The sequence below is a fragment of the Dreissena polymorpha genome, chromosome 12 (genome assembly GCF_020536995.1).
Source record: "Dreissena polymorpha isolate Duluth1 chromosome 12, UMN_Dpol_1.0, whole genome shotgun sequence".
NCBI classification, from domain to species: domain Eukaryota; kingdom Metazoa; phylum Mollusca; class Bivalvia; order Myida; family Dreissenidae; genus Dreissena; species Dreissena polymorpha.
Genome location: NC_068366.1, coordinates 15,775,758 through 16,019,498, shown reverse-complemented (window position 1 = coordinate 16,019,498; position 243,741 = coordinate 15,775,758). Strand labels below are relative to the sequence as shown.

The 243,741-nt window shown below is 35.9% G+C and overlaps 3 protein-coding genes, 1 long non-coding RNA gene and 1 pseudogene across 46 annotated transcripts; 3 read left to right on the top strand and 2 right to left on the bottom strand.

The window, feature by feature from the left end:
• Nucleotides 1–36,776: 36,776 nt before the first annotated feature.
• Nucleotides 36,777–109,463, top strand: LOC127852183 (NADP-dependent malic enzyme-like). 2 transcript variants are annotated; one of them, XM_052386058.1, is made up of 14 exons: nt 36,777–37,000; nt 38,530–38,659; nt 49,464–49,622; nt 50,055–50,179; nt 51,255–51,330; nt 52,324–52,485; nt 53,957–54,060; nt 54,662–54,771; nt 56,506–56,603; nt 57,021–57,134; nt 105,665–105,776; nt 107,315–107,445; nt 107,904–108,074; nt 108,808–109,463. In XM_052386058.1, exons 1-14 carry the CDS (start codon nt 36,939–36,941, stop codon nt 109,060–109,062), a joined length of 1,809 nt encoding a protein of 602 aa, XP_052242018.1. In that variant the 5' UTR covers nt 36,777–36,938; the 3' UTR covers nt 109,063–109,463. The 2 variants fall into 2 exon arrangements, with proteins under 2 accessions (XP_052242018.1, XP_052242017.1); XM_052386057.1 differs by lacking the exons at nt 105,665–105,776; nt 107,315–107,445; nt 107,904–108,074; nt 108,808–109,463 and adding exons at nt 57,639–57,750; nt 59,421–59,563; nt 60,026–60,196; nt 60,928–61,424 and having other exon boundaries at nt 36,780–37,000.
• LOC127852175 (uncharacterized) lies at nt 67,672–201,588 on the bottom strand. 35 transcript variants are annotated; one of them, XM_052386020.1, is made up of 7 exons: nt 201,482–201,588; nt 191,931–192,519; nt 190,005–190,163; nt 189,143–189,611; nt 186,095–186,481; nt 125,535–125,660; nt 67,672–72,004 (listed from the first exon to the last, which is right to left on the bottom strand). In XM_052386020.1, coding segments are annotated over exons 1-7 (2,265 nt in total). In that variant the 5' UTR covers nt 201,484–201,588; the 3' UTR covers nt 67,672–71,471. The 35 variants fall into 32 exon arrangements, with proteins under 35 accessions (XP_052241980.1, XP_052241974.1, XP_052241979.1 ...); XM_052386014.1 differs by lacking the exon at nt 125,535–125,660 and having other exon boundaries at nt 67,672–70,427; nt 184,398–186,481; XM_052386019.1 differs by lacking the exon at nt 125,535–125,660 and having other exon boundaries at nt 185,969–186,481.
• Nucleotides 152,220–179,172, top strand: LOC127852184 (NADP-dependent malic enzyme-like). Its single transcript, XM_052386059.1, has 14 exons — nt 152,220–152,442; nt 153,905–154,034; nt 167,614–167,772; nt 168,204–168,328; nt 169,405–169,480; nt 170,541–170,702; nt 172,175–172,278; nt 172,879–172,988; nt 174,218–174,315; nt 174,734–174,847; nt 175,346–175,457; nt 177,003–177,145; nt 177,587–177,757; nt 178,489–179,172. The coding sequence occupies exons 1-14, from the start codon at nt 152,381–152,383 to the stop codon at nt 178,735–178,737; spliced, it is 1,815 nt and encodes a 604-aa protein (XP_052242019.1). The 5' UTR covers nt 152,220–152,380; the 3' UTR covers nt 178,738–179,172.
• Nucleotides 201,589–205,215: 3,627 nt separating the features above from the next.
• LOC127852195 (uncharacterized) lies at nt 205,216–219,536 on the bottom strand. Of its 8 annotated transcripts, XR_008036117.1 has the most exons (11): nt 219,301–219,536; nt 218,736–218,895; nt 218,348–218,434; nt 217,063–217,222; nt 215,002–215,088; nt 209,416–209,575; nt 209,028–209,114; nt 207,742–207,901; nt 207,354–207,440; nt 205,587–205,746; nt 205,216–205,296 (listed from the first exon to the last, which is right to left on the bottom strand). It is a non-coding gene; the product is annotated as an uncharacterized LOC127852195 (long non-coding RNA). The 8 variants fall into 8 exon arrangements; XR_008036112.1 differs by lacking the exon at nt 219,301–219,536 and having other exon boundaries at nt 218,736–219,250; XR_008036116.1 differs by lacking the exon at nt 219,301–219,536 and having other exon boundaries at nt 218,354–218,434; nt 218,736–219,250.
• Nucleotides 219,537–231,543: 12,007 nt separating this feature from the next.
• Nucleotides 231,544–243,741, top strand: part of LOC127852182 (NADP-dependent malic enzyme-like) — a 30,277-nt pseudogene continuing 18,079 nt past the window's right edge.

Here is a 243,741-nt window from a genome sequence, read left to right as displayed (position 1 = left end):
CAAGTACTAAATTATACACAAATATTGTGTTATCTATTTATTTACGCAATAACTTAAATGTAAACGAGGTCAGGAACTTTAATGAACTTAAGATGTTAACTCAATAAACAATTTGTACTGCTCTACTTTCAAGAGTGAAACTGAATATATGCTTAAATGCCTTTTACCCGTTGTGTTTAACCGATTGTGTTCTTTTCATGATACCAGTTCTACCACATTGGTCTTTAAAAATAAACAAACAAGTACATCCCATGATGCCAAACAAAGAACAATTAAAATGTAAGCAACATAATTACGTCCCCTTAATACATTCCGGTTTCAACGTTTGTACACATTTTACGATATACCACCACCCCGATTGATAAGAATCCTAAAATTCACCAATTTAGATACTTTAAATGTCCGCAATGGATGACCCGCTCACAACGACCCTTGTGGAACGCAATCCTTTGTACTTTGGTTTCCTCCAAAAATCGAATGTTTTCCTGACCATTCGAGACGAAGTTCCTATTTTCCCGAACTTGACCACGCTATTAATGAAGTTCTCGGTTTAACCTCGTCGCCAATGAGTTAACAACTCAAGTTGTAAATTAATAATACACTATATAATTCAGTTTAAAATACGACTAAAATTTAAAGATTTGTTTCCTTAGTGTCCTGGTGGTCGTCTGCCCATCCTAGTCCGCGCATCTATCGAGATCACTTCCGGTTCTGGCTAGACCCCTACTCGGCCCGCCAGGTATGGTTTAACATCGTATCAAAACAATACATTATCAAAGTCTGATGATATTCAAGTGAAACCATGACTTTTAGAAAATGGAGGTTTTTCAAAACGAAAGAACATACATTTTAAACCCCGATGAAAATGTACGTTTATCACAATGACTTTCCACGTGTATGCTTCTACATCTACATCTACATCATACGTCGGCGCAATCACACTTGATTATTACGCGACGGGTGGTGCTAGGTCAAGAGAAAGATATGAAATGATAGGATAGATAGAAGAGATTGATAGTTAAAAGTATAGAGATAGTAAAAGTTTAGCCAGCTTCGTTTTCACCTCTTCAACAACCGGCACAGCAATGGGAATCACTAGGGGTTACTTGGAACAACTCCTTCCAACAACTAACATGAATAAAACATAAACACACATTACATCTCTAAATCGTGATGTAGATTAAAAATATGCATTTTAAACGAATTTCAATAATATGTACATTCGCAATGCCGAAATATAATATCAAAGTAGACAATTTTAGAGTGTTCAACTCCTCGCAGCGTTTACCTCCCCTATTTTGTTTAAGACCCTTCACTCGCATTAGTGGATTTGTGTTCGCAGTTAAGCCCTAGTGACACAATTGCAAGATAAATGATACTAATTTAATTTCATTTATCTACATATACAAGTTCAAACATTTTATCTTAATTGAAGTTTTAACTTGCTATATTGATTATCTTTCATACATACTATAAAATAGTTGTGTTTTAAAGGGCCTTTTCACGTTTTGGTAAATAAAAAATCAAAAAAGTTGTTTCAGATATGCAACTTTTCGTTTTAGTTTAATAATTGTGAGGAAACAGTAATACTGAACATGGAAAGTGTATACAGCAACGAAATATCGATTCAATACTAAGTTATCACCGCTTAACTGTGTGATTGAAACATTCACAAAGCTTTAAGTCATGTGTGTACATGTACATGTACTATAATTCGGTTACGCGTTTTTGTATTTACATTGTTTAACAACATTTGATTTTTTAAACTAAATAAATGTCAGCGTAACAAGAACATATCATTCTTGATGCGAAATAAGTATGTAAATGTACATTATAATAAGGTTTATGTCATAAGGTAAATATTTAACTCTTGAAACGGCACTGGTTCGATAATCCGAAAGATTCGTTAATCCGGAAATTTCTGCCGGAACGCACCTGTCGGATAAACGCGGGGTCACTGTATATGCATTAAAAATAAATAGTCCCCATTTTCATAACTGGTAAGCATATCAATCCCACTTTCCGTGAATGGTGTTCATGCAAAAAGCACACTAGGCATGTTAATAGTTCATTAGTATTATTCAAATTTCAGGACAACAATCAATTCATAAATGTTTTGGTTTCAGATTCCATTGAGGTATCCTTCAAATAATCCTAACTGTCATGACAGATTTGCAAGAGTCGCGTTCTGAGAAAACTGGGCATAATGCATGTGCGTAAAGTGTCGTCCCAGATTAGACTGTGCAGTCCGCACAGGCTTATCAGGGACGACACTTTCCGCTTTATAGATATTTACTTTCAAGGAAGTCCCTCCTTACCGAAAATCAAATTTTGGCGGAAAGTGTCGTCCCTGATTAGCCTTTGTGGACTGCACAGGCTAATCTGGGACGACACTTTACGCACATGCATTATGCCCAGTTTTCTTAGAACGCGACTCAAATAATCCTAACTGTCATGGCAGATTAGCAAGATAATGGTGGTCCTATTCATCAAGACCAAGCAGGTTGAACGGGACCAAACAGTCCGTTTAAAGAAACGAAATATTAACAGGCGAATAAGTTTCGTGTTTTGTTTTATAATTATTGCAACGAGAAACGATATAAAGAAGTAAATTTTGTTTTCGTATTTCGTTTTTGTTTCGTTTATCAGAAAATCGGAATATGTACATATATGCGTTGCTTTTCATGTTTCATTGTGTCGAATGGAAAACAAAAAACACACGAAAATACGGTACCCTTTTAGTTATAGCGTGTTTCAATTAGTAAATGTGATGTTTGGCTCCATTGTGCTATAAATGCACGCGGCGCTTAATGATAATAATATATAGTATGGTGTCCGTTTTTAAGTTTAGAGCGAGGTCCGTTGTTTGAGGCCACCACAAAGCGTTGGGCACGTGGCCTGACAATGCAGCGGTCCGACCGAAGCTCCAATTAATAATAACAAAACACAACATTTTTTTCTTAGTCTGTCTTCCTAGTAACTACTAATACAAAAACTAATCGAGTTGTCCAAAATATATAGAGTACACATACAGGAGACTTATGCCTCGTATGGTTATTGGCTTTAATGATTCCAACTTACTAGTATGTCTCTCTATCTGGTTTAGTTTTAGATGACGGGATTATTGAAATAGTAAGTGTGATGGAATACGCTAACGTTATTCACGTGACATTAACTAACAATAACGAACGGAATGAAGTGATAATGTAATATTTCCTTGATTTTATTGACTCGATACTTTTTCTGATTTAAAACTCTATGTCTACCAAGTTCTAAGACTGTATGCACATTTCCTCTGTGTCCAATGGTGTCTCATTCTCAGAAAACTGGGCATATTGCATGTGCGTAAAGTGTCGTCCCATATTAGCCTGTGCAGTCCGCACAGGCTAATCAGGGACGGTACTTTACTTAAATTGGCATTTGGTAAGAAGAGACTTCATTTTAACGAAAATGCCATAAAAGTGGAACGTGTCGTCCCTGATTAGCCTGTGCGGACTGCCCAGTTTTCTCTGAACACGACACAATGTCTCCAACGTCCTTGATCACTGTCACACCACGCTTCAAATCAATCGTTCTGTTTACTTCTCCAAACCCTCTCCAGTCGCGAGAAGGGTGTTTATTTACGTTATTTCTGCAATAAATATAGAGATTAAGTCGGACAAAAATGGCTGGGGGGATGAAAATGAGAAGCGGGAATTCTTTCCAGAATTCGTTCGTTGGCAATTTGAAGGTTAATTAATTGGTCTGTTTTCATGTAAGAACTCATAATCAATCATATTTTACGCATATAGTCCATGGGGGTGGTTCTTTTGAAAATGAGTTTGTATGTTCATATGTAACTATATAAAATGGTCAATAGTCGATTCAACCTATATAGTTAAAAGGATGTGCAATACAAATGGAAGGGGGGGGGGGCTGTCGTTCCGCTTTAGCTAACCCCTAAAATACTGAGCGCTAATTGAAATATAAACATCAATTCCTTTTGTCGTATAAAACCCATTATGGTGAAATGCATGTGATTGAGTTTTGCTGTTTTTACCCTTAAACGAATGTAGCTACACTATTTGATGTACACACTTATTGACAAACCACAACCGGTCTTGTGTATTAGTTATTGTAATTCCGTAAGTAAAAGTTTGCTTGCAATAAAACAGTTGTTTAGTCACTTAAACATCAACAGCCTATCTGTGAACTTCGTACACATTTAATTACTCGTGTAATGAGTAACGAAGCTAGTGTTAGAACGAGCAAAATTATCACGTCCTACCGTTATATTGCTCTAATGTTGTCTCTGTATTAATTGTTTAACTGTTCGATACCTCGCATCAATGATATTCTTTCATATTTAGTATACAAACGTAAATTGTTAGGTTCGTACGATAATAAAACATAACAATTCTATTCTTTAGGACCGAAAAAGCGACTTTGTTTAAATTCCAGTCATTATTATTACTATTACTGTTGTTGGTGTTGTTGTTATTAAAATAATAATACTTAGCAGTAGTTTTATTGTTGTTGTATTATTATTATTATTATTTTTATTATTATTAATGTGAATCTTTCATACCATTTTAATAACTTTAATATATACTTCCTCGTAATCCAACATCACATAAATAATCTTACACATAACGCCTCGGTATGCCCGTCACGCTATGTTGCCAACAAAGCTGCAGTGTGTTTTATTGCGCATTCTGACAGGCGAGAGATTGATTGTTGTATGCAACGTTTGAATTTAACTTGACGTAAGTGGCCCGTCCGGTCAACTCGTGTTTTGTTCGTTAAGTCAAAGATCTATTAAAAACATGTGTATTTATAGATCGCATGGTTGAGTCATGGCATTATCGAATTTCGGACGGACAAGCGGATACACAGGAAGTTAACCTAGATTGCCCTTCTTTGAAACCGGTACGGTACCTTAAATGGCTTATATAAGTGAGACTTACTTTGAACGCTTTCCAAACGTCTTGTATTAAGATACATGTGAGTAAAGTGTCGTCCCAGATTAGCCTGTGCAGACCCCATAGTACGATAGCGTACCATAGGCGGGCCACGGCCGGATCCTTGTTTATATATGGGCCGTGCTCTGTGAAAAGGGGGTTTCATACTTGAGCGTAAAGTGTCGTCCCAGATTAGCCTGTGCAGCCCGCACAGGCTAATGATGTGTAACGTTATGATAAGAATTTAAGTTATGAAGGACAGTATCGAATAACCATATGTTAAAGTAAGCAGAACGCTATCAATTGGAAATGTAACAGTACAAGATCATGAATCAACAAACTGTCAAGGTTGTATAAATAAGCCTCTCAATTATTGATAAAATGTTAAACCATCTGTTTAAGCCACCGAATCATTCAGTCATTAACAACAATTTACGACACTTTTTTGTTATATATAAAATGACTGGGAAATCGACATGGATCCCAATTATTATATTTAGAAGAAACGTAGGTATTTGTATTTTTAACATAAAAGAGAGCAATGTTGTATGTACAAAAAGAGTCCAGCTCGAGTTAAACTAGCATATACAACAGATTCTTTTTAATGTGAATCCCATATTTTAATTATTTGTTTTAAATATTTTACTATCTCAAAAGTTACTGTCTGTATCTTATTAATTGGAATATTGTGTGGACTTTTCAATTAGCAGTATAAATATCAATAAATACCTCATCGGACTTGTGTATGAATTGTCATCCCATCGGACAAAGGGACGACACTGTCCGCCTAAACGAACAAGATATGGGGTAAGACAAATCAGAAACTAGTTTCATAATGTCACTTTTGATGTATGGTAGTTTCTTGTTGAGTCGTGGTTTCTTTTTAGCGTCTTGGTTATTGAGATCACGTGAAATTACGTGATTAAACGTTCCAAAATTATGCAGTTGTTAGAAAAATAGTTTTGACCAAGTCAACATCGTTTTTCTTTTAAAAAATGCGACAAAACAGGTCAATATTGGCTAATCTGGGACGACACTTTACGCACATTCATTAAACCCCCTTTTCACAGAGCACGGCTCATGTTGTTTTCCATTCAGGAGGATTATACTTTAAGTATAAAGATAAATCTCACTCAAGTACATACAATTTTAACACACACTGAAAGGAGCGGTAGAGTAAAAACAATCATAACAATTTCTCCAGTGTTATGTTTTTCAATAAATAAATAGCATTTGTATGTTTTCCCTAACTTTGAAAGTCATAATCAAGCTGTGAATCAAAATAATACTTCGGGCGAAATTAAGCAGTTATATTTTTTGTTATACATATGTTGTACAATTTCTTTATTAATGATGGAATTTTTGTAAGTTTTTTTTTATTGAATCCATGTACAAGCGATTATCTCATTAACACTTAGAGATCTTACTTGTATAAGACCCACCAAACCTGTTTGTTTGTACAACATCTCCAAAAAATGAAGGATAAGTAGGTAGGACAAACTCTTTAGGGTAACTTTGTTTTTATACTCCATTTATTTATCATTTAATTGAGAATTTCATTTTCATTTTCAACATGTCTTTCTAAATATATAAAAGATAATTTGCTAATATGTAGCAAAAATGATCGGAAGCTCCTTCCGGAATGCCAAAAACAAGTTTATGGTTGGCACGAAAACTGATGGTCGGCCGGTTTAGTGGGAACGCACTTTTTTTTTGGCGCCTAACCACAGATATGAAAGTCTTCAATAATGATTATAAATAGTATTATACACAGAATATAACTTATTATTAGCAAATATTAAACAATGAAAGTCGAAACAAAGTTTTACCATTATTTCACGGCGAGTATGCGGATACTTTGATAACAGATGGCACTTCGATACCAGAAAGTCGTGAAAAAACAGTGGATTATAAAAAAGAGATAAAATGTCTTCGATAATCGTCATGAATTCGATGAGCAGTACGTATTTCCACAAAATAAAACTACTTGGAAATAAATCAAGAACGTGCCAACTTATGGAAATAAAAGATCAATATGTCCATTAATGTTACAACATGTTAAATTTAGTTGAAAAACGTACTTGTGGAAATTCCAAATTGTTTTTAAGAGTCGGATTGCCAAATTTCAAATTTTCATGGACACTTCTTTTACCGATCATCTCAAAGACAATGGCACTTTGATTTCCAGATAACTCGACACTTTTTACCAGAAATAACACACTCTATTTAGTCATTCAGAAATGCAGAATTCGCCGTGGAATACTGCTATAGTAAGCAGGCGATTAACAAAAATGTATGTACTGACGTAAATTAAAACGAATTACCGAAACATGTTTTTATCCCTTTGGAATATGATAATAAAGGGGAACGGAAGTGGTAAAGGGAAGTGCTTCCTATAAGAAGAGCTAATATGAAGGGAGTTTTCCTAACTCTTTTAAATTTTGTGGCTTCGCATTAGTATCGTCTTCATGAATGCGATTCTAATGAGCACCAATGACAAGGGTTTTATGAGGTGTATTGGCCGCTTTAAGACCCCATGCTCCCCTTATCTAGAGTGCTGCTATAATTCATTGAACACAGTCGTGTTGATCCACATGATCCGTTGTTTTTTTCATTCCTCTTCTTCTCAATTTACCACTTAAAAACAAGTTTATCATTTAGACAATTATTTTCGGTCGTCACTTGAAATATATTACTTCATAAATAAGCATTTGAATCTTATTATAAATTTGCACTCATAATATTAATTATATAAATTAATAGTAATAAGATTTTTGAAAACGAACAACGCCATTGGTTATATTTTACATGTATATGTAATTACGTTATGCATAGATACCCAATGTGTCGGGCTTGACAATGCAAATTGATTCGTACTTCAAAATGTTTGGTAAGAATAGCCATAGTATGCATAAATGCATTTCAGATAGAAGATAAAACTCGGTTATCCGAGTGCCCAATTTGTTGAAAGTCTCTGTTATCCGAAGTGCCCTATATCGGGAATCAAAGTATCCGCAACTTCATGAATAACACCAATTAAAACATGCTCTATCTTCGTTTATATTTATCGAATACTATCAAAATTTTAGTATTTGAAGCACAGTGATTACTCTACATGGTGGAATATCAAACAATTTCTTGCAATATTTCTAAGTAGTTTTATTTTGTTGAAATGTTTGCTGTTCATCCAGTTTATGTTGTTTTCCGACCGAATTTTCTTTTTTTGGGGGAAAAGTCTAACATTCTTTCCTGGTGTTTTTCTTTGCAATAGAAAAGGATACACCATTTATAAACTCGACCATGTGCCTTGTCTAAATCAAAGCGCCGAAGGCGCTGAAGGCCTGGGGCTAAATTTAGGGTGCTTGGAAAGAAGTGTAGTGACTAAACTGAAGTAAATGCAAACGGATCCACGCTATTTTGCTGCCAGATACAGTGTACATGTATACTGATGTTATGAAGTTGAAGATTTAATATGTTACTCGTGCTTAATATGTCTATCTGGTTTTAAACACTTCGACCTTTAAGCTAAGGTCATTCAATGGTCAAGGTCATCATAAAGTAGGTCAGTGGGAAGGTCTTGTCCAAAAGGGAGTTATGGACAAAAATAAAGTAAATCCAATCATGAACCACAAAGTTATGGTGAATGTTAAGTTATTGGGTGCTTTGACTTTTGAGTTCAAGGGCCAAGGTCATCAAGAAATATGTCCGTGGGAAGGTGTTGATCAAAGAAGAGTTGTGTACAAATATCAAGTGAAAACAATTATTCTGTAGTATGGAAGTTATGGCAAAAGTATAATTTTTCGGACAGACAGTTCAGAAACCATATGCCTGCCTTCGGGGCTTTAAAACAATGTATGTATGAAAAAGTTTAAATTAAATATTAGATTTATGATTGTATTTTACAGACAAACATTTTCAAGAGATGAAGAGGAAGATTCATAAGTAAGGCTAGGTTTCTTTAAGTGTTGAACGGATGTCAAGCTTCTCATTTGAAAGCTTCGATAGTGTTTGAGAAATTGTAAGTCGGTAAACTAATAACTAGTAAAATATGAAGGATAAAAGGTATGTGCTTTTAACAGAAGTTGCATGTCATCATATTATAAGTCTGTAGACTGTCAAGTTGAAAGGTTGGACAATGTTTGAGAAAATTAAGTTTTTTGTTGAGAATTTGACAATATTTCTATGTACTAAGTCAAAACAAGGGCAGATAATTCCATAAATATAGGTCACATGGTAACCAGCCTTGTCAGTATGGACTTAACAGGCGAAATTGAGCAAGTATTGTAAGTTTGAAGAGGATATCTTTGATAGTCTTTGCGGAAATTGACATTTACAGACAACTAAACAAACGCGAACATCGACTACCTGGCTATGACAATAGCTCTTGTTTTGTTCTAAAAGCCGAACTAAAAAGGGAGATATTAATTAAGTTATGTGTGACTGGTAGACTTTTTTCAGTCAATATAATGACAATGATGGCATTTTGAAAGGAAAGTGCTAATGATAATGAAATGTTTGAAAATGGTTTTGAGATCAATCTGAAGGCAGGGCAAAGTTACTAATACCATCACAATAAATGAACAAGTACTTCGTGCTGAGATCAATTTAATGAACACAATGTATCAACATTAAAGGTAATTGTTATTATCATCAAGCTTAATATAACTGACATAATGAACTATTAACTAATAATCTAGCTCTACACAATGATTTTCAAATGTTTGGAACAAGAATGGTATCATGCAATTCCGTCCTTTTGTGTGAGTATAAACATATGTACTGTAAATGTACAAGGGCTAAATAACAAAGACAAATGCACTAAAAGTTTCAAATGGTTACACAAAAAAAGTAATATATGTCTTTTTTATACAGGAAAGTCACCTAAAACATACCTTAGCAAAAACATTGACAAACAAAGTGGTTGGGACGGAGATATTTATCTTAGCGGACAACATACAAATAAACAAGGCATCGCTTGTCTGAGTAAAAGTCATACAGGAATAACAGTGGATTACTTGAACAAAATAATTATTGGCAGACACGCAAGTATAGATATAAAAATACACGAAAAACAATTAACATTAATGAACGTTTACGGTCCGAACATAGATGAATCCAAATGTTATAATAAATAACCAAGATAAGAACATTATAGTCGGAGAGGATTTTAATAATGTTCTTAACCCATTATTAGAGATAAAAGAAATGGAAATCTTTATACTCCACTCCAAAAAAGGAACATTTTGAATAACATTATTGAAAACTACAATTTGATAGACATAAGGCATACAGTTTATCATAATGAAAGAAAATTCACCTGGCACTCAAACACAAAAACAGCAATATTTTGGAGATAAGATTTTTTTTAAATATGCGAGTCTATTTGCAACCTTATCAACACATGCAACTTAAAACCAGGATTTATGACTGATCACTTGATAGTTGAACTTTAACTGCATGAAATACAACCTGAAAGAGGCCCAAGGTACTTTAAAAGTAAATAATAGCTTCTGAAAAGATACACAATATCAAACACAAATATAACAGGTAATAACCAATACAGTTTAAGATAACAAAGATGCAAATCCAAACACCTTATGGGAAATAATTAAAGGCAAGATACTTAACACAACAATAAGATGCACGTCATTTAAAAAAACAGGGCCGTTAGGCCCTAAGGCGCTCACCTGAGAGCAAAAGGAACTAGACTATTCTGGACAAATGCAAACTGATTCATGAAGATTAGACCAAAAAAGTGACTTTCAACATGTTTATTCTTATATTTGACCTAGCGACCTAGTTTTTAAGCTCATATGACCCAGTTTTCAATCTTCGCTAAGATTTCATTGGGACAAAATAATGTTTTGACCAAGTTTCATGTAGATTGGCCAATAAATAAGGCTAATATAGCGTCAACAAGTTTTCACTAAAGCCATATAAGGACAACTGCCCCCCCCATCATTAGAACAAATGTTCTGACTAAGTTTCATGAAGATTGAACAATGAATTTGACTTCTACAGAGTGAACAAGTTTTACTATAGCCATAATAGGAAAACTGCCCCGCCCCCTGGCGGCCATGTTTTTCTTCCAAACGGAACCATTTTTGAACTTGTCAAAGATTTTATTGGGACACATGTTCCGACCAAGTTTCATGATGATTAAACAAAAAATGTAACTTCTAGAGTCTTAACAAGGTTTTACAATAGCCATATTAGGAAAACTGCCACGCCCCCTGACACCCAGGTTTTTCAACAACAAGAAGCATTTTCGAACTCGTCCAAGATATTAATGGGACACATGTTCTGACCAAGTTTCATGAAGATTGGACAATACATGTGACCTCTAAAGTGTTAACAAGGTAAATGTTGACGCTGCACGACAGACAAGGCACAAAAGGCGATCTAAAAAGCTCACCATGAGCACGTTGTGCTCAGGTAAGCTAAAAAAAAAGAAACACACAAACTTGAAAATGAAGCCATAAAAGTCATTGAAGCACTTGAAAAACAGATGCATAAAAGAAACACAAATAATGCCACCTCCATTGAAGAAGGAAATTCTTACAAAACAAGGGCTGTTTGTAAAGCATGCATGCCCCCCTATATGGGCTATAAGTTGTAGTAGCAGCCATTGTGTGAATACGTTTTTTGTCACTGTGAACGGTGGTGGTGGTGTAGTGGTGGTGGTGGTGTAGTGGTGGTGTAGTAGAAGTAGTAGTAGTAGTAGTAGTAGTAGTAGTAGTAGTAGTAGTAGTAGTAGTATTAGTAGTAGTAGAATAAGTAGTAGTAGTAGTAGTAGTAGTAGTATAAGTAGTAGTAGTAGTAGTAGTAGTAGTAGTAGTAGTAGTAGTAGTAGTAGTAGTAGTAGTAGTAGAAGTAGTAGTAGCAGCAGTAGCAGTAGCAGCAGCATTACAATACCAATACTTAAGAATGATCAAATGGGAAAAGGTAACCTAGCACTGGCAGTAAATATGGGGCTCATTTACAGGTCAGATTTGGAATCTCTGCTGTAAAATGAGATTTTAAATGAATTAAAGGGAGGCAAATGCTGTAATAAAAAGAACATGCATAAACGGTAGTTGTTTCCCTTGTTTGAACCATGCTAAATCCTTAAAATGCCTATTTCCAGTAACTGTGACCTTCACCTGTGACCTTTGACCTAGTGACCTCAAAATCAATAGGGGTCATCTGCGAGTCATGATCAATGTACCTATGAAGTTTCATGATCCTAGCCCCAAGTATTCTTGAGTTATCATCCGGAAACCACCTGGTGGATGGACCGACCGACCGACCGACATGAGCAAAGCAATATACCCCCTCTTCTTCGAAGGGGGGCATAAAAAAATATAATAGAAGGAATTTATCACACACACCTCAATGGCATAATACTTCGAGCCAGGCACATCATGTTGAACACAATGAAAACAATACAAAATACTGTGCAAACATTTTCAAACGTAGAAGCAAACACAAAACTATACACAGACTAGTAGTTAATGGCAAAGACATATCAAATAAAAGTCAAATAATAGAAGAAGCCTATTTTTTGAAACACTATAAACGAAAGAATGTCGAAAATAACAACCTTTGTAAAATAATAACACATCATGCTTTAAAGGAAGAGGAAATAACAAGTATGTGAAGGATTACAAACTGAATATGAATATTGTGCAAATAATAGTACAAGCCTATTTTTTGAAACCCTATAAACGAAAGAATGTTGAAAATAACACCCTCTGTAAAAAAACACATCATGCTTTAAATGAAGAGGAAAAAGAAGTATGTGACGGATTACTAACTGAATATGAATGTGGACTAGCTCTTAAAGAAATGCAAAATAACAAAAGTTCGGGATCTGATAGCATCACTAACAAGTGTTATAAAATATTTTGGAACGATATTCAAACACATTTAACTAATTCACTAAATTATTCATTCATTTAACAATGGTGGTCTTACCACGCGGAAAGCAAAGTGTTAACAAGGGACAAAATTGTCACAAAACCATGTTTTCATTGTGAAAAAAAATTCTGATAAAGGGAGAAAACTCAAACTGAACTTTTGAAATGAACAAACAAAATTAACCCCCTTTGTAAGTTTGTTTTTAAAAAAAATCTATTTTTAGTCGTGGCGACCTTGACATTGGAGATATTGACGTGATTCTTTCGTGCGACACACTGTCCCATAATGGTGAACAAATGTGCCAAATGATTTTAAAATCTCACAATGAATGACATAGTTATGGCCAGGACAAGCTCATTTATGGCCATTTTTGACCTTTGAACTCAAAGTGTGACCTTGACCTCGGAGATATCGACGTAATTATTTCGTGCGACACACCGTCCAATGATGGTGAACAAATGTGCCAAATGATTTTAAAAACTGACAATGAACGACATAGTTATGGCCCGGACAAGCATGTTCCGCCCGCCCGCCAGCCAGCCAGCCAGCCCGCCCGCATTCGCCAATCTAATAACCAGTTTTTTCCTTTGGAAAACCTGGTTAATGATAATGAAATGTTCAAAAAATGGTATCGAGATCAATTTAAATGAAGGCAGGGCATAGTTACCAATACCATTGTAATAAATGAACAAGTACGTAGATCAATTTAATGAACAGAATGTATCAACGACATGGAAGGTTATTGTTTTTAACGTCAAAGCGTAATATAATGTTGCATAATTTAGTATCAATAAATAATCTAGCTCTACAAAATGATTTTAAAATGTTAGAAACAAGAAAAGTGGCATGTATTTCTCCTCCTTTTGTATGAATATTAACATATGTACTCTAAATGTAAAAGGGCTAAATAACAAAGACAAACACACTTAAATTTTCAAATGGTTAGACGAAAAAAAGTCTTTTACAGGAAAATCACATCACACGTACCTGCGCACAAACATTGAAAAGTGCATGGGACGGAGATATTTATCTTAGCGGACAACATACAAATAAACAAGGCATCACTTTACTGATCAAAAGTAATACAGGAATAACAGTGGATAACTTGAAAGAAATAATAATTGTCAGACAAGCAAGTATAGATATAACAAGCAAATTTGTTGAATTGATATCCCCCGCCAACATGCTGCTGGACACAAGTGTTATATTTGACACTCAAAAAAGCATTTTTTCAAGATAAAAAGGGCCATAACTCCATTATTAACAGATAATGTACAATGCCATTTGGCGTGAATTATTATCTTATCAATATATATACTCATTCAAAGTTTCAATGAAATCCGCCAAAGCACTCCCAAGATATAGCTGCTGACACGCAAACAAATGCATTTTTTCAAGATACAAAGGGCCATAACTCCATTATTAACAGATGGTGTACAATGCCATTTGGTGTGCACCATCCTCTTATCCATATATATACTCATACCAAGTTTCAATGAAAACCGCCAAAGCACTTCCAAGATATGGCTCCGGACACAAAAGAACCTGTAGTAAAAAGCATTTTTCAAGATACAAAGGGCAATAACTCTGTTTTTAACAGATAGATGGTATAAAATGCCATTAGGCGTGCATCATCCTCTTATGCATATATATACTCATACCAAGTTTCAATGAAATCCGCCGAAGCACTTCCAAGATAGGCTCCGGACACAAAAGTGCCTATAGTAAAAAGCATTTTTTCAAGATACAAAGGGCCATAACTCTGTTTTTAACAGATGGTGTACGATTCCATTTGGCGTGCATCATCCTGTTATGCACATGTATATACACACAGTCGTCGAAATTCGCACTAGTCCGACAGCAAAAAACTAGTTGCTTGTACAATTCATTTAACAAAACAAGTTCGAATTTCATTTTCAATATTTGTAAACAAAGTTTTGAGCCGCTTAAATCAACAGCTGCTTATGTTTTAACACACTGCGCGCACGTGCTGGGCAATCAGCCGATAATTGGATTACTGCGCATAAAGCGCATGGTTTTGTGGTTCCCGGATTATTATTATGTAAAATAAATCTTTTGCGTTTCGTTCGGGACACAGAGAGTAATGGCCGAACAGTTGTCATTGAAGTACGTCGTTGAGGAATGCAAATCTGAGGTAAGTGTGATTGACGCATTTGTCAACTGGCTTTTTGTAGAATAACCTAGCACTAAATTGCTTATATATTTTCTGGTGGTTCAGGTTTGCTCTCTCTTTCACATGGATATATGGGATACATTTCTGCTAATGTTTTACCTAAACTTAATGTATATATTTATAATTGTGATTAAATTGAAATCCGTGTGTGAAATTAATTTCTTCTTATTTCAGGATCCGAAAGAGGCTGGCTCAGATGAAGAGGAAGCTGACTTGGATGAGGATGAAATTAATAAGAGTGTTGTATTGTGTTCTAAAGATTGAATAAATAAATGCTTCTTTGGATGTTTTATGTTATGTTTATCTGCATTTTTAACAAAAATGTTTGGGCTAGTAAAATCTGACTCAGGCTACTTCGAATTCGCATATTACTAGCCCCACTTGCTTGTAGATTTACATCTAACTTTCAATGACTGTACACATACCAAGTTTCAATGAAATCCGCCAAAGCACTTCAAGATATGGCTCCGGACACAAAAGTGCCTATAGTAAAAAGCATTTTTTCAAGATACAAAGGGCCATAACTCTATTTTTAACAGATGGTGTACAATGCCATTTGGTGTGCATCATCCTCTTATGCATATATATACTCATACCAAGTTTCAATGAAATCTGCCAAAGCACTTCCAAGATATGGCACCGGACACAAAAGTGCCGGACAGACAGCTGGACGGACGGACAATGCCAAAACAATATCCCTCCGCCTCTGGCGGGGGATAATTATACACAAAACACAATTAACATTAATAAACGTTTACGGCCTGAATATAGATGAATCCAAATTTTATGAAACATTACATTCCGATAAAATAAATAACAAAGATAAAAACATTTTAGTTGGAGGTGATTTCAATTTTGTGTTTAACGCATAATTAGAGATAAAAATAATGGAAATCTTATACTCACTCCAAAAATAGGAACATTTTGAATAACATAGTTGAAAACTACAATTTGATGGCATAATACTTCGTGCACGGGCACAGCATGTTGAACACAATGAAAACAATACAAAATACTTTGCAAACAATGAAAAACTTACAAACGAAAACAAAACTATACAGAAACTTGTAGTTGATGGCAAAGACATTGTTTTATAATAATAAGCTAAAAATGGGGGTCACCAGTGAAAACGAAAAGTTCCGGCTTTACAATCAAGGCTACCCCCCTTTTCCAGAAACGCCATACTGAATTTGAGATTTTTATATGTGAGCATTAAGATGAGCTAAATGTTCAAAAATTATTATAAAAAGATAAAACAAGGGCTGTTTGTAAAACATGCATGCCCCCCATATGGGCTGTCCGTTGTAGTGGCAGCCATTGTGTGAATACGATTTTTGTCACTGTGACCTTGACCTTTGACCTAGTGATCTGAAAATCAATAGGGGTCATCTGCGGGTCACGATCAATGAACCTATGAAGTGTCATGATCCTAGGCAAAAGCGTTCTTGAGTAATCATCCGAAAATCATTTTACTATTTCGGGTCACCATGACCTTGACCTTTGACCTTGTGACCTCAAAAGGGGTTATCTGCAAGTCATGATCAATCTACCTATGAAGTTTCATGATCCTAGGCGTATGCGTTCTTGAGTTATCATCCGAAAACCATTTTACTATTTCGGGTCACCGTGACCTTGACCTTTGACCTAGTGACCTCAAAATCAATAGGGGTCATCTGCGAGTCATGATCAATCTACCCATGAAGTTTCATGATCCTAGGCGTATGCGTTCTTGAGTTATCATCCGGAAACCATTTTACTATTTCGGGTCACCGTGACCTTGACCTAGTGACCTCAAAATCAATAGGGGTCATCTGCAAGTCATGATCAATCTACCCATGAAGTTTCATGATCCTAGGTGTATGCGTTCTTGAGTTATCATTCAAAAACCATTTAACTATTTCTGGTCACCGTGACCTTTGACCTAGTGACCTTAAAATCAATAGGGGTCATCTGCGAGTCATGATCAATGTACCTATGAAGTTTCATGATCCTAGACCCAAGCGTTCTTGAGTTATCGTCTGACAACCACCTGGTGGACGGACCGACCGACAGACTGACCGACAGACCGACATGAGCAAAGCAATATACCCCCTCTTCTTCGAAGGGGGGCATAAAAAAGAGGAAAAGCCTATAATAAACCCATAAACATATAAACATACATACATCTCATATATCATGTGTGAGACGAAACCTACTCAGTGCAGTAAGATTTGCTAACCTTGTTTGAAATTGCATGTGAAATGCGTTCTTCTATGAATAAGACTTGAAAATGTTACAGGGAAATAAGAACATTAATAATTAAGTAACAAGGCACATATAATCATTCAATCAAACACGTTTAAAGGAAAATAGATTTATCAATGTATCAATGACTAGTGATACTAGTGATATTAAACATTAAACTTATTATGACAAACAAAACAAATACACGATTGTCATGGTAGTTCTTTGAAGAACTTTGACAGGTTGGAATAAGTGTCTCCAAAAGACGCTTGGCATTGGTGACCCTGGGCTGACCGTCAAAGTTATTTATTATAAAAATGTTCTTGAGACAATCGCGTTCAAAGATCATTTTAAGATGCATATGGTCGAGTCCAGAGCCAGCTATAATATTTATGTTGTGGCAGCATTAAACACATGACTGTAAACAAGAACACTCAGTGACTGCAAGTTCCTAGCTTTTTTACGGGTTGAATTTGAGTCCATAATCTGTCTGGTTTCATTTTCCTCCTGCACAGGTAATCAGCATACAATGTATCACTGAAATGTTGAAGTTGATATTTGACTAGTACATGTAGTTATATTCAGACAGGTTCATAAGATCATCAATTACCGTAATTACTCTATGTTTTCGGACACTTAAAAATAATTATTTGTATTCGTGTCCGAAAACTTAGATACGAAAATTATTCTCAAAATACAGGTATCCGAAAACTTAGAGTCAAAAAATGAAGTGTCCGAAAATAGCGTCCATTGTATCAACGACTACCGGTGATAGCACGCGCTTGTAAAATATCATTTAGAATAAATTACAGTTATGTTTGCATTATCTTTTAAATAATTTTAAATGTTTAAATTATTTGACAGAAAGTTACTACTAGGTTGTACTTTGGCCAACGAGTTCACAGAAGAGCATGTGATGTACCGATACTCGCTATTATGAACCTGTAATTAACGCAATTAAAAAGCAAACTATGAATTCTTTGTTTGTTCGTTTCCGAAAGTTGTTGTCTTACACCTTCCATTAATCGTAAAACTTGCAATAGGGTGCATCACACTTTGAAGCTTTTATTATTTGTTACAGCTATTTTACTGAGAATCGGTAATACCATTGCACTAGATAATTGAACTTGTTAATTGGCACTTCCCCTGATAATTGTCATAACGCTTAGGCTATCGGGCGAAACCAATGTTTAATACCGGTTTACAGGGTTATTTACCCAATAATGCAAATGTAATGGTCCGTTGCCCTCAGGCATGCACCTGCCACGTTTTATGATGTTAATCCGGTTGTAAAACCCCATAATCGAAGTGTCATTATATATCAAAAACAGGACCAACATTTGGTAAAACAGCGCTGTAATATATACTGTCCGAAAACTTAGAGATATTAATTATTGACAAAAACTCGAGTGTCCGAAAATTAAGAGTCACGAAAAATAATTATTTTTGCTAAAAAAAGGGGTGTCCGAAAACTTAGAGCAGAGCTCCAGATAAGGGTCGTATTTTCGTAATTACGAATTATTTTCAAGTCCGTTACGTATTTATTTTAAAATCTTGTCATACCATTAAGAATTTCAAAATCCAGTTACGAATATTATTTTTACATCGGATCGTATCGATTTTTATTGAGTTCTTTTTGCGTATTAAAGATCTTTGCGGTGCTTATATAGAATGGATATCAGGTTTGTATAACAAAGCGCATTTTTTCCAATAAAAGCGGCATATACAGTCTATCTGGCAAAAAAAATGGCGGCGCCCAGAGAACGTCCTAAAAAAATGCAAAGCGTCCAAAAACACGCTTTTAACATATTGTACGCAAAGTAAGCCGAAGTTAAATGTTAAGAAAGACATTATAGAAAAGATCTTATACGATGTTGTTTGTTCAGTTGCCGACACAGTCAGAAAAGCTAAACAAAAACGCAACACGACGGGTCCAAACTTAAACACAAAAAAACATTGAACGAGTGGAAGGGACAAGTCCCGTGGCTAATCGTTGAAAAGATTGAAGGGGAGATCCGTTCTAATTGTGAAATGTAAAAATTCATCTAAGGCATACAATCTAAGCACAGTTTGGGCATATGAAGGTATTTGAAAAATAACATTGTATAATACTGAAAAGACACTGTTGAACTCGCATAAATAAAGTTGCTAGTATGTTTATTTTGATTTTTTTTTGCATGAAAATAACCATTATTATTTATTTTTAGGTCTTTTAGAAAAAATAAGAATTATTTTCCAAAACTTAGTAGTAACGTTAAGAATAAAATTTCAGAGTTAAGAATTCTTTTTGAAAATCTGGTAGTAATTTAAAAATTTCACAAAACCTTATCTGGAGCTCTGCTTACAGTGTCCGAAAACATAAAGTAATTACGGTAGTTTCAGTCAACAAAATTATGCACAATTGCAAATTGTGTATGAATAATTTTTACTATTTGTATTTATTAAAATAGAAATATTTGGTCTTTTCTTATTAATTTGGCTTCAATAAGCCTTCTCAAAGTTGTTTCTATAAATTGACAACATTTTCTTCAAGTTCTTTAACAAAATAATTATATACAGATGTCAAATACACAAGCACTTGTATAGGAGTAAGAACTGATATAAGTGTTTCATGAGAAGTGTGAAATGATCCATTATGATATGCGTCATCGTTTTTATTTATTCAGACATTCACGACATAGCATGTCATTACTCAGTATTTTATATGATAAACCCCTTTTAACTGGATTAATAAGTAAGTGTAAACACCACATATCCAGTAGGGATAATACATGTATTTGGTATTAACAATTGGATGAAGAATGTATATATATAGATGATCACACAAAAAGTATATCATTTTCAGAATAGTAATTTTTGTATTTTGGACATAATATACTTTTTTGTTGTTTGTTTGAGGAAAACATCAATACTCGGTCATAAAATTCAAAAATGCTGTCCTTGATTTCCATGCATTTACAACACAACTTTTTCGGCTAGATTGAACTTTACCGGTACGCAGTTGTTTACCACTATCAACAAAGCCGGGGTTTGGGGGCGGTAGCCCCCGATACTAAGGAAATATATAGGATAAATAGGATTATAAGGTGTTGCGTTAGTTGTTATATGTTAGGTGTTAAGGGTTAGGGTACGCTGTTTGATGTTAAGTGTTGCGTACCGGTAAAGTTCAATCATCCCACTTTTTCCTTACATGGCACGTTTTCTTTTTCAAAATGAAAGCAAATATGAGCCCGATTATGTGGTAAAAATCACTGACAGGGTGCACTTTTCCTACAAAATTTACTTTACTCCAATTATGAATAATGAAACTGTTATACTTGAAAAAAATCTATGTACCTTCCTGTTCCGAGCTTTGTGTTGATAGCAAAAGCCAAAACAAGGCTTTCTTGAAAAGTTGAAGACTCTTCTTTACGTGATGGGTTTTGCCGTACGATAACCCGTTAACATGGCTACAGTCATCACACAAGCATAAATCCACTTTATCCCCTTTTACTTCTCATCAACAATATAAAATGTTGTAAGTGACACGGGTTCTAAACGTTATTCTTCACAGTGGTCAAAATTTTCAACCGTTTCACATCGTATTTCCAGGAATCGTTTTTTTTTTCATAAATATCAACACTGCCATGCATTAGTTGACGTTTATCATTAACTCCAGTCACATTAATATGAACAATAATAACACATTTTTTAATCGTTCTCTTTCAATATAGCAAATTGCTTTTTCTTTAAACGACCAATCTGGTACAATGTCGGCCATATTTGTTGTCTTTGTATTTAGCGGATCCTACATTTAGTATTTCTAGCGTATTTATAGAATATTCGTAGTTTTCTGCACTTTCCCGGATAACGTTCGGATTGACGGATATGTACGAAGGAAGGAGCACGAAGTTCATTAGAGATCTAATACCCAATCGTGATACATCGGCTATCTCGGATTCCTCCGTAAGATAGGCCTCGTGGCTAACGGTCGCCATATTGCCTTGTATTACTACTTTACTACCCAAAAGGTTGTCAGTCTATTGTTATGAGGCTGTATACATGCGCGTTGAACAAGCGCCAAACTTTTTACCGAAACTTTGATATTAAGAGCACTATTAACGTTCATTTGTGTTGCATTTTGACCTTCCAGTTCAATATACATTTTATACCAATTATGACATTGGCCAACACAGAAAATAATTATAAGGTTGATTTTCCCAAAATTGACTGTTACAATTGGATACTGTTTTAAGCTTCACTGTACTTTGTCTGAAAATAAAAGTCCTTTATGATGTAATAGAAACATACATATTTAATTTTTAGTTTTACAAGGATATATATATACATACATATATTATAATATCTTTTATAGATGGTCAATCAATTTAAGTTTAACTAATATATACATACACATTTTATACATGTGTATGCTTTGATTTTTTTCTATTGAAGCCAAATTAATATCCCATTAGATAGATAGATAATATCACAGCAGTATTTCTATTTTGTCTGCAAGTACTGCAGAAATCATGGATTATTATTTTACTGAGTCAGCCTTAATCTTTATATTATAATTGTTAAAACAGATTAAGATGTGCATTATACAATTGAGGATGCATCAAGATTAAAAAACGGTACATGTATTAATTAATAAAGAATCAATAACAATCAGAAACTGTGCTTTTTTCAGTATTGTGTGAAAGGATTTGAAGTAATGATGTGTTTTTGAAATATGATTTATGTGAATTTGAATAAATATATAAAATTTAGTGATTTTCTCAGACAAACACTGTTAATTACATACTAAAGTATTCAAAATGTATTATTGTAATATTTATTCGAATTTTTTAGTACAAAAAGCACTTTTCCCTGGCATTTGTATTTATAGTAATTGCATATTTTATAATTCTGACAGCATTTATAAGCTGTGTTCATGCAAGCATGAACACGGTTTCATTTTTTGAGTATTTAAACAAGAGGGCCATGATGGCCCTGTATCACTCCACTGCTGAAAAAAAGGCTGAAACAAATTTCTCTGCATGTGCAAATACTTAAATATAGGCCCTACTTAAGCACATGTACACTTTTGTGACCTTCTGGGCTGGGTCAAATTTAACCCCAGGGGCATAATTTGAGAAAACTTTGTAGAGGACTACTATATCTCACTACATACAAAATGTGGTAGCCCTAGGTCCTAGAGTTAAGGACAAGAATATTTTTAAAGTTTTCACAAAATAAGAAAGATATAAGCGTATATAATGTTCAATTTTGTGACATGCGGGTCAGGATCAAATTTGACCCAAAGGGCATAATTTGAACAAACTTGGTAGAGGACTATAAGATGTTACTGCATACCTAATTTGGTAGCCATAGTCCAAATGGTTTTCGACAAGAAGATTTTTAAAGATTTCACAAAATAGGCGCTTTAAAAGCGTTTATTCAATTTTGTGACCCCCCGGGGCAGGGTCAAAGTTGACCCCAGAGGCATTATTTGAACAAATTTGGTAGAGGTTTATTAGATGTCACTACATACCAAATTTGGTAGCCCTAGGCCCAATGGTTATGGACAACAAGATTTTTAAAGTCTTCACAAAATAGGCCCCATATAAGCGTATGTTCAGTTTTGTGACCCCGGGCAGGGTCAAATTTGACCAAAGGGGCATAATTTGAACAAACTTGGTAGAGAACTATAACATGTCACTACATACCAAATTTGGTAGCCCTATGCCTTATGGTTAAGGACAAGAAGAGTTTTAAAATTTTCACAAAATAGGCACTATATAAGCATATAATTGATTTTGTGGCCCCCAGGGCAGGGTCAAATTTGACCCCTGGGGCATAATTTGAACAAACTAAGTAGAGGACTATACAATGTCACTACATACCAAATTGTGTAGCCCTAGGCCTAATGGTTATGGACAAGATTTTTTTTTAAGTTATCACAAAATAGGCATTATATAAGTATATGTTCCATTTTGTGACCCCCGGGGCAGGGTCAAATTTGACCCTAGGGATTAAATTTGAACAAATTTGGTAGAGGACTATTAGATGTCACTATATACCAAATTTGATAGCCCTAAGCCGGATTATTATTGACAAGAAATTTTTTAAAGTTTTCACAAAATAGGCCTTATATAAGCATATGTTCAATTTTGTGACCCTCGGGGCAGGGTCAAACTTGACCCCAGGGGCATAATTTGAACAAATTTGGAGAGGACTATAAGATGCCACAACATACCAAATTTGGTAGCCCTAGGCCCAATGGTTATGGACGAGAAGATTTGTAAAGTTTTCACAAAATATACCCTATATAAGCATATGTTCAATTTTGTGACCCCCGGGGCAGGGTCAAATTTGACCCCAGGGGTATAATTTGAACAAATTTGGTAGAGGACTATTAGATGTCTCTACATACCAAATTTGATAGCCCTAGGCCCAATGGTTATGGACGGGAGATTTTGAAAGTTTTCACAAAATAGGCCTTATTTAAGCAAATTTTCAATTTTGTGACCCCCAAGGCAGAGTCAAATTTGACCCCAGGGGCATAATTTGAACAAATTTGAAAGAGGTACACCCCAGGAACATTCCTAAGAAATTTCATCAGAATTGGACCAGTAGTTTAGGAGAAGATGTTTAAAGGAAAAGTTTATGCATGGATGCACGATGGACACAGGACCTTTGGCCAGTGGAGCTAAAAATCAAATTAAACATTTAGTTTTGATTTAAAATCAGTTTTTATATGCAAGTGTCTATTTCACTTATAAATTAAAACAGCATATTATTCATTATTGAAAAGATTATTCCAAGCTTGATGTCATATTTCAACTTTGCATAGTGTAGTTAATTGAACATTGTATTGAACTGTATGGGCAGCTATATTTTTTAATTTATGTATGTTGTATTATACAAAATGCATTATTTCTACCACAAGTAGACCATATAAGGCCTACTGCTACTAAATAGGCACTGGTATGAATTTGACACTGTTTTTGATGCTCATACAAAACTTTAATTATTACTACACTTTAGTATATTAAATATTTTCAAGTTTTTGTTCAACATTTTTTGCAAAAGAAAAGAGTGTCTTAATGCATTTGAAAATATACTTAAAACAAACTAAAAATGCATTTTAACATACCTTTTTCCTGGTAAAGTGTATTTGGGATGATAAAAAATACACTTGAAGAGTATTAATGCTGGAAAAATGCAGAAAAAAATACATTTGTTTCTGTTAGAAGTGTGTCTTGTCTGCATTTTTAAGTGTATTAAATGCACATCAAATGCAGATAAATACAATGCCAATACTGTTACATGTATTGTAATGGACATAAAATGCACTTGTTCTTGTAATTAAATGCTTTAGTGTATTGAAATAACCTTTTATAACGTTTTAACTATTAATAATACCTTTTTATATAAATTTTCTTTTGAAATGTGACACTTAAATGATTTTTGCACCACTAGTAAGAGATATAATTTGTGCTCATAATGCTTTATCATTACACTACATAATATCATTTGTTGTATGAAAATTACCCGTAAAATTCATGTGAAAGCTCAAGAAATCAATAGCAGCGTGCTATACCCTGCTCCTTTTTACATGACTTGATGGTATTTAATCCCCAATTCTACATGGCTAAGGGAAAATTAATGCGCAGATTTGACAAATAAGTCTTAACTGGGATCCAATAGGCAGACTTTCATATTACTTGTATTTAATTTAAATCATGATCTGAATTGCTCTTTGGCAAATCTTTGTTGGTCACAGTATTCAACTGAATTTTGTTCACTTTGTAGTGATTATATTTTCTATATTTATCAGACAACATCTTTCTTCAAAAGTTTAACATGATTGCTTGGTTAATTTAGAAACAAGATCAATGCATCATAACATAAAATGAAAAAATGTGTAATAGTAAAAATGGCAGCAAAAAAGCACTAGATTATCTGCCTTAAATCTGAGACGATATGTTGATGTATTGGAATTTCTCATAAATAATGTGCTCCATAGTTGTATAATTGTATAGTCGCATGCATGAGTGGTGTCAATGTCACAATACCAATTAAAGCCTATAATTTACTAAAACAATTTGAAGTTTGATGTGAGTTTTTTTCAAGATCTGTTATATATAATTATATATACATGTATATATATATTGTTGAAAAGTTAACATGCAATAAGTTTACTGTAATTAAGTGACAAATAGTTTTACTGATTTGGTTGGAGGCATATATGCAGATATATCATGGTTTGTGCAGAGGACAGTAGCAAAAACAAGAGCTGTCTCCGTAGGATGACATACGCCCCCGATAAACGCTTTAATAGAAGTTATGAGCATTTTTCAAAACCTAAAAGCCGACCCTAAGTTCAAGGTCAAAGGGGTCAAAATTTGTGTGTGTATGGGAAGGCCTTGTCCATATACACATGCATACCAAATATGAATGTTACATCTGAAGCGACATAGAAGTTATGAGCATTTTTTCGAAACCTAAATGCAAAGTGTGATGGATAGACAGACGGACAGTGCGATCACTATATGCCCTCCTTTGGGGGCATAAAAATGTGTTTCACATTGTTTTGGTAAATGAGTAACGTAGTTAAAAGAACAGAATCATCAATTATAAAGTTATTGATTATAAAGTGTTGCTGGCATATTTGATGCATTCATCTAGCTATAAGAAGGTCCCTGTTTTATCCCCACTGGCACCGAGTTAGGGTTCTCAAAATCTTTAAACAATATGAATAACTACATATAGGGTCGAGAGCCTTGTTGATATGGGGGCTATAAACACCTGAAATCAAAGCGACCCAGGTTAAAGGCCGAGGCCAAATAAATAAACCAGAGGCCGCATGATCCTGCTATACTCTGAACAAGTATTGTTTCTTCTCAGAAAACTGGCTTAAGTGTCATACTAAGCTTTAGACTTTGAGTTTCAGTGCAATCAATCTAAAATAAATTGGTCAAATTAAATAATAATTTGTAAAAAATAAACATTCTGCACAAATTCAATTATTTACTTTACCTGTGTGCATGAATCATTTCAGTCTTGATGGTTAGTGAACTATGTCAAAAGCACCATAGCTATGAAACACTTGTTTTTTTTAATTGTGCAATGTTCCACAGAAATGATGCTGATGATTATTCTACACGATGATGAATTCAATTATTAGATATATTTCTAAATTCCATTTCCACCAACAATTCGGTTATTCCACTACCAGTTCACATGCTTCATACACAGTTGAAAATAACACTATTTCACTCAACAACCGTGACACATGTACTCAATTTGTCAACTTTTCGCAATTAAAATTGTCTTCTACTGTTATTGTTGTTGTTGTACTTTTGAAAGTAGTTCGAAACATGGCGACCATTAACCCAGAGATTGATTTATGAAATAAATCGTCTGCTGATCCAGAGTGATCTAATACCCAATCGTGATACATCGGCTATCTCGGATTCCTCCGTAAGATAGGCCTCGTGGCTAACGGTCGCCATATTGCCTTGTATTACTACTTTACTACCCAAAAGGTTGTCAGTCTATTGTTATGAGGCTGTATACGATGCGCGTTGAACTAGCGCCAAACTTTTTACCGAAACTTTGATATAAATAGCACTATTAACGTTCATTTGTGTTGCATTTACCTATTATCCAAGTGATTTACTTTTCCATTATTATTTAATCACCCTATCATCCAATTTTTAAGATGAAATTACGGTGTTTACAAAACCAACCAAACCGAAAGTGAAACTGGATGCATTACGTTTCGCGATGTAAACATTAAATATTTGTTCAGTTTGAGGAAGCGAATCAATAATAGACGTTGGAATATGTATGCAATACAGACTATCATTGCCGATTGTAGTACTGGCTAAAAAATACCTTTTATGACAGGTCATGTATAGAACGTTAATCAAATAGTGACCATAAATCACTACAAATGTCTGCGTTGTTCATTAATATAATTAATGCACGTTTCTGATCTAATTGCCTGTATCTAGTTGTAATTAACATGATATTGATAAAATTAAAACGTTTTTTTCATAAATTAACATTACGTGTTTTATTTTTATCATTTAGGGAATATATAATTGTATCATTATCATCATTAAATATTCTGAAAATGATCTAAATTATCATGATTACTTTAAAGTAGAATTTTTAAATTTTACTCATTGTTTTTAATGAATTTGCACATTTGCTTGATTCAAAATAAAATGTATTAATAAGGGTTTCAGTTGTTAGTTTTAACCCATTTTTAGTTCGATTAAATTTAAAGTACTAACTACGTACATGTATGTGAAATGCTCTTGAGTTCGTTTCCTGGGCCTAGAACCAGTACTTGGGTGTCTCTTGGAGATTTCTTAAGAATGCTCCCACACTGGGGATCAAACCAGTGACCTCCAGATCATTAGGTGGACACCACATCCATTACACATCAGCGACCTTTAATTAGTAAATTACTTTAGTATTGCAGCATTATATAATGTAATGTTGCTACATATTTTTGGAAAATGATTAATGTGCAGTACTAAATAAATCTAAATGCTTACAATTTTAATTGTGTATATTGTGTGATTATTAGTTACAAATTCCCTTTTTACAGGTATACTGGATAATGAAAGACTGATAAACATAAAATTGACAACTCATCTCCCCAACGATACTTTGTGTGGCTCATTCTCGGAACAAACCCATAGTCAGTTTGAAAACTACAGTGTAAAAACCCCACTTGATTGTGACAATTATGGCTGACCAAGCAAATGTTATCATTTAAAATAAAGAAAACTTCCAGTTCAATATACATTTTATACCAATTATGACATTGACCAACACAGAAAATAATTATAAGGTTGATTTTCTCAAAATTGACTGTTACAATTGGATACTGTTTTAAGCTTCACTCTACTTTGTCTGAAAATAAAAGTCCTAAATGATGTAATAGAAACATACATATTTAATTTTTAGTTTTACAAGGATATATATATATATATACATATATTATAATATCTTTTTATCGATGGTCAATCAATTTAAGTTTAACTAATATATACATACACATTTTATACATGTGTATGCTTTGATTTTTTTCTATTGAAGCCAAATTTATATCCTATTAGATAGATAGATAATATCACAGCAGTATTCCTAGTTTGTCTGCAAGTACTGCAGAAATCATGGATTATTATTTTACTGAGTCAGCCTTAATCTTTATATTATAATTGTTAAAACAGATTAAGATGTGCATTATACAATTGAGGATGCATCAAGATTAAAAAATGGTACATGTATAAATTAATAAAGAATCAATAACAATCAGAAACTGTGCATTTTTTTTCAGTTTTGTGTGAAAGGATTTGAAGTAATTATGTGTTTTTGAAATATGATTTATGTGAATTTGAATAAATATATAAAATTTAGTGATTTTCTCAGACAAAACTGTTAATTACATACTAAAGTATTCAGAATGTATTATTTTAATATTCATTCGAATTTTTTAGTACAAAAAGCACTTTTCCCTGGCATTTGTATTTATAGTAATTGCATATTTTATCATTCTGACAGCATTTATAAACTGTGTTCATGCAAGCATGAAACCGGTTTCATTTTTTGAGTATTTAAACAAGAGGGCCATGATGGCCCTGTATCGCTCCACTGCTGAAAAAGGCTGAAACAAATTTCTCTGCATGTGCAAATACTTAAATATAGGCCCTATTTAAGCACATGTACACTTTTGTGACCTTCTGGGCTGGGTTAAATTTAACCCCAGGGGCATAATTTGAGCAAATTTTGTAGAGGACTACTATATCTCACTACATACAAAATGTGGTAGCCCTAGGTCCTAGAGTTAAGGACAAGAATATTTTTAAAGTTTTCACAAAATAAGCAAGATATAAGCGTATATAATGTTCAATTTTGTGACATGCAGGTCAGGATCAAATTTGACCCAAAGGGCATAATTTGAACAAACTTGGTAGAGGACTATAAGATGTTACTGCATACCAAATTTGATAGCCATAATCCAAATGGTTTTCGACAAGAAGATTTTTAAAGATTTCACAAAATAGGCGCTTTAAAAGCGTTTATTCAATTGTGTGACCCCCGGGGCAGGGTCAAAGTTGACCCCAGAGGCATTATTTGAACAAATTTGGTAGAGGTTTATTAGATGTCACTACATACCAAATTTGGTGGCCCTAGGCCCAATGGTTATGGACAACAAGATTTTTAAAGTTTTCACAAAATAGGCCCCATATAAGTGTATGTTCAGTTTTGTGACCCCGGGCAGGGTCAAATTTGACCCAAGGGGCATAATTTGAACAAACTTGGTAGAGAACTATAACATGTCACTACATACCAAATTTGGTAGCCCTATGCCTTATGGTTAAGGACAAGAAGAGTTTTAAAATTTTCACAAAATAGGCACTATATAAGCATATAACTGATTTTGTGGCCCCCGGGGCAGGGTCAAATTTGACCCCTGGGGCATAATTTGAACAAACTAAGTAGAGGACTATACAATGTCACTACATACCAAATTGTGTAGCCCTAGGCCTAATGGTTATGGACAAGATTTTTTTTTAAGTTATCACAAAATAGGCATTATATAAGCATATAGTCAATTTTGTGACCCCCGGGGCAGGGTCAAATTTGACCCAAGGGATTAAATTTGAACAAATTTGGTAGAGGACTATTAGATGTCACTATATACCAAATTTGATAGCCCTAGGCCGGATTGTTATGGACAAGAATTTTTTTGAAGTTTTCACAAAATAGGCCTTATATAAGCATATGTTCAATTTTGTGACCCTCGGGGCAGGGTCAAACTTGACCCCAGGGGCATAATTTGAACAAACTTGGTAGAGGACTATAAGATGCCACTACATACCAAATTTGGTAGCCCTAGGCCCAATGGTTATGGACGAGAAGATTTGTAAAGTTTTCACAAAATATACCCTATATAAGCATATGTTCAATTTTGTGACCCCCGGGGCAGGGTCAAATTTGACCCCAAGGGTATAATTTGAACAAATTTGGTAGAGGACTATTAGATGTCTCTACATACCAAATTTAAAAGCCCTAGGCCCAATGGTTATGGACGGGAGATTTTGAAAGTTTTCACAAAATAGGCCTTATTTAAGCAAATTTTCAATTTTGTGACCCCCAGGGCAGAGTCAAATTTGACCCCAGGGGCATAATTTGAACAAATTTGAAAGAGGTTCACCCCAGGAACATTCCTAAGAAATTTCATCAGAATTGGACCAGTAGTTTAGGAGAAGATGTTTAAAGGAAAAGTTTATGCATGGATGCACGATGGACACAGGACCTTTGGCCAGTGGAGCTAAAAATCAAATTAAACATTTAGTTTTGATGTAAAATCAGTTTTTAAATGCAAGTGTCTATTTCACTTATAAATTAAAACAGCATATTATTCATTATTGAAAAGATTATTCCAATCTTGATGTCATATTTCAACTTTGCATAGTGTAGTTAATTGAACATTGTATTGAACTGTATGGGCAGCTATATTTTTTAATTTATGTATGTTGTATTATACAAAATGCATTATTTCTACCACAAGTAGACCATATAAGGCCTACTGCTACTAAATAGGCACTGGTATGAATTTGACACTGTTTTTGATGCTCATACAAAACTTTAATTATTACTACACTTTAGTGTATTAAATATTTTCAAGTTTTTGTTCAACATTTTTTGCAAAAGAAAAGAGTGTCTTAATGCATTTGAAAATATACTTAAAACAAACTAAAAATGCATTTTAACATACCTTTTTCCTGGTAAAGTGTATTTGGGATGATAAAAAATACACTTGAAGAGTATTTATGCTGGAAAAATGCAGAAAAAAATACATTTGTTTCTGTTAGAAGTGTGTCTTGTCTGCATTTTTAAGTGTATTAAATGCACATCAAATGCAGATAAATACAATGCCAATACTGTTACATGTATTGTAATGGACATAAAATGCACTTGTTCTTGTAATTAAATGCTTTAGTGAATTGAAATAACCTTTAATAACGTTTTAACAATTAATAATACCTTTTTATATAAATTTTCTTTTGAAATGTGACACTTAAATGAAAATGATTTTTGCACCACTAGTAAGAGGTATAATTTGTGCTCATAATGCTTTATCATTACACTATATAATATCATTTGTTGTATGAAAATTGCCCGTAAAATTCATGTGAAAGCTCAAGAGATCAATAGCAGCGTGCTATACCCTGCTCCTTTTTACATGACTAAGGGAAAATTAATGTGCAGATTTGACAAATAAGTCTTAACTGGGATCCAATAGGCAGACTTTCATATTACTTGTATTTAATTTAAATCATGATCTGAATTGCTCTTTGGCAAATCTTTGTTGGTCACAGTATTCAACTGAATTTTGTTCACTTTGTAGTGATTATATTTTCTATATTTATCAGACAACATCTTTCTTCAAAAGTTTAACATGATTGCTTGGTTAATTTAGAAACAAGATCAATGCATTATAACATAAAATGAAAATATGTGTAATAGTAAAAATGGCAGCAAAAAAGCACTAGATTATCTGCCTTAAATCTGAGACGATATGTTGATGTATTGGAATTTCTCATAAATAATGTGTTCCATAGTTGTATAATTGTATAGTCGCATGCATGAGTGGTGTCAATGTCACAATACCAATTAAAGCCTATAATTTACTAAAACAATTTGAAGTTTGATGTGTGTTTTTTTCAAGATCTGTTATGTATGATTATATATACATGTATATATATATTGTTGAAAAGTTAACATGCAATAAGTTTACTGTAATTAAGTGACAAATAGTTTTACTGATTTGGTTGGATGCATATATGCAGATATATCATGGTTTGTGCAGAGGACAGTAGCAAAAACAAGAGCTGTCTCCGTAGGATGACATATGCCCCCGATAAACGCTTTAATAAAAGTTATGAGCATTTTTCAAAACCTAAACGCCGACCCTTAGTTCAAGGTCAAAGGGGTCAAAATTTGTGTGTGTATGTATGGGAAGGCCTTGTCCATATGCACATGCATACCAAATATGAATGTTACATCTGAAGCGACATAGAAGTTATGAGCATTTTTTCGAAACCTAAATGCAAAGTGTGACGGATAGACAGACGGACAGTGCGATCACTATATGCCCTCCTTTGGGGGCATAAAAATGTGTTTCACATTGTTTTGGTAAATTAGTAATGTAGTTAAAAGAACAGAATCATCAATTATAAAGTTATTGATTATAAAGTGTTGCTGGCATATTTGATGCATTCATTTAGCTATAAGAAGGTCCCTGTTTTATCCCCACTGGCACTGAGTGAGGGTTCTCAAAATCTTTAAACAATATGAATAACTACATATAGGGTCAAGAGCCTTGTTGATATGGGGGCTAAACACCTGAAATCAAAGCGACCCAGGTTAAAGGCTGAGGCCAAATAAATAAACCAGAGGCCGCATGAGCCTGCTATACTCTGAACAAGTATTGTTTCTTCTCAGAAAACTGGCTTAAGTGTCTTACTAAGCTTTAGACTTTGAGTTTCAGTGCAATCAATCTAAAATAAATTGGTCAAATTAAATAATAATTTGTAAAAAATAAACATTCTGCACAAATTCAATTATTTACTTTACCTGTGTGCATGAATCATTTCAGTCTTGATGGTTAGTGAACTATGTCAAAAGCACCATAGCTATGAAACACTTGTATTTTGAATAGTGCAATGTTCCACAGAAATGATGCTGATGATAATTCTACACGATGATGAATTATTAGATATATTTCTAAATTCCATTTCCACCAACAAATCGGTTATTCCACTACCAGTTCACATGCTTCATACACAGTTGAAAATAACACTATTTCACTCAACAACCGTGACACATGTACTCAATTTTTCAACTTTTCGCAATTAAACTTGTCTCCTACTGTTATTGTTGTTGTTGTACTTTTTAAAGTAGTTCGAACGATGGCGACCATTAACCCAGAGATTGATTTATGAAATAAATCGTCTGCTGATCCAGAGTGATCTAATACCTTTAAAAAATGTATCAGAACAAATTCTTCTTACTGTCTCCGTAGACACTCGTATATTTTCGGCCTAGACCGTCAAGTGAGGAACTTATTCTCGCATGAATATGCACACAATAATAAAAACTATGCCGTACCCAATGCTTAGGAATTTTACTTCAATAATATTTTTTACGCGTTTTATGACACTGTCATGTTATATAGTGATGTTCTGTGTTCACAATGCGGGTTATTGAGAACTTCTTTGCAGGGACCTATTTGTTTGTATAGGTCCCTCTTCTTTGATAGCGCACGAATGACCGCCAAGTGGTAAATCGGACTTTTCCAAATTCATTCATTCGTGGTTGTTTTGGCAGCCAGCCAAGTCAGCTCATCTAAAACAAGAAATATCTTTAAAAAAGATATACGGCGTTGATTGCGGTCGATGTTTATGAACGATCAAAAGTTATCTCTATGAGATAAAAAGTAGCGGATGCCTTTTTTCTGCGCAGTTGTTAGCTACATCATAAGCAAATCAATTACGGGGTGTTGCGCCAGATTTCGTGGCTTATTTTGCTTTATGTGATATTATTACTCAGATATCTATATTTACAGAATAGAAAAACACAAGAAACATGAAAATAAACGAGTGCATATAGGTCAGCCGGCAATACTCGAATCTTATTTAATTGCATAATTATAGTATAGCGAATTATTGTGGTCATGCTTAATAAACTGGTCTAAATGGATAAATATTTCTAATTAATTTTATCAAAATTGGTCCTTATCATGCAAATTTTGAAACCATATTAAAAATCGATGATTGACATACCACAATAATATCGCCGAATATCTTTATTTAGTATCTTTCTGATCAAAACAGGCTTCAAGTGCACAAAGTTTACGAGACGGCGTTTATATAAAGATTTCTGCAACTGACCGCAAACTGACCTTGATACCTTGCGGATTGGAATGCAATGCATTACAGTCACTACGTTATTGTCAGTAAGACACAATGATCGGAACCCCTTTTGCGAACTCCGGTGATGAACTGTATATAAACTCTGACTTTCACAAAATGACCGCGTATTGACCCGAAACCTCGCGGGTTGAAATGCAATGCAAGTAAGTACTAAATATGACAACATAGCCTTTAGTTAAACGCTTTTGCGCTGGTAATTCTCTGAAAATAAAAGGTGAACGCACAAACTGTATTTATGTCGAAAATTGATTGTAAAACTGTTCTATCTATTGGGCCTTTTCATTAGAGATAAAATTGTTTCATGCAGTAAAACAGTGTTACAAAGACGCGGATATGTTTCCAATGTTCTGGTGTTATACTCAAATCAGCCAATGGAATAAATGAAGTGTATTCATTCGTACCTAGCCGCGGGAAATTTTATTTGAGTATTATTGGACACTTACAAAGGTCAAGTCAGGGTGAAAAGCTGGCTTATTCAGCTTACGCCGAAAAACCGTGTTGAATTCTATGGCCTAGGGGCTTCGCCCCAGGCCAAAAACTAATCCTTATGATATAACTTTGATAAAACCCTGATGAACTTACCTCTCGCGCGTGGCTTTTGTTGTCATCTGGTATCGAAGTGCCATCTGTTATCAAAGTAGCCGCATACCCAGCGTGTATTTACTCGTACTTAAGCGTATAAAAATGCATTAATAAAATAGCAACGCATGTATGAAACTCAAGTGTAATTTCTTGAGAGCATGCGCAGTTGAAGAACGTGAACTGGCAAAAGTCGTCGAGCTCGCGCAACTTAACCTTGATTCCATTTTGCAATTAAAAACATGTGTATGTTTCCTCAATTGCGGAAAAAAATAAACAACTCAAAGTCTTAAGGTCATACATTTTAAGTATTGTTTTAACAGACATGCGTTGTTTATATTAATGTTGTATCCAGTTAGCAACGAACATGAAAACACGATGCATTTATTTTTAATGCACTGTAAGTTGTTGTAAAGTGTTGGTCGATTTTCTTCCTTCACATGTTAAAAGCACCGGGAAACAATTGCATATCCATACAGTCGTTTATCAGACAAAACATGTTTAGTGATTTTCTGAATGCGAATTGTAAGTAGTAAAAGCATATCGTGAAATAAGAAACCGTTGTTTATTGTTTTAGTTACTAGATAAGACAGTGTACTTCAAAGTGACTCTCTTGTAAAACCAGTTAATACTCACATGTTATCCAAATCAGTGCTCTTGCTTAATGGGAACTATTTAATAATTTAAATTGTTAAAATGTTTTGTTTTTTTCTTTCCATTTTATTCAATGATTTTACTTAAAACACTGTACTTTAAGCAAACGTTTTGAATTATTTAAAAAAAGTGTTTATCATGGGGTTCGAACCCAGATTTTTAAAAAATAAAAGCTAACGTTATACTACTACACCATGCAGACATATTTCGATGTAAGTTTCAACATTACGTCTTTTGTTAAAATTACGATGACAAACGTTACAGAAGCTTTATTATTTTATCAGACTCGATTACTGGTTATCAACAAAAGAGCATATATGTGTACTCATAATAATCCTTAATCAGAAGTGTTATTTTGCTTACATAATGCATACAATGCATATAAGGCATACCTTCTTTTTTCAATATATGACATTATTTTGGAAGATTGTCGTTTTCCAAACTGTGAACAAGTCCCTTGAAATGCAAACCCTTTATCATCTGCAGTTACCACAAATAAACACGCTTAAGACAAAATAATAACTTTATTAAGTGAAATAACTGGCAATCGCTGGTGATAGAAGTACGGTCCTTGGAATACAAAATCTCTTACGACAACGTGACTAACATTTTATTCACGCATTGAACCGAATGCACGTGTCTGACGAATTAACCAGGCAGAGAGATCAAATTATACGATTCATAATTTATTTCGATCGTTTATTTCATGAATTAAATAAAACTGATATTTATAATTGATTTCTATGTCAGGAAATTTATTTAACTTGTAATTTATTTTTCGCCATTTGAATAAGTAAAATACAAATGCAAAAAACGTAACCCATTTTATGCCTAGCGTCTAGAAAAAAGGCCTTTGCAAACAGCGTAGACCCAGATGAGACGCCGCATGATACGGCATCTCATCAGGGTCTGTGCTGTTTGCTTAAAGGAATTTCCGTAAGAAATATTCTAAATATACTAGACATCCCTAATTTTGGAAATAAATTGATCCAATTTAGAAGGATGGGAGAGTCCACTAGGCAAAAAACTTATTTATAGTGGCAAAAGAGATCATTTGAGCGCTTTTTCGTCATCTGTATTGTACGATTTCGTCTTCAGGCTTTGCGTTTTTCGTGTTTTATAGTTTTGCCTGTGTGCCTCAACATATAGCTAGCCAAGATATACATAGCACACTTGACCATTCACACTAAACGTTAGCCGCTTATCATCCTGTCACTTTCATTTGAATATGTTTTATGATAATGACGTCACTTATGAGATAACGCATGTAAAGTTAACGACGTCGAGTCTATGGCAACCATTGACGTCAGGAACAGTCTTCGGTTGATGAAACTGACGCCGTATGACGCCCCACATTTAAACTCATTTTATCCTTTAAAAAAACTTCCAATAAAGTCAGGAATTATCGAAACTTTAACGCTTCTTTGTCGTAAACGTTAACGTAAGGCAACTAACAAAATGGGGAACGCCATGGCGAGCAGACTGCATCAGCAGACGTACCATCCTGGGATGGACAAGGAGTAAGAGAACACTTGTATTTGGACGTGCTCTGTGAAAAAAGTGGTTAAATGCATGTGCGTAAAGTGTCGTCCCAGATTAGCCTGTGCAGTCTGCACAGGCTAATCAGGGACGACACTTTCCGGCTTAACTTGATTTTTGCTAGGAAGAGACTTTCTTAAAACGAAAAATATCATATTAGCGGAAAGTGTCGTCCCTGAATAGCCTGTGCGGACTGCACAGGCTAATCTGGGACTACACTTTACGCACATGCATTAAACATCATTTTCACAGAGCACGGCCCATTTGTTTTCATTTCGTGTTCGATCGGTATAATAATATTAATTAAGTCACTCAAAACAAACTGCAGCAAGTTGTTCGTGAAATGTACAGGTAGATACGCCATGTTTGTTATTGTCTCTAATAGATTTGATGTCTGTGTCAAAGCCGAATGTTTTTTTTTCAGGTCCCTTAAGAAGATAATGCAAGCAATCAGTTTTTGCAAAGATTCAATAACGTGTGATACAAAGAAGTATCACGTGGTATTATAGCATCAATTATGAATTAAATATTTGACAGAAACGACTTCATCAACTTGTTTTATAATAGGTTTTGATTGGTTGATATATATATGCCCCGTTAAACTCGTTCACAGATGAAGTGAAATCTAAACCAGGGCTTCACCAACTGGCGTGACCTTCACTTTAGGTCTAACTTAACAAAACTGTCCCTTCTTGCAGCTGTAATGTATCATTTATGTATGCATATTTATTTAACTGTATACGAATATGCAACAGAGGACATGATGTAAACGGACATTAAATGCATGTCTTCAGAGAGTATCTAATTGTAAAACGTGAAATTCGAGTTGCTTCAGCAACAGATAATTCTTATTCTAACCACGAAGGCGTTAAGTCAAGGCAAGTGGGAAGTTGCCAAATAGTTTGACATTTGACAAGACCATACTATAAACACAAATACAAATGAGCCTCGCTCTGAGAAAAGGGGGTTACATGCATGTACGTTAAGTGTCGACCCAGATTAGCCTGTGCAGTCCGCACCGGCTAATCAGAAACAACACTTTCAGACTAAACTGGATTTTTGATAAGAAGAGACTTTTTTAAACGAAAAATATCATAAAAGCGGAAAGTGTCGTTGAAAATACGCTGCTCAGTTTAAAACTTGAATTTAATAGTGAAACCAAATATATCGGTTTAGAATCCTTATAAGGATTTGTGTGCGTTTTTGTTTTCATTTTCAATCTTCCAACTAGTTTTATCATGATAGTTTGGAGTTAATACATTTAAAGCTATTGAAAATAATTACGAAACCCGCGAACCAGTCACTATCAACATTCAAAATTATGATTGTTCATTTAACAGGAAACGGACTTTTTACTTGCAAATGTATTTAGTACTTCAATTGAACTCCATTACACTAGAGCGATCAACCATGGACATTGTTACACTCGACTAAAAAGCTATAAATATAACACGTATCTTAACGCATTACCTCCCCTGACCACATCGTAACTGCGCTTTGATTCTTTCAGAGCTCACTTGAGTAAGCTACTAGAGATGGCAGAGGGAAGTTCAGGACGAAAAGACGAGGAAATTGATGTCCGCATTGGGCGACCCCGAACTAGGGGCCAGGATCTTATAAGGGACCCATATCACAACAAGGTACGTTTATATATTACAAATTTTGAGTTTTCATGAGTTTCGTAGTGATATTTTCAGTGTAGTTATTATAAACATATATGTAGTTTTTAAACGAAATATAGTGTATTGTATGATATAATGATTTTATAATAATTTTCACGTCATTCTTTAAGCCTGCACAAATACAGCCGTTTAAAGTTAACAACTGCATAAACGGACCGGCAAAACGTATACTTGACTTGTTAATATTATATTGAGTTTCTTTCCCGGTGCATGAGCCGATGAGATGTATTAAGTACTTGAACAGTTACTTTACATTAGTAAGTGTTCTAGATTCTGTACAGAGAACTTAACACATCCCGTATTCCACCACAACCGGATAATCCTACCACTGACCGGCCTTCATTCACAGCTTAGATTGTGTGTTATAAATGTTTGTTTGAGTAAACATGTTACCCTTTAAAACTTATAACAGGTGTATACGTATGATAATAGATGTAATATTTCAACTTTGACGTATTCGACAAACGTTAAAGCCTCACACAAGGAGCCGCATGGAAAATAAATAATCAATATTTTGACAAACGGTTAACAAATCAAGTTGTATGCATATGAGCATCGCTGTGTGTAAAGGGGGTTAAATGCATGTGCATGAAGTGTCGCCCTAGATTAGCCTGTGCAGTCCGCACAGGATAATTAGTGACGACACTTACCCTCTTAAATAGTTTTTTACTAGGAAGAGACTATCTTGAAACGAAAATATCATAAAATTGGAAAGTATCGTCCCTGATTAGACTGTGCGGACTGCGCAGGCAAATCTGGGACGACACTTTACGCACATGCATTACCCCGCCCCCTTTTTCACAGAGCGAGGAGTATTTGTTTTTGAGCATGTGCGTAATGCATGTGCGTAAAGTGTCGTTCCAGATAAGACTGTGCAATTCGCACAGGCAAATCAGGGACGACACTTTCCGCTTTTATGACATTTTTCGTTTAAATGAAGTATATTCTTAGCAAAAATCAAATGTAGGCCGAAAGTGTCGTCCCTGATGAGCCTGTGCGGACTGCACAGGCTTATCTGGAACGACTCTTTACGCACATGCATTATGCCAAGTTTCCTCAAAACACGACTCAAATGATACGAGCCTCGCGTGTAAAATGTGGCTTAATGCGTGTACCTGAAGTGGCGTCCATAAGTAGCCTGTGCAGTCCTTCCGGTCAAATCAGTGACGACACATCCCGCATATAATTATGGCATTTTGCGTTTAAAGGAAGATCCTTGTTAGCGAAAATCAAGTTAATTCGGGAAGCGTCGTCTCTTTTAAGTCTGTGCAGACTGTACAGAAAAACGAGAAAAATCGAGGATTGAATGACAACGTTTGCTTTTGTATGTAGAAAACAGCGGCAAAACAGTAACCACGTACGATGATAGTCCAGAATAATTAATGTTTGGCTCATAAACCGAATGTAACGGTGTTCGAGCTTTGGTATTTATTCCTTTTATACGAGCTTTGGTATTTATTCCTTTTATGCCCCCCTCCCCCCCCCCCCCCCACCAACACCTACAGAAGCCGGAGGGCATGAAGGATTAGTCCGTCTTTTCTTCCGTTCGAACGAGGCTGACCGAACTGACTCGTTTCGTATAACATCGATAATGCTTCCCTATTTGCTATTTAAATGGATAATGTCTTTATACACAGTCAATGCGCCAACATCAACTTTCCTCATTTTGCGAATCTTATGTTGACATAAGTTTGAAGTCGTTCTAAAAGTACGCTTGTAAACTGAATGAAATAGGATCTTCCACGTTTACAACAGTTACTTTACAACAGTTACACCACATTTCACATGAAAAGGTTCATTACCTAGTTTTTATGCCCCCGGTAGGGTGGCATATACCAGTTGAACTGTCCGTCAGTCAGTATGTCAGTTTGTCCGTCCGTCCGAAAAAACTTTAACATTGGCCATAACTTTTTAAATATTGAAGATAGCACCTTGATATTTGGCATGCATGTGTATCTCATGGAGCTGCAGGTGGTAAAATTTCAAGGTTTACATCATCCTTCAAGTTCTAGGGTCGAAAAAACAAAGTCAAGGGAAGTAATAAGCTTTAAATGACATTGTTATCTGACCTGCCCACGTATATATTTTTGTTAAATAAATCAAAGCGGCGCAGTAGGCGGCATTGTGTTTCTGACAAACATATTGTGGAAAAAGATCAAGGTCAAGGTCATCCTTCAAGGTCTAAGGTCAAAACTACAAATCAAAAGGAAGTAATAAGCTTTAAAGGGAGATAATTATTCAATATTGAACAAAGCAACTTGATATTTGGCATGCATGTGTATCTCATGGAGCTGAAAATTGAATGGTAGATCTACAGTCACGGTAGTGGCTTTTAATTATTTGCTACTGAAATTAGACAGTGGCTTTTAATTATTTGCTACTAAAAATAGAGATTTGTTAGAGACAATTATTTTCAAGGGAAGTAATTGATACAATTATAAATATCATATTACATATTTCCTTACCAATAATTTAACTTCTTTTCACAGTTACTGTACATATCTACTATTTGGATTATTTATACTCTAAATGATTTTTCAAAGTTTTTTTTTAAATGATATAATTATAATTTCTTTAATGTTCATGACATACTTGTGGATTTATGTCCATAAATACATGATCAACTCTGGCTATGACCTCTTTTATACAATTGAAAAAAAGATCTCTTTTAAACCACATGCCTTGGTTGTCAGTGATGTCTGACATGGTCATAATTGACTGTGAGACCCTCTCCCCACCCCACTGGTTGGATTGGGCAAAATTTAAGTGAATTAATAACCTTTAAACGGAGATGATTTCTATACGTGCCAAATGATAAATAGAAATTTTATTTCAATGCGGCGCAGAAGGGGGCATTGTGTTTCTGACAAACACATCTCTTGTTAAGAAGTTAAGTTAATACAATAAAGGTGCCTTTAAATGCTATTGATAAATGTAAACATTGGATATAAAAAGCTCCAGTAAAAAAATCAAGAATACAATTTAAAAAAGAAAAAGAAAAAAGTAATCCTCAACAGTGCTCGAACCACTGACCCCTGGAGTCTTGGAAAAAATGTCTACCATTTAGACCATTCGACCATCCCTACAAAGGTTGATGTATTGTTTAATTTTTTATAAGTAATCATCGTAGTTTCACAAAATATAATGACTACAACAGAACTCTCAAATTATTAAATCGTTTTGCGTTGCGACGCTTTATAATTTTCAATAATTTTTAATATTAAAGTTTTACAATAGTAACGGTTGTACTGAGAAATATAAATGGCCATACATTTAGTCATTCCAGTTTTTGATGTTATTAATATTTCAAAGAGAAGCGTCATTGAATCTTAGCCATAAAGCATTATATCTATTTAATGGTGTACAGTCCTATACTTGTTGGACTACGCTATCGTATTTTAGTAACTGAAAACAAACTGTTTAGATACAGGACGTTCATATCTAAGAATTGTACAGTTCGTATATATATTTGAAGTCGTTATTTGCATGTCCGTGCGAATTTGTGAACGCTATGGTTTAATAAAATTGTTGAAAATTTGGAACGAGATTTGCGTTAGTCAATCGTCAAGTTGTGATCACGGAACGCAACAAAATAATGACTACAACAGAACTCTCAAATTATTCAATCGTTTCTCGTTGCGACGCTTTATAATTTTCAGATTTTTAAATCGTCAAAAGATGCATAATTATAATGGATATTTTAGAGAATGGTAAATGTTCAGTATTACTCTTTCCTCACAAATATTATAACTAAAACGAAAATTTGCGAATCTGAAACTTTTTTTAATTTTTTCAATTTACCATAACGTGAAAAGGCCTCTATAAAGCCACAACTGTGGACTGTCGTTTACACCTTTTTTTACTTTTCCGATGGTTTCTCGAAAAGTTCACGAATGTCATAATCAGAATTAGCATCAATATTAAGTCTTGGTTATATACGAAACGACATCACCATATGATAACCAACAAATTAAGTAACATCATCACCATCGTTCATCATTATCATTTTGTCATGAACATCATCAATATCATCATCATCATCATCATCATCATCATCATCATCATCATCATCATCATCATCATCATCATCATCGCCATCATCATCATCATCATCATCATCATCATCATCATCATCATCACCAGTGGCTTAAATGGAGACTTATTCGTTATCAAAGTCGTTGTTGTTCATACTCGTTGCCAAATATATAATCTCATTCATAGATTTTGATACACGGTTTACAATCAGTTGTGTTTAATGTCTGTTCGTTTGATGTTCGTTTTCAGCTACTTTTAATATATTCTTTTCACATGTTTAATGCGCTTAAAATGTGTTAAAAAAAGCTAAACACCAGAAAAGATGTAAAGAATACAAAGTATGAACAAGTTTCTTTTGAAAGCTACAGAATGACAGATTCTTATCTCATGTTATACATGTTATAGACGTTGTTGCTTAGGTCAAAATGAAAATGCCATAGGTTTCCACGTATTACGATTCCTCGTTTAAAAAAGAATATGAACTCTTCCGATTTTTAATTAAGGATACTTTCAGTTTTTGTTAATTAACAGATTTTCAGCTTATATTTTTGAATGTTATAAACATCATCGCAAACTTAATAGTAAACTGTTGATAACTAATTTTGTGAATATGATCTAATTTGATCTAAAAAAAAAAAAAGAACACAACAACAACAAACAAAAAACAACAACCGACAAACAACAAAACGGTCAGCACAAAATATATGGTATTTTGGTAAATTGGATACAAACAACTTTATATCGAACGTTTATTAAATTAACCAACACTCTGACTATTATCTGAGCAAAACGCTAAGATTCAATCGACGTTATATACATTAGATATTGAAACAAGCGAACTACGGCACAAGAAAAATCGATAATTAGTCGTGAATAATTTGTAAATATGTGTACTTAATGAAATGGCTCTTTGTTAGCGATTTAGATTGAAACATTGGACAATATATGAATACTTTTTCAAGTGCGCATTCACTGGGTGAAATAGTGTCCCACATTATGTTGTGTGATAGATGGTAGGGAGATTGTTTTCCTTCCATTTGTTGTGCCATAAAGTGTAAATAGCAATTACGTCAGGGGCAATATTGTGAATGCAATATGTTTGCAGTTCGCTATTTATTGGTTAAGTAGCAAGGAAGCTTTACATTGTATTTCGGGGTGTCTTTCATTCGGCACTCCACCTACGGCGTCAATATTTACGTTCATTTTTACTTTTCTGACCCGTCATTCTTGGCATGTATGTAAGTGGGGGTTTTTGTATCCATATTCATTGAATTATTTGACCAAAACAAAGACGTTTCCTGGAAGGCTTCTTGGAGCAAATATCCTTATATTAATATTTTAACGATTAACGTAGAAATAGATAATCAACATTTTCAAAAACAAAATCGGGAAAATATTTCTCGTTCGTTCGCGAAAAAAGTTGTTGATGATGTTTGTCCTGCAAGATTACCAAAAATGAAACGTAACATAAAATACTGTTCTATCAATAGAAGTAATAGGTGTATATATACGCAGAAACATCTCACATTAAATATGAAACTCCTTTAACTATTAACCAGATTCCTCGTGATACTATCATTAGTTCAATTACCCATAAATTTAAGTAATGAGGCAACAATAACGTAAAGCGAGAAATGCAAATGATTCATTAATTCCATATTAGATGAAAATAAACGATACATGGTTAACCAGTTCAATTTTTGTACATAATTATGTACATTATTCGTGTAATGCGAAGAGCTTATTGACTTTATTATCACCTTTGATGGTCTTGAAACTGAGCTAAATACCACCGACATATTCAATCACTGGATTGTTTGGCCACACTCTAGGAAAACGGGGTTTAATGCATGTGCGTTGAGTGTCGTCCCAGATAAACCCGTTCCTTCCGCACTGGCTGATCAGGGATGAAACTTTCTACTTTTATTGATTTTTTCTTTTAAAGGAATTCTCTTTTAAAGGCAAATGTTGTGCCTGATTAGCCTGTGCGGACTGCTTAGGCTAATCTGAGACGACACTCGACGCACATGCATTACATCGACCTTTTCACAGATTTTGGCACGTATTTAAGTTTGTCATTAAATGCTTTATATTGATAATGTAAACATTAAATCTAAAAGCTCCAGTAAAAAAAACATGTATAAAATTAAAAAATAAAAATAAATAACCATTAACAGGGCTCGAACCACTGACCCCTGGGGTAAAAGTCTAACGCTTAGACCACTCGGCAATCCGTGCTCATAAAATGAGAGGTGTATTTTATACTTTATATAAGCAACCCTCGTAGAACCACAAAATATAACAACAACAACAGAACTCTTCAAATTATGCAATCGTTTCGCGTTGCAACGCTTTATAATTTTCAGGTTTCTAAATCGTCAAAAGATGCATAGCATGGATATTTTGATGCATGGTAAATGTTCAGTATTACTGTTTCCTCACAAATAACATAACTACAACGAAGATTTGCGAATCTGAAACATTGTTTGTTTAATTTTGTAAATTTACCAAAACGTGATAAGGCCCCTTTAAGCCCATTTATTTCCAGAGCGCGAGTTGATATCTAAAGTTCTCATGCGCCTCTCCGGTACTGTTTTTCATGGTTGGGATTGCTGTCTCAATAATCCTTCAGATCTAGAAGGAATTTTAGTGTGTGACTGTTCTTCTCAATAATCCTTCAGATCTAGAAGGAATTTTAGTGTGTGACTGTTCTTACTGTCTCAATAATCCTTCAGATCTAGAAGGAATTTTAGTGTGTGACTGTTCTTATTCATTTCGATTGTGTGCATTTTTGTTCATAATTTTACGGTTTTATTTACTGTTTGTAGTAAAACAAGTAAATTGATAATAGTAAAACACTTGAATCCACTTAAATTTACAGCAGTCATGTTGTTTGTTATTTGATTGAATTTGATCTCGAAGCTCGTTTTTTTATCAGACACATTTCTGCCCGGAGTTTCGTGAATATCCGGCCATATTCGAGAAATATCGCGACTAGCTCTTAATCACTTAATTGAAACCAAATGTCAATGACTCGTGCAATCAAGGATACCTAATGATAAGTGTCCTTAAAAGCGTAGATTAAATCGCGATTAAAGTATTTTTAAAACTGATTATGTTATTAGTTCAGACGACCTGACGTGCATTTTTTCCGCTCGTTGATATAAAACGCATATTTTATAACGCAAATAAATACGCCTATCCCGTTGTTGCCCGGATAGAGTACCATGGCGTGAGGTTACTAGTTTTAATCGGCGTTCATTGAGCATATTTAGCTCTGAAAATCGTGAGTCATTATGAAGTTTCATCTTATGCTATTAATAACAAGAATTTACTTTATGTTTTAATTTCTTTATCTTCGGAACATGTGTGTATTCTACATAATTAATTAATGAATTATAACACATGTAAGACGTACGTTTGTTTGATATATAAATTACCGCTGCGTCGTATGTAACCGAATGAAACTTTAAGTACATGTTCATAGAATTATGTAGCATCACATCGTTCATGTATAACTTCTTAATAATTTGACCATTAGTTTCGTTTGCCTGTTTAGATATAATTCACTTGTAAATTCCAATACGGAATAAAAAATAACCCCAAGTAATACATTTATTTTGTTACACGCATATTATATGAAATGGACTTACTTGTAAACCACACTTAACGAGTGTTCTAAAATTGTATCATTGGTGTTTAAGAATCTATGAATGGGAAAAGGGGGCTTAATACATGTGAGTAAAGTGTCGTCCCAGATTAGCCTGTGCCGACCTCATAGTGTAGTCGTTTCCGCGGTAATAAGTTCTGCACTTTCTTTTTGTCTTGTAAGAACAAGAACACATACTTGTTATCATAAGCGGACCATGGCAGGAGTCTTGTTTAAATATGGGCCGTGCTCTGTGAAAAGGGGGTTTCATGCATGAGCGTAAAGTGTCGTCCCAGATAAGCCTGTGCAGCCCGCATGGGCTAATCAGGTGTCACGTAATGATATATAGGATCTGGCACGAGTTGTCATATCATACCATATTTTATTAAACGAGTTCAAGAACTTTGTTAGTAAACGAGCCTTTGGCGAGCTTACTAACGAATTTCCTGGACGAGTTTAATAAAATATAGTATGATATAACAACAAGTGTCAGATCTATTTTATCACATGCTTTTAAATGAGCAAATTAAATAAATATTTACGCAAACATAATGATGAATCCAGAATGTTATTTACATTTCGTGACGTCATTTGACGTTGCAACGTAATTTCAGCAAAATACCAAAATGCGATTGGTCAATAAACGAAAACTAAGCCAATGAACACGCTTAAAATGTTGTATTACACATGTGTAATATATACGGAATATTACGCTAGTCAATTGTTCCAAGAGTTTGTATTCAGTCGAGTGGCTTGTGTGATGACGTATCACACGAGAGGCGGAGCCTCGAGTGTGATGCGAAATAACACAAGCCACGAGACTGAATACAAACTCTTGGAACAATTGACTAGCGTAATATTCCTTTTATTATACACACAACTAACGAACACAGTTAACAATTGTATTTTTGCTTTAGCAAAACTGACAAAACAATGACTTCAACAGTACGCCATAGTTTATTTAAGACGCGTATGAATACAGTTTATGTAAATTACCGTGTAAACATTTGAACCGGGAAAACACAGGATTCCGACACGCTTACCTTAATGACATCAAATCCAATATTTATAACAACTAAGTTGATAACTTTGATTCGATGTTTATAACATAAGCGTTGAAACGATATGCACTTCCACTTCTATTCTTCCATGTCTCTATCGAAACTTATTTTAAACCACACTATCTTATTATTGTATTCCAATCGAAATTTATATTGATGCATGATAAACACACACTCTGAAAAACGTTCTGCATTCGTTCGTTTAAAATAAATAGTTTACTGTTAAAAAACACCACGTCCGACTGTCCTTAAATTCCAGAGAGTTTAAATAAAACTATTGTATTTCGTCACAGAAATGTCGTCACACGATGTACTACGTAATATATTGCGTAATATGGGGGGTTTCCTATTTTCGGTGCGCGTTATGTGACGTCATTAAATAGATCGAAGAAAGTAGTCCGGCTAGTATGGTAATACGGAATTGGAAACAGCAAGAAGCGTAATACGGGATTTTTTATTTCAACGATTGATACAACCTGTATTTTGTTAAAAGCATTATACAGGTATATAATAAAAAAATATGTAATGGTTGTATTACATGGGAAAGAGGGAATAGCATGTGATAAAAGAAGTTACGTTAAGTAGGACAGTATCAAATAACCAAATGTAAAAGTAAGCAGAACAGTATCCATTGGAAATGTATACATCAGAACAAGACCTTAATCAACAAACCGTCAAGGTTGCATAAATAAGCATCTCATTTATTGATAACATGTTTAAACCATCTGTTAAAGCCAATGAAACATTCAGTCATTAACAGCAAGTGACGACACTTTACTTTTAATAATATATATAAATGACTGGGAAATCGATATAGGTTGTGTAGATAAGTGTTGACTTCCAACTTGAAGATAAGATTTTTTATGTAATAAGATATTATACATATGGTGTTGATCCCAAAGTATTATATTTAGTAGAAACGTAGGTTTTTGTCCTTTTGGAATATAACAGAGAACAATGTTGTATGTACAAAAATGAGTCAAGCCCGAGTTAAAGTAGCATTTACATCAGATTCATTTTAATTGTGAATCCCATATATTAATAATTTGTTTTCAATATTTTACTTTCTCAAAAGTTACTGAATGTATCTTATTAATTAGAATATTTTGAGGACTTTTCAATTAGCAGAATAAAATATCAATAAATACCTCATCGGAATTGTGTATAAATTGTCATCCCATCGGACACAGGGACGATACTTTCCGCATAAACTAGATTTTTACTTAGAAGAGACTTTCTTGAAACAAAAAATATCATAACATCGGAAAGTGTCGTCCCTGATTAGCCTGTGTGGACTGCAAAGGTTAATCAGGGACAACACATTACGCATTAAACCCCATTTTCACAGAGCACGGCCCATATACATTACATTTTCATTCAATTAATCATTGTAATGACAAGAACTATTCGAATTTGACAACATGTTTCATGAAAGTGAAATCTGGGATTGGGATTTCATACGTTTGACGACGAAAATCGAAATAAGTAAAGGCTTATTTCTCACTAGGTAGTTGAAACTGTCACTAACAATAGAAAACCCATTCGACTCTGATTGATTTCAAGAATTAAAGAGGGAAAGTGATTCACGCAATAAAGAAGTCCTGCGTTGAGGTTAATCAGACTTTGTCCCTTTTTAAAAAATGGATTTGTTTCAAGAACGACATAGGTGAAGTTAAGTGAATTTATAAGATTGTGTTCCATTGTTTTCTAGGGCATTGTTTCGCGTAAAAACAACGACAACTTCTGTGTTTAAGTGAATTAATCAGATTGTGTCCATTTGTTTTGTTTTTCGTGGGATTTGTTTTTCTCTGAAAGAACGACAACTCTTGGGTCTGATTGTGTCCATTTGTTTTGCTGGGCATATGTTTACGATGAAAGAGTCTTCTCAACTCATGAGTCTTTATAAATAAATAAGACTTGTGTCACTTTGTATTATATGGGCGGAGGTTGTTTTGCGGTGATAGAACGACAACTCATGGTAGGAAACAAAATCAGATTGCGTCCCTTTGTTTTCCAGGGGATGTGTTTTACGCTGAAAGAACGACAACTCCTGGGTCTCCAGGGGCTTCTTCCCCCGGCGATCCTGACGCCGGAGCAGGAAGTGTATTTCGTCATGCAGAACTTCTACCGCTGGGACAATGACCTTGACCGATACATCTACATGATGTCACTACAGGTGGGTCGTCAGTCTATTTTTGTTTCGATTGCATCGAAAGCTTATTGAAACGCCCTCCGTTTCAGGTGTAGAACCAATACGTGTTGTATTCTGGAGATCTCCCAACTGTGGGGATTGAACCCGTCATGTCCCGGTTATGGTTTTCCATAATCTGTACTCAACCATCAAGGCTGATTACAATAAATTTCAAATTGCAGATGATTTAACATGACTAAAGTTACACATGCCCATGTTCATAACCGATGTATTCTAGTAACGGATGATGATCAAACGTGTCATGTTCGATTGTCGTAGCGAAAAGCGCACGCATCTCTCTCGCCTCTTGACCCTTCGCTCATGCACACTTGCAACTTCGTAACATGACCGTAGCAAGAATGGCATCTTAATTATTCACGCTTGAACACGCGTTACTTCATGTATTACCCTTTACAGGACCGTAGCGAGAAGCTTTTCTACCGGACTATCATGCAAAACGTGGAGCTCATGATGCCCATCATTTACACCCCGACAGTGGGGCAGGCCTGCCTCAAATACGGCCTCACCCTCAGGAAACCAAGGTCAGGAGGACCCCAAATCTACGTTACAATTTAATTGCGTCAAGCTCTAGAAACAACGGCATTTAATGCACGTGCGTAAAGTGTCATCCCAAATTAGGGGCGACACTCTCCGATTTTATAGTGTGTTCGTATAAAGGAAGTATTTACTTAGCGCAAATGCAGTCGATGCGGAAAGTGTCGTCAATTTTACGCACATTCATGAATCCCCGAGAGTCATTGCAAGTACACGATCTAAGGCCGATCTTCAGAAGTCCCTTTCAGACAATCTGTTTAGCTGGCAAATCAAAATATGGCTTTATTGATTTTCATAATGAAACAGATATTAAAATCAACTGGGATTCCAAAGTGTAATTATTTAAAATTCCAAAACAAATAGTTCCGATACATCTTCATGCTTTGCTTAATAAACATTAATGTGTTGTTCTGATTGCTTTAAAATTAAATCAGAAATGTTAGCCTTCGTAGTTAAATAGCCATACAACAGAAATACACAGGACGTAGTTCAGTAGATTGCCAACATGTTGCTAATTAGAGAAGATCTTGCGATACATTGTATAAACCTTTAGCGGCTTATTTGCTTGCTTTTCTCTCTTCATGTATTGATTTACTTTCTATAAGTCCGGTTTCCATTCCAGAACAAATTCTTTAAATCAATTATATGGACTTCTTAATTCCGTATTATCTGACGTCAATAACTATATTGTAGCTCGTACATTATACGGATTTTAAGTTTCTAACGCATGATCTTAACAATTGTGCATGCTATATTTCTATCCGCAAATAATATAATACTTTTCATGTCGCACTACAGGTTTGAAGAAGACAGCTTTGTCATATGTACATGTACATATCTCCTTGCTAGTTTTTCAGATCAAATATATTCGTATTGTCATTTCTATATAATGCTAACATAAAAGTAATTATCTATCGCGGGACTCAACACATCAACTTTCATGAAATTATGCAAGTAGAGAGTTTTCAAAAGCGCTTAATTATGAACGATTATGTAAATTTTTTATGTACACATATCTCAAATGTAATTATTGAAATATCGATATTTTGTTCTTTATTTCAGAGGCCTTTACATCACTATACACGACCTAGGTCACGTCTATGACATCATCTGTAACTGGCCATCGGATGACGTCAAGGTACTGCTGAGCCTCGTTCTGGGAAAACAGGGCTTAATGCATGCACATAAAGTGTCATCTAAGATAAGCATGTGCAGTCCGCACTGTAAAACTGTTCACCTAGTTTGAGATGTACTAAATATAGAGCGTATTTTTTGTATTTATGTTCGATAATGTGTTACTTCATCACAGGTAATGGATACACTTGTCTTAAATGGGCGTTATTTAAAATCGAATTCATTGATGAAATATTCAAAAACTTCCGATTTGGGTATCAATTAATAAATATCCCAGCTAAGTATGTGATATAGGGGTCAAATCACTGACAGCGCCAATACTTTACTACTTAGCATGACGTTATTTTATAGCTTTGCTCACAGTATAAAATATTACATAAAATGTCAATTACTATAATCTTATAATCTTTAATCTGTATTATGGGATAGTAGTAGTAGTAGTAGTAGTAGTAGTAGTAGTAGTAGTAGTAGTAGTAGTAGTAGTAGTAGTAGTAGTAGTAGTAGTAGTTGTATTAGTAGTAGTAGTAGTATAGATAGAGGCATTAGAGGTATTAGTATTCTTATAAGAAGTAGTAGTGGATGTGATGGTGGTGGTGGTGGCGGCGGCGGCGGTGGTGGGAGGAGGAGGAGGCGGAGTAGATGTAGTAGAGGTATTAGTAGTAGTTGTAGATAATCAAGTAGTAGAAGTAGCAGCAGTAGAGTAGTTTATGTAGGAGCAGAAAAAGCTGCAGCAACAACATCATCAATCGTCGCTATTCGATGTATCGATAGTTGTGTTATGTCGCCGTGGTGTAATGGATATGGTGTCCACCTAGCGACCGGGAGGTCACGGGTTCGACCCAGCTGAGGGGCGTTCTAAAGTACTGGTTCTTGGCCCAAGAAACGGACTCGCGAGCGTTACAAATAAGTCGTAAACACTTCTAATGCAATCGAGCTAAAATAAGCAATTTTAACTCAAAGAGACTCAAATATCTGTTGGGCATCCATGTGTTCGCAGGCGATCGTGGTGACGGACGGGGAGCGGATCCTTGGTCTGGGTGATCTAGGGGCCTACGGGATGGGGATCCCCGTGGGAAAGCTGGCCCTCTATACCGCCCTGGCGGGGATGCCGCCCCACCTATGTCTTCCCATACTTATAGACGTGGGGACAGATAACGAGGTGAGACTTTGAGTGAAACTCCTCGCGCAGTAAATTTTCCAATAGCAGTCACTTTTCCAATAGCAGTAACCTTTTCAATTGCGGTAACTTTCCCAATAGCAGTACCTTTCCCAAAAGCATTAATTTGCGCAATAGCAGTTACTTTCCCAATATCGGTACCTTTCCAAATAGCAGTAACGTTTTTTTCAATAGCGGTATTTTTCCTAAACTTTCCCAATAGCAGTAACTTTCCCAATAGCAGTAACTTTTCCACTGGCAATAACTTTCCCAATAGAGATAACTTTCCCAATAGCAGTCAATTTCTCAATAGAAGTAACTTTCCCAATAGCAGTGACTTATCTAATAGTGGTAACTTTCCCAATAGCAGCAACGTTCCCAATAGCAGTTACCTTCCCAATAGCACTATTTTTCCAGTAGCAGTCACTTTCCAGATATCTGCAACTTTCCCAATAGCAGTAACCTTCCTAATTGCAGTAACTTTCTCAATAGCAGTAACCTTTTCAATGAAGTAACTTTCCCAAAAGTAGTTACTTTTACGGCGATATTTAAATGGTTCGGCAATTCTTTATACAGGTGCCCAAGAGCAAAAATTGATATGATATATTTTGGACCGTATTCTTGGAACTTAGTAATTGTTTTAACTTAAAATTTCAATACCAATAAGTAAACTATTATATATTGACAAAAAGGAACAACAATTTTGAATTCAACTAATGTAGTATGTTCTATGACTATTTCTATCCCCATTTTAACTTTGTTAAAACGTGCCGATAGATAGCACACGCAATTTTTTTTTCTGCGAATAGACTTGCTACTACTACTAAATGCTAATTTACGTGGGCCATTTTGATCAAGAACATTGTATCGGCCCGTACACTTTAAACAATCTGATTTTATCTATAATTTAATTTAATTAATGTCTAAATGGAATTTAGCAAAGGTTGGTAGTAAAAGATGTGCACAGTAAAATTATTCATGCATGCTAATCGGAGAGCATGTTCCATGGTTTGAATTCAGATTGTGGAAATTTGGAATCTGTTTAGTTCAAATATAACGCCAAGATTCGTATAACAAGTTACAAACAAAAGAACCAATGCAATCCTATATAAAAATTGATTTTTCATTTCACATATTTTCTTATGTACTGTGATGATTATTAACGCCGCTCTTGTAATGGCGCATTTTAGTTGTGAAATCAATGCATGCCTTAATCAGTACATAGCCGGTAAGCTTCTCTCTGACAAAACGGGGTTAAATGCATGTGCGTTAATTACTTTTCGCGTTAACTGGTTTTCCGCGTAGAAGAGACTTTTTTGAACGAAACATTATCATAAAAGCGAAAAATGTCGTCCCTGGTTAGCCTGTGTGGACTGCACAGGCTATTTTAGGACGACACTTTACGCCCATGCATTAAGCCCAGTTTTCCCAGAGCAAGGTTCATTTGCTTGTTCTTCCTCTCCCACCCCCACAGGGCCTTCTGAAGGACCCGCTGTACATCGGATTGAAGCAAAAGCGGGTGCGGGGAGCCAAGTACGACGCCTTGATTGACGAGTTTATGAACGCCGTCGTGAAAAGGTCTGCCTTGTACCTTAATTATGTCATAAGTGTTTCTCTATATATTAATAGCATATTTTACGCGACAAGCACCTGTTTACAAAAGGCATGCACATAAAACATAAATATAAAGATTGTACGTGTATGCAATATCAGAAGAAACATAGTTCAATACGATTTTTAAAAGTTCTCCTTAATCACCGGGTTCATATATTATTGAAACTTAAATAGATATAAACGATTAACATCAATATTAATATTCGCATGTTCCATCCCATTGGTAAACAAGGTAATATAACATATGAAACATTCGAACGTTTTGAAGAAGAACAAATGGACAAGTGATAATTCAAATCGAAAGATTAAATAGTTCAGTTCAAAACGTGTCATTTAGATGAGCAATGTCATGCAAAAATGGGCCTTATGCGGCCAGCGTAGCTCCAGACTAGCCTGCGTTATCGAGCCATCTGGTAATGCTCTGCCCTGTCCGTTATAAATTCGTACAAGGTATCGTGGCCTCATTATGCATTCGCGCAGACGGGTCAGGAGCTACCCTGTCCGCATATGTTATAAGACCCATTTTCGCACGCCTCGGATTCAGATGTAAAAAAAACCCTCGCAGGTACGGCGGCAACTGCCTCGTGCAATTTGAGGATTTCGGCAACCACAACGCGTTCCGTCTGCTAGAGCATTACCGGAACTCCTACTGCACCTTTAACGACGACATTCAAGGTAGCCAAGCGTGCTTTTGAAAGGCTGTACCCGCATAATTGTATAACCACTCAGTTCTCATAAATCAAGCGTTCGCAATATTAAGATATACTATTATTATATACGTCTGGTAACCTGACCGTTTGTAAATGTGTCTGCTGCTACCGCACATCGATAGAGTTGTAGTTTAGAGTCTGGAGTTGTAGTTTAAAGTTTAGAGTGGTCGTTTACAGTTAAGAGTTGTAGTTTGAAGTTTAGAGTTGTAGTTTAGAGTTTAGAATTGTAGTTTAAAGTTTAGAGTTGTAGTTTAAAGTTTAGAGTTGTAGCTTAGAATTTAGAGTTGTAGTTTAGAGATGTAGTTTAGAGTTTAGAATTGTAGTTTAAAGTTTAGTGTTGTAGTTTAAAGTTTATAGTTGTAGCTTAGAGTTTAGAGTTGTAGTTTAGAGTTAAGAATTGTAAAGTTTAGAGTTGTGGTTTAAAGTTTAGAGTTGTAGCTTAGAGTTAAGAGTTGTAGTTTAGAGTTTAGAATTGTAGTTTAAAGTTTAGAGTTGTAGTTTAAAGTTTAGTGTTGTAGTTTAAAGTTTATAGTTGTAGCTTAGAGTTTAGAGTTGTAGTTTAGAGTTAAGAATTGTAAAGTTTAGAGTTGTGGTTTAAAGTTTAGAGTTGTAGCTTAGAGTTAAGAGTTGTAGTTTAGAGTTTAGAATTGTAGTTTAATGTTTAGAGTTGTAGTTTAAAGTTTAGAGTTGTAGTTTAAAGTTTAGAGTCGTAGCTTAGAGTTAAGAGTTGTAGTTTAAAGCTTAGAGTTGTAGCTTAGAGTTAAGAGTTGTAGTTTGAAGTTTAGAGTTGTAGCTTAGAGTTAAGAGTTGTAGTTTGAAGTTTAGAGTTGTAGCTTAGAGTTAAGAGTTGTAGTTTAAAGTTTAGAGTTGTAGCTTAGAGTTAAGAGTTGTAGTTTAAAGTTTAGAGTTGTAGCTTAGAGTTAAGAGTTGTAGTTTGAAGTTTAGAGTTGTAGCTTAGAGTTAAGAGTTGTAGTTTGAAGTTTAGAGTTGTAGCTTAGAGTTAAGAGTTGTAGTTTAAAGTTTAGAGTTGTAGTTTAAAGTTTAGAGTTGTAGTTTAAAGTTTAGAGTTGTAGTTTAATGTTTAGAGTTGTAGTTTAAAGTTTAGAGTTGTAGTTTAAAGTTTAGAGTTGTAGTTTGTATTCTGAACTCAGGGAATTACCATAAATACACATGGCTTTTTATTGTTACTTAAATAACCATGACCATATTTCTTTTGTCAGTATGCGAATATTCATGTAACACAGTGTAATGACAGAAAAAGTTGTTTGTATAAAGCGGTTAGCTATGTGCTGAAAACAGTCTTTTATTGAAAAAGCTAAGTCATTAAAGTAATATTTTTTAAGTAAGTGCCGCGCTCTGGATAAGGGGTTTAATGTATGTACGTAGTAAAGTGTCGTCCCAGATTAACCTGTGCCGTCTGCACAGGCTCATTAGGGACGACAATTTCCGCTTTTATGTATTTTTCGTTTAAAGGAAGTCTCTTCTTGGCCAACCCAGTTTTAGGCGAAAAGTGTCGACCCTGATAAGCCTGTGCGGACTGCACAGACATAATTTGGACAACACTTTACGCACATGCATTAAGCCCCGTGTTTCCAGAGAGACTATCAATTATTGATACAACGCAATGTTCGGCAAACATTCTGCAGCTTATGTACAACTTAAGTTGACGTCCTATTTGACGTTACGTTTCCGTTACCAGGCACAGCATCAGTGGCAGTGGCCGGGATCCTCGCCAGTCTGAACATCACCGGAAAAAGGCTCCAGGACAACGTGTTTGTGTTCCAGGGAGCAGGGGAGGTACACGGAGATTTGTTTCCGGTGTCCGGTTGTTCGTGCTTGGTATAATTATTAAGGCCAGATAATTTCCGCTTTGCGTTTGTGTGTGTTATTAAATGCTTTAAGTCCCTCTGCGTCTTCATGGCATCATTTTTAGTGGAATTAAATCTGATTTTGTGTAGGTGTATATTGTTATTTATAACCGGTGGGATACAAATAGTTCAGTGTCTATGTTTTGGCGTTTCCTCATTGATGATTCGTTTAATGAATGAATGAATGAAAAAAGTGTATCCAATAGAGATAATACATGTATTTGGTCCTACGGGAACAAATCCTATGTTTAAACTGGTAATAGTTATTAAAATGGCTGACATTCAATGCAGTTTTTATCCGATACACACATTGCATAGATATGATACATCTCCTCTATCTCCCCAGGCCTCTATCGGAATAGCGAAACTGTTGATTATGGCCCTTGAGGAAGAAGGGGCCACAACTCAGGAGGCGTACAGCAAGATCTGGATGGTAGACTCAAAAGGCCTCATCGTCAAGGTCAGATAACCACTTGTCATTTCTTATTTAGCGTTACTCTGAACGCGGCCAAGTATAATTATCCGGCGGGAATATAGGATTTATTGAAGGGGTCACTTGATCTACCCAGTATTGAAGAACGAGTTAGATAAAATGAGTCTGGTGTTGTTTTTACATACAATATCGAGCATTCGCCAAACAGGAAACGGTACTTTCCGAATAATGACTTTGATTAAAACATAAGATCGGGGTGAACAAGTCATTGGAAACGACACGCACATGTACACTGTATTAAGATGTTTAGAGATGGAAAGCATAAAAGCTTTAACGGCTCATAAACCGCCCCCGCCTACTCTACATCCGCATATGGTTATCAATACCTTCGAGATATAAATAACAAGAACTGTTAACTAATTTAGTTACAATTGAACTTTCTCAGTCAATTCAGCACGATTTGTGGTGTTATACTGTCAATGCAAAGTAGTTTCTGAGAAACCAGTTGTGAGTTCTTATAAATCCCTACAGGACAGGCCGTCGGGCGGGTTGACAGACGAGAAGCTTCCATTCGCTCAGTCTCACAGCCCCATTGATAAACTGGAAGACGTCGTAAAACTGATCAAACCGACCGCTATTATTGGTGAGTCAGTCTGCGAGGTGGTGAGAATACAGCCTTCTTTACTACGGCTAGATTCCAGTCATCTGTGTAGTTGACCCGGAAAGCAATCCACTCACCGCTGTAGTTTACCAGGAAGTATTCCGCCAAGACAGTAAATGACCCGAAAAGTAGTACCCCACCCCTTTGTAGTTGCCACATGAAGCAGTCCCTAGAGAATATACTTGGCTTGAAAGTAGTCAACATCACATGGTCAGTGTGCCCAGACGTTTTTCTCCCCACCTATTGCGTTTGTCCTTTAAGAAGTCACCACTTTTGTAGTTGACGGGAAAATTTAGTCTCCAACCTTTATATTTGGCCCAAAAAGTAGTCCGTCACCTCTTTACCTGGTATGAAAAGTACTCTACCAACTCTCTTGTTTGCCGGGAAAGTAGTCTAACCATTGTTTATGGCTCGGGAAGTATTCCGCCACCTCTGTAAATGGCCCGGAAAGTAGTTACCCACTTGTGTAGTCGGTCCGAAAGTATTTCCACATCTGTGTAGTTGGAACAGAAATAAGTCCCGATTAGCTCTGCAGTTGGCAAGAAAGTTGTCACCCCACTTCTATTGTTGGCCGTGCAAGTAGTCCACATCTCTGTAGTCGGCCTGACAAGTAGTCTTCGATCTTTTTAGTTGTCCATGGAAGTAGATCGTCACCTTTGGAGTTACAATGGTAAGTAGTTGCAAACCTCTGTATTTTACGCGGAAAGGAGCCTCCAACTATTGTTTCCGACTCGAGAGGTACAGTAGTGTCCACCTCTTTAAATAGGCCAGAAAGTATTTTTCAACTGCTTGGCCCGGAATGTAGTCCCCCCCGCCTTCTCTGTAGTTGGCCCAGAAACTAATCCCTCACGTTTGTAGTTGGCCCTGAAAGTAGTTCCCGTCACTTCGGAAGTTGGCTAAGAAAGATGTCTCCACGACTCTTTAGTTTGCTATAAAAAGTTGCCCCCACTTCTGCTGTTGGCCCGGCAAGTTCTCCCGAATAACGATTATAGTAATAATAATATCCAAACATTCTCTCTCTCACTCAATGTTCCATATTTGATTACGCCATCTGCGTACAGCATTTAAAATGATGATTTACCTATTTTAAAAATCATTCTTTGTTGTATATAACCTCTCCATCGATTAGACACTAATCTTGTCATTGAAAGCAGTAAACAACAACACAACTTCGAGACTTTGAATAACGTAGTTGATTTCTTTTAGTATACTTAATATTGTGAAGGATGTAATGTAATTAAAAGAGCTTAAAGTCAATTTTAAAATAAAATATTCAGTTTGCCTGTAGGAAAGTTGCATGTTAGTTCGGTATTCAAAGCTATCAAAAGTAAGCAATACCTTTAAACAATGGTTGATTTATCACAATGTTGTGTAGCCGCACTTTCGTGACGATGAATCATGGCGACTGCTGAATTGAAGACAAAGAATACTTTACAGGCACGAGGCATATAATTTTTTAGACACAATTATATACCGGTACATAAAAAGTTTGATCATATACTGAACGGAGACATCAATTACTAAACCCTGTGTAGAATTCTATATCGGATAGGCGCTGAAATATCTCGTCAAACCACGTATTAGAATACCAATTATTTGCAATGGAATGATGTGCTTGAATCATCATCCATATGCACATTTTATTTTAATAGGTGCCGCAGCACAACCAGGCGCTTTTACCGAAGCTATTCTCAGAAGTATGGCGGAGTTTAACGAACGCCCGATTATTTTCGCTCTCAGCAACCCGACGAGCAAGGCCGAGTGCACCGCCGAACAGGCATATCAGGCGACAGACGTAAGTCGAACTCTTGAAAACAACCACGTGGTTCTGATGTTTGAAATTAAGCACCAACGTCAAACACGCAAAATTATTTTATACCAGATGATTTGTATTCAGTTAGATAGTGAACATAGGTATGAAGTATGTGTAAAGAAGGCATTAGTCTTTTGAAAGCTATGAAGTTATACAATTCCATTAGCAATTTGAAAATTAATGGTTGATATTACTTTTTACCGATCGAAATCAAATACCAATTACACATCACAGCACCTATCGGGATGTGCTGCGTAAAAATATTTTACAGCTATTAATTTAATTGATACGTATCATTAAAACAAACAATTATTTGTCTCAATACGAGGAAAATCATTTCACCGTTTTCTTCATCAATGCCTTTTACGAAAATTTCATTTAAAAATGGACACCTGATTTACCCAATGAAATTTATTTATTTATGTTCTGTCCCAAATTAACCAGGGCCGGTGCGTGTTTGCAAGCGGAAGTCCCTTCAATGCGGTCACCCTTGGCAACCAAACATTTCATCCTGGCCAGGGCAACAACGCGTACGTGTTTCCGGCAGTTGGGCTCGCCACTGTGGCGTGTGACATAAGAACTATACCGGAGTCTGTGTTCTTAGAATCGGCAAAGGTTTGGCACATTTCCGGTTATTGATGTCGTTGCTCTTACCAAAGGAAGCGTTGACAATTTAGACGCCCTAAACATGCTTAGCCCCCAATGTTTTTTGCATTGACGCTCCAAGGCGTTGATCCCAAATGTTTTATTAATTGCGGAATATGTGTATGTTTTTCGTGTCGTAAATCGATGCCTATATACATCCCGTTATTAATAACAACGAACTCGTTATTTATTAGTCAAGAAGTTCGTCGATCTCGAATTTGAGGCGCCTTTATGCATGTTCATAACGGAGAAAAACTCCATAAATATATATTTTTTTAAATATGGTTTTGAACGTTCTACAAGTACTTTTATACTAATGTCAAAACTGCTTTTTTATATTGAACATTCTTCCCAATACAGCCTGAAGTACAATAAATAAACGTTAAAAATGTGGGTGGGTGGGTGGATGGGCGTGTTGGTGGGTGAGTGGTTTTGGGGTCGGTGGGTGTGTGGGTGGTCGGGTTTGGGGTGAGTTTTTCTTGGGTGGGTTTTTGAGTGAGTGAGTGAGTGAAGTATATAAATAATAAATGAATGAATAAATTAATTAATTAACAGATAAATTAATCAATAAATAAATACATTTATAACGTTTCAAGTGATGATTTTAAGAAGTAATCACACCTTTATGCATGACCTATCTATTCACCCACACCACTAATGTTCGCATTATTCTTTCATCGCGTCTTTCTTTCCATGCCCAGGCGCTTTCCAAGATGGTATCCAGGGAGCACCTAGCGGAAGGGCGCGTGTACCCGCCACTAGCGGATATCCGGGAGGTCTCCACAAACATCGCCATTCACCTGGCGGAGTTCGCGTACTGGAACCGCCTGGCGTTCCACTTCCCGGAACCGGCCGACAAGGGAAAGTTCATCCGGTCACACCAGTACAACATCGATTACGAGACTTACGTGCCGGCGCTGTATAACTGGCCCGGTCACAACGTTGTATAGTAATAAAATGGGCACTTAGATCTTAAATTTCGTGCTTTTTTGTTAGTGTTTTTGTTTGTTTTAATAATAGTCGTGTGTTTTGCAACGTCCACCATATTTAATGTGAAATAATACTGTATCGGTGTTTTAATGTGAACCTCCGTTATTAGAATTGTTTGTGTTATGTTTTATATCGAAACTATGACCCAAAATTGATATTAATTTTTCACAACGTCGGCATTGTTTTTGAAGTAAAACTAATCAAACGATCTAAACTGTTTTTCTTTGTTATTTAGCAAGTTTTGCATTCCAATATTCTGTATGTTTAAAAATGCATTTAAGTATATAAATGCAATTATTGGTACTTTTTACATATACATAATACATTAATATTGATTATTTTTATTTTCCACATTTATATGTCTACAAAATAAATCAGTTTAACTTATAAAAGCTCGATGTATGTTTTGTTATATGCTATTGGTACTACTAGTTCACGTGCTGGGACTTAATGACAATAGGATCTATATACTATTTATGCAACCATTATTTTTCATGTCGTTGCAATGCATCTAAACATATAATCATCGGTTACTATAACACTTTTTGCTAACCTAAAATTGAATTACTTGTGTTTAACCCAAACATTATTTTGTTATTGTCCAATCATATTAAGGTATATGGTCACATGAGCTCTTTTGCCTTATCAAAATCGGTCTTTGCCATTATTGCTCGGATTTTTCATAACGCAGATGTCTCAACGTGTATTGTGATTAAATTGACAAACTACGCTTTTAAGCGGTCATATCAAGGGTTATATAAACACAATTATATTGTGTTTTAATAACTATTACTCATTTGCAAATGCGACAGTATGTTGCTTATAATAATAATAATAATAATAATAATAATAATAATAATAATAAGTAATAATACTAATTACAATGGTAATAAATAATTTGAACTAGATCCATCTCTTCGGTGTAATTAATTACACTCAAATATTGCACATTTTATCGCACCTGCTAATTAAACGCACGCATAAACGGGTATATGGAACTTTGAAATGGGAAGATGCCACGAGACATATGAAAATATGAGTGGTTTTCTGAGAAAACTGGGCATAATGCATGTGCGTAAAGTGTCGTCCCAGATTAGCCTGTGCAGTCCGCACAGGCTAATCAGGGACGACACTTTCCGATTTTATGACATTTTTCGTTTAAATGAAGTCTCTTCTTAGCAAAAATCTAATTTAGGCGGAAAGTGTCGTCCGCACAGGCTAATTTGGGACGACACTTTACGCACATGCATTATGCCCAGTTTTCTCAGAACGCGTCTCATATATTCCACAATTTACAGTTGCACGTTCGATGTTGCCCCGCAAACTCACACATATAGTATGTATGTAAAAAAAGGTAAGCGATAATGTTCAAATAGCGAATAATGAAACGATTTTGGGAAGAAACATCATAATCCGGGCCTAGTTAATTGTCGGAAATGCGTAAATGAACTTAAGCTATAATAATTATATAACTTATTATTTAATTTGAAAAGTTATTATATATCATCTTGCAGCACGTTTATGAAGAGTAAATAGTCCATACATCTCATCAACGAAGCTTAAAGAATTAAGTACTCATGTACATGGTTGTTAAAGTTTTCCAAAAGTAATCTTTAGTTTCAACATAATTAAAAATAGCGACTTTATTTTCGTTCGCACAGGCATCGAAAAACCGGCCATAATATGTTAAACATGTAAACTAATAAGTATTCTATACTAACGGTCTTATCGCTAAAACTGTACCTTCTTCTTTGACAGTGACGTCATCACATGCTGACGTAGGCGGTTCCGTTTCCGCATGATTCGCCGACATAACATGCAGCCGAACTTCAGCAGCGGAAGCAGCGCCCACCGGCGTCTCTTGTCTGGTTCCAAGCTCAACATATTTTTAGCGCATGCCAGCGAACATCGCTTGTATGGTTCCGATTTTAATAAGCGTTTTCTGTATGGTTTCCCCGATTTGCTTTCTTGCATGTTTTTTTGTTTTGTTTAGAAATAATGTATCTTCAAACTTCATTATTGTATTAAATATGTAATTAACTCGGGTTTCGTACAAAATGCTAAGCAAATATTTGACATTTTTTTATAATTTTAGTTTCACATCGAATTTCTATATATGGCTGGGTTGAACGAATACACTGCTGGAAACAAAACACTTTGCTATACGTAATTAATGTTTGGTATCCTATGTTTAAGGAAGATAACTCGTATTAAGTAATTCTTTATTCCTTCCAATCAGCGATGCACAATCTGACATTCGATTAACCCATTTATGCCTAGTGGACTCTTCCATCCTTCTAAATTGGATCAATTTATTTCCAAAATTAGGGATGTCTAGTATATTTATTTCTATATTTAAATTACTTCTAACAGAAATTCCTTTAAGAAAACAGCGCAGATCCAGGTGAGACGCCGCATAATGCGGCGTCTCGTCAGGGTCTACGCTGTTTGCCAAGGGCTTTTTTCTAGACGCTAGGCATAAATGGGTTAAGGAAGATAACAACTCGTATGAAGTAATTCTTTATTCCTTCAAATCAACGATGCACAATCTGATATTCGATTTAGTTGAATGTATAATAACCGTAAACGTTACCTCCAAATATGTTCGTATTTCCAAGTTTTAAGATATTAAAAACACTGTAAGTCCGCATTGCTTTGTATGTAAGTAACTTGAACAATAATGAAGACATATTCCCCAAAATGTAAACAATCTGCGTGAGTCTCACTTTTTTTTGAGGTCGTAGTTTTTGTTATTATCAGTACAACCAAATTGCAGAATCTAGCAAACTGCAATCTAAGCGTCCGTAATAGGTCTTCTACCTGTCTTGGGAACTTTCTAAAGGGACAGAATAAACGTTTGGGGAGGGGAAACTTTTTATTTCAATCCAAACACAAATCTTACAATTTTATCTTGTATGCTGTTTTGGTTGCCAAAGTATAAATATATTAATTCTTTAAGAAAATAATAACATGTTGCAAAAGATAATAAGGGTTTGTCCACAGGCATCATTATAAAAACCACCAAAAAGAACCCACAGCACAACATACCTTACATTAATTTGCCATATATTATGCTTGCACAAGCATTCAACGTTTTCGAATTTAAATTAAACTACAAACGCATAGAAAAACCGAGCAACGAAAGTTATAGTTTTAGGCCAAGTGATAAAACAAGATTTCATTATGGCTGTGCAGCGTATGTTAACTGTTAGATTCTTTTGCATAAAGCACAAAATCTGCAGATGTAACCCTTTAAAAAAGATGGACATCGACCGGACAATCCGGTGTAAGAGGATTGCTTAGTTCGTCTGCCCGTGGAAGAATGTCATCGACAAACAGATTGTAATTGTCCTCATTGATGGTCGATAGCATTCCATTGCTGCGATTTCAGGATTAACCAGAGGTTATATGTGTGATGCGAAACGTAACAATACGATGACTTTTTTCAGTTTTAAGGTTTTTCTGTGTAGTAAATGATGATCGGCTTACATGTCCAAACATACTATAGCCGTGCTCTGTGAAAAGGGGGTTTAATGCATGTGCGTAGTGTCGTTCCAGATAACCCTGTTGCCTATGCGGGAAGTGTCGTCCGACCAGCCCGTGCGCACAGCACATGCTAATTCGGGACGACACTTTACGCACATGCATTAAGCTCCTTTTTCACAAAGCGTGGCTCAATACATGTTATTTTATTGGTGATAACCGGTATGTTATTTTTGTTCTTGTTTTTAAAAAAAAGCTCACAATTAAAACTAAAAAAAAAAACGAATAACTTGTCAATGCGTGTACCTTGACTATGATATAATTCCCCAAACTGAAGAAAACAACTTTGTGTACAACTGTTACGTTTCATTTTGTTGAGTGACAGCACATAACAAACTGTTCTGTTCTAAGTACATTAAAGTGCCATAAGGTTCCTGTATAATTATACCGTTTGTTCGTTTTTCGCTTTGCATTCGACAAAACGAAACACGAAAATCAACGTTCTTATAGCCGAAAAAAAACAACGAAAATATCAAATTGTTCTCTTTTGCAGTTTTCTACCTTTTATATTATTACTTTTGAATACATTAAACGTATTCAGAGAACTATTATAGAGAATAAATAGTCGAGTCTTGGGACAGATCTTGTTGGCTTGTCTAATGAACGAATGAATAGATCTAGTGTAACGTTATATTATGATACCAATGTACACGTCTGCTTTTGTTTGAAATCATTCGATTTGATTTAATGTATAACATCCATTTCAATAACCATTGCACAATAAACTATCTTTGGTCATTGAAGCTTATCTCTTCAAGTAATTAAAACAATCGAATTACCGGTATTATCATTGTATTCATATATGTTAAGCAAATGAAAAAGTTCCGCATTGTTGCTAAACATATGAATTAAATTAGTATGGTGACCCAACTGCTCTGAGGTTCACTGCCTCGTGCAGCCCTGTCACGGCACGTCGTGTGCCGTCCGGGCTTCTACACGTCGGGCATCTGACCGGCAGTGTGCTCTCGTACCAGGTGTCCACGCAGGTCTTGCATCCACCCAGTGATTTGCAACAAGTTGCAGATATAGGGTGCGACACTGGTCCTAAATTTATCACTCTATGTCGTGATGATGGGTAGAGCAAATGTTTGTAGCTTTAAGCTATGAGTTGACGCACTCTGTTCTTTTAAAATTGTATCATCATGGTTATGTTTGGTGCTTCTTTAATTAAGACAAAAATGTGCTTATAACAATTATAAAGTTATTTCAAACCCACAAACAAGGGCTGTTTAAAACCCGCATGCCCCCCCCCCATATGGGCTGTCGGTTGTAATGGCAGACATTGTGTGAATCCGTTTTTTGTCACTGTGACCTTGACCTTTGACCTAGTGACCTTAAGATCAATAGGGGTCCTCTGCCAGTCATGATCAATGTACCTATGAAGTTTCATTATCCTAAGCCTAAGTGTTCTTGAGTTAGCATACGGAAACCATTTTACTATTTTGAGTCACTGTGACATTGAACTTCAATAGGGGTCATCTGTCATGATCAATGTACTTATGAAGTTTCATGATCCTAGGCCTAAGCATTCTTGAGTTATCATCCGAAAACAATTTTACTGATTGGAGTCACTGTGACCTTGACCTTTGACCTTTGACCTAGTGACCTTAAAATCAATAGGGGTCATCTGCCAGTCATGATCAATGTACCAATAAAGTTTCATGATTCTAGGCTTAAGCGTTCTTGAGTTATCTTCCGGAAACCATTTTACTATTTCAAATCACTGTGACCTTGACCTTTGACCTAGTGACCTGAAAATCTATAGGGGTCATATGCCATTCATGATCAATGTACCTATGAAGTTTCATGATCCTATGTACCTATGAAGTTTCATGATCCTAGGCGTAAGCGTTCTTGAGTTATCATCCGGAAACCATTTGGTGGACGGACCGACCGACATGTGCAAAACAATATACCCCCTCTCCTTCGAAGGGGGGCATAGTAACAGAAAAGTCAATGCTTATTAAGTAATTATAGTCCATTCATTCGAATACCCTATAAGTTACAACTCTCACGTTGTTACACATTAACCCATTTATGCGTAGTGGACTCTCCCATCCTTCTAAATTGGATCAATTTATTTCCAAAATTAGGGAAGTTTAGTATATTTATTACTATATTGAGAATATTTCTTACAGAAATTTCTTTAAACAAACAGCGCAGACCCTGATGAGACGCCGCATCATGCGGCGTCTCATCTGTGTCTACGCTGTTTGCCAAGGCCTTTTTCTAGACGCTATGCATAAATGGGTTAATGAATTTCGTTTGATGACGTTTGTTTTGTTGCACAGACTTTTCCACTTTTCGAATGCACTGGATGTGTATATGAATTGAATAATACACGTTTCGACTACTGAAACGTATCACTGAAGCGAACGTGTTCTTGAAGGCGCGTTTCTCTTTCTGGCTCACGGCCCGGACCTGGTCAATCACCTGGGTCCCGTAAACATCCTTATCCTTTCGTGTCGCGTCACGCCCTTCGCGTCTTCTATTTAAAGGAATTTACTCTACAATTATTGAAGAACTAAACTCTAAAACTCATGTTTATTCTTGGCTCTGCAGATCATACACGTAAAGCTACCGATGTATACGCTTTTGTATAATGATATTCAAGTTGTCATTTTAGAAGACAACCAGGGTCTAAAAAGAAACATTTCAACGCGTGCAAGTAGTTTCTCTAAGCTTTACGCATGGTATTCGTCTTCTTTATGTAACGTAACGTTCATACACAAAAACTTTTAAGCAGCATTATAATACAATTGGAAGGTAAATATTTTGTAAGTATTGAATTAATTTAAAGTGTTCTATACGGAATATTAAATATGTTGTACAAGTAGTAATTAAACAGGCATATTCATTAATATTATATTATTTTTTCTTTTCTTTTCCTCAAGAGCACATATAAAAAAAAAAAAATCAGGTTTGGTGATAGCTCTTGCCTTAAAGCTAAGATCATTTGAAACGTCACCGTGCAGTTGTCAAATGCACCATGTGTTTTTTCTTTATCGAACTACTCGGAAATTATTGATTAGATAGTGCACTAAACCATTCCATACATTTTTATTTTACCCTAGCTTTTTATGCCCCCGAAGGAGGGCATATAGTGATCGGACTGTCCGTATGTCCGTCACACTTTGCGTTTAGGTTTCGAAAAATGCTCATAACTTCTGTGTCCATTGAGATGTAACCTTCATATTTGGTATGCATGTGTATATGGACAAAGCCTTTCCATACACACACAAATTTTGACCCCTGTGACCTTGAACTAAGGGTCTGCGTTTAAGTTTCGAAAAATACTTATAACTTATATGTCCCTTGAGATATAACCTTCATATTTGGTATGCATGTGTATATGGACAAGACTTTTCCACACGCACACAAATTTTGACCCCTGTGACCTTGACCTTTAACGTAGGGTCCGCGTTTAGGTTTCGAAATCTGCGTTTAGTTTTCAAAAATGCTCATAACTTCTATCAAAGCGTTAATAGGGGGCATATGTCATCCTATGGTGACAGCTCTTGTTTGGTTCAATATTTGCAGTACTAATGAAACTTAAACTTGTTATTGTGCGATTTTAAAGTAAAATACTGCGGACATTTTGGAAGCCGTCGATTATTTTTCTCCTTAAAACGTCATGCGGGTATAAAGGGTAATATTAAAACAACAAGAGCACTGCATAGTGGGTGCCAACGCTCGGCTGTGGGTGCAGTTTTGAATAAATGAAAGCTTGTCAAAAGGGAATGAAGAAAGGTAAGTGGCGAGAAGAACTCATAGGAGAGTTTTTTTATAAGAGGTCACAGTGACCTTGACCTTTGACTTAGTGACCAAAAATGGGTGCGGCGTGTAGAACTCATCAAGGTGCAGCTACATATGAAGTTTCAAAGTTGTAGGTGGAAGTACTTCGATTTTACAGCCAATGTTAAGGTTTTAGCACGACGCGGACGGCGGACGGCAGACGCCGGACGACGAGCAAGCTATGACAATACCTCGTGTTTTCTCCAAAAACAGCCGAGATAAAAATTGGAATAAGTGGAGAAATCACATTCATAAGAAACCCGATTCTCTCTGTGCATTTGATGATGGTGACCATCGTTATCGCAGATTTTAATATACATGTAACTGTCTCAATGTGTGCTATTTTCTGACGGCCGAGCAAGCTCTGACGTATGTTATCGTCAATATTACATATGAGCCGCGTTCTGAGAAAACTGGGTATAATTCATGTGCGTAAAGTGTCGTCAAAAACAGCAAACGCGCTATGCACATTGCAAATACAGATAACCATATGCATAGTGTCCGCCATAATTGTAAGACTGCCAAAAAATGACACCACTGTAAAAACGCAACAAGTAAAATTATAAACGTCACTGTGTATCATAACTCAAAACATGCGCATTAAAAACCTCAGACATGATTCGTATTTGAAAACAGATTTAACGCAAACTTGTAAGAGAAGTATAAAAAGGTTTGGAAAATGTCATCTTAAGTTAAAACATCTGTACAATTTAATCAAAAATAGTCAGTCCTTACACGTGCAGCGATTTCCACGCGCATTTATTGATAATTGACAAGTGTGAGCACATTCAAATACAACTTCTGGCATATAACAAAATATAACCATACATTTACTGTGGTATAATCTGCCGTTTATGAGACAATTATATTTACATATTTTATTCTTAGAGGTTCCTCCAAGTGTATAGTACGTTCATTTCATTCATAAATGTCACATGACTACATATATAACAGGTACACGTGTCGTTAACATCTAACAGAGTGTTTACAATTAATCTATATTGCATATACATGTATTGCACAAAACAGCACAATATATTGTCACACGGAAAAGGTTACTTAAAGACTTGTTAACATAATATATAAAACATACTTGTAGTAACGTATGTCCGTGGCGTATATTTAAACTCTCGAAGGACGAGTTCAATAGCATGAATCCATGTTCCGTGAGATACAAACCACCACCGACCATACACAAACTCGTAAACAATAAACTATTCACTCGATTTTCAAATAGTATGTACCGCATGAAGTTGTATACAAAATGGTAATAAATACACGCTATAGTGAAAGCTCAATATTTAACATTAAAGTGTTTACATGTTTACGCTTGCGTGAATCATTTACTAATTTATATTAGCTAATTGCGCGTCGCCATAGCATTTTAAGAACAAAAAAGGGAAAAACACATCAAAATGTTTCTTGTTTTTGAATTTATATCCCGTATAGTTTAATCAATTTCGAATAATGAATCGAATTTCAATGTTCAATGTTGTCCTTAGTGTTATGTCGCTCTCTGATTGTTCTTATCGTCTTGAATCTGTGACAACTTGTTTGATAATTGTCAGTTAGATAAAATGGTGCTCCAGGAAATATAGATAGCATTATCTTCTAATTCACGTCGCGAAATATCAATGCTGTCCTGCCGCTGAATCCATTGACAAATCTCATCTTCATCATATAAATAGGAGGGACACAATTCGCAAGACACACACGCGTCCCGTGACTTTGACCATTCCACAATCGACTTTATATGTTGAGCGGAAACCTTAACGTATTGATAAACTACCTTTCTGATCGATTCAGGAAGGAAGTAGAGCTGTTTATCCGAAATGTTTGTTTGTACTAATATTAGTGTGTGTAGAGTTGTCAGGTTTGGAAGAGTTGAACAGAGAAGATCAATTGGTATTGCAAAATACCCCAGCTTTAGAAGTCTAATATTTTTACCAGTGACAGACATCGATTGAAAGATGCACTCAACTGATAAAAGTGTGTTTGCCCATATTTCACACGCATGCATATAGGTGCAGTCTAAATTACTTATATCAGTTTGCCAACATGATAAATACTTGAGTTTTAGACCCTGTAAGTCAAATGGACACTCGCCAATAAGCCAGATACGACAATACGACAATGTTTCTCTTGATTGCGAAATAATTTCCTGTGCACGATATGATTCCTCTTGAGCTAAGTCAATACATCGTGTATCAAGGCTAATGATGTTTGATATGTTCATATCGATTAACGTCTTTAAAGCATCGTTTTCATTGATCTTTTTATTTTTTAAATCGTCAAGTGATACATGACTGAGTGTCAGTTGTAAGCACGGCTGTTCATTTGCCACCCTTTCAATAAAGCCATCCAATACAATTCCTTGTGCTACAGAAACCGTGGCATATATATCAGTCGCCTGTTCAAACATACAATGCAGCTTGCTTTCAAAGTCGCATGTTATGACATCCATGATGTGCTGTGACATTCTTTCAGCCGCTGGAGCACACATTCCACACGTGAAGATAAATAACTGACCAATGTCCAGAATAGAATCAGCATCACAATACACCGACTGTATGACGTTCATGATGTCTTCAATTTCCGTCTGATTCCTTTCAATATACAACGACGCTAGAAACTCCTGAATTGTTTTGTGTACAAACATGTATGGAACATTCTTTCGCGAGCTAAGCGCCAACTCTTTTTTCTTTGTGATAATCCCTGTCTGAAGTAAGTAATCAAGTTTTGTTTTCGTCATGTGGTTTGTGATTGTGTTTTTCGAAAAAACTAGCGAAGATTCTTTATTAGAGTCTGTTAGTGTTTTAAATGCAAGCACACTTGCAGAGCGGACCAGCGACCAATTTCCCCGCAGATACTCGGTTGTTTCTGTTCCAAATGTTTGTGTAATTTCCTCAAAATAAGTTTATTCAGTGTCAAATTCTTTAATTTGAAGTTTTTGCAATCCCTTGGCTATGTGCATATCTAGCATATTCATGTATATAGCACATAGTGAACCTTCCATCAATCGCCCAACGTAAAACTGATGAACTAACTGCACACAAACAGCTGGTAATGTAATGAGATTGTAGAAGCTTTTTGCCTTTATTTTCTTCAAGAAATCAATACATTTGCCTTGTTGATCATTTTTAGAAATACCGTCCTTCTCAGCTAAAACATGGATGACATTCTCCGCCAAGGTTTCGTAGTTTGTAACGCCGGAAATTTCGAACATACGCGTCAACGTATCGCTCATGCTTAGATTGGCAAGTTTCCATGGTCGTGCGGTTATAATGTTGGTAATGTTTGTTCGCTTTAAATACAGTGGCATACCTCGGTCTTTACGGCACTTGCACGCAGAGTCACATGGCGGTGGGAAGGGTATTTCAGGATGGCACCATTCGTCTGCAGCGTCTGTCAGAACAATACATTTATGTTCCCAGACACTGTCATCCCAAGGTAGTCTGTTGCCTTTTATGGCATCCTCGACCATCTGACTGACGTTACACATTGATCCGCTGTAATCACGTAATGACACAAAAAACAGAAATGTGTAGTCTCGCAAAGTGTCAAGATCGCTGAAACCTGTTCGGTTTGACGCTTTTCCTCTGGAAGTGACTGTCCCTATTTTTTTTAGTACTGGCACCATTTTCAGAATGGGCTTTACACCAATCAAGAACTAGCTTTGTTGAAAACGTCGTTTTACCACAACCCGGATTGCCTTGGATATAAATTGTATTAAACGGATTCCCATCACGATGAAGCAACTCTTTGTAGGAATTCACATTTGATTCCATCGTTGAAGTCTTGTCCGTTTTACTCCCGCCTTGTCTGTCGTCTTGGCCTCTCTTCAGTTCCGTGATAGACGGGGGAACGTAGATCCGTTCTAAAGGTACATCTATGTCAGGATCCAGCATCGACACCGGCACAACGCACCTTTCTCTGTACTGTTCGACTAGCCACGACTGGATTTCTGCCAGAAATGTAATTGTAATTATATATAACTATTTTACGAAACCTACAAGTAGATTCTAAGTGTGACTTTTAGTGCTAACAGTGGGAAAATGATGATGTTGCTGGTTATGACAGTTTCAAGGATTAGGAAAATGATCATGATGATTATTATGATGAATGTTTTAGTTGCAGCATACGGTCGTTCTCATCAAAATTGTCTAAAATATTTCATTTTAATGCTTTTACACGTTACATAGCATTTCTAGATATACTAGTAATTGTCAAATCACGTTGTACCTACAAATTTCAGATCAATAAACACGAATAAACTATAAAACAGACTCAAAAGAATTCACCACAAAAAAACTCACACATTTGTTCTAAATTTAAATATTAACGCTATAGTTATTCCTTTTTAGACTGTACGTGCTTGTATTGAAAAAAACGTTTGAAACATAATTGTTTCCCCTCAGTCTTTCCCGTTCAAAAACAAGTTCGTTCGTTCAAATATAAAATTAAGTTATGAGTAGTAATAATAAAAAAGTTAATTTGTTAATAAACATCAGAAAAAAAGAAACAAGCTGAGCAACACATTAAAATAAAGACATACACATGGCGGGTAATGCTGTTTTGTTGCTGCTGTATTCATGTTTTATTTTATCACGATGACAGTGATGATGATATTGATTGGATGAGACAGTGAGTACAGACAAAATAAACACGTTTCAGTAGTTAATCTGTCCAAAGACAACGCGCTTAACTATTTTACAGGCTTTAAAGTCCTTTTAATATTCACACAATATGCTTACCTTAAATACATACTTTGTGTCATTGGCTATAGTAGTTATATAGTATATGCAAACTTAAAGCTGAATATATTTACACTACAATATGGATTTCCCACGCACTCAGTCCAAACATTCCAGCTCAATACCTCCATAACAATTCAAGGTAGCAAAAACCATTTTGTCCATTTGTTAATAAAAATGACATTTTCTAAACTAGCATGTAATTCAATCCTACTCTAGGTCTGCATAAAAACTACATACAAAGAAATCAAAGAACAACTCCCTCATCATCGCTAAAGTTATTGTCCGGGAGATCTTTTTTGTATATTTTATTATCAATGCCATTGACCTTGCTGCACAAAAGCTACATTCCGACTGAAGTTATTTAGCAAACAATTGTATCTTTTTTTTTACAAAAGTAACCTTGACATTATTGGTCTCAAATGTTACCAGATTCAGGTCAGAATATGAGTTTGTGACCATGCATGATGATCCCAAATACATGTGCGATGTGTCAATGAATATCTGTTGAAATAATGTTTTTGTTGCATGCACACATTAACATTTCTAATTGCACTCAAACCTTAACCTTAGTATTTTTAAGTAAACAAGAGATGTGCTTGTCAGAAACACAGTGCCCCCTATTTCGCCGCTTTGAAATAAATTTTCAATATATCATTTGACAGTTTTACAAATTATCTCCCTTTTAAAGCTTATTACTTCCTTTGGATTGTATTTTTTGACTTTTAACATTGAAGGATGACCTTGACCTTTCACCACTCAAAATGTGCAGCTTTATGAGATAAACATGCATGCCGAATATATCTAGTTGCTATCTTTAATATTTAAAAAGTTTTGAGACACACAACATGAATGACAGACAGACAGGCCAAAAACAATATACCCCCGATCTTTCGATCCGGAGGTATAAAAAGGAGGGATATTATCATGCTGAAAGGCTGGTTAGAATATTCCCTTTTTTGAATTTACTCCAACACTGCAGTTCAATTGTTATAAATGGGTGGAGAACTTTGTTCACACACTGTATTGATTAAAAAAATATGCGGTTTCAATTTTTATTATTATATAACATATCGATAAGAGCATAAAATCAAGGCTTTTAAAACGAGTTGTTTCTATGTCGTATAACCCTTATCATTGGTCAAAGAAATATATTATAAAAAAATAGCCCACTTGTGTTTTGAAATTATAAGGAGAGAGAATATCTACTCAACATCATAAATCTGCCGTAACTTTTACATTGTTGGAAACTTCGGTTATGGAGAGGTGATTGAAAGTGATATTATGGGCATCTAACCGTATATGCTATGTTGATAGGTGTCTTTCGCAACCCTTGTTTATGATTGGTGTGTATACACTTATATTTAGTAATGCAGCATCAACATACCAAAACAATATCCCGGAAATAGAAAAATAATGCATTTGAAAATCATCATGTAAAATATCAAATATAATACATATATTTTATGAACAACTAGTAGCCAGATGAGTTGTAGACAATTGGTCAGTAACCACATTTTAACTAACTCTTTTGACCTAAGTTCTTTTCAGCTCAATTCAACAGTGAAAAATGCCCATAATATCACTTTAAATATAATGCTGTGTTATTTTGTTACCAGCGCGTACGAATACACATCTAACGGGATGTTGACTGGAGATAAGAACATTGCTCTGGTCACAAAATCATCTTTTCACGAATAAATTGGATAACAATGATACATTATTGAAGTGATTCAGGTTATTTCCATTGATCATGTTAATATCTTAATAATTGTACACGCTAGAAGAAAATAAGAATTTGCCATTATATTAAAATTACTCAAATGTCATTGTTTATAAACATGCATAGTACCTACCGGATAGTGTACTGTTCCTTGTTGCATTCTTCTGTGTATTCAGCACTTCACTTTCTTTCCTTCGTACTTTTTTAAGTACATCATCTCCTTTCCTTTGTATCGTTTCAAGTACGTCATCTCCTGTACTGTGTACAGTTTCCAGTACATCCTCTCCTTTCCTTTGTACCGTTTCAAGTATGTCAACTTCTTTCGTTTGTACAGTTTTTATAACGTCGTCGCCTTTCCTTTGTATTGTTTCAAGTGCTTTACTTATGTTTTCATTTAAAGCATCGACCATTTCTTTGACAAGTTTATCCCTTTCTTGTTCAAGAGCTTCTTTAATTTGTGAAATCAAATTGTCTTTCAAGTGCTGAAAAGTGGTTGCAACATCTTCAGCAGTAATTGCTAGCGTTCCATTCTTTAGCTGTGAAAACATAAGTGTGCAATAGTTATTCACTTGCGATACATAAACTGCTATAAACTGAGCCGCGATATCATTTTTACAAATCATCTAACCAAGTTTTTATAAAGATATAACTATACATCAACAAGTTTTCTTCTTATTTTACATATTGACCTAGTTTTTGACCGCACGTGAACCGATTTTGAATTCTACAAATATATGATTGAGACAAATGTTCCAACAAGTAAAATGTTGAAAACTTACAAAAGGCGATCACTAAAGCTCACCATGAGCACATTGTTCTAAGGTGAGTTAAGAAGTGCAGAATGCGCTACTAATATACATGATCAAATCAAATTAATCCATTTGAAATGCGCACCATAATTATACAATACCCTTTTGTCAAACCTGTTTTAGCTTCTCAACTGCAATTTTCGACGCAGCCTGATGGTTGAAATGTTTCAGGTTCTGCAACAGCGCCACTAGAGTGTCGATGGCTCTGTCACTGTCATGGCTGGTCATGGACATTGTGGAGGAATGGCATACAGCTTGCCTTACATCTCTAGCCTGAAATGTCAGCTTGTCTTCAACCATTTGTGCATTGTGTGAGTGAATGCATGTCTTAGTTATTACTGGTGTATCCCTCCGTTTTAATTATTTCAACACCAATAAAGTAAATATCAAGAAAGTAAATTTCTAAACTTCATTATGTACTAATGATTATTCATATAATGATAAGATAATGTTTATTAAAACTTTCCATATAGTATTTGACTCTTTTTGACATTAAATCAGAATCATAAAATTTCAACTGTTTATATTTTGCTAAATTATTGTTCGATAAAATAGTTTGTCAATTTTATCAACTATTGAAATATATATGTATTCCATAAATGTTCTTAACATTTCTTTACCATACTTGATTGTCGTGATCATTGAAAAATATTATTTTGAAAGTGTCCTTTCTATTTCAATGTGGGCGATAACTTCTCATGGGACATACATATAGTGGAAGTGACCTCTATTCCGTTTAATGATTTTGTGTCGGACATGGACCGATCAAAATCTATTAGATTTTTAGAATTGCTGTCTCTGTCAGTATATACCCAAATGCGCAAAGTTGAATATTGGAATTGGCAGTCAGGAGTCAATACATTTATTGAAATTGTTCATACATCATGCCTCGATTAATTGCCTTGTTCTATGTTATGCTTCTGGAAAGTAAATTGACCCATTTTTACAACACTCAGGAATCGGAAAATACACAGAGTAAATCTCTTCTAAAATAAAGGTTTTTCTGGCACTGGCAATACTTGTGAGGCTCGTCTATAGGTCAGATTTGGAATCTCTACTATTAAATTAAATTTTATTTAAAGTTGTAAAAAGGTACTAAACATATATTGTTTTGTTACAATTTGTTCAAAGTAAAATCTACATTCACTGTAAAGTGTACCATTTAAATGAATCAAAAATCTAAAAGTACCATCATAATCTGCAATCAATAACAAAGAAGAAAAATAAAGGTTTTATGGACTGTCTTTTTATAAATGAAATGAAGCTTTTTTCAAATCGACAACCCATTTCAGCCTCTATTAAAGAGTGCACATTTAATTAGGCTTATCAGTTATTTCATGCAGAGCAGGTTAAAGGTAATATATTATTAAAAGTCAGATAAATTCATTAATAAAACACCATGAACACTTAAGTGTGCTGGTTTACGTTTGTAAATATTTTGCCAAAACTGCCAATTATGCATTATTTCTGATAAATGATGATGGTGTTATGAGTAGCATAAACAAGTGCGGAGTTGATAAAACTATTAACAGAAACCACTTCTTTTTTAATTAATTTTACTCAATTCTCCATAATTTCACCTCAGGCACAAGTCACTTCTTCCTAAAATGTAAACGTAGTATCACTGAGATCCCTTTGATGGTTGATTGATTTGCTAATTGTATTTTATTGTCAAGATTAACATAGAACATTGGCTTAAATTATAAAATCATGGGACCTGGGTCAGAGGGAAGGATGCGGGTTGACGGGGCATGGTCAAAAGAAAGGAATTGATTTGTATGATACCCCTGCGTGTGAACTGAAAATGTTTTAAGTTATTTTTAAGTACGAAATAATTAAAAATTATTTTTTAAATCGCAATTGTTAAGATTATCATGTATTAATTTTTAGACTTTCTGCAGTAATAGTACCTTGACGCAGACATTTTCCTTTTGTGTCAGGTCGTCCTTGAAATACATTTGAAAGAATTCACAGTTGTACATAATATTAACTATGCCGTTGAAGTCGGCTTCTTCTTCTTTATTAACGTCCTTGTATCCGTCTTTTGAGAGATAGCATTTTGCAATTTGCCAGGGTTCGGCGCACCATTTAGACGCATCTGTGTTAACCCATGTAGGGCCTTGAAAACTTTTTGGTTTTGAACGATTGCGAAATCGGTGATGGCATACAATTTTCTTACATATTTCATTGCATAAATTAGCGCTGCAATTTCGAGGCTTATGAATGTCATGAAATGCGCATCTTCCGTTTTTATAATGGCAGCATTGATTATCGGTGTCACAAGTCAAAACATTTGTAGTGTAACACTGACTGCAGACATCGATCTCCGGAATACCGTGTTTTCTATTGATCTCTTTACGGATGGTATTATACAGTTAATTAGTAATCTCTTTGACAATGTCGAGAAGGCAGTCACGTGTGATGTTCATACCCATGGCCGCCTTAAACCAGTTCTGGGTTTCCGGCTTGCGAATGATATCAATGTAGTCCGACATTTTCCTTCAAAATAATTTAATTTTCAGTAAAAGTTAGAGTTATTATTACTAAATATAAAAACCTTTTAGTTAGTTTCTTTGATTACAATGTAATTTGTAATATGTTACAAGTACATGTTTCGAAAAATTACTTAAATATTATGTAAATTATTTATATACACAATTACTTAAAAATGAACAATTATAATCTAAAGTCTGTATCTACACAATTACCTTATTATAAACAATTATTTTGTTAACTATTTATTTACGCAATTACTTAAATGAAAACGAGGTCAGGAACTTTAATGAACTAAAGCTGTTAAAGGGGCCGTCCCACAGACTTTGGCATGTATTAAAGCTTGTCATTAACCGCTACAAATGCTTTATATTGATAACAAAAATTAACATTTGAACTAAAAATCTCCAGTAAAAAATAAGAATACAATTTAAAACAAGAGGCCATGTTGGCCCTGTATCGCTCCACTTTTTTTTTGCGAAAACCAAAGTGCAATGCGCATGGGTTGAAATGAACTCAAGCATGTGACTTTCTCTTTCTATCCCTCGTCCCACTGGGCGCTTAAAGTTGGAAGGGTGAGCATTTTTATGAATGGAAAAAATTACTACCGTGTTAACTAAAAAGACTAAAAAGCCTGGTATTTGTTGCAAAGGTCCTTTGCTTATAACGTAAGTACATTTATCTCTCCAAAAGATATTGTCGTTCTGTCTATTTCACATATTTTAGATGCTGAAGATCAAATCTACGCATTTGATTTGAAACAGATTCAAAAGACCCATATGAATCAAAATGCCTAAACCCTTTACCAAACGACACATTTTGGACATTCCCAATTTGAAAGAGGTTGCAGAAGACAATTAAATTGTAATGGAATCTGAAGGAAATGATCAGGTAGGGATGAAATAATTGTGATAAAAGGAGAAATTGCTCATCTTGAGCAATTTCTCCTTTTATCACAATTATTTATAAAGTCGTCAGCTACAAACCTGTAAAATCATGTTAGTGTTTGGCAAAGGGTTAATAATCTCTGGTTCCTTTTTAAGAGCCTTTCACACATTAATAACAAATACAATAGTAGCATCTTTCTTTGTAAAGAATCATCTCAAAATATAACAAGGGCTGTTTGTAAAACATGCGTGCCCCCATATATGGCTGTCAGTTGTAGTGGCAGTCATTGTGTGAATACGTTATTTGGCACTGTGACCTTGACCTTTGACCAAGGGACCTAAAAATCAATAGGGGTCATCTGCGAGTCATGATCAATGTACCTATGAGGTTTCATGATCCTAGGCATATTAGCTTTCTTGAGTTATCACCCGGAAACCATTTTACTGTGTAAAGTCACCGTGACCTTGTCCTTTGACCTAGTGACCTGAGCGTCAATAGGGGTCATCTGCGAGTCATGATTAATGTACCTATTTAGTTTCATGATCCTAGGTGTAAGCCTTCTTGAGTTATCATCCGGAAACCATTTTTCTAAGTTGAGTCACCGTGACCTTGACCTTTGATCTAGAGACCTGATAATCAATAGGGGTCATCTGCGAGTCATGATCAATGTACCTATGAAGTTTCATGATCCTAGGCGTATTAGCTTTCTTGAGTTATCATCCAGAAACCATTTTACTATTTCGGGTCACCGTGACCTTTATCTTTGACCTAGTGACCTAAAAATCAATAGGGGTTATCTGAAAGTCATGACCAATGTACCTATGAAGTTTCATGATCCTAGGCATAAGCGTTCTTGAGTTAACATCCAGAAACCATTTTAAAATTTGGGTCACGGTGACCTTGACCTTTGACCTAGTGACCTGAAAATCAATAGGGGCCATCTGCGAGTCATGATCAATGTACCTATGAAGTTTCATGATCCTAGGCATAAGCGTTCTTGAGTTAAAATCCGGAAACCATTTTAAAATTTGGGTCACCGTAACCTTGACCTTTGACCAAGTGACCTGAAAATCAATAGGGGGTCATCTGCGAGTCATGAACAAATTTGCTAGAGGACTATTAGATATCACTACATACCAAATTTAGTAGCCCTAGGCTCTATAATAATGAACAAGAAGATTTTTAAAGTTTGCACAAAATAGGCCTTATTTAAGCAAATTTTCAACTTTTTGACCCCCCAGGGCAGGGTCAAATTTGACCCCAGGGACAAAATTTGAAGAAACTTGGTAGAGGACTATAAGATGTCACTACATACCAAATTTGGTAGCCCTAGGCCCTATGGTTATGGACAAGAAAATTTCTAAAGTTTTCACAAAATAGACCTTATATAAGCACATTTTCAATTTTTTGACCCCCCGGGGCAGTGTCAAATTTGACCCCATGAGCATAATTTGAAGACACTTGGTAGAGGACTATAAGATGTCACTACATACCAAATTTGGTAGCCCTAGGCCTTATGGTTATGGACAAGAAAATTTCTAAAATTTTCACAAAATAGACCTTATATAAGCACATTTTCAATTTTTTGACCCCCCGGGGCAGGGTCAAATTTGATCCAGGGGCATTATTTGAAGAAACTTGGTAGAGGACTATAAGATGTCACTACATACCAAATTTGGTAGCCCTAGGCCCAGTGGTTATGGACAAGAAGATTTTTAAAATTTCACAAAAAAGGCCTTATATAAGCAAATTTTCAATTTTTGACCCCCGGGGCAGGGTCAAATTTGACCCCAGGGGCATAATTTGAAGAGACTTGGTAGAGGACTATAAGATGTCACTACATACTAAATTTGGTAGCCTTCGGCCCAATTGTTATGGACGAGAAGATTTTTAAAGTTTTAACAAAATAGGCCTTATATAAGCAAATTTTCAATTTTTGACCCCCCAGGGCAGGGTCAAATTTGACCCCAGGAGCATAATTTGAACAAATTTGGAAGAGATTCACCCCAGGAACATTCCTAAGAAATTTCATCAGAATTGGACCAGTAGATTAGGAGAAGAAGATGTTTAAAGAAAAAGTTAACAATCAGACGGACGCACGGACACACGCACGACGGACACAGGACCATGACATAAGCCCCGCTGGCCTCTGGCCAGTGGAGCTAAAAAGAAGAAAAAACGTTAACCTTCACAGGGCTCGAATCACTGACCCCTAGAGTAATGGAAGCTTGAAGTAAAATGTTTCCCGACTTTACCACTCGACCATCTACACTCGCGTCAAATGCGGAGGTATTTTTAGCTATATAAGTTATCCTCGTAGTTTCCCAAAGTATCGATTCGCGTCGAACGACGCTTTAATCTGTTGGACAGTCCCTTTAACTGAATAACAATTGTACTGCTCTACTTGAGTGAAACTTAATATATCAGATGCTTAAAAATGTAAAACAGCAGCTAAAGTAGGCCTTTTAACCGTTTGTTTAACCGATTGTGTTTCTTTTGATGATACCAGTTTTACCACATTGGTCTTCAAAAAGTAAACAAACAAAAGTACATTCCATGATGCCAAACAAAGAACAATTAAAAAGTAAACAGCATTATTACCTCCCCTTAATACGTTTCGGTTTCAACGTTTGTACACATTTTTACGATATACCACCACCCCGATTGATAAGAATCCTAAAATTCACCAATTTAGATATTTTAAATGTCCGCAATGGATGAGCCGCTCACAACGACCTCGTGGAATGCAGATTTTCTTTGTCCTTAATGTTTCCTTAAAATATCGAATGTTTTCCTGACCATTCAACGAAGTTCCTATTTACCTGAACTTGACCACGTTATTAATGAAGTTCTCGTTTTCCCTCGTCGCCAATGAGTTAACAACTCAAGTTGCAAATTAATAATACACTATATAATTCGGTTTAAAATACAACTAAAATTTAAAGATGTGTTTCCTTAGTGTCCTTGTGGTCGTCCGCGAATCTATCGAGATCACTTTCAGTTCCGTCTAGATCCTTGATTCCTTCTCGGCCCGCCAAGTATCGTTTAACATCGTATCAAAACAATATATTATCAAAGTCTGATTATATTCAAGTGAAAACATTGACTTTTAGAAAATTCAAAATGGAGGTTTTCAAAACGAAAGTGCATACATTTTAAACAACCGATTAAAATGTACGTTTATCACAAGGACTTTCCACGTTTATCCTTCCAACAACTTACATGAATAAAACATAAAAAAACACATTACATCTCCAGATCGTGATGTATTAAAAATATGCATTTTAAACGAATTTTACTAAATATGACCTATTAACTGTGTGTACATTTCGCAATGCGGAAGTATTGAATATCAAAGGTAGACAATTTTAGAGTGTTCAACTCCTCGCAGCGTTTACCTCCCCTATTTTGCTAAAGGTTACAATATACTAAATAAGTTTGGAGTGCTAAACTCTCTAAAAACATGAACATCATTTATTAGCAGACACACTTCTCTGTAGGGGCACTTGCCATGCCTTTATTTGAGAATGTTTCTGTGTTTATGTGGTAGGGAAAACATTGTTGTTTAGTAGGAAATCACTCATTTACTTCAAGGTTGAAGACTTCATGAGACTTTGACAGATGGCCTGGAACCATCCTCAACTGCAGAGAAGCCGGTAAATAGATGGCCGTAAAACAGTGACCGCTGATTCGTGTCGAGTTCTTTCTTGCATAACGCATGACCTATCTTTTTTATTGTATAAATCAATTCGGCTTGGAGTGCTCTATAAGAAAAGGTATGGGTATGAGGGTCTCTATGCGCAAAAATTTGACATTATTTTGTATTAAAGTTATTATTTTCACATTGAATTTGTGTAAGAAATCTTTTGGTATATTGTGACCTAAAGACCTTTCACTCGCATTTAATAGTAGATTTGTGTTCGCAGTTAAGTCCCACAGGTAATTAGCGTGTGGATATGATATTAATTAGTGTATATATATACAGTAGAATTGCCATAACTTGAGCTGGAGATTTCTCGAAAACTGGCGATTACTCGAGCATTAAAGAAAGTCCCTAGCATTTTCCTTTAAGGTTCATGTAGAGGCTTCAATTTGAAAAATGTGGGACCCCTAGCATTGAACTCAAATTTGACTAAAGGAAGAGTGCCACATTGCAAATGTATACATATAAGCTTTAAAGGATGTTTTTCCTTCAAACTGCTACCGATTTTGTACATCAACGTATCATAACATCCACAAAATCAATCAAAATACAAAGCGATTTTAACAATAAAATATACATTATTTTCAAAAATCTTAATCATGTTTATTCCACGTATTTCGGCGGAAAATTATATAACTAGTGATTAATATCGACATTGACGAGGGCAAGTTACGCTTAAATAGTAAAAAAAGTTTACATATCTAGAAATATCAAAACTCGAACACATGTCATTTCATCACCACGGGGGCAGCCATTTTTAAATTAATAAAATAGAAAGAAACATGCTAAAACTCACTCATCGCCTAATTGACAATCCAAACGGTTGACGATGACAAATGCATTGAATTGTAATCTTTCCGTTGATGTTTGCAAACTGCACGATCAGACCTCATAAACACTCAAAAGAATAACTATGTAAGAAGCATTTCACCAATGTTTACAATCGTTGTCGAATCACATTACTTATATTATTGCGCATAAAATAGTACGCTTACAGACTGACAGAAAGATCGATACGTAACTCCGTTCAATTCATCACGGTATACTATTATAATGATCATTTATGATAATACATCGCTTTAACAATCTAAAAGTAGAAATAATTCTTTTAAACGGAGTTTTTAATAACGAATGTGAAAACAACGGAAGTTGGATGGATATTCTGTGAGATGCACTTCGGCTCCAGAAAAACAATACAAATAAACTAAAAAAGACGTGTGGGGGACAATTTTCAGCTGGAAAATATTTGAAATAGGGTAAGAGATGATATCTCAAAGTGGTCATTTCTGTTATTTAGTGCTGATTAATGTTAATAGTTGCTTTACTAGTTGCCACCCAACTGTCAAAATAAGATATGTGTTTTTTCAGGTATGTGTATACACATACCCGGTTTTCTCACCACTGCACGTGGTTTCGACCGATTTGTTTTGCACGTTTTTCTACGGAGCACAGCGATGGCCACGCTTTCAAAATGGGTAGAAGGAATCGAAATATAAAATCAATCGGTTTGCCAATTTCTTTATATTCCTTTACAATTTTATATGTCGTCTGCAATCTATTTCAATTTGAGATGGTTTAAAATTTGCAATTTGGTTGAGAGGTAAATAACAAAATTGTTAAGCCTTTGAAATAGAATTGTGACTCTTATTATCCACCATACCTGGATTTTTAAAAAGTAGTTACGTTTTAGTTATTTTTAGAACTTTGTTTAGGAAATTTATCCCAAAAAGGCAGTTGAATAAAAACTCATTTGTTGTTTTATGACAATAATTTTCTGTGAAATGTTGCTAACTTGACCTTGTATATCTATATAGCTTTGTATTTATTCAACTGAAGGTAGTGCATATCCCTCCTAACTTTAGATTGAGATTTTGTAAATTAGTGTAAAAATGTATTGGTTTTAAACCAAAATATGAATAAAGCACACAAATATTGAATGTCAAAAATGTGTTTATGTTATTATATCCGTCTTAAGCTTTAAAATGATATATAGTTTGACCATATTGTACCACATTGAATGAAGAAAAACCAAAGCGAAGTTTTACTGAACTTTATCCCCCCATGAACCTTAATGTCTATATAAAAATACCCGCGATAACTCAGACATGCGATTTTCGATAACTCGATGTCGTGTGCCGGTCCCTGAAAGGCATTTCACACCTACTTAACTGGCAATTATTCGAGGACGCTTTCTCGTCTGGTCGGTGCTAAAAATATTCGAGTTGTGAAAACAGCGCAATCAAGCAGACAAAAGACGCTCGAGGTTACGCATGCGCAATTAATTTCCTTCTATATTACATATAAAATAGTTGAAGTTCGATATCAATTTTTACCATGATCAAGCGCATACCCACTATATCATCATACATCATTGGAAAGATTATGTTATTATATCCGTCTTAAGCTTTAAAATGATATATAGTTTGACCATATTGTACCACATTGAATGAAGAAAAACCAAAGCGAAGTTTTACTGAACTTTATCCCCCCATGAACCTTAATGTCTATATAAAAATACCCGCGATAACTCAGACATGCGATTTTCGATAACTCGAGGTCGTGTGCCGGTCCCTGAAAGGCATTTCACACCTACTTAACTGGCAATTATTCGAGGACGCTTTCTCGTCTGGTCGGTGCTTGTAGCATAATTGCGTATCGTTCATGGAAAAGACACAGTAACCAACAAAGTTCATTTCTGATTTCTTTGCGTTTTATTTCTGCTTATTAACACAACACAACGTTTCCAAAATGTTTGTCAAATACAAGATACATGCGAAGCCCGCAACGGGCCCATCCCGCGAAAGCCAGCAATAATGCGACTTGTATGTTCGGCCGTTTAAGTAAGACTGTCATTCATACAACGCAGATGCCAATTTATACAATAATGGACAAATAAATTGGGTGACGGCTGTCTGGATGATTGACTTTAACATGAGTTGAATTACCTGATACGGGATGGCTTTATGTGTGACTTACATATCTTGTGCATATATATGCCAATAATTAAGCGAGACCACGTTTGTTTAACTGTCACCTGTCATTTAACATGAAAATATACACAAATTAACAGTGTTGCATGTGCTTACAATAGACATAACAAATTAGTGAACCCAGCCATGGGCCATAACTTGGTGCATTTTTCGTCTAATTTGACGACGACATATGATGCCCATTTATGCATTTCTTCATGAAGACAGATATTATGTATTCAGTTACACCGAACAAGAAATATACATGAAATACACCAATTATGCGACATGAAATACATCAATTATGCGACACACCTCATTTTCATTAAAGAAAGATTTTATAACTTATGATTTAAAATCTTTAGAAAGATCAAATCCTGAATGACAAGTGTCTTACAATATCATGTATCAATGTTAAATGACGTTGATCGATTGTCCACGTAACACTACAGGCGTTGTTTGACTAGTGACCTCCTGTGCTGTCCATTCGAAGTAGGTATTGCCCGGGTTGAATATGTACTTGTTGCTGTCAAGTAGATGTCTTGGTTTTTTGTTTTCTGTCTATGTTGATGCATGGGTGATGTTATCTACCATTGCTGTCGTGAAGAAGCTCTATCTATCGCCAAGCTGTGTAGGCAAATCGCACGTGGTCGGTTGCACTCATCTGCGTATCAAGGTTCACATCGAGGCTGGATATGTCATCGTGGTTTCTGTTGTTTTTGTCGCTGAACCAGCCGTCATCACGTCGTTGTTTCCGTTGTCGAACCATCTTGATATTGTCTCTGGATATGGTGTTGATGCGTACCGCGTTGCTTATCAATTGTGACGTCTGTTAAAACCTTTGTGATTGCGTTGTTGTCTCTGTTGTTGTTGATTGTACTTTTGTTCTTGGTTCCAGCGTCTTCGTTTCTCTTGGGACATTAAGATCTTCTATTGGCCATAATGCTCACGAGATATTAACTATAGCAGTGTTCTCCTTGATGTCTTAGGCCTCGGAAGTATCATTCCAAATGCGTTATCTACGCACGTCAAACAGTTGAACGGCTGCATCTACTCTATAGTGTTTAACGTCACAAGTATTGTGTCCAGTGTTGCGTCACTTGTTGTCCTTCAAAATCTTCTGGCGTTGGTCTTCTTTTAGCGATAGAACCAGGTATTCACTTTGAGAGTAAACGCCGTGATGTTCCATTCTAATTATGTTGTTTGTTTCTTCTATTCGTTGTGGAAGGCGTTGTCTCGCGAAGTCGCTCTTCTTCGGCGTTGTCTTCAAATCTCGATATTTTTATCTGCGTCGTGGTGATACAAGTATCAGTTGTTCAAAATCAAGGCAAACATTTATAAATATCCCCTTAGTTATTGTTAAATATCGTCATGACAACTTACTGTGATATCTTATTCAAAAAATAAATTCTTTACAACGAAAAAATATTAGTCAATTCCTCAAAACATACTTCGGATAAATACATGACAGTTTGACATCTGACAAGCCATTTACTTAATATGACTTGTGTACCGCCTTAGGCATAATCATTTTACGCACGTGCGGCCAGTAAATTTTTGACAGGCGCGCGCCACTTTATTGACCTAGAGTAATGGGTAATGATAGACGTACCTGTTCATAAACCTCATCTTTATCACTATAGTTTTGCCGTTGGGCATAGATTTATTGACATATTTGACCTCCGCACTTGTAAGAATGCGCAAATATGACAAGGCAGACTTTTATATATATGCATTCATAATATAAGAACACATATCGGTATACTTCAAAATTCAGGTCTTTGCTCCTCATCGAACTACTCAAATAATTCTTATGCGACATCGCATCTTCTGTCCATAGCGTAATTTGCTTCGATGGCACAGGGATAAATTCTCAAACTCATGAGGACGCTAAGGTTATCAGAACCTCGGGCTCGGTATGTCCGAACGCTGATCAGTCAGCCGTGCTCATAAAATATAATTGTAAGCCTTAAACAATTATATTAGAAATTTAATGCGTTCATATCGTTATATTTTCACTGCTCTATACGCGTCAGATCGCATTAAATTCTTACTTAAAATTACTCAAGACCTTCAATATTACCGATATCCTACATATATTTGCATCAACACAATGACGTATATACATATTTACATAATATTTTTTTTTGTGTCTGCCCTATTCATATTCGCAATCAACATTATTTTTCCTATTTCCTATTTTCGTTCTTTTACAATTCGGAAAACTATTTTTAAATTTTCCAATAATTTTATTTATTCGTCCTCTTTAATATTCTTTATCGTTCTAATAAACAAAACCCGCCTTATGTCCTTTATTAAAATAATAAACAAAACTGTTTTAAATACTCTTATTTTTCCTCGTACATTTTAATTTAATGAAAATTTACAAACATTCCAACAATTTAAAATGTATTGGTAAGCAAAAAAAAAACATAAGGCCGTACATAATCCTATATTCTAACAATACCAAAAATATATAAAAATTCTTTAAATACTCTCTGTGTGTACACCTTTAAATTAATGAGTTCCATAACTCATAAAAATAATGTAAAACTCAAATATCTCTTTTTATTCTCAATTCACCGCTATTTATAAAATGTGCCGATAAATGCAAAATTGGCATGATTTGGATATTTGTAAAATTTGTTCGTACATAATTTATTATCAACACTATTATTTTTAGCATCTAACTACATTAAATTCTTTAAAACAATTCTTAAAAATTTCGTTGTCATGACGCCTTTTACTTTAATTTTCTACTTTATAAATTTTGAAATTCCCTCTCCAAGTTTGCCATAATTTCTTTAAACAACTGACCTGAATTCATGTCGCGTTGTGGTTGTGATGTTTTCATTTTTTCGGCACGTGATAGCACTTGTGATCGTACTTCGGTCGTATCCATGGTACACGGCTCCATAAAATGTACTGTGTCACGTAATAACAATTACGTATTGTTCGTGGAAAAGACACAGTAACCAACAAAGTTCATTTCTGATTTCTTTGCGTTTTATTTCTGCTTATTAACACAACACAACGTTTCCAAAATGTTTGTCAAATACAAGATACATGCGAAGCCCGCAACGGGCCCATCCCGCGAAAGCCAGCAATAATGCGACTTGTATGTTCGGCCGTTTAAGTAAGACTGTCATTCATACAACGCAGATGCCAATTTATACAATAATGGACAAATAAATTGGGTGACGGCTGTCTGGATGATTGACTTTAACATGAGTTGAATTACCTGATACGGGATGGCTTTATGTGTGACTTACATATCTTGTGCATATATATGCCAATAATTAAGCGAGACCACGTTTGTTTAACTGTCACCTGTCATTTAACATGAAAATATACACAAATTAACAGTGTTGCATGTGCTTACAATAGACATAACAAATTAGTGAACCCAGCCATGGGCCATAACTTGGTGCATTTTTCGTCTAATTTGACGACGACATATGATGCCCATTTATGCATTTCTTCATGAAGACAGATATTATGTATTCAGTTACACCGAACAAGAAATATACATGAAATACACCAATTATGCGACATGAAATACATCAATTATGCGACATGCTAAAAATATTCGAGTTGTGAAAACAGCGCAATCAAGCAGACAAAAGACGCTCGAGGTTAAGCATGCGCAATTAATTTCCTTCTATATTACATATAAAATAGTTGAAGTTCGATATCAATTTTTACCATGATCAAGCGCATACCCACTATATCATTATACATCATTGGAAAGATTAATGCATAATCTTTTGAAAAAAATGCATGTCATTAAATTCTATACGCGCAAACTCAAAATATTTACCTTAGAATAGGCAAACCGGTTTTGACAGCTGTGCAGACAACCATTTTGGGCTGAAATAGTATGACCTACTTTCAAAGCCGGGAACCATCAACACAAAAAGTAGAGCACAAAAATGGCTTATTGTCTTATTGCTTACAAATATACCTTCAAGTTGATACCAAAACCAACCATTTGCAATGTATTTTACAAATCCTAGGCAGCATGCACTCAACAATGTGTGCTAAGTATCAAACTGACTGCATGTAACCTTAAAAACAGGAGGTTTGGGGTTATGTGACCTTTAAGGGAACCCAACCCCTTCAAATTTAAATTAAAGGCACTTTTCCCACAGGTATAATCTGTTTTGAGAAAGATCACAAAGTTCCGGTACAATGACACACAGATGAATTCATAAAAGTTGCCGTTGAAAGCGCCATGCGTAACAGCGTTTCGCGTCAAGAATTAAGGTAGAAAAGCCAAACTCCGTTACATCATACATGCAGCACTTAGACTCCGTAAAAGGCATGTCTTTCGATTCTAATAGGCAAAGCTGATCTTACATATGGCTTAATAAGTGAAAAAAATCATCAATGGCAATATTTGTGCATCAAAGCAGGTTTTGAACTGGATTCGAACAAACTTTTTTTATTTTTTTTGCACATTTTAGGTTAAATCCATGTAGAAGCAGCAATTCTGATGTCATTTGACCCAACAAAAGGGCTCGCTTGCATGGAAAAACAACACACTTGACTTCCTGACTAAAATAAATCATCGTCAGACATGAGCTTTAAGTCTTTTGTCACACCTGGACCTATGATTCCTCGGCTCGAGTTCCGTCTCGGGCAGGCTCCGGAAAGTGTTAGTCTGGCCCGGGTGCTCAATTCCGTGTAATCTGAGAAAACAAAAAGGTTTTTTGTGCGCATTTACCCATTACGGTGCCAACTAATGTAAGTAAGATACAATTAGAGTAAGCTTTCAATAGTCTTTCTCGCTTTATTTGCTGCAAATGGTTAATTCACCACGCCGGCATCACATTGTCGGGCACACCGGCAAAGTTATCGCCACAAAATTTGGTTTCAGAGCTGCAGTCAATGTAAAACACCCAATTTTCCTAATTTTGGTGACAAAAGTGTGCCAGGATATCAAAGAAATCATTTTACAATAGATTTCATTGAAAATAACGGCGTACTAACCTGCAAAGACACCGATCCTCTCGACACGACTGGGCGAGTGTTGAGGGCCGTCTCCGAATCAGTCACGCTGTACAGTTTTTGATGGCCTGTCACTTCAGCCGGACTTGTAAACCAATTGGACGACAGTTCAGGCAGAGCATTAGACCCATTTCGACACCGCCTACAAATGCACACTTAGGTTTACGCATAATATTAAGGTCACTTAAATACAGATTCCCTGGTGTTTTTCATGCAGGGTCTATCGCAACAACATTCTTCCAGGAAAGAAAGCATAATATTATTATCATTTTTGTGTTTTCAGCTGAATACTTGATTTTACTTGAACTCAGCAAGATATCCAAACAGGTAAAATAAGGCAAAGTAGTGTTATTGTGAGTAGATCTGCCTGAATGGGTTGAAGGCGAAGGCAGATAGAAGTGTCGGTCCAAAATTGGCGGGCATTTTTAACAGTAAAAGGCTCAAAAAGTAAACAATAAGAATAAATACAGATGAAATAAAGACATGCATTAGGTTTATTATTGAGATTGATGCAAATTAGTGTCAAAATAGCACTGAAAAACAATACCGGGTGTTTATGTAGTCTTAGAATATGTCTCCGGAACAGGTTTCGGTGTGATTTTCCAGCATTTACCCCCCTTATGACCCCAAGTGCAACAGCCGAATTGCAAACAGCCCTAATTTGGGTCAAAATGACATCTGGCAGTTATGTTTTGCAATACAGAGAGTTTTTGATGGTCAAATGTCAAAATTCTGGCAGACGACTAACTTGGTCGGATGTGCTTAAAGGTTACGCATGCGCAATTAATTTCCTTCTATATTACATATAAAATAGTTGAAGTTCGATATCAATTTTTACCATGATCAAGCGCATACCCACTATATCATCATACATCATTGGAAAGATTAATGCATAATCTTTTGAAAAAAATGCATGTCATTAAATTCTATACGCGCAAACTCAAAATATTTACCTTAGAATAGGCAAACCGGTTTTGACAGCTGTGCAGACAACCATTTTGGGCTCAAATAGTATGACCTACTTTCAAAGCCGGGAACCATCAACACAAAAAGTATAGCACAAAAATGGCTTATTTTCTTATTGCTTACAAATATACCTTCAAGTTGATACCAAAACCAACCATTTGCAACGTATTTTACAAATCCTAGGCAGCATGCACTCAACAATGTGTGCTAAGTATCAAACTGACTGCATGTAACCCTAAAAACAGGAGGTTTGGGGTTATGTGACCTCGATTAGGTGTGAAGTTAGTTGCAGTTTGAGAAACACTGCAAATTGTCATCCTTTGAGAAGCAGATCAAAGCTACAAAGTTTTAATGATAATTGAATAATTACCAGCATAATTATCGCGAAACGTCTTCCGCCATCAGTTTGGGAAGCTAATGGGTTGCGACAATTTTCATTCCTTGACTTTGCGCAACACAAGTCTGACTAATGTACATAAAATGCAAAATGTGTAGTGATTATGTTGTTTTTAGTGTGTGTTTTTTTCATGCGCATGTACGTACCTTGAGTGTTTTTTTTAAATAATTATGCTACATGTACAGTGAATATTGATGAGATATTTTTGATTATTTATATATATATATATATATATATATATATATATATATATATATATATATATATATGTTTTGTGTGTATGTTGAAATAATTAAATGAATTTACGATCATCTTAATTGTTTTTTTATTATACTGTAAACTTAAGCGATTTTAACAAAGCCTTTTCTTTCTCTAGCACCGTCTTAAATGTAAATAAAGCGTTTGCGGTCAGAATTTAGCATTATCAACCGAGACAGTGAAACAAATAATACCATGGATTACTCGAAACCTGCGATTACTATATATATATATATATATTTGATAGTGCAATTTTTTTCTTTTCAAATAAGTTGATTTTTCGTTATAATACGATTATTTATCATTCAAAACGATGTTTTCACTAATTAATATCATAGTCACTAGCCACCTTTGGCTTCCTAGTGACAAAATTGCATGATAAATGTTATTAATTGAACTTCATTTATTTACATATACAAGTTCAAGCAGTTTTATCTGAATTGAAGTTTTAAACTTTCCCCGAAATTTGCTATATTGATTATCTTTCATACATACTATAAATGGCTGTGTTTTTAAAAGGGGCCTTTTCTCGTTTTGGTAAATTGAAAAAATAAAAAAAGTTTCAGATTCGCAAATTTTCTTTTTAGTTTAATATTTGTGATGAAACAGTAAAACTGAATATTTACAATTACACGGAAAGTGTATACAGCAACGCAATATCTATTCAATACTATGCTATCAACGCTTAACTATGTGATTGTTACATTCACAGAGCTTTACGTCATTTGTGAACATGTACAAACATTCGGTTACGCGTTTTTGTTTTACATTGTTTAACAACATTTGATTTTTTAAACGAAAAAATGTCTGCGTACAAGAAAATATCATTTTTGATGCGAAATAAATATGTGAATGTACATAAACATAAGGTTTATGTCATAAGGTAAATATTTAACTCTTGAAACGGCACTGGTTCGATAATCCGAAAGATTCGTTAATCCGGAAATTTCTGCCGGAACGGACGTGTCCGGATAAACGCGGGGTCACTGTATATGCATTAAACATAAAATTGTCCCCATTTTCATAACTGGTAAGCATATCAATCCCACATTCCGTGAATGGTGTTTATACAAAAAGCAAACTAGACATGTTACAAAGTTCATTAGTCTTTTAAAATTTCAGGACAACAATCAATTCATAAATGTTTGGTTTCAGATTCCATTGTGGTATCCTTCAAATAATCCTAACTGTCATGGCAGATTGGCAAGAGTCGCGTTCTGAAAAAAACTGAGCGTAATGCATCTGCGTAAAGTGTCGTCCCAGATTAGCCTGTCCGGACTGTGCAGTCCGCACATGCTAATCAGGGACGACACTTTCCGCTTTTATAGATTTTTAGTTTCAAGGAAGTCCCTCACTACCGAAAATCATGTTTAGGCGGAAAGTGTCGTCCCTGTTTAGCCTTTGTGGACTGCACAAGCCAATCTGGGACGACACTTTACGCACATGCACTAAGCCCACTTTTCTCAGAACGTGACTCAAATAATCCTTACTGTCATGGCAGATTAGCAAGATGATGGTGGTCCTATTCATCAAGACCAAGCAGGTTGAACGGGACCAAACAGTCCGTTTAAAGAAACGAAATATTAACAGGGACATAAGTTTTGTGTTTTGGTTTATAATTATTTCAACGAGAAACGATATAAAGAATTAAATTTTGTTTTCGATTTTGTTTTTGTTTCGTTTATTAGATAATCGGAATATGTACATATATGCGTTGCTTTTCATGTTTCATTGTGTCGAATGCAAAACAAAAAAAACACGAAAATACGGTACCCTTTTAGTTATAGCGTGTTTCAATTAGTAAATGTGATGTTTGGCTCCATTGTGCTATAAATGCACGCGGCGCTTAATGATAATAATTATAAAGTATGGTGTCCGTTGTTAAGTTTAGAGCGAGGTCCGTTGTTTGAGGCCACCAAAAAGCGTTTGGCACGTGGCCTGACAGCAGCGGTCCGACCGAAGCTCCCAATTTATAAATAACAATTACACTACTTTTTTTCTTAGTCTGTCTTCCTGGTTACTAATAATAAAAAACTTATCGAGTTGTCTAAAATATATACAGTACACATACAGGAGACTTATGCCTCGTATGGGTGTTTGGCTTTAATGATTCCAACTTACTAGAATGTCTCTCTATCTGGTTTAGTTTTAATTGACGGGATTATTGAACTAGTAAGTGTGATGGAATACGCTAACGTTATCCACGTGACATTAACTAACAATAACGAACGGAATGAAGTGATAATGTAATATTTCCTTGATTTTATTGACTCGACACGTTTTCTGATTTTAAACTCTATATCTACCAAATTCTTAGACTGTATGCACATTTCCTCTGTGTCCTATTTCTACCTAATTCTTAGACTGTATGCACATTTCCTCTGTGTCCAATGGTGTCGCGTTCTCAGAAAACTGGGCATAATGCATGTGCGTAAAATGTCGCCCCATATTAGCCTGTGCAGTCCGCACAGGCTAATCAGGGACGGCACTTTACGCCTACATTGGCATTTTGCTAAGAAGTGATTCATTTTAACGAAAAATGCCATAAAAGTGGAACGTGCCGTCCCTGATTAGCCTGTGCGGACTGTGCAGTTTTCTCAGAACACGACACAATGTCTCCAACGTCCTTGTTCACTATCACACACACGCTTCAAATCAATCGTTCTGTTTACTTCCCTCAAACACTCTCCAGTCGCGAGAAGGGTGTTTATTACCGTTATTTCTGCAATAAATATAGAGATCAAGTCGGACAAAAATTGCTGGGGGGGGGGGGGGTGAAAAAGAGAAGAGGAAATTCTTTCCAGAAATTCATTCGATGGCAATTTGAAGGTTAATTAATTGGTTTGTTTTCATGTAAGAACTCATAATCAATCATATTTTCCGCATATAGTCCATGGGGTAGGTTCTTTTGAAAATGAGTGTGTATGTTCATATGTAACTATATAAAAATGGTCAATAGTCGATTCAACCTATATAGTTAAAAGGGTGTTGGATACAAATGGAACGGAGGGGGGGGGGGGGCCGTCGTTCCGCTTTAGCTAAACCCCTAAAACACTGAGCGCTAATTGAAATATAAACATCAATTTTTGTGTCGTATAAAACCCATTATGGTGAAATACATGTGATTGAGTTTTGCTGTTTTTACCCTTAAACGAATGTAGCTACACTATTTGATGTACACACTTATTGACAAACCACAACCGGTCTTGTGTATTATTTATTGTAATTCCGTAAGTAAAATATGTTTGCTTGCAATAAAACAGTTGTTTAGTCACTTAAACATCAACAGCCTATCTGTGAACTTCGTACACATTTAATTACTCGTGTAATGAGTAACGAAGCTAGTGTTAGAACGAGCAAAATTATCACGTCCTACCGTTACATTGCTCTAATGTTGTCTCTGTATTAAATGTTTAACTGTTCATACCTCACATCAATGGTATTCTTTCATATTTAGTATACAAACGTAAATTGTTAGGTTCTTACGATAATAAAACATAACAATTCTATTCTTTAGGACCGAAAAAGTGATTTAGTTTAAATTGAAAAAGCGATTTTGTTTAAATTCCAGTCATAAGTTCTAAGAGTAAAAAATTCTATATATTTCACACAAAAATAACACCGTACACTGATATGAATCGAGTGTTATTATTACTTTTACAATAAAAAATATTATTATTGTTATTATTTATTTATTATTATTATTATTATTACTGTTGTTGCTGTTGTTGTTATTAAAGTAATAATACTTAGCAGTAGTTTTATTGTTGTTGTAATTATTATTATATATTATTATTATTATTATTATTATTATCATTATTATTATTATTATTATTATTATTGTGAATCTTTCATACCATTTTAATAACTTAAATATATAATTCCTCGTAATCCAACATCACATAAATAATCTTTCACATAACGCCTCGGTACGTCTGTCACGCTATGTTGCCAACAAAGCTGCAGTGTGTTTTATTGCGCATTCTGACAGGCGAGAGTTGTATGCAACGTTTGAATTTGACTTGACGTAAGTGGCCCGTCCGGTCAACTCGTGTTTTGTTTGTTAAGTCAAAGATCTATTAAGAAAGATGTGTATTTATAGATCGCATGGTTGAGTCATGGCATTATCGAATTTCGGACGGACAAGCGGATACACAGGAAGTTAACCTAGATTGCCCTTCTCTGAAACCGGTACGGTACCTTAAATGGCTTATATAAGTGAGACTTACTTTGAACGCTTTCCAAACTTCTTGTATTACGATACATGTTCGTAAAGTGTCGTCCCAGATTAGCCTGTGCAGACCCCATAGTACGATAGCGTACCATAAGCGGACAACGGCCGGATCCTTGTTTATATATGGGCCGTGCGCTGTGAAAAGGGGGTTTCATACTTGAGCGTTAAGTGTCGTCCCAGATTAGCCTGTGCAGCCCGCACAAGCTAATGAGGTGTAATGTAACGATAAGAATTTAAGTTATGTAGGAGAGTATCGAATAACCATATTTTAAAGTAAGCAGATCGCTATCAATTGGAAATGTAACAGTACAAGATCATGAATCAACAAACCGTGAAGGTTGCACAAATAAGCCTCTCAATTATTGATAAAATGTTAAAATGTTAAAACCATCTGTTAAAGCCACCGAATTATTCAGTCATTAACAACAACTGACGACACTTTTCTTGTTATAATATATAACTGACTGGGAAATCGACGTGGGTTGTGTCGATTAGTTTTGACTTCGAACACGAAGATGACAGTTTTTATGTGATAAGATATTATACATATGTCTTGGATTCCAAAGTATTATATATAGAAGAAAAGTAGGTTTTTGTCTTTTTGAACATAACAGAGAGAAATGTTGTATGTACAAAAAAAGAGTCCACCTCGAGTTAAAAGTAGAATATACATCAGATTCATTTTAATTGTGAATTCCATATTTCAATTATTTGTTTTAAATATTTTACTATCTCAAAAGTTACTGAATGTATCTTATTAATTAGAATATTCGACTCTGATTGATTTCAATAATTTAAGAGGGAAAGTGATTCACGCAATAAAGAAGTCCTGCGTTGAGGTTAATCGGACTTTGTCCCTTTTGTAAAATGGATTTGTTTCAAGAACGACATACATGTATGTCGAAGTGAATCTATGAGATTGTATTTGATTGTTTCCAGACCATTGTTTCGCCTTAAAACAACGACAACTTCTGTGTTAAAGTGAATTAATCAGATTGTGTCCACTTGTTTTGTTTTTCGTGGGATTTGTTTTTCTCTGAAAGAACGACAACTCTTGGGTCTGATTGTGTCCATTTGTTTTGCTTGGCATATGTTTACGATGAAAGAGTCTTCTTAACTCATGAGTCTTTATAAATAAATAAGATTGTGTCATGTTTTATATGGGCGGAGGTTGTTTTGCGGTGATAGAACGACAACTCACGGTAAGAAACAAAATCATATTGCGTCCCTTTGTTTTCCAGGCGATGTGTTTTACGCTAAAAGAACGACAACTCTTGGGTCCCCAGGGGCTTCTTCCCCCGGCGATCCTGACGCCGGAGCAGGAAGTGTATTTCGTCATGCAGAACTCCTACCGCTGGGACAATGACCTTGATCGATACATCTACATGAGGTCACTGCAGGTGGGTCGTCAGTCTATTTTTGTTTCGATTGCATCGAAAGCTTATTGAAACGCCCTCCGTTTTAGGTGTAGAACCAATACGTGTTGTATTCGGGAGATCTCCCCACTGTGGGGATTGAACCCGTCATGTCCCGGTTATGGTTTTCCATAATCTGTACTCAACCATCAAGACTGATTACAATAAATTTCAAATTGCAGATGATTTAACAGATGACTTTAGTTACACATGCCCAAGTTTGTAACAAATGTATTCTAATAACGGATGATGATCAAACGTGTCATGTTGATTGTCTTAGCGAAGAGCGCACGCATCTCTCTCGCCTCTTGACCCTTCGCTCATGCACACTTGCAACTTCGTAACATGACCGTAGCAAGAATGGCTTCTTTATTATTCACGCATAAACACGCGTTACTTCATGTATTACCGTTCACAGGACCGTAGCAAGAAGCTTTTCTGTCGGACTATCATGCAAAACGTGGAGCTCATGATGCCCATCATTTACACCCCGACAGTGGGGCAGGCCTGCCTAAAATGCGGCATCACCCTCAGGAAACCAAGGTCAGGATTACCCCAAACCTACGCTACAATCTTATTGCGTCAAGCTCTACAAATAACGGCACTGAATGCACGTGCGTAAAGTGTCATCCCAGATTAGGGGCGACACTCTCCGATTTTATTGCGTGTTCGTATAAAGGAAGTATTTACTAAGCGTAAATGCAGTAAATGCGGAAAGTGTCGACATTTTTACGCACATTCATGAATTCCCGAGAGTCACTACAAGTACACGATCTAAGGCCGATCTTCAGATGTCCCTTTCAGACAATTTGTTTAGCTGGAATATCAGAAAACGGCTTTCATGTTTTACATAATCAAATGATAATGAAAGAGATAGTAAAATCAACTGGGATTCCAAAGTGTAATTATTATAAATTTCAAATCAAATATATTTGATGCATTTTCATGGTTTTCCTAGTAAAAAAGACAGAAAAATGAACTCGGATTCCAAAGTGTAATTATTAAATATTTCAAAACAAATATGCATCTTTATCGCTTAATAAACATTAATGTGCTGTTCTGATGCTTGAAAATTAAATCAGAAATGTTAGCCTTCGCAGTGAAATAGCCATTCAACAGAAATACACAGGACTTAGTTCAGTAGACTGACAGCATGTTGCTAATTAGAGAAGATCTTGCGATACTCCTGGATCGGCTTATTCGCTTGCTTTTCCCTCTTCATGTATTGATTTACTTTCAATTAGTCCGGTTTTCGTTCCAGAACTAATTGTTTAAATCAATTATATGGACTGCATTATTCGGTATTATCTGACGTCGACGTCAATAATTATATTGTAGCTCGAATAGTATAAGGTTTTTAATATCTTTACAATTGTGCATGCTATATTTCTGTCCGCAAATAATATAATACTTTTCATGGCGCACTACATGTTTAATGACAACAACTTTCTCATATTTACATATGTCATTAAATATAATGCAAGTTTTTGATATCAAATGTATATGTAACGTCGATTCTTTATAATGCTAACAGAAAAAGTAGTTATATCACGTGAGGCAAAACATATCAACTTTCATGAAATAATGCAACTAGATAGTGTACATAAGTGCGCAATTATGTACGCTTATGTAAATACTTGATGTACACATCTCAAGATTAATGTATTTATTGAAATACCGATATCTTCTTTCCTATTTCAGAGGCTTTTACATCACTATACACGACCTAGGTCACGTCTATGACATCATCTGTAACTGGCAATCGGATGACGTCAAGGTAAAGCTTTGAGCCTCATTCTGGGAAAACAGGGCTTAATGCATGCACATAAAGTGTCAACCTATATTAGCATGTGCAGTCCGCACTGTAGATATGTTAACCAAGTTTGATGTGTACTTAATATAGAGCGTTTGTTTTGTATTTATGTTCGATAATGTGTTACTTCATCACCGGTAAGGGATACACTTATCGTTAATGGGCGTTATCTAAAATCGAATTAATTGATGAAATATTCAAAAACTTTCGATTTTGGTACGAATTAATCAATATCTCAGCTAAGTATATGACATAGGGGTTAAATCACTGACACCGCCAATATTTTACTACTTAGTATGACATTATTTTATAGCCTTGTAATCTTTAATCTGTATTAAGGGACAGTGTAGTAGTAGATAGGTAGAGGTTATTAGAGGTATTAGAGGACTGCACGTGCATGTAACCCCCTTATCCCAGAGCGAGACCCAAATATATGTTTGGCATACATTTGTTCGCAGGCGATCGTGGTGACGGACGGGGAGCGGATCCTTGGTCTGGGTGATCTAGGGGCCTACGGGATGGGGATCCCCGTGGGGAAACTGGCCCTCTACACCGCCCTGGCGGGGATGCCGCCCCACCTATGTCTTCCCATACTTATCGACGTGGGGACCGATAACGAGGTGAGACTTTGAGTGAAACTCCTCGCGCAGTAAATTTTCCAATAGCAGTCACTTTTTCAATAGCAGTAAATTTTCCAATAGCAGTAACTTTTCCAATAGCAGTAAAATTTTCAATTGCGGTAACTTTCCCAATAGCAGTACCTTTCCCAATAGCAGTATTTTGCCCAATAGCAGTAACTTTCCCAATATCGGTACCTTTCCCAATAGCAGTAACGTTTTTTTCAATAGCGGTATTTTTCCTAAACTTTCCCAATAGCAGTAACTTTCCCAATAGCAGTAATTTTTCCCATGGCAATAACTCAATAGAGTTAACTTTCCCAATAGCAGTAAATTTCCCAATAGAAGTAACGGTCCCAATAACAGTGACTTATCTAATAGTGGTAACTTTCCCAATAGCAGCCACTTTCCCAATAGCAGTTACTTTCCCAATAGCACTATTTTTCCAGTAGCAGTCACTTTCCAGATAGCTGTAACTTTCCCAATAGCAGTAACCTTCCCAATTGCAGTAACTTTCTCAATAGCAGTAACCTTTTCAATAGAAGTAACTTTTCCAATAGAAGTTACTTTTACGGTGATATTTGAATGGTTCGGCAATTACTTATACAGGTGCACAAGGGCAATAATTGATATGATATATTTTGGACCGTATTCTTGGAACTTAGTAATTGTTTTAACTTAAAATTTCACTACCAATAAGCAAACTATTATATATTGACAAAAAGCAACAACAATTTTGAATTCAACTAATGTAGTATGTTCTATGACTCTTTCTATCCCCATTTAAACTTTGTTAAAACGTGCCGATAGATAGCACACGCAATTTTTTTTCTGCAAATAGACTTGCTACTACTACTAAATGCCCATTAACGTGGGGCATTTTGATCTAGAACATTGTATCGGCCCATACACATTTAACAATCTGATTTTATCTTTAATTTATTTTAATTAATGTCTAAATGGAATTTCGCAAAGGTTGGTAATAAAAAATGTGCACAGTAAAATTATTCATGCATACTAATCGGAGAGCATGTTCCAGGGTTTGAATTCAGATTGTGGAAATTTGGAATCTGTGTAGTTAAAATATAACGCCAAGATTCGTATAACAATTTACAAACAAAAGAACCAATGCAATCCTATATAAACATTGATTTTGCATTTCACATATGTTCTTATGTACTATGATGATTATTTACGCCGCTCTTGTAATGGTGCATTTTAGTTGTTAAATCAATGAACGCATCTATCAGTACATAACAGTTTAGCCTCTCTCTGACAAAACGGGGTTAAATGCATGTGCGTTAATTACTTTTCGCGTTAACTGGTTTTCCGCGTAGAAGAGACTTTTTTAAACGAATTATCATAAAAGCGAAAAATGTCGTCCCTGGTTAGCCTGTGTGGCTAAATTATTACAGTATAGGCTATTATTACAGGCTAAATTGGGACGCCAATGTTACAGGATATACGACAATATTACAGGCTAAATTAGGACGACACTTTACGCCCATGCATTAAGCCCAGTTTTCCCAGAGCAAGGTTCATTTGCTTGTTCTTCCTCCCCCACCCCCACAGGGCCTTCTGAAGGACCCGCTGTACATCGGATTGAAGCAAAAGCGGGTGCGGGGAGCCAAGTACGACGCCTTGATTGACGAGTTTATGAACGCCGTCGTGAAAAGGTCTGCCTTGTACCTTAATTATTCATAAGTGTTCCTCTATATATTAATAGCATATTTCACGCGACAAGCACCTGTTTACAAAAGGCATGCACATAAAACATAAATATAAAGATTGCACGTGTATGCAATATCAGAAGAAACATAGTTCAATACGATTTTTAAAAGCTCTCCTTAATCACCGGGATCATATATTATTGAAACTTAAATAGATATAAACGATTAACATCAATATTAATATTAGCATGTTCAATCCCATTGGTAAACAAGATAATATAACATATGAAACATTCGAACGTTTTGAAGAAGAACAAATGGACAAGTGATAATTCAAATCGAAAGATTAAATAGTTCAGTTCAAAACGTGTCCTTTAGATGAGCAATGTCATGCAAAAATGGGCCTTATGCGACCAGCGTAGCTCCAGACTAGCCTGCGTTATCGCGCCGTCTGGTAATGCGCTACCCTGTCCGTTATAAATTTGTACAAGGTATCGTGGCCTCATTATGCATTCGCGCAGACGCGTCAGGATCTACCCTGTCCGCATATGTTATAAGACCCATTTTCGCACGCCTCGGATTCAGATGTAAAATAAACCCTCGCAGGTACGGCGGCAATTGCCTCGTTCACTTCGAAGATTTCGGCAACCACAACGCGTTCCGTTTGCTAGAGCATTACCGGAACTCCTTCTGCACCTTTAACGACGACATTCAAGGTAGCCAAACGTGCTTTTGAAAGGCTGTATCCGCATACTTGTATAACCACTCAGTTCTCATAAATCAAGCGTCCGCAATATTAATATATACTATTATTATATACGTCTGGTAACCTGACCGTTTGTAAATGTGTCTGCTGCTACCGCACATCGATAGAGTTGTAGTTTAGAGTCTGTAGTTATAGTTTAAAGTTTAGAGTGGTCGTTTGGAGTTTAGAGTTGTAGTTTGAAGTTAAGAGTTGTAGTTTAGAGTTTAGAATTGTGGTTTAGAGTTAAGGATTGTAGTTTAAAGTTAAGAGTTGTGGTTTAAAGTTTAGAGCTGTAGCTTAGAGTTTAGAGTTTTAGTTTAGAGTTTAGAATTGTAGTTTAAAGTTTAGAGTTGTAGTTTAAAGTTTAGAGTTGTAGCTTAGAGTTTAGAGTTGTAGTTTAGAGTTAAGAATTGTAGTTTAAAGTTTAGAGTTGTGGTTTAAAGTTTAGAGTTGTAGCTTAGAGTTAAGAGTTGTAGTTTAGAGTTTAGAATTGTAGTTTAAAGTTTAGAGTTGTAGTTTAAAGTTTAGAGTTGCAGCTTAGAGTTTAGAGTTGTAGTTTAGAATTTAGAATTGTAGTTAAGAGTTGTAGTTTAGAGTTGTAGCTTAGAGTTTAGAATTGTAGTTTAAAGTTAAGAGTTGTAGTTTAAAGTTAAGAGTTGTAGTTTAAAGTTTAGAGTTGTAGTTTAAAGCTTAGAGTTGTAGTTTAATGTTTAGAGTTGTAGTTTAAAGTTTAGAGTTGTAGTTTGAAGTTTAGAGTTGTAGTTTAAAGTTTAGAATTGTAGCTTAGAGTTAAGAGTTGTAGTTTAGAGTTTAGAATTGTAGTTTAAAGTTTAGAGTTGCAGTTTAAAGTTTAGAGTTGTAGTTTAAAGTTTAGAGTTGTAGTTTAAAGTTTAGAGTTGTAGTTTGTATTCTGAACTCAGGGAACTCTGTTTTTCCCGCTAATGTAGGCGTGGGGAAAATAAAATTACCATAAATACACATGGCTTTTTATTGTTACTTAAATAACCATGACCATATTTCTTTTGTCAGTATGCGAATATTCATGTAACACAGTGTAATGACAGAAACAGTTGTTTGTATAAAGCGGTTAGCTATGTGCTGAAAACGGTCTTTTATTGAAAAGCTTAGTCATTAAAGTAATATGTTATTTTCTTTTTTAAGTAAATGCCGCGCTCTGGATAAGGGGTTTAATGTACGTACGTAGTAAAGTGTCGTCCCAGATTAACCTGTGCCGTCTGCACAGGCTAATTAGGGACGACAATTTTCGCTTTTATGTATTTTTCGTTTAAAGGAAGTCTTTTCTTGGCCAACCCAGTTTTAGGCGAAAAGTGTCGTCCCTCATAAGCCTGTGCAGACTGCACAGACAGAATTTGGACGACACTATCGCACATGCATTAAGCCCCGTGTTTCCAGAGAGACTATCAATTATTGATACAACGCAATGTTCGGCAAACATTCTGCAGCTAATGCACAGCTTAAGTTGACGTCCTATTTGACGTTACGTTTCCGTATCCAGGCACAGCATCAGTGGCAGTGGCCGGGATCCTCGCCAGTCTGAACATCACCGGAAAAAAGGCTCCAGGACAACGTGTTTGTGTTCCAGGGAGCAGGGGAGGTACACGGAGATTTGTTTTCGGTGTCCGGTTGTTCGTGTTTGGTATAATTAATAAGGCCAGATAATTTCTGCTTTGCGTTTGTGTGTGTTATTAAATGCTTTAAGTCCCTCGGCGTCTTCATGGCATCATTTTTAGTGGAATTAAATCAGATTTTGTGTAGGTGTATATTGTTATTTATAACAGGTGGGATACAAATTGTTGAGTGTCTATGTTTCGGCGTATCCTCATTGATGTTTCGTTTAATGAATGAATGAATGAAAAAAAGTGTATTCAAGGGAGATAATACATATATTTTGGTCCTACGGCAACACATCATATGTTTATACTGGATATAGTTATTAAAATGGCTGACATTGAATGCAGTTTTTATCCGATACACACATTGCATATGAATGATACATCTCCTCTATCATCCCAGGCCTCTATCGGAATAGCGAAGCTGTTGATTATGGCCCTTCAAGAAGAAGGGGCCACAACTCAGGAGGCGTACAGCAAGATCTGGATGGTCGACTCTAAAGGTCTTATCGTCAAGGTCAGATAACCGCTTGTCATTTCTTTTTTAACGTTACTTTGAACGCGACCAAGTATAATTATCCGGCGGGGATATAGGATTTATTGAAGGATGTCACTTGATCTCCCCAGTATTGAAGCACGAGTTAGATCAAATGAGTCGAATGTTGTAGTTTTTACATCATTGTATATATCGAGCATTCGCCAATCAGGAAACGGAACTTTCCGAATAAGGACTTTGATTAAAACTTAATTTGGCAACGACACGCACATGTACGCTGTATTAAGATATTAAGAGATGGAAAGCATAAAAGCTTTAACGGCTCGAAAACCGCCCCGCCCACTCTACATCCGCATAATTACGGTTATCAATAACTTCGAGATATAGATAACAAGAACTCTTAACCAATTTAGTTACAAATCAACTAGTTCAGTGAATTCAGCACGATTTGTGGTGTTTTAATTTCAATGCAAAGTATTATCTGTGGAAATAGCTGTGATTTCTTATAAATCCCTACAGGACAGGCCGTCGGGCGGGTTGACAGACGAGAAGCTACCATTCGCTCAGTCGCACAGTCCCGTGGATAATCTGGAAGACGTCGTAAAACTGATCAAACCGACTGCCATCATTGGTAAGTGAGTCTGCGAGGTGGTGAGAATACAGCAGTCTGCACACCGGCTATATTCCAGTCATCTATGTAGTTGACTCAGAATTAGTCCGCCAAGACAGTAAATGACCCGAAAAGTAGTACCCCACTTTTTTAGTTTTCACAGGAAGCAGTCCCTAACATATATAGTTGGATCGAAAGTAGTCCCCATCGGCTGGGCATTTGGCCCACACATGTGTCTCCCCACCTAAAGCGTTTGTCCTTTAAGAAGTCACCACTTCTGTAGTTGGCCGGAAATGTAGTCTCAAACCTCTATTGTTGGCCAGAATAGTCCGTCACCTCTTTACCTGGTATTTAAAGTAGTCTACTACCTCTTATGTTTGCCGGGAAAGTAGTGTTTCTGGCTCGGGAAGTATTTCCCAACCTCTGTAAATGGCCTGGAAAGTATTTCCCCACTTTTGTAGTCGGTCCGAAAGTATTCCCACATCTCTGTAGTTTGAACAGAAAGTAGTCCCAATTACCTCTGCAGTTGGCCAAGAAAGTTGTCTCACCACTTCAATTGTTGGCCAAGAAAGTAGACAATGGTAAGTAGTTGCCATCCTCTGTAGTTTGCGCGGAAAGTAGCCACCAACTATTGCTTCTGACACGACAGGTAGTTCCAACCTCTTTAAATATGCCGTAAGTTTTCCTCAACTTCTTTAGTTGGCCCGAAAGGTAGCCCCCCCCCTCCCCGTCTCTGTTGTTGGCCCAGAAACTAATCCCTCGCGTTGGTAGTTGGCCCTGAAAGCAGTTCCCGCCGCCTTGGACGATGTCTAAGAAAGTTGTCTCCGCAACTCTGTAGTTTGCTCTAAAAAGTCGCCATCCCCCCCCCACCCACCACTTCTGCTGTTGGCCCAGCATGATCTCCTAACCCACGCCTAACAGTGATCATAATATTCAAATGATCTATCTGTCAATGTTCCATATTTGATTACGCCATTTGCACTCGAGTTCAGCATTCAAAATGATGTTTTACCCAATTTAAAAATCATTCTTTGTTGTATCTAACCCCACGATCGTTTAGCCACGAATCTTGTTATTGAAAGCTGTAAACAACAACACAGCTTGGAGACTTCGAATTACTTTGTTGATTGCTTTTAGTGCACACAATAATTTGAAGACGTAATATAATAAAAAGACCCTAAAGTCAATTTTAAAATTAAAACATTCAGTTTGCATGTAGGAAATTTGGAAATGTGTGTGTTTGTTCGGTATTCGAAGCTATCAAAAGTTAGCAAGACCTTTAAACATTAGTTGATATATCACAATGTTATGTAGCCGCACTTGAGTGACGATGAATCATGACTGAGGGATTAACGACAAATGAATACTTTTACAGGCACAAGGCATATAATTTTAGAAATGATTATATACATAAAATGTTTTATCGTATTCTGAACGGAGACATCAATTACTAAACCCTGTGTAGTCTCATCTCGTCAAACCACGTATCAGAATACCAAATATTTGAAATGAAATGATGTACTTGAATCATCATCCATATGCACATTTTCTATTAATAGGTGCCGCAGCGCAACCAGGCGCTTTTACCGAAGCTATGGCGGAGTTTAACGAACGTCCGATTATTTTCGCTCTCAGCAACCCGACGAGCAAGGCCGAGTGCACCGCCGAACAGGCATATAAGGCGACAGACGTAAGTCGAACTCTTGAAAACAACCACGTGATTTTGATGTTTGAAATTTAGCACCTACGTCAAACAGGCAAAATTATTTTATACCAAAAGATTTGTATCCAGTTAGATAGTGAACATAGGGATGAAGTATGTGTTAAGTAGGCATTGGTCTTTTGAAAACTATGAAGTTATACAATTTATTAGCAATTTAAAAATTAATGGTTGATATTACTTTTTACCTATCGAAATCAAATACCAATTACACATCACAGCACCATCGGGATGTGCTGCGTAAAAATATTTTACAGCTATTACTTTAATTGATACGTATCATTAAAACAACAATTATTTGTCTCAATACGAGGAAAATCTTTTCACCGTTTTCTTCCTCAATGCCTTTTACGAAAAATTCACTTAAAATGGACACCTGATTTACCCAATGAAATCCATTTATTTTTGTTCTGTCCAAAATTAACCAGGGCCGGTGCGTTTTTGCAAGCGGAAGTCCCTTCAATGCGGTAACCCTTGGCAACCAAACATTCCATCCTGGCCAGGGCAACAACGCGTACGTGTTTCCGGCAGTCGGGCTCGCCACCGTGGCGTGTGACATCAGAACTATACCAGAGTCTGTGTTCTTAGAGTCGGCAAAGGTTTGGCACATTTCCGGTCATTGTTGTCGTTGTTCTTACCAAAGGAAGCGTTGAAGATTTGGGCCCCATAAAACATGCTAAGCCCCCAACGTGCTTTGAATTTAATATCCAAGGGTGATCCTAAACGTTTTAGTAATTGCGGAATATGTGTATGTTTTTCGTGTCGTAAATCGATGTCTTCATACCTCCCCGTCATTAATAAAAACGCACTCGTTATCTATTAGTAAAAAAATTCGTCGCACTCGAATTTGGGTCATCTTTATGCATATTCATAATGGGAAAAAACTCCATAAAAATATATTTATTTAAGGTGTATTTAAACGTTCTATGTACAAGTACTTTTATGTTAATGTCAAAACTGCCTTTTCTTTGTTTATATTGAACATTTTCCAATAAATAAAGAAACCCGTAAATAAATAAATAAATAAATGAGTGAGTGTGTGATTGAGTGAGTGTGTGATTGAGTGAGTGAGTGAGAGAGTGAGTGAGTGATGAAGAGAGTAATGGAGAGAGTGAGTGAGTGAGTGAGTGAGTGAATTATACAATTAATTACTGAATTAATTGATTAATGAATGAATTAATAAATATAAAAAAATGAATAAATAAATAAATAACGTTTTAAATGATGATTTTAACAAGTAATTACACCTTTATGCATGACCTATCTATCCACCTACACCACTAATGTTCGCAATAAATTATTCTTTCATCGCGTATTTCTTTCCATGCCCAGGCGCTTGCCAAGATGGTGACCAGGAAGCACCTAGCGGAAGGGCGCGTGTACCCGCCACTAGCGGATATCCGGGAGGTCTCCACAAACATCGCCATCCACCTAGCGGAGTTCGCGTACCGGAACCGCCTGGCGTTCCACTTTCCGGAACCGGCCGACAAGGGAAAGTTCATCCGGTCACACCAGTACAACATCGATTATGAGACTAACGTGCCGACGCTGTATAACTGGCCCGGTCACAACGTTGTATATTACTAACATGGTCAGTTAGATCTGAAATTGCGTGTTTTTTTTGTTAGTGTTGTTTGTTTGTTTTAATTATCGTCGTGTGCTTTGCAATGTCCACCACATTTTTTGCGAAATAATACTGTATCGGTGTTTTAATGTGAACATCCGTTATTAGAATTGTTTATGCTCTGTTGTATACCGAAACTATGACCCAACATTTATATTATTTGTAAAACAAATCAAACGATCTAAACTGTTTTTCTTTGTTATTTAGCAAGTTTTGCATTCCAATATTCTGTATGGTTAAAAATGCATTTAACTATATACATGTAATTGGTAGTACTATTGACATAAACATAGTACATTTATATTTATTATTTTTATTTTTCACATTTATATGTCTACAAAATAAAACAGTTTAACTTACAAAACTCGATGTTTTTTTGTTATATGCTACTGATACTACTAGTTCACGTGCTTGGACTTGGGGACAATAGGATCTATATACTATTTTATGCAACCATTATTTGCTCATGTGGTTGTACTGCATCTAAACTAATAATTATCGGTTACTATAACACTTGTTGTTAACATAAAATTGAATTACTTGTGTTAGACCCAAACATTATGTTGTGATTGTCTAATCATATTAAGGTATATGGTCACATGAGCTTTTGTCTTATCAAAATCGATCTTTGCCATTATTGCTCGGATGCCTAGCGTCTAGAAATGGCCTTGGCTAACAGCGTAGACCCAGATGAGACGCCGCATGATGGGCGTCTCATCAGGGCCTACGCTCTTTGCTTAAAGGAATTTCTGTAAGAAAAATTCTAAATATAGAAATAAATATACTAGACATCCCTAATTTTGGAAATTAATTGATCCAATTTAGAAGGATGGGAGAGTCCACTTGGCATAAATGGGTTAATATCGAAGATGTCTAAACGTGTATTGTGATTAAATTGACAAACTACGCTTTTAAGCGGTCATAGCAAGGGTTATATAAACACAATTGTATTGTGTTTTTAATAGCTATTACTCATTTGAAAATGCGGCAGTATGTTGCTTATAATATAATAATAATAATAATAGTAAAGTAATAATTATAATTATAATGATAATTAATAATTTCAACTAGATTCATCTCTTCGGTATAATTAATTACACTTGAATGTTGTATATTTTATCGAACCTGCTAATTAAATGCACGCATAACCGGGTATATGGACCTTTGAAATGGGAAGATGCCACGAGGCATATGAAAATATGTGTCTAGTTCTGTGAAAACTGGGCGTAATGCATGTGCGTAAAGTGTCGTCGCTTTAATGGTATTTTTCGTTTAAAGGAAGTCCCGTTTTACGAAAATCAAGTTTAAGCGGAAAGTGTCGTCCCTGATTAGTCTGTGCGGACGACACTTTACACAGATGCATTAAGCCCCGTTTTCTCAGAACGCGTCTGATATATTCCATAATGTACAGTTGCACGTTCGATGTTGCCCCGCAAACTCATACAGAGTAGGTATGTCCAAAGGTAAGCGATAATGTTCAAATAGCGAATTATGAGACGATTTTGGGAAGAAAAACCATAATCCGGGCGTAGTTAATTATCGGGAATTCGTCAATGAACTTAAGGTATAATAATTATATAACTTATTATTTAATTTGAAAATTTATTATATATTATCTTGCAGCACGTTGGTGAAGGGTAAATAGTCCATAAATCTCATCAATGACGCTTAAAGAATTAAGTACTCATGTACATGTTTGTTTAAGTTTTCCAAAAGTAATCTTTAGTTTCAACATAATTAAAAATGGCGAATTTATTTTCGTTCGCACAGGCATCGAAAAACCGGCCGGAATATGTTAAACATGTAAACTAGTAAGTATTCTATACTAAAGTTCTTATCGCTAAAACTGTACCTTCTTCTTTGACAGTGACGTCATCACATGCTGACGTAGGCGGTTCCGTTTCCGCATGATTCGCCGACATAACATGCAGCCAAACTTCAGCAGCGGAAGCAGCACCCACCGGCGTCTCTTGTCTGGTTCCAAGCTCAACATATTTTTAGCGCATGCCAGCGAACATCGCGTGTATGGTTCCCATTTTAATAATCGTTTTCTGGATTGTTTCCCCGATTTGCTTTCTTCCATGTTATTTTGTTTTGTTTAGAAATAATGTATCTTCAAACTTCATTATTGTATTGAGTATGTTATTAACTCGGCATTCGTACAAAATGTTTAGCAAATTTTTTACATATTTTGTTTTAATGTTAGTTTCACATCGAATGTCTATATATGGCTGGGTTGAACGAATACACTGCTGGAAACAAAACACTTTGCTATACGTAACCAATGTTTGGTATCTTATGTTTAACCCATTTATGCCTAGTGAACTCTCCCATCCTTCTAAATTGGATCAATTTATGTCCAAAATTAGCGATGTCTAGTATATTTATTTCTATATTTAGAATATTTCTAACAGAAATTTCTTTATGCAAACAGCGCAGACCCTGATGAGACGCCGCATCAATGCCTTTTTTTCTAGACGCTAGGCATAAATGGGTTAAGGAAGATTACAACACGTATAAAGTAATTCTTTATTCCTTCCAATCAACGATGCACAGTCTGACATTCGATTAAGTTTAATGTATAATGCTGGACTTAGTTGAAACACACAGTGCGGCTTGAATACAAAAGATAACCGTAAACGTTACCTCCAAATATATTCGTATTTGCAAGTTTTAAGATATTCAAACAACTGTAAGTCCGCATTGCTTTGTATGTAAGTAACTAAAAGACATATTCCCCAAAATGTAAACAATCTGCGTGAGTCTCACTATATTTTTTTCTGAGGTCGTAGCTTTTGTTATTACCAATACGCACCAAATTGCAGAATATCTAGCAAACTACACTCTAAGCGTCCCTAATAGGTCGTCTACCTATCATGGGAACTTTCTAAAGGGACAGAATGAACGTATGGGGAGGGAAAACAGTTTTTTCAATCCAAACACAAATCTTACAATTTTATCTTGTATGCTGTTTTGGTTGCCAACGTTTAAATACGTTAATTCTTTAATATTCTTAAAAACAAGTAAATAAATACTTGTTGGAAACAATAATCAGGGTTTGTCCATAGGCATCATTATAAAAACCACCAAAAAGAACCCATTGCACAACATACCTTACATTGATTTGCTATATATTATGCTTACACAATTAACTTTTCGAACTTCAATTATAAACCACAAAAGAACAGAAGAACCGAGCAACGAAAGTTATAGTTTAAGGCCAATGGCTAGAACAATATATCATTTTCGCTGCCCCAGTGTATGGTTAGCTGTCAGATTCTATTACATAAAGCATAAAATCTGCAAATGTAACCCTTTAAAAACGATGGACATCGACCGGACAAGCCGGTGTAAGAGGATTGCTTAGTTCGTCTGCCTGTGGAAGAATGTCATCGATAAACAGGTTGTAATTGTCCTCACTGGTGGTCGATAGCATTCAATTGCTGCGATTTCAGGATTAACAAGAGTATATAGGTGTGATGCGGAACGTAACAATAAGATGACGTTTTTCAGTCTAAAGGCTTTTCTGTGTAGTAAATGATGATCGGCTTACATGTCCAAACATACTAGAGCCGTGCTCTGTGAAAAGGGGGTTTAATGCATGTGCGTAGTGTCGTCCCAGATAAGCCTGTGCAGTCCGCACAGGCTAATCAGGGACGACGCTTTCCGCCTAAACTGGATATTTTCTAACAAGAGACAGAAAATATCATAAAAGCGGAAAGTGTCGTTCCTGATTAGCCTTTGCGGACTGAACAGACTAATCTGGGAGATACATTCCGCACATGCATTAAACCCCCTTTTCACAGAGCCCGGCTCACTTTAGTATCATGAAACATAACATGTTGTGTAAAGAACAATCAATACGAAAATACAAAATAAACGCAATGTAAGCCCATGTTGTCGTAAACTTAATTAAACATCTTGTTACATAAAATGTATTTTACGCCTTTTTGGTGTAAACTCATTTAAACCATAGTTGCGCTCTGGGAAAACAGGTCTTAATGCTTAAAGGATTGAAACGAATTATCTTCTACATGAAAATCTTGCCTATGCGGAAAGTGTCGTCCGATCAGCCCGTGCACACAGCACATGCTAATTTGGGACGACACTTTACGCACATGCATTAAGCCCCGTTTTCACAAAGCGTGGCTCAATACATGTGATTTAATTGGTGATAACCGGTATGTTATTTTTGTTCTTTTTTTCCAAAATAAGCTCACAATTAAAACTAAAAAAAAAACGAATAACTTGTCAATGCGTGTACCTTGGCTATGATATAATTCCCCAAACTGAAGAAAACAACTTTGTGTACAACTGTTACGTTTTATTTTGTTGAGTGACAACACATAACAAACTGTTCTGTTCTAAGTTCATTAAAGTGCCTATCAGGTCCCTGTATAATTATACCGTTTGTTCGTTTTTCGCTTTGCATTCGACAAAACGAAACACGAAAATCAACGTTCCTATAGCCGAAAAACAACAACGAAAATATCAAATTGTTTTCTTTTGCAGTTTTCTACTTTTGATATGATTACTTTTGAATACATTAAACATATTCAGAGAACTATTATAGAGAATAAATAGTCGAGTCTTGGGACAGCTGTTGTTGGCTTGTCTAATGAACGAATGAATAGATCTAATGTAACGTTATATTAGGATACCAATGTACACGTCTGCTTTTGTTGAAAATCATTCGATTTGATTTAATGTGTAACATCCATTTCAATAACCATTGCACAATAAAATATCTTTGGTCATCATAGCTTGTCTCTTCAAGTAATTAAAACAATCGAATTACCGGTATTATCATTGTATTCATATATGTTAAGCAAATGAAAAAGTTCCACATTGTTGCTAAACATATGAACTCAATTAGTATGGTGACCCAACTGCTCTGAGGTGCACTGCCTCGTGCAGCCCTGTCACGACACGTCGTGTGCCGTCCGGGCTTCTACATGTCGGGCATCTGACCGGCAGTGTGCTCTCGTACCAGGTGTCCACGCAGGTCTTGCATCCACCCAGTGATATGCAACAAGTTGCAGATATAGGGTGCGACACTGGTCCTAAATTTATCACTCTATGTCGTGATGATGGGTAGAGCAAATGTTTGTAGCTTTAAGCTATGAGTTGACGCACTCTGTTCTTTTAAAATTGTATCAGCATGTTTATGTTTGGTGCTTCTTTAATTAAGACCAAAATGTGCTTATAACAATTATAAAGTTATTTCAAACCCACAAACAAGGGCTGTTTAAAACCCGCATGACCCCATATTGGCTGTCAGTTGTAGTGGCAGACATTGTGTGAATCCGTTTTTTTGTCAATGTGGCCTTGACCTTTGACCTAGTGACCTTAAGATCAATAGGGGTCCTCTGCCAGTCATGATCAATGTACCTATGAAGTTTCATTATCCTAAGCCTAAGCGTTCTTGAGTTAGCATCCGGAAACCATTTTACTATTTTGAGTCACGTTGACCTTGAACTTTGACATAGTGACGTGAAAATCAATAGGGGTCATCTGTCATGATCAATGTACCTATGAAGTTTCATGATCCTAGGCCTAAGCATTCTTGAGTTATCATCCGGAAACAATTTTACTGATTGGAGTCACTGTGACCTTGACCTTTGACCTAGTGACCTTAAAATCAATAGGGTTCATCTGTCAGTCATGATCAATGTACCAATGAAGTTTCATGATTCTAGGCCTAAGCGTTCTTATGTTATCTTCCGGAAACCATTTTACTATTTCAAATCACTGTGACCTTGACCTTTGACCTAGTGACCTGAAAATCAATAGGGGTCATCTGCCAGTCATGATCAATGTACCTATGAAGTTTCATGATCCTAGGCCTAAGCGTTTTTGAGTTATCATCCGGAAACCATTTGGTGGACGGACCGACCGACCGTCCGACATGTGCAAAACAATATACCCCCTCTTCTTCGAAAGGGGGCATAATAACAGAAAAATCAATGCTAATTAAGTAATTATAGTCCATTCAATCGAATACCCTATAAGTTACAACTCTCACGTTGTTACAAATTAACCCATTTATGCCTAGTGGACTCTCCCATCCTTCTAAATAGGATCAATTTATTTCCAAAATTAGGGATGTTTAGTATATTTATTTCTATATTGAGAATATTTCTTACAGAAATTTCTGTAAGCAAACAGCGCAGACCCTGATGAGACGCCGCATCATGCGGCGTCTCATCTGGGTCTACGCTGTTTGTCAAGGCCTTTTTTTCTAGACGCTATGCATAAATGGGTTAATAAATTTCGTTTGATAACGTTTGTTTTGTTGCACAGATTTTTCCACTTCGAATGCACTGGATGTGTAGAAAATGAATTTAATAATACGTTTCGACTAATGAATGTACTTAAACATATCACTAAAGCGAACGTGTTCTTGAAGGCGCGTTCCTCTTTCTGGCTCACGGCCCGGACCTGGTCAATCGCCTGGGCCCCGTAAACATCCTTATCCTTTCGTATCCCGTCACGCCCTTCGCGTCTTCTATTTAAAGAACATTTACTCTACACTTATTGAAGAACTAAACTCTGAAACTCATGTTTATTCTTGGCTCTGCAGATCATACACGTTAATCGACCGATGTATACGCTTTTGTATAATGATATTCAAGTTGTCACTTTAGGAGACAACCAGGGTCTGAAATGGAACATTTCAACGCGTGCAAGTAGTTTCTATAAGCTTGACGCATGATATTCGTCTACTGTACGTAACGTAGCGTTTATAAAGTAAACCTTTTAAGCAGCGTTATAATACCATTGGAAGGAAAAATATTTTGTTAGTATTGACTCTACGGAGCATTAAATAAATATTATGTTGTACAAGTAGTTATTAAACAGACACATTCATTACTATTATATCATTTTTTTTCTGTTCTTCAAGCGCAAATATAAAACATAAATAAATTCAGGTTGTAAAATGCACCATGTGTTTGTTCTTTATCAAACTGATCGGAAATTATTGATTTGAAAGTGCACTTAACCATTTCATAATTTTTTTATTAATTTTTATTTTACCCCAGCTGTTTTTATTTTTTTCAATATTTGCAGCACTAATGAAACTTTAACTTGCTATTGTGCGACTTTAAAAGTAAAATACTGCGGTTATTTTGGAAGCCGTCGATTATCTTTCTCCTTAAAACGTCATGCGGGTATAAAGGGCAATACTTATACAACAAGCGCACCGCATAGCGGGTGCCAACGCTCGGCTGTGGGTGCAGTTTTGAATAAATGAAAGCTTGTCAGAAGAAAAGGAAGAAAGGTAAGTGGCGAGAAGAACTCATCTGAGAGTTTTTATATTAGAGGTCACAGTGACCTTTACCTTTGACCTAGCGACCCAACAATGGCTGTGGCAAGTAGAACTCATCAAGGTGCAGCATCATATGAAGTTTTAAAAATGTAGATGGAAGCACTTTGATTTTAGAGCCAATGTTAAGGTTTTAGCACGACACGGACGGCAGACGCCGGACGGGTGACGACAAGCTGGCTTTGACAATACCTCGGGTAGCCGAGCTAAAGATTGGAATAAGTGGAGAAATCACATTCATTGGAAAACCGACTCTCTATGTGCATTCGATGATGGTAACCATCGTTCTCACAGATTTTAATATACTCTTAGTACATGTAACTGTCTCATTATGTGCCATGTTTAGACGTCCGACCCAGCTCTGCCATGTGTTATCGTCAATATTACATATCCTTTTTTGCAGCTCCACCACTGAATTTTACCTCCAAATCGGCTTTCCGTACATTTACGATTCAAATGATTGCGCAATGTATGACTATCTCGAGTGACGTAATTTCAATGTGTGCAAGGCCGCAAAAATATAAAATATTATAGCTGGTTCTGGACTCTCTGGACCCGAACGTGAAGGCAAGGATGTACTGAGGCAGTAACCACAGGGCCGCTAAGTTTTTTTATTTAGGAAGCATTTGTTATGTTTTTGGTTTTTCTCTCAATAGACCATTAACAACCGTTCGCTGCTTGAAGTTCAAGCTGTGATAGATTATGCGATTTGAAAATGTGTGTGGTCAAATCAAGCAATAAACATACGTGCATAATTCATGCCAACGCACAGTTCACAAACACTTTGTGATTCGTTATAATGTGAACCACGCTCTGGGAAACGGGGCTTAATGCATGTGCAGTCCGCCTAGGCTTATTAGGGACGTCACTTACCGCTTTTATGGACTCTTTTGTTTTATGGAAGTTTCTTCTAAACGAAAATCAAGCTCAGGTGGAAAGTGTCGTCAATGGATTAGCCTGTGTGGACGGCACAGGCTAATCTGACAAGACATGTTACGCACATTAATTAAGTCCAGTTTTCATAATACGCGGCCCATATATTGCCTATTTGTTTGTAATAGCATCATCGAGATATTCATTCATTATACTTTTTTTTTTCAATTTAATATAAATTAAGTTGTTTCTTATAACCATATAACCAAATACTACTGATAATATTTTCAATTACACTCGGTCATGGGACAAACTTTACTCCTAAAGATTTTCCAAACCGTACCATATAAAGCACATTTTATTAACGGTTTTCGCCAGAACCCATACGCTAGTGTTTTCCCATACGCTAGTATTTCCAATATGATATTGTTTCCCATACGCCCGTGTTTCCCATACGCCAGTGTATCCAATGCGTCATTTTTTGCAAAACGCCAGTGTTTCCCGTAAATCCGTGTCTCCCTTACGCCAGCGTTCCATATACGCTATTGATTCCATATGCCAGTGTATCCCTAACGCCAGTGTATCCCATACGCCAGGGTTTCACAAACGCCAGTGTTTCCCTTACCCGTATTACCCCTCCGATCGTGTTTCCCTCACCACATTAATCTAATGCCCGTATTCCCCATACGGTAGTGTAACCCATACACGAGTGTTTCCCATACGCCCGGGTTTCCCTTCCCAGGTGCTAAGAAAAGAAGGACGCCATCCAGCGCTGCGTCGACTGCGAGAACTTACGTGGCGCCTGTAGCTCGAACGCATGCCCTGGTCAAGAGGGAAGGCACTTCATCACGTCGACTGGTGGGTGGTCGGTTTCACATTTGAGGATCTTTTTTCACATAACTGTGCTTATGTACTAGGGAATATAACAGCGATTAGGTGCTTGTATGCCAACTACCGTATTTTTAAAGAGCTGCTCTCTGCGAAAACGGGGTTTAATGCATGTTCGTAAATTCTTTATGGTCCGTTCAACGAAACATTCTATACCCAGAAAGTGTCGTCCCTGATTAATATGTACAGACAGCACAGGCTAATCTAGACGACACTTTACGCACATGCATTAAGCCCCGTTTTCCTCGAGGTAGGCTCATATTAATTCAAACGTATATAGTTGGAATAATACTATGAGTTAAATAAATTTAGTTAAGCAATTACACTTAATTTACAAATGGCTGGATGGTTAACTTCACAATTATTTAAGCGTTTGAGATTTTGAAAATACAGTTAATGCAACACATGTTACATTATTATGTAGGCCACTCTGAAATATATTTTGTATTAGCAGTGTGAGCAATTGTTAGTAACACCAATGCAAAGAAGTTTCGACTACGAAATCCGAACATATACGAGCGAACGCGAGACTAGCTTCGGGAGCACGGCGTGGTTCTCATGAATACGTCGTTCTTCCGACGGTGTCAAAAGCCTGTCTCGCGTTTGCTCGTAAATGTTGAAACTTTAGCTATAAGGAATTGTGATAATTTATGGGTTAACTTTATTTTACGAAATATTTAGCGAAATATTTGCTGATTTTGAGAATTTTGTTTTACTTAAAAATGCTTTGATAATAATTTTACGAAAAAAACAACAACAACAAGAGATGTGTTGGTCAGAAACACAATGCCCCCTTATGCGTCGCTTTGATTTATTTAAACTTTGGCCTTGAAGGATGACCTTGACCTTTCACCACTCAAAATGTGCAGCTCCATGAGATACATATGCATGCCAAATATCAAGTTGCTACGCTCAATATTGCAAAAGGTATGAAGAAGGTAAAAGTTTTGGTTAAAGTTTTTGAATTTTTTTTTACCTTTGACCTTGAAGGATGACCATGAAATTGACCTTTTACCACTCAAAATGTGCAGTTCCATGAGATACACATGCATGCCAAATATCAAGTTGCTACGTTCAATATTGCAAAAGTTATGAAGAAGGTTAAAGTTTTGGTTAAAGTTTTGGGACAAACACACACACACACGGACACATACAATGACAGACAGGCCAAAAACAATATACCCCCGATCTTTCGATCCGGGGGCAAAATACATGCAATATAAGGCACTTTGTTTTGCACACATTTTATTAAATGCATTAAATTAAATGTCCTTGGATTAATTATGTTCTTTAAAGCCCGTTAGTAAGCCAATGCTTGACTGTATATTGTGTGATGTACAATATATTTGCAAGAAGGGTCTCAGCAATGTCAAAATGACTTTAAAATCTTGAAAGCTACATTTTAATCACTTCCAAAGTTTTTCAGAGCGATTTATTGTTTACGCATTATTAAATCATAGTCGGATCAATGGCGCGCTAGGAAACTAGGAAAGCAGCGTAGATTAAGAAGAAACGCAAATGTAAAAAAAACAACAGCAAAAACGCAATGCAAATTGCATATACAGATAACCTTATGCATATTGTCGGCCATAATTGTAAGTCTGCCAAAAAATGATAACACTGTAAAAACGCCACAGGCAAAATTATATACGTCACTATGTATCATTACACAAATCATGCGCATGAAAAACCTCAGACATTATTCTTATTTGAAAACAGATTTAACATAAACTGTAAAGAGAAGTATAAAAATGTTTTATTTTGAAAATGTCATCTTAAGTTAAAACATCTGTACAATTTATTAACAAGAGGGCCTGAAAGGCCAAAATTCGCTCACCTGAGTAAAAAAAAAATTACCTGTTTTTTGCAGCCCAAGATATCAATGGAACAAATGTTCTAACCAAGTTTCATGAAGAATGAACAACAAATGGCCCCCTGGCGGCCATGCTTTTAACAGCCCTGAACCATTGTTGAACTCGTCCAAGATATCATTGGGAAAAATCTTCTGACAAAGTTTCATGGCGATCCGACAATACATGTAGCCGCTACAGTGTTAACAAGGCAAATATTCATGACGCACAACGGAAGACAGACAATTGACAAAAGGTGATCACAAAAGTTCACCATGAGCAAAAAATATTATGCTCATAAAGATTGTCACCATGTTTGAAGATGGTATTAAAACTAATTGAGTAAACTAAATCAAGATATAATAACAACATTTGCACTCAGCAAGTGTCATTCAGATTGAACTAAAATGTGACTAAAAGTATTCACAATGTTTCACTTTAAACAACTGTAGACATACACAAAACTACCACCCCCTGAGAGCCTTGTTTATAAACAAATATGAACTATTTTCAGACTCACCTTGCAATTATATTACCAATTAAAAAATCAATAAATCCGTTTTAAAATACAAATCTTTAGTAATTTGCGTTGTTATATTAAACAATAAAACCCGGTTTATTTTAGCAGAAATGTAGACCCTTCAAGGGAGAGATCTTGAGCATACTAGTATGTTGATGAATAAAGAGTTCTCTCCAATTCCTGAATAAGAGGTACTGCCCATTCTTTAAATAGTAAGTTCTGAGATCACTTCCTTTCTGGCATTGGATTCCAAGGCTTAAACCTACAGAAAAAATCGAAATTAAACCATCTACATTAATCTGCAGAGATATTTCTTAGTTATATAAGAAAAGCATCACAGAATGTCTGGAAGAGGTAAACCAGCAGGAAGGAAGAGGAAAGCTTAGACAAAACTGCCAGAAAATCAGGAAACTCGAGTGTTGACAAGCTTTTTAATAATATAAATAAAAGGAAAAAGACCCCCCCTGGCGGCCATGTTTTTACCGATCAAAACCATTTTCAAACTCAACTGTCGTATCCAGGAAACAAATGTTCTGACCAAAGTTCATGGAGATTGGGCAAAAAATGTGTATTCTAGACTGTTCATATGTTTTCACTATATCCATATAAAGAAAACTGCCCCATCCCCTGGCGGCCATGTTTTTCCATCCATCATGACCATTTTCGAACTCGTCCGAGATATCTATAAAATCGATGTTTGGAATTTTTTTATGATGATTAGGCCAAAAAAGGTGACTTCTATAGTGTTCACAAGCTTTTTTTTAACTACATAAATATAAGGGAAATGACACCCCCTGGCGGCCATGTTTTTTTACCGATCCGAACCATTTTCGAACTCAGCCGTCATATCAAGAAAACACATGTTCTGACCAAATAGAAGATTGGACCAAAAATGTGACTTCTAGAGTATTCACATGTTTTCACTATATACATATCAAGAAAACTGCCCCGCCCCTGGCGGCCATGTTTTTTCACCGATCTAGACCATTTCCGAACTCTTTTTGTTTCATGATGATTGGACAAAAATTGTGACTTCTAGTGTTCACAAAGTTTCTCTATAGCCACATAAGGAATACTGCCCGCCCCCTGGCGGCCAGGTTTTTCAACGGGCCGGAACCATTTTTGAACTCAACCAACACATCATTTAGACAAACAATTTTAGTTACATGAAGATTGGGCATCATATGTGACTTCTACAGTGATCACAAGATTTTCTTTTTTGACCTAGTGACCTAGTTTTTGACCCAGCATGACCCAGTTTCGAACTCAGTCGAGGTATCAATGGGACAAATGTTCTGACCAAGTTTAATGAAGATCGGACAATAACTGTGGCCTCTAGAGTGTTCACAAGGCACAATGTTGACGCCGCTCGACGCACGACGGACAAAAGGCGATCACAAAAGCTCACCATGAGCACGTTGTGCTCAGGTGAGCTAAAAATAGTTAGTCCTTACACGTACAGCGATTTCCACGCGCATTTATTGATAATTGAAAAGTGTGAGCACGTTCAAATACAATTTCTGGTATATTACAAAATTTAACCACTCATTTACTGTGGTATAATCTGCCGTTTATGATACAATGCTATTTACACATTTTATAGTTAGAAGTTCCTCCAAGTGTATAGTAAGTTCATTTCATTCATAAATGACACATGTTTACAAATATAACAGGTACATGTGTCGTTAACATCTAAAGGAGTGTTTACAGTGAATCTATATTGCATATACATGTATTGCACAAAAACAGCACAATATATTGTCACACGGAATAGGTTACTTAAAGACTTGTTAACATAATATATAAAACATACTTGTAGTAACATATGTCCGTGGCGTATATTTAAACTCTCGAAGGACGAGTTCAATAGCATGAATCCGTGTTCCGTGAGATACAAACCACCACGGACCATACACGAACTCGTAAACAATAAACTATTCAGTCGATTTTCAAATAGTATGTACAGCTTGAAGTTGTATACAAAATGATAATAAATACACGCTATAGTGAAAGCTCAATATTTAACATTTAAGTGTTTACAGGTTTACGCTTGCGTGAATCATTTTATAATTTTTGTTAGCTGATTGCGCGTCGGCATAGCATTTTAAGAACAAAAAAGGGAAGAACACATCAAAATGTTCCTTGTTTTCGAATTTATATCCCGTATAGTTTAATCAATTTCGAATAATGAACATAGGCGTTCGATGTCAGTGACAATGTTTTATTTTAATTAATTAATTTATTTGTGTTTTAGTTACCCGTTGTTTATTATAATGCATACACAAACTAAATTAATAAAAATCTTCCGACCAAACGTCTTCTCAAAAAAAGATAGTTCGATTATGTACATTAGATATTTACAAGGTAAATCACTCGCCATTTTCTTAAGCAACGGAAGTGCGTCATTATGAATAATTAAATCGCTGTCACCCCGCTCGATTATTGAAATGCGCGCGCAGGCCGGGGACCTCGCTCTTTCTCTATCTACTTTCAGTTTCAACAGACGATGTGATAAATCCTTCTTACTATTTTTTCACTCACTTAATGGGGCAATCAACAAAAGATATTGTACATTGATACACATGAATCATTCCTTACCAATTGTTTAACTTGATATCGTCTACCATGGTGATTCTAGAAACAAATCAGCACGTCAAAAATCAAATCTTGCGCCCATAGTGTTTAGTGGCTGTTATTATGTATAAAGAGCGAGGTTCCCGGCCTGAGCGCGCATTTCAATAAGCGAGCGGGATGACAGCGATTTAATTATGCATAATGACGCACTTCCGTTGCTTTAGAAAATCGCGAGTGATTTACCTTGTCAATATCTATGTACATAGTCGAACTATCTTTTTTTAAGAAGACGTTTTGTCGGAAGATTTTTATTAATTTAGTATGTATATGCATTATAATAAACAACGGGTAAGTAAAAAACAAATAAATAATTTAAAAAAACAACATTGTCATTGACATCGAGCGCCTATGATTATGAATCGAATTTCAATGTTCAATGTTGTCAACGTCCTAAGTGTTATGTCGCTCTCTGATTGTTCTTATCGTCTTGAATCTGTGACAACTTGTTTGATAATTGTCACTTAGATAAAATGGTGCTCCAAGAAATATCGAGAGGATCATCAAATTCACATCGCAAAATATCAATGCTGTCCTGCTGCTGCATCCATTGACAAATATCTGTCTCATCTTTATCATATAAATAGGAGTGACACAATTCGCAAGACACACACGCGTCCCGTGACTTTGACCATTCCACCATCGACTTTATATCTTGAGCGGAAACCCTCACGTATTGATAAACTACCTTTCTGATCGATTGGGGAAGGTAGTAGAGCTGTGTATCTGAAATCGTTTTCTGTACTAATATTAGTGTGTGTAGAGTTGTCAGGTTTGGAAGAGTTGAACAGAAAAGATCAATTGGTACTTCAATACACTCCAGCTTTAGACGTCTAATATTTCTACCAGTGACAGACATCGATTGAAAGATGTGCTCACTTGATAAAAGTCCTATTAGTAATATTTCACACACGTGCATATAGGTGCAGTCTAAATTACTTATATAAGGATTTGCAAAACATGTTAAGTACTTGAGTTTTAGACCCTGTAAGTCCAATGGACCCGCGGTATAATGCGTCAGATACGACAATGTTTCTCTTGATTGCGAAATAATTTCCTGTACATAATATGTTGATTCCTGTTGAACTAAGTAAAATCCTGTATCAAGGCTAATGATGTTTGATATGTTCATATCGATTAACGTCTTTAAAGCATCTTTTTCCTTGATCTCCTCATTTTCAAAATGTACAAATGTTACATGACTTAGTTTCAATTGTAAGCATGGCTGTTTATTCGCCACCCTTTCAATAAAGCCATCCAATACAATTTGTTGTGCTAAATGAATCGTGAGAACTAGATCATTCACCTGTTCTGATATAGAATGCAGCTTGCTTTCAAAGGCGCTTGTTATGACATCCATGATGTGCTGTGACATTCTTTCAGCCGCTGGAGCACACATTCCACACGTGAAGATAAATAACTGACCTATGTCCATTATAGAATTAGCATCACAATACACCGACTGTATGACGTTCAGGATGTCTTCAATGTCCGTCTGATTCATTGCAATATACAACGACGCTAGAAACTCCTGAATTGTTTTGTGTACAAACATGTATGGAACATTCTTTCGCGAGGGTAGCGCCAATGCTTTTTTCTGTGTGATAATCCCTGTCTGAAGTAAGTAATCAAGTTTTGTTTTCGTCATGTGGTTTGTGATTGTGTTTTCCGAAAAAACTAGCGAAGATTCTTTATTAGAGTCTGTTAGTGTTTTAAATGCAAGCACACTTGCAGAGCGGACCAGCGACCAATTTCCCCGCAGATACTCGGTTGTTTCTGTTCCAAATGTTTGTGTAATTTCCTCAAAACAAGTTGCTTCAGTGTCAAATTCTTTAATTTGAAGTTTTTGCAATCCCTTGGCTATGTGCATATCTAGCATATCAATGTATATAGCACATAGTGAACCTTCCATCAATCGCCCAACGTAAAACTGATGAACTAACTGCACACAAACAGCAGGTATTGAGATGAGATTGTGCAAGCTTTGTGCCTTTATTTTCTCCAAGAAATCAATACATTTGCATTGTTGATCATTTTTAGAAATACCGTCCTTCTCAGCTAAAACATTGATGACATTCTCCGCCAAGGTTTCGTAGTTTGTAACGCCGGAAATTTCGAACATACGCGTCAACGTATCGCTCTTGCTTAGATTGGCGAGTTTCCATGGTCGTGCGGTTATAATGTTGGTAATGTTTCTTCGCTTTAAATACAGTGGCATACTTCGGTCTTTACGACAATTGCACGCAGAGTCACATGGCGGTGGGAAAGGTATTTCAGGATGGCACCATTCGTCTGCAGCGTCTGTCAGAACAATACATTTATGTTCCCAGACACTGTCATCCCAAGGTAGTCTGTTGCTTTTTATGGCATCCTCGACCATCTGACTGACGTTACACATTGATCCGCTGTAATCACGTAATGACACAAAAAACAGAAATTTGTAGTCTCGCAAAGTGTCAAGATCGCTGAAACCTGTTCGGTTTGACGCCTTTCCTCTGTTAGTGGCTTTCCTTCTTTCCTTAGTACTGGCACCATTTTCAGAATGGGCCTTACACCAATCAAGAACTAGCTTTGTTGAAAACGTCGTTTTACCACAACCCGGATCGCCTTGGATATAAATTGTATTTAACGGATTCCCATCACGATTCAGCAATTCTTTGTAGGAATTCACGTCTGATTCCATCGTTGAAGTCTTGTCCGTTTTACTCCCGCCTTGTCTGTCGTCTTGGCCTCTCTTCAGTACCTTGATGGACGGGGGAACGTAGATCCGTTCTAAAGGTACATCTATGTCAGGATCTAACATCGACACAGGCGCGACACACCTTTCACGGTACTGTTCGATTAACCACGACTGGATTTCTGCCAAAAATGCAATTGTAATTATATATAACTATTTTACGAAACCTACTTGTAGTTTCTAGTTTCGAGGATTAGGAAAATGATCTTGATGATTATTATGATGATTTTTTTAGTTGCAGCATATGGTCGCTCTCATCATAATTGTCTAAAATATTTCATTTTAATGCTTTTACACGTTACATAGCATTCCTAGATATACTAGTAATTGTCAAATCACGTTGTACCTACAAATTTCAGATCAATAAACACAAATAAACTATAAACAGACTCAAAAGAATTCACCACAAAAAACTCACTTACACATTTGTTCTAAATTTAAATATTAACGCTATAGTTATTCCTTTTTAGTCTGTACGTGCTTGTATTGAAAAAACGTTTGAAACATAATTGTTTCCCCTCAGTCTTTCCGTTTCAAAAACAAGTTCGTTCGTTCAAATATACAATTTAGTTATGAGTAGTAAAAATAAAAAAGTTAATTTGTTAATAAACATCAGAAAAAATGAAACAAACTGAGCAACACATTAAAATAAAGACATACACATGGCGGGTAATGCTGTTTTGTTGCTGCTGTATTTATGCTTTCTTTTATCACGATGACAGTGATGATGATGATTGGATGAGACAGTGAGTACAGACAAAATAAACACGTTTCAGTAGTTAATCTGTCTAAAGACAACGCGCTAAACTATTTTACCGGTTTTAAAGTCCTTCTTATATTCACATAATATGCTTACCTTAAATACATACTTGATGTCAAATGGCTATAGTAGTTATATAGCATATGCAAACTTAAAGCTGAATATGTATGCACTACAATGTGGATTTCCCACGCACTCAGTCCAAACATTCCAGCTCAATACCTTCATAACAATTCAAGGTAGCAAAAACCATTTTGTCCATTTGTTAATAAAAATGACATTGACTAAACTAGCATGTAATTTAATCCTACTCTAGGTCTGCATAAAAACTACATACAAACAAAACAAAGAACAACACCCTCATCATCGCTAGTTATCAAGTTATTATCCGGGAGATCTTTTTGTATAGTTTATTATCAATGCCATTGACCTGCACAAAAGCTACAGTCCGACTGAAGTTATTTAGCAAACAATTGTATCTATTTTTTTTTACAAAAGTAACATTGACCCTATTGGTCTCAAATGTAACCCGATTCAGGTCAGAATATGAGTTTGTGACCATGCATGATGATCCCAAATACATGTGCGATGTGTCAATGAATATCTGTTGAAATTATGTTTTTGTTGCATGCACACATTAACATTTCTAATTGCACTCAAAACTTTACCTAAGTATTTTTAAGTAAACAAGAGATGTGCTTGTCAGAAACACAATGCCCCCTATTGCGCCGCTTTGAAATAAATTTTCAATATATCATTTGACAGTTTCACAGTAATTATCTCCCTTTTAAAGCTTATTACTTCCTTTGTTGTATTTTATTGTATTGTTTGACTTTTGACATTGAACGGTGACCTTGACCTTTCACCTCTCAAAATTTGCAGCTTTATGAGATACACATGTATGCCAAATATCCAGTTGCTATTTTCAATATTTAAAAAGTTTTGAGACACACACAATGAATGACAGACAGAGAGACAGACAGACAGGCCAAATACAATATACCCCCGATCTTTCGATCCGGGGGACATAAAAAGGAGGGATATTATCATGCTGAAAGGCTGGTAAGAATATTCCCTTTTTTGAAATACTCCAGCACTGCAGTTCAATTCTTATAAATGGGTGGAGAACTTTGTTCACACACTGTATTAATAAAAAAATATGCGGTTACAATTTTTATAAATATATAACATATCGATAAGAGCATAAAATCAAGGCTTTTAAAACGAGTTGTTTCTGCGTCGTGTAACCCTTATCTTTGGTCAAAGAAATATATTATAAAAAATAGTCCACTTGCATCTAGTGTTTTGAAATGATAAGAAGAGAGAATATCACTCAACATCATAATTCTGCCGTAACATTTACATTGTTGGAAACTTCGGTTATGGAGAGGTGATTTAAAGTGATATTATGGGCATCTAACAGTATATGCTATGTTGATAGGTGTCTATCACAACCTTGTTTATGTTTGGTGTGTATACACTTATATTGATTAATGCATCATCAACATACCAAAACAATATCCCGGAAATAGAAAAATAATGCATTTGAATATCCTCATGTAAAATATCAAATATAATATATATATTTTATGAACAACTAGTAGCCAGATGAGTTGTAGATAATTGTAGATAATTGGTCAGTTACCACATTTTAACTAACTCTTTTGACCTAAGTTCTTTTCAGCTCAATTCAACAGTGAAAAATGCCCATAATATCACTTTAAATATAATGCTGTGTTATTTTGTTACCTGCGCGTACGAATAATCATCTTACGGGATGTTGACTGGAGATAAGAACATTGCTCTGGTCACAAAATCATCTTTTCACGAATAAATAGGATAACAAGGATACATTATTGAAGTGATGCAGGTTATTTCCATTGATCATGTTAATATCTTAATAATTGAACACGCTAGAAGAAAATAAGAATTTGCCATTATATTAAAATTACTCAAATGCCATTGTTTATAAACATGCATAGTACCTACCGGATAGTGTACTGTTCCTTGTTGCATTCTTCTTTTTATTCAGCACTGCATTTTCTTTCCTTCGTATTTTTTTAAGTACATCATCTCCTTTCCTTTGTATTGTTTCAAGTACGTCATCTCCTGTACTTTGTACAGTTTCCAGTACATCCTCTCCTTTCCTTTGTACCGTTTCAAGTACGTCATCTCCTGTACTTTGTACAGTTTCCAGTACATCCTCTCCTTTCCTTTGTACCGTTTCAAGTATGTCAACTTCTTTCGTTTGTACAGTTTTTAGAACGTCATCGCCTTTCCTTTGTATTGTTTCAAGTGCTTTACTTATGTTTTCATTTAAAGCATCGACCATTTCTTGAACAAGTTTATCCCTTTTTTGTTCAAGAGCTTCTTTTATTTGTGCAATCAAATTGTCTTTCAAGTGCTGAAAAGTGGTTTCAACATCTTCAGTAGTAATTGCTAGCGTTCCATTCTTTAGCTGTGAAAACATAAGTGTGCAATAGTTATACATTTTCGATACATAAACTGGTATAAACTGAGTCGCGATATTATTTTTACAAATCATCCAACCAAGTTATTATAAAGATATAACTATACATCGGACTTCAAGAGGTTCAACAAGTTTTCTTCTTATTTTACATAGTGACCTAGTTGTTGACCTCACGTGACCCGAATTTGAACTCTATAAATATATGATTGAGACAAATGTTCCAACAAGTAAAATGTTGACGACTTACAAAAGGCGATCACTATTACCCACCATGAGCACGTTGTTCTAAGGTGAGTTAAGAAGTGCAGAATGCGCTACTGATATACATTATCAAATCATATTAATCCATTTGTAATGCGCACCATATACAATACCCTTTTGTCAAACCTGTTTTAGCTTCTCAACTGCAGCTTTCGACGCAGCTTGGTGGTTGAACTGTTTCAGGTTCTGCAACAGCGCTACTAGAGTGTCGATGGCTCGGTCACTGTCGTCGCTGGCCATGGACATTGTAGAGGAATGACATACAGCTTGCCTTACATCTCTTGCCTGAAATGTCAGCTTGTCTTCAAGCATTTGTGCATAGTGTGAGTGAATGCATGTCTTAATTATTACTGATGTATCCCTCCGTTTTAATTATTTCAACACCAATAAAGTAAATATCAAGAAAGTAAATTTCTACAAATGTACAAATGATTATTCATAAAATGATAAGATAATGTTTATTAAAACTTACCATATAGTATTTGACTCATTTTGACATTATATCAGAATCATAAAGTATTTCAACTGTTTATATTTTGCTAAATTATTGTTCAATAAAATAGTTTGTCAATGTTATCATCCATTGAAATATTAATTTATTCCATAAATGTTCTTAACATTTCTTTACCATACTTGATTGTCATGGTCATTGAAAAATATTATTCTGAAAGTGTCCTTTTTATTTAAATAATCCAGTTGTTAAAACTAAACATAAAATGATATATATATAGCATTGATGTGGCAATTATATATAAAAAAAAGTCTAAAACTAAATCACAGGCATCAGCCCCATATCAAAACAAAGCGCCCCCATGTTCCCCAGCTGTAAGGGCGATGTGGGCGATAACTTCTCATGGGACATACATATAGTGGAAGTGACCTCTATTCCATTAAATGATTTTGTGTCGGACATGGGCCGATCAAAATCAATTAGATTTTGAAAATGGCTGTCTCTGTCAGTAGGTACCCAAATGTACAGGTCGCGCAAAGTTAAATATTGGAATTGGCAGTCAGGAGTCAATACATTTATTGAAATTGTTCATACATCATGCCTCGATTAATTGCCTTGTTCTATGTAATGCTTCTGGAAAGTAAATTGACACATTTTTACAACACTAAGGAATCAGAAAATACAAAGAGTAAATCTCTTCTAAAATATAGGTTCTCCTGGCACTGGCAATACTTGTGAGGCTCGTCTACAGGTCAGATTTGGAATCTCTACTATTTAATTAAATTTTATTTAAAGTTGTAAAAAGGTACTAAACATATATTTTTTTGTTACAATTTGTTCAAAGTAAATCTACATGCACTGTAAAGTGTACCATTTAAATGAATCAAAATTCTAAAAGTACCATCATAATCTGCAATCAATAACAAAGAAGAAAAATAAGGTTTTATGGACTGTCTTTTTATAAATGAAATGAAGCTTATTTTAAATCGAAAACCCATTTCAGCCTCTATTAAAGAGTGCACAATTAATTAGGCTTATCAGTTACTTCATGCAGAGCAGGTTAAAGGTAATATATTAATAAAAGTCAGATAAATTCATTAATAAAACACCATGAACACTAAAGTGTGCTGGTTTACGTTTGTAAATATTTTGCCCAAACTGCCAATTGTGCGTTATTTCTGATAAATGATGATGGTGTTATAATAGTATAAACAAGTGCGGAGTTGATAAAACTATTGACAGAAACCACCTCTTTTTTAATTAATTTTACTCAATTCTCCATAATTACACCTCAGTCACTTCTTCCTAAAATGTAAACGTAGTCTTTCTGAGATCCCTTTGATGGTTGATTGATTTGCTAATTGTATTTTATTGTCAAGATTGTCATAGAACATTGGCTTAAACAATTATAAAATCATGGGACCTGGGTCAGAGGGTAGGATGCGGGTTGACGGGGCAGGGTCAAAAGAAAGGAGTTGATTTGTATGATACCCCTGCGTGTGAACTGAAAATGTTTTTTGTTATTTTTAAGTACGAAATAATTCAAAACAAGGGCTGTTTGTAAAACATGCATGCCCCCCATATGGGCTGTCCGTTGTACTGGCAGCCATTGTGTGAATACGACTTTTGTCAATGTGACCTTGACCTTTGACCTAGTGACCTGAAAATCAATAGGGGTCATCTGCAAGTCACGATCAATTTACATACGAAGTGTTATGATCCTAGGCAAAAGCGTTCTTGAGTTATCATCCGAAAATCATTTTACTATTTCGGGTCACCGTGACCTTGACCTTTGACCTAGTGACCTAAAAATCAATAGGGGTCATCTGCGAGTCATGATAAATCTACCTATAAAGTTTCATGATCCTAGGCATATGAGTTCTTAAATTATCATTCAAAAATCATTTTACTATTTCGGGTCACCGTGACCTTGACCTTTGACCTAGTGACCTCAAAATCAATAGGGGTAATCTGCGAGTCATGATCAATCTGCCCATGAAGTTTCATGATCCTAGGCGTATGCGTTCTTGAGTTATCATCCGGAAACCATTTTACTATTTCGGGTCACCTTGACCTTTGACCTAGTGACCTCAAAATCAAAAGGGGTCATCTGCGAGTCATGATCAATCTACCCATGAAGTTTCATGATCCTAGGCGTATGCGTTCTTGAGTTATCATCCGGAAACCATTTTACTATTTCGGGTCACCGTGACCTTGACCTTTGACCTTGTGACCTCAAATTCAATAGGAGTCATCTGCAAGTCATGATCAATGTACCTATGAAGTTTCATGATCCTAGGCCCAAGCGTTCTTGAGTTATCGTCTGACAACCACCTGGTGGACGGACCGACCGACCTACCGACCGACCGACCGACGTGAGCAAAGCAATATACCCCCTCTTCTTCGAAGGGGGCATAATTATTTTTTAAATCGCAATTGTTAAGATTATCATGTATTAATTTTTAGACTTTCTGAAGTAATAGTACCTTGATGCAGACATTTTCCTTTTGTGTCAGGTCGTCCTTGAAATACGTTTGAAAGAATTCACAGTTGTACATAATATTAACTATGCCGTTGAAGTCGACTTCTTCTTCTTTATTAACGTCCTTGTATCCGTCTTTTGAGAGATAGCATTTTGCAATCTGCCAAGGTTCGGCGCACCATTTAGACGCATCTGTGTTTACCCATGTTGGGCCTTGAAAACTTTTTGGTTTTGAACGATTGCGAAATCGGTGATGGCATACAATTTCCTTACATATTTCATTGCATAAATTAGCGCTGCAATTTCGAGGCTTATGAATGTCATGAAATGCGCATCTTCCGTTTTTATAATGGCAGCATTTATTATCGGTGTCACAAGTCAAAACATTTGGAGTGTAACACTGACTGCAGACAACGTTCTTGAGGATACCGTGTTTTCTATTGATCTCTTTACGAATGGTATGATACAGTTCATGAGTAATCTCTTTCACAATGTCGAGAAGGCAGTCACGTGTGATGTTCATACCCATGGCCGCCTTAAACCAGTTCTGGGTTTCCGGCTTGCGAATGATGTCAATGTAGTCCGACATTTTCCTTCAAAATAATATAATTTTCAGTAAAAGTTATAGTTATTATTACTTAATATAAATACCTCATAGTTGGTGTGTTTGACTACTATGTAATTTGTAATATGTTATAAGTACATGTTTTGAAAAATTACTTAAATATTATGTTAATTATTTATATACACAACTACTTAAAAATGCTATTTATTTACGCAATTACTTAAATGTAAACAAGGTCAGGAACTTTAATGAACTAAAGATGTTAAAGGGGCCGTCCCACAGATTTTGGCATGTATTAAAGCTTTTCATTAACTGCTTTAAATGCTTTATATTGATACATTTTAACATTTGAACTACAAATCTCCAGTAAAAAATAAGAATACAATTTAAAACAAGAGGGCCATGATTGCCCTGTATCGCTCCACTGTTTTTTTGCGAAAAAAAAACGTGCAATGCGCATGGGGTGAAATGAACTCAAGCATGTGACTTTCTCTTTCTATCCCTCGTCCCACTGGGCGCTTAAAGTTGGAAGGGTGAGCAGTTTTATGAATGGAAAAAGTTACTACCGTGTTAACTAAAAAGACTAAAAAGCCCGGGAATTGATGCACAGGTCCTTTGCTTATAAGTAAGTACATTTATCTCTCCAAAAGATATTGCCGTTCTTTCTATTTCACATATTGTAAGATGCTGAAGATCAAATCTACGCATTTGATTTGAAACAGATTCACAAGACCCATATGAATAAAAATGCCTTAACCCTTTACCAAACGACACATTTTGGAAATTCCCAATTTGAAAGAGGTTGCAGACGACAATTAAATTGCGATCATCTGCGAGTCATGATTAATGTACCTATTTAGTTTCATGATCCTAGGTGTAAGCCTTCTTGAGTTATCATCCGGAAACCATTTTTCTAAGTTGAGTCACCGTGACCTTGACCTTTGATCTAGAGACCTGATAATCAATAGGGGTCATCTGCGAGTCATGATCAATGCACCTATGAAGTTTCATGATCCTAGGCGTATTAGCTTTCTTGAGTTATCATCCAGAAACCATTTTACTATTTCGGGTCACCGTGACCTTTATCTTTGACCTAGTGACATAAAAATCAATAGGGGTTATCTGCGAGTCATGATCAATGTACCTATGAAGTTTCATGATCCTAGGCATAAGCGTTCTTGAGTTAACATCCAGAAACCATTTAAAAATTTGGGTCACGGTGACCTTGACCTTTGACCTAGTGACCTGAAAATCAATAGGGGTCATCTGCGAGTCATGATCAATGTACCTATGAAGTTTCATGATCATAGGCATAAGCGTTCTTGAGTTAACATCCGGAAACCATTTTAAATTTTGGGTCACCGTGACCTTGACCTTTGACCAAGTGACCTGAAAATCAATAGGGGGTCATCTGCGAGTCATGAACACATTTGGCAGAGGACTATTAGATATCACTACATACCAAATTTAGTAGCCCTAGGCTCTATAATTATGAACAAGAAGATTTTCATAGTTTGCACAAAATAGGCCTTATTTAAGCAAATTTTCAACTTTTTGACCCCCAGGGCAGGGTCAAATTTGACCCCAGGGACATAATTTGAAGAAACTTGGTAGAGGACTATAAGATGTCACTGCATACCAAATTTGGTAGCCCTAGGCCCTATGGTTATGGACAAGAAAATTTCTTGTGTTTTCACAAAATAGACCTTATATAAGCACATTTTCAATTTTTTGACCCCCGGGACAGTGTCAAATTTGACCCCAGGAGCATAATTTGAAGACACTTGGTAGAGGACTATAAGATGTCACTACATACCAAATTTGGTAGCCCTAGGCCCATTGGTTATGGACAAGAAGATTTTTAAAGTTTTCACAAAATAAGCCTTATATAAGCACATTTTCAATTTTTTGACCCCCCCGGGGCAGGGTCAAATTTGACCCAGGGGCATTATTTGAAGAAACTTGGTAGAGGACTATAAGATGTCACTACATACCAAATTTGGTAGCCCTAGGCCCAATGGTTATGGACAAGAAGATTTTTAAAATTTCACAAAAAAGGCCTTATATAAGCACATTTTCAATTTTTGACCCCCGGGGCAGGGTCAAATTTGACCCCAGGGGCATAATTTGAAGAGACTTGGTAGAGGACTATAAGATGTCACTACATGCTACATTTGGTAGCCTTCGGCCCAATGGTTATGGACGAGAAGATTTTTAAAATTTCACAAAAAAGGCCTTATATAAGCAAATTTTCAATTTTTGACCCCCGGGGCAGGGTCAAATTTGACCCCAGGGGCATAATTTGAAGAGACTTGGTAGAGGACTATAAGATGTCACTACATGCTACATTTGGTAGCCTTCGGCCCAATGGTTATGGACGAGAAGATTTTTTAAGTTTTTACAAAGTAGGCCTTATATAAGCAAATTTTCAATTTTTGACCCCCCAGGGCAGGGTCAAATATGACCCCAGGAGCATAATTTGAACATATTTGGAAGAGATTCACCCCAGGAACATTCCTAAGAAATTTCATCAGAATTGGACCAGTAGTTTAGGAGAAGATGTTTAAAGAAAAAGTTAACAATCGGACGGACGCACGGACACACGCACGACGGACACAGGACCATGACATAAGCCCCGCTGGCCTCTGGCCAGTGGAGCTAAAAAGAAGAAAAAACGTTAACCTTCACAGGGCTCGAACCACTGACCCCTAGAGTAATGGAAGCTTGAAGTAAAATGTTTCCCGACTTTACCACTCGACCATCTACGCTCGCGTCAAATGCGGTGTTTTTATCTATATAAGTAATCCTCGTAGTTTTCCAAAGTATCGATTCGCGTCGAACGACGCTTTAATCTGTTGGACAGTCCCTTTAACTGAATAACAATTTGTACTGCTCTACTTGAGTGAAACTTAATATACCATATGCTTAAAAAATGTAAAACAGCAGCTAAAGTAGGCCTTTTAACCGTTTGTTTAACCGATTGTGTTTCTTTTGATGATACCAGTTTTACCACATTGGTCTTCAAAAAGTAAACAAAAAAAGTACATTCCATGATGCCAAACAAAGAACAATTAAAAAGTAAACAGCATAATTACCTCCCCTTAATACGTTTCGGTTTCAACGTTTGTACACATTTTTACAATATACCACCACCCCGATTGATAAGAATCCTAAAATTCACCAATTTAGATACTTTAAATGTCCGCAATGGATGAGCCGCTCACAACGACCTCGTGGAATGCAGATTTCCTTTTTCCTTGGTGTTTCCTAAAAAAATCGAATGTTTTCCTGACCATTCGAGACGAAGTTCCTATTTACCCGAACTTGACCACGATATTAATGAAGTTCTCGTTTTCCCTCGTCGCCAATGAGTTAACAACTCAAGTAGTAAATTAATAATACATTATATAATTTGGTTTAAAATACAACTAAAATTTAAAGATGTGTTTCCTTAGTGTCCTTGTGGTCGTACGCGACTCTATCGAGATCACTTTCAGTTCCGTCCAGATCCCTTCTCGGCCCGCCAAGTATCGTTTAACATCGTATCAAAACAATATATTATCAAAGTCGGATAATATTCAAGTGAAAACATTGACTTTTAGAAAATGGAGTTTTTCAAAACGAAAGTGCATGCATTTTAAACAACCGATTAAAAAGTACGTTTATCACAAGGACTTTCCACGTTTATCCTTCCAACAATTTACATGAATAAAACATAAAAAACATTACATCTCCAGATCGTGATGTATTAAAAATATGCATTTTAAACGAATTTTACTAAATATGACCTATTAACTGTGTGTACATTTCGCAATGCGGAAGTATTGAATATCAAAGGTAGACAATTTTAGAGTGTTCAACTCCTCGTAGCGTTTACCTCCCCTATTTTGCTAAAGGTTACAATATACTAAATAATTTTGGAGTGCTAAACTCTCTAAAAACATGAACATCATTTATTAGCAGACACACTTCTCTGTAGGGGCACTTGCCATGCCTTTATTTGAGAATGTTTCTGTGTGCATGTGGTAGGGAAAACATTGTCGTTTAGTAGGAAATCACTCATTTACTTCAAGGTTGAAGACTTCATGAGACTTTGACAGATGGCCCGGAACCATCCTCAACTGCAGAGAAGCCGGTAAATAGATGGCCGTAAAACAGTGACCGCTGATTCGTGTCGAGTTCTTTCTTGCATAACGCATGACCTATCTTTGTTATTGTATAAATCAATTCGGCTTGGAGTGCTCTATAAGAAAAGGTAGTATGGGTATGAGGGTCTCTATGCGCAAAAATTGACATTATTTTGTGTTAAAGTTATTCTTTTCACATTGAATTTGTGTAAGAAATCTTTTGGTATATTGTGACCAAAAGACCTTTCACTCGCATTAAATAGTAGATTTGTTTTCGCAGTTAAGTCCCACAGGTAATTAGCGTGTATATATACAGTAGAATTGCAATAACTCGAGCTGGAGATTTCTCGAAAACTGGCGATTACTCGAGCATTAAAGATAGTCCCTAGCATTTCCCTTTAAGGTTCATGTAGAGGCTTCAATTTGAAAAATGTGGGACCCCTAGCATTGAACTCAAATTTGACAAAAGGAAGAGTGCCACATTGCAAATGTATACATATAAGCTTTAAAGGATGTTTTTCCTTCAAACTGCTACCAATTTTGTACATCAACGTATCATAACATCCACAAAATCAATCAAAATACAAAGCGATTTTAACAATAAAATATACATTTTTTTCAAAAATCTTAATCATGTTTATTTCACGTATTTCGGCGGAAAATTATATAACTAGTGATTAATATCGACATTGACGAGGGCAAGTTACGCTTAAATAGTAAAAAAAGTTTACATATCTAGAAATATCAAAACTCGAACACATGTCATTTCATCACCATGGGGGCAGCCATTTTTAAATTAATAAAATAGAAAGAAACGTGCTAAAAACTCACTTATCGCCTACTTGACATTCCAAACGGTTGACGATGACAAATGCATTGAATTGTAATCTTTCCGTTGATGTTTGCAAACTGCACGATCAGACCTCATAAACACTCAAAAGAATAACTATGTAAGAAGCATTTTACCAATGTTTACAATCGTTGTCGAATCACATTTCTTATATTATAGCGCATAAAATAGTACGCTTACAGACTGACTGACATAAAGATCGATACGTAACTCCGTTCAATTCATCACGGTATACTATTATAATGATCATATATAATAATACATCGCTTTAACAAACTAAAAGTAGAAATAATTCTTTTAAACGCTGTTTTTAATATTGAATGTGAAAACAACGGAAGTTGGATGGATATTCTGTGAGATGCACTTCGGCTCCAGAAAAACAATACAAATAAACTAAGAAAGACGTGTGGGGGACAATTTTCAGCTGGAAAATATTTTAAATAGGGTAAGAGATGATATCTCAAAGTGGTCATTTTTGTTATTCAGTGCCATCTCTTGCTGATTAATGTTAATAGTTGTTTTACTAGTTGCCACCCAACTGTCAAAATAAGATATGTGTTTTTTCAGGTATGTGTATACACATACCCGGTTTTCTCACCAATGCACGTGGTTTCGACTGATTTGTTTTGCACGTTTTTCTACGGAGCACAGCGATGGCCCCGCTTTCAAAATGGGTAGAAGGAATCGAAATATAAAATCAATCGGTTTGCCAATTTCTTTATATTCCTTTACAATTTTATATGTCGTCTGCAATCTATTTCAATTTGAGATTGTTTAAAATTTGCAATTTGGTTGAGACGTAAATAACAAAATTGTTAAGCCTTTGAAATAGAATTGTGACTCTTATTATCCACCATACCTGGATTTTTAAAAAGTAGTTACGTTTTAGTTATTTTTAGAACTTTGTTTAGGAAATTTATCCAAAAAAGGCAGTTGAATAAAAACTCATTTGTTGTTTTATGACAATAATTTTCTGTGAAATGTTGCTAACTTGACCTTGTATATGTATATAGCTTTGTATTTATTCAACTGAAGGTAGTGCATATCCCTCCTAACTTTGGATTGAGATTTTGTAAATTAGTGTAAAAATGTATTGGTTTTAAACCAAAATATGAATAAAGCACACAAATATTGAATGTCAAAAATGTGTTTATGTTATTCTATCCGTCTTAAGCTTTAAAATGATATATAGTTTGACCATATTGTACCACATTGAATGAAGAAAAACCAAAGCGAAGTTTTAATGAATTTTATCCCCCCCCCCCCCCCTATGAACCTTAATGTCAACATAAAAATACCCGCGATAACTCAAACATGCGATTTTCGATAACTCGAGGTAGTGTGCCGGTCCCTGAAAGGCATTTCACACCTACTTAACTGGCAATTGACATGACGCCTTATCAGTGATCGCTCCGCCCACTTAATCACGTGGCTCAGCGGGAAGAAAACCTAGACAAGCTAACACCAAAATGTCTTCTTTGCCTATAGACTGCATATAGATTTACGCGATATTCCGGATGATTTTATGGACTTGTTTAACACCATATAACACTTGTAAAGGGGTTGATGCCATTTAGTTATTCTGCAAATGCAAAAAATATACGCTTAAAGAGAACATCAGCTATTTATAACGGGTAAATCGGTACATTAAACACGCTCTCAAACGCTTGCGCGCTTACCGAAATCGAACCCGTTATTACGTGTACTGGTGGTATTTGCAATAAATTAACACTTCACCGGTATTTACCCGTGTTATTAACAAAATTATTACCGAAACATTCACCCCTACCCGTGTATTTGACACGAAATAGCGCTCTATAACTGGGAATTCGGTGAAGTTTTACGCGCTTTCTGACGCCGGGTGGGTACCTCAATCCCACATGTTTTTGCGTATAAAAGTGATATTAATCATATTAAATATTGCTTATGGGACATTTATCAATCACTATTATTTAAAGCGCAAAAACAACACAGTAAGTTTGGATATTGTCTGATATAAAATTAGCGTTGTACGAAATGGAATACGGTCAGGCTATTATAAATTAATAAGGCTACCAATATGAGACTCTCGCGCAGGTACTGACTTCCCCAAAGTTACCGCATTTATTGGTTAACTAATATCAGTAATAATAACTCTTTTACAAAAGCATTTATCAATACGCCTTTATTAAAATAATAACAAAATGGTTTTCACTTGTTTCTGACACACACAGAAACGCGATTTTTAACGGGGATTTCGTAAAGTTACACGAATTGGGTACCAAAATTCTCAATTATTTTACATGCACACGTGACATAATATATACTTAATAATGCTTAGTTATTACTTATATGACAATTCAAGCTTGTGAAATAAATTAATGTTCTATAAAGGAGATCTCGGTAATTCTTGAAGCTTCCACTCGCTCTTGTCAAGACCGCATTGCCGCGTTGAAAATGGTATAAATTTAATTCATCTAACTTATCTTTCTGGATACCAAATGTCAGAGTTGCATTAAACCTTTTTACACCGTTTTTGCCATATTTCATTTCTGTTGACAATGTTGATGTTCAGTTGTTCGTGGGGACAACCGCATGCCTTTATCCATCTCTTACACTTCTCAAGATCTGTTTTCGGCTTTGGAAACGAAATAAATTCAATGTCACCAACTATTCTGTCAGGATATCGATTGTCCGAGTTACATAATCCCCATTGACACCGTTTAAACATTTTTTTTAATCGTTTGTTTTAAAGAGGAAAACAAAAGAAACTCGTTGGAATAAAAGTAAACCTAAACATGTAGCTTGTCTAGAAAATGGCGGACAGGTCGTTGCTAACGAGTGCGCCCGATTAATCGATCGCTGATTGGTGGATCAATTCTAGTGGGCGGAGCGATGATAGATAAGGCGTCATGTCAATTATTCGAGGATGCTTTCCCGTCTGGTCGGTGCTAAAAATATTCGAGTTGTGAAAACAGCGCAATCAAGCAGACAAAAGACGCTCGATTAGGTGTGAAGTTAGTTGCAGTTTGAGAAACACTGCAATTTGTCATCCATTTAGAAGCAGATCAAAGCTACACAGTTTTAATGATAATTGAATAATTACCAGCAATCGATAATTATCGCGAAACGTCTTCCGCCATCAGTTCGGGTTGCGACAATTTTCATTCCTTGACTTTGCGCAACACAAGTCTGACTAATGTACATAAAATGCAAAATGTGTAGTGATTATGTTGTTTTTAGTGTGTGTTTTTTTCATGCGCATGTACGTACCTTGTGTGCTTTTTTTTATAAATAATAATGCTACATGTACAGTGAATATTGATGAGATATTTTTGATTATATATATATATGTTTTGTGTGTATGTTGAAATAATTAAATGAATTTACGATCATCTTAATTGTTTTGTTTATTATACTGTAACCTTAAGCGATTTTAACAAAGCCTTTTCTTTCTCTAGCACCGTCTTAAATGTAAATAAAGCGTTTGCGGTCAGAATTTAGCATTATGGTTACAATACACTAAATGATCGCTTCATGTAGGGCTGTACTCTCTAAAAAAATATCATAGTTGACAGGAAGGCATGTTTTACACTTTTTACCATTATTCAGGTGTTATCTTGCGGAGATAATGGTAGGGCATGAATAGGTGTTCACTACTGAATCCCTGAAATATGATACACTTGAAGACTATAGTAAACCATTGCACTAGAAAAGGTTACATTCCACTAAGAAACGGCCGAAAAAAAAAGTTGCAAAAACAGTCGATTTTGATTTGTGTCAAGTACTTTCTTGCATTGTACATGACATATCTTTTTTATTGCATAAATCGATTCCGCTTAGAATGGCCTTTAAGAAAAGGTATGGTTATGGGGGTCTCTATGTGCAAAATGTTGAATTTATTTTCGCTCAAAGTTGTCGCTTTTACATTGAATTATATAGGGAAACTATTTGGTGTATTATGACCTAAACGCAAAACCAGGCCTAGTCACAAAGAAGCTGTATTTACAGAAAATCATCATTTTTTTAGTGAGATATGATGCGTTTTGGCCAATTTCACGGAATAAATGCGTTTGTTTCACGAATTTAAGGAGCATCGTGAGATTTTAAGAAAAAAATACGTTTTCAGAGGAAAATAAGAAAAAAAATGTACAAAAACTCGTCTTGAGCATCTCAAATCGCAACAATTTGTGCTAAAAGAGCTCATGAACACGTTTTAATAGTTGTTTACTTCTTTTTCTACATAGCTTGTAACAATATTCCAGTATTTTGACCGATTGTAATTATTTAGGGTAATCGTTTTACGCCTGAACGCCCGTAATAAATCAAAGCTCCGAACGCGAAAGCCACATGGCTTATCAGGCGTTATAATAAAATGCATTTTCAAGCATTTCTACGTGAAAGATCGGTCTGAAAATTGGCATGCACATAGAAAATAGGTTTATAAGTATCGAGAAGTGCTTATTTTTCGCGATGTTAACAGTAAACGTTGTCTTATAGGTTATAATACACTAAATGATCGCTTCATGTAGGGCTGTACTCTCTAAAAAAATATAATAGTTGACAGGAAGGCATGTTTTACACTTTTTACCATTATTCAGGTGTTATCTTGCGGAGATAATGGTAGGGCATGAATAGGTGTTCACTACTGAATCCCTGAAATATGATACACTTGAAGACTATAGTAAACCATTGCACTAGAAAAGGTTACATTCCACTAAGAAACGGCCGAAAAAAAAGTTGCAAAAACAGTCGATTTTGATTTGTGTCCAGTTCTTTCTTGCATTGTACATGACATATCTTTTTTATTGCATAAATCGATTCCGCTTAGAATGGCCTTTAAGAAAAGGTATGGTTATGGGGGTCTCTATGTGCAAAATGTTGAATTTATTTTCGCTCAAAGTTGTCGCTTTTACATTGAATTATATAGGGAAACTATTTGGTGTATTATGACCTTATCAACCGAGACAGTGAAAACAAATAATACCATGGATTACTCGAAACCTGCGATTACTCGAGCATCGATGTCGGTCCCGTGCTTCCTCGAGTTATCACAGTTTTACTGTATATATATATATATATATATATATATATATATATATATATATATATATATATATATATATATTTGATAGTGCAATTTTTTTTCTTTTCAGATAAGTTGATTTTTCGTTATAATACGATTATTTATCATTCAAAACGATGTTTTCACTAATTAATATCATAGTCACACGCTAGCCACCTGTGGCTTCCTAGTGACAAAATTGCATGATAAATGTTTTTAATTGAACTTCATTTATTTACATATACAAGTTCAAGCAGTTTTATCTTAATTGAAGTTTTAAACTTTCCCCGAAATTTGCTATATTGATTATCTTTCATACATACTATAAATGGCTGTGTTTTTAAAAGGGGCCTTTTCTCGTTTTGGTAAATTGAAAAAATCAAAAAAGTTTCAGATTCGCAAATTTTCTTTTTAGTTTAATATTTGTGATGAAACAGTAATACTGAATATTCACAATTACATGGAAAGTGTGTACAGCAACGCAATATCTATTAAATACTATGCTATCAACGCTTAACTCCGTGATTGTAACATTCACAGAGCTTTACGTCATTTGTGAACATGTAAAAACATTCGATTACGCGTTTTTGTTTTACATTGTTTAACAACATTTGATTTTTTAAACGAAAAAAATGCCTGCGTACAAGAAAATATCATTCTTGATGCGAAAAAAATATGAAAATGTACTTAAACATAAGGTTTATGTCATAAGGTAAATATTTAACTCTTGAAACGGCACTGGTTCGATAATCCGAAAGATTCGTTAATCCGGAAATTTCTGCCGGAACGGACGTGTCCGGATAAACGCGGGGTCACTGTATATGCATTAAAAATAAAAATAGTCCCCATTTTCATAACTGGCAAGCATATCAATCCCACTTTCGGTGAATGGTGTTTATGCAAAAAGCACACTAGGCATGTTACAAAGTTCATTAGTCTTTTAAAATTTCAGGACAACAATCCATTCATAAATGTTTGGTTTCAGATTCCATTGTGGTATCCTTCAAATAATCCTAACTGTCATGGCAGATTGGCAAGAGTCGCGTTCTGAAAAAAACTGGGCGTAATGCATGTGCGTAAAGTGTCGTCCCAGATTAGCCTGTGCGGACTGTGCAGTCCGCACCGGCTTATCAGGAACGACACTTTCCGCTTTTATAGATTTTTAGTTTCAAGGAAGTCCCTCTTTACCGAAAATCATGTGTAGACTGCACAGGTTAATCTGGGACGACACTTTACGCACATGCACGAAGCCCAGTTTTCTCAGAACGCGACCCTAATAATCCTAACTGTCATGGCAGATTAGCAAGATGATGGTGGTCCTATTCACCAAGACCAAGCAGGTTGAACGGGACCAAACAGTCCGTTTAAAGAAACGAAATATTAACCGGCAATTAAATTTCGTGTTTTGTTTTATAATTATTTAAACGAGAAAAGATATAAAGAAGTAAATTATGTTTTCGAATTTGTTTTTGTTTTGTTTATTAGAAAATCGGAATATGTACATATATGCGTTGCTTTTCATGTTTCATTGTGTCGAATGCAAAACAAAAAAAAACGAAAATACGGTACCCTTTTAGTTATAGCGTGTTTCAATTAGTAAATGTGATGTTGGCTCCATTGTGCTATAAATGCACGCGGCGCTTAATGATAATAATTATATAGTTTGGTGTCCGTTGTTAAGTGTAGAGCGAGGTCCGTTGTTTGAGGCCACCACAAAGCGTTGGGCAGCGTGGCCTGACAATGCAGCGGTCCGACCGAAGCTCCCAATTAATAAATAACAATAACACTACATTTTTTTCTTAGTCTGTCTTCCTAGTTACTACTAATACAAAACTAATCGAGTTGTCCAAAATATATACAGTACACATACAGGAGACTTATGCCTCGTATGGGTTTTTGGCTTTAATGATTCCAACTTACTAGTATGTCTCTCTATCTGGTTTAGTTTTAGATGTCGAGATTATTGAACTAGTAAGTGTGATGGAATACGCTAACGTTATTCACGTGACATTAACTAACAATAACGAACGCAATGAAGTGATAATGTAATATTTCCTTGATTTTATTGACTCGACACTTTTTCTGATTTTAAACTCTATATCTACCAAATTCTTAGACTGTATGCACATTTCCTCTGTGTCCTATTTCCACCTAATTCTTAGACTGTATGCACATTTCCTCTGTGTCCAATGGTGTCGCGTTCTCAGAAAACTGGGCATAATGCATGTGCGTAAAATGTCGTCCCATATTAGCCTGTGCAGTCCGCACAGGCTAATCAGGGACGGCACTTTACGCCTAAATTGGCATTTTACTAAGAAGTGACTCATTTTAACAAATAAAAGTGGAACGTGTCGTCCCTGATTAGCCTGTGCGGACTGCCCAGTTTTCTCAGAACACGACACAATGTCTCCAACGTCCTTGTTCACTGTCACACACACGCTTCAAATCAATCGTTCTGTTTACTTCCCCAAACACTCTCCAGTCGCGAGAAGGGTGTTTATAACCGTTATTTCTGCCATAAATAAATTAAATATAGAGATTAAGTCGGACAAAAAATGCTGGGGGGGTGGGGGTGCAAAAGAGAAGCGGAAATTCTTTCCAGAAATTCGTTCGATGGCAATTTGGAGGTAAATTAATTGGTCTGTTTTCATGTAAGAACTCATAATCAATCATATTTTCCGCATATAGTCCATGGGGTAGGTTCTTTTGAAAATGAGTTTGTATGTTCATATGTAACTATATAAAATGGTCAATAGTCGATTCAACCTATATAGTTAAAAGGATGTGGGATACAAATGGAACGGGGGGGGGGGGGGCTGTCGTTCCGCTTTAGCTAAACCCCTAAAATACTGAGCGCTAATTGAAATATAAACATCAATTCCTTTTGTCGTATAAGACCCATTATGGTGAAATACATGTGATTGAGTTTTGCTGTTTTTACCCTTAAACGAATGTAGCTACACTATTTGATGTACACACTTATTGACAAACCACAACCGGTCTTGTGTATTATTTATTGTAATTCCGTAAGTAAAATATGTTTGCTTGCAATAAAACAGTTGTTTAGTCACTTAAACATCAACAGCCTATCTGTGAACTTCGTACACATTTAATTACTCGTGTAATGAGTAACGAAGCTAGTGTTAGAACGAGCAAAATTATCACGTCCTACCGTTATATTGCTCTAATGTTGTCTCTGTATTAATTGTTTAACTGTTCGATACCTCGCATCAATGGTATTCTTTCATATTTAGTATACAAACGTAAATTGTTAGGTTCGAACGATAATAAAACATAACAATTCTATTCTTTAGAACCGAAAAAGCGATTTTGTTTAAATTCCAGTCTTAAGTTCTAAGAGTAAGAAATTCTATATATTTCACACAAAAATAACACAGTACACTGATATGAATCGAGTGTTGTTATTACTATTACAATAAATATTATTATTGTTATTATTTATTTATTATTATTATTATTATTGTTATAATTACTGTTGTTGTTAAAATAATAATTACTTAGCAGTAGTTGTATTGTTGTTGTAATAATAATAATAATAATTATTATTTTTATTATTATTAATGTGAATCTTTCATACCATTTTAATAACTTAAATATATAATTCCTAGTAATCCAACATCACATAAATAATCTTACACATAACGCCTCGGTACGCCTGTCACGCTATGTTGCCAACAAAGATGTCGTGTGTTTTATTGCGCATTCTGACAGGCGAGAGATAGATAGTTGTATGATGAATTTGACTTGACGTCAGTGGCCCGTCCGGTCAACTCGTGTTTTGTTCGTAAAGTCAAAGATCTATTAAGAAACTTGTGTATTTATAGATCGCATGGTCATGGCATTATCGAATTTCGGAAGGACATGCGGATACACAGGAAGTTAACCTAGATTGCCCTTCTTTGAAACCGGTACGGTACATTAAATGGCTTATATAAATGAGACTTACTTTGAATGCTTTTCAAACTTCTTGTATTACAATACATGTGAGTAAAGTGTCGACCCCGATTAGCTTGTGCAGACCCCATAGTACGATAGCGTACCATAAGCGGACAACGGCCGGATCCTTGTTTATATATGGGCCGTGCTCTGTGAAAAGGGGGTTTCATACTTGAGCGTAAAGTGTCGTCCCAGATTAGCCTGTGCAGCCCGCACAGGCTAATGATGTGTAACGTAATGATAAGAATTTAAGTTATGTAGGACAGTATCGAATAACCATATGTTAAAGTAAGCAGAACGCTATCAATTGGAAATGTAACAGTACAAGATCATGAATCAACAAACCGTCAAGGTTGTATAAATAAGCCTCTCAATTGTTGATAAAATGTTAAAACCATCTGTTAAAGCCACCGAATAATTCAGTCATTAACAGCAATTGACGACACTTTTTTGTTATAATATATAAATGACTGGGAAATCGACGTGGATCCCAAAATATTATATTTAGAAGAAACGTAGGTTTTTGTATTTTTAACATAAAAGAGAGCAATGTTGTATGTACAAAAAAGAGTCCAGCTCGAGTTAAACTAGCATATACATCAGATTCGTTTTAATTGTGAATCCCATATTTTAATTATTTGTTTTAAATATTTTACTATCTCAAAAGTTACTGTCTGTATCTTATTAATTGGAATGTTGTGTGGACTTTTCAATTAGCAGTATAAAATATCAATAAATACCTCATCGGACTTGTGTATGAATTGTCACCCCATCGGACAAAGGGACGACACAGTCCGCCTAAACTAACAACATATGGGGTTAGACAAATCAGAGACTAGTTTTATAATGTCACTTTTGATGTATGGTAGTTTCTTGTTGAGTCGTGGTTTCTTTAAGCGTCTTGGTTATAGAGATCACGTGAAATTACGTGATTAAACGTTCCAAAATTATGCAGTTGTTAGAAAAATAATTTTGACCAAGTCAACATCGTTTTTCTTATAAAAAATGCGACAGAAACATGTCAATATTGGCTAATCTGTGACGACACTTTACGCACATTCATTAAACCCCCTTTTCACAGAGCACGGCTCATGTTGTTTCCTATTCAGAAGGATTACACTATAAGTATTAAGATAAATCTTACTCAAGTACATACAATTTTAACACACACTGAAAGGAACGGTAGAGTAAAAACATCATAACAATTTCTTCAGTGTTTATGTTTTTCAATAAATAAATAGCATTTGTATGTTTTCCCTAACTTTGAAAGTCATAATCAAGCTGTTGAATCAAAATAATACTTCGGGGGAAATTTAGCAGTTATATTATTTGTTATACATATGTTGTACAATTTCTTTATATAATGATTGTTTTTTTGTAATTATTGAATCCATGAACAAGCGATTATCTCCATTAACACTTAACAGATTCTTACTTGTATAAGACCACAAAACCTGTTTGTTTGTACAACATCTCCAAAAAATGAAGGATATGTAGGTAGGACAAACTCTTTAGGGTAACTTTGTTTATATACTCCATTTATTTATCATTTAATTGAGAATTTCATTTTCAACATGTCTTTCTAAATATATAAAAGATAATTTTTCTAATATGTAGCAAAAATGATCGGAAGCTCCTTCCGGAATGCCAAAAACAAGTTTATGGTTGGCACGAAAACTGATGGTCGGCCGGTTTAGTGGGAACGCACATTTTTTGGCGCCTAACCACAGATATGAAAGTCTTCAATAATGATTATAAATATTATTATACACAGAAATATAACTTATTATTAGCAAATATTAAATAATGAATGTCGAAACAAAGTTTACCCTTATTTCACGCCGGGTATGCGGATACTTTGGTAACAGATGGCACTTCGATACCAGATAACAACAAAAGCCACGCGCGAGAGTTGAGTTCTTCTGCTTTTTTGCATTTATGTTCTGTTCATTTGGTTTTCAGACACGAAACATTGTTTGATCGATTAATGATATAGTACTTCGTATTGCGGAGAAAGAAAGTCGTGAAAAAACAGTGGATTATAAAAAAAGAGATAAAATGTCATCGATAATCGTCATGAATTCGATGAGCAGTGCGTATTTCAACAAAATAAAAATACTTGGAAATAAATCAAGAACGTGCCAACTTATGGAAATAAAAGATCAATATGTCCATTAATGTAACAACATGTTAAATTTTAGTTGAATAACGTATTTGTGGAAATTAAAATGTTTTAAGAGTCGGATGCCAAATTTTCATGGACACTTCTTTTACCGATCATCTCAAAGACAATGGCACTTCGATTCCAGATAACTCGACACTTTTTACCAGATATAACACACTCTATTTAGTGAATCCGAAATGCAGAATTCGCCGTGGAATACTGCTATAGTAAGCAGGCAATTAACAAAAAATGTATGTACTGACGTAAATTAAAAACGAATTACCGAAACATGTTTTTATCCCTTTCGAATATGATAATAAAGTGGAACGGGGAGTGTAAAGGGAAGTGCTTCCTATAAGAAGAGCTAAACATAAAGGGAGTTTTCCTAACTCTTTTAAATTTTGTGGCTTCGCATTAGTATCGTCTTCATGATGCGATTCTAATGAGCACCAATGACAAAGGGTTTTATGAGGTGTATTAGCCGCTTTAAGACCCCTTGCTCCCCTTATCTAGAGTGCTGCTATAAGTTCCATTGAACACAGTCGTGTTGATCCACATGATCCGTTGTATTTTCATTCCTCTTCATCTCAATTTACCACTTAAAAACAATTTTATCATTTAGACAATTATTTTCGGTCGTCACTTGAAATAAATTACTTCAGAAATAAGCATTTGAATCTTATTTAAAATTTGCACTCATAATATTAATTATATAAATTAATAGTAATAAGATTTTTGAAAACGAACAACGCCATTGGTTATATTTTACATGTTTATGTAATTACGTTATGCATAGATTCCCAATGTGTCGGGCTTGACAATGAAAATTGATTCGTACTTCAAAATGTTTGGTAAGAATGGCCATAATATGCATAAATGCATTTCAGGTAGAAGATAAAACTCGGTTATCGGAGTGCCCAATTTGTTGAAAGTTTCTGTTATCCGAAGTGCCCTATATCGGGAATCACAGTATCCTCAACTTCATAAATAACACCTATTAAAACATGCTCTATCTTCGTTTATATTTCATCGAATACTATCAAAATTTGAGTAGTTGAAGCACAGTGATTACTCTACATGGTGGAATATCAAACAATTTCTTGCAATATTTCTAAGTAGTTTTATTTTGTTGAAATGTTTGCTGTTCTTCCAGTTTATGTTGTTTTCGGACCGAATTTTCTATTTTTTGGGGAAAAATCTACCATTCTTCCGTGGTGTTTTTCTTTGCAATAGAAATGGATACACCATTTATAAACTCGACCATGCGCCTTGTCTAAAAAACTAATCTTTATGATATAACTTTGAAAAAACCCTGATGAACTTACCTCTCGCGCGTGACTTTTGTTGTTATCTGGTATCGAAGTGCCATCTGTTATCAAAGTATCCGCATACCCAGCGTTTATTTACTCGTACTTAAGCGTATAAAAAATGCATTAATAAAATAGCAACGCATGTATGAAACTGACGTGTAATTTCTTGAGAGCATGCGCAGTTGAAGCACGTGAACTGGCAAAAGTCGTCGAGCTCGCGCAACTTAACCTTGATTCCATTTTGCAATTAAAAACATGTGTATGTTTCCTCAAATGCGGAAATAAATAAACAACTCAAAGTCTTAAGGTCACACATTTTAAGTATTGTTTTAACAGACATGCGTTGTTTATATTAATGTTGTATCCAGTTAGCAACGAACATGAAAACACGTTGTATTTATTTTTAATGCACTGTAAGTTGTTGTAAAGTGTTGGTCGATTTTCTTCCTTCACATGTTAAAAGCACCGGGAAACAATTGCATATCCATACAGTCGTTTATCAGATAAAACATGTTTAGTGATTTTCTGCATGCGAATTGTAAGTAGTAAAAACATATCGTGAAATAAGAAACCGTTGTTTATTGTTTTAGTTACTAGATAAGACAGTGTACTTCAAAGTGACTCTCTTGTAAAACCAGTTAATACTCACGTGTTATCCAAATCAGTGCTCTTGCTTAATGGGACCTATTTAATAATTTAAATTGTTAAAATGTTTTGTTTTTTTCTTTTAATTTTATTCAATGATTTAACTTAAAACACTGTAATTTAAGCAAACATTTTGAATTATTAAAAAAAAAGTGTTTATCATGGGGTTCGAACCCAGATTAAAAAAAAAAAAAAAGAGCATATATGTGTACTTATAATAATCCTTAGTCAGAAGTGTTATTTTGCTTACATAATGCTTACAATGCATATAAGGCATACATTCTTTTTTCAATATATGACATTATTTTGGAAGATTGTCGTTTTCCAAACTGTGAACAAGTCCCTTGAAATGCAAACCGTTTATCATCTGCAGTTACCATAAATAAACACGCTTAAGACAAAATAATAACTTTATTAAGTGAAATAACTGGCAATCGCTGGTGATGGAACTACGGTCCTTGGAATACAAAATCTCTTACGACAACGTGACTATCCTTTTATTCACGCATTGAACCGAATGCACGTGTCTGACGAATTAACCATGCAGAGAGATCAAATTATATGATTCATAATTTATTTCGATCGTTTATTGCATGAATTAAATAAAACTGATATTTTTAATTGATTTCTATGTTAGGAAAATTATTTAACTTGTGATTTATTTTTCGCCATTTGAATAAGTAAAATACAAATGCAAAAAACTTAACCCATTTTATGCCTAGCGTCTAGAAAAAAGGCCTTTGCAAACAGCGTAGACCCAGATGAGACGCCGCATGATGCGGCGTCTCATAAGGGTCTGCGCTGTTTGCTTAAAGGAATTTCCGTAAGAAATATTCTAAATATAGAAATAAATATACTAGACATCCCTAATTTTGGAAATAAATTGATCCAATTTAGAAGGATGGGAGAGTCCACTAGGCAAAAAACTTAATTATAGTGGCAAAAGTGTTATATAGAGATCATTTGAGCGCTTTTTCGTCATCTGTATTGCACGATTTCGTCTTCAGGCTTTTGCGATTTTCGTGTTTTATAGTTTTGCCTGTGTGCCTCAACATATAGCTAGCCAAGATATACATAGCACACTTGACCATGCACACTAAACGTTAGCCGCTTATCATCCTGTCACTTTCATTTGAATATGTTTTATGATAATGACGTCACTAATGACATAACGCATGTAAATTTAACGACGTCGAGTCTATGGCAACCATTGACGTCAGGAACAGTCTTCGGTTGATGAAACTGACGCCGTATGACGCCCAACATTTAAACTCATTTTATCCTTTAAAAAAAACTTCCAATAAAGTCAGGAATTATCGAAACTTCAACGCTTTTTTGTCGTAAACGTTAATGTAAGGCATTTAACGAAATGGGGAACGCCATGGCGAGCAGACTGCATCAGCAGACGTATCATACTGGGATGGACAAGGAGTAAGAGAACACTTGTATTTGGACGTGCTCTGTGAAAAAAGTGGTTAAATGCATGTGCGTAAAGTGTCGTCCCAGATTAGCCTGTGCAGTCTGCACAGGCTAATCAGGGACGACACTTTCCGGCTTTTCTTGATTTTTGCTAAGAAGAGACTTTCTTAAAACGAAAAATATCATATAAGCGGAAAGTGTCGTCCCTGATTAGCCTGTGCGGCAATCTAGGACTACGCTTTACGCATATGCATTAAACATCTTTTTCACAGAGCACGGCCCATTTGTTTTCATTTCGTGTTCGATCGGTATAATAATATTAATTATGTCACTTAAAACAAACTGCAGCAAGTTGTTTGTGAAATGTACAGGTAGATACGCCATGTTTGTTCTTGTCTCTAATAGAGTTGATGTCTGTGTCAAAGCTGAATGTTTTTTCAGGTCCCTTAAGAAGATAATGCAAGCAATCAATTTTTGCAAAGATTCAATACCGTGTGATACAAAGAAGTACCACGTGGTATTATACCATCAACCATCAATTAAATAATTGACAGAAACGACTTCATCAACTTGTTTTATAATAGGTTTTGATTGGTTGATTTATATATGCCCGTTAAATTCGTTCACAGATGAAGTGAAATCTAAACCAAGGGTTCACCAACTGGCGTGACCTTCACTTAAGGTCTAACTTAACAAAACTGTCTCTTTTTGCAGCTGTAATGTATGCATATTTATTTAACTGTATAAGAATATGCAACAGAGGACATGATGTAAACGGACATTAAGTGCATGTCTTCAGAGAGTTAGCTAATTGTAAAACGTGACATTCGAGTTGCTTCAGCAACAGATAATTCTTATTCTAACCACGAAGGCGTTAAGTCAAGGCAAGTGGGAAGTTGCCAAATAGTTAGACATTTGACAAGACATTACTATAAACACAAATACAAATGAGCCTCGCTCTGTGAAAAGGGGGTTAAATGCATGTACGTTAAGTGTCGTCCTTGATTAGCCTGTGCAGTCCGCACCGGCTAATCAGAAACATCACTTTCCGCCTAAACTGGATTTTTGATAAGAAGAGACTTTTTTTAAACGAAAGTAGAACAAAAGCGGAAAGTGTCGTTGAAAATACGCTGCTCAGTTTAAAACTTGAATTAAATAGTGAAACCAAATATTGTTTTCATTTTGAATCTTCCAACTAGTTTTATCATGATAGTTTGGATACATTTAAAGCTGTTGAAAATAATTACGCAACCCGCCAACCAAAGTCACTATCAACATTCAAAATTATGATTGTTCATTTAACAGGAAACGGACTTTTTACTTGCAAATGTATTTAGTACTTCAGTTTAACTCCATTACACTAGAGCGATCAACCATGGACATTGTTACATTCGACTAAAAAGCTATAAATATAACACGTATCTTAACGCATTACCTCCCCTGACCACATCGTAACTGCGCTTTAATTTTTCAGAGCTCACTTGAGTAAGCTACTAGAGATGGCAGAGGGAAGTTCAGGACGAGAAGACGAGGAAATTGATGTCGGATTTGGGCGACCCCGAACTAGGGGCCAGGATCTTATAAGGGACCCATATCACAACAAGGTACGTTTATATATTACAAATTTTGAGTTTTCATGTGTTTCGTAGTGAAATTTTCAGTGCAGTTATTATAAACATATATGTAGTTTATATACGAAATATAGTGTATTGTATGATAAAATTATGTTATAGTAATTTTCACGTCATTCTTAAAGTCTGTACAAAAACAGCTGTTTGAAGTTAACAACTGCATAAACGGACTGGCAATACGCATTATACTTAATAATAAATTAATAATATAATGAATTACTTTGCCGGTGCATGTACCGGTGAGATGTATTCAGTACTTGAACAGTGACTATACAATAGTAAGTGTTCTAGATTCTGTACAGAGAACTTAACACGTCCCGTATTCCACCACAACCGGATAATCCTACCACTGACCGGCCTTCATTTACAGCTTAGATTGTGTGTTATAAATGTTTGTTTGAGTAAACATGTTACCCTTTAAAACTTATAACAGGTGTATACGTATGATAATAGATGTAATATTTCAACTTTGACGTATTCGACAAACGTTAAAGCCCTACACAAGGAGCCGCTTGGAAAATAAATAATCAATATTTTGACAAACGGTTAACAAATCAAGTTGTATGCAAATGAGCATCGCTGTGTGTAAAGGGGGTTAAATGCATGTGCATGAAGTGTCGCCCTAGATTAGCCTGTGCAGTCCGCACGGGATAATAAGTGACGACACTTACCCTCTTAACTAGTTTTTAACTAGGAAGAGGCTATCTTGAAACGAAAATATCATAAAATCGGAAAGTATCGTCCCTGATTAGACTGTGCGGACTGCGCAGGCAAATCTGGGACGACACTTAACGCACATGCATTACCCCCACCCCCTTTTCACAGAGCGAGGAGTATTTGTTTTTGTGCATGTGCGTAATGCGTGTGCGTAAAGTGTCGTCCCAGATAAGACTGTGCAATTCGCACAGGCTAATCAGGGACGACACTTTCCGCTTTTATGACATTTTCCGTTTAAATGAAGTATCTTCTTAGAAAAAATCAAATGTAGGTCGAAAGTGTCGTCCCTGATGAGCCTGTGCGGACTGCACAGGTTTATCTGGGACGACTCTTTACGCACATGCATTATGCCAAGTTTCCTCAAAACACGACTCAAATGATACGAGCCTCGCGTGTAAAATGTGGCTTAATGCGTGTACCTGAAGTGGCGTCCATAATAAGCCTGTGCAGTCCTTACTGTCAAATCAGTGACGAAACATCCCGCATATAATTATGGTATTTTTGTTTAAAGAAAGATCCTTGTTAGCGAAAATCAACTTAATGCGGGAAGCGTCGTTCCTGTTAAGCCTGTGCAGACTGCACAGAGAAACGAGACAATCGAGGAGTGAATGAAAACGTTTGCTTTTGTATGTAGAAAACAGCGGCAAAACAGTAACCACATACGATGATAGTCCAGAATAATTAATGTTTGGCTCATAAACCGAATGTAACGGTGTTCGAGCTTTGATATTTATTCCTTTTATGCCTCCCCCCACCCCCCACCATCACCTACAGAAGCCGGAGGGCATGAAGGATTAGTCCGTCTTTTCTTCCGTTCGAACGAGGCTGACCGAACTGACTCGTTTCGTATAAAATCGATAATGCTTCCTTATTTGCTATTTAAATGGATGATGTCTATAAACACAATCAATGCGCCAACATCAACATTCCTCATTTTGCGAATCTCATGTTGACATAAGTTTGCAGTCGTTCTAAAAGTACGCTTGTAAACTGAATGAAATAGGGTCTTCCACGTTTACAACAGTTACACCACATTTCACATGAAAACTTCATTACCTAGTTTGTATGCCCCCGGTAGGGTGGCATATAGCAGTTGAACTGTCCGTCAGTCAGTATGTCAGTCCGTCGGTCTGTCCGAAAAAACTTTAACATAACTGTTTAAATATTGAAGATTCACCTTGATAGTTGGCATGCATGTGAATCTCATGGAGCTGCAGGTGGTAAAATTTCAAGGCTTAAATCATCCTTCAAGGTCTAGGGTCGAAAAAACAAAGTCAAGGGAAGTAATAAGCTTTAAATGGACATAGATATCTGACCTGCCCACGTATATATTTTTGTTAAATAAATCAAAGCGGCGCAGCAGGCGGCATTGTATTTCTGACAAACATATTATGGAAAAGATCAAGGTCTAGGTCATCCTTCAAGGTCTAAGGTCAAAACTACAAATCAAAGGGAAGTAATAAGCTTTAAAGGGAGATTATTATTCAATATTGAACATAGCAACTTGATGTTTAGCATGCATGTGTATCTCATGGAGTTGCACATTGAGTGGTGAATCTACAGTCACGGTAGTGGCTTTTAATTATTTGCTAGTAAAATTAGACAGTGGCTTTTAATTATTTGCTATTTAAAATAGAGATTTGTTAGAGACAATTATTTTCAAGGGAAGTAATTTATATAATTATAAATATCATATTACATATTTACTTACCAAGAATTTAACTTCTTTTCACAGTTTCTGTACATAATTATTATTTGAATTATTTATAACTCAACAAAATGATTTTTCAAAGTTTTTTGTAAATGATATAATTATAACATCTTTGATGATCATTACATACTGTGTGCTCGGGCAATAGTTTATTTAACGAAGTCCCGAGGGTAAACAACTCCATAAGTCAGTTACATACCTGTGGACTTATGTCCATGGGCACATGATCAACTCTGGCTATGATCTCTTTTAAACCAAATGCCTTGGTTGTCAGTGATGTCTTACAGTGTCATAATTGACGGTGAGACCCCCCCCCCACCCCCTGGTTGGATTGGACAAAATTTAAGTGAATTAATAACCTTTAAAGGGAGATGATTTTTATACCTGCCAAATAATAAATAGAATGTTATTTCAATGCGGCGCAGAAGGGGGTATTGTGTTTCTGACAAACACATCTCTTGTTTAGAAGTTAAGATAATACAATAAAGGGGCCTTTTCACAGATTTTGGCATGTATTGAAGTTTGTCATTAAATTCTTTATATTGATAAATGTAAACATTGGATATAAAAAGCTCCATTAAAAAAAAATCAAGAATACAATTTAAAAAAGAAAAAGAAAAAAAGTAATCCTCAACAGTGCTCGAACCACTGACCCCTGGAGTCTTGGAGAAAATGTCTACCATTTAGACAACTCGACCATCCCTACAAAGGTTGATGTATTGTTTAATTTTTTATACGTAATCATCGTAGTTTCACAAAATAAAATGACTACAACAGAACTCTCAAATTATTAAATCGTTTTGCGTTGCGACGCTTTATGATTTTCAATAATTTTTAATATTAAAGTTTTACATTAGTAACAGTTGTACTGAGAAATATAAATAGCCATACATTTAGTCATTCCTGTTTTTGATGTTATTAATATTTCAAAGAGAAGCGTCATTGAATCTTAGCCATAAAGTATTATATCTATTTAATGGTGTACAGTCTTATACTTGTTATACTACGCTACCATATTTTTGTAAATTGAAAACAAACTGTTCAGATACAGGACGCTCATGTCTAAGAATTGTACAGTTCGTATATATATATATATATATATATATATATATATATATATATATATATATATATATATATATATATATATATATATATTTGAAGTCGTTATTTGCATGTCCGTGCGAATTTGCGAACGCTATGGTTTAATAAAATTGTTGAAAATTTGGAACGAGATTTGCGTTAGTCAAACGTCAAGTTTTAATCACGGAACGCAACAATATAATGACTACAACGGAACTCTCAAATTAATCAATCGTTTCGCGTTGCGAAGAAGAGGGGGTATATTGCTTTGCTCATGTCGGTCGGTCGGTCGGTCGGTATGTCGGTCCGTCCACCAGGTGGTTGTCGGATGATAACTCAAGAACGCATACGCCTAGGATCATGAAACTTCATAGGTAGATTGATCATGACTCGTAGATGACATCTATTGATTTTGAGGTCACTAGGTCAAAGGTCAAGGTCACGGTGACCCGAAATAGTAAAATGGTTTCCGGATGATTACTCAAGAACGCATACGCCTAAGATCATGAAACTTTATGGGTAGATTGATCATGACTTGCAGATGACCCCTATTGATTTTGAGGTCACTAGGTCAAAGGTCAAGGTCACGGTGACCCGAAATAGTAAAATGGTTTCCGGATGATAACTCAAGAATGCATACGCCTAGGATCATGAAACTTCATGTGTATATTGATCATGACTCGCAGATGACCCCTATTGATTTTGAGGTCACTAGGTCAAAGGTCAAGGTCACGGTGACCCGAAATAGTAAAATGGTTTCCGGATGATAACCCAAGAATGCATACGCCTAGGATCATGAATCTTCATGGGTAGATTGATCATGACTCGCAGATGACCCCTATTGATTTTGAGGTCACTAGGTCAAAGGTCAAGGTCAAGGTGACCCGAAATAGTAAAATAGTTTTCGGATGATAACTCAAGAACGCATATGCCTAGGATCATGAAACTTCATAGGTAGATTGATCATGACTCGCAGATGACCCCTATTGATTTTGACGTCACAAGGTCAAATGTCAAGGTCACGGTGACCCGAAATAGTAAAATGATTTTTGGATGATAACTCAAGAACGCTTTTGCCTAGGATCATGACACTTCATAGGTACATTTAAGGTGACTCGCAGATGACCCCTATTTATTTTCAGGTCACTAGGTCAAAGGTCAAGGTCACAGTGACAAAAAACGTATTCACACAATGGCTGCCACTACAATGGACAGCCCATATTTTATTCTGTTTCCACACTGTCCAGTTAAGAGACTTACAAATTGAATTTTTGACACATGTTCATTCATAATGATGTATAAGCCTTTGTTTTTGTGCCAGTAAATACTATGTTTATGGAAATGACAAGAGAATTTAACATTTAAAAAACCAATGTAATATGATATGGAAACAGGACAGTTGTGATTTGCTGGGTCAATTCTATTTAGCTTGACCATCCAAGATGTTGATAGCTTTGACAAACTGGTGGTCTGAAATATTGAGAAAATGTCACGATTCACTGACAATAAATCAAACATGTAATTCTTGCTACGCATCTTGCATTTAATTTTGTCAATTCAAATTATACATAAAAAATATAATTAATTTTTAATCTGCTTGTTAATTGAAAAACAGCAACACAGTTTGTATGTATAAAACAATGTTAATACATAAATAGGATCATGCATATTAAAATATCAACTTAGATTTAGTTTCCTTTACTGTACAGGATTTGTAAAGTTAGGTTAATATTTGTGTATTGAACAAAAATAACAACAGTGTAAAGAAAAGTTAATTTGGGGATGTTCTATCCAAACCCTGAGAGTTCAGATTTCCTCAAATGCCAAGTAAAGATTGTAAATTTCAACCCACTCCTCTGGTTAGTTTTCAGTGCGCACATATAATTAACTTTTGAGCTTAATGTCTCATTTGTACATGCATAACTGTATTAACTCCAAACCAACTAGTACAAGTGGTAGGCCAGTATTACATGGACTGGTGTTCACTGTTTACACCATTTCACAACCCCATCTGATACTGGTCAGTATCTTGGCAAGTGGCCAAAGTTGGGAGTGGAATTAATGGTCTATTACATAACTGACTTCTGTGTGTGGTAAGCACATGATAGTGGTCATGTGGTAAAGTTGCACTTGTATACATTTGCCCAATACACAACACTAGCCTTGGCTATTTTTAATCAGATTGCATTGCTATCTATGGTGGTCATTGACTAGGGGAGTTAACTGCTATAAATAACATGTTTCATTACCATTAATTAATAAATAAAACATTACAAATTGTGTGCATGTTTCACATATTGTCAAATAAGTCAAAATGTGTGAAAGGAATCCAAAAAATCAAAGACTCAATCATATAATGGATATAATTGATAAGTATAGCTCCTGATTGGTTTTTGCACTATTAATTGGATACATTTCACAGGTCATTGACATAAGTGTCATAAATTGTAGACAGAATGTATAGAGAATTTCATCTTAGTATTAATAAGTAAATGATTCCATGATACTTATTGGATTTTATTTCAAGGTCACATTGACAAAAAACATATTTACACAATGGCTGTCACTACAACGGAGAGCCCATATGGGGGGCATGCATGTTTTACAAACAGCCCTTGTCAGATTTTTAAATCGTCAAAGATGCATAATTGTAATGTATATTTTAGAGAATGGTAAATGTTCAGTATTACTCTTTCCTCACAAATATTATAACTAAAACGAAAATTTGCGAATCTGAAACTTTTTTTATTTTTTTCACTTTACCATAACGTGAAAAGGCCTCTATAAAGCCACAACTGTGGACTGTCGTTTACACCTTTTTTACTTTTCCAATGGTTTCTCGAAAAGTTCACGAATGTCATTATCAGAATTAGCATCAATATTAAGTCTTGTTTATATACGAAACGACATCACCATATGATAACCAACAAATTGAGTAACATCATCACCATCGTTCATCATTATAATTTTGTCATGAACATCATCAATATCATCATCATCATCGCCATCATCGTCATCAGCACCAGTGGCTTAAATGGAAACTTATTCGTTATCAAAGTCGTTGTTGTTCATACTCGTAGCCAAATATATAATCTCATTCATAGATTTTGATACACGGTTTACAATCAGTCGTGTTTAATGACTGTCGTTCGATGTTCGTTTTCAGCTACTTTATATTCTTTTCACATGTTTAATGCGCTTAACATGTGTTAAGAAAAGCTAAACACCAGAAAAGATGTAAAGAATACAAAGTGTGAACAAGTTTCTTTTGAAAGCTACAGAATGACAGATTCTTATCTCATGTTTATACATGTTATAGACGTTGTTACTTAGGTCAAAATGAAAATGCCATAGGTTGCCACGTATTACGATTCCTCGTTTAAAAAAGAATATGAACTCTTCAGATTTTCAATTAAGGATACTGTTTCAGTTTTTGTTAATTAACAGATTTTCAGCTTATATTTTTGAATGTTATAAACATTATCGCAAACTTAATAGTAAACTGTTGATAACTAATTGTGTGAATGTGATCTAATTTAGCGAAAACGATCGAAAACCCAACATGAAATACCCCCCCCCCCCCCCTCATAAAAAAAGAACACAACAACAACAAACAAAAAACAATAACAAACAAACAACAAAACGGTCAGCACAAAATATATGGTATAAAATCAATTTATAGTCAAGCTCTGAATGATTGCCAAAATGGTCGTTCTAATTGGGTATCTAATATAAAAAAAATTGTTAGACATCTACGGTTTGTCATACCTGTTTAATAATCCAAGCTCTGTTGATGTTAAAATATATATACCACATTTTAAAAATGTTGTTATTGATACCTATAAACAAGAATGGTTTAGATCTGTTGAAAATAGCTCTGTTGTAGATATGTACCGTGTATTTAAGCCTATGTTTGTTTACGAAAATTATTCAGATTTACTACCTAAATCACTAAGACACTTCGTCACAAAGCTTCGAACTTCGAGTCTGCCACTTAGAATTCACACTGGAAGATATGCTGGTCAAAATATACCTCGAAACGAACGTTATTGCCTTAGTTGTAACATATTAAATGTCGAAGATGAGTTTCATTTTGTTTGTAAATGCCCTTTGTACATTGATATTAGAAGAAATTACCTTAAGAAATGTTACTATGTTAGGCCTTCTGTTTATAAATTCCACCAATTGTTGAATACAACGAATAAATTTGAACTTATTTAATTAGTAAAATTTGTAAAAGATGCTATGATTTTAAGAAATAATATTTCTAATGTTGTTACCTAACTTCAAAAGTTATCCTCCATATTTAAAAGAAGTATTTTACCTTGAATTTTTGTAACCGTATACGATGCTGCTTATGTTTATATTTTACTATGTTTATTTCTGTGACATATTTGATTGTGAAATTTATAGTGTTTAGACGATGTACACTGTGCAAGTCTGAATAAATATGTCTTGTCTTGGTATTATGGTTAATTGGATACAAACAACTTTATATCGAACGTTTATTAAATTAACCAACACTCTGACTATTATCTGAGCAAAACGCTAAGATTCAATCGACGTTATATACATTAGATATTGAAACAAGCGAACTACGGCACAAGAAAAATCGATAATTAGTCGTGAATAATTTGTAAATATGTGTACTTAATGAAATGGCTCTTTGTTAGCGATTTAGATTGAAACATTGGACAATATATGAATCCTTTTTCAAGTGCGCATTCAGTTGGTGAAATAGTGTCCCATATTATGTTGTGTGATAGATGGTAGGGAGATTGTTTTCCTTCCATTTGTTGTGCCATAAAGTGTAAATAGCAATTACGTCAGGGGCAATATTGTGAATGCAATATGTTTGCAGTTCGCTATTTATTGGTTAAGTAGCAAGGAAGCTTTACATTGTATTTCGGGGTGTATTTCATTCGGCACTCCACCTACTGCGTCAATATTTACGTTCATTTTTACTTTTCTGACCCGTCATTCTTGGCATGTATGTAAGTGTTTTTTTTGTATCCATATTCATTTAATTATTTGACCAAATAAAGACGTTTCCTGGAAGGCTTCTTGGAGCAAATATCCTTATATTAATATTTTAACGTTTAACGTAGAAGAGATAATCAACATTTTCAAAAACAAAATCGGGAAAATATTTCTGTTTCGTTCAAGAAAAAAGTTGTTGATGATGTTTGTCCTGCAAGATTACCAAAAATGAAACGAAACATAAAATACTGTTCTATCAATAGAAGTTATAGGTGTATATATACGCAGAAACATCTCACATTAAATATGAAACTCCTTTAACTATTTACCAGATTCCCCGTGATACTATCATTAGTTCAATTACCCATAAATAAAGTAATGAGGCAAAAATAACGTAAAGCGAGAAATGCAAATGATTCATTCATTCCATATTAGATGAAAATATACGATACAGGGTTAACCAGTTCAATTTTTGTACATAATTATGTACATTATTCGTGTAATGCGAAGAGCTTATTGACTTTATTATCACCTTTGATCTTGAAACTGAGCTAAATACCACCGACATATTCAATCACTGGATTGTTTGGCCACACTCTAGGAAAACGGGGTTTAATGTATGTGCGTTGAGTGTCGTCCCAGATAAACCCGTTCCTTCCGCATTGGCTGATCAGGGATGAAACTTTCCACTTTTATTGAATTTTTCTTTTAAAGGAATTCTCTTTTAAAGGCAAATGTTGTGCCTGATTAGCCTGTGCGGACTGCTTAGGCTAATCTGAGACGACACTCGACGCACATGCATTACATCGACCTTTTCACAGATTTTGGCATGTATTTAAGTTTGTCATTAAATGCTTTATATTGATAATGTAAACATTAAATCTAAAAGCTCCAGTAAAAAAAACATGTATAAAATTAAAAAATAAAAATAAATAACCATTAACAGGGCTCGAACCACTGACCCCTGGGGTAAAAGTCTAATGTTTAGACCACTCGGCAATCCGTTCTCATTAAATGAGAGGTGGAATTTATACTTTATATAAGCAACCCTCGTAGAACCACAACATATAACGACAACAACAGAACTCTTCAAATTATGCAATCGTTTCGCGTTGCAACGCTTTATAATTTTCAGGTTTCTAAATCGTCAAAAGATGCATAGCATGGATATTATAATGCATGGTAAATGTTCAGTATTACTGTTTCCTCGCAAATATCATAACTACAACGAAGATTTGCGAATCTGAAACATTGTTTGTTTAATTTTGTAAATTTACCAAAACGTGATAAGGCCCCTTTAAGCCCATTTATTTCCAGAGCGCGAGTTGATATCTAAAGTTCTCATGCGCCTCTCCGGTACTGTTTTTCATGGTTAGGATTACTATCTCAATAATCCTTCAGGTCTAGAAGGAATTTTAGTGTGTGACTGTTCTTATTCATTTCGATTGTGTGCATTTTTGTTCATAATTTTACGTTTTATTTACTGTTTGTAGTAAAACAAGTAAATTGATTATAATAAAACACTTGAATCCACTTAAATTTGTAGCAATCATGTTGTTTGTTATTTGATTGGAATTTGATCTCGAAGCTCGTATTTTATCAGACACATCTCTGCCCGGTGTTTCGTGAATATCCGGCCATATTCGAGAAATATCGCGACTAGCTCTACGATGAATCACTTAATTGAAACCAAATGTCAATGACTCGTGCAATCAAGGATACGTAATGATAAGTGTCCTTAAAAGCGTAGATTAAATCTCGATTAAAGTATTTTTAAAACTGATTATGTTATTAGTTCAGACGACCTGACGTGCATTTTTTCCGCTCGTTGATATAAAACGAATATTTTATAACGCAAATAAATACGCCTATCCCGTTGTTGCCCGGATAGAGTACCATGGCGTGAGGTTACTAGTTTTAATCGGCGTTCATTGAGCATATTTAGCTCTGAAAATCGTGAGTCATTATGAAGTTTCATCTTATGCTATTAATAACAAGAATTTACTTTATGTTTTACTTTCTTTATCTTTGGAACATGTGTGTATTCTACATAATTAATTAATGCATTATAACACATGTAAGGCGTACGTTTGTTTAATATATAAATTACCGCTGCGTCGTATGTAACCGAATGAAACTTTAAGTACATGTTCATAGAATTATGTAGCATCACATCGTTCATGTATAACTTCTTAATAATTTGACCATTAGTTTCGTTTGCCTGTTTAGATATAATTCACTTGTAAATTCCAATACGGAATAAAAAATAACCCCAAGTAATACATTTATTTTGTTACACGCATATTATATGAAATGGACTTACTTGTAAACCACACTTAACGAGTGTTCTAAAATTGTATCATTGGTGTTTAAGAATCTATGAATGGGAAAAGGGGGCTTAATACATGTGAGTAAAGTGTCGTCCCAGATTAGCCTGTGCCGACCTCATAGTGTAGTCGTTTCCGCGGTAATAAGTTCTGCACTTTCTTTTTGTCTTGTAAGAACAAGAACACATACTTGTTATCATAAGCGGACCATGGCAGGAGTCTTGTTTAAATATGGGCCGTGCTCTGTGAAAAGGGGGTTTCATGCATGAGCGTAAAGTGTCGTCCCAGATAAGCCTGTGCAGCCCGCACGGGCTAATCAGGTGTCACGTAATGATATATAGGATCTGGCACGAGTTGTCATATCATACCATATTTTATAAAACGAGTTCAAGAACTTTGTTAGTAAACGAGCCTTTGGCGAGCTTACTAACGAATTTCCTGGACGAGTTTAATAAAATATAGTATGATATAACAACGAGTGTCAGATCTATTTTATCACATGCTTTTAAATGAGCAAATTAAATAAATATTTACGCAAACATAATGATGAATCCAGAATGTTATTTACATTTCGTGACGTCATTTGACGTTGCAACGTCATTTCAGCAAAATACCAAAATGCGATTGGTCAATAAACGAAAACTAAGCCAATGAACACGCTTAAAATGTTTTATTCTATATCCAATAAATTCATCTTACCTTAATGACATCAAATCCAATATTTATAACAACTAAGTTGATAACTTTGATTCGATGTTTATAACAAAAGCGTTGAAACGATATGCACTTCCACTTCTATTGTTCCACGTCTCTATCGAAACTTATTTTAAACCACACTATCTTATTATTGTATTCCAATCGAAATTTATATTGATGCATGATAAACACACACTCTGAAAAACGTTCTGCATTCGTTCGTTTAAAACAAATAGTTTACTGTTAAAAAACACCACGTCCGACTGTCCTTAAATTCCAGAGAGTTTAAATAAAACTATTGTATTTCGTCACAGAAATGTCGTCACACGATGTACTACGTAATATATTGCGTAATATGGGGGGTTTCCTATTTTCGGTGCGCGTTATGTGACGTCATTAAATAGATCGAAGAAAGTAGTCCGGCTAGTATGGTAATACGGGATTGGAAACAGCAAGAGGCGTAATACGGGATTTTTTATTTCAACGATTGATACAACCTGTATTTTGTTAAAAGCATTATACAGGTATATAATAAAAAAAAAATGTAATGGTTGTATTACATGGGAAAGAGGGAATAGCATGTGATAAAAGAAGTTACGTTAAGTAGGACAGTATCAAATAACCAAATGTAAAAGTAAGCAGAACAGTATCCATTGGAAATGTATACATCAGAACAAGACCTTAATCAACAAACCGTCAAGGTTGCATAAATAAGCATCTCATTTATTGATAACATGTTTAAACCATCTGTTAAAGCCAATGAAACATTCAGTCATTAACAGCAAGTGACGACACTTTACTTTTAATAATATATATAAATGACTGGGAAATCGATATAGGTTGTGTAGATAAGTGTTGACTTCCAACTTGAAGATAAGATTTTTTATGTAATAAGATATTATACATATGGTGTTGATCCCAAAGTATTATATTTAGTAGAAACGTAGGTTTTTGTCTTTTTGAATATAACAGAGAACAATGTTGTATGTACAAAAATGAGTCAAGCCCGAGTTAAAGTAGCATTTACATCAGATTCATTTTAATTGTGAATCCCATATATTAATTATTTGTTTTCAATATTTTACTTTCTCAAAAGTTACTGAATGTATCTTATTAATTAGAATATTTTGAGGACTTTTCTATTAGCAGAATAAAATATCAATAAATACCTCATCGGAATTGTGTATAAATTGTCATCCCATCGGACACTGGGACGATACTTTCCGCATAAACTAGATTTTTACTTAGAAGAGACTTTCTTGAAACAAAAAATATCATAACATCGGAAAGTGTCGTCCCTGATTAGCCAGTGTGGACTGCAAAGGTTAATCAGGGACAACACATTACGCATTAAACCCCATTTTCACAGAGCACGGCCCATATACATTACATTTTCATTCAATTTATCATTGTAATGACAAGAACTATTCGAATTTGACAACATGTTTCATGAAAGTGAAATCTGGGATTGGGATTTCATACGTTTGACGACGAGAATCGAAATAAGTAAAGGCTTATTTCACACTAGGTAGTTGAAACTGTCACTAACAATAGAAAACCCATTCGACTCTGATTGATTTCAAGTAATTAAAGAGGGAAAGTGATTCACGCAATAAAGAAGTCCTGCGTTGAGGTTAATCAGACTTTGTCCCTTTTTAAAAAATGGATTTGTTTCAAGAACGACATAGGTGAAGTTAAGTGAATTTATAAGATTGTGTTCCATTGTTTTCTAGGGCATTGTTTCGCGTAAAAACAACGACAACTTCTGTGTTTAAGTGAATTAATCAGATTGTGTCCATTTGTTTTGTTTTTCGTGGGATTTGTTTTTCTCTGAAAGAACGACAACTCTTGGGTCTGATTGTGTCCATTTGTTTTGCTGGGCATATGTTTACGATGAAAGAGTCTTCTCAACTCATGAGTCTTTATAAATAAATAAGACTGTGTCACTTTGTTTTATATGGGCGGAGGTTGTTTTGCGGTGATAGAACGACAACTCATGGTAAGAAACAAAATCAGATTGCGTCCCTTTGTTTTCCAGGGGATGTGTTTTACGCTAAAAGAACGACAACTCCTGGGTCTCCAGGGGCTTCTTCCCCCGGCGATCCTGACGCCGGAGCAGGAAGTGTATTTCGTCATGCAGAACTTCTACCGCTGGGACAATGACCTTGACCGATACATCTACATGATGTCACTACAGGTGGGTCGTCAGTCTATTTTTGTTTCGATTGCATCGAAAGCTTATTGAAACGCCCTCCGTTTCAGGTGTAGAACCAATACGTGTTGTATTCGGGAGATCTCCCAACTGTGGGGATTGAACCCGTCATGTCCCGGTTATGGTTTTCCATAATCTGTACTCAACATCAAGGCTTATTACAAGAAATTTCAAATTGCAGATGATTTAACATGACTAAAGTTACACATGCCCATGTTCATAACCGATGTATTCTAGTAACGGATGATGATCAAACGTGTCATGTTCGATTGTCGTAGCGAAAAGCGCACGCATCTCTCTCGCCTCTTGACCCTTCGCTCATGCACACTTGCAACTTCGTAACATGACCGTAGCAAGAATGGCATCTTAATTATTCACGCTTGAACACGCGTTACTTCATGTATTACCCTTTACAGGACCGTAGCGAGAAGCTTTTCTACCGGACTATCATGCAAAACGTGGAGCTCATGATGCCCATCATTTACACCCCGACAGTGGGGCAGGCCTGCCTCAAATACGGCCTCACCCTCAGGAAACCAAGGTCAGGAGGACCCCAAATCTACGTTACAATTTAATTGCGTCAAGCTCTAGAAACAACGGCATTTAATGCACGTGCGTAAAGTGTCATCCCAAATTAGGGGCGACACTCTCCGATTTTATTGTGTGTTCGTATAAAGGAAGTATTTACTTAGCGCAAATGCAGTTAGATGCGGAAAGTGTCGTCAATTTTACGCACATTCATGAATCCCCGAGAGTCATTGCAAGTACACGATCTAAGGCCGATCTTCAGAAGTCCCTTTCAGACAATCTGTTTAGCTGGCAAATCAAAATATGGCTTTATTGATTTTCATAATGAAACAGATATTAAAATCAACTGGGATTCCAAAGTGTAATTATTTAAAATTCCAAAACAAATAGTTCCGATACATCTTCATGCTTTGCTTAATAAACATTAATGTGTTGTTCTGATTGCTTTAAAATTAAATCAGAAATGTTAGCCTTCGCAGTTAAATAGCCATACAACAGAAATACACAGGACGTAGTTCAGTAGATTGCCAACATGTTGCTAATTAGAGAAGATCTTGCGATACATTGTATAAACCTTTAGCGGCTTATTTGCTTGCTTTTCTCTCTTCATGTATTGATTTACTTTCTATTAGTCCGGTTTCCATTCCAGAACAAATTCTTTAAATCAATTATATGGACTTCTTAATTCCGTATTATCTGACGTCAATAACTATATTGTAGCTCGTACATTATAAGGATTTTAAGTTTCTAACGCATGATCTTAACAATTGTGCATGCTATATTTCTGTCCGCAAATAATATAATACTTTTCATGTCGCACTACAGGTTTGAAGAAGACAGCTTTGTCATATGTACATGTACATATCTCCTTGCTAGTTTTTCAGATCAAATATATTCGTATTGTCTATTCTATATAATGCTAACATAAAAGTAATTATCTATCGCGAGGCTCAACACATCAACTTTCATGAAATTATGCAAGTAGAGAGTTTTCAAAAGCGCTCAATTATGAACGATTATGTAAATTTTTTATGTACACATATCTCAAATGTAATTATTGAAATATCGATATTTTGTTCTTTATTTCAGAGGCCTTTACATCACTATACACGACCTAGGTCACGTCTATGACATCATCTGTAACTGGCCATCGGATGACGTCAAGGTACTGCTGAGCCTCGTTCTGGGAAAACAGGGCTTAATGCATGCACATAAAGTGTCATCTAAGATAAGCATGTGCAGTCCGCACTGTAAAACTGTTCACCTAGTTTGAGATGTACTAAATATAGAGCGTATTTTTTGTATTTATGTTCGATAATGTGTTACTTCATCACAGGTAATGGATACACTTGTCTTAAATGGGCGTTATTTAAAATCGAATTCATTGATGACATATTCAAAAACTTTCGATTTGGGTATCAATTAATAAATATCCCAGCTAAGTATGTGATATAGAGGTCAAATCACTGACAGCGCCAATACTTTACTAGTTAGGATGACGTTATTTTATAGCTTTGCTCACAGCATAAAATATTACATAAAATGTCAATTACTATAATCTTATAATCTTTAATCTGTATTATGGGATAGTAGTAATAGTAGTAGTAGTAGTAGTAGTAGTAGTAGTAGTAGTTGTAGTAGTAGTAGTTGTAGTAGTAGCAGTAGTAGTAGCTAGTAGTAGTAGCTAGTAGTAGTAGTAGTAGTAGTAGTAGTAGTAGTAGTAGTAGTAGTAGTAGTTGTAGCAGTAGTAGTAGTAGTATAGGTAGAGGCATTAGAGGTATTAGTATTCTTATAAGAAGTAGTAGTGGATGTGATGGTGGTGGTGGTGGCGGCGGCGGTGGTGGGAGGAGGAGGAGGCGGAGTAGATGTAGTAGAGGTATTAGTAGTAGTTGTAGTTATTCAAGTAGTAGAAGTAGCAGCAGTAGAGTAGTTTATGTAGGAGCAGAAAAAGCTGCAGCAACAACATCATCAATCGTCGCTATTCGATGTATCGATAGTTGTGTTATGTCGCCGTGGTGTAATGGATATAGGTGTCCACCTAGCGACCGGGAGGTCACGGGTTCGATCCCAGCTGAGGGGCGTTCTAAAGTACTGGTTCTTGGCCCAAGAAACGGACTCGCGAGCGTTACAAATAAGTCGTAAACACTTCTAATGCAATCGAGCTAAAATAAGCAATTTTAACTCAAAGAGACTCAAATATCTGTTGGATATCCATATGTTCAAAGGCGATCGTTGTGACGGACGGGGAGCGGATCCTTGGTCTGGGAGACCTAGGGGCCTTCGGAATGGGGATCCCCGTGGGGAAGCTGGCGCTCTACACCGCCCTGGCGGGGATGCCGCCCCACCTATGTCTTCCCATACTTATAGACGTGGGGACAGATAACGAGGTGAGACTTTGAGTGAAACTCCTCGCGCAGTAAATTTTCCAATAGCATGTCACTTTTCCAATAGCAGTAACCTTTTCAATTGCGGTAACTTTCCCAATAGCAGTACCTTTCCCAAAAGCAGTAATTTGCGCAATAGCAGTTACTTTCCCAATATCGGTACCTTTCCAAATAGCAGTAACGTTTTTTTCAATAGCGGTATTTTTACTAAACTTTCCCAATAGCAGTAACTTTCCCAATAGCAGTAACTTTTCCACTGGCAATAACTTTCCCAATAGAGATAACTTTCCAAATAGCAGTCAATTTCTCAATAGAAGTAACTTTCCCAATAACAGTGACTTATCTAATAGTGGTAACTTTCCCAATAGCAGCAACTTTCCCAATAGCAGTTACCTTCCCAATAGCACTATTTTTCCAGTAGCAGTCACTTTCCAGATATCTGCAACTTTCCCAATAGCAGTAACCTTCCCAATTGCAGTAACTTTCTCAATAGTAGTAACCTTTTCAATGAAGTAACTTTCCCAATGGTAGTTACTTTTACGGCGATATTTAAATGGTTCGGCAATTCTTCATACAGGTGCCCAAGAGCAATAATTGATATGATATATTTTGGACCGTATTCTTGGAACTTAGTAATTGTTTTAACTTAAAATTTCAATACCAATAAGCAAACTATTATATATTGACAAAAAGGAGCAACAATTTTGAATTCAACTAATGTAGTATGTCCTATGACTATTTCTATCCCCATTTTAACTTTGTTAAAACGTGCCGATAGATAGCACACGCAATTTTTTTTCTGCGAATAGACTTTGCTACTACTACTAAATGCTAATTTACGTGGGGCATTTTGATCAAGAACATTGTATCGGCCCGTACACTTTAAACAATCTGATTTTATCTATAATTTATTTTAATTAATGTCTAAATGGAATTTAGCAAAGGTTGGTAGTAAAAGATGTGCACAGTAAAATTATTCATGCATGCTAATCGGAGAGCATGTTCCATGGTTTGAATTCAGATTGTGGAAATTTGGAATCTGTGTAGTTAAAATATAACGCCAAGATTCGTATAACAAGTTACAAACAAAAGAACCAATGCAATCCTATATAAAAATTGATTTTTCATTTCACATATTTTCTTATGTACTGTGATGATTATTAACGCCGCTCTTGTAATGGCGCATTTTAGTTGTGAAATCAATGCATGCCTAAATCAGTACATAGCCGGTAAGCTTCTCTCTGACAAAACGGGGTTAAATGCATGTGCGTTAATTACTTTTCGCGTTAACTGGTTTTCCGCGTAGATGAGACTTTTTTGAACGAAACATTATCATAAAAGCGAAAAATGTCGTCCCTGGTTAGCTTGTGTGGACTGCACAGGCTAAATTAGGACGACACTTTACGCCCATGCATTAAGCCCAGTTTTCCCAGAGCAAGGTTCATTTGCTTGTTCTTCCTCCCCCACCCCCACAGGGCCTTCTGAAGGACCCGCTGTACATTGGATTGAAGCAAAAGCGGGTGCGGGGACCCAAGTATGACGCCTTGATTGACGAGTTTATGAACGCCGTCGTTAAAAGGTCTGCCTTGTACCTTAATTATGTCATAAGTGTTCCTCTATATATTAATAGCATATTTCACGCGACAAGCACCTGTTTACAAAAGGCATGCACATAAAACATAAATATAAAGATTGTACGTGTATGCAATATCAGAACAAACATAGTTCAATACGATTTTTAAAAGTTCTCCTTAATCATCGGGTTCATATATTATTGAAACTTAAATAGATATAAACGATTAACATCAATATTAATATAAGCATGTTCCATCCCATTGGTAAACAAGGTAATATAACATATGAAACATTCGAACGTTTTGAAGAAGAACAAATGGACAAGTGATAATTCAAATCGAAAGATTAAATAGTTCAGTTCAAAACGTGTCCTTTAGATGAGCAATGTCATGCAAAAATGGGCCTTATGCGGCCAGCGTAGCTCCAGACTAGCCTGCGTTATCGAGCCGTCTGGTAATGCGCTGCCCTGTCCGTTATAAATTCGTACAAGGTATCGTGGCCTCATTATGCATTCGCGCAGACAGGTCAGGAGCTACCCTGTCCGCATATGTTATAAGACCCATTTTCGCACGCCTCGGATTCAGATGTAAAAAAACCCTCGCAGGTACGGCGGAAACTGCCTCGTGCAATTTGAGGATTTCGGCAACCACAACGCATTCCGTCTGCTAGAGCATTACCGGAACTCCTACTGCACATTTAACGACGACATTCAAGGTAGCAAAACGTGCTTTTGAAAGGCTGTACCCGCATACTTGTATAACCACTCAGTTCTCATAAATCAAGCGTTCGCAATATTAAGATATACTTTTATTATATACGTCTGGTAACCTGACCGTTTGTAAATGTGTCTGCTGCTACCGCGCATCGATAGAGTTGTAGTTTAGAGTCTGGAGTTGTAGTTTAAAGTTTAGAGTGGTCGTTTACAGTTAAGAGTTGTAGTTTGAAGTTTAGAGTTGTAGTTTAGAGTTTAGAATTGTAGCTTAGAGTTTAGAGTTGTAGTTTAGAGTTGTAGCTTAGAGTTTAGAGTTGTAGTTTAGAGTTGTAGTTTAGAGTTTAGAATTGTAGTTTAAAGTTTAGTGTTGTAGTTTAAAGTTTAGAGTTGTAGCTTAGAGTTTAGAGTTGTAGTTTAGAGTTGAGAATTGTAAAGTTTAGAGTTGTGGTTTAAAGTTTAGAATTGTAGCTTAGAGTTAAGAGTTGTAGTTTAGAGTTTAGAGTTGTAGTTTAAAGTTTAGAGTTGTGGTTTAAAGTTTAGAGTTGTAGTTTAGAGTTAAGAATTGTAGTTAAGAGTTTAGAGTTGTAGTTTAAAGTTTAGAATTGTAGTTTAGAGTTTAGAGTTGTAGTTTAAAGTTTAGAGTTGTAGTTTGTATTCTGAACTCAGGGAATTACCATAAATACACACGGCTTTTTATTGTTACTTAAATAACCATGACCATATTTCTTTTGTCAGTATGCGAATATTCATGTAACACAGTGTAATGACAGAAAAAGTTGTTTGTATAAAGCGGTTAGCTATGTGCTGAAAACGGTCTTTTATTGAAAAAGCTAAGTCATTAAAGTAATATTATATATGTTATTTTCTTTTTTAAGTAAATGCCGCGCTCTGGATAAGGGGTTTAATGTACGTACGTAGTAAAGTGTCGTCCCAGATTAACCTGTGCCGTCTGCACAGGCTAATTAGGGACGACAATTACCGCTTTTATGTATTTTTCGTTTAAAGGAAGTCTCTTCTTGGCCAACCCAGTTTTAGGCGAAAAGTGTCGTCCCTGATAAGCCTGTGCAGACTGCACAGACATAATTTGAACGACACTTTACGCACATGCATTAAGCCCCGTGTTTCCAGAGAGACTATCAATTATTGATACAACGCAATGTTCGGCAAACATTCTGCAGCTTATGTACAACTTAAGTTGACGTCCTATTTGACGTTACGTTTCCGTTACCAGGCACAGCATCAGTGGCAGTGGCCGGGATCCTCGCCAGTCTGAACATCACCGGAAAAAGGCTCCAGGACAACGTGTTTGTGTTCCAGGGAGCAGGGGAGGTACACGGAGATTTGTTTTCGGTGTCCGGTTGTTCGTGTTTGGTATAATTAATAAGGCCAGATAATTTCCGCTTTGCGTTTGTGTGTGTTATTAAATGCTTTAAGTCCCTCGGCGTCTTCATGTCATCATTTTTAGTGGAATTAAATCAGATTTTGTGTAGGTGTATATTGTTATTTATAAAAGGTGGGATACAAATTGTTGAGTGTCTATGTTTCGGCGTATCCTCATTGATGTTTCGTTTAATGAATGAATGAATGAAAAAAAGTGTATTCAAGGGAGATAATACATATATTTTGGTCCTACGGGAACACATCATATGTTTATACTGGATATAGTTATTAAAATAGTGACATTGAATGCAGTTTTTATCCGATACACACATTGCATATGAATGATACATCTCCTCTATCATCCCAGGCCTCTATCGGAATAGCGAAGCTGTTGATTATGGCCCTTCAAGAAGAAGGGGCCACAACTCAGGAGGCGTACAGCAAGATCTGGATGGTCGACTCTAAAGGTCTTATCGTCAAGGTCAGATAACCGCTTGTCATTTCTTTTTTAACGTTACTTTGAACGCGGCCAAGTATAATTATCCGGCGGGGATATAGGATTTATTGAAGTATGTCACTTGATCTCCCCAGTATTGAAGCACGAGTTAGATCAAATGAGTCTAATGTTGTAGTTTTTACATCATTGTATATATCGAGCATTCGCCAATCAGGAAACGGAACTTTCCGAATAAGGACTTTGATTAAAACTTAATTTGGCAACGACACGCACATGTACGCTGTATTAAGATATTTAGAGATGGAAAGCATAAAAGCTTTAACGGCTCGAAAACCGCCCCGCCCACTCTACATCCGCATAATTATGGTTATCAATAACTTCGAGATATAGATAACAAGAACTCTTAACCAATTTAGTTACAAATCAACTAGTTCAGTGAATTCAGCACGATTTGTGGTGTTTTAATTTCAATGCAAAGTATTATCTGTGGAAATAGCTGTGATTTCTTATAAATCCCTACAGGACAGGCCGTCGGGCGGGTTGACAGACGAGAAGCTTCCATTCGCTCAGTCGCACAGTCCCGTGGATAATCTGGAAGACGTCGTAAAACTGATCAAACCGACTGCCATCATTGGTAAGTGAGTCTGCGAGGTGGTGAGAATACAGCAGTCTGCACACCGGCTATATTCCAGTCATCTATGTAGTTGACTCGGAATTAGTCCGCCAAGACAGTAAATGACCCGAAAAGTAGTACCCCACTTTTTTAGTTTTCACAGGAAGCAGTCCCTAACATATATAGTTGGATCGAAAGTAGTCCCCATCGGCTGGGCAGTTGGCCCACACACGTGTCTCCCCACCTATAGCGTTTGTCCTTTAAGAAGTCACCACTTCTGTAGTTGGCCGGAAATGTAGTCTCAAGCCTCTATAGTTGGCCAGAATAGTCCGTCACCTCTTTACCTGGTATTTAAAGTAGTCTACTACCTCTAATGTTTGCCGGGAAAGTAGTGTTTCTGGCTCGGGAAGTATTTCCCAACCTCTGTAAATGGCCTGGAAAGTATTTCCCCACTTTTGTAGTCGGTCCGAAAGTATTCCCACATCTCTGTAGTTTAAACAGAAAGTAGTCCCAATTACCTCTGCAGTTGGCCAAGAAAGTTTTCTCACCACTTCAATTGTTGGCCAAGAAAGTAGACAATGGTAAGTAGTTGCCATCCTCTGTAGTTTGCGCGGAAAGTAGCCACCAACTATTGCTTCTAACACGACAGGTAGTTCCAACCTCTTTAAATATGCCGTAAGTTTTCCTCAACTTCTTTAGTTGGCCCGAAAGGTAGCCCCCCCCCCCCTCCCCGTCTCTGTTGTTGGCCCAGAAACTAATCCCTCGCGTTGGTAGTTGGCCCTGAAGCAGTTCCCGCCGCCTTGGACGATGTCTAAGAAAGTTGTCTCCGCAACTCTGTAGTTTGCTCTAAAAAGTCGCCACCCCCCCCCCCCCCCACCCACCACTTCTGCTGTTGGCCCAGCATGATCTCCTAACCCACGCCTAACAGTGATCATAATATTCAAATATTCTATCTGTCAATGTTCCATATTTGATTACGCCATTTGCACTCGAGTTCAGCATTCAAAATGATGTTTTACCCAATTTAAAAATCATTCTTTGTTGTATCTAACCCCACGATCGTTTAGCCACGAATCTTGTTATTGAAAGCTGTAAACAACAACACAGCTTGGAGACTTCGAATTACTTTGTTGATTGCTTTTAGTGCACACAATAATTTGAAGACGTAATATAATAAAAAGACCCTAAAGTCAATTTTAAAATTAAAACATTCAGTTTGCATGTAGGAAATTTGGAAATGTGTGTGTTTGTTCGGTATTCGAAGCTATCAAAAGTTAGCAAGACCTTTAAACATTAGTTGATATATCACAATGTTATGTAGCCGCACTTGAGTGACGATGAATCATGACTGAGGGATTAACGACAAATGAATACTTTTACAGGCACAAGGCATATAATTTTAGAAATGATTATATACATAAAATGTTTTATCGTATTCTGAACGGAGACATCAATTACTAAACCCTGTGTAGACTCATCTCGTCAAACCACGTATCAGAATACCAAATATTTGAAATGAAATGATGTACTTGAATCATCATCCATATGCACATTTTCTATTAATAGGTGCCGCAGCGCAACCAGGCGCTTTTACCGAAGCTATTCTCCGAAGTATGGCGGAGTTTAACGAACGTCCGATTATTTTCGCTCTCAGCAACCCGACGAGCAAGGCCGAGTGCACCGCCGAACAGGCATATAAGGCGACAGACGTAAGTCGAACTCTTGAAAACAACCACGTGGTTTTGATGTTTGAAATTAAGCACCAACGTCAAACAGGAAAATTATTTTATACCAAAAATTTTGTATCCAGTTAGATAGTGAACATAGGAATGAAGTATGTGTAAAGAAGGCAGTGGTCTTTTGAAAGCTATGAAGTTATACAATTCCATTAGCAATTTGAAAATTAATGGTTGATATTCCTTTTTACATTTCAAAATCAAATACCTATCAGGATGTGCTGCGTAAAAATATTTTACAGCTATTAATTTAATTGATACGTATCATTAAAACAATATTTATTGGTCTCAATACGAGGAAAATCATTTCACCGTTTTCTTCGTCAATGCCTTTTACGAAAATTTCATTTAAAAATGGACACCTGATTTACCCAATGAAATTTATTTATTTATGTTCTGTCCCAAATTAACCAGGGCCGGTGCGTGTTTGCAAGCGGAAGTCCCTTCAATGCGGTCACCCTTGGCAACCAAACATTCCATCCTGGCCAGGGCAACAACGCGTACGTGTTTCCGGCAGTTGGGCTCGCCACTGTGGCGTGTGACATCAGAACTATACCGGAGTCTGTGTTCTTAGAATCGGCAAAGGTTTGGCACATTTCCGGTCATTGATGTCGTTGCTCTTACCAAAGGAAGCGTTGACAATTTAGACGCCCTAAACATGCTTAGCCCCCAATGTTTTTTGCATTGACGCTCCAAGGCGTTGATCCCAAATGTTTTATTAATTGCGGAATATGTGTATGTTTTTCGTGTCGTAAATCGATGCCTATATACATCCCGTTATTAATAACAACGAACTCGTTATTTATTAGTCAAGAAGTTCGTCGATCTCGAATTTGGGGCGCCTTTATGCATGTTCATAACGGAGAAAAACTCCATAAATATATATTTTTTTAATATGGTTTTGAACGTTCTACAAGTACTTTTATACTAATGTCAAAACTGCTTTTTTATATTGAACATTCTTCCCAATACAGCCTGAAGTACAATAAATAAACGTTAAAAAATGTGGGTGGGTGGGTGGATGGGCGTGTTGGTGGGTGAGTGGTTTTGGGGTCGGTGGGTGTGTAGGTGGTCGGGTTTGGGGTGAGTTTTTCTTGGGTGGGTTTTTGAGTGAGTGAGTGAGTAAAGTATATAAATAATATATGAATGAATAAATTAATTAATTAACAGATAAATTAATCAATAAATAAATACATTTATAACGTTTCAAGTGATGATTTTAAGAAGTAATCACACCTTTATGCATGACCTATCTATTCACCCACACCACTAATGTTCGCATTATTCTTTCATCGCGTCTTTCTTTCCATGCCCAGGCGCTTTCCAAGATGGTGTCCAGGGAGCACCTAGCGGAAGGGCGCGTGTACCCGCCACTAGCGGATATCCGGGAGGTCTCCACAAACATCGCCATTCACCTGGCGGAGTTCGCGTACCGGAACCGCCTGGCGTTCCACTTCCCGGAACCGGCCGACAAGGGAAAGTTCATCCGGTCACACCAGTACAACATCGATTACGAGACTTACGTGCCGGCGCTGTATAACTGGCCCGGTCACAACGTTGTATAGTAATAAAATGGGCACTTAGATCTTAAATTTCGTGCTTTTTTGTTAGTGTTTTTGTTTGTTTTAATAATGGTCGTGTGTTTTGCATCGTCCACCATATTTAATGTGAAATAATACTGTATCGGTGTTTTAATGTGAACCTCCGTTATTAGAATTGTTTGTGTTATGTTTTATATCGAAACTATGACCCAAAATTGATATTAATTTTTCACAACGTCGGCATTGTTTTTTAAGTAAAACTAATTACACGATCTAAACTATTTTTTTTGTTATTTAGCAAGTTTTGCATTCCAATATTCTGTATGTTTAAAAATGCATTTAAGTATATAAATGCAATTATTGGTACTTTTTACATATACATAATACATTTATATTGATTATTTTCATTTTCCACATTTATATGTCTACAAAATAAATCAGTTTAACTTATAAAAGCTCGATGTATGTTTTGTTATATGCTATTGGTACTACTAGTTCACGTGCTGGGACTTAATGACAATAGGATCTATATACTATTTATGCAACCATTATTTTTCATGTCGTTGCAATGCATCTAAACATATAAGTATCGGTTACTAAAACACTTTTTGCTAACCTAAAATTGAATTACTTGTGTTTAACCCAAACATTATTTTGTTATTGTCTAATCATATTAAGGTATATGGTCACATGAGCTCTTTTGCCTTATCAAAATCGGTCTTTGCCATTATTGCTCGGATTTTTAATAACGCAGATGTCTCAACGTGTATTGTGATTAAATTGACAAACTACGCTTTTAAGCGGTCATATCAAGAGTTATATAAACACAATTATATTGTGTTTTAATAACTATTACTCATTTGCAAATGCGACAGTATGTTGCTTATAATAATAATAATAATAATAATAATAATAATAATAATAATAAAAAGTAATAATACTAATTACAATGGTAATAAATAATTTGAACTAGATCCATCTCTGCGGTGTAATTAATTACACTCAAATGTTGCACATTTTATCGCACCTGCTAATTAAACGCAGGCATAAACGGGTATATGGAACTTTGAAATGGGAAGATGCCACGAGACATATGAAAATATGAGTTGTTTTCTGAGAAAACTGGGCATAATGCATGTGCGTAAAGTGTCGTCCCAGATTAGCCTGTGCAGTCCGAAATTCCTTTAAGCAAACAGCGCAGATCCAGGTGAGACGCCGCATAATGCGGCGTCTCGTCAGGGTCTACGCTGTTTGCAAAGGGCTTTTTTCTAGACGCTAGGCATAAATGGGTTAAGGAAGATAACAACTCGTATGAAGTCATTCTTTATTCCTTCCAATCTACGATGCACAATCTGACATTCGATTTAGTTGAATGTATAATAACCGTAAACGTTACCTCCAAATATGTTCGTATTTTCAAGTTTTAAGATATTAAAAACACTGTAAGTCCGCATTGCTTTGTATGTAAGTAACTTTAACAATAATGAAGACATATTCCCCAAAATGTAAACAATCTGCGTGAGTCTCACTTTTTTTTTGAGGTCGTAGTTTTTGTTATTATCAATACAACCAAATTGCAGAATCTAGCAAACTACAATCATAGCGTCCGTAATAGGTCTTCTACCTGTCTTGGGAACTTTCTAAAGGGACAGAATAAACGTTTGGGGAGGGGAAACTTTTTATTTTAATACAAACACAAATTTTACAATTTTAATTTGTATGCTGTTTTGGTTGCCAAAGTATAAATATATTAATTCTTTAAGAAAATAATTACTTGTTGCAAAAGATAAAAAGGGTTTGTCCACAGGCATCATTATAAAACCACCAAAAAGAACCCACAGCACAACAAACCTTACATTAATTTGTCATATATTATGCTTGCACAAGCATTCAACGATTTCGAATTTAAGTTAAACTACAAACGCATAGATGAACCGAGCAACGAAAGTTATAGTTTTATGCCAAGTGATAAAACAAGATTTCATTATGGCTGTGCAGCGTATGTTAACTGTTAGATTCTTTTGCATAAAGCACAAAATCTGCAGATGTAACCCTTTAAAAAAAGATGGACATCGACCGGACAATCCGGTGTAAGAGGATTGCTTAGTTCGTCTGCCCGTGGAAGAATGTCATCGATAAACAGATTGTAATTGTCCTCATTGATGGTCGATAGCATTCCATTGCTGCGATTTCAGGATTAACCAGAGGTTATAGGTGTGATGCGAAACGTAACAATACGATGACTTTTGTCAGTTTTAAGGTTTTTCTGTGTAGTAAATGATGATCGGCTTACATGTCCAAAAATACTATAGCCGTGCTCTGTGAAAAGGGGGTTTAATGCATGTGCGTAGTGTCGTTCCAGATAACCCTGTTGCCTATGCGGAAAGTGTCGTCCGACCAGCCCGTGCGCACAGCACATGCTAATTCGGGACGACACTTTACGCACATGCATTAAGCCCCGTTTTCACAAAGCGTGGCTCAATACATGTTATTTTATTGGTGATAACCGGTATGTTATTTTTGTTCTTGTTTTTCAAAAAAAGCTCACAATTAAAACTAAAAAAAAACGAATAACTTGTCAATGCGTGTACCTTGACTATGATATAATTCCCCAAACTGAAGAAAACAACTTTGTGTACAACTGTTACGTTTCATTTTGTTGAGTGACAACTCATAACAAACTGTTCTGTTCTAAGTACATTAAAGTGCCATAAGGTTCCTGTATAATTATACCGTTTGTTCGTTTTTCGCTTTGCATTCGACAAAACGAAACACGAAAATCAACGTTCTTATAGCCGAAAAAAAACAACGAAAATATCAAATTGTTCTCTTTTGCAGTTTTCTACCTTTTATATTATTACTTTTGAATACATTAAACGTATTCAGAGAACTATTATAGAGAATAAATAGTCGAGTCATGGGACAGCTCTTGTTGGCTTGTCTAATGAACGAATGAATAGATGTAAAGTAACGTTATATTATGATACCAATGTACATGTCTGCTTTTGTTTCAAATCATTCGATTTGATTTAATGTTTAACATCCAGTTCAATAACCATTGCACAATAAAATATCTTTGGTCATCGGAGCTTGTCTCTTCAAGTAATTAAAACAATCGAATTACCGGTATTATCATTGCATTCATATCTGTTAAGCAAATGACAAAGTTCCACATTGTTGCTAAACATATGAATTCAATTAGTATGGTGACCCAACTGCTCTGAGGTGCACTGCCTCGTGCAGCCCTGTCACGGCACGTCGTGTGCCGTCCGGGCTTCTACACGTCGGGCATCTGACCGGCAGCGTGCTCTCGTACTAGGTGTCCACGCAGGTCTTGCATCCACCCAGTGATTTGCCACAAGTTGCAGATATAGGGTGCGACACTGGTCCTTAATTTATCACTCTATGTCGTGATGATGGGTTGAGCAAATGTTTGTAGCTCCAAGCTATGAGTTGACGCACTCTGTTCTTTTAAAATTGTGTCACTGTGACCTTGACCTTTGATCTAGTGACCTCTTCCAGTCATGATCAATGTACCTATGAAGTTTCATTATCCTAGGCCTACGCTTTCTTGAGTTAGCATCCGGAAACCATTTTACTATTTTGAGTCACTGTGACCTTGAACTTTGACATAGTGACCTAAAAATCAATAGGGGTCATCTGTCATGATCAATGTACCTATGAAGTTTCATGATCCTAGGCCTAAGCATTCTTGAGTTATCATCCGGAAACAATTTTACTGATTGGATTCACTGTGAACTTGACCTTTGACCTAGTGACCTTAAAATCAATAGGGGTCATCTGCCAGTCATGATCAATGTACCAATGAAGTTTCATGATTCTAGTCCTAAACGTTCTTGAGTTAGCATCCGGAAACCATTTTACTATTTCAAATCACTGTGATCTTGACCTTTGACCTAGTGACCTGAAAATCAATAGGGGTCATCTGCCAGTCATGATCAATGTACCTATGAAGTTTCATGATCCTAGGCCTAGGCGTTCTTGAGTTATCATCCGGAAACTATTTGGTGGACGGACCGACCGACCGAAGACATGTGCAAAACAATATACCCCCTCTTCTTCGAAGGGGGGGGGGGCTTAATAACAGAAAAATCAAAGCTTATTAAGTATTTATAGTCCATTCATTCGAATACCCTATACGTTACAACTCTCACGTTGTTACAAATTAACCCATATATGCCTAGTGGACTCTCCCATCCTTCTAAATTGAATCAATTTATTTCCAAAATTAGAGATGTTAAGTTTATTTATTTCTATATTGAGAATATTTCTTACAGAAATTTCTTTAAGCAAACAGCGCAAACCCTGATAAGACAAATGTTCTGACCAAGTTTATTGAAGATCGGACAATAACTGTGGCCTCTAGAGTGTTCACAAGGCAAAATTGTTGACGCCGCTCGTTGCACGACGGACAAAAGGCGATCACAAAAGCTCACCATGAGCACGTTGTGCTCCCATGAGCACGTTGTGCTCAGGTGAGCTAAAACTAGTTAAAACTCCTTACACGTACAGCGATTTCCACGCGCATTTATTGATAATTGAAAATGTGAGCACGTTCAAATACAACTTCTGTCATATTACAAGATTTAACCTCACATTACTGTGGTATAATCTGCCGTGTATGAGACAATGCTATTTACACATTTTATAGTTAGAAGTTCCTCCAAGTGTATAGTACGCTCATTGCATTCATAAATGACACATGATTACATATATAGCAGGTACACGTGTCGTTAACATCTTACGGAGTGTTTACAATGAATCTATTATATTATCTATATATTGCATACATTGCACAAAACAGCACAATATATTGTCACACGGAATAGGTTACTTAAAGACTTGTTAACATAATATATAAAACATACTTGTAGTAACATATGTCCGTGGCGTATATTTAAACTCTCGAAGGACGAGTTCAATAACATGAATCCGTGTTCCGTGAGATACAAACCACCACGGACCATACACGAACTCGTCAACAATAAACTATTCACTCGATTTTCAAATAGTATGTACAGCATGAAGTTGTATACAAAATGATAATAAATACACGCTATAGTGAAAGCTCAATATTTAACATTAAAGTGTTTACATGTTTACGCTTGCGTGAATCATTTAATAATTTATATTAGCTAATTGCGCGTCGCCATAACATTTTAAGAACGAAAAGGGGAAGAACACATCAAAATGTTTCTTGTTTTCGAATTTATATCCCGTATAGTTTAATCGATTTCGAATTATGAATCGAATTTCAATGTTCAATGTTGTCAACGTCCTAAGTGTTATGTCGCTCTCTGATTGTTCTTATCGTCTGGAATCTGTGACAACTTGTTTGATAATTGTCACTTAGATATAATGGTGCTCCAGGAAATATAGATAGTATAGTTTTTTTTTAATTCACATCGCGAAATATCGATGCTGTCCTGCTGCTGCAACCATCGACAAATATCCGTCCAACCTTCATTATATAAATAGGAGGGACACAATTCGCAAGACACACACGCGTCCCGTGACTTTGACCATTCCACCATCGACTTTACATGTTGAGCGGAAACCTCAACGTATTGATAAACTACCTTTCTGATCGATTCAGGAAGGTAGTAGAGCTGTTTATCCGAAATGTTTGTTTCGTCTAATATTAGTGTGTGTAGAGTTGTCAGGTTTGGAAGAGTTGAACAGAGAAGATCAATTGGTACTGCAATATACCCCAGCTTTAGAAGTCTAATATTTTTACCAGTGACAGACATCGATTGTAAGATGCGCTCCTCTGATAAAAGTGTGTTTGCCCATATTTCACACGCATGCATATAGGTGCAGTCTAAATTACTTATATCAGTTTGCCAACATGATAAATACTTGAGTTTTAGACCCTGTAAGTCAAATGGAAACTCGCCCCTAAGACAGAGATACGACAATGTTTCTCTTGATTGCGAAATAATTTCCTGTACACGATATGATTCCTCTTGAGCTGAGTCATATAATCGTGCATAAAGGCTAATGATGTTTGATATGTTCATATCGATTAACGTCTTTAAAGCATCGTTTTCATTGATCTTTTCATTTTTAAAATTTCCAAGTGATACATGACTGAGTGTCAGTTGTAAGCATGGCTGTTCATTTGCCACCCTTTCAATAAAGCCATCCAATACAATTCCTTGTGCTACAGAAACCGTGGCATATATATAAGTCGCCTGTTCAAACATACAATGCAGCTTGCTTTCAAAGTCGCATGTTATGACATCCATGATGTGCTGTGACATTCTTTCAGCCGCTGGGGCACACATTCCACACGTGAAGATAAATAACTGACCAATGTCCAGAATAGAATCAGCATCACAATACACCGACTGTATGACGTTCAGGATGTCTGCAATGTCCGTCTGATTCATTGCGATATACAACGACGCTAGAAACTCCTGAATTGTTTTGTGTACAAACATGTATGGAACATTCTTTCGCGAGCTAAGCGCCAACGCTTTTTTCTTTGTAATAATCCCTGTCTGAAGCAAGTAATCAAGTTTTGTTTTCGTCATGTGGTTTGTGATTGTGTTTTCCGAAAAAACTAGCGAAGATTCTTTATTAGAGTCTGTTAGTGTTTTAAATGCAAGCACACTTGCAGAGCAGACCAGCGACCAATTTCCCCGCAGATACTCGGTTGTTTCTGTTCCAAATGTTTGTGTAATTTTCTCAAAACAAGTTGCTTCAGTGTCGAATTCTTTAATTTGAAGTTTTTGCAATCCCTTGGCTATGTGCATATCTAGCATATTAATGTATATAGCACATAGTGAACCTTCCATCAATCGCCCAACGTAAAACTGATGAACTAACTGCACACAAACAGCTGGTATTGTGATGAGATTGTGCAAGCCTTTTGCCTTTATTTTCTTCAAGAAATCAATACATTTGCATTGTTGATCATTTTTAGAAATACCGTCCTTCTCAGTTAAAACTTTAATTACATTTTTCGCCAAGGTTTTGTAGTTTGTAACGCCGGAAATTTCGAACATACGCGTCAACGTATCGCTCATGCTTAGATTTGCAAGTTTCCATGGTCGTGCAGTTATAATGTTGGTAATGTTTCTTCGCTTTAAATACAGTGGCATACCTCGGTCTTTACGGCACTTGCACGCAGAGTCACATGGCGGTGGGAAGGGTATTTCAGGATGGCACCATTCGTCTGCAGCGTCTGTCAGAACAATACATTTATGTTCCCAGACACTGTCATCCCAAGGTAGTCTGTTGCTTTTTATGGCATCCTCGACCATCTGACTGACGTTACACATTGATCCGCTGTAATCACGTAATGACACAAAAAACAGAAATGTGTAGTCTCGCAAAGTGTCAAGATCGCTGAAACCTGTTTGGTTTGACGCCTTTCCTCTGGAAGTGACTGTCCCTATTTTCTTAGTACTGGCACCATTTTCAGAATGGGCTTTACACCAATCAAGAACTAGCTTTGTTGCAAACGTCGTTTTACCACAACCCGGATTGCCTTGGATATAAATTGTATTAAACGGATTCCCATCACGATGAAGCAACTCTTTGTAGGAATTCACATTTGATTTCATCGTTGAAGTCTTGTCCGTTTTACTCCCGCCTTGTCTGTCGTCTTGGCCTCTCTTCAGTTCCTTGATGGACGGGGGAACGTAGATCCGTTCTAAAGGTACATCTATGTCAGGATCCAGCATCGACACCGGCACAACGCACCTTTCTCTGTACTGTTCGACTAACCACGACTGGATTTCTGCCAGAAATGCAATTGTAATTATATATAACTATTTTACGAAACTTACTAGTAGTTTCTAAGTGTGACTTTTAGTGCTAACAGTGGGAAAATGATGATGTTGCTGGTTATGACAGTTTCGAGGATTAGGAAAATGATCATGATGATAATTATGATGATTGTTTTAGTTGCAGCATATGGTCGTTCTCATCAATTGTCTAAAATATTTCATTTTAATGCTTTTACACGTTACATAGCATTCCTAGATATACTAGTAATTGTCAAATCACGTTGTACCTACAAATTTCAGATCAATAAACACAATTAAACTATAAACAGACTCAAAAGAATTCTCCACAAAAAACTCACTTACATATTTGTTCTAAATTTAATATCAACGCTACAGTTATTCCTTTTTAGACTGTACGTGCTTGTATTGAAAAAACGTTTGAAACATAATTGTTTCCCCTCAGTCTTTCCCGTTCAAAAACAAGTTCGTTCGTTCAAATATACAATTTAGTTATGAGTAGTAAAAATAAAAAAGTTAATTTGTTAATAAACATCAGAAAAAAAAGAAACAGGCTGAGCAACACATTAAAATAAAGACATACACATGGCGGGTAATGCTGTTTTGTTGTTGATGTATTCAAGTTTTATTTTATCACGATGACAGTGATGATGATGATGATTGAATGAGACAGTGAGTACAGACAAAATATACACGTTTCAGTAGTTAATCTGTCCAAAGACAACGCGCTAAACTATTTTACCGGTTTTAAAGTCCTTTTTATATTCACATAATATGCTAACCTTAAATACATACTTGATGTCAAATGGCTATAGTAGTTATATAGCTAAGCATATGCAAACTTAAAGCTGAATATGTATACACTACAATGTGGATTTCCCACGCACTCAGTCCAAACATTCCAGCTCAATACCTTCATAACAATTCAAGGTAGCAAAAGCCATTTTGTCCATTTGTTAATAAAAATGACATTGACTAAACTAGCATGTAATTCAAACCTACTCTAGGTCTGCATAAAAACTACATACAAACAAAACAAAGAACAACACCCTCATCATCGCTAAAGTTATTGTCCATGAGCTCTTTTTGTATATTTTATTATCAATGCCATTGACCTTGCTGCACGAAAGCTACTTTCCGACTGAAGTTATTTAGCAAACAATTTTATCTATTTTTTTACAAAAGTAACCTTGACTCTATTGGTCTTAAATGTAACCCGATTCAGGTCAGAATATGAGTTTGTGACCATGCATGATGATCTCAAATACATGTGCGATGTGTCAATGAATATCTGTTGAAGTTATGATTTTGTTGCATGCACACATTAACATTTCTAAATGCACTCAAACCTTAATCTTAGTATTTTTAAGTAAACAAGAGATGTGCTTGTCAGAAACACAATGCCCCCTATTGCGCCGCTTTGATATAAATTTTCAATATATCATTTGACAGTTTCACAAATTATCTCCCTTTTAAAGCTTATTACTTCCTTTGGATTGTATTTTTTTACTTTTGACATTGAAGGATGACCTTCACCTTTCACCACTCAAAATGTGCAGCTTTATGAGATACACATACATGCCAAATATCAAGTTGCTATCTTCAATATTAAAATAGTTTTGAGACACACACAATGAATGACAGACAGACAGACAGATAGGCCAAAAACAATATACCCCCGATCTTTCGATCCGGGGGGCATAAAAAAGAGGGATATTATCATGCTGAAAGGCTGGTTAGAATATTCTCTTTTTTTAATTTACTCCAACACTGCAGTTTAATTCTTATAAATGGGTGGAGAACTTTGTTCACATACTGTATTAATACAAAAATATGCGGTTACAATTTTTATTAATATATAACATATCGATAAGAGCATAAAATCAAGGCTTTTAAAACGAGTTGTTTCTTTGTCGTATAACCCTTATCTTTGGTCAAAGAAATATATTATAAAAAATAGCCCAGTTGCATCAGTGTTTTGAAATGATAAGGAGAGAGAATATCTTCTAAACATCATAATTCTGCCGTAACATTTACATTGTTGGAAACTTCCGTTATGGAGAGGTGATTTAAAGTGATATTATGGGCATCTAACAGTATATGCGATGCTCATAGGTGTCTATCGCAGCCCTTGTTTATGTTTGGTGTGTATACACTTATATTTATTAATGCAGCATCAACATACCAAAACAATATCCCGGAAATAGAAAAATAATGCATTTGAATATCATCATTTAAAATATCAAATATAATATATATATTTTATGAACAACTAGTAGCCAGATGAGTTGTAGATAATTGGTCAGTTACCACATTTTAACAAACTCTTTTGACCTAAGTTCTTTTCAGCTCAATTCAACAGTGAAAAATGCCCATAATATCACTTTAAATATAATGCTGCGTTATTTTGTTACCGGCGCGTACGAATACACATCTAAAGGGATGTTGACTGGAGATAAGAACATTGCTCTGGTCACAAAATCATCTTTTCACGAATAAATTGGATAACAATGATACATTATTGAAGTGATTCAGGTTATATCCATTGATCATGTTAATATCTTAATAATTGTACACGCTAGAAGAAAATAAGAATTTGCCATTATATTAAAATTACTCAAATGTCATTGTTTATAAACATGCATAGTACCTACCGGATAGTGTACTGTTTTTCGTTGCATTCTTCTTTTTATTCAGCACTTCATTCTCTTTCCTTCGTATTTTTTTAAGTACATCATCTCCTTTCCTTTGTATCGTTTCAAGTACGTCATCTCCTGTACTTTGTACAGTCTCCAGTACATCCTCTCCTTTCTTTTTTACCGTTTCAAGTACGTCATCTCCTGTATTTTGTACAGTTTCCTGTACATCCTCTCCTTTCCTTTGTACCGTTTCAAGTATGTCAACTTCTTTCGTTTTTACAGTTTTTAGAACGTCATCGCCTTTCCTCTGTATTGTTTCAAGTGCTTTACTTATGTTTTCATTTAAAGCATCGACCATTTCTTTGACAAGTTTATCCCTTTCGTGTTCAAGAGCTTCTTTTATTTGTTCAATCAAATTGTCTTTCAAATGCTGAAAAGTGGTTGCAACATCTTCAGTAGTAATTGCTAGCGTTCCATTCTTCAGCTGTGAAAACATAAGTGTGCAATAGTTATACCTTGCGATACATAAACTGCTATAAACTGAGACGCGATATCAGTTTAACAAATCAACTGACCAAATGTTTATAAATATATTACTATTAATTGGACTTCAAAAGGTTCAACAAGTTTTTCTCTTATTTTACATAGTGACCTAGTTTTTGACCCCACATGAACTTGAACTCTACAAATATATGATTGAGACAAATGTTCCAACAAGTAAAATGCTGACGACTTACAAAATGCGATCACTAAAGCTCACCATGAGCACGTTGTTCAAAGGTGAGTTAAGAAGTGCAGAATGCGCTACTAATATACATTATCAAATCATATTAATCCATTTGTAATGAGCACCATATACAATACCCTTTTGTCAAACCTGTTTTAGCTTCTCAACTGCAGTTTTCGTCGCAGCTTGGTGGTTGCAATGTTTCAGGCTCTGCAACAGCGCCATTAGAGTGTCGATGGCTCTGTCACTGTCGTCGGTGGCCATGGACATTGTGGAGGAATGGCATACAGCTTGCCTTACATGTTTTGCCTGAAATGTCAGCTTGTCTTCAACCATTTGTGCATTGTGTGAGTGAATGCATGTCTTAGTTATTACTGGTGTATCCCTCCTTTTTAATTATTTCAACACCAATAAAGTAAAAATCAAGAAAGTAAATTTCTAAACTTCATTATGTACAAATGATTATTCATAAAATGATAAGATAATGTATATTAAAACTTAAATATATAGTATTTGACTCATTTTGACATTAAATCAGAATCATACAATGAAGTATTTCAACTGTTTATATTTTGCTAAATTATTGTTCAATAAAATAGTTTGTCAATGTTATCATCCATTGAAATATATATTTATTCCATTAATGTTCTTAACATTTCTTTACCATACTCGATTGTCATGGTCATTGAAAAATATTATTCTGAAAGTGTTCTTTTTATTTAAATAATCCAGTTGTTAAAACTAAACATAAAATGATATATATAGCATTGATGTGGCAAATTATATAAAAAAAGTCTAATACTAAATCACAGGCATCAGCCCCATATCAAAACAAAGCGCCCCCATGTTCCCCAGCTGTAAGGGGGATGTGGGCGATAACTTCTCATGGGACATACATATAGTGGAAGTGACCTCTATTCCGTTTAATTTTTTTGTGTTGGACATGGACCGATCAAAATCAATTAGATTTTGAGAATGGCTGTCTCTGTCAGTAGGTACCCAAATGTACAGGTCGCGCAAAGTCAAATATTGGAATTGGCAGTCAGGAGTCAATACATTTATTGAAATTGTTCATACATCATACCTCGATTAACTGCCTTGTTCTATGTTATGCTTCTTGAAAGTAAATTGACCCATTTTAACAACACTCAGGAATCAGAAAATAAAGGTTTTTCTGGCAATACTTTTGAGGCTCGTCTACATGTCAGATTTGGAATCTCTATTATTAAATTAAATTTTATTTAAAGTTGTAAAAAGGTACTAAACATATATTGTTTGGTTACAATTTGTTCAAAGTAAATCTACATACACTGTAAAGTGTACCATTTAAATGAATCAAAATTCTAAAAGTACCATCATAATCTGCAATCAATAACAAAGAAGAAAAATAAGGTTTTATGGTCTGTCTTTTTATAAATGAAATGAAGCTTATTTCAAATCGACAACCCATTTCAGCCTCTATTAAAGAGTGCACAATTAATTAGGCTTATCATTTATTTCATGCAGAGCAGGTTAAATGTAATATATTATTAAAAGTCAGATAAATTCATTAATAAAACACCATGAACACTTACGTGTGCTGGTTCACGTTTGTAAATATTTTGCCATAACTGCCAAATGTGCGTTATTTCTGATAAATAATGATGGTGTTATGAGTAGTATAAACAAGTGCGGAGTTGATAAAACGATTAACAGAAACCACTTCTTTTTTAATTTATTTTACTCAATTCTCCATAATTTCACCACAGGCACAAGTCACTTCTTCCTTAAATGTAAACGTAGTCTCACTGAGATCCCTTTGATGGTTGATTGATTTACTAATTGTATTTTATTGTCAAGATTATCATAGAACATTGGCTTAAACAATTATAAAATCATGGGACTTGGGTCAGAGAGAAGGATGCGGGTTGACGGGGCAGGGTCAAAAGAAAGGAATTGATTTGTATGATTCCCCTGCGTGTGAACTGAAAATGTTTTTAGTTATTTTTAAGTACGAAATAATTTAAAATTATTTTTTAAATCGCAATTGTTAAGATTATCATGTATTAATTTTTAGACTTTCTGCAGTAATAGTACCTTGATGCAGACATTTTCCTTTTGTGTCAGGTCGTCCTTGAAATACATTTGAAAGAATTCACAGTTGTACATAATATTAACTATGCCGTTGAAGTCGGCTTCTTCTTCTTTATTAACGTCCTTGTATCCGTCTTTTGAGAGATAGCATTTTGCAATCTGCCAGGGTTCGGCGCACCATTTAGACGCATCTGTGTTTACCCATGTAGGGCCTTGAAAACTTTTTGGTTTTGAACGATTGCGAAATCGGTGACGGCATACAATTTCCTTACATATTTCATTGCATAAATTAGCGCTGCAATTTCGAGGCTTATAAATGTCATGAAATGCGCATCTTCCGTTTTTATAATGGCAGCATTTATTATCGGTGTCACAAGTCAAAACATTTGGAGTGTAACACTGACTGCAGACATCAATCTCGGGAACACCGTGTTTTCTATTGATCTCTTTACGAATGGTATTATACAGTTCATGAGTAATCTCTTTCACAATGTCGAGAAGGCAGTCACGTGTGATGTTCATACCCATGGCCGCCTTAAACCAGTTCTGGGTTTCCGGCTTGCGAATGATATCAATGTAGTCCGACATTTTCCTTCAAAATAATTTAATTTTCAGTATAAGTTAGAGTTATTATTACTAAATATAAAAACCTTTTAGTTGGTTTGTTTGACTACTATGTAATTTGTAATATGTTACAAGTACATGTTTCGAAAAATTACTTAAATATTATGTAAATTATTTATATACACAATTACTTAAAAATGAACAATTATAATCTAAAGTCTGTATCTACACAATTACTTAATTATAAACAATTATTTTGTTAACTATTTATTTACGCAATTACTTAAATGAAAACGAGGTCAGGAACTGTAATGAACTAAAGATGTTAAAGGGGCCGTCCCACAGATTTTGGCATGTATTAAAGCTTGTCATTAACCGCTACAAATGCTTTATATTGATAAAAAAAAATTAACATTTGAACTAAAAATCTCCAGTAAAAAATAAGAATACAATTTAAAACAAGAGGGCCATGATGGCCCTGTATCGCTCCACTGTTTTTTTTGCGAAAACCAAAGTGCAATGCGCATGGGTTGAAATGAACTCAAGCATGTGACTTTCTCTTTCTATCCCAGGTCCCACTGGGCGCTTAGAGTTGGAAGGGTGAGCATTTTTATGAATGGAAAAAATTACTACCGTGTTAACTAAAAGACTAAAAAGCCTGGGAATTGTTGCACAGGTCCTTTGCTTATAACGTAAGTACATTTATCTCTCCAAAAGATATTGTCGTTCTGTCTATTTCACATATTTTAGATGCTGAAGATCAAATCTACGCATTTGATTTGAAACAGATTCAAAAGACCCATATGAATCAAAATGCCTTAACCCTTTACCAAACGACACATTTTGGACATTCCCAATTTGAAAGAGGTTGCAGACGACAATTAAATTGTAATGGAATCTGAAGGAAATGATCAGGTAGGGATGAAATAATTGTGATAAAAGGAGAAATTGCTCATCTTGAGCAATTTCTCCTTTTATCACAATTATTTATAAAGTCGTCAGCTACAAACCTGTAAAATCATGTTAGTGTTTGGCAAAGGGTTAATAATCTCTGGTTCCTTTTTAAGAGCCTTTCACACATTAATAACACATACAATAGTAGCATCTTTCTTTGTAAAGAATCATCTCAAAATATAACAAGGGCTGTTTGTAAAACATGCGTGCCTCCATATATGGCTGTCAGTTGTAGTGGCAGTCATTGTGTGAATACGTTATTTGGCACTGTGACCTTGACCTTTGACCAAGGGACCTAAAAATCAATAGGGGTCATCTGCGAGTCATGATCAATGTACCTTTGAGGTTTCATGATCCTAGGCGTATTAGCTTTCTTGAGTTATCATCCGGAAACCATTTTACTGTGTAAAGTCACCGTGACCTTGTCCTTTGACCTAGTGACCTGAGCGTCAATAGGGGTCATCTGCGAGTCATGATTAATGTACCTATTTAGTTTCATGATCCTAGGTGTAAGCCTTCTTGAGTTATCATCCGGAAACCATTTTTCTAAGTTGAGTCACCGTGACCTTGACCTTTGATCTAGAGACCTGATAATCAATAGGGGTCATCTGCGAGTCATGATCAATGTACCTATGAAGTTTCATGATCCTAGGCGTATAAGCTTTCTTGAGTTATCATCCAGAAACCATTTTACTATTTCGGGTCATCGTGACCTTTATCTTTGACCTAATGACCTAAAAATCAATAGGGGTTATCTGAAAGTCATGACCAATGTACCTATGAAGTTTCATGATCCTAGGCATAAGCGTTCTTGAGTTAACATCCAGAAACCATTTTAAAATTTGGGTCACCGTGACCTTGACCTTTGACCTAGTGACCTGAAAATCAATAGGGGCCATCTGCGAGTCATGATCAATGTACCTATGAAGTTTCATGATCCTAGGCATAAGCGTTCTTGAGTTAAAATCCGGAAACCATTTTAAAATTTGGGTCACCGTGACCTTGACCTTTGACCAAGTGACCTGAAAATCAATAGGGGGTCATCTGCGAGTCATGAACAAATTTGCTAGAGGACTATTAGATATCACTACATACCAAATTTAGTAGCCCTAGGCTCTATAATAATGAACAAGAAGATTTTTAAAGTTTGCACAAAATAGGCCTTATTTAAGCAAATTTTCAACTTTTTGACCCCCCAGGGCAGGGTCAAATTTGACCCCAGGGACAAAATTTGAAGAAACTTGGTAGAGGACTATAAGATGTCACTACATACCAAATTTGGTAGCCCTAGGCCCTATGGTTATGGACAAGAAAATTTCTAAAGTTTTCACAAAATAGACCTTATATAAGCACATTTTCAATTTTTTGACCCCCCCGGGGCAGTGTCAAATTTGACCCCATGAGCATAATTTGAAGACACTTGGTAGAGGACTATAAGATGTCACTACATACCAAATTTGGTAGCCCTAGGCCCTATGGTTATGGACAAGAAAATTTCTAAAGTTTTCACAAAATAGACCTAATATAAGCACATTTTCAATTTTTTGACCCCCCGGGGCAGGGTCAAATTTGACCCAGGGGCATTATTTGAAGAAACTTGGTAGAGGACTATAAGATGTCACTACATACCAAATTTGGTAGCCCTAGGCCCAGTGGTTATGGACAAGAAGATTTTTTAAATTTCACAAAAAAGGCCTTATATAAGCAAATTTTCTATTTTTGACCCCCGGGGCATGGTCAAATTTGACCCCAGGGGCATAATTTGAAGAGACTTGGTAGAGGACTATAAGATGTCACTACATACTAAATTTGGTAGCCTTCGGCCCTATTGTTATGGACGAGAAGATTTTTAAAGTTTTAACAAAATAGGCCTTATATAAGCAAATTTTCAATTTTTGACCCCCCAGGGCAGGGTCAAATTTGACCCCAGGAGCATAATTTGAACAAATTTGGAAGAGATTCACCCCAGGAACATTCCTAAGAAATTTCATCAGAATTGGACCAGTAGATTAGGAGAAGAAGATGTTTAAAGAAAAAGTTAACAATCAGACGGACGCACGGACACACGCACGATGGACACAGGACCATGACATAAGCCCCGCTGGCCTCTGGCCAGTGGAGCTAAAAAGAAGAAAAAACGTTAACCTTCACAGGGCTCGAATCACTGACCCCTAGAGTAATGGAAGCTTGAAGTAAAATGTTTTCCGACTTTACCACTCGACCATCTACGCTAGCGTCAAATGCGGAGGTATTTTTAGCTATATAAGTTATCCTGGTAGTTTCCCAAAGTATCGATTCGCGTCGAACGACGCTTTAATCTGTTGGACAGTCCCTTTAACTGAATAACAATTTGTACTGCTCTACTTGAGTGAAACTTAATATATCAGATGCTTAAAAATGTAAAACAGCAGCTTAAGTAGGCCTTTTAACCGTTTGTTTAACCGATTGTGTTTCTTTTGATGATACCAGTTTTACCACATTGGTCTTCAAAAAGTTAACAAACAAAAGTACATTCCATGATGCCAAACAAAGAACAATTAAAAAGTAAACAGCATAATTACCTCCCCTTAATACGTTTCGGTTTCAACGTTTGTACACATTTTTACGATATGGTAGCAGAACACGATAGAAACACACTATCTCCGAGCCGCGGACGCCTTCTTGATCTCCACCAAGCTTAATTCAGAAAACAACGAACCTGCAATCATAAAAACACATTCACTGCACACAAGTAGTCTGAAACTTACATTTAAGATAAAAAAAATAGCATATGGAACCTGTACAGGTGATACTATTGACAAAAATTAAAGAATGACAAGGCCGCAAACAGGGGCTACAAAATAAACTTTTTACCATGTGCGAAAGTGGCTGGGGACGAATGAAATGGAAATGATAGCCTGCTTTTGTAATGATATTTTTACACGCAAAACATAGCACAACCCATCAAACCATGAATAAATACCACGTAACCAGGTGGTTTTCGCGCAATACTTCACAGCGTGACCCTACTAGCGATTCCAGCTTAAAAAGAACCCAAAATACAATATGCCTACCGCAGTTTTCCTTCCTGAGTAACAAAGAACACAACAACAACAAGAGGTCATGACCCCACAGTTTCGCATTTGAAAATGGTCATATTCTTAGGATTTTATGCAATTTGGGGGTACAATAAGACCTATTACCCTCAAATTTGACATTGAAACCTACCCTTTACCAATATTTCACTTTTTGACCGGGCCCAATTCGCATATTTCTGCTTCCTACTGTGTACTGCTACCTTAAGGACACCAATTATTCTTTTTCATTACTGCAAAAGCATCTTTTTCTAGTATTTTAGACTATTCCTGACAGAAACAGACTGTTTTCGCTTAACTGTATTGCAAAAAAGACTGTCTTTCTTCATATCAAACACTTAACCCAAAGTGCACACTTTACTCCTATTTAACTGAGAATTCATGCATTCAGAGTTCTGACAGAGACACTCTTTAAATGTCTTCTGGAACCTTTTGGACATCTTTCCAACCTTTTTAAACACTATTCTCATGCTTATATACATCTTATATGCACAGCAGATACCTTTTCCAACATGTCTGGACCTAATTTTTAAGAAAAATAGTTGATTTTTCAGCCCCCGGAGTGCCAATTTCTTTGATTTTTGTCTATTTTGCTCCCTTTCCTACATTAATACAACTGTTTTAGCATACATAAGACACTAAGAACATGAGAAACACTCTTATAACATGCAACAGTAAGAATAACCTGATAAAATAATAACAAACTGGCAAAAACATGCACTCAATACTGGTCAAAGGGAGGTAATTGAAATTGTCATCTTAGGGTTTGCATGCAAGTGCATCACTAACAAACCCATACCAACCAAAATAATGCTTTGGCTGGATTTTATATGTGAAACCTGATACTGCAGCTGATAAATCCACATATTTGAGGGTCTAATTGGTGATTTCATCTCCAAAACTAACAGAATGGCCAGGGAAAACACAGAATCTCTCACTTTTAGTGTTGACTTAGTCAAAGCAAGAGGTTTATTCAACAAATATAACGGATTAATAGTGCCAAGATGTATAAAAGAGCTGACAAAATTAGCTCAAATAATTCCTACAAAAAAAGGAAAACACAGTTTAAAAAGGGATTCGGTGTGATGAAATCAGATGATGCGAATGCAAAATCTGTGCATTTATCAGAACCACTTCCTTCAACATCTCAGTGCAGTGATACAGTTGATGCAGTTGATTCAGTAAAAAGTCGCCTTTAGAATCAGGAGGCTGCAGATTTGAAATACATGTCTTGTACCGAATACCTGCCGTATACACTCCGGCCAAAGGCTCAGGAAAGCCCTGCGTGTGAAAATGACGTTGTATTGGAAAACGTGATTGTCAACGTTGGAAAAGTAGCCCAACTTGTAAGCCGTGTTCACGAGGCAAGCTGCCAAGACCCGAGGGTCAAAGTCGATGTTGTTAACAGAATGGGGTTATGTGTTTCCTTTGCTGTCAAATGTAATTCCTGCAATTTCAGCCTAGAACCCATTCAGATGTCTGACACAGTGGAGAAGGCTAAAGGACCACCAGCTGGTGCACTTAATGAAATGGCAGTTATGCCTGCAGTAAAGACAAAAATGGGCCTAACAGACATAACAACAGTCCTCACATGCCTCAATATAAAAGCTCCCAGTAAGACAGCCATGCAAACAAAATTTAATGCTCTGTGTGACAAAATGGCAGCAGTCAATGAGAGGCAGTTGATAAAAAATCAAGAATACCTGCGGAAAGTTACGTCACTTCTTCCTGCCATATCGGGAATTGAAACGCAATATGACGTGTCATATTCAAGTCGGCCGCAAGGTGGTAGTGAGAAGGCTCAACAGAGCTTTGCAGACATTATTGAGCATACGACAACGAGAAAACTCCCTATTGCAGCTGCTGTGGCCAACAAACACTGCAGAAGAAAGGACTGTGACCATAGACAAGACAAATGCCGAAAAACATACAGCTCCGAAAAGTCAATAGCCGCCAGTGAGCGCTCTCTTCTCAATGAAACATTAAACAATGTGAGAACAGCAGGCCTCATTACTCTACGCTCTGTCACCACAGATGCCAGCACGCAGCTTGCTAAAGCTCTTCGGGAATACAAAGCTGAAAATAACTTGAATTTTTCACATTACAAATGCTTCATACATAGAGGGAGGACACTTGAGAAGCACATAAGAGCACTTCAACTGTGCAGCATACCTAAAACATGTGACAGGCAAGCCTATATGCAGAAACTGGCCAGTTGTCTTAGAGGTAGAGTCCGCATTGAGCTCAAGAATGCCCGAGCTCTGATAAAAGGAGACGGGTCCTTCATACGCGCTGGAGCTGCAGCAGTGCGCGTCATAACTAAATGCTTGTCTGGTGATCACCGCCATTGTAAAGGAACTTCATTTGTATGCAGAGGTCATCTGCTCACCTACAGTACAAATTGTTTGCCATATGGAATGCATTTGCAACTTAATAATAAAGACCAGAGCCTGATTGAGAAAGAGTTGGAGAAAATGTTTAATGAAGACGGCCTAAAAGACATGTGCAAGCTTTTCAATACTAATATGGTTGAAAGCTTGCACTCAACAGTTTACCGACTTGCACCGAAGAGCTTATGTTACAGCCGCAACTTTTCTGCTCTATGTCATTCTGCTGTTCACTCTACTTCCGTGGGACCGAGCTTGTCAACCTTACAGTTGGCGCAGGCGGCTGGGCTAAACGTAAAAGAAAATTCCCAGATGTATAAGCAGCTGCGATTAAAGGACCGGCAAAGAAAATATGACTCAAAAAGACGAGCTTCAGCGGACTATAAACAAAGAAGATACTATTTACGAAAAAAGAAGTCAAACCGTTCGTTATTCTCAAATTCTTTGTACAGCATTGGCCAAGAAGCTTCTCCTATGGCTCAAGAACACAACTACGGCCTTACATCCTAGTTATCTCAATCCACACACCACCACCACCACCACCACCACCACCACCACCAACAACAACAACAACAACTAAAAACCTAATAATATCAGCATTTCTTTTTTTTCCACGACTGAGGTAAAATTTGCACCTCTTAAAGCCACGATGACCGATACATCATCTGTTTAGCAGACATATCTTCCTCGAATTTTTTTATTATTGTTCGTTTCATATGACAAGTGATCCACATTGATGCACAGCTTCATGAATGGGAAACATACATGTCTTTTGCTACAGAGTTGCATTGGACTCTTATGAAGGAAATAAGTCAAATAACGGACAAGTACTTCAACCTTTTACCATACATAGTGATTCAGTGTACACCGTAGCCATATGTATCGGTCGGAACCGGTCCAAGATACGCATTCACCGATGCAGACCACAGACTTGTCGGTTGGGGCAGTACGCAGACTTTCGGCTGTTTCCAGACTTAATGGAGGACAGAAGAATGTACTGGCCACTTAATGGTATGTAGATTTACTGCTGAAGTATCAGAAATGCATGCAAACAAAGGATGAACTAGCATAAATCTCAAATATCTTTGCTTAGAATTCAACAATTCAGTCTCTCAGACAGTCAAATCACTGTTAGAGCTTTTTTCGAATTCAAGATGAAAATAGCCTTTTTTAATATTTGAATTACCTCCCTTGTTTAGATCAGTTATTTACATCCAAATTATGAAAACTAAGCTCATCAAAGCCCATTTTCTGACTAAACATTGGTGTGAAAGCTTAAAAAAATACATTTCACAGGCAGGCTGTGTAAAAAAAAAAATGTCATTTACCACTTAAGGTAGCAGAACACGGTAGAAACACACTATCTCCGAGCCGCGGACGCCTTCTTGATCTCCACCAAGCTTAATTCAGAAAACAACGAACCTGCAATCATAAAAACACATTCACTGCACACAAGTAGTCTGAAACTTACATTTAAGATAAAAAAATAGCATATGGAACCTGTACAGGTGATACTATTGACAAAAATTAAAGAATGACAAGGCCGCAAACAGGGGCTACAAAATAAACTTTTTACCATGTGCGAAAGTGGCTGGGGACGAATGAAATGGAAATGATAGCCTGCTTTTGTAATGATATTTTTACACGCAAAACATAGCACAACCCATCAAACCATGAATAAATACCACGTAACCAGGTGGTTTTCGCGCAATACTTCACAGCGTGACCCTACTAGCGATTCCAGCTTAAAAAGAACCCAAAATACAATATGCCTACCGCAGTTTTCCTTCCTGAGTAACAAAGAACACAACAACAACAAGAGGTCATGACCCCACAGTTTCGCATTTGAAAATGGTCATATTCTTAGGATTTTATGCAATTTGGGGGTACAATAAGACCTATTACCCTCAAATTTGACATTGAAACCTACCCTTTACCAATATTTCACTTTTTGACCGGGGCCAATTCGCATATTTCTGCTTCCTACTGTGTACTGCTACCTATACCACCACCCCGATTGATAAGAATCCTAAAATTCACCAATTTAGATATTTTAAATGTCCGCAATGGATGAGCCGCTCACAACGACCTCGTGGAATGCAGATTTCCTTTGTCCTTAGTGTTTCCTTAAAATATCGAATGTTTTCCTGACCATTCAACGAAGTTCCTATTTACCTGAACTTGACCACGTTATTAATGAAGTTCTCGTTTTCCCTCGTCGCCAATGAGTTAACAACTCAAGTTGTAAATTAATAATACACTATATAATTCGGTTTAAAATACAACTAAAATTTAAAGATGTGTTTCCTTAGTGTCCTTGTGGTCGTCCGCTAATCTATCGAGATCACTTTCAGTTCCGTCTAGATCATTGATTCCTTCTCGGCCCGCCAAGTATCGTTTAACATCGTATCAAAACAATATATTATCAAAGTCTGATTATATTCAAGTGAAAACATTGACTTTTAGAAAATTCAAAATGGAGGTTTTCAAAACGAAAGTGCATACATTTTAAACAACCGATTAAAATGTACGTTTATCACAAGGACTTTCCACGTTTATCCTTCCAATAACTTACATGAATAAAACATAAAAAAAAACACATTACATCTCCAGATCGTGATGTATTAAAAATATGCATTTTAAACGAATTTTACTAAATATGACCTATTAACTGTGTGTACATTTCGCAATGCGGAAGTATTGAATATCAAAGGTAGACAATTTTAGAGTGTTCAACTCCTCGCAGCGTTTACCTCCCCTATTTTGCTAAAGGTTACAATATACTAAATAAGTTTGGAGTGCTAAACTCTCTAAAAACATGAACATCATTTATTAGCAGACACACTTCTCTGAAGGGGCACTTGCCATGCCTTTATTTGAGAATGTTTCTGTGTTTATGTGGTAGGGAAAACATTGTTGTTTAGTAGGAAATCACTCATTTACTTCAAGGTTGTAGACTTCATGAGACTTTGACAGATGGCCTGGAACCATCCTCAACTGCAGAGAAGCCGGTAAATAGATGGCCGTAAAACAGTGACCGCTGATTCGTGTCGAGTTCTTTCTTGCATAACGCATGACCTTTTTTATTGTATAAATCAATTCGGCTTGGAGTGCTCTATAAGAAAAGGTATGGGTATGAGGGTCTCTATGCGCAAAAATTTGACATTATTTTGTATTAAAGTTATTATTTTCACATTGAATTTGTGTAAGAAGTCTTTTGGTATATTGTGACCTAAAGACCTTTCACTCGCATTTAATAGTAGATTTGTGTTCGCAGTTAAGTCCCACAGGTAATTAGCGTGTGGATATGATATTAATTAGTGTATATATATACAGTAGAATTGCAATAACTTGAGCTGGAGATTTCTCGAAAACTGGCGATTACTCGAGCATTAAAGAAAGTCCCTAGCATTTTCCTTTAAGGTTCATGTAGAGGCTTCAATTTGAAAAATGTGGGACCCCTAGCATTGAACTCAAATTTGACTAAAGGAAGAGTGCCACATTGCAAATGTATACATATAAACTTTAAAGGATGTTTTTCCTTCAAACTGCTACCAATTTTGAACATCAACGTATCATAACATCCACAAAATCAATCAAAATACAAAGCGATTTTAACAATAAAATATACATTATTTTCAAAAATCTTAATCATGTTTATTCCACGTATTTCGGCGGAAAATTATATAACTAGTGATTAATATCGACATTGACGAGGGCAAGTTACGCTTAAATAGTAAAAAAAGTTTACATATCTAGAAATATCAAAACTCGAACACATGTCATTTCATCACCATGGGGGCAGCCATTTTTAAATTAATAAAATAGAAAGATACATGCTAAAAACTCACTCATCGCCTAATTGACATTCCAAACGGTTGACGATGACAAATGCATTGAATTGTAATCTTTCCGTTGATGTTTGCAAACTGCACGATCAGACCTCATAAACACTCAAAAGAATAACTATGTAAGAAGCATTTCACCAATGTTTACAATCGTTGTCGAATCACATTACTTATATTATTGCGCATAAAATAGTACGCTTACAGACTGACAGAAAGATCGATACGTAACTCCGTTCAATTCATCACGGTATACTATTATAATGATCATATATAATAATACATCGCTTTAACAATCTAAAAGTAGAAATAATTCTTTTAAACGGAGTTTTTAATAACGAATGTGAAAACAACGGAAGTTGGATGGATATTCTGTGAGATGCACTTAGGCTCCAGAAAAACAATACAAATAAACTAAAAAAGACGTGTGGGGGACAATTTTCAGCTGGAAAATATTTGAAATAGGGTAAGAGATGATATCTCAAATTGGTCATTTCTGTTATTTAGTGCGATCTCTTGCTGATTAATGTTAATAGTTGCTTTACTAGTTGCCACCCAACTGTCAAAATAAGATATGTGTTTTTTCAGGTATGTGTATACACATACCCGGTTTTCTCACCACTGCACGTGGTTTCGACCGATTTGTTTTGCACGTTTTTCTACGGAGCACAGCGATGGCCACGCTTTCAAAATGGGTAGAAGGAATCGAAATATAAAATCAATCGGTTTGCCAATTTCTTTATATTCCTTTACAATTTTATATGTCGTCTGCAATCTTTTTCAATTTGAGATGGTTTAAAATTTGCAATTTGGTTGAGAGGTAAATAACAAAATTGTTAAGCCCTTGAAATAGAATTGTGACTCTTATTATCCACCATACCTGGATTTTTAAAAAGTAGTTACGTTTTGGTTATTTTTAGAACTTTGTTTAGGAAATTTATCCAAAAAAGGCAGTTGAATAAAAACTCATTTGTTGTTTTATGACAATAATTTTCTGTGAAATGTTGCTAACTTGACCTTGTATATCTATATAGCTTTGTATTTATTCAACTGAAGGTAGTGCATATCCCTCCTAACTTTAGATTGAGATTTTGTAAATTAGTGTAAAAATGTATTGGTTTTAAACCAAAATATGAATAAAGCACACAAATATTGAATGTCAAAAATGTGTTTATGTTATTCTATCCGTCTTAAGCTTTAAAATGATATATAGTTTGACCATATTGTACCACATTGAATGAAGAAAAACCAAAGCGAAGTTTTACTGAACTTTATCCCCCCATGAACCTTAATGTCTATATAAAAATACCCGCGATAACTCAAACATGCGATTTTCGATAACTCGAGGTCGTGTGCCGGTCCCTGAAAGGCATTTCACACCTACTTAACTGGCAATTATTCGAGGACGCTTTCTCGTCTGGTCGGTGCTAAAAATATTCGAGTTGTGAAAACAGCGCAATCAAGCAGACAAAAGACGCTCGAGGTTACGCATGCGCAATTAATTTCCTTCTATATTACATATAAAATAGTTGAAGTTCGATATCAATTTTTACCATGATCAAGCGCATACCCACTATATCATCATACATCATTGGAAAGATTAATGCATAATCTTTTGAAAAAAATGCATGTCATTAAATTCTATACGCGCAAACTCAAAATATTTACCTTAGAATAGGCAAACCGGTTTTGACAGCTGTGCAGACAACCATTTTGGGCTCAAATAGTATGACCTACTTTCAAAGCCAGGAACCATCAACACAAAAAGTAGAGCACAAAACTGGCTTATTTTCTTATTGCTTACAAATATACCTTCAAGTTGATACCAAAACCAACCATTTGCAATGTATTTTACAAATCCTAGGCAGCATGCACTCAACAATGTGTGCTAAGTATCAAACTGACTGCATGTAACCCTAAAAACAGGAGTTCCGGTTTGGGGTTATGTGACCTTTAAGGGAACCCAACCCCTTCAAATTTAAATTAAAGGCACTTTTCCCACAGGTATAATCTGTTTTGAGAAAGATCACAAAGTTCCGGTACAATGACACACAGATTAATTCATAAAAGTTGCCGTTGAAAGCGCCATGCGTAACAGCGTTTCGCGTCAAGAATTAAGGTAGAAAAGCCAAACTCCGTTACATCATACATGCAGCACTTAGACTCCGTAAAAGGCATGTCTTTCGATTCTAATAGGCAAAGCTGATCTTACATATGGCTTAATAAGTGAAAAAAATCATCAATGGCAATATTTGTGCATCAAAGCAGGTTTTGAACTGGATTCGAACAAACTTTTTTTATTTTTTTTTGCACATTTTAGGTTACATCCATGTAGAAGCAGCAATTCTGATGTCATTTGACCCAACAAAAGGGCTCGCTTGCATGGAAAAACAACACACTTGACTTCCTGACTAAAATAAATCATCGTCAGACATGAGCTTTAAGTCTTTTGTCACATCTGGACCTATGATTCCTCGGCTCGAGTTCCGTCTCGGGCAGGCTCCGGAAAGTGTCAGTCTGGCCCGGGTGCTCAATTCCGTGTAATCTGAGAAAACAAAAAGGTTTTTTGTGCGCATTTACCCATTACGGTGCCAACTAATGTAAGTAAGATACAATTAGAGTAAGCTTTCTCGCTGTATTTGCTGCAAATGGTTAATTCACCACGCCGGCATCACATTGTCGGGCACACCGGCAAAGTTATCGCCACAAAATTTGGTTTCAGAGCTGCAGTCAATGTAAAACACCCAATTTTCCTAATTTTGGTGACAAAAGTGTGCCAGGATATCAAAGAAATCATTTTACAATAGATTTAATTGAAAATAACGGCGTACTAACCTGCAAAGACACCGATCCTCTCGACACGACTGGGCGAGTGTTCAGGGCCGTCTCCGAATCAGTCACGCTGTACAGTTTTTGATGGCCTGTCACTTCAGCCGGACTTGTAAACCAATTGGACGACAGTTCAGGCAGAGCTATAGACCCATTTCGACACCGCCTACAAATGCACACTTAGGTTTACGCATAATATTAAGGTCACTTAAATACAGATTCCCTGGTGTTTTTCATGCAGGGTTTATCGCAACAACATTCTTCCAGGAAAGAAAGCATAATATTACATGTATAATCATTTTTGTGTTTTCAGCTGAATACTTGATTTTACTTGAACTCAGCAAGATATCCAAACAGGTAAAATAAGGCAAAGTAGTGTTATTGTGAGTAGATCTGCCTGAATGGGTTGAAGGCGAAGGCAGATAGAAGTGTCGGTCCAAAATTGGCGGGCATTTTTAACAGTAAAAGGCTCAAAAAGTAAACAATAAGAATAAATACAGATGAAATAAAGACATGCATTAGGTTTATAATTGAGATTGATGCAAATTAGTGTCAAAATGGCACTGAAAAACAATACCGGGTGTTTAAGTAGTCTTAGAATATGTCTCCGGAACAGGTTTCGGTGTGATTTTCCAGCATTTACCCCCCGTATGACCCCAAGTGCAACAGCCGAATTGCAAACAGCCCTAATTTGGGTCAAAATGACATCTGGCAGTTATGTTTTGCAATACAGAGAGTTTTTGATGGTCAAATGTCAAAATTCTGGCAGACGACTAACTTGGTCGGATGTGCTTAAAGGTTACGCATGCGCAATTAATTTCCTTCTATATTACATATAAAATAGTTGAAGTTCGATATCAATTTTTACCATGATCAAGCGCATACCCACTATATCATCATACATCATTGGAAAGATTAATGCATAATCTTTTGAAAAAAATGCATGTCATTAAATTCTATACGCGCAAACTCAAAATATTTACCTTAGAATAGGCAAACCGGTTTTGACAGCTGTGCAGACAACCATTTTGGGCTCAAATAGTATGACCTACTTTCAAAGCCGGGAACCATCAACACAAAAAGTAGAGCACAAAAATGGCTTATTTTCTTATTGCTTACAAATATACCTTCAAGTTGATACCAAAACCAACCATTTGCAATGTATTTTACAAATCCTAGGCAGCATGCACTCAACAATGTGTGCTAAGTATCAAACTGACTGCATGTAACCCTAAAAACAGGAGTTCCGGTTTGGGGTTATGTGACCTTTAAGGGAACCCAACCCCTTCAAATTTAAATTAAAGGCACTTTTCCCACAGGTATAATCTGTTTTGAGAAAGATCACAAAGTTCCGGTACAATGACACACAGATTAATTCAAAAAAGTTGCCGTTGAAAGCGCCATGCGTAACAGCGTTTCGCGTCAAGAATTAAGGTAGAAAAGCCAAACTCCGTTACATCATACATGCAGCACTTAGACTCCGTAAAAGGCATGTCTTTCGATTCTAATAGGCAAAGCTGATCTTACATATGGCTTAATAAGTGAAAAAAATCATCAATGGCAATATTTGTGCATCAAAGCAGGTTTTGTACTAGATTCGAACAAACTTTTTTTATTTTTTTTTGCACATTTTAGGTTAAATCCATGTAGAAGCAGCAATTCTGATGTCATTTGACCCAACAAAAGGGCTCCCTTGCATGGAAAAACAACACACTTGACTTCCTGACTAAAATAAATCATCGTCAGACATGAGCTTTAAGTCTTTTGTCACACCTGGACCTATGATTCCTCGGCTCGAGTTCCGTCTCGGGCAGGCTCCGGAAAGTGTCAGTCTGGCCCGGGTGCTCAATTCCGTGTAATCTGAGAAAACAAAAAGGTTTTTTGTGCGCATTTACCCATTACGGTGCCAACTAATGTAAGTAAGATACAATTAGAGTAAGCTTTCAATAGTCATTCTCGCTTTATTTGCTGCAAATGGTTAATTCACCACGCCGGCATCACATTGTCGGGCACACCGGCAAAGTTATCGCCACAAAATTTGGTTTCAGAGCTGCAGTCAATGTAAAACACCCAATTTTCCTAATTTTGGTGACAAAAGTGTGCCAGGATATCAAAGAAATCATTTTACAATAGATTTAATTGAAAATAACGGCGTACTAACCTGCAAAGACACCGATCCTCTCGACACGACTGGGCGAGTGTTGAGGGCCGTCTCCGAATCAGTCACGCTGTACAGTTTTTGATGGCCTGTCACTTCAGCGGGACTTGTAAACCAATTGGACGACAGTTCAGGCAGAGCTATAGACCCATTTCGACACCGCCTACAAATGCACACTTAGGTTTACGCATAATATTAAGGTCACTTAAATACAGATTCCCTGGTGTTTTTCATGCAGGGTCTATCGCAACAACATTCTTCCAGGAAAGAAAGCATAATATTATTATCATTTTTGTGTTTTCAGCTGAATACTTGATTTTACTTGAACTCAGCAAGATATCCAAACAGGTAAAATAAGGCAAAGTAGTGTTATTGTGAGTAGATCTGCCTGAATGGGTTGAAGGCGAAGGCAGATAGAAGTGTCGGTCCAAAATTGGCGGGCATTTTTAACAGTAAAAGGCTCAAAAAGTAAACAATAAGAATAAATACAGATGAAATAAAGACATGCATTAGATTTATTATTGAGATTGATGCAAATTAGTGTCAAAATGGCACTGAAAAACAATACCGGGTGTTTAAGTAGTCTTAGAATATGTCTCCGGAACAGGTTTCGGTGTGATTTTCCAGCATTTACCCCCCTTATGACCCCAAGTGCAACAGCCGAATTGCAAACAGCCCTAATTTGGGTCAAAATGACATCTGGCAGTTATGTTTTGCAATACAGAGAGTTTTTGATGGTCAAATGTCAAAATTCTGGCAGACGACTAACTTGGTCGGATGTGCTTTAAGGGAACCCAACCCCTTCAAATTTAAATTAAAGGCACTTTTCCCACAGGTATAATCTGTTTTGAGAAAGATCACAAAGTTCCGGTACAATGACACACAGATTAATTCATAAAAGTTGCCGTTGAAAGCGCCATGCGTAACAGCGTTTCGCGTCAAGAATTAAGGTAGAAAAGCCAAACTCCGTTACATCATACATGCAGCACTTAGACTCCGTAAAAGGCATGTCTTTCGATTCTAATAGGCAAAGCTGATCTTACATATGGCTTAATAAGTGAAAAAAATCATCAATGGCAATATTTGTGCATCAAAGCAGGTTTTGAACTGGATTCGAACAAACTTTTTTTTATTTTTTTTGCACATTTTAGGTTAAATCCATGTAGAAGCAGCAATTCTGATGTCATTTGACCCAACAAAAGGGCTCGCTTGCATGGAAAAACAACACACTTGACTTCCTGACTAAAATAAATCATCGTCAGACATGAGCTTTAAGTCTTTTGTCACACCTGGACCTATGATTCCTCGGCTCGAGTTCCGTCTCGGGCAGGCTCCGGAAAGTGTCAGTCTGGCCCGGGTGCTCAATTCCGTGTAATCTGAGAAAACAAAAAGGTTTTTTGTGCGCATTTACCCATTACGGTGCCAGCTAATGTAAGTAAGATACAATTAGAGTAAGCTTTCAATAGTCTTTCTCGCTTTATTTGCTGCAAATGGTTAATTCACCACGCCGGCATCACATTGTCGGGCACACCGGCAAAGTTATCGCCACAAAATTTGGTTTCATAGCTGCAGTCAATGTAAAACACCCAATTTTCCTAATTTTGGTGACAAAAGTGTGCCAGGATATCAAAGAAATCATTTTACAATAGATTTAATTGAAAATAACGGCGTACTAACCTGCAAAGACACCGATCCTCTCGACACGACTGGGCGAGTGTTGAGGGCCGTCTCCGAATCAGTCACGCTGTACAGTTTTTGATGGCCTGTCACTTCAGCCGGACTTGTAAACCAATTGGACGACAGTTCAGGCAGAGCTATAGACCCATTTCGACACCGCCTACAAATGCACACTTAGGTTTACGCATAATATTAAGGTCACTTAAATACAGATTCCCTGGTGTTTTTCATGCAGGGTCTATCGCAACAACATTCTTCCAGGAAAGAAAGCATAATATTATTATCATTTTTGTGTTTTCAGCTGAATACTTGATTTTACTTGAACTCAGCAAGATATCCAAACAGGTAAAATAAGGCAAAGTAGTGTTATTGTGAGTAGATCTGCCTGAATGGGTTGAAGGCGAAGGCAGATAGAAGTGTCGGTCCAAAATTGGCGGGCATTTTTAACAGTAAAAGGCTCAAAAAGTAAACAATAAGAATAAATACAGATGAAATAAAGACATGCATTAGGTTTATTATTGAGATTGATGCAAATTAGTGTCAAAATGGCACTGAAAAACAATACCGGGTGTTTAAGTAGTCTTAGAATATGTCTCCGGAACAGGTTTCGGTGTGATTTTCCAGCATTTACCCCCCTTATGACCCCAAGTGCAACAGCCGAATTGCAAACAGCCCTAATTTGGGTCAAAATGACATCTGGCAGTTATGTTTTGCAATACAGAGAGTTTTTGATGGTCAAATGTCAAAATTCTGGCAGACGACTAACTTGGTCGGATGTGCTTAAAGGTTACGCATGCGCAATTAATTTCCTTCTATATTACATATAAAATAGTTGAAGTTCGATATCAATTTTTACCATGATCAAGCGCATACCCACTATATCATCATACATCATTGGAAAGATTAATGCATAATCTTTTGAAAAAAAATGCATGTCATTAAATTCTATACGCGCAAACTCAAAATATTTACCTTAGAATAGGCAAACCGGTTTTGACAGCTGTGCAGACAACCATTTTGGGCTCAAATAGTATGACCTACTTTCAAAGCCGGGAACCATCAACACAAAAAGTAGAGCACAAAAATGGCTTATTTTCTTATTGCTTACAAATATACCTTCAAGTTGATACCAAAACCAACCATTTGCAATGTATTTTACAAATCCTAGGCAGCATGCACTCAACAATGTGTGCTAAGTATCAAACTGACTGCATGTAACCCTAAAAACAGGAGTTCCGGTTTGGGGTTATGTGACCTTTAAGGGAACCCAACCCCTTCAAATTTAAATTAAAGGCACTTTTCCCACAGGTATAATCTGTTTTGAGAAAGATCACAAAGTTCCGGTACAATGACACACAGATTAATTCATAAAAGTTGCCGTTGAAAGCGCCATGCGTAACAGCGTTTCGCGTCAAGAATTAAGGTAGAAAAGCCAAACTCCGTTACATCATACATGCAGCACTTAGACTCCGTAAAAGGCATGTCTTTCGATTCTAATAGGCAAAGCTGATCTTACATATGGCTTAATAAGTGAAAAAAATCATCAATGGCAATATTTGTGCATCAAAGCAGGTTTTGTACTAGATTCGAACAAACTTTTTTTTTTTTTTGCACATTTTAGGTTAAATCCATGTAGAAGCAGCAATTCTGATGTCATTTGACCCAACAAAAGTTCTCGCTTGCATGGAAAAACAACACACTTGACTTCCTGACTAAAATAAATCATCGTCAGACATGAGCTTTAAGTCTTTTGTCACACCTGGACCTATGATTCCTCGGCTCGAGTTCCGTCTCGGGCAGGCTCCGGAAAGTGTCAGTCTGGCCCGGGTACTCAATTCCGTGTAATCTGAGAAAACAAAAAGTTTTTTTTGTGCGCATTTACCCATTACGGTGCCAACTAAGGTAAGTAAGATACAATTAGAGTAAGCTTTCAATAGTCTTTCTCGCTTTATTTGCTGCAAATGGTTAATTCACCACGCCGGCATCACATTGTCGGGCACACCGGCAAAGTTATCGCCACAAAATTTGGTTTCATAGCTGCAGTCAATGTAAAACACCCAATTTTCCTAATTTTGGTGACAAAAGTGTGCCAGGATATCAAAGAAATCATTTTACAATAGATTTAATTGAAAATAACGGCGTACTAACCTGCAAAGACACCGATCCTCTCGACACGACTGGGCGAATGTTGAGGGCCGTCTCCGAATCAGTCACGCTGTACAGTTTTTGATGGCCTGTCACTTCAGCCGGACTTGTAAACCAATTGGACGACAGTTCAGGCAGAGCTATAGACCCATTTCGACACCGCCTACAAATGCACACTTAGGTTTACGCATAATATTAAGGTCACTTAAATACAGATTCCCTGGTGTTTTTCATGCAGGGTCTATCGCAACAACATTCTTCCAGGAAAGAAAGCATAATATTATTATCATTTTTGTGTTTTCAGCTGAATACTTGATTTTACTTGAACTCAGCAAGATATTCAAACAGGTAAAATAAGGCAAAGTAGTGTTATTGTGAGTAGATCTGCCTGAATGGGTTGAAGGCGAAGGCAGATAGAAGTGTCGGTCCAAAATTGGCGGGCATTTTTAACAGTAAAAGGCTCAAAAAGTAAACAATAAGAATAAATACAGATGAAATAAAGACATGCATTAGGTTTATAATTGAGATTGATGCAAATTAGTGTCAAAATGGCACTGAAAAAACAATACCGGGTGTTTAAGTAGTCTTAGAATATGTCTCCGGAACAGGTTTCTGTGTGATTTTCCAGCATTTACCCCCCTTATGACCCCAAGTGCAACAGCCGAATTGCAAACAGCCCTAATTTGGGTCAAAATGACATCTGGCAGTTATGTTTTGCAATACAGAGAGTTTTTGATGGTCAAATGTCAAAATTCTGGCAGACGACTAACTTGGTCGGATGTGCTTAAAGGTTACGCATGCGCAATTAATTTCCTTCTATATTACATATAAAATAGTTGAAGTTCGATATCAATTTTTACCATGATCAAGCGCATACCCACTATATCATCATACATCATTGGAAAGATTAATGCATAATCTTTTGAAAAAAAATGCATGTCATTAAATTCTATACGCGCAAACTCAAAATATTTACCTTAGAAAAGGCAAACCGGTTTTGACAGCTGTGCAGACAACCATTTTGGGCTCAAATAGTATGACCTACTTTCAAAGCCGGGAACCATCAACACAAAAAGTAGAGCACAAAAATGGCTTATTTTCTTATTGCTTACAAATATACCTTCAAGTTGATACCAAAACCAACCATTTGCAATGTATTTTACAAATCCTAGGCAGCATGCACTCAACAATGTGTGCTAAGTATCAAACTGACTGCATGTAACCCTAAAAACAGGAGTTCCGGTTTGGGGTTATGTGACCTTTAAGGGAACCCAACCCCTTCAAATTTAAATTAAAGGCACTTTTCCCACAGGTATAATCTGTTTTGAGAAAGATCACAAAGTTCCGGTACAATGACACACAGATTAATTCATAAAAGTTGCCGTTGAAAGCGCCATGCGTAACAGCGTTTCGCGTCAAGAATTAAGGTAGAAAAGCCAAACTCCGTTACATCATACATGCAACACTTAGACTCCGTAAAAGGCATGTCTTTCGATTCTAATAGGCAAAGCTGATCTTACATATGGCTTAATAAGTGAAAAAAATCATCAATGGCAATATTTGTGCATCAACGCAGGTTTTGTACTAGATTCGAACAAACTTTTTTTATTTTTTTTTGCACATTTTAGGTTAAATCCATGTAGAAGCAGCAATTCTGATGTCATTTGACCCAACAAAAGGGCTCGCTTGCATGGAAAAACAACACACTTGACTTCCTGACTAAAATAAATCATCGTCAGACATGAGCTTTAAGTCTTTTGTCACACCTGGACATATGATTCCTCGGCTCGAGTTCCGTCTCGGGCAGGCTCCGGAAAGTGTCAGTCTGGCCCGGTTGCTCAATTCCGTGTAATCTGAGAAAACAAAAAGGTTTTTTTGTGCGCATTTACCCATTACGGTGCCAACTAAGGTAAGTAAGATACAATTAGAGTAAGCTTTCAATAGTCTTTCTCGCTTTATTTGCTGCAAATGGTTAATTCACCACGCCGGCATCACCTTGTCGGGCACAGCGGCATAGTTATCGCCACAAAATTTGGTTTCAGAGCTGCAGTCAATGTAAAACACCCAATTTTCCTAATTTTGGTGACAGAAGTGTGCCAGGATATCAAAGAAATCATTTTACAATAGATTTAATTGAAAATAACGGCGTACTAACCTGCAAAGACACCGATCCTCTCGACACGACTGGGCGAGTGTTGAGGGCCGTCTCCGAATCAGTCACGCTGTACAGTTTTTGATGGCCTGTCACTTCAGCCGGACTTGTAAAACAATTGGACGACAGTTCTGGCAGAGCTATAGACCCATTTCGACACCGCCTACAAATGCACACTTAGGTTTACGCATAATATTAAGGTCACTTAAATACAGATTCCCTGGTGTTTTTCATGCAGGGTCTATCGCAACAACATTCTTCCAGGAAAGAAAGCATAATATTATTATCATTTTTGTGTTTTCAGCTGAATACTTGATTTTACTTGAACTCAGCAAGATATCCAAACAGGTAAAATAAGGCAAAGTAGTGTTATTGTGAGTAGATCTGCCTGAATGGGTTGAAGGCGAAGGCAGATAGAAGTGTCGGTCCAAAATTGGCGGGCATTTTTAACAGTAAAAGGCTCAAAAAGTAAACAATAAGAATAAATACAGATGAAATAAAGACATGCATTAGGTTTATTATTGAGATTGATGCAAATTAGTGTCAAAATGGCACTGAAAACCAATACCGGGTGTTTAAGTAGTCTTAGAATATGTCTCCGGAACAGGTTTCGGTGTGATTTTCCAGCATTTACCCCCCTTATGACCCCAAGTGCAACAGCCGAATTGCAAACAGCCCTAATTTGGGTCAAAATGACATCTGGCAGTTATGTTTTGCAATACAGAGAGTTTTTGATGGTCAAATGTCAAAATTCTGGCAGACGACTAACTTGGTCGGATGTGCTTAAAGGGAACCCAACCCCTTCAAATTTAAATTAAAGGCACTTTTCCCACAGGTATAATCTGTTTTGAGAAAGATCACAAAGTTCCGGTACAATGACACACAGATTAATTCATAAAAGTTGCCGTTGAAAGCGCCATGCGTAACAGCGTTTCGCGTCAAGAATTAAGGTAGAAAAGCCAAACTCCGTTACATCATACATGCAGCACTTAGACTCCGTAAAAGGCATGTCTTTCGATTCTAATAGGCAAAGCTGATCTTACATATGGCTTAATAAGTGAAAAAAATCATCAATGGCAATATTTGTGCATCAAAGCAGGTTTTGTACTAGATTCGAACAAACTTTTTTTATTTTTTTTTGCACATTTTAGGTTAAATCCATGTAGAAGCAGCAATTCTGATGTCATTTGACCCAACAAAAGGGCTCCCTTGCATGGAAAAACAACACACTTGACTTCCTGACTAAAATAAATCATCGTCAGACATGAGCTTTAAGTCTTTTGTCACACCTGGACCTATGATTCCTCGGCTCGAGTTCCGTCTCGGGCAGGCTCCGGAAAGTGTCAGTCTGGCCCGGGTGCTCAATTCCGTGTAATCTGAGAAAACAAAAAGGTTTTTTGTGCGCATTTACCCATTACGGTGCCAACTAATGTAAGTAAGATACAATTAGAGTAAGCTTTCAATAGTCTTTCTCGCTTTATTTGCTGCAAATGGTTAATTCACCACGCCGGCATCACATTGTCGGGCACACCGGCAAAGTTATCGCCACAAAATTTGGTTTCAGAGCTGCAGTCAATGTAAAACACCCAATTTTCCTAATTTTGGTGACAAAAGTGTGCCAGGATATCAAAGAAATCATTTTACAATAGATTTAATTGAAAATAACGGCGTACTAACCTGCAAAGACACCGGTCCTCTCGACACGACTGGGCGAGTGTTGAGGGCCGTCTCCGAATCAGTCACGCTGTACAGTTTTTGATGGCCTGTCACTTCAGCCGGACTTGTAAACCAATTGGACGACAGTTCAGGCAGAGCTATAGACCCGTTTCGACACCGCCTACAAATGCACACTTAGGTTTACGCATAATATTAAGGTCACTTAAATACAGATTCCCTGGTGTTTTTCATGCAGGGTCTATCGCAACAACATTCTTCCAGGAAAGAAAGCATAATATTATTATCATTTTTGTGTTTTCAGCTGAATACTTGATTTTACTTGAACTCAGCAAGATATCCAAACAGGTAAAATAAGGCAAAGTAGTGTTATTGTGAGTAGATCTGCCTGAATGGGTTGAAGGCGAAGGCAGAAAGAAGTGTCGGTCCAAAATTGGCGGGCATTTTTAACAGTAAAAGGCTCAAAAAGTAAACAATAAGAATAAATACAGATGAAATAAAGACATGCATTAGATTTATTATTGAGATTGATGCAAATTAGTGTCAAAATGGCACTGAAAAACAATACCGGGTGTTTAAGTAGTCTTAGAATATGTCTCCGGAACAGGTTTCGGTGTGATTTTCCAGCATTTACCCCCCTTATGACCCCAAGTGCAACAGCCGAATTGCAAACAGCCCTAATTTGGGTCAAAATGACATCTGGCAGTTATGTTTTGCAATACAGAGAGTTTTTGATGGTCAAATGTCAAAATTCTGGCAGACGACTAACTTGGTCGGATGTGCTTTAAGGGAACCCAACCCCTTCAAATTTAAATTAAAGGCACTTTTCCCACAGGTATAATCTGTTTTGAGAAAGATCACAAAGTTCCGGTACAATGACACACAGATTAATTCATAAAAGTTGCCGTTGAAAGCGCCATGCGTAACAGCGTTTCGCGTCAAGAATTAAGGTAGAAAAGCCAAACTCCGTTACATCATACATGCAGCACTTAGACTCCGTAAAAGGCATGTCTTTCGATTCTAATAGGCAAAGCTGATCTTACATATGGCTTAATAAGTGAAAAAAATCATCAATGGCAATATTTGTGCATCAAAGCAGGTTTTGAACTGGATTCGAACAAACTTTTTATATTTTTTTTGCACATTTTAGGTTAAATCCATGTAGAAGCAGCAATTCTGATGTCATTTGACCCAACAAAAGGGCTCGCTTGCATGGAAAAACAACACACTTGACTTCCTGACTAAAATAAATCATCGTCAGACATGAGCTTTAAGTCTTTTGTCACACATGGACCTATGATTCCTCGGCTCGAGTTCCGTCTCGGGCAGGCTCCGGAAAGTGTCAGTCTGGCCCGGGTGCTCAATTCCGTGTAATCTGAGAAAACAAAAAGGTTTTTTGTGCGCATTTACCCATTACGGTGCCAGCTAATGTAAGTAAGATACAATTAGAGTAAGCTTTCAATAGTATTTCTCGCTTTATTTGCTGCAAATGGTTAATTCACCACGCCGGCATCACATTGTCGGGCACACCGGCAAAGTTATCGCCACAAAATTTGGTTTCATAGCTGCAGTCAATGTAAAACACCCAATTTTCCTAATTTTGGTGACAAAAGTGTGCCAGGATATCAAAGAAATCATTTTACAATAGATTTAATTGAAAATAACGGCGTACTAACCTGCAAAGACACCGATCCTCTCGACACGACTGGGCGAGTGTTGAGGGCCGTCTCCGAATCAGTCACGCTGTACAGTTTTTGATGGCCTGTCACTTCAGCCGGACTTGTAAACCAATTGGACGACAGTTCAGGCAGAGCTATAGACCCATTTCGACACCGCCTACAAATGCACACTTAGGTTTACGCATAATATTAAGGTCACTTAAATACAGATTCCCTGGAGTTTTTCATGCAGGGTCTATCGCAACAACATTCTTCCAGGAAAGAAAGCATAATATTATTATCATTTTTGTGTTTTCAGCTGAATACTTGATTTTACTTGAACTCAGCAAGATATCCAAACAGGTAAAATAAGGCAAAGTAGTGTTATTGTGAGTAGATCTGCCTGAATGGGTTGAAGGCGAAGGCAGATAGAAGTGTCGGTCCAAAATTGGCGGGCATTTTTAACAGTAAAAGGCTCAAAAAGTAAACAATAAGAATAAATACAGATGAAATAAAGACATGCATTAGGTTTATTATTGAGATTGATGCAAATTAGTGTCAAAATGGCACTGAAAACCAATACCGGGTGTTTAAGTAGTCTTAGAATATGTCTCCGGAACAGGTTTCGGTGTGATTTTCCAGCATTTACCCCCCTTATGACCCCAAGTGCAACAGCCGAATTGCAAACAGCCCTAATTTGGGTCAAAATGACATCTGGCAGTTATGTTTTGCAATACAGAGAGTTTTTGATGGTCAAATGTCAAAATTCTGGCAGACGACTAACTTGGTCGGATGTGCTTTAAGGGAACCCAACCCCTTCAAATTTAAATTAAAGGCACTTTTCCCACAGGTATAATCTGTTTTGAGAAAGATCACAAAGTTCCGGTACAATGACACACAGATTAATTCATAAAAGTTGCCGTTGAAAGCGCCATGCGTAACAGCGTTTCGCGTCAAGAATTAAGGTAGAAAAGCCAAACTCCGTTACATCATACATGCAGCACTTAGACTCCGTAAAAGGCATGTCTTTCGATTCTAATAGGCAAAGCTGATCTTACATATGGCTTAATAAGTGAAAAAAATCATCAATGGCAATATTTGTGCATCAAAGCAGGTTTTAAACTGGATTCGAACAAACTTTTTATATTTTTTTTGCACATTTTAGGTTAAATCCATGTAGAAGCAGCAATTCTGATGTCATTTGACCCAACAAAAGGGCTCGCTTGCATGGAAAAACAACACACTTGACTTCCTGACTAAAATAAATCATCGTCAGACATGAGCTTTAAGTCTTTTGTCACACATGGACCTATGATTCCTCGGCTCGAGTTCCGTCTCGGGCAGGCTCCGGAAAGTGTCAGTCTGGCCCGGGTGCTCAATTCCGTGTAATCTGAGAAAACAAAAAGGTTTTTTGTGCGCATTTACCCATTACGGTGCCAGCTAATGTAAGTAAGATACAATTAGAGTAAGCTTTCAATAGTATTTCTCGCGTTATTTGCTGCAAATGGTTAATTCACCACGCCGGCATCACATTGTCGGGCACACCGGCAAAGTTATCGCCACAAAATTTGGTTTCATAGCTGCAGTCAATGTAAAACACCCAATTTTCCTAATTTTGGTGACAAAAGTGTGCCAGGATATCAAAGAAATCATTTTACAATAGATTTAATTGAAAATAACGGCGTACTAACCTGCAAAGACACCGATCCTCTCGACACGACTGGGCGAGTGTTGAGGGCCGTCTCCGAATCAGTCACGCTGTACAGTTTTTGATGGCCTGTCACTTCAGCCGGACTTGTAAACCAATTGGACGACAGTTCAGGCAGAGCTATAGACCCATTTCGACACCGCCTACAAATGCACACTTAGGTTTACGCATAATATTAAGGTCACTTAAATACAGATTCCCTGGTGTTTTTCATGCAGGGTCTATCGCAACAACATTCTTCCAGGAAAGAAAGCATAATATTATTATCATTTTTGTGTTTTCAGCTGAATACTTGATTTTACTTGAACTCAGCAAGATATCCAAACAGGTAAAATAAGGCAAAGTAGTGTTATTGTGAGTAGATCTGCCTGAATGGGTTGAAGGCGAAGGCAGATAGAAGTGTCGGTCCAAAATTGGCGGGCATTTTTAACAGTAAAAGGCTCAAAAAGTAAACAATAAGAATAAATACAGATGAAATAAAGACATGCATTAGGTTTATTATTGAGATTGATGCAAATTAGTGTCAAAATGGCACTGAAAACCAATACCGGGTGTTTAAGTAGTCTTAGAATATGTCTCCGGAACAGGTTTCGGTGTGATTTTCCAGCATTTACCCCCCTTATGACCCCAAGTGCAACAGCCGAATTGCAAACAGCCCTAATTTGGGTCAAAATGACATCTGGCAGTTATGTTTTGCAATACAGAGAGTTTTTGATGGTCAAATGTCAAAATTCTGGCAGACGACTAACTTGGTCGGATGTGCTTAAAGGTTACGCATGCGCAATTAATTTCCTTTTATATTACATATAAAATAGTTGAAGTTCGATATCAATTTTTACCATGATCAAGCGCATACCCACTATATCATCATACATCATTGGAAAGATTAATGCATAATCTTTTGAAAAAAATGCATGTCATTAAATTCTATACGCGCAAACTCAAAATATTTACCTTAGAATAGGCAAACCGCTTTTGACAGCTGTGCAGACAACCATTTTGGGCTCAAATAGTATGACCTACTTTCAAAGCCGGGAACCATCAACACAAAAAGTAGAGCACAAAAATGGCTTATTTTCTTATTGCTTACAAATATACCTTCAAGTTGATACCAAAACCAACCATTTGCAATGTATTTTACAAATCCTAGGCAGCATGCACTCAACAATGTGTGCTAAGTATCAAACTGACTGCATGTAACCCTAAAAACAGGAGTTCCGGTTTGGGGTTATGTGACCTCGATTAGGTGTGAAGTTAGTTGCAGTTTGAGAAACACTGCAAATTGTCATCCTTTGAGAAGCAGATCAAAGCTACACAGTTTTTATGATAATTGAATAATTACCAGCAATCGATAATTATCGCGAAACGTCTTCCGCCATCAGTTCGGGAAGCTAATGGGTTGCGACAATTTTCATTCCTTGACTTTGCGCAACACAAGTCTGACTAATGTACATAAAATGCAAAATGTGTAGTGATTATGTTGTTTTTAGTGTGTGTTTTTTTCATGCGCATGTACGTACCTTGAGTGTTTTTTTTAAAATAATTATGCTACATGTACAGTGAATATTGATGAGATATTTTTGATTATATATATATATATATAATTAAAGTTGAAGGAACAACTTACTAAGTTGAAACCTCAACTTAATAAGTTGTAGGAACAAGCTATTAGTTGCGGCCACAAGTTACTAAGTTAATACCTCAACATTTTATATTATTTTGATATCTTTTTGCGTTCATCAATGCTATAAAATGTACCGGTACATCATTTAATTATTTTATAAGCAAACGTTTACGTTTCGTTAATTTGCCTTAAAATACATGGCTATATTGATACTTTAATATATTAATAAGCTCGCAAAATGCCGACGTAACAATTTTTTTCAGCTTCGTCATTTTGACTTCAAGCAATTGCGGTTCGTCATTACATCACGTGACTATATGGAGCTGTTGCGATTGGTTAACTATTTTGTTGTTTTGGGGGTATATGTGCATTGATTTCCCGCTTTGCACAATATCATAATCGCGAAATGCCAAAATTGTAGGTTCGTCATTTTAAATTGGGACCATCGATATATGCTTTGTGTGTATGTTTAAATAATTAAATGAATTTACGATCATCTTAATTGTTTTTTTATTATACTGTAAACTTAAGCGATTTTAACAAAGCCTTTTCTTTCTCTAGCACCGTCTTAAATGTAAATAAAGCGTTTGCGGTCAGAATTTAGCATTATCAACCGAGACAGTGAAACAAATAATACCATGGATTACTCGAAACCTGCGATTACTATATATATATATATATTTGATAGTGCAATTTTAATCTTTTCAAATAAGTTGATTTTTCGTTATAATACGATTATTTATCATTCAAAACGATGCTTTCACTAATTAATATCATAGTCACTAGCCACCTTTGGCTTCCTAGTGACAAAATTGCATGATAAATGTTATTAATTGAACTTCATTTATTTACATATACAAGTTCAAGCAGTTTTATCTGAATTGAAGTTTTAAACTTTCCCCGAAATTTGCTTTATTGATTATCTTTCATACATACTATAAATGGCTGTGTTTTTAAAAGGGGCCTTTTCTCGTTTTGGTAAATTGAAAAAATAAAAAAAGTTTCAGATTCGCAAATTTTCTTTTTAGTTTAATATTTGTGATGAAACAGTAACACTGAATATTTACATTACATGGAAAGTGTATACAGCAACGCAATATCTATTAAATACTATGCTATCAACGCTTAACTTTGTGATTGTAACATTCACAGAGCTTTACGTCATTTGTGAACATGTAAAAACATTCGGTTACGCGTTTTTGTTTTACATTGTTTAACAACATTTGATTTTTTAAACGAAAAAAATGCCTGCGTACAAGAAAATATCATTCTTGATGCGAAATAAATATGAAAATGTACTTAAACATAAGGTTTATGTCATAAGGTAAATATTTAACTCTTGAAACGGCACTGGTTCGATAATCCGAAAGATTCGTTAATCCGGAAATTTCTGCCGGAACGGACGTGTCCGGATAAACGCGGGGTCACTGTATATGCATTAAAAATAAAAATAGTCCCCATTTTCATAATTGGCAAGCATATCAATCCCACTTTCAGTGAATGGTGTTTATGCAAAAAGCACACTAGGCCTGTTACAAAGTTCATTAGTCTTTTAAAATTTCAGGACAACAATCCATTCATAAATGTTTGGTTTCAGATTCCATTGTGGTATCCTTCAAATAATCCTAACTGTCATGGCAGATTGGCAAGAGTCGCGTTCTGAAAAAACTGGGCGTAATGCATGTGCGTAAAGTGTCGTCCCAGATTAGCCTGTGCGGACTGTGCAGTCCGCACCGGCTAATCAGGGACGACACTTTCCGCTTTTATAGATTTTTAGTTTCAAGGAAGTCCCTCTTAACCGAAAATCATGTGTAGACTGCACAGGTTAATCTGGGACGACACTTTACGCACATGCACTAAGCCCAGTTTTCTCAGAACGCGACTCTAATAATCCTAACTGTCATGGCAGATTAGCAAGATGATGGTGGTCCTATTCACCAAGACCAAGCAGGTTGAACGGGACCAAACAGTCCGTTTAAAGAAACGAAATATTAACCGGCAATTAAGTTTCGTGTTTTGTTTTATAATTATTTAAACGAAAAAAGATATAAAGAAGTAAATTTTGTTTTCGAATTTGTTTTTGTTTCGTTTATTAGAAAATCGGAATGTGCACATATATGCGTTGCTTTTCATGTTTCATTGTGTCGAATGCAAAACAAAAAAAACGAAAATACGGTACCCTTTTAGTTATAGCGTGTTTCAATTAGTAAATGTGATGTTGGCTCCATTGTGCTATAAATGCACGCGGCGCTTAATGATAATAATTATATAGTTTGGTGTCCGTTGTTAAGTTTAGAGCGAGGTCCGTTGTTTGAGGCCACCACAAAGCGTTGGGCACGTGGCCTGACAATGCAGCGGTCCGACCGAAGCTCCCAATTAATAAATAACAATAACACTACATTTTTTTCTTAGTCTGTCTTCCTAGTTACTACTAATACAAAACTAATCGAGTTGTCCAAAATATATACAGTACACATACAGGAGACTTATGCCTCGTATGGGTTTTTGGCTTTAATGATTCCAACTTACTAGTATGTCTCTCTATCTGGTTTAGTTTTAGATGACGAGATTATTGAACTAGTAAGTGTGATGGAATACGCTAACGTTATTCACGTGACATTAACTAACAATAACGAACGCAATGAAGTGATAATGTAATATTTCCTTGATTTTATTGACTCGACACTTTTTCTGATTTTAAACTCTATATCTACCAAATTCTTAGACTGTATGCACATTTCCTCTGTGTCCTATTTCCACCTAATTCTTAGACTGTATGCACATTTCCTCTGTGTCCAATGGTGTCGCGTTCTCAGAAAACTGGGCATAATGCATGTGCGTAAAATGTCGTCCCATATTAGCCTGTGCAGTCCGCACAGGCTAATCAGGGACGGCACTTTACGCCTAAATTGGCATTTTGCTAAGAAGTGATTCATTTTAACAAATAAAAGTGGAACGTGTCGTCCCTGATTAGCCTGTGCGGACTGCCCAGTTTTCTCAGAACACGACACAATGTCTCCAACGTCCTTGTTCACTGTCACACACACGCTTCAAATCAATCGTTCTGTTTACTTCCCCAAACACTCTCCAGTTGCGAGAAGGGTGTTTAATACCGTTATTTCTGCCATAAATAAATTAAATATAGAGATTAAGTCGGACAAAAAATGCTGGGGGGGGGGTGCAAAAGAGAAGCGGAAATTCTTTCCAGAAATTCGTTCGATGGCAATTTGAAGGTTAATTAATTGGTCTGTTTTCATGTAAGAACTCATAATCAATCATATTTTCCGCATATAGTCCATGGGGTAGGTTCTTTTGAAAATGAGTGTGTATGTTCATATGTAACTATATAAAATGGTCAATAGTCGATTCAACCTATATAGTTAAAAGGATGTGGGATACAAATGGAACGGGGGAGGGGGCTGTCGTTCCGCTTTAGCTAAACCCCTAAAATACTGAGCGCTAATTGAAATATAAACATCAATTCCTTTTGTCGTATAAGACCCATTATGGTGAAATACATGTGATTGAGTTTTGCTGTTTTTACCCTTAAACGAATGTAGCTACACTATTTGATGTACACACTTATTGACAAACCACAACCGGTCTTGTGTATTATTTATTGTAATTCCGTAAGTAAAATATCTTTGCTTGCAATAAAACAGTTGTTTAGGCACTTAAACATCAACAGCCTATCTGTGAACTTCGTACACATTTAATTACTCATGTAATGAGTAACGAAGCTAGTGTTAGAACGAGCAAAATCATCACGTCCTACCGTTATATTGCTCTAATGTTGTCTCTGTATTAATTGTTTAACTGTTCGATACCTCGCATCAATGGTATTCTTTCATATTTAGTATACAAACGTAAATTGTTAGGTTCGTACGATAATAAAACATAACAATTCTATTCTTTAGAACCGAAAAAGCGATTTTGTTTAAATTCCAGTCATAAGTTCTAAGAGTAAGAAATTCTATATATTTCACACAAAAATAACACAGTACACTGATATGAATCGAGTGTTATTATTACTATTACAATAAATATTATTATTATTGTTATTATTTATTTTTTATTATTATTATTATTGTTATAATTACTGTTGTTGTTGTTGTTAAAATAATAATTACTTAGCAGTAGTTGTATTGTTGTTGTAATAATAATAATAATAATTATTATTTTTATTATTATTAATGTGAATCTTTCATACCATTTTAATAACTTTAATATATAATTCCTAGTAATCCAACATCACATAAATAATCTTACACATAACGCCTCGGTACGCCCGTCACGCTATGTTGCAAACAAAGCTGCAGTGTGTTTTATTGCGCATTCTGACATGCGAGAGATTGATTGTTGTATGTTGAATTTGACTTGACGTAAGTGGCCCGTCCGGTCAACTCGTGTTTTGTTCGTAAAGTCAAAGATCTATTAAGAAACATGTGTATTTATAGATCGCATGGTCATGGCATTATCGAATTTCGGAAGGACAAGCGGATACACAGGAAGTTAACCTAGATTGCCCTTCTTTGAAACCGGTACGGTACCTTAAATGGCTTATATAAATGAGACTTACTTTGAATGCTTTTCAAACTTCTTGTATTACAATACATGTGAGTAAAGTGTCGACCCCGATTAGCTTGTGCAGACCCCATAGTACGATAGCGTACCATAAGCGGACAACGGCCGGATCCTTGTTTATATATGGGCCGTGCTCTGTAAAAAGGGGGTTTCATACTTGAGCGTAAAGTGTCGTCCCAGATTAGCCTGTGCAGCCCGCACAGGCTAATGATGTGTAACGTAATGATAAGAATTTAAGTTATGTAGGACAGTATCGAATAACCATATGTTAAAGTAAGCAGAACGCTATCAATTGGAAATGTAACAGTACAAGATCATGAATCAACAAACCGTCAAGGTTGTATAAATAAGCCTCTCAATTGTTGATAAAATGTTAAAACCATCTGTTAAAGCCACCGAATCATTCAGTCATTAACAGCAATTGACGACACTTTTTTGTTATAATATATAAATGACTGGGAAATTGACGTGGATCCCAAAATATTATATTTAGAAGAAACGTAGGTTTTTGTATTTTTAACATAAAAGAGAGCAATGTTGTATGTACAAAAAAGAGTCCAGCTCGAGTTAAACTAGCATATACATCAGATTCGTTTTAATTGTGAATCCCATATTTTAATTATTTGTTTTAAATATTTTACTATCTCAAAAGTTACTGTCTGTATCTTATTAATTGGAATATTGTGTGGACTTTTCAATTAGCAGTATAAAATATCAATAAATACCTCATCGGACTTGTGTATGAATTGTCACCCCATCGGACAAAGGGACGACACTGTCCGCCTAAACTAACAAGATATGGGGTTAGACAAATCAGAGACTAGTTTTATAATGTCACTTTTGATGTATGGTAGTTTCTTGTTGAGTCGTGGTTTCTTTAAGCGTCTTGGTTATAGAGATCACGTGAAATTACGTGATTAAACGTTCCAAAATTATGCAGTTGTTAGAAAAATAGTTTTGACCAAGTCAACATCGTTTTTCTTATAAAAAATGCGACAAAAACATGTCAATATTGGCTAATCTGTGACGACACTTTACGCACATTCATTAAACCCCCTTTTCACAGAGCACGGCTCATGTTGTTTCCTATTCAGGAGGATTACACTATAAGTATTAAGATAAATCTTCCTCAAGTACATACAATTTTAACACACACTGAAAGGAACGGTAGGGTAAATACATCATAACAATTTCTTCAGTGTTTATGTTTTTCAATAAATAAATAGCATTTGTATGTTTTCCCTAACTTTGAAAGTCATAATCAAGCTGTTGAATCAAAATAATACTTCGGGGGAAATTTAGCAGTTATATTATTTGTTATACATATGTTGTACAATTTCTTTATATAATGATGGATTTTTGTTTATTATTGAATCCATGAACAAGCGATTTTCTCCATTAACACTTAAGAGATTCTTACTTGTATAAGACCACAAAACCTGTTTGTTTGTACAACATCTCCAAAAAATGAAGGATATGTAGGTAGGACAAACTCTTTAGGGTAACTTTGTTTATATACTCCATTTATTTATCATTTAATTGAGAATTTCATTTTCAACATGTCTTTCTAAATATATAAAAGATAATTTTGCTAATATGTAGCAAAAATGATCGGAAGCTCCTTCCGGAATGCCAAAAACAAGTTTATGGTTGGCACGAAAACTGATGGTCGGCCGGTTTAGTGGGAACGCACATTTTTTGGCGCCTAACCACAGATATGAAAGTCTTCAATAATGATTATAAATATTATTATACACAGAAATATAACTTATTATTAGCAAATATTAAATAATGAATGTCGGAACAAAGTTTACCCTTATTTCACGCCGGGTATGCGGATACTTTGGTAACAGATGGCACTTCGATACCAGATAACAACAAAAGCCACGCGCGAGAGTTGAGTTCTTCTGCTTTTTTGCATTTATGTTCTGTTCATTTGGTTTTCAGACACGAAACATTGTTTGATCGATTAATGATATAGTACTTCGTATTGCGGAGAAAGAAAGTCGTGAAAAAACAGTGGATTATAAAAAAAGAGATAAAATGTCATCGATAATCGTCATGAATTCGATGAGCAGTACGTATTTCAACAAAATAAAAATACTTGGAAATAAATCAAGAACGTGCCAACTTATGGAAATAAAAGATCAATATGTCCATTAATGTAACAACATGTTAAATTTTAGTTGAATAACGTATTTGTGGAAATTAAAATGTTTTAAGAGTCGGATGCCAAATTTTCATGGACACTTCTTTTACCGATCATCTCAAAGACAATGGCACTTCGATTCCAGATAACTCGACACTTTTTACCAGATATAACACACTCTATTTAGTGAATCAGAAATGCAGAATTCGCCGTGGAATACTGCTATAGTAAGCAGGCAATTAACAAAAAATATATGTACTGACGTAAATTAAAAACGAATTACAGAAACATGTTTTTATCCCTTTGGAATATGATAATAAAGTGGAACGGGGAGTGTAAAGGGAAGTGCTTCCTATAAGAAGAGCTAAACATAAAGGGAGTTTTCCTAACTCTTCTAAATTTTGTGGCTTCGCATTAGTATCGTCTTCATGATGCGATTCTAATGAGCACCAATGACAAAGGGTTTTATGAGGTGTATTAGCCGCTTTAAGACCCCTTGCTCCCCTTATCTAGAGTGCTGCTATAAGTTCCATTGAACACAGTCGTGTTGATCCACATGATCCGTTGTATTTTCATTCCTCTTCATCTCAATTTACCACTTTAAAACAATTTTATCATTTAGACAATTATTTTCGGTCGTCACTTGAAATATATTACTTCAGAAATAAGCATTTGAATCTTATTTAAAATTTGCACTCATAATATTAATTTTATAAATTAATAGTAATAAGATTTTTGAAAACGAACAACGCCATTGGTTATATTTTACATGTTTATGTAATTACGTTATGCATAGATTCCCAATGTGTCGGGCTTGACAATGCAAATTGATTCGTACTTCAAAATGTTTGGTAAGAATGGCCATAATATGCATACATGCATTTCAGGTAGAAGATAAAACTCGGTTATCGGAGTGCCCAATTTGTTGAAAGTTTCTGTTATCCGAAGTGCCCTATATCGGGAATCACAGTATCCTCAACTTCATAAATAACACCTATTAAAACATGCTCTATCTTCGTTTATATTTCATCGAATACTATCAAAATTTGAGTAGTTGAAGCACAGTGATTACTCTACATGGTGGAATATCAAACAATTTCTTGCAATATTTCTAAGTAGTTTTATTTTGTTGAAATGTTTGCTGTTCTTCCAGTTTATGTTGTTTTCCGACCGAATTTTCTATTTTTTGGGGAAAAATCTACCATTCTTCCGTGGTGTTTTTCTTTGCAATAGAAAAGGATACACCATTTATAAACTCGACCATGCGCCTTGTCTAAAAAACTAATCTTTATGATATAACTTTGAAAAAACCCTGATGAACTTACCTCTCGCGCGTGACTTTTGTTGTTATCTGGTATCGAAGTGCCATCTGTTATCAAAGTATCCGCATACCCAGCGTGTATTTACTCGTACTTAAGCGTATAAAAAATGCATTAATAAAATAGCAACGCATGTATGAAACTGACGTGTAATTTCTTGAGAGCATGCGCAGTTGAAGCACGTGAACTGGCAAAAGTCGTCGAGCTCGCGCAACTTAACCTTGATTCCATTTTGCAATTAAAAACATGTGTATGTTTCCTCAAATGCGGAAATAAATAAACAACTCAAAGTCTTAAGGTCACACATTTTAAGTATTGTTTTAACAGACATGCGTTGTTTATATTAATGTTGTATCCAGTTAGCAACGAACATGAAAACACGTTGTATTTATTTTTAATGCACTGTAAGTTGTTGTAAAGTGTTGGTCGATTTTCTTCCTTCACATGTTAAAAGCACCGGGAAACAATTGCATATCCATACAGTCGTTTATCAGATAAAACATGTTTAGTGATTTTCTGAATGCGAATTGTAAGTAGTAAAAGCATATCGTGAAATAAGAAACCGTTGTTTATTGTTTTAGTTACTAGATAAGACAGTGTACTTCAAAGTGACTCTCTTGTAAAACCAGTTAATACTCACGTGTTATCCAAATCAGTGCTCTTGCTTAATGGGGCCTATTTAATAATTTAAATTGTTAAAATGTTTTGTTTTTTCTTTTAATTTTATTCAATAATTTTACTTAAAACACTGTAATTTAAGCAAACGTTTTGAATTATTAAAAAAAAGTGTTTATCATGGGGTTCGAACCCAGATTAAAAAAAATTAAAGCTAACGTTATACTTCTACACCATGCAGACATATTTCGAAGTAAGTTTCAACATTACGTCCTTTGCTAAAATTACGATGACAAGCGTTACAGAAGCTTTATTATTTTATCAGACTCGATTACTGGTTATCAACAAAAGAGCATATATGTGTACTTATAATAATCCTTAATCAGAAGTGTTATTTTGCTTACATAATGCATACAATGCATATAAGGCATACATTCTTTTTTCAATATATGACATTATTTTGGAAGATTGTCGTTTTCCAAACTGTGAACAAGTCCCTTGAAATGCAAACCCTTTATCATCTGCAGTTACCACAAATAAACACGCTTAAGACAAAATAATAACTTTATTAAGTGAAATAACTGGCAATCGTTGGTGATAGAACTACGGTCCTTGGAATACAAAATCTCTTACGACAACGTGACTATCATTTTATTCACGCATTGAACCGAATGCACGTGTCTGACGAATTAACCATGCAGAGAGATCAAATTATACGATTCATAATTTATTTCGATCGTTTATTTCATGAATTAAATAAAACTGATATTTATAATTGATTCCTATGTCAGGAAATTTATTTAACTTGTAATTTATTTTTCGCCATTTGAATAAGTAAAATAAAAATGCAAAAAACTTAACCCATTTTATGCCTAGCGTCTAGAAAAAAGGCCTTTGCAAACAGCGTAGACCCAGATGAGACGCCGCATGATGCGGCGTCTCATCAGGGTCTGCGCTGTTTGCTTAAAGGAATTTCCGTAAGAAATATTCTAAATAGACTTGACATACCTAATTTTGGAAATAAATTGATCCAATTTAGAAGGATGGGAGAGTCCACTAGGCAAAAAACTTAATTATAGTGGCAAAAGAGATCATTTGAGCGCTTTTTCGTCATCTGTATTGCACGATTTCGTCTTCAGGCTTTTGCGTTTTTCGTGTTTTTTTTTTTTTTTATTATTTTTTTTTTTTTTATTATTACAGATGCATTTATTTTGTAAAGAAATAATGTCATTAGTTGAAAGAATATAAAGACATTTTGGGATCATAAGAACTATTATAGAATATTTTTTTTATTTTTTTTTAATTTTTTTTTTCCTTTTTTTTATTCAATATAATACATACAATGTATACATGTATATGATCATACAACATAGTGATTGTACAAAGCAATAAAGTTCAGACATGTTATACAAGATATGCTAATATATCTTTTTTTTTAAAGAGAAAAGAAAAGAAAAACAGAATAATAGTTATGAAAAATGATGAGTTGTATAAAGTCGGAAGAAAGCATACTGGATTTGTGTGTTTTGTTGTTGATTCACAATGATCTTATAAGTTTGAAAAATGTCAGACATGTTATACAAGATATGCTAATATATCTTTTTTTTAAAGAGAAAAGAAAAGAAAAACAGAATAATAGTTATGAAAAATGATGAGTTGTATAAAGTCGGAAGACAGCATACTGGATTTGTGTGTTTTGTTGTTGATTCACAATGATCTTATAAGATTGAAAAAAATATACAAAAATAATTTAGAAAGATAAACTAACATTAGAGTGAAATATATATAAGTGGACAAACATTATGAGAATTTAATCTGATTCCATTTTTGTTCAAAGTTTTGTAATGTGTCATTACTGAGGGCTATTTCTTTCTCAATCTGGATTTTTAGTTTAAGACTATGAATAAAACAATTAAAATTTGGTACTTGTTTTTTGTACTTCATGTTATAGATAAAATATTTCATCATTATGAGAATAAAATTCACAATATTATTACAGTCTATTGATTTCAATGAGTAAATTCCGAAGCTTACATTTAAGAAAGATAGTTTAACATTTAGTTGCTGTTGTTCAAGAAAAGATACTAGTTGATTCCAAATAGGCTGGATGTGTTTGCACTCCCAAAAAAGATGTTCTATAGTTTCGATGTTTTCACTGCAGAAGTCACACAGATTTGAGTTAGATAATTTGCATTTTTCGTGTTTTATAGTTTTGCCTGTGTGCCTCAACATATAGCTAACCAAGATATACATAGCACACTTGACCATTCACACTAAACGTTAGCCGCTTATCATCCTGTCACTTTCATTTGAATATGTTTTATGATAATGACGTCACTTATGAGATAACGCATGTAAAGTTAATGACGTCGAGTCTATGGCAACCATTGACGTCAGGAACAGTCTTCGGTTGATGAAACTGACGCCGTATGACGCCCCACATTTAAACTCATTTTGTCTTTTAAAAAACTTCCAATAAAGTCAGGAATTATCGAAACTTTAACGCTTCTTTGTCGTAAACGTTAACGTAAGGCAACTAACAAAATGGGGAACGCCATAGCGAGCAGACTGCATCAGCAGACGTACCATCCTGGGATGGACAAGGAGTAAGAGAACACTTGTATTTGGACGTGCTCTGTGAAAAAAGTGCTTAAATGCATGTGCGTCGTAAAGTGTCGTCCCAAATTAGCCTGTTAACTTGATTTTTGCTAGGAAGAGACTTTCTTTAAACGAAAAATATCATATAAGCGGAAAGTGTCGTCCCTGATTAGCCTGTGCGGACTGCACAGGCTAATCTGGGACTACACTTTACGCACATGCATTAAACATCCTTTTCACAGAGCACGGCCCATTTGTTTTCATTTCGTGTTCGATCGGTATAATAATATTAATTAAGTCACTCAAAACAAACTGCAGCAAGTTGTTTGTGAAATGTACAGGTAGATACGCCATGTTTGTTATTGTCTCTAATAGAGTTGATGTCTGTGTCAAAGCTGAATGTTTTTTTTCAGGTCCCTTAAGAAGATAATGCAAGCAATCAATTTTTGCAAAGATGCAATAACATGTGATACAAAGAAGTATCACGTGGTATTATAGCATCAATTATGAATTAAATATTTGACAGAAACGACTTCATTAACTTGTTTTATAATAGGTTTTGATTGGTTGATATATATATGCCCCGTTTAACTCGTTCACAGATGAAGTGAAATCTTAACCAGGGCTTCACCAACTGGCGTGACCTTCACTTTAGGTCTAACTTAACAAAACTGTCCCTTCTTGCAGCTGTAATGTATCATTTATGAATGCATATTTATTTAACTGTATAAGAATATGCAACAGAGGACATGATGTAAACGGACATTAAATGCATGTCTTCAGAGAGTTAGCTAATTGTAAAACGTGAAATTCGAGTTGCTTCAGCAACAGATAATTCTTATTCTAACCACGAAGGCGTTAAGTCAAGGCAAGAGGGAAGTTGCCAAATAGTTTGACATTTGACAAGACCATACTATAAACACAAATACAAATGAGCCTCGCTCTGTGAAAAGGGGGTTAAATGCATGTACGTTAAGTGTCGTCCCAGATTAGCCTGTGCAGTCCACACCGGCTAATCAGAAACATCACTTTCCGCCTAAACTGGATTTTTGATAAGAAGATACTTTTTTAAACAAAAAATATCATAAAAGCGGAAAGTGTCGTTGAAAATACGCTGCTCAGTTTAAAACTTGAATTCAATGGTGAAACCAAATATATCGGTTTAAAATCCTTATAAGGATTTGTGTGCTTTTTTGTTTTCATTTTGAATCTTCCAACTAGTTTTATCATGATAGTTTGGAGTTAATACATTTAAAGCTATTGAAAATAATTACGGAACCCGCGAACCAAAGTCACTATCAACATTCAAAATTATGATTGTTCATTTAACAGGAAACGGACTTTTTACTTGCAAATGTATTTAGTACTTCAATTGAACTCCATTACACTAGAGCGATCAACCATGGACATTGTTACACTCGACTAAAAAGCTATAAATATAACACGTATCTTAACGCATTACCTCCCCTGACCACATCGTAACTGCGCTTTGATTCTTTCAGAGCTCACTTGAGTAAGCTACTAGAGATGGCAGAGGGAAGTTCAGGACGAAAAGACGAGGAAATTGATGTCCGCATTGGGCGACCCCGAACTAGGGGCCAGGATCTTATAAGGGACCCATATCACAACAAGGTACGTTTATATATTACAAATTTTGAGTTTTCATGTGTTTCGTAGTGATATTTTCAGTGTAGTTATTATAAACATATATGTAGTTTTTAAACGAAATATAGTGTATTGTATGATATAATGATTTTATAATAATTTTCACGTCATTCTTTAAGCCTGCACAAATACAGCCGTTTAAAGTTAACAACTGCATAAGCGGACCGGCAAAACGTATACTTGTTAATATTATATTGAGTTTCTTTCCCGGTGCATGTGCCGATGAGATGTATTAAGTACTTGAACAGTTACTTTACATTAGTAAGTGTTCTAGATTCTGTACAGAGAACTTAACACGTCCCGTATTCCACCACAGCCGGATAATCCTACCACTGACCGGCCTTCATTCACAGCTTAGATTGTGTGTTATAAATGTTTGTTTGAGTAAACATGTTACCCTTTAAAACTTATAACAGGTGTATACGTATGATAATAGATGTAATATTTCAACTTTGACGTATTCGACAAACGTTAAAGCCACACACAAGGAGCCGCATGGCAAGTTGTATGCAAATGAGCATCGCTCTGTGTAAAGGGGGTTAAATGCATGTGCATGAAGTGTCGCCCCAGATAAGCCTGTGCAATCCGCACGGGATAATTAGTGACGACACTTTCCCTCTTAACTAGTTTTTAACTAGGAAGAGACTATCTTGAAACGAAAATATCATAAAATCGGAAAGTATCGTCCCTGAGTAGACTGTGCGGACTGCGCAGGCAAATCTGGGACGACACTTAACGCACATGCATTACCCCCACCCCCTTTTCACAGAGCGAGGAGTATTTGTTTTTGTGCATGTGCGTAATGCGTGTGCGTAAAGTGTCGTCCCAGATAAGACTGTGCAATTCGCACAGGCTAATCAGGGACGACACTTTCCGCTTTTAACGGCCACCGGAAAAACTTTGCGAAACCGAAATTTCGCAAACTTAAGTACCCTTTTTCTTAAAGATTTGCTACTTTGAGACATAGTATGCGATAAAAGTCTTATCGTTGATTAATAATTGGTTATTTTCACTCAAAAAACGCGTTTTCTTCACTATGAAATTTATAAGCAAAGTTGGGGTTCCCATGGGATTTTTGCATTTTCCCATGGGATTTTCGATTTTCCCATGGGATTTTTTCTCCCATGGGATTTTTTTTCTCCCATAATTTGCAAATGGGAGAAAAATCCCATGGGATTTTGAACATTTTAAAAAACGTGTTTTATTTGCGTTTGCAAGTATTTTAACGTTATTTAAGGACTGTATATTGGTTTTATGCCAATTATATATAAAAATATTTAGTAATAAAAAAATCCCATTTTAAAATGGGAGAAAAAAATCCCATGGGATTTTTTTCTTATTTTGAGAGATTTATTCATGAAACTTTCAGAAACATCATATTTTATGAAATGATGAACAACTACGATATTTTAATGCGTTTAGTCGTGTTTAAAAAAAAACAAAAAATCCCATGGGATTTTTAAATCCCATGGGATTTTTAAATCCCATGGGATTTTTAAATCCCATGGGATTTTTTCTCCCATGGGATTTTTTTCCAATGGGATTTTTCAGTTTCGTAAGCCGAATAAGTTTCTTAATGCGAAAAACAACAATAAAGGAAATAATAATTATAATTTTGAATAATAATTGAATAATATAAATAACATGAATATTTTTAAAATGAGTTACAATTAAAGGTTTATGCTAGTAGAACTTATCATTTCTTGTTCGAGCAGATGGTTGAGTCCAATTGGTGAGTATGCCAGCTTAGAACCAGTATAAATGCATCGCAGACAGACAACGCTGTCATACTGTACACACCGCTGAGTAACAATCTTTATTGCATTTCATTTTGCAACAGAAAATGAACTCCGTAGTATAATTGATCTTATATATGCCCTCTGCTTTTGAAAGCGTGCAACACATTAACATAACAATAAGTCCATGCCAAAAACTATGTGCAAATTCCATTCAAAGCTATATACACATTATAAAGGTCAGATGACCCGCGTCATGCGAAAATGGGTCTTATGTCATATGCGGCCGAAGTTGGTCCATCCTAGCTTGTCCAACCGCGCAGTCTGGTCAGGTACTACGCTGACTGATATATAAAGTCAAGCCATGATTCGTGGTCTCATATCCTAACTCGGTAGCTCCTGTGCGAAACTTTCACCGGAAACGACGGCACCGAGACGGGCGCTCGAACTTTGCGGATGCGCGTTATATGTTATATATAATAGCGCGATGTGTTTTTTCTTGCCTCAAATTAGTAAGCCCAATCAGCGTTTTATTGTGTTTTTTGCTTCTACTATTAACAAGAACTTCAACTGATACGAACATGAATTTTATTTTAATATGTTTATTTAATGCTCGGAAAACTCATTGTATATTTAGACTACTACTTATAAAACAAAGTCGGGTTTTCGGTATAAAAATTGTTATTCCAAACCAGATTTTACGCACTTTACTGTACAAAATACCGTTAGGGCCACCGTGGTTACTCATTAAAATCCAGAGGGCGAGAATGCGAGAACGCGAAAGTACGATGACGACAGTGCGACAATACGATGGCGACAATGCGTTCGTACGATTGCGAAAACGCGCTAGTACGATGACGACAATGCGACAGTGCGACAATACAATGGCGGCAGTGCGATAGTACGGGGGCGACAATGCGATAGTCATATCGTACTGTCGCCGTGGTATCATCGCAATGTCGCCATCGTTCTATCGCATTGTCGCCATCGTATTGTCGCACTGTCGCCATCTCATTTTCGAATTGCCGCCATCATACTATCGCGTTATCGCATTGGCACCATCGTACTATCGCACTGTCGGCTATCGCCATCGTATTGTCGCACTGTCGTCATCGTATTTTCGCACTGTCGTCATCGTATTATCGCACTATAGAACTGTAGTATTGTCGCCATCGTACTATCTCACTGTCGCCATCGTATTGTCGCACTGTCGTCATCGCACTGTCTGATTGTCGTCATCGTATTATCGCGTTCTCGCATTGTCGCCATCGTACTATCGCATTGTCGCCATCGTATTGTCACCCTGTCATCATCGTATTGTCACATTGTCGCCATCGTACTATCGCGTTCTCGCGTTCTCGCCCTCTGGATTGTAATGTGTAACCACGATGGCACTAACGGTATTCCGTAATACTGCTAAAGCACAGTATGATTAGGTCACTCCCAATGCTCAAATCTCTATGTCTATTTTAGTAACAACACATGTCTATGGAAGGATATTTAGGTAAAAGTTACATCATTCGTGGTGAATATTAACATTATGACCGATGCTTATTCTAATTTGCTTTATGACAATTCCAACATGCTTGTTGTCTATTCGTTTATACTTGATGATTGCTGCAACATTACATCATTCATGAATAATATTTACATTGTGCGTGATGTTTATTCTAACATGCTTCATGACAGTTCCAACATGCTTGTTCTCTATCGGTTATACTTGATGATTGTTTCAACATGCTTGGTGACTATCCAATGTTTGTGTGTTCATTATTCCTGAAACCAGTCATAATCGGTTTTGCCACTAAGCGTCATTAACAACGGCAGTTAGCAACAGGCAGTAAGCAGAATGCAAGTTACTAAATTATGACATCAGGTGGCGCGCGTTTATTTTCCGTATGTTGAATAAATTACTTTTCGGAAAAAAAAGCGAAAACATCCGAATCATTTTGACTAGTAAACTGAATAAGCTGAATTAGTTCCCTTCGTTATATAATCTCCATTAAACTAAATACGTTCATTATTGCCATGAAGACCAGTAAGTTTACACAATGAATTGACTGCCGTGAATGTTTTTGATATTTGTAAGATGCAATTGGCACTCAAGAAATTATACATGCATTTTATTCAGAACATAACGGGGCTGATGTGTTGGAATTGTGGCCCTTCCCTAGTCCAAATAATTACAGTAGACGTAATCTACCGATGTGCATTGCATATCGACCTCATATTTATAAAGTAGCCCAAACCCCCATTGCCACAGACCTGTGCGTGAAACTTTCAGATTTCTCTAGTCTGTTTACCATGCTATAATTACAATTTCTATAAACACATATTTATCATTTTATGACTATATAATGTCTGTGGTATACAGAGAAACCTGAAAGTTACAAGTACTCGTGTCTAGTACTGTACAACTATTGTACTCCTCGTTGAGAAAACAACTACTTCATCTACATGTATTAAAATATCATAAAACATAATTTTCAATCAAGTTGGAAAAAAATCAATAAATAAATGTCATATAAACAGGTTTGTCATGAACGTTGACGTCGCTCTTGGTTACCAGAAAAATTCCCACGCACGGATTTCAACCGTCATTGTTTACAATCAATTAAATGCATAAGTACTTGAATTTGTATAGTGTTTTTTAAAAGTGTCCAGCTACAGGTGGTTAGCGTGTGGCTATAATACTAGTTAGTGAAAACATATTTTGGAATGATAAGTAATCATATTATAACGAAAAATCAACTTTTCTTAAAAAAAATAAGTTAAATATATATTCAACAAGGTATCCAACTCGAAATCATCCGAAAACGGGATTGCATCGTTTTAAACAGCCATTACTTCATCAATTTTGCAGCGATTTTCACGATCTTGGTCTTATTCAACGCAGAAAATAAATTTCCTTTCTGGAAATGTATATGTCTTGCAATATTTTTACAAATACTGGGTCAACTTTTAAAAAATAACACGATACACAACTCGCGTGACCCAGCTGTGATCGATCAGACAGTATTCATGACTGAAATCTTCACGGGGAAATGGGCATTTTCCCTGCAAAGTTCACGAACCTCGATACCATAATTCAATAAAACGTATGAAAAAAAAACATTCTTACCGTGCTTGCCGTAGAATTATGCATCAAAACTAACTGTCCAGCGCATTTTCAAACCTTTGTTTACATACATTTCAACCAACTGACATTTTAAACACAAGGGTGATTTCATTGCTCCAATGCGGAGTTGTGTCCTTACAACTGGAGATTTCATTCATAAATACGGTCTGATCGATAACAACTGGGTCAAGCGAATTATGTATAGCTTTATTTCTTAAAATTTGACCCAGCATGTGTAGAAATATAACAATATATATACATTTCCTAAAATGAAATTCATTTCTGCGTTGAATAAGACCGGGGTCATGAAAATCGCTGCAAAATTAATTTAGTAATGGCTGCTCAAACGATGCACCCCGTTTTCGGATGATTTCGAGTTGGATACCTTGTTATATATAAAACGGTAGTGATTTTTTTTTTATAGAAAATTTGATTTTTCGTTTTAATATGATTATTTATCATTCAAAAGATGTTTTCACTAATTATTATCATAGCCACACGCTAACCACCTGTGTGTCCAGCACGTGTGCCGGGAGAAACAGTGCTTAATGTATTTTTTGTTAAGCTCTATAATATTTATATCCAATCTGTATGAAAAAATGTCGGTGAACATTATTCCGGTGTTAATTTTTGAAAATATTGAGGCATTCGTTAATTATGGATCTAAAACGGAACATTAATCCGCAAAAAAAACACCGGGCATATTGCATATTAGATCGGACACATGAAATTATTTCGAAAGAAAGCAATAAGAGTTTCAATTCTACAAGAGTAAGTATCGCTGTGCACGATTACGCTCTTACTGCTCGTATATATTTGACTCTTGGCAAATACCTAGTGTTTTATTTTGCTTAATCTAAATTGTGTCATGCATCTATATGTACTTAAAGCAGCATGACCAACAGCTCTTTCATATGTGAAAGAGATTGACACGAAATACCTACCCATCTATAATAAAGTTTATATGTGCACTTCAATATTATAGTTTTAAAGCATTTTATGTGGTGCAATATAAAAGTACTCTAGTAAATTTGAAATTATGTAATCGATTTCCTCTCAACATACATGCAAAGTTCCAGATAACTTTTTCAGCAAAATCTTGGTTTACACTCTATAATAATCCAGCCTTAAAGTCTATTATTAATTCTTTTTTTTCATGTAAATATAATTTTTGGCACATCCGCATTTAGGTTTATAGTCTAAGAAGAGCTAATGACAATTGCCGGTTTACAGCAGACTTTTTGCGATAAAAGGACCAGATAATGGAAAACGTTCGGCTTTTCGACTGTTGTAAAGATGGTCTGTTATTCATAATAACGTTAAAGTGCTGTTGATTTCATAATTGTAATGAGGGCCTAGACGAGTGGGAACTCATTGATAAAATGTTTACATTATATGCATTGATATTGAGTTTTACGCATGATCACACATTTTGAATTCTTATTTTATTTTTCCAATGTGTAACCGTACGCACAGAATTTAAGTCTACTTTTTTACTAAATTTAATTCAATTTTTTACGACTTTAAGCGTCTTATCTGGAGCTCTGCATACATGCATTAGTAGCATATATTGAAATATATCCATAGACTTTCTTTGGTTATTGAAGGTAAATTACTGTACAAAAAATATGGTTAGTCATTAACCAAAAAAAAGTTAAGTCTACAAACACGCGGTTAATTTCGGTTCAGTAGCAAATATCTTACAAAGGTGCGCAACCTTCTCCTATAACATAAAATTTCCGTTATACGCCGTAAATTTCCGTAGTCCTCCGTAGCATTTCGGAATGACTGTCAATTGACATCATTGTATCATGCATGATAGTATGTTGCTTTGTGCTTGGGTGAAACTCACATCTTACCATCGCGTTAATTTATTAAACGCATTAATATTTGATTTCATTATGCACTACGCCTATTGCACAAGTCTCTCTGCACAAACCAACATACACATATGCAGCATGCAATTAACGAACAAGAATGTTGCATCTGTACACATGCATGATACCATTAAGCAGAATGTAAATAGACATTGGACATCAGGCAAGATGTAAGTGTCATCAAGCATGAAAAGGTGTCTACATATTAATTGAAAGTACCATCAAGAATCATGACACAGTCACAAAGAAGGATGTAATTTTTACCTAAATACCCTTCCATATTTGTCGGCACTGTGTGTTTGCTTAATTTCACTGAAGAACGTCTACTGGTAAATCTTACAAAAAAAGTGATAAATAAGACTGAGTAGCAATTTTTTCGGGCGTTGCTGTTTAACGTCACATTTGGCCTTTCAACGAACTTCTTAAAAGCCCATTGAACTTTAATGAAGAAGTTTCCCGCTTGTAGGTCCGAATGAATTAAATCAAATTTTGCAATTGGCAATTTGATAGAAATCCCCCATAAAACATTGCACATAGCTTTCTGAAATAAACAGGCCACATTGAACGCATTCACGATATCCAACAGCTCTCTTTGCAAAGACCTATCTAGTGTTTCTTGGCCGTGTAAGATCTATAATTAGAACATCGTCACCTAAACATCTACTAATAGAAGAGCATATTTTGGGGGAAACAAATTCAATAAGAGTACAAAACGTCCCACGATCAATAATGTGTAGTTTGTTAAAGATATCACGGCAGTAAAAACATAGCACTTTAAAGAGACCACAATCTGGTACATTTGGTCAATGTTGCGTCCGTGGCGGACATATACATTTTTAAAAGAAAGCGTACAAAAAAAGCAAACACAAAGTTCTTCGTAAGCTTGTTTTAATCTTAAAAACACATAATCGACAGTCATTCCAGTCAAATACAATACTAACAGTCAGCACTCTAGAGATCAAAAGTGCGGATATAAATATTTAATTCAGGGATATCAAGTGTATCAAGTTCGAATTCCGGAAAAAATAGCCGGTAGTCTGGGGGCATTAGGTCCCTTACAGGGATAAAAGGTAAATCCCCCGCCCGAGCCGTAGCTAACTGATTTATTGTCGTCTTTCTAGTTGCAATTCTGGTGAGTACAATGCGGAATATTACGGATATTTGCAACATGTCGAAGATTTTCGGAAAGTAGCGAAGAGGTTTTCGTCAGTTAATATTCATGTCCGTGCCGGCCGCTAACTTATCAGAATCAATAAAAAAGAACCAGAAAAAAATCGGTACCGATCGCAATTTCCGGAATTCCGATAAAGCTTCAACATAATTTGTTCTCAAATGATCGCGGTACTCGAACGAATCTGTCCCTACGCCTCAAACTCCCTTTTAATCTCATCGGACGTACATTGATCTCAAAATCTATCCTTAACGACTCAAATCATATTTCCTGAATAGTTTGGCCTATTGACGTCCCCTGTAATTATAACAATGGTCTTTTGGATAAACACCGCTAAGTTGTTGCAATATAATAACCGTTTAAACATAGTTACCGGTTTTTCATTTAATAAAATGAGTAAGTCATATTCGAGATTTCAGCGATTGCCAATTATTTTGCTTTTGTTTCTCATAAGCATATGGTTGCTTGAGTATCTGCTATTGATCCTATGTAGATGCAAATATTACAAACCCCTTACAGCGGCCGAGCGCGATATCTGCATTTGGCCGCTAAAAAGAAAATCTTTGCCGCAGTAATTTACTTCAAATCTCATTATTCATAATCAAATCATCATCATCGTCGTCGTCGTCACTACTACCACCACCACCATCATCTCATCATCATCATCTTCTTCTTCTTCTTATTCTTCTTCTTCTTCTTCTTCTTCTTCCCTCCTCTCCTCATCATAATCATTAAACAACAACAGCAACACCAACTTAACATCATCATCAAACAACAATAAACATCGGTAGCATTACCAATGTGCTTCATCAACCATACATAATTATATGCGTTAAAACACCATAATAGAAACAGCATGAATGAAGCTTGTTATTACTCTTTTATATCCTATACCAATATTTTTTTTTCGTTAATTGAAGGACTAGTTGAAATCTTCTATAAAGCCCTCCCACCCCCCCCCCCCAAAAAAAAAAAAATAAAAAAAAAATAAAACATAATAATAATAACCCTAGCAAACAACAATAAACATAGGTTTAGTTAGTCATACCCTGTGCTTTAGCAACCATGCATAATGAATGTTTATGACTTCGGACCGTTGTGATCACAATATTAAAAAAGCAAGATGGTATGTATGCGGGTGTATTGCGGCACACAACACATAGACAATTATAGTTTTATACCTTAAACGTAGTTCATCAAAATAAAGATAAGTTATTATCTATGTAATACTTAAATTAGGTTTATACGTATGCATATTGTCTAAAACTTGTGTGAAATGTGATTCGTAAGCCGACGACCAACATTATCATTCGGACCCTTCTCCCCCACCTAACAATCGAGATTAACACACCTGTGGAGGATCCCGATCTCTATCAATGAATAAACCGGTTTCAATGATGTCAAGTCAAATAAAAACAATACCATTACTATCCAAATAAATATCCTATCAAAAATGTTAAATTGATATACCTACTTAATCTAAAACTAAACTCTAAACGAATTAGCAAGAAAAATAATAAAGAAGAAGCAGGCAAAGTAGACAAATTAATTGTAACATATGTTTTCTCAGTTCTCCCCTGTTGAACAATATAAATAGTATTTATCGCCACCCCAAAAGGGATCTTTATCACACGTTTGGCTCAACTATATATAATCGTGACAGGACAAACTGTCAACAAATACCTTGTTAATGTTTTATACATAACTCCAATCACAAGGTCAACTTCCAAGGCAACTGCGGCATGTTAAAACTGTTGATTATGACAAATGTTGGTTTAGTACAAATCAGTACAATAGCGTCTGTATGTGGCCTATACTAATCCAGTTAAATAAAACTTTAATACGCAAGAAAAGTTTAGATTCTTTACACCTTTAAAGGGGCCTTTTCACAGATTTTGGCATTTTTTTTAACTTATTCATTAAATGCTTTATTATTGATAAATGTAAACATTGGATCATAAAAGCTCCAGTAAAAAATCAAGAAAAAAAAAAAAAAGGAAATGTACATTGCCCGGCAGCAGGGTTCGAACCAGTGACCCCTGGAAGTCCTGGCAGAGTCCTGTAGTATAAACGCTTATGCCTACTGAGCTATTCCGCCGAGTACACATTCTCGACGTATTTTATACCTTATATAAGCAATCTTCGTAGTTTCACAAAATTTAACGACAAAAACAGAACTCTCCCAAATATTCAATCGTTTCGCGTTGCAACGCTTGTATAATTTTTAGGTTTTAAAATCGTCAAAAGATGCATATAATGGCTATATAGAGCATGGGTTAATGTTCAGTATTAATGTTTCCTCACAAATATCATAACTAAAACGAAAACCTTACGAATCTGAATCAACTTTTTTTCAATTTTGTCAATTTACCAAAGCGTGAAAAGATCCCTTTAAGAAAAATATTATAAAACAGTTCTTTCCTGTTTTAACAAAATGATACATTTAAAATAAATTATGAAGCATCGCTAGCAATATTAGAAAAGAGAAGTAGAAGGAGAATATTATCAATAGTAGCAGTAGCAGTAGCAGCAG

Excerpts from the sequence above, each read along its gene's own strand:
- LOC127852183 (XM_052386057.1), top strand. The coding sequence starts at position 36,939 with ATGGGGAACGCCATGGCGAGCAGACTGCATCAGCAGACGTACCATCCT. Across the intron at positions 37,001-38,529 it reads CATCCTGGGATGGACAAGGA|AGCTCACTTGAGTAAGCTAC; the intron begins GTAAGAGAACAC and ends TGATTCTTTCAG. Across the intron at positions 50,180-51,254 it reads CTCACCCTCAGGAAACCAAG|AGGCCTTTACATCACTATAC; the intron begins GTCAGGAGGACC and ends TCTTTATTTCAG.
- LOC127852175 (XM_052386010.1), bottom strand. Across the intron at positions 189,612-190,004 it reads CAGTTGAGAAGCTAAAACAG|CTGAAGAATGGAACGCTAGC; the intron begins GTTTGACAAAAG and ends ATGTTTTCACAG. Across the intron at positions 186,482-189,142 it reads GAAAAACAGTACACTATCCG|AAATCCAGTCGTGGTTAGTC; the intron begins GTAGGTACTATG and ends CATTTCTGGCAG.
- LOC127852184 (XM_052386059.1), top strand. The coding sequence starts at position 152,381 with ATGGGGAACGCCATGGCGAGCAGACTGCATCAGCAGACGTATCATACT. Across the intron at positions 172,279-172,878 it reads ATGAACGCCGTCGTTAAAAG|GTACGGCGGAAACTGCCTCG; the intron begins GTCTGCCTTGTA and ends AAACCCTCGCAG. Across the intron at positions 177,758-178,488 it reads TGTTCTTAGAATCGGCAAAG|GCGCTTTCCAAGATGGTGTC; the intron begins GTTTGGCACATT and ends TTCCATGCCCAG.